Source organism: Cricetulus griseus, chromosome 2 (genome assembly GCF_003668045.3).
Source record: "Cricetulus griseus strain 17A/GY chromosome 2, alternate assembly CriGri-PICRH-1.0, whole genome shotgun sequence".
Lineage (NCBI taxonomy): Eukaryota > Metazoa > Chordata > Mammalia > Rodentia > Cricetidae > Cricetulus > Cricetulus griseus.
The window spans coordinates 46,750,475-46,981,169 of NC_048595.1; the positions used below are offsets into that span (position 1 = coordinate 46,750,475).

A 230,695-nucleotide genomic window follows, 5' to 3' on the forward strand; every position below is an offset into this window, starting at 1 on the left:
CGAACACCTTTAATCCCAGCACTCGGGAGGCAGAGGAAGGCAGATCTCTGTGAGTTCGAGACCAGCCTGGTCAACAAGAGCTAGTTCCAGGACAGCCTCCAAAGCCACAGAGAAACCCTGTCTTGAAAAACCAAAACAAACAAACAAACAAAAAAAAACAAAAATTGTTATAGCCACTCACCCTGCCCGTTGACGTCTGAGGCAGGTGGGAGAGCAGGCCCTGAGGTCATAAGGGCCGGAGAGCTGCAATACTCAGGAGAGCAGGCCCTGTATCTCACCTGGGTAGCATAATAGAGCCAATCCTGTTGGTGGAGGTCTGGGTAAGCCAGCCTTGAAGTTGTGAGCATGGGAGAGCTGTCCATATTACCCATATGTCATGTGGTAGCATGGGTGCAGGAGAGATGCCCTCCCTACCCTGCTCATCAAAGCCTGAGGCAAGTAGGAGAGCTGGCCCTACCCCTCATCAGCTGCAGCACTCCAGAGAGTGGCTCCACACCATGCCTGGGCAACACAGTAGAGCTGACCCTGAAGCTGTAGGGTGGGAGAACTGCCCCTTAGGATGTGAATGCAGGAGAACTGGCCCTGCCTCTCCCTAGTCACTTCAAGGGGTCAACTCACCAGTGCAATGCAGGAGAGCTCACCCTGGTGGTGAGGAAAGGGAGAGCTGGCAGGCTGATCAACACTGCAACTACCCAGGCCCAGAACCAAGGTTATGTGTTGGTCCACCCCAACATCCAGCCCGTTTGCAATCTGCTGGACCACATGAAGGGACCAATCCTGCAGACCCGAAGAGGATCTCCTCAACACAGGGAATAGCAGGATAACCAAGAGGAGTTCCAGTGAGTGACCAGTATCAATAGTGCAGCAGAAACCAGAGGCCTTCAACCAGACCAATGACTCTTTGCAACAAACACTTGCAAGTATAGATGTATGGGTAAAAGGGTTTGCTGTGTGACCCACTGTGTCACATTACAGCTTCCATGGTGAAACTGATTTTTTTCCTCCTCTCTCTTCTTTTTCTCTTAAATTTTAATTTATTTTATTTTGTGGGGGAGATTGCAAAGGCAGAGGGCAGATAGAAAAGGGACAGGGAAATGAATAGGATGGAGACGCGTCATATGAGAAACACAAAGAACAAAAGAATAAATTTAAAAAAGGAAGTTTTTTAAAAAATTAAGAAAAAATAAAAAACTCGTTATCAGGACTGGAGAGATTTTTCAGGGGTTAAGAGCACTTGATCTTGTAGGGGTTGTAGGTTCAATTTCTAGCAACCACACAATTGTAATTCTCTTGTCTATAATTCCAGTTCTAGGGGATCTGATTCCCTCTTCTGGTCTCCACTGGCATTCAGTCTGAATGTAGTGTACACATATATATGCAGGCAAAACACTGGTCTCATAAAATAATATGTAGATATAAATCTAAAAAAATGTTAGAGTCAATGATTGAGGATGCTTCCGCAAAACAAAAAACAACAAAACAAAACAAAACAAAACAAAAAATATGCCAGGGACTCGAGAGATGGATCAACAGTTAAGAGCACTGGCTCTTCCAGAGGATACTAGTTCAATTCCCAGCACTCACTTGACTGGTTACAAATAACCATACCTGCAGTTCCAGGGGATTTGATGCCCCTTTATGGCCTCCTTAGTCACCAGGCAAGAACATATTGCACAGATATACATTCAGGAAGAACATCTATACTCACAAACAAATCTTTAAAACAAAATAAAAATAAAATACATGTGCCACAAAAAATAATTGGTATGCCCCCTTGCAATCTTTTATTCTTTAGCATATGAGTGATGAAGGCCGTGGAACTGGAGTTACAGATGGTTGTGAGCCACTGTGTGGGTTCTGGGAAACAGACTGCTCGGCCATCTGTCCTGCCCTAATCTAACCAGCTCTTACTATAGGGGATCCAAAGCCTCCCCTTCCAGGGATGGATAAGATGGAGAAACTGCTGTGCTGTCTTCTAGGCAGGAGCTATGCCTCTCATAAGCATGGACAAAACCTTGGAAGAATGACCGTCATCCTGCAGCTCTTCCCATAGATTTTTGGGACCACAGCTCTTAGTGGCAGGAAAGCAGGACAGAGAGAGGGGCATGAAGATTACCACATGAAAGAGATGAATGATCAAGAAAATAAAAGTATATTTGAGTAATGCTCTCCTTCTTGTAGCCGAGGCTACCTTTATTTTGCCCCTGTCTTGCAGAGATAAAAGGACTTTCCATTCTTATCCTAGCACTTGAGAAACCAAGCCCTAGCTGGTGAAGCCATTGTTATGCAATTGACTGTCTTCCTAGATAAAAGGAGAAAGTGGGACTATCACAAAACGTTTTCATCTCTTACACTGGCTGCAGACTCTAGTGGGTTGTAATGATAGAATCTGTTCATCCTAGTGCTGCTCTTTATTGATACTGTCTGTGAATGTCATCAACCACACGTTGGGTGTTCATTGTGTGTGGTCTTTAAACATCGCCTTCACACATCAGCTGCAGGTAACCTGTAAGGAGTAGATGCTACTTCATCATTTGTCACATGAGAAATGTGTCTAAATCTGCACAGCTGAGTGGATGCTGTTTCTGGATACACAGTAAACTGCTTAGTGTGGAACAAGGGAGTCTCGCCACGTTGCTAATATTCAAAATCCTTATTACCATTTTTTAAAGCTCATTTTACTAGGTAGCATGTTAGATAATCCAATTTTTTAAAAGCCAGTTTTACTAGGTAGCAAATTAGATATCACCAGGGAAGGGAGGCTTTGGGGATGGAGCATTTCCTCTTAACCAGCAGCTTGTAAAACCAAAATGAAATTTCAATACTCTGTTTATTGATCAAAAGAATGAGGTCTGAATCATAGTCCCTATCCTTGATGGAGATATTATTCTGAACTTTTTGGAAGGCCATTCATTGAGACCTTCCTAAACCTCATAAGCATATGATCTAGGAGCTAGAGACATGGGGTCAGTGGTTAAGAGTACTGGCTGCCCTTCCAGAGGTCCTAGGTTCAAATTCCCAGGATCACATGGCAGCTCACAATCATCTGTAACTCCAGTTCTAGGGGACCCAGTGCTCTCTTCTGGCCTCTGTGGGCATCAGGTATGCACATGGTGCACAGACAGACATGCTGGCATACACTTATGCACATAAAATAAAAACAAATCTCAAGAATATGATCTATAAGAGGTTTTCTTAAAGAATATGAATTCAGTTCTCCTTTCAAAAGAAAATCAATACAAATGACCTTGTCAATCACCTGGATAGGCGTGAGTCCCTCAGGAAAAGCAAACTGGCTAGAGGCTTTATAAACAGTGTAAAGCCTTCCTGAAATATAAGTCAGATTGATTTACTGTACCAGGCATGAATTTCCTCCTGTGAAGTGGGCCTTAAAGCCGACCAGAAAGCGGTTAGTTACTCCCACTACACAGCTTGCCAGTCATTATCATAGCCCCAGAAGTCTTAGCTGGGTAAGACTATTGATTAATCACCCTTCCCCCACCCAGCATCCTGCATAGCATCTTCTGGTACTGTGAAAGCTGGGACCAAAGTGTGTGCTGTCTTTAGCAATAGAGGCTTACTATTCAGTTTTAGTGGGCAGCTGTATTAGTTACTTCTATTGTGATAAAAATACCATGATCAAAGCAACTTAAAGAAGAGAGCCTTTACTTGGGCTTATGTTTCCAGAGACATAAGACTCCTATGGCATAAATAGTGGCAGTAGAGTAGATGGCAGTCACGGCAGCAGGAACAGCTCTGAGCTCACATCTCAAACCACAAACAGAGAGCTGAGAGTGAACTGCAGATGGTGTCAGGTTTTTGAAACATCAAAGCTCATTCCTAGTAACATATTTCCTCCAGCAATGCTGTATCTTCCAAACAGCACCACCAACTGGGGACCAAGTGTTCAAATGCCCAAGACTATGGGAGACATCTCATTCAGATCACTAAATCAATGTCAATAGCCTATATTGTTTGGGGGGGTCTCTGGGACCCCCCTCTCAAGCAAAGAGAAACTATGGCTTATGAGAGGAGCATTATCCCCTGTGTAGGTTAAATCCAATTTAATATGTATTTAAAACACACACACACACACACACACACACACACACACACACACACACACACACACACACACACAAACACACACAGTATTCAGGAAGCTTATAAAATAGTAGGTTTCCAAATGCACTCACTGCTATTCCTCTCTCTACCCATTCTTCTATCTGGCCACGAACTGGTGGCAAGGCGCTCATAGGCTGCAGAGATGAACCTGCTACTATTACTTTGCTAATGGCCATGCAGTCAAGCAACTTCTCAGTATGTATCTGTATACCCACAGACTACTGTTGTTCTTAGTACTCACCAGAGTAGCATCTTTGTTCACTGGGTGGTGGTTGCTTCAGACACTTACAAATGGTCAAAACGCAGAGAGTCTTTGGAGTGCCCAGCAATCCAAATCATATCCCCACTCTTCAAGACTCAGAAACATTGTGGAAGATTATAAACGCTAAAAGTTGCGTTCTGTAAGCAAAACTGTGTTTTCTGGATGTGACAGAACCATTGCATTCACAGGACCTTGTACAAAATCAAGTCAGTTAGCATTCCAGCATGGGTGGGGGAAGGGACTTGGGAGGCTCCATCCCTAGCTGAGGAGCTATAGCTAGTTGAGGAATGCTAGGGGAGGGACAGCCAGTTTTCTTTATGGACATGGCCTCTGAAAGGTTGACCATGCTCCAGTGGAGGTCCTCACACCCATGTGCATATGGACAACACGTTAGATTCAGTGGGTTACTAAAATAAAAAAAAAAAAAGAGCTAGGATGCAAAGTTAGAAGGGTGGGTGGGGCAGGGTCCAGGAAGAGTTCAAGCAGGAAGTGGTAGAGGATGAATGTGATCAAAGTACATTGCATACATGTATACATGTATGAAATTCTCAATTAATAAGTAAAAATACTGTATTTTTAAAAAATTAAAATGTGTTGTGGAATATTTGTTTAACTATGCAAAGATGTGCTGCATTTGTTTGATTATGTAAAGATGTGTTGCTGTTTTACCTTGCCTGCTGCCTAAGGCACCTGATTAGTCTAATATAATGCTGAATGGCCAATAGCGAGGGAGGAGGTCTAGGTGGAAATTCCAGGCTGAGAGAGTACATAGGAGGTGGAATTTAGGCTTGAAAAGAAGAAAGAAAAGGAGATGACTGGGGCCAGCCAGCCAAACATGGAGGAAACAGGAAAGTAGGACAAACAGAATGAAAGATAAAAAAGCCCTGAGGCAAAACATAGATGAATAAAAACGGGTTACATTAAGTTAAAAGAGCTAATGGGACAAGCCTAATCTAAGGTCAAGCATTCATAATAATAAGTCTCCATGTTTTTATTTGGGAACTAGTTGATATCAGGCCAACAGAAATTTCCAATTACATATAGGTCAGTACAGTTGCATCCTGGCTGAAGAGAAAATACTTTAAAGAGAAATACTTGCTTTCCTCCCATAGTCTTGAAAAAATGGATCCCAAAGAATTAATATTTCCTCAGGAAGAGTTTGCTGAAGGAAAGGATTGTCTGAAGCCCTGCTGTTAGAGGAGACACTATCCTCCAAAGAAGGTTTCAGTTTTGACAGTAGATCAGGTATTAGCTGATTAGCTTTCCCATTTACAACTAAACCTCAAATACCCCAAGATGGACTTGGGGATCACTGGACTCCCTTATTTGTTCTCCTCTCATGTGGCCACACTGAACATTCTCGTTTCACTGTTACTTGTCTCTTTAGTTGGCATATTGGGCATAGAGGGGGTGGTTGAGCCTCGCTCATGGGGGCTGCCTTAGCACATGCTTTGACCTTGACCATTTTTGTAACACAGAGGTCCCTCTGGCCTCACCCCTTGAGACTGTACTTTCATCTCTAGTAAACTGTGTATTTTCTTCATGATGCTCAGTGTGCTTTGTTTGAGTGTCTTTCTTTTTTTTTTTTAGTTGAGAATTTTGTACAGTGTATTTTGATCATATTGACATACCTCCCCTAATTCCTCCAAGCTCTACCCTCAGTCCACCCAATTTTGTGTCCTTTTAAATACATATTTACATATATGAAATCTATGTTTATATTATTAATATAATATAACACAGTTTAATAACATATAATTATTATATATATATATATATATATATATATATATATCCATCAAGTACAGTTTTACTGCCCATATAACCATATATTCTTGGATGGGTGACCTTCTACTGGTGTGTAGTCAATCCACCAGGGGTCACACCTTTACAAAGAATGACTCTCCCTCTCCTGGGAACTATTAATTGCCAATACTTACTTAGTTAAGGGTAAGAATTCCTGCCCACATACCATGGCATGCTGGCATTTTGTTTGGTTTGAGCTTTTGAAGGTCTTGGGCATGCTATGTCAAGTGCTGTGAGTTCACACATGCAATTGCCTTACTGTGTCTTAAGAGCACTCTTTCCTTATAGTCATCTACCTCTTCTGCCTCGGACACTCTTTCCACCACTTCTTCTCTAATGACCCCTGAGCCTTGGGAGGAGGAGATATGATATTGATGTCCCATTAATGGCTGAGCATTCCAAAGTGTCTCATTCTCCACACCTTAACCAGCTGTGGGTCTCTGTAATAATCTCCATCTACTGAAAAAAAAAAAAAAAAGCTTCTCTGGTGGGGCCTGAGAGATGCACTGATCTATCTATGGGTAAAGTAATTAAGTTATTAGAAGTCAACACACACACACACACACACACACACACACAAATAGAATTAATCCTTAAAAAACAAAACAAAACACCAAAGATATCTTAAAAGGTTATGAAAATAATCTCCTTTTTCCAACTTGATATTTAAGAAAAGCTGATGTTTCTATGTCAACCAGTGAAACACACAGCAGCACAAGACCAGGTAACAAATGAGCTAGATTTTATTGAGCCAGACATGGTGGGGTTGCAGCTGTGTTGCTGGTTGTTCAGAGTTGAAACAGCCCCTCATGGGAGGGAGAGAGGAGGGACAGGAGACTCACAGTAAGTGACAGGAGTTCACCAGGTTCACGAGGCCCTTCCTGAAGGCTAATAAATGCTGAGGAGAGAAGTGAAACTTCAGAGGATTCAAAGTTGTGTAGGAATGCTAGTAACTCAGCTATGGTGGGTTGTCATGGTGATGAAGCTGTTGGTAAATAACCCCTCACTTAGGCTTCTGTAGTCAACAACAATAAACTCTTGGGTTCACCAGCTGGACTGTGAATTTTTTTTTTTTTTTTTTGTCTGTTGTTAGCTCTCTATTTAGGTTTGAAGATACACTTGTTCAGTCTCCACAGGAAGAGTCATACAACACCTATAAAAATACAAAGCAACACCACTCTGCCTACTAATTTTTTATTATGTAAAAATAGTCTTCATAAAATACATTTAGTGATAACATGTAGTGGCTTTACTAATCTCAAATGTTACTATTTTAAAATTTCTGTTTTAAGTATTAATAGTTTTTCTCCATATAAACAAAAGCTCTTTGAAATGTTCTGCAATTTCTAAACGTGCAAAGAACACAAGTTGCCAAAGTTTAGCTAGTTTGTGCTGTTTGCAGTATTTGCAATTAAAAGGATGCAATAGACAACCTTATACATCCCTATGAACGGACTCATTTCTAAATGTTCCCTTACCTTGCTCTAGAGGAAAGCATATCAGTGGTTCAAATTTTTTAACATTATTTACTTATTGTGTGTGTGTGTGTGGGGTGTATGTCTTTGTGTGTGAGCATATGTATAAGGATGTGTGTCTGCCATGGCACACATAAAGGGGTCAGAGGACAACTTACAGGAGTCACTTCTCTCCCTTCACCCTGTAAGTTCCAGGAATTAAACTCAGGTTGTCATGTGGGCCTTTGTACACTCAGCCATCTTGATGGCCTATATGTATACTTTCCAGTCTATTCTTAGTTACCATTTATCATATAGTAAATATTTATCATAAACATTTATAACTTAGTTATTATAAACACATATTATTTGAGAATATAGAAACTAAAAGAAGAAGAAAACTGGGACCTAGTCTCTTAAATCCTGTGGATGCTACTTTTAGGGGAAAAAGAGATAGCCTAGGTATAAGGTTAGGAACTGCAAAGAGTTCAAAGAAGTACAAAAACAACACACCCGACTTTCCTCCATTTGCTTCTGAAGTAATAGCAAAACTATCACTAAGAGGTGCAATTGGGCTGGGGTTTAGCTCAATTGGTCTGGGGCAGGACCTTGGAAACCTGCCATCTGATTGTCTCCTCCCATTTCCTACTCTTACCTTTGTGCCTTTAGTCTTGAAGGAGAACGAAACAGGCAAATATATGTCACTGGCTTTGAGGTGCTCCTTGAATGATTAACATGCCTAGGTGAAGAATGGGTATGAATCTGACTCCAATTTTTAAACAAGAGTTTTCTCCTGCTTTATCTCCCACTGGGCATCAGGAGGTCCAACTAAAGAGTCAGTGCTTCTTGTAAATGAAATTTCTGGTGCCTGTTACCAGTCATTTTTTTTTTTTAAACACTTGTCATTATTTCCTAATAGTATCCTTAGATGAATCTGCTCAGACTGAGTTAGCCTCATCAAGAGGATTAAGAACCTCTACTTCATTAAATGAGTGAATCCTTAAGTGTCTTTCACTTGTGCTTGTAAATGGAGATGTAAGCAAGTACTTTATCTATGTTTCAAAGCAATTTTAAATCAATACTATCCAAGTAAAGTGAACTAAAGAGAATATACTCGTATAATTAGTTACAAAATACACTTTGTTTTTTCTTTACTTTCAAAATGATTTATCTCATATTAATTTATAAAGCGAATTCCCAACACCCATTAAGCAAAATAAGACCAATTATATGGTGTGTTTGGTAGTTGGATGATCTGACATTGTCATTTGTTGGAAACATACATCTGTTGGTTATTATCTCAAGTGCAAAGGAAAACCTGGGTCTCCCCATACTGGTTATACTGGTTTCTTCACTTGGTGGGCAGGAAAATGGGTTGGTGGTGAATGGAGAACCACAGGTTTCAAGCTAGAGTCTGCATTTAAAAAAAAAAAAAAAAAAAAAAAAAAAAAAAAAAAAAAAAAAAAAAAAACCACAGCTGAGCTGTCGTGGAAAGAAGCTGAAAGCTACTGCAGACTCCAGAGAGATCTTCAACATACTTGGGTCTCAGTTCTCTCTCTTTAAGTTTGTGTTAATTTATGAATGAACTCACAAATCCAAATGGGATTGAAGGCAGCAAGGAATGGGCGGGGCTAAGCAACATCACTGCTGAGAACCAGTAAAAGTCCTGATGCAGGCTCCAGCCTTCTGCATGGTGCAAAGAGAGATCAGCAATGGAGGCAGAAGTTGGGAACAGGTAATGCCAGGAAATCGTGGATTTGAAAGAAAACTGTGATTTAAAGATGGTAGTTTGAAAATTTGGGGAAAAAGTAACCACAGGTATATTACAGTGATAAGTAATTGCAAAAATATCTGTTCAATTCCACATTTCTTTCCTTTTCCTTTTTACAGTGCTGAGTATTAAACTCAGGGCCTTGGGCCTATAAACAAATGCTCTACAGTGATTGAGCTATATCCCCAGCCTTTGGTGTTTTGAGACAGGGTCTAATTATGCAGCTAAAGCTAGCCTGGTACTCCAGATTCTCCAGCCTCAGCCCTTAGAGTACTGGGATTAGAGACTTGTTGCAGCAACCCGGATCTGCTTTAACAAATACATATTGTGAAAATTAGAGGTTGAGAGGAAATTTCTTTAATAAGGTAATCTTTTGTTTATTTGTTTAATTGTTACTATTATTATTACTATATTACTACTCCTACTACTATTTGAGACAGGGTCTCACCTGGCTCAGGCTGACTTTCCTATTCTGGTATAGCTGAGACTGTTCTTGAACTCCCAATCTTCTGCCTCTACCTCCCAAATGTTGGGATTACAGGTGTGTCCTATCATTCCCGCTTGGCTCAACTCTGTTTTTTTTTTTTTTTCCAAAAATTAAAAAAAAGTGTTTTATGTGTATTGGTGTTTTGCTTGTGCACCACGGGCGCTGGATCTCTGGGAACTGTGGTTATAGACAACTGTTACCTGCCATGGGGGTGTTGGGGATAAAACTCAGGTCATCTGTAGTGTTCTTAACCACTGAACTATCTCTTCAGCCCTGGGTTTGCTATTTATATACACTGTCTGTTCAGTCTTCATGAGAACACAATTACTGCACAGTTTACTTTTCAGGAAACAGGCTGAAGGTGTTAGGTGCTTGACACTCTCACATAACTGTTGAGGGTTAGAAGCCATAGAAGAGGTTTGTCTTCAAGCCTATGGGATGTGTGTGTTTGTTTGTGTGTGTGTGTGTGTGTGTGTGTGTGTGTGTGTGTGTGTGTGTGTGTGTGTGTGTGAGAGAGAGAGAGAGAGAGAGAGAGACAGAGACAGAGACAGAAACAGAGACAGAGAAGAGCACCGCCCCTTCCTTGAGATGCCATGCAGGTGGCATGGTCTGCACATTTGACTTGAGAGAGTACTTTCAGAGCTCATGAAAGCCCCATATTGGTAGGTGAGAACCAGATTGCTGACTGTGAGAGCCTTAGAGAGACTAGGGAAGAAAACTAAATAACTGTTTGACATTGAGTGTTTTCTTGTCTATTTTTTTTATAGCACCCAGAAAGACAGGTCAGACGATGCTTCCAAGAAGGAAGATGCTCATTCTTTAAGGTTATTAAGTTATAAATATCTTATTTGTTGACATTAAAAAATCACTTCCATACACTAATTCTCTACACTTAAAAATGAATTAATTTTTAGTGAAAATGAAACTTTTTCATTTAATGTTTCAATTCTGAACCCACCATCTGTTGCACTCCGACTTCCTACTATGTGGTTTCTGAAGTCACCCAATTATCAATGACTTCAGTTGACAACATGCACTGTGGTGCTAGCTCTTATTTTTGAAAGAAACTTTACATTTCTCAAGTCTGACAACAGAAAGGCACAATATAGGAAACTGTTTTAATGAAGAAAATAGAAAAAAGAAAAAGGTAGTATAATCGATAGAGCCCCATTGGTTTGGGGAGGTGGTTTCTGGCTGGGTTCCTAGAGCCGGTTATTGACTGTTTAGCACAGATTATATTTGCTGGCTGATGTATATTTTATAAGGCAGAAGAGAAAAGTGAGGTCTCATTTTGGATAGCTGCCAAGTCTAAATTTCTTCCCTTGATGTTATGGCTCAGCTTTCAACTGCCTGTGGCCCAAATGTCCCATGATCAACTTGACCTAGGGTGCAGACTCAAACTCAGTGTTTTATTTCTCAAACTCTTTCCACTGATGTCTCATTCCTTCGGATAAGACCATGCATTTTGCTCCAGGCGCTCAGACTTTAGGCTGCAACCACAAGCACTTCTCTTAGACATCTAGCTGTGAATGGTTCAGCAAGCATGCAGTTAATCCTACAAAATGCTGTGCTATGGCACCAGCATTATCATTACCACATCAAGGCAACGCTGCTGCTTTGTAAAACCAGTAATGTTTTTAAGGTGCCTGAGACGACAGGGCTCAGACCTGAGTCATCCAGGAACCCAGGACTCGAAACTTCATTGCTTTAACCTCCTTTTGCCTAATCATGTATACCTTGTTTCTGCAATGTCCCATATGGCATAGTTTCTTAGAGTCACTTCACTTAATGCTTAGAGAAAGCATTCACTTAGAGAAAAACTGCTAATGGCTCCTGAGTGCGCTTCTTTACCAGATAGCTACTAGGCACCCTTCAATCTTTGTATGTCCTTTTATCCCTTGTAAATTTCTTTCTCTAGTCTTTGAAGTTCTCATTTCCATCACAGTCTGGAGGACGTAGTTGTTTTCGTTCACGAAGCCTTCCACAAGTTCCTTCATTGGATAAAGATGTTCTGGAAACAAGTTCTAATCTGTGTTGCAATCACATGGTAATCTACCTGTCACCACTTCTGGAGTTCTGGGGTTACAGATGTGCCCTGATGTCATTTCGATAGGACACTAGTCTTCAAGGGTTGAGATGTGTATTGCTATTTTCTGGACAGTGGGAGTTAGGTATAACACAGTGCACAAGAGACTTGCTTGTAAGAATTAGATTTCCTTGTGAGGTGGTCTGTGCACTCAGTATCTTCAAGTAGGTAAGGGGAGGAAAAAAAAAACATAAAAGGTGGAGAATAGTGGAAAGATTAACTGAGAGGGATTGGAGGAGGGGAGTGGGAGGGGGGAGATTGATAGAGAAGGACCTGAGGGGAAGGTGGGACTTGCCAAAAAGAAGACAGCAGACAGCGTGTTCTGCAGCGGGGGGAGGAGGAAGGCTGACACAGGAAGGGGAGGCTCGGCTGTTGCAAAATAAAATGACTACTTCAAACTTATGGTAATGTTTCTTTGAAAATTTCCCGTCTCAAGGCTTTGTGTGTTGACTGATGCTTTCCTGAAAATGATTATTTTGAGTGACTCCTTACCCTGTATTTCTATGCAGGTGTGAAAGCTAGAGGTCATCACTGAATTGATGTTGATTACAGCACACGGCAATAGGCCTACAAACTACCTTTCCATTGCTTTATTTTAACAGCCTTTGTATTTTAAGGTTTTAGTTGCCAACACAACTTGGAATGGATGGTGAGAGATGAGAAATTATTCTATTGACTAGAAATTAGAACCCTAAAAGGAAATTATCTCGGCCACAGACTTTCTATATGGCAAAGCTATTTCTTCATCTGACTCATTCGTACCAAGCTGCTGTGTGATTTCACGGCCTTCGTCTGAGAAAGAAACAGTTGACAAAAGCATACTGTGACACTCCCTTCTTCTTCTGATAATCAAATCCAGATTCTGGACTAGTGTTTGCAGACAGGCAAGTCCTGGGGGTCATTATTCTACATAGCCCCCCTAAAGCATTATCAGAAAAAACCTAGGAATGCGTTTTAAAACTACATTTGGTTTTAGGGAAAAGTAAGACATCAAAACATTTTCAAATCATGAAGCATTGACTGGGTTTTCCATTCGCTAAAATCTTTCTGATACGAATTATACCTAATTTCCCCCCTTAAGAGTGTAACACTGCTAATTCTCTCCATATGTGAGCAATTTGTGTTTGACCTTTAACAAATGTCCTCTAGGCAGATGACTTACCATCCTACAGCAATACCACAGCGTCATTTTACATGCACACAAAGACTTGAAAGCTCCATAAAAATAAACGATCCATGCTACAAGAGGCATTAGTCTGCAGAAGAGCTATCTCAGCCCTGTAAACTTCAATGCCCATACATTCAGAAACCTCACTGGATCACTTTAGTGCTAAATTCATAGGAACAAAATGGCAAACGTTTTATTTGTTAAGCTGCCAGCTTCGAATTCTGGGTAAAACTTAGGCTGGCAAAAGCTACTCAAAGTCACATGGGCAGTGTGTACTTAAAGGTAGTGTCTCTTTCCAATGCATGATCTTAGGTGCTACAGACACATTTACTATTAAGCATCATGTATATTTAATAGCATAATGTCTACTTTAGTGTGCTTAAAAGCCTGTATTCACTTTATAGTTTCCATTATTGAAGAGCCAATGTTCAGTTCTCCTGTAATTTTGCAAAGTGCAAGCAACCCACAGGAGTGTCTAGATTTAGTTTGTGGCCCCATGGGACTATGGTAATTATTATGAAATCATTAATTCTACCTCAGCACTTTCAGCTGTCAAGTACATGTAACAGTAATTGCAGTTAATAAATGCTGCTCAATTTATTAAATGTAAAATGAAAACCAGTATTATTTTATATGCAGTACTGAAGTGTATTAACATTCATCATTTTGGTGTGCCATGTTGAATTATCCTGTCCTATATGGTATATGTCCAGAATATGTTACCAAATATTTCTCGAACTTTATCAAAAATCAGTCCAGGGAATCTCTCCGATTAAAAGAGAAATCAAAATATTTAATACCCAAAGTAATATTTAGTAAGCATCCATGTTTATGTGAACCACACTCGACATTTGTTTTGGAGAAACAAGGTTCTGTCTTGGGCTCCCCTCCCCTCCACCAGTCCTCACAAGAGTGATGGAAAGTTCCAGTTGTTCATCTTGTTTCTCATGGGTTTTTCCAGTAGAACCTTAGTGGACAGAGAGACACAGCCCGTTTCGTGATTTTAAAATGCCAAGACTGTAACTTCTCATTTTCAGTCATTCGAAGTAGACCCCATAGACATTTGCAACAGCAAAGAGAGTAGAATTTGTGAATGTATAGGATGAAACGGTATCACTTTTAGGATCCCAGAGGCATCTGCTGGCAATCAGTATGCTCTGACAATCTCGTTGTCCGATGTAAACAATCACAATTAGTTTATACCGGGGAATCATTAATTCTTTGACCTGGGCTTTAATAACCTAGAAATTGTACAAGAAAAAAAAGGGGGTTGATTTTTAGTCACATTAAATCTCAAAATTGTTGAACATGAAAGGATAGTTTGGGAAAGATGGAGGGGACCAAGAGGAGGAAGGCAGGGAAGGTGGGGAGCACAATGGGAGAGGGAGTGTAATGAAAAATGTTTTACATATAACAAAATTTATAGTGAAGCTCATCACATTGTAGACTAACTTCGAAATATTTTTAAGAATTTTGAAAAAGAAAACAGTATGGTGCATTCTTGATACTTCCAGCATTGCACGAAACCATAAGTAAACCATCTTTCAAGTATTGTCCTCATGGGGACAGGAATCCAGGAACAAAATAACAGCACTAGCAATAAGCTGATACGTTCTAATATATACAGAAAACTAGTCATCTGCAGAACAGAATTGAGGGGGACTATTGTACCCTATAAAATCTATATTAAAGACAGCCACCCTTTAAAGAATGTTGCAGCCAGGGTTATTTTGTGTTTTCATATCTAATGAGGGAAACATATTCTGAAATCTCCTGCAGCATAACAGAATTGAATATTTATCCCAGAGTTTGTTATAAAAACCGGAGCAGAAGAAACTATCATAAAAATTCACTGTAGTTGAAAAAAATAGAAATGTATTTAAAGGCCATGATATGGATAACTGATAGCACTCAAAGAAGTCGCTGTGGCAAGGAGAAAACAGTCGTTAAAATGTGTATTTTCCAAAAATAAGTTCTAAAAGTGAAACAGTTTTTGGTTGAGGTGATGGCTCATTGTAAAGCAGTTGTACAAGTGTAAAGACCTGAGTTCAAGTCTCCAAGACCCAAATAAAATTCAGGTATGATAGTGGGCATTTATGATTACAGCATACCTACAGGGAGATGGGGGGGGGGGCAGAGACAGGCCCATCCCAGCTAACTTGGCTTATGCTATGGTGAAGAACAAAGCGATGCTTTCTCAAACAAGGTGGACAGTGAAGACTAACACCCAAGGGTTTCCTCTGGCCTCTAAATGTGCAGTGGCATGTCCATTCCTAAAGTCACACACACAAACATGCACATATACCACACATACGCATTATACAAACATACAAGAAGGGTTTTTTCTTTAAAGGGGCATGGAACTGGAGAGATGGCTCAGCAGTAAAGAGCAGTTTCTGCCCCCAGCACTCACATCAGGCAGCAGGCTGCTCATAATGGCTTGTAACTTCAACCTAGAGATCTGAGGCCCTCTTCCCACTTCCCCCAGCCTTTGCACACGTCACATGCACACACATGCATGCCTGTGTACACACAAGCAAATAAATAAACAGATTAAAATATAAATCTTTTTTAAAGGAATGGAAGTTTTGTAAAGCAATACATTTGTTACAAATTACATAATAAGGGTGGTTTTAGACAAAAACCCATCTACACATGTACCTATACACATATGTAGTATATGATCTAATACGTATTCTCATAAAACATGTATATACTATTTAACTGACCTCAAAAATTAATGCCTTCATCACAAAGAAGAAAGTGGGCTGTCTTTCAGCAGATACTGTGGCTATAGCTGACACTGGGCAAACTGTACTGTACCTCAGAAATTGTTTTAGTCATCTGCTTGCAGAACTCCGGGTCATATTTTGCTTCTTGTAGATAGGCGGTTAGTACATCTTTCAAAATACGATTGACAGTGGCCACCGGAAAATATTTAGTGGGACCTGGAAATACACATGGAATTTCTTTAGAAGTCATTTCTAACCACATCCACCTACCTTGTAGATTCATAAAAAGAATACTGAAACATGAAGCCCCTTAGTAACCCGGGTGAACTCCAGCTAAGGAAGATAGAAGCCCGAATGTATACCAGGCTTTTCTGAGAGAACGAGGGGGATAATAAGCTCTGAATTTCCCAGGCTGCCTAAGGAGTCCGTGAGTTCTGCTGAGGTTCGCACCACGAGTTTTTCCTCATCAGTGCTGGTGGCTGCTCCTCAGTGTTTACACCCCTGCCCCCACGCCGTTCTGGTTCATCATACTGCAGCCAGAGAACTTGTTTGGAAATGTCCAGATCTTAAAAAAGGCATTTTTCTTATGGGGTCTGTAGTTGTGCGTCTACCGGTCCTGTGGCCTCGTTCCAGCCATCATAGCTCCCCGCGTGCATGCTGCTCCAGTCTTCTGGGCTCCGTCTGTCATGTAAAGATGCTTATGTGTCTTTAGCCTTGTCCACGCTTTCACGTGGAGCACCATTCCCCATCTGCTCAGTTAAGAAATGTCTACTCAAGTTTCAATTCTGCCTCGAATGTATTTTCCAGGTGCTCTTCCCCCTTGTATCTCACTAGAGGTACAAAACACCTCTCAAGTATTCCGGACACATGGGTCCCTGGATCCCAATGCACTGGAAAACAGGTAAGGCATACCTGCAACTCTCTCCAGTGACACAGAAGCAAGATCGGGGCCAGTGAGAGGGCTTAGAAGGTACTGGCGCTTGCTGCCAAGTCCGATGAGTTGAGTTTCATCCCTGAGACCTCCCCGCCCCCAAGGTCGAAAGAAAGAACTAACTTCCAAATTTTCTCTGCCTCCATATGAGTGCTGGGCACACGCTTCCATGCTTGTGTGCATAAATGTGTACACCGGAATCAATGTAATAAAAGCAATAAACTTCAAAAATTTAACAGAAATATAAGCGAGACAGGGTTTATCCCCCTGAGAGTCAAAATGCTTAGGTGTAATTTCTGGTTTCAGTGAACTTAAACACAGATAATAATCATTGCCCAAATAATAGTTACTTTTTGCTAACCATATTCTATGTGTTAGGGACTGTGACAAGAATGTATTTACCTCATGGTATCTTTGAGTAGATCTTTGAGGGGACTCTCACAGTTATATCTGTCCCACAGATGGGAAAATAGAGGTAGAAGCCCGGAATCACACAGTAACAGAAGTAGGAATAGATGCCCAGATTCATCTGGCTTTACAATTTATATTCTCAACCACATTTCATCCTTATTCAGATAAAAGCTTCAGATAAGTGGGCTTCACCCTGGTATCCCTGGAATTAGCTGCATTATCCTTCTGTCATCTGCCTGGGTAACTACATGGCATACACACGGTGGCACGGCTTGGTATGTGGGGCCTGGGTTTTGTTAAATTAATAAAGAGGAAGAGTCTGAGTCAAGAATGCTATCCAATTCTCCTTTAGTAGCTAATATTATCTATTAGTGTTTATTCATAATGCCTATGTCAGGTAGGGGCTAAGGGACAAAAGGTTCACTAGGTTTAGGACAATTCCAAGAGGAATTAATTAAAGTCCCCTTCTGGGATGTCTGAAGTCACAAGAGATAGGGCTCTTCCCTTCCACCAGCAGAAGCATGCCACCCCCAGGCCTGAGCAATCCAGAAGAGAGCTCAGATTAGATGCCAGCAGGGCTGATGGAGATGGCTCCCTTAAGAGTGCTATGTCCCTTGGCTGAGAGAGGTAACCAGTCTGAGATGAAGCCATGGCATGAGCCAGGGAGGCAAATCCCCAGACCTCACATCCCTTTCATTCCTGCTGGCGTTTTGTTGGCTTTACTCGAGAGAAGTTTACAGCCTATGACTGTAGTCCAGTGAGGTCGGCCTCCTGAAGCTCATTAAAGAGAATTTTCATTTTGATGATCTAAGAATTGTTTAGTTCATTTTGAATCAGGATAGGATAGCCTGGTGGTACATGCATATAACCTAAGCAGGAGGATCAGGATTTCAAGACCAGTCTTGGATATATAATGAGTGTGAGACCAGCCTGGGCTGTGTGAGACTCTGTCAAAAATAAATAAATAAATAAATAAATAAATACAAAGAAAAGAAAAGAAAAAAAGAAAAAGAAAATCAGGTTGGGAAGGAGTAAAGGAAGAGGAAAGCTGATACAATGACTCTAACAGCTAAAACATCTGTTCAGCAGAAATCTCAAGCAGTTGCCAACATGTGAATGACTGGTTCCACTACTGATCCCAGGGGCCAGAGATTGAATATCAGAGACAAATTCCCCTATCACAAGCTCCCAGGTACCTACACGTGTCCCCTGCCTGTGGATTTTCTGTAAGATTGTCATTGAGCTTCTACCTTTTAACTGAGGAGCTATGGATAGCTGATGTCTTCTCGGGGAGGGGCAGTCTGTTTTCTTTAAGGGTAGTTCACCATACTCCACAAGATGGTCCCCCACATAGGAATATATGGACAGCACATATTGGCGTCAATGGGTTATTGGGGTTTGGAGTGGGGTGGATCTGGGAGGAGGTGAGGGGAAGGAGTTGGCAGTTAAGCTGATCAAAATACAATGATTGATGACATTACCAAAGAATTAATACAATATCTTTAAAAAGATTTCTACCTGTATACTTGAGTAAAGTCAAATTTAAAGGTGGCTTTCCCCTTTGTATTGCAAATATTTAAAAAAAATTGTGCCACTAGTCTGGACTAAATTAAATGAATTATGTCATTCAGAGAGATAACCCACCCTTTTTTATTCCCACTTCTCCCACCAAGCACTCAAATCACGTGATCTTACTTGACCAGTATTATTCCCCGGGGAACTGGTTCTGCCTTGTATTAACCTACCTCTTTCTCCATTCAGAAAATAGGTAATTCTCCTAGTTCAGATATATTGGTCAGCCCAATACTCCCCTACCTCCTCCCACCCAGGGGAGCAGCATCTACTCTTCTAAAATGATGCTCTCTCTGTTGTAGTCATGAAACAGGAGACTCTAGCACTACTACCCATGAGACCCAGGACAGAGCACAGGTGATTGGATCAGGGACGACACAGCTCTAAGGCCAGCCAAAACAACACTTGGTTACTTTATTTCAAAGTAGAAGGAGGTGTAAAAACAAACCAGCCTCTTGCTTGTAGCAAAAGCTATGATTTATAACCCTTAGGAACTGCCAGAGGCCACGTTTCCTCCAGGTTGGAAGGAAGGCAACAGTGGGAGAAGGAAGTCGAATACATCAGTCAAAGAGAGCATCTGAGGTGCTTGGAGCTGGGTTCCTAGTAGCTCCCAGGGTCTGCTGTACCAAGTCCTTTCTGGACACTGCATATTCTTTTAGCTCACAAGCACGATTCTATCTTTAAAACCATTTTTCACTATAGTAATGAAAACTCATTCTTTCTATCCTAGTGGTCTTTTCCCTACACATCCAGAGTCATATGTCACCGAGCTCCCAAATGAGCCACTGGCATTCAAAGATATGGAAACAGGTAAGGCAAGCTCCTGAAGCTACTTTCAGCAACAATGAATGCAATCAACAAACGCTTCCTCTTCATTTTGAGACATTTTTCCCTCTAAGGAGGAAAAAGTTTCAGAATTCAAAAGATCTGAAAAATGAGAACAGAACTTAAAAAAACAAAACAAAACAAAAAACCCAACAACTAGATTAAAGGGAGAATAGTGAAAGCAACAAACTGTGCCACAACTTCCCACAACTGGGATAATAAGAATTACTCTGTGTCTGGCCTGGTGACACAAGCCTGTCATCCCATACTTGGGAGGTGCAGGCTGGAGGATCGGGACTTCAAGCTGTACTTGGCAATGTAGTACATTTGGCCTCAGCTGGAACTCTCTGAGGCCAAAACTAAAACAAGGAAGAGTAACTTTCCATTATTTTGTGCTAGCATTTAAGGAGATTAAATATATTATAAATAATTAGAACGGGGCATACCAAGTCATAAAGCACTCCTTAGGTAGTGGTTCAGGTTGTTGTCTCCTGAAGGAAGGGGTAGAAGAGGATTTGCCAGGGTGTGAAGGCTGTAAGATGGCAGAGGATGTAAGAAGGACACTCGATGGCCCTGCACAGGAAGGACCCTGAGGGATCAATGGGTTCCAGCAAACAAAACATGATACTAGAAACAGAGTTTGAGAACCTCACAGAAACTGAGCCCAAGCGTCTTTCTTTCCCTCTCTCTCTCTCTCTCTCTCTCTCTCTCTCTCTCTCTCTCTCTCTCTCTCTCTCTCTTCTCTCCTTCTCTTCCTTCCTTCTTTCCCTCTGTCCCTCATTCTCACCATCCTCCTCCTTCCCTTACCGATCAGCATTTTCTATCATGTTGGCTTCATTTACCGTCTGTCTGTTCGGTGGCAAAGTTGGCTACTATGGTGGATACTCTGCATTGCCACCTTTCCTGGCTTTGGTCTCACCTGGTAAGTATATCTCTAGGCATTTCCAGAGAAGTTGACCGGAGGAAAGAAGACTCAATCTGAATGGATGACACCATCCCACTGGCTACCCTCCCAGACTTAATAAAAAGGGGAAAAGTAAAAAGCCACCAGAGCACACGTATTTATCTCTTTTTCTAACTGATCTGCCCCTACAGCCATGCCTTCCTCGTCATGAACTGGATCCTTAAACTGTGAGTCAAAACAAATCCTTTCTTCCTTACATTGTTTTCGTCCATGTGATGCTCATAGTCACCATCTTAAAAAAAAAAAAATTGCTACCTAATTTTAACCCATGCTCCAGAAAAAGCCAGGTGCAAAACCTAGTCCATAATTTGTGACAGTCACACTGAATAAAACAAGAGGCCCTCAAAGGATTACCAGCCTATAATGCTCTTCACCAAAGAAACTAGGAAACATGAAGGACTCTAAGGGTCCCCAGGAATGGAAGTGGCATGAACTCCTGAACTAATTGGGGGCATGAGGGTGGGGGGGGGAAGGAGCTGCTACAATAAGAGCAAGAGAAGAGGAGTAGAGGAGAGGAAATGGAGGGGCAGAAACACTGAGTTGGGGGAAGAATAGAGGAAAGAGAGCAGGATGAGAGATACCATATCAGAGGGAGCCACTATAGGTCCGAGAAGAGATCTGGAACCAGGGAGATCTCCAGAGACCTACAAGGATGACACGATCTGACAATCCAGGCAATGGTGGAGAGGATAACCTAAAAGCCCTTCCCCTAAAATGAGATTGGTGACTTCTCTTTATGCCATCCTAGAGCCCCCACCCAGTGGCTGATGGAAGCAGAGATAGACATCCACAGATATACACTGAGCTGAAACCGGGAATTTAGTTGAAGAGAGGGAGGAATGAAGAACGAAGGGGTCTGTACCAGGTTGGAGAAACCCACAGGAACAGGTGACCTGAACAAGGGAGAGCACATGGGCCCCAGATGCTGTCGGGGAGACCAGTACAAGACTGATCCAGACCCCTGAACATGGATGTCAATAAGGAGGCCTCTGCACTCCAGGGAGCCTCTGATGGTGGATTAGTATTTTTCCCTGGTGCAAGAAGGGACTTTGAGAGCCCATTCCACGTGAAGGGTTACACTCTGGCCCTGGACACATGGGGAAGGGCCCAGGACCAGCACAGGAAGATTTGGTGGACTTTGCAGAGCCCCCTTTGAGGGCCCTACCCTGCCTGGGGAGTGGTGGGTGGATGGGGTGGGGGTGGCTGGGGGTGGGGGAGGAGGGATGGGGGTGAGGGGAGGGAGAGGGAGAAGGGACTTGAAACAAGCTTGTTCCCTAACTAGAACTAATAAATAAATAAATAAAAACCAAAAAAACAAGAGGGAGGCCCTCATGTTTAGTGATTCCTGGGAAGGTCTTAGCCTGTTCGTTTTAGCAGCAGTTACAGAGAATGGGAAGCAATATGCATACGGTACTGCACTGATTCTCACAGCATCCCTACAACCTGCAGTCCATTGTGTTATTTACACACAAAGAGGCCAAGATTCCAGGATGCTTTGCTTAAATATCACCCTCCTGGGTACCATTGAAGGTAGTGTTCAAGCTCAGATGGGATGCCACAGCCTGCTGTTTTCTTCCTTTTTCTCCTCTCTGTGGTTAGTGAGCCAAGGTAAGTGGTACTTTATCTAAGAAACAACGATTCCCTTTTCTATTCTTTTTTCCCCCTCATGAACTATATTCATGTTTCACGGTGTTTATGGTGGCTGTAATCATTTTGATAGAAGGACAAGTACACCATAACTTACAATATGCTGGTTGCAGTGGTGGTGAACTCTTAGCCACTGAACCATACCTTCAGCTTCAATGATGAAAGTCTTTTGTGCTAGATTAAGTCTGCTTTTCAAGGCAGCCAGTCAGCTCTACCAACAACTAAAATGTATTTCCAATTCTACTTGCTCTTGGGTTTATTTTGCCTGTGAAAGGTGCTCATGGGCCTTTGGAAAAGATTTTCTCATGTCAACTTGATGTAGTTCTGGCCAGGAGAGTGGGGAATGAGGGTGACAGTCAGTCACCTTTATCAGAAGGTCTGTCAGCACTTCTGAAACTTTTGTTTGCTTGAAGAAATTGTTAAAAAAAAATCTTAAGAAACACAGGCATCTACATTTAAATTGCTTTATCTTATTGCAGTGGGATTCCAGACCTTTCTTCAGCACACTTGACTCAAAGTCATAGCTTGCCAATGAAGAACCTTTGGTTGATCAGCCAGGCAGTGGTGGCCCACAACGTTAATCCCAACACTCAAGAGGCAAAGATGTGGATCTCTGAGTTCGAGGCCAGCCTGGTCTATAGAGCAAGTTCCACGACAGCCAGAGCTACACAGAGAAAACCTGTCTCGAAAAACAAAGTAAAAACAACAAACACCCCTAACCCCAACCAAAATAAAAAAAGATAGGAACTTTGGTTCCAAGTTGGAGAAAACTTGACCCAAACTCTTGTTACTGACTAAAAGGGCTAAGGGCCAGCACCTGGATTTAGGTACACCACTAAAGCAAGCTGGATGGTAGGAACATTTACTGTCCACCACAAACAGTGTAAAATGCTACAAGACTAATTCTGGAATCTGTAATATTGGAGTGGGGGTCGCAGTCAACCACAATAATATTCACATTTTGTAAATGGGTCTAAAGTTACCGTGTGTAGTCCTCCTTTTATCTAAGTCATTACAGTTTCAAAATGAACCGAGAATATGGCCCATGAGAGGGATGGAAGGGGAAGCCATGTATTCTTATGCCGGTAGTATTGAAATTATTGGAGAAAACTGGCTATAAGGCCTAGCAGGGTGGGGTGATGGGTTATAATTTTCCTGGGGCTAACAGGCCACAGGTGGAATTACCCTGGCCCACAGAGTTCTTCTTTTCTCCTTGGTAGGTCTCTCTGGAATTTGTTAGGGCAGCAATTATAAATGAATTCAGATAATTATAGGCAGGCATACACTTAAAGAAAACAAGTAGGTCTGTGAAGAAATGAGAATGGGAAAAGGTATTTGTCCATAGACTCCACCTGGGAGTACAAGGGAACGTGTGAAAATTTTGTTTTCAAAGACCCCAAACCTCAGCAGCAGTAGATAAACATCTCTGTCAACAGGGGACCGCAGTCATCTGCCTCTGCACCACCAGCAACAACACTGGTTGGTTTTGAAGGATAAACATCAATATAAATCTCTTTCACACACATGCACATGCATCCAGAAATGACCTGTGAACCTGAGTGCAATCATATATTATTATACTGTATACATTTGTGGTATTCAGATATTCATTTGTGATTCAGGAAACCCTGTTTTTTGTTTTGCTTTGTTTTTGATTCTTTTTTTTTTTTTTAAAGAGGAAGTAAGTGTTGCTTCAATTTTGCAACACAAGACCGTAACTCTAACTTACCACCAACTCTCTCAAATTAAAGTCACTTATCTAAGACTGAAGACAATACCAGGATACAGTTAAATTAACACAGGTCATGGAATTAGAAATTTAGCTTATCAGTAACACACCTAACTGGTAGGTGTTTTTCATGTGAACTGTAAAGGGAGACGTCTCATATTGCTGCCTGGGCTGATCCGAGTAGGACACAGTACTGACAGAACTAAAAGCAAAAGAGGAAACATTAATAATTAGTATCATCACAATGTTAACAAAGCAAAATATTGCTTTCAGCAAGTATATTTACATACACAAAATTCACTGGAAGTTTCCAATAAACCAGATATCGATAGCCCAATGACACATTTAAAGTCTGAAATACTTTAGAGATGGGAATATTGAGATGTAGAGAAGTTACTGGGTCATGGTGGAAGCCCAGAGCAGGTGCTGTTGGGCTGATCTATGCCTATGGGGTAGTGGGGTGAGTATTCTAAAAGCCATTGCCGATGAAGTCCCTAACAAAGACACAAAAGCATATCCCACAGTAAACAAATCTCACAAATGGCACTTGGGGGTGTTTAAAGAAGCTTAAAGTGTTGGGAAACAAATCCTTACAGACAAAGGGTATTATACAAAGCTCATTGTGGGAAGTTCCACCAAATCCCTTCAGAATGAAACAGAAATGGGAAACTCATCTGTCTACATGGTAAGAGAAACCACAAGTCACCCAAACTGTAAGAGTCAATCAATGTCAGCTGCCTTTTTAGTGTGAAGGCCAGGTCTCCAAGGCAATCTGAGCTGATCCAGGTGCCGACCAGAAACCCAAGCAAGGAGGAGCCCCCAGTGGGCCTCTGGCACCATGTAATTCAACCTAGTTAGAAAAAACTTAGGTGGGACTAATGAACCTACAGCATTCTACCCTAAATTCCCTCCACCTGTGAAGACGGAGGTTAAGACAGATGCCATTTCAAAGGGAACGGTATAACTCCTCCTCCCCCGATGCTGCCTTGCCCCCTCCCCACTCTGTGTGTGTGTGTGTGTGTGTGTGTGTGTGTGTGTGTGTGTGTGTGTGTGTGTGTGTTTGCATCTGCAGGTGTGAATGGTGTTCAGAGTGACTGTTTCTCCAAGTAAAGGCTATCTTTTCCCTTTAATCGAATAAGAGTTATTTGGGTTTTTGTTTGTTTTTTTCCTGAGATGGGGGTCTCACTAAGTAGCCCTGGCTGGCCTCAAACTATGCAGACTAGGCTGGTCTTGAACTCACAGAGATCCATCTGCCTCTGCCTTCTGAGTGCTGGGATTAAAAGCATGCAAAATCCATGCCCAGCTTATTTGTTTTTAACTATTGGGTTTTTCTTTTTCTGTCTGTGAGAAGTTTAAAATATTTAGTTTGCAGATATTTGGAATTAGTGGAATCTATAAATTGACATTTCAAGAAAATCACATTTAGTCTATTTTGAAAAGTCCTTTAGTAGAGTAAGCTTATTGGACGAATTAAAGCTCACTCACAACGTCCAAGAACATGATGACGTTCTGGCTGCCTTTGTCACAATTCATCTTTGTGGTGGCAATTCCTCCTTCTTCCTTCTAACACCTGCTTTTCTCAATTTTCTGCTGCCGTTTGAAGTAGCAACCAACCTGTTAGGCCATTGTGGTTACAGGTGTTGTGGGCAGGACCAAAGATGATAGACAGTGTCTGCCTATGAAACACACCCCAGCTGCATAGGCTTGTGATTTGGAGATAAGTCTGTGTGCCCAGTATTATGCATGCTTCTTTCCATCTGGCAACACGACTGCTATCAATGATTTCATTTTCTTTTCAGTGTCCTTTGACACTGTAGTCATTATTCTGTCCATTTTAGAGAGAAAAGCAATGAGGCCAAGGGCTTACTGTCACACTTGTGGGAAAGGCAGACTCTGAGTTCAAACATTCTATTTATCTCCCAGCAGGAAAGTCTAAAGTGTGATTGCACCAGACAATGAAAAAGGGACAAGGACTGCTGGAGCTGTCAATGGCTGCAATTCAGATATACATATATGCACAGCATACAGGAGGCCTTGGGTGAGGCCTGCTCTGTCTCCTGCAGGTGTCACATTAAAAATTCCCAGACAACAGAGCTGATGCACAACTCAAATTGGTTGGGTTTAAAATCCAAAAGGAACCACTGTCCTCATTACTGTTTTGCTCAGTGTTACTGGAGACCTGTAGTTACTGCATTTCATGTTATTATTGCTATGAAGATGGTGTCTACTGGGCAACTTACAAAACCCAAGGGTTGAGGTCTGATGTGCAGATTGGAAGTTTTACAGGCTTGGTCTGCTTTGGAATTTTTGAAGATGGCTTCTCAGGGTCTTTTAAATTTGTTTGCATATCTATATGTGAGGGTGTCCATGTATGCATGTGTGCACTGATGGGTGTAGAAGCCTAAGATTGGTATCTGATGTCTTGCTTGATCCTCTCCACCCTACTTATTGAGGTGGGGTCTCTTGCTGAACCCTGATCTCCCTGATTCACCTTGGCTTGGCTAGGCAGCTCACTGTGGGGTGTCTCCTGTCTTTGCCCTTTCTGCCAGTCCCCTGGTATTACAAGGTAGTCCTCATATCTACCTGGCTTTCATGTGTTTCATGGAATCCAAACTCATGCTTTTTTTGGCGAGGGCTTTATCTACTGAGTTTCTCCCAAGCCTCCAAAGTGTTTTTCTTTGTACAATAGTCATGTAAATACTGCATGCTCATTGCAAAACATGCAAAAATACATGGAAAAGTGGAGAGTAAAATTGCCCATTACTAATCCCAGTGCTTGGATAAATACTGTTAATGTTAAAAAGAATGTTTTTGAATTCATGATGCTACATATGCAATCCTATTTTTTCTGCTTGAAACTGTATCCTAGAACATTTCCATGTCAGTAGCAAATATACATCCATATTTTAAGTATCAGCTTAATATACAAACATTTTTTTCATTTTACTTAACCATTAGTCTAGATCTCTAAACTGGCCCACTGGGCTTCTTTTCTATAGGAAAAAAAACCATATTTCTACTTTGTTTGGACACTTTATATTTGTTTTGTTTTAAAATGGATTACCAGAAACATTAAACATAACTGATACAGACTCTTGTGGAAACAGGGCTCACTGGAAGCACAACGTAGTAAGCTGTGTGAAAGGGAACTTGAAGTCAGTTTTGCTGGGGCCACAAGGCCTTGAGGAGATCATAGGTGTTTTACTAGAAGCCTACCTAGATACCTGGACCACACAGAGGAAAATGTTTAGGGAACCTATTGCTTTTTACATCTTTAGGCTAACCATGTCTCCAGTGGGCTATAACTTTGTGAAACATTTTTAAGAAACTTTATTATTTTAAAGTGCGTGTGTGTCTGTCTGTCTCTGCCTCTCTCTGTCTCTGTCTCTCTGTCTCTCTGTCTCTCTGTCTCTCTCTCTCTCTCTCTCTCTCTCTCTCTCTCTCTCTGTGTGTGTGTGTGTGTGTGTGTGTGAGCGCACGCACACACAAATGCGCACCTGCAAGTGTGCCTGTGCTCAGGTACCCACGGAGGCCAGAGACATTGGATCCCACTGCAGTTAAAGGTGCTTGTGAGCTGTTGTAGGTGCTGGGAAGTGAAGCTGGCTCTACTGGCAGACCAGTATATGTTCTTAACCACTGAGCTATTTCTCCAGCCTGAATTTTTACACTTGAACCCTATATTTATGTTTGCTTCTTTTCCAGTATGAAGATTGCAGTGGTTTGAATGAAAATGTCCCTCATAGTCTTGGGCATTGGAATACTTCGTCCTAGTTGGTGGCATTGTTTGGGGGAGGTTTAGGAGGTACAGCCTTGGTGGAGAAAGTATGTCACTGTGATGGACTTTGCCAGCTTAAGGCCACGAATACTCACACTTTGTTCCCTTTGCTTTGTCCTTTTAGCTCAAAATGAGAGTTCTCGGCTCTCTGTTCTAGTCGCCGTGCCTGCTGCTTGCTGTTGTTCCTCTCTGCCATCATGGACACTTATTTCTCTGGAACCATAGGCTTCTGTAAGATGCCTTGATCCTGGTGTTTTATCACAGCAAGAGAAAAGCAACTAATACAAGGAGGCAGGGCCTCCCTGAAGCTGTTAGCACTTTACTCATTACAAAGAACCAAGGTCTGATAGTTTGTACATTAGTGTGTGATGGATTGGAAATGGAGAAAGAAAAGAGAATAAGGAAAATATTAAAACGACATATCCAGCCCTTTAGTGAAGACTGAAGGAGAAGATTAAGATATTACTAATGCTTGTAGTATGAGAAAGAAACATTAGACTAGGGGCTGGAGAGAGGTCATCTCTCAATTTCCAGCACCCATATGTTAACTAACAACTGTCTATAACTCCAGGATCTCACAGCCTCATACAGACACCCATGCAGGCAAAACACCAATGCAAATAAAATAAAAATAAATCATTAAAAGAAGAAACATTAAACTAGAATGTAAGCTAGGTATATTTTTTATTTTCTTTGTTTTCATTTTTGTGTGGATGGGTATTTTGTCTGGATGTATGCCTGTGAACCATGTGCATTCTTATTGCCAGAAGAGAGTGTTGGATTACTTGGGACTAGAGTTACAGACTGTTGTGAATCACCATATGGGTGCTGGGAATCAAACCTGGTCCTTTGGAAGAGCAGCCAGTGGTTCTTAACCACCAAGTCATCCCTCCAGCCCTGTGTGAAGTTTTTAGAAACCAAAGAACTCCTATATTTTAAAAGCAAGGAGCTATCAATGTCATTCCAGAGCACTGGCTTACACAAAAGTCGATATATTCTGTGTTGATCAGCAGCTCCACTCAAGCTACTTGAGTTGCTAAAGACAAGCACGTGAGATGCTCATTAAATGCATTTAAACTTCCAACTGAAGGTGTAGATACAATAAACATATCGACTACATGTCCCAACACTACAAGTGGATGAGCTCCAGTTCTGTGATTCAACTTTGCAACAATGATCCTTCCTGAGACATAGTCTCATTGCCAAGAGACTACTACAATCAATTTTACTGTAATTAACAATTAATTAATTGAGATCGGGTCTTGCTGTGTAGTATTGACTGGCTAGGGATTTGCTAGGTAGATCCGACTGGCCTCCAACTCTCTGTAATCCTCACACCTTTGTTCCTTAAGTACTGGCATCAGGCATGAGCTGAAAATATGATCTAAAAACTGGTGCAAGCATTCAACAAACTAATTTCTGCCGGGAAAAGAGAAAGAATGTATACCTTTTATACAAAGGTATTTTTTAACCAAAATGTGTAAATTGCATGTAAAAATCCAGTCAGTGCTTGAAAGTGCAGGTGCTACTTTTGAGGGCAGAATTGTAATTGGGCTTATTGAACTAAGAGTTAGTATTGAGGACAAGCATAAGCCTTTGGGAGGGAACCCATGCCCCTCACAATTGTGCCTTCAGTAAGGGTGGGAGCTTGTCATTAAAGTCATGTGCTGCCCCCCAGTGGATAGACTTCACAGTGCACAGAGAAAAGAAGGCTAGAGGTTCTGTATGTTTTTTTTTTAAAGCTTTTTTTAACAAGTATTTATTGCTACAATGTGTCAGTCGAGAGTGATGATAATACAAAAGAAAATTAGACTCCTATGCTCTAGAAACATGATGTAGAGCGTAAGATAAAATATTCACAGAAACTGCTTAACTGGGGACTAAGAATATCTATGGATTTTTTTTTTCTGATTATATTTAAGACCAAAATCATGCCAGATCTTTTCCTAGCAGTAGATGGTGTTTCTTGTTCGGAAATATTAATTCTGTGGAGATTATGCAGTTTATGACATTTTACCTCATTTGGTCCATATTTCTAGAAAGAGGAAATATATATAGTAGAAACAGAAGTTGAAATTTTCACAAGTTAAAGAAATGAGAGAGCAGAAGAAGGTACGGTCTCATGGGATGTATTTTTCAGGAATAGGAGTGGTTTTCAAAGGACAAAAGAATACACCTACCTCCTGTGAAAAGTCTGGCGCTGGCCTGATTGAAGGAAATCTAGAGTGGTGATTGACAGAACAGAAAAATCATGAGTGTGGGGGAATGGTTAGGATCAGTTCCTGAAGCTGTGGGCTAGTGCTCATCTGAGAGGAAGGTCAAGGCCAGATGATAGAATTCCTCTGCAGGCCCTGGATGAGGCATAGTTTTACAGCCATGCTGTAATCATGAGAGGTGATCTGGGAGTATCTGAGCCCTGGCTATATCACCTCACTGTGAAGTCATCAATGAGGGGTGTGGCCAGTCACAACAGTTTTCCAATGCAATTACTCTCCTCCTCTTCTCTTTCTTCTTCCTTTCCTCTCCCTTTCTTTTTGCCTTTGGAATAGATGCAAGTGGACTTTGAATAAGGAGGTTCAAATAAAGCTTACTTTGTACTAAGCACTCAGAGGAACCCTTTCTATAAGCTGTAAATTCATCTTACAAGTTACCTTGGACTTAAAACACATACAGACTTGTGAGTCTAATTTGTACAAAAACAAAAAGACATACTTGTTCAAGAATTCATATAGTATAATAGTAATGCTCACTCGTTGATCAAAATATTTACTGAAGGACAGTTTTGTGCCCAGGTACTATTCTAAGTCTTTGAGATATCATACCAGGAGATAAAAAGGCAGTTAAGCTCCTTGACTCTATACAACGTATATTTTATTATTTTTGAAATTTATTTATCATTATTGTCCATATGATACATGTGCTGAATGGCCAGATCCATTTTTATCCTTACTTGTCTCAGCAGTGTTTGGTATTCTCTCTCTCTCTCTCTCTCTCTCTCTCTCTCTCTCTCTCTCTCTCTGTGTGTGTGTGTGTGCGCGCGTGCGCGCGCGCGCGCGTGTGTGTGCATTGTGTGTGTTTTGAGATCAGGACTAGTGCAGATGGGCACCTAGTTCTAAGTTACACATCTCTGGTTTCCAGTGTGCTTGGACATCTCTTCCTACTCTGTGTGTGCCCTTTGGGTGTTCCTCTGGACACTGCCACATCCTTTGACTCTGTTTAATACTGGATTCCTTTTTATTGTTATTATATTATTCTATATAAACATATATACTCAAGCAGACTATCATCTGTATTATTATATAGTTTGTTAGAATACTACATATTGAAGTTCTATTTATCAAGAACATTTTAATTTTCCTATGTTTCTGTTTTTATGTTGGGATCTCATTGAAGATGACTTTCCACTGGGCATGGTGGTGGATAACGTTAATCCAAATGCTAGGGAGGCTGAAATGGAGGATTGTGGGTTCAAGGAAGCGCAGGGTGTGGTGGCAGTGGTAGTGGTGTGTGGGGTAGGCATCCTTACTTCTGGAACAGGCAGGCTCTCCTGTGCTTTCTTCTATGTGCTTTATAGTTTTCCGTTCTCTGCCTTCCATCTGGAGTACATCTGTATAAGTGATACAAAGTACCAGAGCAGCTTCATCTCCCTCCTTACAGTGAGAGAGTCTTCTCCCAAAACAATGTCAGACACAAGAACCAAAACCTTCAAATGTCCAAGGCCATGGTGATGCATGCCTGTTCTCTCAGAGCTAAAGAGGCAGAGGTATGAGAGGTATGAGAATCACTGCAAATTTGAGCCAGCCTGGTCCACATAGTGAATTACGGGCTAACCTGCCTTAAAAATTGTTTCATTTTTATATTTATAGAAATAAATTGGGGGTAAAATAGAATCTCCTCTATTTAATCCATAGTTTCTCAAAGAAGCACAGGAGGCCACTGTATTTCACTTGGAAACATGGTATTTCAGCTTTTCCAAGTCTCTCTGAGGCTAAGCTGTATCTGAGCTTGATGAAAATGGCACTATACACATGCTCCCCATTTGGTCTTCTATTTTCTAGTGTTTCCCCTCAGGGATCGAAAGAAAGGATAGCCTGACCTCACTTCTGATGTGAGGGCTCATGGGTTGGAATCATAAAATAAATTCATTCCATGTAAAATTACTTGTCCACTGTCTGCCCAAGCAGGTTCCTACAAGGCCCATGCGGGCAGGGCCTTCCAGTTTGATCATTCACCGAAATACCTAGCTGGCTACGAAAGAGTTCCCAAGTAGCTCTCAGTTTGCTGGAAGGATGAAGTTCACTATGCTCTACCCCTTTGGTGCTTTTCTATGCCTAATGTGTAACACAATAGCTGACATGTACAAAAGGCTCACTATCTCTTGGGTAAATAACTGAAGGAAGTCAGTATAGTGTTGCTGACCTGCTATGCTCAGTAACTTCAATACATTCTGGTGGAGAATGGTATTGGTGCACATTGTTTTTGTTCCATGAGTCACAGAAACTTAGGTTTGAGGCAAAAGAAAGACTCTGTAGTCTCCAACCTTCACCCAAACCCACAGTAGAACTACAGGCCTCTGAACTAACATGCTTGGATAGCATGCCACATTAGCCTCAGAAAGAAATTTGACCTTGTGGTTTCTGTTTCTGTTTTAAAGACAGGAGATGAGAACATCTGTTCAACTGCTGTCCAGTGTCTGCCAGAGGGTGAGTCTCCAGCAAGTAAAACACCACTGTCAATGCCTGCCTGGACTCATGAGTAGGAAACACAAGCTTCTGGTGACCAGAAAGGACAGGGGCATTCATGCAAATTACACACAGATCGCCACTTTCTCTGTAATGAAAAAATATTTGGCTAATGAAGTCTTTTTTTTTTTTTTCTATTTGTTAACTCCATGGTTTTAGAGTCTCAACCCCCTTGGGCTGCCATTTCTTTATAGGAAAGTGGGGGTGATGCCCACACCTGTTCAGTAGAGGAGACATTGACAGTCATTTCTGGAAGAAGTGGGAGCTTTGGAGTTTGTGGACCTTAAGCTTTCCGTTGCTGTGGCTTGTCTCTGCTGCTGTGGTCCCAAAGCCACTGGAAACACTGCCCTGAGCAGGCAAGCCATGCTCTAAAAACTGTGTTTATGGACAGCAGAATCTGGATTTCTACCAATATTTGCATGGCACAAAACTGTGCTCATTTAAAGTTTGATTTCAGCTATGGAATAAGCACTCCTAGATAGGAAAACCATACTCAGCCATGTTTCAGATTTTATTTGACCCTTGGCCATTGCTTGCCAGTCCCTGTTACAAAATTTCCTGGTAGCAGAACTGGGACTGATGATAAGGACACTGCAAGTGTTTGCTGCTACCACTTCTCTTCTTATAAACTGTCTGCATGAAAAGCCAAGTTCAGATTTCCCGATGGGGTGGAAAAGGCACATGCCAAAATGTGTTTTAGGGGGGTGGGGTAAGGGGGCCCAGCTTAAGAGGCTTCATCTTGCTGCTGGGTGCAGTGGGGTCCTTTTTGATACAAGTTACTCAGATAATTAATGACTTTATTAGCAGCTTGGGCATCAAAGACACCACCTTAAATGATGCTTCATTTTTCTTTAATGAAACATGAAAATATATTATAAAATAGAGCTTGAACAAAAAAGATCCAATTCCAAAAACAGTTGATTATGTTGAAAATACACTCAATCTTTCTTTCGAAACACAGGAGGCATTTAAATATTTATTATTCCCAGGATGACAGCTAAGCATCAGTCACAATGTAGAGGACTGAAGACATAAAATTCAAGATGAAAGGGCAAATCCATGCTGATCTTACACCACATCCCCAAAGAGGTCTACCAGCACTCTATTTATTTTTTCCTTCCTTCTTGGTGTATATACTGCTACAAAGACAAGTAAATTTGTAGTATTTCAAGGGAGCTAGATTAAAAAAAAATATCACTACATACAGGCCTGTGAAGAAAGCAGCATGAGAGACAGAAAGAGCCTCTGTCTTGGTTTGAAGAGGGCTGTGGTCAAGGTTGGGCGTTTAGTGAGCTTCCTGAAGGGGCTGGAAGGAAGAAAGCAGAAGAAAGAAGAACATTTCTTACAAGGAGTGGGTTTCCAGTCGACAGAGGTTGGGGCCAGCTAGAGCACTGAAGGAGAGTAGGGTGTGGCCAGAGGGCAGCGGGCCAGCAGAAATGGGGAGGATGTGGCACCTTGAGCTGTACTCTGAATTTGGGACCGTATCCTTGCCATTGCAACAAGTTACTTGACCTGAAAGTCTCAGCTATTTCACAGCAAAACAGCAAGAATAGGGATGGCCTAGCAGGGTCAGTGTAGGAGATTAAGTGAGATAATGTTCAGGTCCTAAATGCCCTCCAGGAGATGATTTATAATACTGACTTTTAAATTTTGAAAAAAAATGTTTTGAAAAAGATGTATCATTTTCAGACACATTGTTAATGCCAAATCATGCCTCCATGTGATAGCCACTAAGATTTCATAACCTTTCTACCAGCTGAAGACTCATATGAAGGAGAATCACCAATATCCTAAGAATTGTAGTTTGCAAAGAGGGACTATGACATAGCTCAGAGGCTAAAGGTCCTTAGTGACAGTCCGATGACCTGAGTGTGATCTCAAAACACTCAGAGGGAAGGCGAGAACTACAAACTGAATGTTTCCCCTTGAGTGCCACATACATGCCATGGCCACATACATGGCCAGCTCCCTGCCGCAAATAAATAAATATAAATAAGTCTTTTTAGATGGCTTTCTACTTGGTTTTGGAAAAGGTCAATGGAAGTGGGGGTGCTACTTTGGTCTTTGAATGAGAGAACTTTTTTTAAAGCCATGGGGACATCCTATCAAATTCTTACTTAAGTAGTCTTGATAAACAAGTAAGCTGCATTTAGGTGGACAATTATTTTAAAAGATATTTTGAAAAGAACATGCTTGGTGACTTGGGCCTGTAGCACCAGCAACTTGGGTGATGGAGTAGAGAGTGAAAATTTTAAAGCCTGCTGTGGGAACAGAGAGAATCCAAGGCCTTTCTGGGCAACTTAGCAACCATGTCTCAAAACTAAAACATAAAAAGAGGGCTGGTGTGTAGCTCAGTGGTAGAATGCTTACCTAGTAATCAAGAGGCCCTGGGTTTATTCACCCATGCCCTAACCTTAATAGGCAGAAAGAGAGCATTAGAGAACAAGTGCAATAGTTTAGAATTAGCAGCCAGTACAGCTGAAGATCAGGAGTTAATCACAGTAGCATTCTTCCTACTCAGGATGGGGTTGATGTTCTGTTAAACTCAGCTTTCCCTAAGTAAAAGAGGGAGGTTGTGTTTGCAGTCTACAGACGTGCAGGCCTGAAAGTGGAATTATTGAATCACTCTGGCAGTAAAAGTTTCAATTTCCATAACGCTAATTAAGTATGGTCTATTCTGCAAATCACACTAGCTCCTGCTTCCCAACCATGGCGTTAACATGGGGTGTCCTCAACCCTGTCTATTGCGTATGTTAATTGACTGCTATGTCAACTAATTTGTTTCATCTCCTTGCCAATAGTGGTCAAAATAGAATGCCATGGGGATATTAAAGATGGATTCATCTTTTTAGGCATGCAAATGCCACAAAAGAGCCAGAAGAGTATTTATGACCATGAGCTCACTAACTATACTGTTTTGAACCAAGTAGAAAATTATGATACAGTGACAAAAGAAAGAAAACAATTTGAAAATGTCCAATAGTTTGAGAATAATTAACTGATCCTGATTACAAATTCACAAAATATTATATAGCCATTTAAGAGCATATGGACAAAGAATAAAAACATAGTACTAAATTTGTATTAAATAGTTCCTATGTTTATGTGCACACTGACTACAAAATGTGCAAACTGTGAAGTTTTATAATATAGAGGAGAATTTAAGAGACTTGTAAGGGCAGCTGGGCTGGAGAACAGGTGGCTTTGTTTTTGTTTTGCCAGGTAGTTTTCAAAGCAGTAAACATACTGCTAGGATCAATGTAAGCTTCCTCTCCCATCTCACACATGGCCCCAAAGACCAAGATAGCATTGTGCTTGCCTTCCCCTGACCCACTGCCATCCCTAGGTAAATGTTTTGGCTCTTGGTAAACATTACTCATAGCTGGAGGTGCTAGATATCCAGGTACTCACTGTTTGGAGCGCCAATGACCTTCCTTCTGTCGGAACTCATGGTTACTTGGGGAACACACACCCCCTCTTTTCTTCAGTGCAGGAAACTGTTTATCTTTAGCCAAGGCTGACATCATATCACACTCTAAGAAAAAAATTAGAAAAAGAAATAGAAGAAGAAAAAGAAAAGAAAGATATGAAAATCTTTTAGTTTTTGTAGTTACAGCCCCCCTCCCCAGTGTGGGACCCAGCTGCTTGTGTGATCCCTTTAAACAGGGACTGAGGTTTTCTGAGAGCAGTAGTAATATGTAGTGTAAGTAGTTATTTTGTTGTGCCAATACAGCTAGGAATAGGACTTTTTTTAAAAAATGAAATAGTGTACCTAATTCATACAAACAGACATTACTCTGAGGTCAAAATGCTTAACTGATGGATAGAGAGAAAGCCACTGCGAAAAGATGGGTGTCTGTAGACAGATGCTGTCCTGCACTGAAAGTCACTGTTTTTATTATTGCTCTGCATTTAATCTTGATATAAGTTTCCGAGTTAATTTTTGCTGTTATGGCTGTGGAGGGAAATGTGGTTGGAGGGTGTGTGCTTGGAAGAAGTAGACAGATTGGAGAGGTGTCACTGGGAGAACCGAGTTCCACAGAGAGTTGATTCCTGATTCCCATTTGTGGAGGCTACCAGTCTGCTGTAAAATCTGGCCCCATTCTTCAGTGTAAAACCTCCGGTTGAAAAAAAAGTCTTAACAAACAGAGCTATGAGATCAACCATGGACCTAAAGCAGTCGCAAAAATGAACCCGAGGAGAGGTAGCACTGCGTTTTTGCAGTTGTGTCTCATGATGGTCAGAACTCTCCTTATTTGCCCCTCAAAAAGCCAAAGCCACATGCACACCAATGGAGGTGTACACACAAGACCCCGGCCTTGCTGTTTTGACACTCTTTGGGGGGCGGGCTTTTCTAGAAATCATAGGAAGAAATTCGTTAAAAAAAAAAAAAAAGGATCAGGTTTACTGTAATTTTGGAGAGAAAAAAAAAAAACGAGCACTTTACACCATGAATATGCTATCCACCTCATAAATATTCATAAACCTTAAATTCCACTACAAATAGCCCACTGCGCTGCTCCTACCCGTTAAGCAGCCTGTACTTTCTTTGGAGTATTTGCTTTGCTCTAGCCAATAGACGTCTGTTTAAAGCGTGACTCCACTGATCCTTCCCTTCCAGAAGAACTAAGAACTGCACTCTTAAGATGAGGGTGCCTCCACGCTTTCTAGTTCCGGAGAATTAGCTGCTCCCAACTCTGCTTGCTGGCACGCCGCCCTCCTTAGAGAGACTCCAGATGGAATTGAGAAGTCTCAAAGGTGCAGCGAGTAGGGGAGACCGCTGGTGACCAGCGCTTGCTGGATGAGTTGAGTATCAATCACCCTTTGAAGGCCAAACTTGTTCTGGTTCTGTTTAGCTGGGTGCAAAGATGGCCATTTCCCCACATAAGCTGCTCCCTCCCTAGCCTCCTTTCCTGGACCCTCTGTCTCCAAGCACCTGCACTGACCTGCTGTGCACTGGGTGGCAGGCAGGACCACCTGGACCTGGGATCGTCTTCAATGGAGCTACAGAAGACGGTCTGCTGCCTCCGTCCTTGCTTGATCTTGCAGTTCCGGTGGACACCCAGGCTGTCTCCAAGGTGACTTCCTCAAACATTGCCCAGGCCGCCCCTCTCCGGCTCGGTGGGCCTTGGAGCAGCTCTAGACTTAGACATCTCATCGTCACTGTCTCCCGGGGCCTTCCCAAACCCGCCACCTTGTGGGGTTGCCACGATCTGACTGTGAAGATGCGCCCCCAGAGCCCCTCATCGCGTTTCTCTCTCTGGGGATGTCAGGGGCACCAGTGGGAAACACAGAAGTTTTCCAGGACATCATATCTGAGACATGAAAACCTAGAAGCTGCCCATCCCCCCCTCCCCCGGTTGCTGACAGATGCCGTGCAGCGGTTCAGTTATTCCATTGCCGCAACAACTACGCCCCGAAATGGCTGCTCTATCTTTACAGAAATAAGGAGCTGAAAATTGAGATGTTAAACGAAGCGCCTGGGGCGCACAGAGTACAGGGGCTTTAAACTCTGCTGTTACTGGAGCAGGCTGCGCTCCTTCACTTGCTCTGTTGACTCTTCCCAGACTGCTGAAGCTTAAGAAGTTTGGAGTGCAGCTGTTTGGGGTTATTTCCGCCTTGCCATAGGGGACACCCACTGAATGAAGAGACGCCACCCACAGAGTACAGTTTACAACCGATCCTTGATGAATCCTCTCCTGGTCCACAGAAACCAGGGTGGTAAGTGAGCATCCGGATTCCAGCCGAGTGTTCAAAGAGCCCTCAAGCCCATCCCAATCCTGTTTACACAAAGCTAAGAGCAGGAAAGAATTGCTCTTGACTACTACCAACTAGGTAGATCGATTCAGTGATCAATAGCCACTACCTCATTTAATCTGCTTAAAGACCCGACAGTGCAGAGACCCCAGTATTCCGTTTTATTTTATCTTTACGGGGATATTGAGAACTATGATGTAACCTGCTCAGGTCTCTAGTCAAATCATGGAACTGAATTCGTCCCGCTTGAAAGCCCTTGACTTTGCCAGACAGTGGGTCCACCATCCTCTTCCTTAATTATGTAATTATGTTTTCCAAAAAATGTAGCTATACTCTTAAGATGCAGGAAATAAAAGGTCCACAGGTCAGTTTATTTTCATAGTTTTCATTTATTTTCCAGAAAAAAAATCACATTTCAGTAACAACTCACTCACATTAAACTGCATTTTGAAATGGGAACCCTATTTGCAGTAATGTATCATGATGAGTAATTGCATATTCAAGATTTTGTGAGATGGGTGACATTTCTAAAAATCACCAGTTCCAAAAGGTGATATCCACACTTTTACTAACTCATAAGGCAAGCGACGTGAAGATGGTCTCATGATTATTTTCAATCTGTCTAGCCCCGTTCCTGTCACCCTTGCCCAGTAGAGAGAGCTCACAGCTGTTCTCCGAGGGAACAAGCCTCTGCTGCTTAGCTGGGTTGGGCAACAGGAAGCATAAAGCTGTACTGCAGATTAGGTAATAAGGGTCAGAAAACATGGTTGAAATGAGCAGGTAGGGGAAAAGACGAGACATTGACTTGTCAACTAAATTTAAAATATGCCTTGAGTATTTGAATGCAGTTTCTTCTATAAATATTTTATGCCAGAGAGGTTTTGTGTGATGATATGCTCAGCACAGGATTATAAAGAGAGTCACTGTACTTTTGCTACATGGATCACAGATAATTTGAAATAAAGGCCACTACCAGGTCAAGAACACACCAATAAACATCTTCACTGACTGGATGGATTGCATTATAGTTAGAAACACAGCAAAAATTCTCTGTGATGCCTTTCATAATTTCTTATCATTAAAGAAGAGTGAAACACCAGTGGCTTACACTGCCACGTAGTAGGGATGATGATTCAAACTGACTATTTCATTCAGACAGGTTTTGACCTATACAAGTGAAAAACTGATGAGACACCGTCTCACTTGAAGCACAATAGTGTTCAAGCAGCCTAAAATCACAAAGCCCTGCTTGGCGTGCAGGGTAGCTCTGCTGGTAGGTGAGACTAGAGGGTCACCATCACAGCTCTTGCTAGTTTCAAAAAATAAGTATTCAACATCAAATTTTCAGTTCCTTTTGACTGAGCTAAGAGGCAGAGTGGGGGTGGGGTGGGTGAGAGAAGGATGCAGGGGCATTGGAAGGGGAACGAGATAGAGGGAGAGACACCAATCTCTTTCATGCATATTCCTTTAATAAAGCAGTGATCAAACACCAACCCTTGGAACCCATGAAGTTTTAAGAACTGTCATTTTAGGAACTCTTACAAAAAATACTAGGTCTTGGATCTTCTATGATAATCATTTGGTATATTATTTTAAATAGCTTAAGATGATGATGAATAAATGACATTCAACATTCATTTTGCCAGAAAAGACATCAACAAGGTAATGGAAGTTCAACGAGTCAGATGGCATTGATATATATATGATAAAAAAACAAAAAAAACCCCAAAATATATGCATGATATACTCAGTCTACGAAGCAGGAAACTTATGGAGAGCTGTGTCTATCAGCCAATGATTTACAGAATCTGAATGGACTAAAGGTCGAAATAGATTCAGAAAATGACAGAATGTCATTTCTATCTGGTACAAACAATTCTGAATAATGGAACATTTTATATTTGATTTTATGTAAGAAAGTGATTTTCAAAAAGAGCAAAGACAAAAGGAACCCCCAATACTCAGAGTTAGCCCCCTGACTATGCCGAGAAAGGAGTGCACTGTTCTAGTCCTTAACGAAAATGTTTTCATAGAATTCCAGAATTTATGTTAAAATCCTATCAACATCACTGAAAAATGATTTGGTTTCTTGAAGTTGTTTAGTCAAATATAACTGAAGACTCATCACTAGCATTAATTAGTCCAAGAATTTGGAACCTCTTCAACAAACAGGGGCTTGAACTGTTGATTATAGGCTCAGATCTTAAAAAATTAAAATTTCCATGTTGGGCTAAAGAGTTCTTTAGACAACAAAGTAAAAATTCACTGAAAGACACTAGTGAGCACAGATAACAATTCACTTCCCAATGGCCAAAATTCCCTTAAAGCTACCATCTTAGCCTATCCTTCCTTCTTATATGATTTGATTTACACATCCTTCAATGGAGTTGTGAACTGGAATTAAAAAGGAAAGTTTCCTAACATTTTTTTCTAGGTATTCTTATAAATAAAAATACCCCTTTCCCAGTTTGGTGACATTCTAAGTTTCATGAAGACCATGACAGTTATTGCCCATATATGAAGAGTGACAATTGTAGCATAGGATCACATATTTCAGAACACAATGAATGCTGGCTTGTGCTAGTAAGCCAAACAGGATTGGAAAACACTGGTGAATACAGTTCAAATATTCTGTACTTTTTTTTTTTTTTAAAATAGTATTAAGCTCCAAATCCACAGAGAAACCCTGTCTGGAAAAACCCCAAAGCAAACAAACAAACAAACAAACAAACAAAAAAGCAGTATTAAGGGTCACTTTGATTTGTATTGATTTTACACTAAAACCTCTTTTTTTCTTATGAGCTCAAAGATGTATTCAGCAGAGGCAATGTACTCCAGGAACAAAGGAAGGAAATAAGTTAAGAGAATAAATTATTATACCCATGACACATGCCAACAAGCTGATCCTAAAACCTGACAGTCCTTCAAGAAGGAATTTTATTTCCGTTGGATTCTAACAGTGCAATTCTGCCTTGCTGAAGATAACCACAGCCCCAGAGCAGTGACAGGCGAGAAGGCCCAGTGCTTTTTGTTTGTTTCTTCTTAACATTTGGAAATGTAAAAGATGCACTGCTGTCTCACTTCTCATCCTTCTGTGGTTTAACATGAAACACAAGAGAAGCCATACCCTTCATAAGTGAGAGAATGACTTTTTCCATTGTGTGCCAAATGAACAAATGAAGCCAACACAACACAAACAGAAAGCTAAAGAAGTAGGGAAAGCCCAACAAAGCTCAAGGTAGAAATTCGTATAGTGAGCATGGTAGAGAGGTTCATCAGAAGAGTCTAGTCTCCTTAATTGGTATCACTTGGTCTGAGTTATTTATTTATAGGAACAACTTGACTCATTGGTTGGTGAGAACATCCTGGGGGCTTCAGGAGAACATCACATTTCCTTATGTTAAGTTTCTAACCTACATTCTGAGCCCTCTTTGATATTACTGAAAATCTGGCTTTCAGTTTTTAGAAGCTCCAAACCGAAAAAGTCACATGACAAAATGTATACTTTTTGACTGACTATGATTTTGGGGCAAGAAAAGGCTGACACACACACACACACACACACACACACACACACACACACACACACACACACACACACACACCACACCACACCCCTACCTCTCTAGCGAATATCTGCATATTTTACTGTCATTCAACATTTATTTACATCCTGTGATTGCTCTGAGAAAAGGCAAAACCAGCAAAAACTGGTAAAATTCTTTTTGAAATGAGAGTCTATGAAACAAAGTCAGTTTCCAGGCCAGCGGCCAGCGGGCTGAGTATCCCTTGAAGCTATTATTAGACTGAATTTGAGGGAAAACACTAGAAAAATGGCATATACCTTTGAAATTAGGACTTGTCTGCTATTATGTGAATAGTAAAAAGGGTCCTAATGATCTATCAGGGCCATGATGCTCAGATTTTAGATGCTTATCAATAAATGTATTGCCAAGTTCCATCCCTAGAGATTTATAAAGACTTGCTGGTACCCGTTGCAGTCTGTCTAGGTTCTGAGACTAGAACAAGGCCCCAGTTTAAATCACTACTACTGTTTGGAAACAAGGGATCCCACATGCTATCCTTTGAGAGGCTCAGTTCTTAAAAAATAACATTCTATTGGGCCCATCTGTAATCCTTTCAATTCAAACTTTTCACAGTGCCTTTTATCTTGACATTCAACTCAATTATTTCCCCCAAATGAACCAAATGAACTCGTTCTGTTGTCAGGTTAATTAGGGTCCTTTGAGTCCTGGAGTGTCACTTTGGGGAAATAAATCAGCCTAAGCCTCAATATCATCATTGGGAAAACAGGGACTGAAAAGCATTTTTTTTTTTCCATTTTTTAAAAACAGAGGCTGGATGAAGTGGCATCTGCAGTGACTGACAGCTGGGGAGCACTTGCTGTGCAGCTTTGTCTATTGTGTGGCAACTAACCACCGTGAATACACATGTTCTTACAGACTTGAAGGCTGTTTTATCGGTAAAGTAGAACTGTCAGGCTCCAGAATCAAAAGGTACTTTAGAGTCCTTTATGCATCGTGAGGCTATGTCTCAATGTCTGGAGGAGCCCCTCTGTGCTGGGCAACACTTTGCTTTATAGGATTCCTGGCACAATTTTATTAGAAAAATAAAAGTCCCATTAAGAAAAGCTTGAAAACTATGTATGGATCCACTCAAACCTTAAAGTTGAGAAGAGGGCTGGACTCATCTGAGTTCACACAGCAGGCATCAATGGCAGAGCAAAGGTAGGTTGGCTTCCTCCAAAAGGAGAATTAAAAGTGGAAATGTGCATAACTATGGGTCTGACACTGTGTAGACTAGGGGAGAGAAGAAGTCTATGAAACAGTAAAAAAGCACTATTGTCTGCCCTTTTCCAGTCACTCAAAACCCTTTGTGCATGGACAGTCTTCCTTTATGGATAAACTGTGTCCCAAATATCATACAGTGAATTGTCACTTTAGCAGGTATATCACGTAGAGTAGTAAATTAGTAGTTGTAAGGTCCAATTATGATAAGATTCAGACTAATTTAAATAATAATTTATTTTTTAAAAATTTCATAAAAATATGGGATTTATTTGAAGAGGAAAACATGCTTTCTGTGTCACCAGAATAAAACATTCACACTTTCTACCAGCTTTAAAAATTGGAGTGTTTAGGAAAAAGCTCTCTGTCTAACCAGAACTTGGTCTTACTTTAGCTCACTGTCCTGAAAACGATCTGGCTATGAGCTAACCCATTGTATTCAGACAAAAGGGAACCTGACTCGATAGACATTGATGACTGAAACCTTGCCTGGATTAGGACCACATCTCAGAACACGAATCCCTATCTCACAGTGCTGCAGATACATCTCTGACAGGAGATGAAAGCCTACAGAATTAAAACCAATCAGAGCACTGGCGTCTCCATCCCCGGTAGGGGCATATGCTATTGGACCGGTTTCTGAACCGGAAGGAACCACCCATTTCTCCACTGAAACTCTCATTATTCAGGTCTTAATTTTGAGATCACTAACTGCCATTCCAGCTCACAAAAGTCAAGTAAGGGACTACAGGATTTCTTCATAGTTTTGAACTTGATTCCTGGAAACATTTGAATAATGTTAGGGACTTTTCAAATTGCTATCATTAATTACATTTTTACAGTTTCAATAAAATTATTCTTTGGAAAGAAACACTATGTATGTAAGGACCAATTCATTCTAAAGCTATATAAAGTAAGATATAAAGAGAAAGACGTGAGAAACAGTAATATTTACATATTTTAATATGCTTTTGTATTAATATTCAATATTTTTCCATGAATTGACTACTTAGAAACATTTTATAATCACATTCTAGATAAGTTTCATCTTCCTGCTTCTTATTCTCCATTGGCTTAAGTTTTCATTTCCCATGTTCCATGAGATTTAAGTTTTACATTTCATTTCTCTATTCCAGTTTCAAAACCAAACTTATGAACAAATTAGTTTGTTCAAAAAACAAAACAAAACAAGACAAAAAAATCCTTCAAAGCCAGGCTGCTTTGGGGAACTAGGCAAGAGCCTGTTTTAAATATTAGGGATTATTTCCAAGTAAAATGGATCATGTTGGACATTCTTTTTGTTGCAAGCATTGATTGAAGAGAACATAGATTAATTTGCAAAGCTCGCCGGAGAGAGCTGCCAATTGAAATCTCATTGTTGAAGTGAGACTTAAAAAAATTGAGCTTGATTCCAGAATTGAAAGGAGCTGAATTCCGATCTTTGTCAAGTTTGAGTGAATACAAAAGGGAATTCAGCAGCGAATGCTACACACCCCAACTCAACTGCAGTTATTTAAGAGGATAGCCTCGGACAGGAAATGTTCTCTGTTGAAAATAACTTGTGACTTACTGGAAGACTTCATCTTTAGACCTCACAGGACAATGATCAGATTCCTGTCCTGTGAGACAACCCTTCCCCTGCCCCCGCCCCAGAATGGTGGCATTTATTGCGCCGAAAGGCCACTGCCATGACTCTGCTTTACATTCCCCAAGAAGGGCAAAGATTCATAGTTTTATATGATGAATCTTAAAATCATTCAAAAAATATTCATAGGATAACAAGGTGAATAGAATTTCATTTATAAAGCTAATTTCTTCCTTCCCCAGAGATGGAAATGATAAGTTTAAAATTCTCCTTTTGAATCGAAACAGGGAACTATCTTTTTTTCCTCTAAGGTCCTTACTCTCATTTTTGTTTTGATTCTTGTGAGTAAAGAGGAAATGGGGTATTCCTGGTTGCTGGATGAGAAGGGCCCCTCTGCTCTGAGCAATTGTGCAAAAGTATTAACCAGTTCAGCTACAGAAAGTCTCGAAACTTTAAAAATCATGTTGGCTTGAATCTGATGGTTTAACAATCTCCACATTTGCTAAACTGCAGAGAAGGGGAGTGGGGTCAGGTAAAATTTCACCATCCTCTGCACTCTTGGATATAATTTAATATACTTAAACTTTAAATATGAATTGCTTTTCCTTTTTTACACAAGTTATAAAAATAAGAGGCCCTGTTTACACAGTTTGCATTTTTATGAAATTTGCAGTTTGAAAAAAAAGCTTTTTAAAAAGTGGTAATTAATGCTTCTCTTTGAATATGCTGTAACTTTAGAATCTTTTTTTCTGAAATAGTTTCTGAATTTAACCCACTAAACTGAAGCTAGAAGTTTTCTTTAGCACTAGAGGAAAACATAGTAAGGAGTGAAGAAAAGTAATTTTTTTTCTTCTGATTCCATTTAAGGTTCTTGATGTGTGGCACCCCCTTTATGAGAACTATCAACATTATATTTAATTTTTATATATTGACAAAATGCACTCTATCTCTGTAAGCATTGTGCCATTCAACAGTACTACTATTAAATTTACATACCACAATTTAAATTACATCCGTTTCAGGAATGGAAAATACTAAAACTCAAGTGTCTAAGTGCCTTACTGGAATGAAGGTACAGTTTACAAATACAATAATTACAATTTAAAACCATTAACAATATTACACCTAGAAGTAAATACTGTAGAACTGATCATCATAGTACTGTGTGTGGGAAATCACTGCTGAAAGCCAGGACCTTCCAGTAGGTAGAACAACCTCAGTACAGACAGAGGCTTGTTTTCATTAAACCAGATTAAATCCCATCTCTCATACAACAGTTCTCCAGGACATGGATCTTCCAAATCCTTGCATGAGATTTTATTAGTTATCTGCCAAGTATTTTCCTGCAAAACAAAATCACAGGTCAAAATGTCATCCATAAGCTCAATGCTCTATTCTATTCCTCCTGCCCTACCCCTCAGTACCAAACACTGCATGTTTGGGGTGCTATACTCCTATGAAGTGGTGAGGTTTTCAGGGTTCTTAGTGCCCCACATTCATAGTCAGCATTTCTGTTTTTCTAGACAATTTGCTGAACATTCTTGGATTCTGCCCAGGTGGGTCAGGGATTTGTCCTTGAATATGAAAAACTGTTCATATTTATTTTTGACTTAGTTCATTCAAGAGTGAAAGGGATATAATTAATAATTACATCAGAATAGCAAGTGTAAAAGCCAGGACTCAGCGGAAGAGGAAGGAGGGAGTAGTAACATGTTTGCATCGTATGTGGAAGGCTCTGGGTTTACCCCAGCAAGCCATTGACAAAGCAATCACCTTATTATCAGGGAGGCCAGGCTCTCCATCAAGACTCTATTATTTGTGCCACACTCAATTCCTGGGCAAACAGTGTATATCTGAAGACTAGATATTTTATTTTCTCCTCCACTTCTCTCTTATTCTTTCTTTCATTGAGTGAGAGTATATATGTGAGTATCTCTACCTTGGCAGATGTGTGGGAGTTAGAGACAACTTGTAGGAGTTGTTCTCTTCTTCCATCTTCTGGTTCCAAGGAGTCCAATTCAGGTTATCAGGATCAGTGTAAGTACCTCCACCTCATCCATTGATCCACCTCACCAGCTCAAAACTACACATAACTCTTATTTTTTTAAATATCATTGTATGTGTATACATGATGTGTATGTGTGTGTGTGTGTGTGTGTGTGTGTGTGTGTGTGTGTGTGTGTGAGAGAGAGAGAGAGAGAGAGAGAGAGAGAGAGAGAGAGAGAGAGAGAGAGAATGATGTAGCATGTGTGTGGAGGTCAGAGGACAACTGTGTTCCAAGTTTGTTCTTTCTTTTCACCTCTAAGTGGATTCGGGGGACTCAATCCTGGTTGTCAGGCTTATGTGGCAGGTGCCTTTGATCTGCTGAGTCGTCTGGCCACAGATAGGTTAAAGGTTGCTTTTGAAGTCCAAAAGCAGATCTTCCTAGCTCTCAGCTTGGCCTGACAATCCTAAAATTCAGAAAGTCCAGTTGTTGAACAAAAACCTTCCAAGGAATCTAATGCTCCCATGCCTTAGGCTCTTTCTCCTGCTTTAAAAAAAATACGTTTTCAGGTAGGAGAGAAAGTCAAACCCAAGTGTTTCAATCTTGTTCGGCAACACGGCAGCAGGACTTATCCCACTGGCTTCAATATACAGATCAACCATATGGGGATGATGGCTCAGCCAGCCATAAGAAACAGGCCCCGCATATGCAGTCAGAGCCTATCCACTTGGGTTGCCAGTTCATTTGTGCTTCATTCAAATATTGGTTTGCTTTCTAATGGGACATGGGGATAGGAATGAGGAAGCAGAAGATGAGAAACCACACTTGGTTCCTGCGTGAGGAAGGGTAGCAACATTATTTCTGCCAATGAAGCCTAAGCTACCCATTTACCTGCAGCAAATCTCTTTTTGATGAGTGAAAACCGGTACCCTGCTCCAACAAGCTCAATGTCACAGCCAGACAGTGTGCTTCCTTCACTTGTGAATTGCACAACCAATGGGGAGGGTTTGCTTGGGCCGTCAGATAACTGAAATCTTGCCAGTAAAGAACCTACGCCTGTAAAAGAAGAGCATTATTGCAAGATGGCAGTCAGCAGTGCCATTTTGCACATAAATTTGAAGTTGCATTTGAGATCAACTGTGCAAAACTGTCCAGCCTAGAGAGCAGCATATTCTTCAGTTACAAAATGATGGTGGGTAAAAGCATCCTTGAGTGCTATGAGTGACTGGTTGAAATATGTCAGGAGAGTGGTCCTTTAAAATTTGCACACGCCCGAGGGCTACTTCCTTCTCAACTGTTGATTAACATCAGAGGGGAAAAAAAAAAGATATCTATCTACATTGGTTCTGACACTGGATGGACATATACCTCCTGAAGGGCTCATCTCTGCCACAAGGATGGTCCATGTATGGTGAGGTCTTGGTGGAACACCAAAAGAGGAAGGTCCACTAAAAGCCACTTGCTTTTACGGACGTTAATAACTAAACAAATGTTCTGCTTGTTTCTAGGGTTACATGGATTTGGGTTCATAGTTGGCTGATATAGGTTATCAAGCAGGTTATCTCAGATATAAGCCTGTGATTACATTACCTCCATTTTCTGACTTCTGGGAGATATCAGGAATTTTCCATAATATTCTTTGCTGCTCAGCATTCCTAAAAGTAAAACAAAGGGCTTTTTCACATACTGAGGATTTGTCTAATAGATGCCACATTTCCAGATAGTGTTAAGTAAAATAAAGTGGGTTCAAAACTTTTAGCTCTTCCTAACTATTTATGTCTCCTACATGCATTAATGTCTTCCCTTTTCCTTATTCTAACCAGCTACAGCAATGTGAGGTAAACAGTTAGAGAATGACACCGTGTTTAGAACACATCTACCCAGAAAATAGATGCGAAGTATTTGTTAATCACTTAGTTTAGGTAATTTCCATTGCAGTCACTGGCTAACTCACATTAATTTTACAGAAGGATTCTTTATTTTGCTGTTACTAGTGGAAAAACTGATTTCCCCCTCCCCAGTCAGGCTTGCTGAGGTCTCTTCCCACAGTAAACCCTGGTGCTAAAACTCTGCAGTCCCTTAACCAGAAGGAGCCCTTTTATGGGGCAGAGAGGAAATGAGAAGTTGTTTTACCAAACTGCTGGAGGAAGCACAGCCTGGAGCTTGGTTACTCCTCCATCTATGGGGACCAGGAACTGCACATTGTTAAGGGCCACTGCAGTGGTCATGGCATCCGTGTTGTACTTATAATCTATGCGAAGGTCAGTGCTTGCAGGCTCACATCGCCAGTTCACTGCCAAGTTCAGAGGTGTGGACTGAATGCCCTGGGCAGACACCTTGCCAAAGGACAGGAGAGAGAAGGTATAAGTCTCAACTGTTAATACAAAATCAAACCAGAGGCTGTGATTAGCTCTCTGAGGAGCAGATGGAAAGTGGGGGAGAGTTGGGGGGCGGAGCAGGAGGAAAAGAGGGAGGGGGAGCTGGGATTGGAATGTAAAAAATAAATTAGCAAAAAAGTAAATAAATAAAACAACAAAAAAGTTTCATTAGCATAATCATTGAATTATTTCTTAGCAAAAGTTTCTTTAGAACTATTTCATGAGGCTATTACACTAGAAAAAAATCCAGGTTATTTATACCCAACCACTTAAAAGTATTAGAACACTTGTGCTCTTACCATGATTATGCTGATCTAACTTATTAACAATTTATATTTAAATATAGATTGTTATTATTTGTATGTGTGTATGTGTTGGCCTGTGTGAATTTATGTACAGCACAAGAGCCAGCAGAGCCAGAAGATGGCCTCTGAACTGAGGTTATGGGCCACCATGGAGTTGTGAGCACATTGTGGGGGCTGGGAACTGAAGCCATGCCTTCTGCAAGGGCAATAAGTGCTTTCAACGGCATGTAACCTCTGATGTGATTTTTCCAGCATAATTAAGTGTGCATGTGTGTTTTCAACTTCATTTTTGGGGCATGTTTCTATAATTCAAAAATAAAACACCTCACTTTGTATTTATGGATGTATGATTAATATTCTCCTCACTAGTCCCCACATGATCCTTTAAGGCTTCAGTTTTTTTTTATAACCACAGCACTTCCATAATATTAAAGAAATGTTACTTTTATGCAACAGTAGGCACTTTAGAATGCGAATTTGTAACATGAAACAAGATAACCCTGACCATACAATAGGCTTACCTGGTATTTGAGCATGTCCACATTATAATATGTAGCCTGGGGTTTTTGTTCAGAGACTTTCTTTAGGTGAGTCATCAAATTTGGCATGTTTACCCAGAATTCCTTGGTATTGGCATCGTTTTGTGTATTATCACTATTAAGATCGAAAGAAAATCAGTGACTGAACAGCATCTCATTGACACCTCATCTGCACAAGAAGCATCTCAGCAGATGGTCTCTGATTTCTCCATCGCCTATGACAATCAGGACATGAGAGCATCCCCAGGGTGGTTTTAGCACAGTGCAGTTTGGTGTGGTGTCCTGTAAGCCATCCAGTTCCCACAGGGAGGCTCTGCTCTGCTGCCAAATATTCCTGTCAGCTCCTATCTATTAGTTCAGCAGAATGACCACTGGGAGCTTTGAAGCGGTAACTATTTCCTCATCCATAATAGCTCTCCCTACTCTATCTCAGTTCTGCCTAATCAGCCAATGCAATTAAGGGCAAGAAATCTGAATTCCCTTTGAACTGACGTAACATAGTAATTTTCAGAAATGAACCAGTTAAAAGACTTGGGGGTGCACCCTTGTAATCCTAACTTTGAGTAGGTGGGGGCAAGAGGATCACAAGTTCAAGGCCAGCCTCTCCTACACAGTGAGAGCTTATACTGAAAACAAAACAAAACAAAAACATAAAGACCTGGTCTAACTGAGTAGGATGTAGCTAACACCATCATGCTCCTTTGTCACTCCTTAGGGTTTTGTCCAAGAGCATCTAAATAAAAACCTGGATTCACAAAAAGACAGTCTTGGAGTTTATGGGGATAGTCACAGTTACAGTAGGACAGTAGAGTCTTGGCTTTCCAAAAACCTTAGCATTCCAGATAGCTGGTGCTCAGTAGCCTGTTTAATGACCACTTGCCTGATCTACACTGCAGCTGCTTCTTCATTCATGATGAAGGACCAGCTGGTCCCATGGTGCTGGATGGTGCTAGCTCATGGGGACTGGATGACAAATGAACAAATAGATCGGAGATCTTTAATGAAAAGGAGGGGGACTTTCCAGGAGAATGACAAGGGGACATAATTTACTTTGGGGATGGTCGATGGGGCTGAAAATGACAGGGGATGGACCGGGAGACAGAGGAGCTGAGAGGAAGTGGGAGCCATTGGAAGAAGGGGAGGGTAGTATTAGAAGATGGGGAAGTCAACACACCAAGCCATGATGTGGGACAGGACTTCACTCATTTTTGATAGGGGGGCACTAATGAGAACAGACACAAAGATTTTGGTGGATGCTCAAAGCCAATTGCAACAAGCTGAGATTATGGGACATGTGTCATGTGATGCCACTGATCAGCTGTGAGCAAAGAGCAATATCCTAAAGGTCACTGGCTGTAAAAATGTATCAAAGCAGGGCCAGATTGGAGTCAGGGAAGGAAACAATTGTCAATGCCACAGTCGGGGACATGATGTTGGTATTAACTCAAGGAAAGATGCTGAAGAGGAAGAATGTGGGTGCTTTACAGAGAGACTTCTAGGTAGAGTATCCACACTTTATGATGGAGAGGAAGCTGTCAAGAATGGTTCCTTTTGTGACGTGCACCACAAACCAGTACACACATGCACATGCCTAATAAAGGCATTATTTCAGGTTTGAAATGAGACAGTGTGCACATTCAGGAACAAATCCATATGATCCTCCCTGGTGTGATACCTGCCAACAATAACCATTATAGTAAAATCATATGTTTCACAGGAAAGGTTTTCAAATTTACATGGAAGAATAGCCCACACTTCCAATATTATTTCATTTAAAAGGATGAAAGGTTTTCTATTGTTGGGTTCATTGCCTACTGTTCTTCTCAACTGTTTATTAGTAACAAGTGAAACAGGCACTGTACATTGTCAGTGTTTCCTTAAATGCTTCTTTAACCCCTTTAGAAGCTGGCCACTAGAACACACAGATGCATACACAGCTATGCATTCACATAGCGCCACACACAGAAAACTTGGTAACAAACACACATCCAGCTGTCTGGGTGTTGAATGTACTCCGTGCACATTTGCATTGCGATGAATCAGCCACAGTACCATTCTTGCAACGGAGTACTCCTTACTCAGACACAGGGTGCCAAGCCAATCATCTCTTTAAGATTGAATGAAGAATCATATTTACCAGCAGAGAAGTTGGGGGTTCGGCAGGACGTGCTCTAACCTGCTGGAATTTATCACCCGAAAAGTCAGAGCAGCTGGGGATGGGTTGTTGGCAAAGTGTCTGGTGATGCCAGCAGGGAAGGACAATACCATTTCTCCTGTAATCTTAACAATGCATCTGGAATACCAAACACATGAGAGGAAAGAGCAGAAACAGGGTCAGTATGCTGGGATGCAAAACAGTGGTGGAGCAGAAAGGGTTTGAATGACAATGCAACACACCCAGAGTTAAAGACAAGCGGTTACAATCATGTTCCCAACCACCAAGTCATTTCTAGCTTACCTGAGAATTTGAGAACTGATATTATTTTTTAAAAAGAGCCTTAATTGTAAGAAAATATAAAGTATGTTTCTGTAACGGGTGGCAATTTCAAAAACTAGAAATTTGAATTCATCTTTTTGACTATCTGCTTTGGGGAGTAACATACACTTCTCTACTAAAAAATAATAAAGAAAAAAAATGGCCCAAAACGTAGTGTAATCAGTGTCTTTTATATACTCCAAGGTGAAGTTCTCATGTCCTACTTTATTAGTTCTTTAGTCCATTATTTTGTCTATTTTGTCACAATTAAATTAGCCATGGAAATGAAAACATGGTAAGATGATAGTTCAGAAGGAAGAATAGTCATTCTAAAAGGCTTCATGGAGGTATGAAGATGATAAAGTATAGTTACTTATGATGTAAAATTCCACACATTTGAATGATATAAAATCAATACATAACCAATATCTACGTTTCCATTGTCCCCAAACATTTCTTACTGCCCATCTGTTATCCCTTAGGCCCAGTTTTACAGTTCTTGATCCTAGGTTCCTTCTATGTGCTTTTATCATTCTACATTGTTTTGCACTTTCTATAATATAATCTAATAGATATGTGCTTGGAGGTCAGGTGAAACTTTGTTCCCTAGAGGAATTATCTTCAGATTTGTCCATGTAGTTCTGTGCACAAGTAGTTCATTTGTTTTCTTTTGCTGAATGGATATATCATTTTTTTTTAAAAAAATAAGTCAATTCACCAATTGAAGAACATTAGAGTTCTTTACCATTTTCATCTGTTACAAAGGTGTTACAATGTAGGCAGAGGTCTTTCCTGAGTGGGCGTGGCTCTAACTTTTCTTGTGAGGTATGAGGGATCACTGGGTCCTGTGTTGGGGATACCTTTAACTTTTAATGACATAGCCCAACTGCCTTTATTTCTTTCTTTGCCCCACCCCTCTTCTCTGTGTGTTTTGTTCTTCTTCTTTCTTCCCCTCCTTCCTCCCCTCTTTTCTTTCTTTTTTTCTCCCCAAGTGTTTTCTAAAATGGAAAATACAGCTGTGTGTGAGTATCTCGGCATTTCCACATCTCACTAACATTGTGCAGAACTATCTGAGATCTCATTTTAGGTTGACTTTGAAGAATGTCTAAGACTCATAAGATCTTTTAAAAAGTTTAATTAATCAATTATTAATATTGTGAGTGTGTTTACCCTTGAGTGCTCATACTATGGAGCAAGCACACGTGTGAGGTCAGAGGACAACTTGCAGAGTTGGTTGTGTCCTTTCACCACTCGGTTTTCTGGGAGATGGAGCTCAGATGATCAGATTTGGCAAAGGTGCCTTTACTCCTGTGAGCCATCCCTCTAGCCCCCGACTTTGTCCTTTTTCAAAGTAATTTCAGAATAGGTCCAAGAACAATACAGGATCACAACATCAATTTCAGCATTAACTCAATTTATAAACTTTCAATCCCAACCCACTCTCTTCTACCTGCCCTGGGGACTTTGATCTAAAAAAAAAAAAAATTCTTTGCTTACAGTATCAGGTAAAGTTTTGTCAGTAGAGGGAGCTGAAGAGACAGTGTAAGGAGTTCACTTAATAGTCTCCATACCCACTAAATGAAAATTTGAAATTATTGTATTTTTAGATTGCTAAGTTCCATGTCTGTTTGATGTGGTTTTCTTCCTTTAGGAAAATATTTTTGAGCTGAATGATTATTCCTATTAGCATTTGATGTGAATGTCAATGTGTGACATTATGAAAACTTAAAATAATGTGAAATGGAATTAGAAATCAAATTTCAAATAAAGCCTGGGGCATGTAAATACTCACAAATGAAGCATTTACAAAGAACGAAAAAATTTCCAAGTCAAGTGGCATCTGACTTACACATTGGGCCTTCCCTCTTGTCACAGGCAACAATGAGTTCTTTAGCTGGGCTACAGAATCTGCAGCCAGTTCTAGTAGAGCTGTGTGACTCTGAGTTAGGGGAAGGCATAAGAAAGACATCGATTCCATGCGACTGTACTGCTCTGTTGACACTAAGCAAACAGTCTTTTTGTGAACATGGTCTGTGTGCAGAAGCTTGAGCTGCTTAATTAGTCAACCTCCTTGGGCTTATATACCATGAAAATCTTTCCCCGCCACACCACTCAGCTCAAATGACCCTTTCAGAAGCCTTCTCTATTGTCCTCATCATTTAGCTGCCTTACTTCACCCTTTTCTAGGTTGGACATATGGACAGATTTTTTCTTTTAGAAAATTGTGTCAAAATATTAAAGCCTTCTTGTCTTTCACTGCATCATATTTACACCCTTTCCATCAGACATTGGATTACTTTCACGTACAAGTATCAGTTCCCATCCTAGATGTCTCCACCTATGTACCTCCTGTCTAGTCCAATGGTTGGTGCAGAGTAACCTTCTGTAGAACTTAGATGAGAGAGTCATTTTGAGTCATTTATCAACTATAACTTGAGCACCTTGAGCCTTGTTTTGGTGCTGAAGATGCAACAATGGAGAAAAGAGTCAAAATCCAGCTGTTGGAGCTTCCATTCCAATGGATGGGGAGAGCAGACAATGAACAACAGGATAAAAAGTATGTGTGAGGTGTTGGAGAGGGCAGTGGAGAAGGAGGAAGTGAAGCAGGGAGATTGGCGAGGGTGGAGGGGGAGGGGTGCTCCTTTCTACAGGCTGGATCAGAAGTTCTGTTTGATAAATTTGTTGGAGAACCAAAGTGACGGGCAAGCTGCTGAGATACATGGATAAAAGCTTCACTAAAGGGAGAGAGAGAGAGAGAGAGAGAGAGAGAGAGAGAGAGAGAGAGAGAGAGAGGGGTGGGGTGGGACTGAGTTGGAGGTGGGATGGGACATAGAAGAGAAACAGCTATAGGCTTACATGTCTTAAGTGGAGAGAATTGAAGAGGGGTGCAGACAAGAGAGGAGGGAGAAAGCCAGACTAGATCAGAGAGGGGGCAACCGAGTGTGGCTAGAAGCCCTCCAGCAACACAGCCCAGAGCACCTAGAACCTCACAGATCCCTGGGGAGTGTTTCTCCTGTGAACAGATGAGATTTTGGAGGGGTCAAAGTGAGTGAATGAATGAAAGCCAGTTAGGAAGCAAGCAGAAAAGGACCGCTTGTGTGAGTCTCCTGTGATTTCCCACCATAGTGTACGTGTTCTCGACACATTCCTATTAATTTTTTTAAAGTAAATATGCTTCTATTTTTCTCAGTTCTTGTCATCCTAAGTGTTTAAGGCATTGATCAGCCAGTGGTGAGTGGTTCTAACTCACACAGCAGGCGGTTGTACACATTCTTTATTCTAACAAGTCTACAGGATAACACGTATGTAGTAAGTGTTTATCAGCTTAAGCTGAAAGTGTTTATGTGCTCCATATGAGCCTCTCTCTTCTCCCCCCCCCCGTACCCTCTTTTTCTCTCATGTCCTGCCTCTCTGGATCAACCCCAAGCTACAGTGTTTGTTTCTCTATATTATTATGGACCTAGAATAAAACCTAGTTGTTATTGAAAGAGCCATGCCAGTGAGCAGGAATGAAAGACCAGGTGACTGGGTAGGATGCTTTGGGGCTGGAGTTACTAATTCTATTGGTTCTCCAGGGTAGTATTAGTAGAGAAAGACTTTCTGAAACAGTGTTTCTGAAGGGGAAAGAGGACTCATACTTCGTCATGTGAATTCCCACCTAAAGTGTGTTGCTCTAATTATGTTTAGTTCTCACTGCTTAGTAGGATCTGTAATACATAAGCACACCTGTTATGTCCCATTCCTCTTGGCCTAGATTGTTAGGTTTCTAAGTCCCGTTCTTATGAGTGGAAAAAAGAACTAAGAGCAGTCCATCCCTCACTTAGGTTTCCTTTTATTTATTGATGGAACGCAGGCCTAGAATTAAACCAACGATACATTTGACAATAGTGTGGTGCGGGTGTCTGGTGTGCAGGGTGGATTAATAGTTCCTGCCAGTGGTTTGGAGTCAGGATTCACTTTGTTACTGAGTGTTGAAAGCTGTATATCACTCTGTGAAAAAAATGCACACATAAGATGTGGTTCCCAAGACACATGGGAGTGGGCCTAGGCCCTATCCCAAAGGATAGGACAGACTCTGAAGACACCCTATGGAAGGCCTCACTCTCCCTGGGGAGCAGAAAGGGTATGGGATAGGTAGGGTTTTAGTTGAGGGGGATGGTAGGGGAGGAGGGGAGGGAGAAGGAACTGGGATTGACATGTAAAACAATCTTGTTTCTAATTCAAATAAAAAAAAAAAAGACGTGGTTCGTGTCTTTAAAGCCACCCATGGGAGGTAGAGGCAGGCAGATCTCTATGAGTTCAAACCCAGCCTGCTCTACATAGCCAGGTCCAGACAGCCAGGGCTACACAGTGAGACTATCTTAAAGAAAAGAAAAGAAAAGAAAAGAAGAGAAAAGAAAAGAAAATGTAAGGTAATATAATTTCAGAGAATTTGTGGAATTTATGGATCTGATCCACTTCTCTATAAACTCTTTCTCAGAAGGTAGGGTGGTTATGTTTAGTATCTACCCTCCTCCCCCACAACTACATAGGACAGGGCTTCAAGGGTACAGGGGCCTTATCCCAGGCTTACTTGCTTGGGTCTGCTCCTTTGAAGTAGGCGTTGACAGTTTCTGTGAATGCTGCTGCAACTGGGAGGGTGTCCTGGGCCCCCATAGTTAGAGGGCTGGGTCCCCTGGAAGAACCTGTAGGAGATGAAATGCTTCCATTTATTTGGGGCTTACATAAAAGGCACGAATACATGGAACTAGCACTCACTAAAGGACTGGGGAAGTGGGGGCGGTCTTTAAAAAAAAAAAAAAACAAACGTGATTACACAGTAGCTGTGTGTTCAATGAAAGCACAAGTATTTAAAGAAAATATTTGGCTGGTTTATAGACAAACACACTTGACATCGATTCATTGACTATGGAAGAAAATTCAAGCAAAGAACTAAGTCACAGGGGTTTATAAACGTTCTGCATAAAGCATGAGGCAGTATTTGCATGACAGTTTGTGTAGCAGGTGGTTAGTAGAGAGAAGTATTACTTTCCTATTTCCCACTAGAGCATTCCACCCAATCAAGTGCTCAGCTTGAAAAGCAGCATTCCTTCATTTGGAAGAGATAGTCATATGGTGTTACATAGCTCACGGCTCTTTTCTGCATTATTTCCATTTTCAAAAGCACAGTTACTCTTAGGTTCAACAAGGTCAAGATCCTTCCCTAAAACAAATGCTACCAAAATATACATGTTGACTTGGCAAAGACAAAAGAATACACTGCTTACACTGTTGACTCCATCAGTATCTTTGTGTTCATTGAACACCTGCTGTGTGCCAGGAGAGGCAATACAAGCCTCCCTCCCTCGAGGTCCTTCACCCCACCTTCCCCTGAGCCTGTGGGATAGGCAGGGAGAGGCACATTTTACAGAAGAGGAAACTGAAGTTTAAAGGGCCTTTCCCAAGACAATACAGTTATTCAAGCAGTAAAATAAGAATCCAGATCTAGATTTGCTTTCCTGAAAAGCTTGTATTTTTATCACCACACTGTGTGGATTGTCTGCAAGAAAGATTTAACTACAAAGATCTGCTGCAACGTCAAGCATAAAGTTTAGTTGCTGCGCATGGTAGTGAACATGGTGTCTGTCACATGCTCGATGCTTCACTCTTTCTACCAAACAAGATGTTTATTCCTTTTCTCTTCTGGACTATGCTACCTGCACTGATGTAATCCCATCCTTTATATGTCTTCCTCCTCAACATAACCTTTCTTGCTTATTCTAGTTCACGACACTCCCCCACCTCCAGTTTTTTCCTATCTTCATTCAGCTCTTAATATCTTGTACTTGGTAGTAGGTCATCCATTTTTTTAAATTTTATTTATTTATATTTTATGTATGAGTGCTCTACATGTACACCTGTATGCCAGAAGAGGGCTTCAGATCCTATTATAGATGGTTGTGAGCCACCATGTGAATGCTGGGAATTGAACTCAGGACCCCTGGAAGAGCAGATAGTGTTCTTAACCACTGAGCCATTTCTCTAGCCCCATCCCCTAGATCTGCAATTTAACAAATATTTGTCAGTATCATGTATCATGCCCTAGTGTAGATATTGTTAAACATGATGAGTTACACATAGTCTTTGTTTTCTGGAGTTCAGTGTGCAATTATCGATATTCTCATACTCAACAGCATCACCACCATCACCATTACCATTCACACCAGTACAGACCTCTGTCACCATTCATTTACTTCCCATTTACTATGTGCCTTATGTAAGTAATAAGCATAATATTCATTGGCAGACCATCTCTGTGTTACAGGTATTGTTTCCAGCCTGCAGAAGCACTGCCGGGAGATGGTGGAACATATAGGACATGGGGTCACATGGAAGAAATCTAAGTCCTTGGCAATATGCTCTTAAAGGAGATATGGAGACTCGAACTCTTTTCCGTATAACTCTTTGTTCTCTGGTCACTACAAAGCAAACATGTCTCCTCTATTACACACTCATTTCTGACATGATATAGTATGCCACCACAGGCCTAGAGCACAGGGTCAAGGAATTGTGACTCCAAATAAACCTTTCTTCCTTTTAAGATGATTATCTGTTTTAAAAGTTTATTTATTTTTATTTCATGTGCATTGGTGTTTTGCCTGCATGTATATCTGTATGAGGGTGTCAGATCCCTGGAACAGGACTTACAGACATTTGTGAGCTGGGTCTTCTGGAAGAGCAATCAGTGGCTTTAACCACTGGCCATCTCTCCAGCCCCATGTTGAATTTCGAAAACATTTTGTCACAATAACAGTAAACCAATTAACACAGGATGGATATTCAAAGAATTTCTACAACTTGCTCAGTCTTGCCTAGCTGATATGCAAAAATTTTAAGATTGATGCTGAAGTAAGTGTGAATACAAAATTTAGGTTCTGAGGACTATATTATTTTGTTTCTTGAGTGGATAATTATTTGGTCATTTGGGGCAAGAAAACAATTGATGTCAACTGGAGTGTGCACATCTTGGACCATGGGGTTGCCAAGTTTTAAAGGAAGAAATTAGGGATGAGCTACTTGTGCAGCCCACACTTCCACAAACAGGACCAAGATTACACCAGCTCTTCCTTAAGAACATGTGCCATCACCCACTCTTAGGCTGAAGAAAGGTGATGTTTACACACATTTACAAATAATGCAGTAGGAATAGGCAGAAGAAATGATTTTATAATACTATTTCCTCATTAATTCAAACATTTATAGAGTAATTAATATATTCTGGAGGACAATGACTTCCCTAGCTGATGGTAACAAGTGGGCCAGAGAGGAGAGTGGGCTGGGTTGTTACTATTATAGCAAGATCATGGTTCCCATGTGATTGGAACTTGGGAAAAATCTACAACCAAATAGAGCAATTAAACAAGTGCTTTAACCAAACTCAATGAATGGTTAGGAATTAAGTGATGAAGCATTTTATACAAATATTTTGGGAAACTTTATACATGAAAATGAGCACTAAAATAATTCTTTTGAGACTCTATATGAAAACTCTGGATATTTTTCAGAACAAAATGCACATATATAATATTTATATAATCTGAAGTAGGGGTATTGATTTCTTGAGGTTTTTGGGGTTCATGGAACTGAGATTAAAACAGTTCCCTAGAAAATAAGAGTCCTATGAGCTATCGGAGATGGGGGGGGTGTTCCACATTTAGATCATGTTAACTATATGTGTGTATAATTTAATGAGGGAGACAATAATGTGTAGGAGGAAATTTGTCTTAAACATGTGTGTGGTGTATCTGCATGCCAGTGTGTGTGTGTGTGTGTGTGTGTGTGTGTGTGTGTGTGTGTGTGTGTGTCTTGTTTGTGAATGTTGAGTTCAGAGATTGACATTACCATGTTTTCTTTAGTCACTTTTCTGCCTCATTTTCTGAGACAGGGTTTTTTCACTCAACCTGGAGCTCACTGTTTTGACTGAATTATCTGGGCACCAAGCCCCCAGGATCTACCTGCCTCCACCATCTGTATTGGAGTTATGGAGGCATCCAGAGCCATGCCTTGCTTTTACCTGGGCACCGAGGACCAAATTCAGGTTCATAAACATATATAAACAAGCACCCACTGAGCTCTCTCTCTCTCTCTCTCTCTCTCCAGCCCTAGGACACACCTTAAAAAGAAAATAAAATTGATGAGAAATACAGATGTTTGTAGATAAAGAGAATATTATGGGCACTAGATTTTTCAAAACTGCAAAACATTTTAATAGACATGATATTTTTTTTTGTGAATAACGTGGTGCAATTTAGGTCATTAATGAAGGTGAACTGACAATTCCATGAGTCATACTATGCATGAGCATGAATCAGCAGTTAATGTTTCCTGAAAATGAACTCTCTACTGAGAGGCCCGGAGCTCTGTGCACAGACTAGGCTTTTATTGTCAGAATTATTAGGGGAGGTGATGGTGATGGAGGTGGTAGAGTGCAGAGATTAGAAGAGGCATTCAGCCATGACACTGGGTGGTGGCTGGGAGAGTGCGGGTTGGTAGTGGGTGAATGGGAGTTGGCATCCAGCCTGGGGTTGCTTCTTTCTCTGATACTTGTCTACACTATTTGTGGCGGTAATGATCCAATCATAACCATTTTGTAGGGGTAATCGGAGGATTTAAAAAAAGTCTATCTTTTAGAGTAGTGCTTGGTCCATAACAGCATCAAATTATCTATTTTTATGATGATTATTGCAATGAAGACAATATGAAGGTAATATGAAAAGGATAGGCTTTTTGGTGTGCTCAAGAAATTTTTTTTTAAGTTTGGGATATTGAGTTGGAAGTTCTGAGGAAAAACAGCAAAACTAAATATGAAATTCCCATATATTAAGATTGACAAATGGCCAGACAATCTGGACATGACGGTGCATGCCTAAAACACTAGCATCCAGGAGGCTGACACAAAAGAAAGACAAGTTGTGGGCAGCCTGGCTACATACTGAGCCTGTCTCAAAATTCAAAACAAAAACAGTGAAACAAATTAACAGTCGTGGTATTGGAAAAACAAACTAGCTCAGCAGATGAATATGTGTAAAAATAAAACTAACTGAGGGATTTAATCATTTGACTTTCTGTGACTGGATTCTGAAGATCTCAGGTAGTTTGGGTTATATCAATGCATAGTGTTAGAAATGATGGCTTTACTGCCTTTTGTCTAGAGAGTGCTTTGTGGTATAGCTCATGAGAGAGCATCGGACACTTCAGCAGTTAGGACAAACTCTAGGATGTGATGATGGAAGACTCTAATTTAGCTCTCTCTCTTTCTGTCCCCTGACTCCTCCCACTGTCCCCTACCCTTTTCTGACTTTGCTGTGTCTACCTCTTGAATGCTGTAATCATCCCTGTGGATTTGATCAATAAGGCCATGAAAACAGAAGAAATACATAAGATAAATATTTACAGAGAACCCTTTTACCTTAAAAGATGTACAGTGTACAATTCTAATTCCCTCATAGGCTTGTACTTTACAACTAATGATAATTTTGTATCTTACTTTATATTTTACATATTTTTTGTCATCATAATTTGGTCCATATATAATTTCTAACGGCCATTTACTACCCTAAAATCCTTTTCCAAACATTAGGTCATTTCTAGGTGGTAATCTAAATATATCTGCATATTAATTGATCTTCTCCTTTTGCACTATTTCCTGAAGATTAAAAAAATATTCTTACAGAGTTATACAACCAAACTAAATGAAGATCATTTTTAATTGTGAAGAGAGCCAGGGTATATCACATGGAGGCTTGTCATACGTGAATGCTTCTGTACCCCCTGTAAAACCTCAGGGTCTTTGTTTAGAAAGCTACTGATTAAAAACTAGGATAATGTTAAAGATGGTGAGAGAGTCAAAGCACGGCATGAGAGAATGAAGAAGAGCTCTAAAACTTTAAAAAATATCTGAAATGGTATTGTTTTATGACTCAAGGGGTCAGACTTTTTAAGGCCAAAAATCTGCAAGAAAGTATTGTTGTGACCACAGAGAAGTCAGCTTGGGGGTGGGGCAGACAGTGACCCTCAGCTCTCTGTTCTATAGTATTAGGTAGTTGTAGATATTTAAGGTTGTTACCATGAGAATAACTTTCTAACAGAGAACAGATGCTCTGAAAATAGTGTCCCTTTATTGGATGGTTGAGTGTCTCTGTCATACATACAGAGACTCTGATGTGTATGAGATAATGGTGGGGACACAGATATGTAAATACAAGACACAAACAAATAAAAACTAAATATTAATGCATGCTGTAAGAGCATACAGATGAGGTCCATTGCAAAATGCCTAGTTTACTGTAAGATGAACTTCCAAGTGATCACAGAATTAACAGAGGAAGGCTGGGCTCCACAGTCATAGCCATCAGGGTGTGAAGTCTTGGTTTCCGATAGGGACAAGGTATTTGATTTCTCTGGCACTCAGTTTCTTCATCTTCAAAACAACATTATTAAAAATAGCATACTAACAGCTTGTACTAACCATTAGAGGCAGTATTTTTGAAGCTCTTAATGTGGTACACAATTGAAGAGCATTGTGCTTTTGCTGCCATGGTGAACATTGGTTAAGATTATAGAAGAGGTTCAGTCTTTGCACTAGAATAGACTTTTAGGTAGAAAACAAAGGGAGGTTTGGAGGTTTCTGTACAAGGGGAATTTGCAGATTCGTTTCATCCTTCAACTGGTTTTATTTTGACTGTATGCACACATGTTTAGCTTGGCATCTATCAGTAGGTTTAAGTTGCTTGATGTAGTATTTGTATGACAATAGGCTTTAAAAGTTGTTTGAATTTGCATGCTTGTTTTATCAAAATGAACAGACAAATAATTTGAACAATCAAGACCCTTTCATTCAAATGTGAGGGCCTGAAATGATTAGGTGTTGTGCTGGGGACTGAGAGATACATGGGAATTCATGAGGCATGGCCCTTCCTTCCTTTGGGGAACTTACAGTAAAGGAGAATGTAATAGTAACTAAAATTGCAAAGAAGCAATGCATGGTATTAGAGAAGCATTTAGTACTATAATCATTACATTGCTGTTGGCTCACAAGGTACATGAAATAGTTATTATTGTAGCTCTTACATGTGCCCTTCAAAAACTTCCAATTCCAAATGCCAACATAAATGTATGCTTTGTTATGTATAAATTTACTGCTCCCATACCCTCAATTGCCCCCCCCTTGCCTCCATCTCCACCCATGAAAGGGTAGGTCTCCCATGAGTAATAACAAAATATGAATTATCAAGTTGCAGTAAGACTAAGGCTGGGCAAGGCAACCCAGTATGAGGAGTAGGGTCCCAAAAGCCAGTAAAAGAGTTGGAGATGGCCCCAATTCCTACTTTTAGGAGTCTCACAAGAGCAATGGGCTTTTTGGTAACATACAATGGGCAATATTGCTCTGGGCTAAGTCCTGAGGGGTGAAGGATAAGTAGCAGATGCAGACTCTGAAGACCCTATGGTATAAGTCAAGCCTGGGAAAGGAGACATACTTCACAAACCACACTACAGTGCCCCTTTAAAATAAAAAGCTAATTTAAACTTGGTCATAAAATGTGATAGTTTTTTTTTTTAATCAAGTATCAAAGGAAAGTTAAAAATGAAGATTTTTTTCTTTTTTTCTTTTTTTGGTTTTTCGAGACAGGGTTTCTCTGTGTAGCTTTGGAGCCTATCCTGGCACTCGCCCTGGAGACCAGGCTGGTCTCGAACTCACAGAGATCCACCTGCTTCTGCCTCCTGAGTGCTGGGATTAAAATGAAGATTTTTCACTAAGTTATTTAATGGCATTTCTTGCCTCCATTTGGAGTGGTTTATGAACACCAGGGTGGATAGGGAAAGACATGCCAAGGCCTGTATAGGAGGAACCACATCTGTGTTCTGATGTGAGTTGCATTTTCTTCTAAAAATGGTAGGCTTGGCCTGGTTACTTTCTGTTTACTTTTTAAGTTGCTGTTCCCCTATTCTTTGTTTTTTTTTTTTTTTTTTTTTTTCGAGACAGGGTTTCTCTGTGGCTTTGGAGGCTGTCCTGGAACTCACTCTGTAGACCAGGCTGGTCTCGAACTCACAGAGATCCACCTGCCTCTACCTCCCAAGTGCTGGGATTAAAGGCTTGCGCCACCAACACCCGGTTCCCCTACTCTTTGAAAAGAAAATATGATACTGGGTACATCTTTTTTTGTAAAGAGGTATTTTTGCCGGAGGTGGGGGGAAGGTTAGATTTATAGTATGCATGTATTGATGTAGTCACTAAATGTAGCCACTTTAAAGGCTGTTGTGAGGTGTACAGAGCTATTTATTGTATATTCAATTTGGTTAAAATTTACATAATATTTCCCTCAGTATCAAAAACATACTTCTGGAAACATTTTAACAAAATACATCTTGTAATTGATAGCAAAAGAATAGCGGGACCTTTCCACGGAACAATTACCGATACTAGTTTTGCCTGTAAGTGGGGATGTGATCAGAGATGGAAGTTACCAGCTTCTCTCATAGTTTCTTCAGTTGAGTTACTAAAATTCATTTCCCTTCATGTGTCTGACTGAATTTTACTACATTGAAACTTTATTTCCCTTGAAAATGCTTGGAGAAGAAGAAAAAAAATGTTCTACTTTGATGTAGTAAGGATGTGAAAAATTAATTTATGCAGAAGACTAGTTCATTATGTGGATTTAAATCCCATAATTTTGAAAGCTAAGAAATAGACTGACTGATACACATTATGGAATAATACTAAGATGTTACAATACTAACTTTCAAAAACTTCTGGCTGGTTTTCAGGGAAGTTGTTTGCTTTGCAGAAACTTAGAAATAAACTTGGAAAAATGAATGCAGACAAAATCCTGGAGTTTTAATGTATGGTAAAATTAAGCTATCTATATTTACAAAAGTATACAAAGTCAAGATGATGAATATGTTTAACAAAACCAAATCACTGCATTAATAACAAATTGCAGATGCCAGTCACGATTCTGATATCTGAAGCTTAGGTTTGCTTTCTGATGGGTATATGGAAGACAGTGGCTTGGATATTGTCTGCCATCTTCGGTTAGTAAACAAGTACATGCCTATATTTAAGCTTATTTTGCATCTTACAATCTGTTGAACCAGTGGAGCATGTTCCATTAGATGGCTTTGTGGGGTCAAATAAATGCAGCACTGGTGTGTGTGTGTGTGTGTGTGTGTGTGTGTGTGTGTGTGTGTGTGTGTGTGTGTGTGTGTGTGTGTGTGTGTGTGTGTGTGTGTGTGTGTGTGTGTACAGAAGGGTGTTTTTCTTCAAGAGTTTCCAACAACATTTAAAAAAAATTTATCTGTATCAATCTGAAAAGTGTGATTTTCGGGTCAAATTTTTAGTTTGTGCTTTTTGATATCTTTTAATTTTAGAAGTAAAGTGTTTAAGTCAATACAATGATCACAAGAAAAGGCAAACTGTAAGCTATTTTCAAGTGCTTTGTAATGGCCCAGAGGATATGTTAAAAGAAGAGGGCTAAGAGTTGTGCAGTATTTGATAACATAAGCAAGCCATGGATGCACAGAGTCATTCACATGGGTCAGAACTGAAGTGTAGCAAAATGATAATGTGGCTGTGGTTATTGGATTGCAGATTATTTTATTTTTCATGTGTTTGCTTCTCTAAATTTTTTATGACATCCATGAGAAATAGTAAAAACACACTGGGAATTATTTGGGAATTTTACACTGAGGTTTTACATTTATAATTTTTATTTCTTGCAGTTCAAAAAACGGATGCTGGCAATTTTGAGCACTGTTGAAAGTTAATTTCCTATTGGAGCTGACGAATGTGAAAGGAGAAGGAGAATGAGAGCTGCCTGGAACTGATGGACTTCCTGAAAGTCTGTTTGAATGGCCAGTTTCATTGGCAATAAGTTGTAAGTTAATTCAAGAAAAGCAAAGTCTATGCATAGGAGGAACCGTTACTAGTAGCTATTTTTTCTGGCCCCTCAACAACACAGCTTCACCAGAACATCCTTTGAAGATGCCCCCTGCCCTGCTCCCTGTGAGTTATCAGAGGTGTTTTTCAAGGTTCTCCCTGACCCCTTAGGGGAAACAAAAGCTTGTTATCATGCTGAACAGCAGACGAAGAAACATAACTGTGAAGACACACAGTATCTGTATAACTATTGCCTGGCAACAAGAAAAACAGCCCTGTTCCTTCGGTGTCATGTGTCCTGGTGACTCCTAAGCAGAACAGCAGGAGAGGAAAACAATTCTACCCCATGCCCCATCTGTGCAGAAGTGACTGCCACATGCATGATGACAGACTCGATGAAATCGTAACAGCGTTGACTTAAAAATGCTTTGTGCCAAAGAAATCTTGGACTTGATGAAGCAATTAGTGCACATGCCTAGTGGTTATCATTATCTTTCCCACATTTTCAAATGTCTACGTTGATAATTAGTATAAGGATAATTACATTGGTGTTTTACTTTACTTTCTGTAAAGACCTTTCATAACCAACAGTCTGAAGTTAGTTTAGAGGTAATGCTAATTAAATATATCTGAAGACCAGATACATGACAGGATTTGAAAAGGGAGATTCTCCCATGTCTCATCTCTTTATATCACTAGTATACCTTCTCCACATATTTATATCACTTCTCCTTTCTAGAGTAAATGGAGGTTCATAAAAAAGGTTTTTCTCCCTCTTTGTAGTGCTGTGTGCCTCATACATGCTAGGCATTCAGTCAGTCAACTGCTGAGCCAAACCTTGCCCCACTGAAAAGACTATTTTGTTATAGAAATATGCAACTTTAAACCTTAAACTGTGGCCAGTCCTTCCTAAAAGACTCATAGCAAAAATAAAATCTATTATTGGCCCAGCATTTTCTGAAGCAGGCTCAGGTCCACTGAAGAATGAAGTGGTTTCCTCCTATTTCTCACCCCTCATTTTCTTTTGGGGAGGTTTGTAATTATTTGTCAAATCTTCTAAAAGCCATGATTTACAAAATAACAAGATGCAAACAGTTTTCTTGCATGTCTCCCCATGTCTCCCAATAGCTTTAACACAGGAGCACACCACCAGCTAGATAATTTCTCAAGTCAGTTTTAAGGACTGGTTCTGGTGGAGGTGGATGCAGAGGGAGGTGACATTATGGGCCCAATCACCTTACTTCACAAGCAACAAAGGAAAAAGTGCTTGTTGTCGATGGGAAGGGAAGCCAGGCAGCAACTCAGAACAGAACATGTTGTGGGATGATTTATGTAGAAGACTGAAATGCTAGGAACTTCTTAAGAGCAAGCAAGGTTGACACTAAGACAGCCATGTCACAAGTCAGGGACAAATGATATTGGACAGTGATAGTAAAAGCCAGTATTTACTGAATGCTTTGCATCCACAGTGAACCCATGGCTGGGCTTTTATCCTGACCACAGTGTCATAAGAAAGGTGCTATTATTATTCAGTTTCCAGGAATGCAAGGCTTAGGTTATATCACATAGTGCTGAGGCTGTAGCTCCAACCCTGAAGGGTTATTACAGATCCTAACACACAGTACACACACACAGTACATACATACACACACACACACACACACACACACACACACACACACACACACAGTACACACACCCTTTCCACTTCTTTCTTACATATGTAATTGTATATAGGCACATGTAAATGTATAGTTCTGAGTACACTGATAGAAATTAATGGGATTTTCCTTTCCAACTTACAGTTACAGTAGCATCTACATATGGCATATGACCACATACCAGAAACAATAGTTTTCAAAGATGACTAGCTAGATTTAAGTCACTCATATTTCCTCCATTGTCCTCTTAAGTTAGTGAAGGAAATAGGCTAGGACACCTCCAAAATCACTCTATCTCCTTAATAACAATATTTTCTACATGTTAGTGTCACTGTCCATTTGATATCTGACTTCTGTGTGCTTCAAAGGCAGGGACATGTTTTTTTTTTTTTTTTTTTTTTAAATAACTGGTGTGTCCCAGTAGCTCTCACAGTACCTGTGCACATAGCAGGCACTTGGGAAATAATCACTGACTGAATGAGGACCGTTGTAATCATGTTGACGACAAATGCAAAGGCCAGAAGCCATGTTCTACAAACATGATCATTGTTTTCCCTACTAGATGCTTCCCTATTCCAGTTATAAAACATGATAAATCTTATCTATAGACATCCATAATTAATTTTGAGAACCTACACAAAACATTTAAGAGAATCCTGACTCCTTCCACAGGTCTAATTGTGAACAAGCTAGAGGAGTTGACATGCTGACTCGAGCTTAAGGAGTATGTTAGTCAAACTCTGTAATATTGACAACCTGTTAGGACAGCCAAGTCCTTCAATACGACTTGTATATCCTTAAGATTATTATGGGATAGGTAGGGAACTTATTATTGTTATTATTTTGCTCAAGAGTTCCTGCTACATGAAAAGAAAAATGAAGAAATAAACAATTTAATATTCAATTATTTTGAAAGTTTCTGTGAGTCAGTTCACTTTTATTTGATGTAGGCCAACAAATATAAACATTCCTTCAGTTCTATGCACAACGTGGAGTTTCCCTGTGTGAGTGAAGGGAGAAAAAGCAGAAATAAAGTAAGATTATAAAACAGAAAAGGATACACACCCAAGAGAGTGCTGAAGGTGTTGATGAGCAGCAGGTAGGAAGAGAAAGAAACAGCCCATAATTCCCATGTTAACTTGTATTTGCAGTAAACAGTCATGAAGAAGCTGGTGTTTATTTCCTTTCTAGTGGTCAGGTTATTCACTTAGAATGTCACTGCATTCATCTGACAGACATCACCACAGGTATGGATGTCACTGTGTTCATCCGACTGACATCGCCACAGGTATGAACGTCAAACAGCAGAAAAGACAACAAGGCATCTAGGACATTTAATAGTGTCTACAAAAACATAGCTGTTGAATGGCCCATTCAAAATTAATCACTGATTAAAAAAATAAACAAAAACACAATGGAGCAACTTCTATTTGGCTGCCGAGTGCAGGCATACCCCAAGGCTAAACCTTCCTGTCTATGGATGCAGTCTTTCACTCTTAGTAGACTGCCCAGGTGGGTTATTTTTTTTTTTTTGGGGGGGGTGTTTGAGACAGATTTTCTCTGTGTAGCTTTGGAACCTATCCTGGAACTCACTCTGTAGACCAGGCTAGCCTCGAACTCACAGAGATCCCTCTGCCTCTGCCTCCCTAGTGCTGAGATTAAAGAAAGGTGTGTGCCACCACTGCCTGTCTTGCTCCCAGTTTTACAGTCCATTTCCTCTTGGATGCTGCACAGGAACCTCAGTCTTTCTTCCTGATCATATCACCGCTGGAGATTTCTTCCTACTGATTAACGACAGACTTCTCTCTGAATCTCCCATCCAAGCACTAAACAGGCCAGACCCTGCTTAGCTTCTGAGAACAAACGAGACTGTGCAGGGCCAGGGGTGTGGCTGTCAATGGCTCCTTATGTTTGAAGGTGGAGTCAGCCTTCTCTCTGTGCCCCATACTATTAGGTACAGAACGTTGTTGCTTAAAGGTGTTTTTGAGATCTTGATAGTAGTATCAGGTCAGTCCATTCCTGTTTCCTGGACTGTCTACCTAGCTTCTTCTGATTCTAAGTCTAAATATCAAAGATGCTCAGACCACCCTGCCCCCAAAAAGTTCTTAAAATTCACCATGCACAGGGATTGTACTTTGAATTCCTCCTCTAGGCATGCGAAGCACTTTAGAATATGGTCTTGATTTACTTGGCGCATCTCTAACATTCCTCAGTTGCCCAGGGTTTATCATCGCTGAGTATATGCAAAGTGTTCCTTATCCCACCTCTGTTCAAGTTACTCTTTTAAAATAGAAAACTTAGCTTTCTGAATCCTGGTTCTTTCATGTCATCTGGGGAAGTCTCTTTTTATTTATTTATTTTTCCCAAGAGGTCCCAGATTCTTCTCAGCTAACCCCTGTGCTTTTCTGGAGTTTTGCAGCTGTCTCATGCATTTGCACAAGCATGCCTTATGGGAAGTGATGCATTCCTGTTGTTTGGGCATTTCTAGAAGCCAGACACTATTTTGCTTGATAGTCATAATTCCAACACAGGAACTTATATCCAAGAAGAGCCACGGAAGAGTTGTACCTACCAAGGGAAGGAGCAAGTTGGTGATTCTTTAGCTTTTTTTTGATCTATTAATCATAGGCTGTTTCCTTCTTCCTGTCCTAGGGGAGTGTTTAACTCAAGCTTCAGGTTTCAAAGTTGTCTCCATGAAGTAACTCTTCTGGGGCTTATGGCTTCATGTTCTTCCTGTTCTACAGTTTGCTTCTGCACCCAGATAAGTGTGATGCACACTCGGGATAAAAAGATTCAATCTTTAGTGAAGCAGGGGGCCCCCTTTGCTTTCGGCACATTTCCAGTCTGCAGGATTGTGCCCAGTTTCTTTTGAGTGTGACACAGTTCGAGGACCTGCACTTGGGACCATTATGGTCCTAAAAGGAGGAAAATACACATGGGACTGAATCTGAAGATCTTGGCTTAGCCACCACCAAAGAGCTCACAGATCACATTAGAGGGAAGAAAAATACCAGAATTTGGTCACTTCTCTTAATTCTTCTTATCCAGTCTGAATGCAATCTCAAAGGCTGAATAATTAAAATTTTCAGGTAATATAGTGCTTTAACAAACAAAAGAAAGTTGATTTTTGTCTGGTTTTCTTAATTATCCCGCTGGTGATTGTCATCCTTTGCATTCCGAAGTTTATAAAACAAAGACTATGTGACGTTAGATTCTCAAGATCGGGAGGTCTTGCAGGGCACAATATAGACTTGAATACCATAGTGATTGGAAATATCACTTTTATGACTTCACAGTGATTCCCTAAGAAAGGATTTAATTCCTGACTTTGTGTTATCTTGAGGAAGTTACCCAAATTCCTGTACCTCTGATCACTGTTGGAGAAGTGCATAGTCAGAGCACCACTGTGGGTGATGGCAGGAACAACCTGAGCTGTGGTATTGGAGTGTTAGCTCAGAAGTCAACAGTGATACAGAGTTATCCACGAAATACTGCAGCCCCATTGCTGGGAAAGATAGTAAGTAGTACCTAGATATGATGATGATGGGGATGATGAGGGTACCAATGATGATGATGATGATAATAATAACAATGATAATAAACAATTCACTACTTTAGTATCCAGGTATGCCCTGTCTGGTACAGATGCCACCACTCACTAAGCTTTTCCACAACTATTTAATCGGAGAGATTCTGACCTGAATTCTGGACATTCATGTTCTGCCTAGGAGCCATAACACACATATGGGATGACTAGGACACACTCTGCAGCATGTCTGTGTTACAGTAAACATGAGTGTGGTAGGGTGATATCTTCAAAAAGCAGGAAACCAAGCAAGCATCCACACACTCATTCCGAGGGATTTCCAGGGCCAGGCAACGGGTTTACTGTGAAGAAAAAAATGGGAACTAAAGCCTTGGCATATTTCCCCAGTAGCACATTTTGAAGATTTTAATAGCACTTTAATCTTTTAAAAAGGTTTAGTATGCTAAAACAAAGAAAAATTGCTTTGTGAGCTTCCATTACTAATGGAAAGGATTGTACAATACATATGCACATCACAGTCAACAAACACAATCTCAGAAGGGCAAGGATTATGATTTTATGTTGAATGAAGGCTGACTTGAATTGCTACTTTTTATGGTCCTGCATTGTTTTGCCATCCTGATAATTTAATGCTGTGAGTTTTTCAGAGTAAGCCCTCATTAATCTTAATGCGTTATTGACGGAAAAGGACCTGAGTTAAGTGGTACAATTAGAGGGGCCCCCTCCCATCTGGAGAACATCAGGAATTAAGCAAGGCAATTGCTTCCCAGAAAAACTGTCCAAACCTTTCAAGTTCTCTTTCTTTAATGACTTCCAAGTGAGTTAATTAGCCTTTCCAGACTCTTACAGGTTTTTATTACAAACTAGGGTAAATAAAAGTGAGTGAAGTTGGGGTGTTGCTCACTGACCAATCACTTGCTTAGTGGTGAAGCTATGGTGTCAATCCCTAGAACAGAGGGGTGGGGGAGACAGACAGACAACAAACAGGAAAGAGATAGAAAGAAAAAGACAGAGAAAGACAGAGACAGAGAGAAACAGGAGACAGAGAGAAAGAAACAAAGACAGAGAAACAGAGAGAGACAGGAGAGAGACAGGAGAGAGAGAGAGAGAGAGAGAGAGAGAGAGAGAGAGAGAGAGAGAGAGTGGAGGGAGGGAGGGAGGGAGGGAGGGAGGGGTGAGTGTTTCTACACGTAATTGTGATCAACTAGGGACATGAAAAAGCTTGCTTACATTGGTCAGACACTTAAGAGTGCTTTTTCACAGAGTCAATACAAGTCTAGGGAGAAGAGGAAGTCTTTTACCCCAGAGAAAGACCAAGGTCTTTTCAGAAACATTTTTACTCTCTGGGGTCTAATGAGGATACAGAAAAGAACATGAATGGGCAACTGGGCTGGTGGAGTCAGAGAGGGAAGGTGGGAGAGGAGGTTTCAGTGAGGCACAGACAAGCTGTATCTGGGAATGACAGAGTTGAAGGGCTCGGGTGAGAGAAAACTGCCCTGAAGATGAGACTATGTGTGGAGTGGGCTGAGGATGTGGGGCAGGGTGTCTCTCAAACGGTTTTAACCCTTACTCTGCCTGGCCGTGAGGCTCTGTAAAGCTGTTCCCAAATCTCATTTTCTTCAGCAGTGACTTGTGTAGTTGAAATGAGAACACAGAAGTGGTTTACATATGCACAGTGAGTGCTCAGGTGTTACTGTATTTGCTATTTATTGCCTCTCTTCTCCATTATGCTGCAGCCTCCACCATGTCTTATTATTCTTATAGAACTCATTTCCCCCTCCACACTGCATATTCTACTTATGTCCCTGTTTTTAATCCTGAATGCTAGAATGTAAGCTCTGTGGCAACAGGGATATTTTTGTTTTGTGGTCAGTGTCTAATAGATGTTGAATGAAAGATTCATTGTTTAACATCATTTCTAGTATATAAGATGCATGCCAACTTTTAGTTATGAAACAGCTAAACTGAACCCTGTATGTAGGCACTGTTTCCAAGGTACCGCTGCTGAGTAGAGCTGAGGAAGCAAGATGGGGCTGAGGCAGCCCGAGAGGTCCTGGAGACCATGTGTTGGATAGTTCATCTCCATAGAACCTGTTAGGGATGATGCTTGAGAACGAACATGGTGAAAAGGACGTTTACTGGTACTTCAAGTCTACAGACAAATGCAGAGGGAGGCTGCAGGCCAGTGGAAAACTGAGATAGATAGATGGTCAATGACTGCTGTCCACAGTCAGGAGGCTCTGACAAAGCAGAGCTGTGAGAATTGAAAGCTGGCTCCCATTCGCATGGCACATGGCTCCAGGAAAGGGAGGAACACTCTGTGGGGACTGCTTCTGAGAAATGTTGGTCCTTGGAGAGAGCTGGGGTTCAGTTAGGGAATCAAGCATGAGTTCAGCAGAGAGGCTGAAAATGTAGGGAAAGGGTGCTAAAGATGCCATGCCAACAGGAGGGAGAGTGGCATGCAGGGTCACAGAGGAGAGATGGTGTGACACAGGTGACCAAGATGGTCTGAGACACGAGGAAACTCGTGGTAGCAAGAGTGTTCATTGTTTGATTTTCACCACCAGATGCAAGATGATTTTATAGTTTGAAAAGCCACCCAAGGAGAGAGTACATTTTTGGAAACATCTTGACATTAAAGGCAATACAGAATTGAAATATCTATTAGGCACAGTGCTGAAGGCAGGCATACTCTCTCTCTCTCTCTCTCTCTCTCTCTCTCTCTCTCTCTCTCTCTGTGTGTGTGTGTGTGTGTGTACTCATGTACATGTGAGAGTTCATGCAGATGTGTGCCCACATGTGTTTGGGTATGCATTCACATGCATGCTTGTGAGTGTAAAGGCCAGAGATCAACGGTGGGTATCTTCCTCAATTGCTTTGCACCTTAATTTTGAGGTAGGGTCTCTTCTGAACCTGGAGCTCACCATTTGACTAGACTGCCTGGCCAGCGAGTTCTTAGATCCTCCACAGTATTGGGATTACAGTGTGATCTGTGGTACCTGAGTTTTAGGTGGGTGCTAGGTCCTCATATTTGTGTGGTAAGTCTTTACCAACTGAGTCCTATTTCCAGCCCCAGGATTTTCTTTTGGTTGACTTAAAAAGTCACTAGTGAAAACCCTGTCTCAAAAAACTAAAACAGTCACTAGCATTTGAATCATTTTCTTAAAAGGGCCAACATAAAATATGTTAAATTTTTTAGTAAAATATATATAAAGGATAGTTTTAGATGCATTGGGACCCTTTTAATTTAGAAACCTTGTCTAAGGCTCTGAACCTAATTTGTTAGCATGTGCTAGGTACTTTACGTCCTTTCAAATTAAATTTACTATTGTTCATTAGTTACTTGATGGACTGGTCAATGACTCAAATGCTGACTGAGTGACTATAGGGTCCTAATCATTATTAAGAATGAATAATGAACAACGAAGTTTTAAACGCTACAAAAAGTTATTCAGAAGTCAGTAAATAAATGAAAACCTGTTTAGAACAAGTGATGATTTTGACATGAGAACTTTCATGTTCTTCACTCTCTGGAGGAAGCATTGAAGAAAATTACAATTAGTAAGAATAAAATGTGAATAAACATGAGTGTCCTAGAGAATCTGTGAAAATGCTATTCAACAAAATGTGTTGATTAGCTGTCCTTTTGGAGCATAAACATTGAGGTGAGGCTATATTTCTCAAGGTGTTATACAATGCAGTTGTTTCTACATCATTCTATCATGACAATAGAACATAGTTTCTGTAGTCTTTTCAGGTTTCCCCAGGTGAAAACACCTCACATTGACCTATACATATGATGCTCTATTACATTAGTTAATTTCCTGGCTTATAAAGCAGACTTTGCTACTGGCTGAGTTGAACCAGAGTTCAAACCTTGGCAGATACAGGTTCCTGCTGTGCTTTAGGACTTCCAACCATCCTGAAGCAGCTGTGTCTGTTGCTTTACTGGTGTACCCATCAGCAAGATGATGCCTGGATGATTTTCCTTTGGATGGTTTTGGATGGATTCTCTCCAGCATGGAGTTTGCTACTAGCCCTGACTGGCTTCAAGTACATCAGGCTTGGCATGCTGGGATAACAGGAGTGCAACGGCCCATCAGACTCACCTGAACCCTTACATTTCAGCTGATCAAAGAGAAAATTCAGATGGTCAAAAGTCTGTGGGCTTGGCATCTTTCTTATTACAAAACTGATGTCCCCAAGAGACAAAGTCACATGGAAAAAAGGCGTCCTCCCAGGAAAATCACCTAGCACCTGTTTTTGGGTCAGACTGGGAAAAGACTTCAGGACATCTGAAAGGTTTGAGGTCAGGCCATGTTTCTGGCACCTGTCCAAGTGTTAAGGACTTCCATCTTTTAAAGATAACTCATTGTTGGGTGAATTTTGCTGGTGTATTTCATACTGTTTATATATTTTAGCCATTCTGATTTTTAAAACACACATTTAAGTTCCTGTTGTCATGAAACACAAAGACAAGTTTAACATTGATATTTAATTCTAGGGAGAAAAATATATTTTAGCAGCTTTTGATCCTGGGATAAATTTCACTATTTAAAATTTTACAATGTAGGACATTATATGATAAATCTCTATGCATAAAATGGCTAATTAATTAGGTAAAGTATTTAATGCCCCCCACTGCACACTTGGCAGTTTAAGTGTGTCATTTAGTCAAGTGTGTGGCCTGTGAAGATGAGTTAGACATTAAACACAGAACAGGAGAGTGCTAACCCTTAATAGAGACTATAACAAAATGTCAAATGTTGATCTTAGAAACTGGACATTGTTTTTATGCATTTCTCTTAACTTTTGTGAATGAAAAGTTCAACAGTCATTGCCCATTTTACTGCAGTAATTACAGTTGCAGTTTCCAAGGATGGGAACCAAACCTCCCCCTAATGCTCCTTGTCCCATCTCCTGTTTCTCTGATCCCCCATGGAGCACTCACACACACAGGTGCACTCATTTACAATTTACACCACTGGATTCTCTATCTGGAATGTCAGGTTTTCTAAATTAGGCTAAATGTAATCTCAACCTCAAACTCACTCAAGTTTGCCACACACACACTTGTAAAAGGATTAGGCAAGAGCCTGGTTGACAGAGTCAAGTTCCTTAGCCAAAGAAGGTTCCATTTGGTTCTGTTTTTAATTGGCCACCATTAATTAAGTAACCAATGTTAACTGCAAATCAGCTTTAGTTTGTTCAATATGAAAAATTGAAGAACACATACCAACCAAATTCAGGAAATGCTTTCTTTAGTACTTGATGCTTTCCAAGTAGCCATAGCATTTTTTAATGGAGAAAGCAAGACCGGAAATTTTGAGGAAGACTGGGAATTTTTAAATGGGAATAAAAACAACACAGGAAGAGAAGACTGGAAATTAGAATCTGGTAGGCTATGCTCTACTTACCTTCAAAAGTCAAGTAAAACTTTCCTCTGTCAAACCAAACGAGGGAAGGCTGTTCATTCTCTGTTTGGCCAGGAGGTCAAGCGGGATGGGAAAGGTTAAGGAGAGGGAGAGAGAAGGACACGATGTGAGTTACAGAGCAGGTAATTAATCTCACTACGGGGAAGGGTGGAGACACTGCATGCCGTGAGCGTGCAGGAGGGAGGGAAAGCTGGGAGTTGAAAGATTTTTTTGTTTTGTTTTTGTTTTAATTGAGCAAACAAGGCAAAATCAAAGCTATGGAGACTGAAGGGATGGACACGCGTGTAGGTAGCTTGAGGCTAGGCACTTGTATGCATGGAGCAGATGTCTTCCTGGCCATGCAGGGGTGTTAGCATATTTCAACTGCATTAATTTGGGCAAAACTGTCATTCAGCAATTGCTGCATCCTCTTTGTTATCCCCTTGCTTGTTGGCACAACTTGGGGTTGAGGTTTTTATGCAATATTGGCTTAGCTTTTCAATGACAACAGCATTGCATATCGATTTAAAGTTCACAGACGATGTCAAAGATGTCCCATCCCTCTACTGGAATCAAGTTAGGCATCCAGTCACAACACACCCTTTACTTCAGTACCAAAGAGAAGAGAGATTTCCAATGGTGGTTCAACAAGGTGTAAATTGGAAAGAAGTCAACAGACTCTGAGTACATAAATGATTTCTTCCTCTGCAATTCACACAGCAATGACATCTCACCTGGTTTGTTTGAGCCTTTTCTCTGAGAAACTGTCATGCAACCTGCTGCTTTACAGTATGTCCACTTAAAATTGGCTCAGTGGCATGAGCTCCACGATGGACAGTACATGGACAGGGTGCATTTGAGAGGCACTGGGACTCATGAAGTGGGGAGCATGTCCATGAAGCTTCTAGCATTCAGATGGAAAATGGCTTGGATTTGAAAACTCTAAGTATCTAGATATCACTCAGCTGGCACCATACCTGCAGGCGTGTCACAGCGCCTTTCAAACGAGGGCAGTTTGTCATAAAAAACATCATCTTCTGACACTACAAACCAAAGAAACACAAACGAATGGAAAACAAAAACACAAATACAAATTCCAAATGAAAACAAGAAGCACAGTTTACTGATTGAATGGTTTTCATGGAAAAAAGAAAAGAATTTGAGACGTTGGGATTAAGATGAAGATACGAAAAGTGATGAACTTATTTCAGATGATTCTATGAGGAGAAACTGAACTAAAAAAAAATGAAAGTCAGGGTTTAGCATCTGTCAATGTGGTTGGAGTCAGCTTCAGGAAAAAGAGTTAGATCCCACCATCTCAGGGAGCCATGAGAAGCACTGCTTTTCTTATGCAAGAATACTTCACTCCAATGCAGTTCTCAAAGGACCAGCACAAGAACCCCAGCATAGCCCTGACAACTCAACAAGATCCCTGGCATATATATTCCCCCAGGAAGAAAGGAGTTAGCTTTTAACGTGACCACAAAGAGCAGTACAAATCCAGGATTCCTACACACATTGTGCCATTTTAATTAACTTGTACCTGCCTTTGATAGTTAAAGATTACTGATTGTGAACAGGGTTATCATATTGGTATCTTTGACCATGGTTCTAACTGTGGCTAGATGTTTATTTTTGGAAATTGGCCACTGCTTTATGAGCTGAGACACTGAACCTCAACTATTTCAGATCTTTATCCAATATCCTCACCAAACAACAAATACAAAGAACTGTATTTGTATTTAATCACATATTATTTAATGTGTATTTAACCACATAATCACACTGCTATGTGATTAAAAAATAATGCTATAGGTTTTAAAGGTGTTATCACAATCTTAATAGATAATCAAATGAAACTAGTAATAGAGAAACCTGCCTTTGTTGCAGAGACATTAAGGACAGATGTTAGGATCATAAATACTGATGCTTTTGGAACTCATTCTAATAACTTGATGCCTAGACTTAGGGTATATGACTGGGAAATTTTTCTTTTTCAATTCTTTCAGTTCTAAGATTTAAGAAAAAAATGTGTGTGCCTATGTGAGTATGTATATGAGTATGTATGTATGTGTGTATGAGTCTGTGTGTTTGTGTGTTGTTGCTGGAGTTTTCTTTCCTGCTAAGTCCCTCTGCTACTTTAGCCCCAAATAAACACACAGATGCTGTATTATTTATAAAACTGTTGGTTTATGGCTAGGGCTTCTTATTGACTAGATCTGTATTAATTATTAACCCTATTATCCTATAAATTCATGTACTCCTTTGGTAGCTACATGGCGTCTCCTTCTGGTGGGCTCTCTACCCCAAGATGGGCATCGAAGAAATTTGTTAACGTGGCAAGACTAGTCATTTGGGTAAGAAACTCCTCTTGCCTGGATTGTTTGACTGTATGCTGTGTAAACTGGACATGAAGGACATCCCTCATCATTGTGTGACTCTGTGTGTGTGTATGTGGAGGGGAGCATGTCTGTGCCCAAGGAGGCTGGAAGAGGGCACTGGTTTCCCTGGAGTTGATTTTATAGTTGTGTACCATCTGATGAACTAAGTTTGCTTAGAACTAAAGAGCAGCAAGCACTTTTTTTAAATAAATAAATTAACTAGTTAATATATTTTTATATGTATGGTGTTTTGCTTGCATATATGTCTGTGCACATATATGCTGTTGAGCTCTAAGGCCAGAAGAGGGCATTGGATTCTTTGGAACTAGATTTATAGATGGTTATGAACTGCCATGCCGATACTGGAAATCAAATCTAGCCAGTTCTCTTAACCACTTACCCATCTCTCCAGCCCCAGGTTCTAGGATGTTATTTGTCAATATTATCTGTACTCATAGCTTCCTTGGAGGTGGAATAATTTAGTGGAACTCCTGTTTCATTGAATGCACATAATAGATCCAGATGTTTCACAAAATATAGTATCTTTTGGTTCTATGCAGACTAAGTTGGTATGAATATAATTTCCCACCAGAAAATTTTAAGAATTTGGATTGCTCCCCATATTGCAGCAAGTTATGAACCAAAGGAAACATCAGAGTCCATCTCACACTTAATTTGTCACGGATACATGGTTACTTTTCACTTGTTATGGATTCCTGCCACATTAAAGATGCAAATAAGAATGCACAATACCAGGAAGGATTATAACTAACAGGGAAGCAGAACTGCCTGCCTTGTCATCATCTAAACAAAACAAACAAACAAACAAACAAACACAAGACTTCTCACAGTCACTGAAATAAGAAGCAAGTAATAAAGTGGGGGACTTGCAAGGAGAGAGAAGGCTTTGCTATCTCTTCCCCTACCTCTCATCTGATTCTTATAACTTCAAACACTTTCCTTAGTCCATTTATCAATGGATTTCTCCCTCCCCTGAATTACATAGTGCAGGTCCTATGGGCATTCTCTAGCACGAAAGTTGTCACTGAGTTCCCTTCATTCGAGATGTGCATCTTTTTACATTCCCAGCTTTCTAGAATGGGGTGCATCATAGTATGGAAAAAAAGTTGTACCCTGACACATTTGGAAGCCTTTTGTTTTTCTTTGGCACATATAAAACCATAGTGTTTTTAAAAATTGAGGAATTCTTAAGTTAAAAAATACCGTTATGTAAGAACTCTTCATTATTTGAGGGTAACAGCACACAGAAATTTCTTATCTTCTCATGCTGTATTATAGAGTAGTCACTACTCTAAAATCACAACCCTTACAAAAATATTCACACTTAAAGTTCTTTATGGGCATTTTCTTATATGAACTATTGTGTAGAGAGTTTTGATTTGCTGTTATTTTATTTTTGGAGATAGGGTCTATGTAGCCCAAGAGCTGTGACTCACCCTACCTCAGCCTCAAGGGGGTACTACAAAATGTAGCAGAGGCTTGCTTTAAAAATCTTAGTTCATATATGACTTTGAGATTGGCTCATCAGTTCCCGTGTAATTGCTCCAAGAACAACACAAAGGGCACAGGGAACGGCAGGGAAGTGTGGAGGTGGGAAGGGATTGTTCAGCCACCAATGTAAGGAACTTGCTGTGAGTTTCAACCTCTCCCAATCCACTTGTTAACAGTGAGTTGTCACTTTAGGTAAGGCACAGCATTTGGAGAAAACTAGAGACAACAAGCAACATACGAGGCTGGCTGGTCATTCATCAGCTGAGTTACTTCAGAAAGAAATGGCTGCCACATAACCAGAAGCAGATCAGAATAAAGACCGGTGGTGAGGACTCCAGCAGGCAGATGAACCCAAACCAAACAAGGAAACCTAACTGAGAAGTTGAGGCATTGTGCAGGAGGCATTGTGACCAGCTTCCCACATGGCTCTATTTTTCAAGCCCTCTGTAGTTTGTCTTGAAAGAACACACACTAGGAATGATGAAGATCAATGTTGCTGGTTGTAATTGGAGATTTCTGCTGCAGGAAGTATAGAAAATATTGTCCAAAAGCATGGACAAAGCTCGGTTCCCTGTGTGTTCGGTTTTCTGCATGAATCACAGCGAGCTGAAAGAACACGCTGGGTGGTCCATCTGAGGTAGAGTGTGGTCACTTTTGAGTGACAACTCACTCTTACTTCCTTCTTTGCCCAACAAAGCACATCAAATGGAGTGTGTGGAATGAATGATCTTGGGAAGGCCTAACAGTAGAATAGGACTTGGGTAACTGACTACAAAAATCAAGGAGATTAAGGGAGATAGAGGGTGAAAAAAGAAAAAAAAAAAGGCTAGCAATCACAAAACAGTATCCAAAAGCAAAGAATTGGAGAGGAATGGGCTAATACTAATATACACTGGAAATCAGTAAGTCCCAAATTATTCTAATTGATACAGAAAAAGAATAGATATGGCTATATAAATGTTAGAAATCTGTAAGTTATGAAATTACATGAGCTGAACTGCCTTGAAAACCCAATAGGAAGGAATTCACATGAATTGGAAAAGTGGTTACATTTTCAATTTATTAATTTAATCCAAACTTGGGTGTGTGTGTGGGGGGGGGTGGGGAGGTGGCATGGCTTAAAGTATAGAATATAGGATAGGGTTGAAATTTCCTTTGTGGTTCTGAGAGGCACACCTTCATTGTTCTGGAGAAAATGGGCAGCTGTTTTCTAGGAGAGCCTGTAGCTTTTTCTAGCTACTTCTCAAATGGGTGATTCTGAGGTGTGCTGCTCTGTGAGCAGCAGCAGGAATTGACTGAGCTGGGTGAATAATTCTCCCAAGCAGAGTGGAATGGGCCAGCTAGTTTACAGCATGGAAGAACAGGAGAGCAGTTCAGAGAATGGGGAGTGGGGTCAGACAGGGAAAGTGTGATGGGAAAGCTGCAGGTCAGGCAGCATGCAGTGAAGGAGAGGTGGGAGGTGGCGATGGTGGTGAGCTACCCTCTGAACGGCCATTCTCAAACCTTCACTTTCATCACGCTGTATATGAAGAGGTACAGGGCCATTTTCCCCTCCCAGGGAAATGGACCACTAGGGAAAATGTTCAAAAAATTTCTCAAGTGTCTCAATGCCAATGCCTATATTTATCAACCTCAGACAACTAAAAAATGATGAAAGAATTGAAAGTTTCAAGACAGCGAACCTTCCAAGATTTAAAATAAAACTATTTCTGATCTAAACATTTTCTCTCAAAGGAGAATGCTTTTTTGTTACAAGAAATATCCAAGTATTAGCACCTCCCTTGGTGACTTCTTCTGTGAGTCACTCTGTTTGGGACAATGTAAGAAAATCCCTACAAAACACATGCGTTTCCACATTCTGTTGATGGTTAATTTGTACAGCTAAAGCGCTGGCCTCCTTAACTGAGAAAGTGCTTTCAAGGGAAGAACCAGGTGATCGTAGCAAACACACAGCAAAACAGTTGCAACTAGAAATAGGGCCCAGGGAGCTCAGCTCGGAAAGGATAGCCAGTCAACAGCCACAGACACATGAAAAGAGAGGTCAGTTTACCAACGGTGGGAGTGGTAGCTGCACTCAAGGAGTTAGTCGACGATATTGAGGAAGTGCTTTCAGCCCGCGCTAAGGGTGCTATCGGAGGAGGGCTGGAAGAGTGTATGGGTGGGCTAAAAGGTCTGGACTGTAGAGAGAAGAAAGATGAAAGTTAGACACAGCCATTATACTTTGGCTCAGCATTTTCAAACATTTAGTACATTTTATTTAGTTTGTGTTCATTCGTGTGTACATGTCATGCAGTGCACACGAGGGCCAAATGTCAACTTTCTACTATATGGGCCACAGAGATTGAAGTCAGGTTTTGGCAGCAAGTGCCTACACTGCTGAGCCATCTTGCCATCTCTGGATTCTGTACCTTTCTTGGCCCTGGGCCCTGGATACAAAAACTCAGGTTCTTGATGGCCATAGCACCATTTTCACGGAACCGGACTGCCCTTATACAAAACCAGTGTGCTGGAGCTAGAGCAGCCATAAACCACAGCTGTGAACTCAGTAGGCACTCTGGCTTAGATGCGCCATTGACATGTCTCCCAGGAACTACACTGGTGTACTCCTCCATAAAGAGGTTTCAACACAGAATCTGAGTGTTATCAGGCCATTTATTCAGTGGCTTTTGTACAGGGGTCAATGAGATTTACTTCTGCCCCAGGCTTCTCAATTGAACCACTGAGAAGACCATTCCCACACTTCAATCTTAGAATCAAATTCAAGGAAGCGTTGGTAGTACCCTTAGAGACCACCACTCTATATTTGTATCACTGAATTTCTGCTGCTGATTTATCAGGTTTCTAGGGTCGGAAAGCAGATTTTTTCTTCTCCCAGAGCTTTCCAGTAACTAAGACAAATATTGTAAAAGAATTACCCCCCCCCCCCGGCTTTCTGAAGATTCACACGGTGGATCATCAATATCGCATATGCCTCCAGCCGCTGGCACAGAGCTAAAGGCCTAGGCACTGGATTCCTACCATTTTAGACCTTCGCTTGGAAGCTGGGAGAAATCTGAGAGGCTTGAAAGACATGGCAGAGACTGTTTCAGCTGGTGCTGTGATGGTCACGTGTGCTGCCATGCTTAGACCTGAAGTCCAGATGTCCATGATAGGGGACTTGGGGATCTTGTTCTCAGCATGCTAAGGCAGGGAGAAACATACCACATCTCCAACTCCAGGCTTCCCTGGGGGTAGCTTTGGCCGGGATGGAGGCCGGGGAGGAGGTGGAGGCGGAGTGGTGCTGCTACAAGGAACTAAGGGAGTAGCTGGCCTCGCAGGAGATGATGCACCTGGAAAACAGGCTGGTGTTAGAGACAGTAGGAAACACGGGTGGCCGGAATGCGTCAGCCCAGAGCAATGCCTGACACAGATGTGCATTTTTCTTTTTCTTTGCGGTTACTACACTACACCTTTTGCACAGCACATTTTTCTTTTTCTTTTAATAAAGAAAAAAGGTTCTCAGTTGAACTATGGTTGATGGCAAAAGCTGAAGCTCATCACTTTGCTGTCATGTGACATCCAATGAAAGGTAAATCCTTGATGGAAGGTGAATTGGGGTGACTCTTGGCAGGGTTCATTTTGGCCATGTACACATGGGGCTTATGATCCACTTTCTTGTTTTCTTTTTTTTAAATTTATATTCATAATTTATGTCCAAGATAAAACTGGAAGTTAAAAGTTGAAGGAAGATGACTGTTTTTCTGCATTAGATTTTTCTTTTTTTTTTAACACAGGTAAGAGAATTATGCTGTTGACTGTATGTCAACCCACGAGTGCTAACTTCATTCCTATGTCAGATACACAGTGTGAGCAAAGGACACAGAACTACAGGTCACTAGTCCTTTGTGTGTTGACTCTTTATAACAGAAACACACCTAGGGCTTCAAAAGGAGCATACTTGGGAGACGGCTAAAGTAGGGTTTGTTACCGATGCTCTCTGGTTGTTTTCAAAAAGCCTCTTGGATTTACTTTTTTGGCTGTCCATGACAAGCATATGAAACACAGATGGCACACAGAGGCTGGCATGCACACTGAGCTCAGTGCTCATGGACCCGTCTATCTTCAGTCATAAGTCCGGGATGCATGGAGAACTACCTGGCCCCAAACCTTAGGAGGCAAAATTGAGGCCCAGACAGTTCTTCGTCACTTGGTTAGAAAAAGCAGGCTGTAAAATTGTGCTTCAGAAACATAACTCCCCTACCTCCACAGTCTTCCCCCAGCTGCCTCCACGTGTCCCCTGTCCTACTAGCTATCTCCACATGTCCCTGCTTCCACATTTCCCATTCCACCAGTTGCCGTCACACACGGCCACCTCCACATCCCCCATTTTGTCAGCTGACTCTAAAACCACCCATCCCCACCTCCATCTCCACCCCTTCAGCTACTTTCTTTACACAGTAAAACACAAAACCAAGACCGCTGGAGTCCTGGACCAGCACCTCAGTCTAGATTTGGAGATTCTCAAAGAGCTCTGAATCTGAGAAGCAAAACCTATCTCAGAATCATTTCTCATTTTAAGAGGGTGAGCTTTGCTTCTCTTGTTGAAAGAGTGAAATCTTGAGTGGTCCCTTTTGTACCTCCTAAGGTGGAGACACTGTTACTGTCCCTCCTCGACACTGCCCCCCCCCCCAGCCTCTGCTAGTGCCACCAACTGTCTTCTTTCTTTCATTCTACTCTTACTTTGTTTTACTGGGCAGGATCTATGCTAGTACTTTACACGTGTGACATCATCCTCCTGCTTAGTCTTGAGAGTAGCTCAGTGTGCAGCTCAGTGAAGGCTGAAGTTCTTTTAGTGGCACATCCATGACCACAAAGCACAAATGGTTTGTTAAATCCCAAAGTATATATGTCTCCTGAAGCTTCAGATAGACTATGAACTGCCACAACTTGCATACAATCTATTTTAATTCCACCTTGGCAGCTTGCACACATCTTTTGGAATCTAAGTGCCCTTAGTATTTGGCTCATATTCTTTTTAAAAACAAAGTATGATCGACAGGCCCACTGAAAAGTTTCTTTTGAGTATTAAGGACATGTTATGCCCAGTATACTTTTTGGAACATAGACATGACAGTATAGAGATGGGAAACACATTCTTAAACAGTGCATCTTTGTCAGAAGTTTTCATGGAATTCTTTTGGGAGGCACAGGAATGTGTTATTCAGCTTCAGGATTATCTTGCTATAGGAGTGGTCCAAAATGTTTGCTCAGAGGTCTATAGTCTTCTGAATTGAGCTCAGTCAAAAAAACCAGCTTCAGAAGAGAAATTCGAGACCCCCTTCCAGTAATACTTAGGCTGAAGACTGTTTCCAGGGCATTATGATTTGGTGAAAGGCTGAGTTTTGGACCCAATGCCTCTTTCTCAGCTGTGAGTGGGATCTTTACCTCTTTGAAACTCAGCTTTTGTTTCTCAAAAAGTTAGAAATGTTCTACCTTACAAAGGTACTTGTTGGGGTCCATAAAAATGGCTTCCCTTCATCCTTGGATTAATGTGAGAGAATTCAAAGCTATCCTTACTCTTCCAAGACTAATGTCACAAGACCTAAGTCTAAGGCGTGGCTACTGTAGGATGTTTGGTTTTGGTCGTGGATGTCTTATCTAAATAACAAGAGACTTGGTCTGAGGTGTCATATTCTTAACCCTCAAGGCCAGATAATGAGAGATTTAATCTAAGGCATGTTTACTAAATGTTTGGAGAATTAAGGAAGAAAGTCTGTTTGTTCCTTGTACATGATAAAAAAAAAGTCTTTTGCCATTTTCCTCTTTTTGGATGGGGTATATAAGAATGTTGAAGAATAATCTTGGTGCATTCAGTATTCAGTGGATTGATCCCCCCACCACCACCCTATTCGGTGACTCTTTGTTCCTTACTATCTTTACCTGCCATTTCTCAATCCACACTCTCCCTCTCAGGCACGCACACTAGTTAATACTGATTGGCACCACAACGTGGGGCTACTACAGATGGCTACTACAGGTACTGATAAAAACCCAAACTGAAAGCACTTCTGAGTTTGCTTAACTCTAAGATGCTATATAATATAGGGCAATGATACTGAAGAGGGTGCTAAGGACTGTCTTTTGATGCAGGTATAGGTAAAAGTAAAGGAAAAATGTTACTAGTTGAAAAGTTAATCATTTTCCTTTTCCTTTATAGACTCGTTACTTATGTCACATTAGTCTTATTGAAGTAATAGAATTGATAGATCATGCAGACAGATAGTCAAGGAATGTAGAGAAACTAAGACACATTGATTAATCCCTACTGGGCAGAACCACAAGGTCTAGCAGGGAATGAGTAGGGCCTGATGAGCATCTAACAAGCGAACCAACTCTCCACATGCTTTTGAGACATTGCTCACTGGTTTCAGGTGCTATGGATGAAGAGTCATATTTATACATCTCTATCCTCTCTGATTTTCAACCATCCTTTCATTTTACCTCCATGTAGTGTTTATTGTCAAGAAGGATGATGTGAAATACACCAGGCAATCCATTTCTAAGGCTTAAATTACAAGTGTTGACAACCTTGACTTGCTCTTGACCCATTTGCTGCTCTCAACCTGCACTCTTGTCAGTTTTTGAAGATCACATATGTGTTTGTATGTCCTTTCCTATATGTGTCTGTTTATGGAAGGGGTTGGGTGAGTGGAGGCAGCTGAGTGGAAATGGCAGAGGTGCAGGACACAGAATCCACCCGCTCTTTGGCAGGTTCACGCTCCACCACTCATAAGGTTTGTGACCAGGGCCAAATTACCTCTCTGAGTTTTGTTCTTTGGTCTGTCAGATGAAGCTAATCACCCTTTCCCTAAGACCATTAATTAATTTGCTCATTTCAACCTCTTCTGGTTACTTTTAGGTCAACTTGACACAACATATAGTCATCTGAGAGGAGGGAACTTCAATTGAGAAAATGCTTCCATAAGATTGGGCTGTAGGGAGGACTGTAAAGCATTTTCTTAATTTGTAATTGATGTGGGATGGCCCAGCCCATTGTGGGTGGTACCACACTGTGCCAGTGGTCCTGTGTTCTATAAGAAAGCAGGATGAGCAAGTTATGAGGAGTAAGCCAGTGAGCAGCACCCCTCCAAGGCCTCTGCATCAGTCCTGCCTCCAGGTTCCTGCCCTGTTTAAGTTCTTGACTTGACTTCCCTCAGGACATTTAAACCAAATAAACCTTTTTCTCTCAAGTTGCTTTTAATAATGGTGTTTCATCACAGCAATAATAGCTTTAACCAAGAGATAACCCCAGGTTGCTCAAAGTCATTGTGTGTGTGTGTGTGTGTGTGTGTGTGTGTGTGTGTGTGTGTGTGTGTGTGATTTTTGAATAATACAGTTGAGTGCTGTGTTAGTTTCCTGAGCTGGAACATGTCACTCTGAACCTAACTCTTCTCTTTCCCTGATTTCTACACTTGCAGCAGACTAGCAGCCTGTTTCTCCTATGCCTGGGCACACACTCCACATAGACACCAAGAATCAGCACCTGCATTTTAGTGAAGGCATGCTTAGCTGAAGCTTAGGAACTTTTGCTTTAGTGATTTTAAAGTCACTATTTCTTAGATTCCAGCTGTTTCAGCAGCAAGTAACTCTTCTGAGTAATGCTGTGGGTTGGGTCACCTGTGCTGGGCATATGCTGGGTACGTTCATGCTTACTTTGAGTTATCTAGGAAAAGTTGGCCATACCAGGCTAAGAGTCATGAAGAGCAGAATTCAAACATCCTAAGGTTGAGATTGTAAATTTTCATTCTGGGTAGTTTGTCTATATTCCATCAATACTTGGTGAAGTCACACATTCTTTGGAACTTAATTAAGGAGATAATGGTATAAAGTTTTATTTATTCATGGGTTTTACTAGCTGAGTTCAGTCTTCCACTTATAAATCCAACCCCTTGATGCAAGTGAGCATAGCTTTCTCTATTAGTAAGAATTAACAGTCTCTACTGGCAACATTTGGAAAATATGTTCAAATAAGGTCATGAGAGCTAAACACTGACATAGTAACCAATCTCTCAGAGCTCCCAGAAGAGAAAAGAAGAGCCGCTCTTCCACACTAACTCAGTGGCCAGGAAACTTAAATATGACAGGTGAAATACGACAAGGGAAAACACAGGTGAAGATCAAACTCGCCCTGACTTCCCTGACTATAGGTGTTTGCTTTAAGGAGTGCATGATGGTCTTGAAATGTCCTTTCATAACCCTAAGAACCTATCCCAGGAAGGAGAGCACGTCAGCTTCTTCAGGGTTGCTGGTCAAGAGCTTCTTGCCTCTCTTTATAGGTAAGCACATAGCTTTGTATCCCAGACAAGACCTTACAAGGTAACACTGCCCTAGCCTTCTAGGACTAGAGCGAGAAGCACAGAGTGGGGTCCACTAAGAGCACCCTGGAGAGTGCACAGCCCTATATGGCACAGGTGGGTGTTATCGGTAAAGTGAGTTCAGCCTGTTTTTCCAACAAACTTTTTCGAAGTACCTGAAGAACACAGTGGTCAGGAGTACAGCACGTGCCTGGATGCAACCTGAGTGTCCAAATGCCAAGTCTGAAACCTCTAAACAGTTTTTGTTTTTGCCTCTGTAAAATGGGGGCATGTTAATACTAAAGGCAGGCGGTTGTTGTGAGGTTGAAGTAATATATTGAGTTGTTCTTATTATTGGAAAATAAAAGCTCTCAAGGTTCTTACGGAGAAGATGCTAGCTGGTTCTGTTTACTGCTCTGCTCCCCAAACTTAAGTCTTGATTGTGTTCCTTTGTTAGAAGAGCTGGGCTGAGCACACAATTAACCCAATCTACTCTGATGTCCTCAGAATCTTTCACTTTACAAAGCACAGGTCAACTTTCGGGAAAACAGCAAGCTTTGGAAGACACTCTGTAAAGAGGCCACCGTGAGGGGATTAGGATGGAGGCAGATGCCTTTCCCCTCTGTGACCTTCCTCTGTGACCTTCTAAATCTTAGTCTCTCAAACCTGGTGGCTTCTTCCCAGGCAAATATCAAAGTGGCACTCACAACCTCCTGGAAGATGTTGAGACTGGAACTGCATGCAGAGGAAAGGGACACTGAGCTTCTGACCAGATGACTGAGTCACAGTGGTATGGGAAAACGCTGGTATTTCTTTGGCATGCATGGCAAGTGTTCCTATCTTTTTGTAACTAGAAAACGCAAAATTCAGCTTCAAATAAAGACAAAAAAAATTCAACAGGAGAGCTTGCATCCTAAGCCCCACTGCCTGTCACTTTACCTAGAGGTGGCACAGTGGCCTCAGATATCAGAGACCTGATGTCGTGGCTCAGGTACAATGGAAGCATGATAACTGGTTGTTCTCAAGTATCTCCATTTCAAACCTCAGGATCCTCCCTCACACTTTGATTTAAAAACTGTAGGACCCTTGGGAGGTACTTATGTGGTGGGGGTGGAAGAAAAAAAAAGAAAAAGGAAAGAAATCAAACATTTAACCCATAATCTACTTGCTATGACATTTATCCCTCTAGAACTTTCTGGAATTCTAAACAATGACATCACAGCTTTCTTTATAAGAAACACCATACCCACCGCCCTGTACTTCAGGGTACAAGTCAGGGTACCCCTAGGGCTGGGAGTGCAGGACAAGACACATCCACAGACTTGGACTATGACTGGAGCATTCAATGGACCACAACATGCCAGAGGGCCACAGGACACCAGACCAGAGGAGAAATGGCGGAAGCCCTACAGCCAGTTGCCAGGCAGGAGGAGAGTATTGCTCATATCGCAGCAGCCACAGCCATTCCCCAGCACACAAAGCACACTCAAACAGTAAGACATACCACTGGTGGTCCCCGTACCACTGCCCGAGCCAGGTCCGGGGGACGAAACCACAGTCCTGTAGGTGGGTGGTGGTGGGGGAGGTGGAGTTGCTCTCTGTCCCAACCCACACTCTTTAGGAGAGGAGAGCGTTTCTAAGTAATCATCTTTAATGAAGGTCTGCTCAGCGACTTTCTTCTGCACTTCTTCTAAATTGAGCGGAGATGGTACATTTCGAGGACTAGGAGGCCCTGGGGGACCTGCAGAGCTTGGGGGGCCAGGTGGGCCTGGAGCTGGGGAGTCAGCTGGGATGTCTGATGCAGCTGGTGGGGTCACCACCTTTTCCCTTGGAGTCAACTCTGGAGTAACATGTTCCGGGGATGCATCAGAGAAATGGACCCACTTCTCTTCAGTGTTAACAGCAACAGACTTGGGGGACAACACTGGGCCAAAAATGCTGTCCAGGTCACTGATGGATGGTAGTTTCTCAATTTTGGCCTCTGTGTCTGCCTGGTCATTTCCTGTGGTTAAAGTAGTTGATTTTAAATTTTTATTAACTCTTGCTATTACTTGTATAGATAGGGGCTAGAAGGAGTGTAGAGGCAAAGTTTAACAGACATATTGTACCATGTATGATGCCTCAATGGGCATTCTTCGTGATGTGGAAATACCTTTACTGAATTAAGTACTGAAGGGAGAGGGTAAGGCACTCACTTCAATACGTGAGGCATGTTCCTATGCTAGCATTTACTCCTATGTAAGGTGACTACAGTGGAGCGTCTCACCATTATTTGAAATGCTGAGCACTGTACTGCCCTCCAGTGGAGCAGTGGCAAAAAGACAGTAGCAGGGTCTCTTGAGCTCTGGAAGGGCAACTACCCAAGGGGAGGACATTCTTGGAAACCTGGCCTGCTGAATACACAGAACACAGCACAAGATTTGAGCCCCGAGTATCAGCCTCATCTTTACAGAGCATCTTCTCCTGTCTAGGCTGTTAAAAAGAATGTTTGGAAAAACTAATGATAACCTCTGGTAATTGAAAAAAAAATAGGACATCACATTTAGCTATAGTTTACTTTAAGTACACCAGAAACAACAAGATTATTAAGAAGATAATCCCACATAAATGTGTACAAACACATACAACATACTGCATACACAACACATACAGGGGACACAGCAAGGCATTTGCTACTGATTAGAAATGTTATATGGATCCCTGCGTAACGGGGGGGGGGGGGTCATGAAAACATCTTTAGAATTTCTTTTCTCATGAAGCAGAGCTTGTTAATATACCAGTGGTGACTGCAATGTATTTCTTTCTGAAATATCAGCAGTGTATTCTTTTCTACGCATATCAATAAGAGGGAAAATTAAAAACTTAATCCTTTAGTGAAGTATAAGATATTTGATGATTACAAATTGGAAAATAGTTATTTTTGTCAAGGCAACAATGAGGTTATTCAAATCAGAAATTTCTGTCTAAATATCTCAACGGCACAGTCATATCTCACCTTACTTATGAGTGATTCATAGGCTATAAAAACTGGCTTGGTATTTCTTTATTTCTGATTGGAAAGGAGTTAATTTCCAAGGCAGCAAAACCATAGATAAATGTAGCCTTTTGCACGACTGACAGTAATTTATGATTTTGTGGCTTATAGATTTATTTGCAGCTAATACAATTTATGGAGACACAGGGTCTCCAAACAACTGAAGTTGCAAATACCTTACTTATGATGTGTTTGGCGGCTTTTTATTGGGCTTGAGTCAGTATAAATTTCATGAATGACCGCACCTACATTTCTATTTTTCTGAAAAATATCTATTCTGTCTTTGTCAAACTCAGCAGGCTGCAGGGACAGCCAGGCATAAAGCTGATGCAGGACTCCAGAGGTGATAAAGAGCCACATTCTAGGGCTCAGGTAAATAAAACCATCATTACCACTTCTGAATTGCTTGTCCAATAAGACGTGGCAGATTATAAATTTCGTGACTGAAAGTATTGATTTTAATAGAAAGGAAAAGCTGTGTTTCAGAAATGGTACATCTAAAATAGTTTACAGTGATTCCTTGCCATATTTTGTAATTATGACTACAGCTCTTGCAGTGAAATGATTAAATATTTGAATGACAGTTGAGGAAAATAATCCCTCCAACAGGTAACTCTCATTATGGGACCTTAAGCTTTTATACCCTAAGCAATCAGTCTTAGTTCTATCAGACTGTCTATTGGCTCTTGAAAGATACAAATTGCACTGTAAAACTATTCATTTTCAAGTAGTTCAAATGAGAGCCAACCAAGTGAGAGGTGGGGTAAATAGTTGACTTTTCATCTTATGGCTACTTTATTCTACTTTATAACTAATGCAGCCCCCATCATATAAAATTACCCTAAAATACCCCGTGTATGTCTGTGTGAAACCTGGGAGTGTACATTACAGTAAGTCAGTACAGTAAGCTGCAGTGACATTGAAACCCAACTTGAGCACTGTGCATGTCAGCACAGCCTCTGCTTCCCAAAGCATCAAGGGCATGTTGTCATCCAAGGCCATGGATCTGTTTGCCACATCATCTCAGAACTATAAAAACCCATTTTACCTGTTGCAACTGTTAAGGGGGAGCCTGTTCGAGGTGGGGTGGCTGGTACAGTTTTTGGAGGCAGAGGTGGAGGAGCTGCAAAGAGAGAGGTAAAGTGTCAGCAATCACATTCTTCCTGAATTATACAAAAAGGTAGAAGAAGTATGTTCTGGGCTTTTATTCACACATCTAGTCTTGGAAATGGGCTAGCCACTGTCTTTATTTTTAAAATTTCGGTGCCAAATGTGCTGGCTAATTTTATGTTCACTTTGATACAAGCTAAAGCTAGAGCCATTGAAGTGGAGGGAACCCTAATTGAGAAAATGCTTCCATAAGATAGGATTGCAGGCAAGCCTTAGAGCATTTTCAAAATTAGTGATTGATGTAGGAGGGCCCAGCCCATTGTGGGTGGGGCCACACCTGAGCTCAGGCCCTGGATTCTATAATAAATCAGGCTGAGCAAGCCATGGGAAGCCAGCCAGTAAGCAGCATTCCTTCCTGGCCTCTGCATCAGCTCCTTTCTGCAAGTTCCTGCCCTGCTTAAGTTCTTTTCTTAGCCTCCCTCAATGGACTGTGATATGTAAGCCGAATAAACCCTTTTATCTCCAAGTTGTCTTTGGTCATAGTGTTTGATCACAGCAATGATAACCCTAACTAGGACTCCAAGAGACAGAAGCATTCAGAGTCCTCCATCTTGTGACCATAGGAGTTTTGCAAAAGGTCAGATAACTACAATATCAACATTTTATTCATTCAACAAACACCAAGCCACAGTTAAGTTCAATTTCTTTACTAGGAGCAAGGGGTACTGTGTTGAATAAACACTGGCTGTGTTCTGGAGGAATAGTGATTGATCATGATTCCTTGTAACACACAGCTCCAGTCCAGGGTGTGACCACAGAAACAGCAGTGGACCTGAGGGGGCGCCAGGTAGGGGCTTTCAGTCTAGTCTGGATAATGTTGCCTATATTGTATCTGGGCTGATTTTGCAATACTATGCCTTTAAACTCTTATAGTGTGTGGTAGTTTGAGTATAATAGGCCCCCATAATCTCATAGGGAATAGCATTATTGGAAGGTATGGCTTCGTTGGAGTAGGCGTGGCCTTTTTTGAGGAAGTGTGTCACTGTGGGGGTGGGCTTTGAGGTCTCCTTTGCTCAAGATATGCCCAATGGCCCAGTGTCTCAGTCGAATTCCTGTTGCCTTTGGATCAAGACGTAGAGTTCTTCAGCACCATATTGGCCTGCATGCCACAGTACTCCCAACTGCCATGCTTCCTGTCATAATGATAATGGACTAAATCTCTGAAACTGTAAGCCATCACCTCAATTAAGTGTTTTCCTTCAAAAGAGTTGCTGTGGTCAAGGTGTTCCTTCACAGCAATAAAAAAAACCTAAGACAGCATGTCCTAGGAAATCAGGAATGAAGTGATGGGCCAGAGAATAACATTCCCAATAAACACTCTTAGGAACTAAGATCCTAAGATAAAAAAGTACAGCATTTTGGCCCCTACCAAAAAATTTGCCCTTATGGATAGGGTTTCTCATTTTGTAGATGAAATTAGGAATTATTCTTCCAATAGATAAATTTTCTTTTTTCTTTAAATGTATGTTACTTTTTCCACTTGTCATGTCTGATAGATTCAAGAGTTCACACTGTTGTCATAAGCTCTCCCTCACTGGGAACCTGAGAATGGGCCCATTTTTCATATCCTAAGATCAGATGAGCCAGGTGAGTCCGAAGTTAGAGTGCCCTGACTACCTGACTAGTCAGTCCTCTCTACCCTAGACACCCCAGGAAGAGTGTTTTCCTGACATTCTTCCCCTCTCCACCCCCAGCACCACACACACACACACACACACACACACACACACACACACACACACACACACACACTCTATCCTGCCTTTTTACTTAAAGATCATGGATAAGTAATTCTTTAAAATAATTTTATGTGTGTAAGTGTTTGCCTGCATGTATATGCCATGAGTGCACATGGCATCCACAGGAGGGTGTCTCCCTCCTGTGGATGGAGACAACAAATGGTTGTGAGCAGCCCATGTGGGTGCTGGAAACCAAACCCAGGTCCTCTACAAGAGCAGCCAGTGCTCTAAACTACCAAACCATCTCTTCAGCCTAAGTGGTGTTAATCTTAGCTATGAGCTGTTGAACTCTATTCCCAAGTGGACCTTTCCCCTCAGAAGTTAGGCACCAATCAGAAGTTTTGTTCCTAACTCATCACCTCTATTAAAAGCCAAGATGATAACCACTAGACACCATAAAATAAACTACCGTAAGGTCTAGCACTAAAGAGGTGAACCACCACTGCAACCATAAAGCAAGCCGAACTATAGGATTCATATCAGTTAAACAGCAGCCTCAGCTGTGCTAAGTGGACATGCAGCATCTACAGTTCGCTCTCAAGTTCCAACTCTATCTGTATAAACATGACTGTCATTTATTTTCTTGCCTCTTAAGAGGACTTTTCTAGGAATAATTTGGATAGCTTAGATCTGTAAAGAAAGGGTCCAAACAGAGGTCTTTTCACTGGTTTTGTATCAGGTTGCAGGGAGAAGCACTCAGAATCCCGCTTCTGTGGTTCAAACACCACTCAATACTCAGAGCTTTAGGAAAAGCTGCTGACTCTTGCTTTTCCACCCTCTTTTTGAGAAAAATATTTTTACAAAGGCTGAATCATATGACCTTGGAGTGACAACATTCCCCACAAATAACCTTTTAGCCTTTAATTCTCAATCCCTTTGGTTAATTCCTGCCGTCAGTTTTAGATGCCAAAAGCAGAGCCCTAGGGATACTGGACTGGAGAAAGTATTTATTGGTGAGTCTCAATGCATTAAAAAGATGGCCCCCCATGCTCCTTCACTTCCCAGATATCTTCTCCTAAAGTCCACTCTTCCCACGAGGATTCCAAGGAGCACCTTCTACATGCCTCCTGCTATGGGTGTCTACTGATGGAGACTTTGTAAATCTGTGGGAAGCTTTGTAAATCTGTGGCTTGACCTAGCGACTAACCCAATGAGCCAAACTAGTCCAACTCACCAGAGGTGAGGAAGTTACAAGGCCTTTCAGGACCCTTTCCCATCACCTAGGTTGAAACCAGCAGCACTGCCATACATTTGTCTTGGTTTTGTCGAAGTGTCTTTCTGCTAGAGAGCCTGTTTGTCTTGCCTTACAGGTTGTCTTTTCTGTCTATGGGTTCTTTCTGTCCTGTGCAGTCTCAGTTGTTCACTGGGACCAGCAGAGACCCAGCTGGACTTGCTCAGTGCTGTGTTGTGTGGTTGTCCAGTACCTTCGGCTTAACTTCTTCCGACTTGCACATAGTCACGTGAGAGGGATGGATGGACAAAAGATCATGTTAAGATGTCAGAAGAGGGGCAGCCTCAAGGCTAACAACACTGCTTCATTTTGTTATTTCACTCCAGCTTAGGTAACCTACCTAGACTGTTAACGAATAAAGTCTTTTTAAATTCAAGTATTATCTACCCAGGTCTTCTAACAGTGGCCTAAATTTTTACTATGCAGACAGACAGTAAAATGAGTCAGACACATAACTTACTTCCAGTGGGAAAAGGTCTGGCTAGCTTCGGTGACTCCATGCTTGGATTAATTGGTTGGCCTGAACCCCATATCTCAGGCTGATCTAAAAGAACTAGAAACATAAAGACAATTTCTCAGGGTAAGTTCAAACAAGAATTTAGAACGTCGATTGAAGTGAAGCTTCACCACATGATCCCACACCCTGCGTTGTCCTAGAAGTTTAATTTAGGAGTGTGCTGAGCCACACATTCTTCAGGCAGAGGACAGAAGCAGAAACATGGTGCGTGGGGAGCAAGGGGGTGGCTGTGTGTGGACATGGTGCTAAATTAAAGGAGAATCCAACTCTAACCCACACTTTCTTCCTGGCTGGTCACCTAAGGACATCCTGGGTGCCGCTACACATACTGCCCCCATTTCTGTACCATTCAAACATTTTAGGAACTAATTCGAGAACATTTATTTTGTTGTTAGTCGGTGTATTTAAAGACTTCTATGAATACGCTTCAATGTTGAAATGTCTGGATTCTGTGCAGCGGTTCCTGTTTTTAAAGATTGCTCAGTCTCTTAACCCTTTACAGCATCCTAAGCAGGAATGGTTATTCTGAAGATGCTTGTTGAATATTTTAAGATAATCAGAAAATTAAAATAAATTATTATTTCATTTTATGTGCTTGGATGGTTAACCATCATGTGTGTCTGTGTACCATGTGCATGCCTGATGCCCAAGAAGGCCAGAAGAGGGAGCTGGATACCCTGGAACTGAAGTTATAGATGCCTGATTGTGAGCTGCCTTGCCAGTTCTGGGAATTGAACCCAGGTCCCATGGAAAAGCAGCCAGTGCTCTTAGCTACTGAGCCGTCTTTCCAGTCCAGCAATCAGAAAATGAATAGTTCTTTAGATATATGAAGCAAACCAAGGCAATTTTTCTTTATTTTGATGTTTCGGTGGTTATTGTTCACGTGTAAATAACCAGTCCTTTTCAGTACGTGCATTGTTATTCAATGTGCAGGCTGGAAAGTAAGTTGGATGAGTAGTTCATTGTAGCTTCCAGCCTACTGCAGAATCTCGGGCAAGCCATTTAACCTCTCTGAGCTTCCCCCTGCAGCAGAAAAGGGAGGCAATAATAACTCCAGGAGTAAATGAGAGTGATGAAGGTAGTAGTGGGGGCAAATACATGTATACACAAAATACGTACATCAAGCTCTCATCTAAGGCCAGTAGCTGTTTTGTATTTCATTCTCACAGCACCACCGTGTGGTAAAAGTCAGTGCCATTTTGGGGAGAGAGAAAGCAATGACTAGTGTTCTCAAACACTTGTCTACAGAAAAAGTAGAGGAGCTGAGACTGGATGCAAGCACAGCTCTTTCCAAGCCACACACTTTCCCCTCCTAGGTCTTCCAAGCAACAAAGCATAGAACAATCAACTTAAAGAAAGAAGAGTGAGCAGACAGGAAAGAGAGGCGTGGCCATGGGAAGGGCTGGTGTGGTTGGTGCAAGTATCAGAACTTTGCCAAACTTCAGTGGTTAAAGCCAGAAGGACAGTCAAATAAGACTCATCAGTGAGTCTAGATGTATGCCTTTCTCTGTTACATTCCTCCATGCAAGCCTAAGCCCTATGCTGGGAATAGCATTACTTCCATGGGTTGAACATGGGGACCACCTGGATTAAAAAAACAAAAACAAAAACAAAACTTCTATTCTCATGGGAGATACTTCTGTATACTAATGGAGTGAATCCATTAAATGTGGAGGTTCAGATGGGACACACCAACTCTCAACACCAGTCACCTCACAATTATGTCATAATAGATGATGATCACAAACGACTTAACAATACAAGTGATAGCCTTTCTCCAAGGCTACATTTTATATAGCTCTATGTTAAAAGGATAATGCCACTGAGAAGGTATTTTAGAATGGGTTTTATAAATTGTTAACTAAATCATTGAAAGCATCCAGGTGCAGCTGGTTGCTACTGAGCCATTCTTTGTAGAAAAGAAGTTTGAGTTGGTCACATCTAAAACTTTTACAGTGCACTTTGGTCAAAAGTGATGTGTGCATTTTCTAGAGTTTGCACTTGTAACAGCTATCAGTGAGTTCTTTGGCTTCACCCACTGGTTTTCTTCTGGAAGGGATAAGACCTGGAGCAAGTCCTTGCACTCCGAGATGAAGGTAACCAATGAGGAAGAGTAGCCCCACAACCCTCCTATGTTTACTACTATATTGTTACCAATTAATAAAATTCTGTCTTTATTATTGTACTTTGAAATCTCTCTGTTACTTTAGCTTAATCTTCTTGTCTAGTTATTATATAAGTCTTTGTTTTCAAGACAGATTTTCACTATGTAGCTTGGAACTCACTCTGTAGACCAGGCTAGCCTTGAACTCACATACATCTCCTTGCCTGTCTGCATCCCAAGTGCTAGGATTAAACGTGTGCACCACTATGCCCAGCTGATCATGTAGGTGTTAGGGAAACTTCTCCATTGGGGCCTAGAAAGTTACCATCTTATTGCACATATAGTTTAGAGTTCTTTTTTTAAAAAGATAGTATTTTTAATTATGTGTATATGTGTGTGTCTATCTATGGGCATGTGAGTGCAGGTGCCATTAGAGTTCAGAAGAGAGGGTTGGATCCCCTGGAGCTAGAGTTACAGGCAGTGGTGAACTTTTCAGTGTGGCATCTGGGAAATGAACTTGGGCAGGCCCTCTGCAAAAGTAGTGCATGCTCTTAACCATATTTCCATAAAAGTGGGGCCATATGTCCAGGCCCAACTTAGAGTTTTTAAGTCAGACAATTTTTTGGGGGGGTGTTTCGAGACAGGGTTTCTCTGTGTAGCTTTGTAGACCAGGCTGGCCTCAAACTCACAGAGATCCGTCTGGCTCTGCCTCCTGAGTGCTGGGATTAAATGTGTACGACATCACCACCCAGCTTAGTCAAACCATTTTTATAATGACATTCACTAATATCAAACACACTTATTAGAAATATATGCACTGGGTATAAGTACAACTCAAATATAGACTATATCCCTGTTTTAAAGGGGTGCTTTGTATCAAGACACAGCCCTTCAAAAACATGGTGAATTTTAAACACTTAAATATTTAATTGTAGAATGAATATTTAGTAGGCAACCTAACACTAATGACAGAAAGGAAGGCATTTTTCTTATAGCTAATCATTTAGCAATGCTTCTGGGTCTTGGGCTAGCAGACCTGTACACCATTCCACTGACTCTACCCTGATGAGCTGAAAAAAGAGTCAATGCTGTCAGAAAGGCCTCATTACTGAGCATGAGAAGACCACTCTGCATTTATACTCCTTCCCACACCTCTCACAGGGGCCCTCAGGCACAGAGTTCATTTACCCTCATCAGGATTGGTGTAGATTGGCATTCATTTTTCCTGGCCTATTTTCGGGAGTGAACTTGTTAGCCATTCTGGGAATAAAATTTTAAGTCCTAAACTAATAGATGTTTTTCAACTAAATTGACAGCACACTTCACTTGGATCGTTTTCCCCACCATGAGGGTCTGATGGTATGGTCACAATATACAATCACATACATTTACTTGAGAGAAGTAACTATCACAGTGCTGTAGAAGACACACAGTTCCCTACCTTCTGTCTTCTGTTCATCAAAAGCTGATTCTAATGGTGGACCAAAGAGAGGAGCAAGGGCCAGTGTATCATCTGGAGGCTTCTTGCTAAAGCATGCATTTTAGGCAGAATATACAGAGAGAAGAACCAAAAATTAATGCTCAAAACCATACACAAACTTTCAAATACTTTCCTTGGTTAAACAAGTACTTGTGTACTCAGGCATGCACACGTGTGTACAAAGCTTTTGGTGGACTTAGAAAGTATCATGGGAAGATGTCATATGGGAAAGGTTCATAGCGGGGGATAAGACCCTGAGATTGAATAGAGGCCTAGGGGCAGTTCCAACAGAAACACAGTAGTAAGTCTCTACACATAGAAATGACATATTAGAGATGCCAGTTTATTATAAAAAACTATACACATTTGCTTTATATGGTTTTGAGACAGCTTCTTATAAAGCCTGGGCTGTCTTAAAGGTCATGATCCTTGTGCTTTTGCCCCATGTGCTGAGCTGCAGGAATGTGCCAACATGATGGGCCTAAAAATCTGTACTTGTCATTGTCTGTGCTGATTAGTTTTTATGTCAACTTGATGTAAGCTGGGGTCATCTGGGAAGAAAGAATCTTAGTTGAGAAAATGTCCCTATAAGATTGGTCTGAAGGCAAGTCTGTGGGAGCAGTTTTTTGATTGATGACTGATAAGGAGGGCCCAGCCCATTGTGGGTGGTTCCAACCCTGGGCTGGTGATCTTGAGTCCTGTAAGAAAGCAGGCTGAGCAAGCCATGAGGAGCAAGACAGTAAGAGCGCTCTTCATTGCCTCCACATCAGCTCCCTCCTCCAGATTCCTGCTTTGACTTCCTTTGATGATGGACTGTGACCTGAGACTTATAAACCTTTTCCTCCTTAACCTGTGTTTGGTCATAGTATTTTATCACAGAAATAGAAACCCTAACCAAGTCATCACCCTATTTCTTATTGTAATAAATGCAGTTTAATGAGAAAGTCAAGCACAGAGCTATGCATGTCGTGCCCAGAAATTTTGTGTTGGAATAAAAAAACTGGGGCACTCAGTTTCTAATTTCATCTTGACCCCCTCACTTAATAAACTAGTGAATACCCAACCCAGTACATCCTAAGAGTATTGAGGTATTTTGTTTTCCTCCTGACTACTTATCTAGATGGATTATTATTATTTTATTGTTTCCATTCTTTCTCTGGACCTGACTTCCATCAGGGAGCCTATGATGTCCGTGAGTACGTCATGCAGGTGAAGGTTGGAGAGGAAAGGGGAGAAGCAGGTGGAGGATGAGAAGGCAAAGAATCCAGGTTTTAAAGAAATATAACTATCACTATGGAAAACATTAACTATTTGTATAATACTTCCCTCAAAGAATCTACTGTGAAATACAATTGTGTGTGTGTGTGTTTGTGTGTGTGTGTGTGTGTGTGTGTGATGATAGGGGGCTGGGAGACCAAAATAGAAGGTTCTTTTGGTCAGGAAGTTGGAATGTATCATGAAAGTATATCCAACTATCCGACTTCTCTTTTTTTAAGGCAATGTAATGTATTTAAGATGAACATTCCAGAAATCCAAAACCACTTTATACTGAACTTTAGTATCCTCAGTGAGTAGACCATACATTCTGCCATAGACAAATGCAGACATTTACCCAAAGGTTCCCCTTTGGGCTGCATGTATGAGCAATTAACAGCAAATTTGATCCGTGCTGTAGATATATGAACTCACACACATGTTAGGTCCTTCATTCATGAGGCTTGGGGAATATTTGTTGAACAGTTAAGTCCATGATGAATGAAACACAACCAGGCTCTTCCATGCTCACCTTGTAAGTTCTGGAGTTGGGGTGGAACGCCTGGGCCTTGCGACTTCTTCACCTGACACACAGGACAAAGACCTTTTAAGACATATCTTTAGCAGCCCCTTCTGGCGTGTCATATGAGCTATGTTTGGAAACACTTAAGAGATTTAAGCCTCTTCAATAAGCAACTTAACATGAAAACTGCAAAACAAACCCTCTCTCCTGGCGATGCGACAGCCATATATTTGCCATATGTGGTAGGATTTCTCTGGCATTTTAAAACCTCATTAACCAAAGAAAAACCATAAACAAGCTAACATTTGAAGATTTGTATACTGTAGAGCTCAGAGGAACAGCCTACTACCATTCTTCAAATCCCTGTTGCCTGAATGGGTTCTGGCTCTCAGTTACCCAGGGGAGAATAATCCAGGCCACATGCCCAAAGTACACAGATCCAGGTGTCAGCCTGATCTTTTTTTATAAAATGGCAAGAAAACTTTAAGAATGAATTTAGATTTTCCTAGGATACACTATATGTGGCAGGTGGTGTATCATACCCTATATGTGATATCCTATGTCATATCACTTCGGCTTAAAAATACAGCAAGAGCTGACAAAATATAGGAAGAAAGCACTGGTGTTTTTCCAAAAATATCTGTTTGGAGAATTTAAGCATTAATCATTCAGAACCCAGATACCCTCCATCATAACAAGAAATCTTTGCTGTAAATTGAAAGCCTTAAAAATAAACCCCCAAACTGTATAATTCGAATGCAAATATGCTCCAAGATCCAAGGAACTATTCCTCTGTCAAACCATACTCTATTTCTGGGATCTAAGATATACTTACTGGATAAGTTCCTTTTAATTGCACCCTAGAATCAGAAATAAACACTATAAGGCTTAAGACCACATATATGTTATGTACAATATGTATTACTTCTGTCATTTCAATTAAATTGAACTGTAAGATACTCCAGATTGGGAAAAGGAAATTTGACTTAAAACCACACTGAAGTTGGAACCTGTGGGTAGACACATGTATGCCTGCTCACGGGTGCATGTGCACACACACACACACACACACACACACACACACACACACACACACACACACACACACCAGTTTTTCATGTTACGATAAAGTGACAGAGAAGGAGAGTCATCTATAAGTCACCAGAATGAGCAAGCCCCTTACCTGGGTGGATTTAGTAAGGACACAAATTGGTCTCTTACAACTAGGTCCCTCAAAGTCTAGCACGTAAGCATTCAAAGTTATTAAATGTTTAGTATTTGAAAATTCTAGAATGTATGAGGACTGGCTTCTCCTGAAGCAGTTAGCAGAAACAGTCATCAGAACAGATAGAGCTTGAAGGGTAAAAGTGGTGAATGTTGACTGAAGTCTACTCATGTCCCACTGACAAGAGCGTTTTATAGAGGGATCCCAGAAGTTCTATCTTCCCTACCAATCTTCTCTTTTGGCTTCTCCCCACTTCCTGACACCAGTCTGCCAAACAGGAGCCATCTCTTGAATGCAAGGGCTCTGGCAGAATGCAAACAGCCCTGGCAGGGATCATCATCCATGTCACCTCTAGGACTGGAGTTTTGGCACAAACTAACTCAGATAATAGGAAAGCAACTCAATGAAAAATTCTGACTGAAATCAGAAGTTGTGACAGGTTCTTAGCATGGATTCTTCTAGAAATGTAAGACACCAGGAGGGTGACATCATGAGGCTCGCTTTAGGAGAAAGGGGGAAAGGTGGTAGTGCAAGGAAGTGGTCCAAGAGGCACTCATTCCCACCCTTTCTCACTGTGGGGAAGGGTAGCTGCTGTGTTGTATTCTCTCAGAGAACATTTACAGTGCAGGGCATGGTTTAACACGTTACAATAGACCAATGGACCCCATTTCATCTTTCCTAGAACCGGCAAGTTAAAATTTTCCTGTCCCAGTTTGAATCCATTTATGACAGAGAAACAGTTTGAGTCAGAACAAACCCATTAGATGTTTCTTGGTGGGTGGCTTAATCACACAGATTACATCTTCTAGCTTGTTTTGCCTGAAAACGGCAATTTGTCTGGTGTGCCAGATAGAAAACTATCATATTACTAGGAATGAAATAAATACACTGATTCCAACCTACCTCACTTATTATGGGAGTTTGGATACAGGCGATACATAGACAGACGACTGAAGAATGAATTGTTAAAACAGAGTTGAAATGTTTTTCTGGGCTATGGACCCCCAGATATGAGAACTACTTTAAGGTCTGAAGGAAGAGACACAGGGGTTCAAGTACTGAACTCCAAGATTAATGAGATGACTGAGGGATGAGGGTCTCGTTTTGTACTGTGAGAGCTGCAATCTAGCAGACAGAAGACACCGGAGCCTGAACTGAAGCCCTTTTGATCTGCCTACACTGTTCACTTTATTAAAATTGCAATACCCAAGGAAGCGAGAAGGGCACTTTGTTAGTATTTACCAAGTACTGTGTGCACCCCTTCCTTCCACATGCATTCATCATTGGGCGACAGCGGGGGAGCTCCTACAATTGGATTGCATGCGCCCCAGGAAGGAGTGGGCTACATGCAAGTCAGACATGGAAGAAATATACAGAAAAGCTTGGTTTGTTTTGAAATGAGAAAGAATAAAGCAATTACAAAGGAATAGATTCAAATGGCCAACAGCAACAAGCTGGCCCAACAGGAGAGGGTCCCATTGTCAGCTGAGTGTATAGCACAGCCCTCGAGGAACTGAGTCTGCAGCATGACAATTGAGGCTGAGGTGCTGTCACCACAGAGGCCACACCTGGGAAGGAAGCCCATTGACTGAAGCCTCAAGTGGCCATGTTTTCATTCCATCGACTATTGCTGGATATATAGACATGAGCATATATAAGATAGTGAATTACTTGTCATTTAGAATTAGTGAATTCATTCCTTATGAGTTGTCACAATCTGAGAAATCACCTAAGAGCTGGGTTGGAGTCGTCATACTCTGGCTAGCTGTCTCTGGAGATGCCATCTCATAGTTTAAACAGAAAAACAGCAGCTTATTGATGGGGAGGGTTGCATTTGCCTCAAATAGTAATGACTTTTTTTGGCACAAGTTTAGAAACATTTCAGAAAGCTTTGTCTTCTCTTTTCTCTTCTCTTCTCTTCTCCTCTCCTCTCTCCTCTTCTTCTCCTCTCCTCTTCCTCTTCCTCTTCCTCTTCCTCTTCCTCTCTCTCCTCTCCTCTCCTCTCCTCTCCTCTCCTCTCTCTCTCTCTCTCTCTCTCTCTCTCTCTCTCTCTCTCTCTGTCTCTCTCTCTCAGTTGCAGGCTGTCCAATGTGTGTTTTGGTAACCTAATCAAGTTCTTTATATGCTCTTAACCACTGAGTCATCTCTCTAGGTCCACATTATCATTACTGTTAGTTATTATTACTTCTGAGGAAATTCCTCCTCCTCCTCCTCCTCCTCCTCCTCCTCCTCCTCCTCCTCATCATCATCATCATCACTTTGCCATTAACTTTTGTGTTAAGTATACTTTGGTCCTTGGTCACACACACATACAACCCCCTTATATCACACACCAGGTATATGCTAGGCAGCATTAATTCAGTTATAGACAAACACTTTGATAATTCTAAACTATGTCTTCACATTTAGACAGCCAGAAGCTTCCAACCAGTGAACCCAGTTCATCTACTTCTTGGCCACCGGGTGACCATAATGGTACTGGGAAAGCAACCTTGTCATCTCCCTTTGGCAGCAACTTTCTCTACACATGTTTAAGGTTTAAAACATTGAGAGCTCTTACCGGGCTGCGCCTCTGTGGTCAGCAAAAAGGAAGAGAGAACAGACACCTAGTCAGAGAACGATGGATCAGTCAAGAGGCGTGGGTAATGGGATTTCAAAACAGCTACCAACCATACACACCAAATCACCAGGTCAGAGCAAGATAGGCAGGAATGTTGTTTAGGGCTCATCAAACCCCAGAAGGCTTGGGAGAACCCCAAAGAGAAACGTCTGTATACAGCTTTGCTAATGTGGTAGAGTTTTATGCATCTGCCCATAAGAACAAGACAGGAATGTACAGAATCCTTATAGGTGATTTATTATAATGTCTTGTCAAAAACAGTTTTTTTTTCCTCCAGAATATTACAGGCTATCCAGATCATTTGGACAAGTCTGTTTCCACAGGCAACAGCATGCACCAGCACCATTGATGCCCTGTATTACCACAAGGAAAATCCACTCTTAGGATTTTTCTCTTCATTGTTCTTAGAATGCACATTTCAGCCGGTAGTAACTGTTGTTGTTTTTTTAAACCTGACTTTGGCTTGGTGATTTGGACAATTTATTCTAGTGGACAACCCTTGATAAACACACATGGAAACTGTGAAAACTGCCTGGCAACAATAAACACTTGTGGACCAGATGATATCTGGGAACACACCATATAGATAAGACTTCTTTCTTTATTCCCCCAATCTTGATGACACCTGCCATCAGTGTATCCCAACAGTCTCCTTTGGGATCTTTCAGCTGCACCAGGAAGGACACGGATGTGGGAGGTGAAGGAGCTATGCAAAGTTTGCTTTTAAGACACATTAGAGGGTAGGAGCTTCCTCAGTAAAGGCCAGGAGTTCAAACCTAGGGACCGTGCTCCCAAGATAAACTGATCTTGGGAACAAAAGCTTGTAGACTTTATGCTTGGGAGGCCGCTAGGCACATTTAGTTCAAAGTGAGGTCTGAGACAAGGTTAGAGTCAGAAGAACCAGGAACAGGTTTTAGATTTCTGATTCTGTGATTTCAAGTATGGCATTGTGGGAGAACTCTTAAGGTGAGTCGTGGCTGATGCTGAGGCATGGGCCGTTGTCCAGGCATGGTCACTTCCGGGTCCAGGTTTGTAAAGAAGGTCAATAGACAGATGCTAGTCAACATGACTCCTAGTAGTTTAGAGTTTATTAATTGTGGGCACCGCTACATGTTTGCCCTACTTTCTTATAAACCTGTCTCTGTGTGGATACAACTTAAGTAATGTTAGAACAAAAGGACACTAATCTGTATGTATCTTTGGGCTGAGATTATCATAGTGATTTGAGAAAAAAAACCAAACCTTTACATGACTATGTGGGCTACATTATTGTTTAATGACCAGATGAAAGTTCTTAAATAAGGGAATATGGAGGTTACATGACAAAAATTAGAAATACTGTAAATGAGGCACTATGTGACATACTCGCCCAATATGAGCATGTGATAAGTCATGCAAAATAAAATGCAGACTGCAGCCAAACAGAGGAAGACCCTTTAACTTAAGACTTTCTCCACTTAAAAAAAAAACACTTTAAGGGGGAAAGGTGGAGGGAGGGGAGGGAGAAGGGATTGACATGTGAAACAAGCTTGTTCCTAATTTAACTAATAAAAGAAAAAAACACTTTAAAAATATTACCAAAAGTATTAAACCATTCAAATAAGCCATATCTTAATTTTCTATGAGTTAAAAAAAATCTCTTGGTGATTAGTTCATGCTTATATTTTTTCTAGTAAAGGGCAAGCTCCTGTGATAACATTTTAGAAACTTCATTTGCAATTTTTTTTTTTCATCAAGACTAGCCATTCAAATTCACACAATTACAGGCTGACTAGCAAGAACCCAAAAGACCCGAAGCTGTGCCAAGTACAGATGCTGAGGGTTTCAAGGTCTGTGAGTACGAGCTCCTGAAGCCTTTAGAAACAAGAGGTTCCTAGAATCACCACCATTAGAGATCCCTGCAGGACAGGAAAATCAGCAAAGTCATTATCAGCTGAGGTGGGGGTGGGGTCTTCGGCTGTTAATTTTATGTGTGAGGTCCTCGGTTCAATCTGTGTATTGTAAAATGAAAATTATTTTATTCCCTTCTCTGTAATTTCCCTCAAGTTTCAAAAACCATTTTTATTTTATAATTATAGAATTTTCATCAAAGGTAGATGAAAATGAATTTAGGATCTGCAGCTGGTCTTTTCCGGAAGTGGAGACACCTGTCCAGATACTCTCAGGGTAGGAAGAGGTCAGGAAACTGTCCATCATCAAACTCTGCTTCATTGGCCACTGGGTCCACAGTGTGAGGAGATGGGATGGGGCTACTCCCTCTTTAGAGAGGAATGAGTAACTAGATTAAAAAACAAAAGTGAATTGGTCTAGTTTTTAAATGTGGGCCAAAATTACAACGGCATGACCAAGAAAAGAAAAAAACAGAAACAAAACACACACTCAGTTGTGCAGAGCCTGCAGGTGGCTAATGTGTCCCTGATTGCAGGCATTTGTATCACACAGAGTGAGTTCTTGTAACATCCGTCATACCTGATTATTCAGATAGAGACCTTGAGATCCACCTGCTTGTGTTCTGGACAAATTTCCTGCCTTAGTAATTAATCATTAATTACTTAAATCCCTTGATCATCTGATGCACCCTGGAGAAGGCTCTGAAGACCAGTTTTCTTTTCTGTTTGAGATAATTCTTATTTTGGATTTTGAGGACATTTTTGAGGTAAGCACTGATTTGTGGCATTCCTGTCTCTACCTCATCAGCACTCTGACTTTATGGGAGTTCAACTACTCCTGGATTTTTTTTTTTTTTATGTGAGTTATGGTGATCTAACTCAGGTTCTCATGTTGGTAAGCAAGTGCTTGACCAACTGAGCCATCTCCTCGGTCCTCATGTGTTATAGAGTTTTCTAAGAAAGAATTAGAGTGCACCAACTGTAAGTTATTACAGTGACATGGCCAACAGACTGACTTGCTTTTAAATGCCTGAGGATCAGGATAGAGCATGTGGCAGGCCTCTATTTTCCTCACTATTGTAATCAATGTCTCACTCACTAGGGGGCTGGCTAAGGAATCAGCATGGTGGACATTTCAAAAAATAAGTGAGTTTACAAATGTCTCAAAAACACAGTGAAAGTGAAAACAAGGTTATCCTTGTTATAAAAGCACAGCAACATTTCCTCCTAGGAGAAAAACAGATGAGGAATAGAGAGTTTTAAAAGTGCTACTGGCAAGTTTTAATGAGAATTGGACAACTCTGTTTAACTCTGAGGACAACTCTAGGGTCAAGGAGAATATATGAAATTGGCCAACATAAGGTGGCGCTGGCCTTTAATCCCAGCACTCGGGAGGCAGAGGTAGGTGGATGTCTGTGAGTTCGAGACCAGCCTGGTCTATAAGAGCTAGTTCCAGGACAGCCTCCAAAGCCACAGAGAAACCCTGTCTCGAACCCCCACCCACTGCAAAAAAAAAAAAAAAAAGAGAAAAGGCTACTGAAAGCACCAGGGATGTGACATGAGCACACCACATGATCCTTGCCTCATGTACATCCACAGAGGCTCAGCCTGGTAACAATGGAACACATACTTAGGACTGCACTGGCTGATTGTAATTTTGGAAACACAGAAACTTGGATCACATTTTGGCAAATTTTATTACTTGGATTCATTTTTGTTCTTTTTGTGTCTCCCATTCCTCCTTCCTGACACCTGAATTTTGAGTGCAGTTTAGGTATAGATGGAGCCAGTATACAAGGTAAGCCCATGTTCCCAGCATCCCCCTAGCTGAGCTCAGTGGAATAAACCAACCAACTCTTAGTGTGGGCTGATGTAAAAACAAAACAAAACAAAACAAAACAAAACAAAAAACCCCCCAAAACCCCCCAAAACTCGTGTTTGTATTTTATACTAGCATTACCCACATCAGCCTTGGACAGATATGCTAAGAATATGTTCCCAGTACTCCAGGCAACTATGAAAACAGGAAAACAGACTTTACTTTCTTCTTTTCCTTTCTTTTAAAAAAATTGTTTTGTTTTAACATCTATGTTGCTCTAAGATAAAGATGTAATTACATTGTATCCAATTTGTACTGTCGCTAAAAATCACCCCCCCAACCCGCACTAGCAAGTAGCACCCAGAAAGTGATTTATATTTTATTGTACTCATTTTGTGTGTCTGTTTGCAGGTGCATGCATGCCATGCTGTGCGTGGAGGTCATAGGACAATGTGAGTGGGAATCAGTTTCTCCTTCTACCTTGTGGTTCCCAGGATTCAAACGCAGGTCACTGGACTTGGCAGCAAGAACTTGTGATCCACAGAGCTATTCTTCTGCCTTTACAAAAAAAGGTCCCTCTTTCCAGTCTCCAGCAATCCCAGGAGGAGGTATTTTGATTTACAAATACAAAAATGAATAAAAACAGACCAGTCCGAAATCCTCTACTCTCCCCTCCCCCATTCTCAGGCCAGTTCCACAAACACTCTGGATTCTAGCAGGTTGTTCATTTAAAACAATGAAATGTTCAAGGTCTGTGGAGGTAGCTTGACCAGTTAAAGTGGAAGCTGTAAGAAATGAAACCTTGGATGGAAAGTATTGGGCTGTATGCCTGTGACCCTCTACAAAACTACTTTGTAGCCCATGATAATGGGCATGAAATCTCTTAGCAACTGACTGAAATATTTGAAACTTTTTTTGATATTAAACAAGCATTAGATATACAGATGATGAGAATGAATAGAACACATAATAATTTGTCCAAAGCATGGGAAGGATATGTTTTCTCTTACCGGACTTTTCCTCTAAAAGCGAAGGCATGGGGGAGAAAAATGAAGACACAGTGAGAGAGGTGACACACATCTTCAAGAAGAGGCATTGGAGATCTGAGGGACCCCATTTAAAGCAGCCCACCAAGTTGCCTGCGCGCGTGTTTCTGCACATGCTTTCTGTTCATGTCTGACATGGTCACTCTTGGGTTACTGTCTTCTGTTCAAGATTCTGAGGGCAGAGGCATGGCTCCATGGAAGCACATTTTAAACTTTCTTCTCAATGTCTCACAATGATCAAACAGATTCATGTCTTGGAACAGAATGTTGGAAGTAACTGGAAAATCACATTAATTCATTACAGCTAGACATGGCTATTACATGACAACTGGAAAATGTTCCAGAAACTAATCTCACTCTGGAACCTGACAGTGTGTCTTCTCAATTCATCCTGACTACAGGCTAGCTTGTCTCTAATCCTGTCTTTCATTTCCTTCTGCTCTCTGTGGACAGTGACATCATCTCTCCCTAGTGAGTGATGCCTGGTCCTCAGTATACTCTTTTCCTCAACAACATGTTAGCAAGGAACCATCGTCTGTCATGGACAGTAGGACTCCCTGAGCTTTCTCCGTGTTCTTCTAAGCATGGTGTGGGTCTTCAGCTCTCCTTCACTGTTCCCCAGAATCACCTTCCAAGAAAAAAGTCCAACTCCCCTGGCTGTTTAGAGAACGGAATGAGAGCTCCACTCTAGCATGTTGCCTCCGTGACAGCCTGCAGATGCACCCAGCTCCTGCCCCTTCTCTGTAGTTTTTCTGTGATTTCTGAACTTAGCTGCATACCTTTCTTGACACCTTTCGAGTGTAGCATACACTCAAGGCTTTTCTGCCTTCTCTCTACTGCCATCAGCCTCAATGGCTTTTCCCCCTCAGCCAGTCAAAAACTCTTTTTCATTCTTCAAGGCCAGAAGAATTTTTTTCTCATGAGACCTTTTCCATGCATCCCAGTCTCTCTTTTCTCCCCCCTTCCTCTCTCCCTCCCTCCCTTCCTCAGGAAAACAAAAGAAGATCCTTGGAAGCAAGCTCTGCAGTCCCTGTTTTGTATTATCTGCCATCTCCCCTCAATGAACTCCACAGCAGTGGCGACAACGGAACCTCCTCTAGCCCCAAACGTTGCTGTGAATAGTTTGCCCTCATGTTTATGAATTCCATCTTTGGGCCCATTAAATCATTATACAAATGTTTGAGGCACAGTGTTGCCTGAAATACGGAAACACGATTTGTTCTCTAAGTAAGGCAGAATTGCGAATAGCCGAGATATGTGGCCTTATTTGAAGCAGTTCCTTTACCAGCTTTTATCAGTATTTCACTTAGTTCCTCCTTGAACGTTCATTTCTCTGCCATTAGTGACCTTGGGTGCTAACATAAGTTACAGACTCCAGATTCCAAGGAGGTGGCATGGCTTTATACACATTAATGGAGAATTATAGGACTACATATCCTGGGTGGGCTTTCTTTTATAGAAAACATAAATGCTTCCTAGTAGCCACAGTGGGGCATGTAGTTTTTCAAGACCGGGTTTCTTTGTGTAACAGTCTTAGCTGTCCTGGAACTTGATTTGGAACTGCAGTGGCTTCAGACTCACAGAGGTCCAGCTGCCTCTACCTCCCAAGGACTGGGATTAAAGGTGAGCACCTCCATTCCCTGGCTTAAACCAACTGTTTCTTGTCATTTGTGACTAGTTGTGTATCCATAAGGATCCAAATGGTTGGCTTGGCTATTAATAGACATTTAATGAGCACTCAGTAAAGACGAGACACTAGTCCAGGCACACTAGTGAACAACAGAAATAGGAACATTGTAACCAGCTCACTTTTGGGAGTTGGGAAAGAAGATGGACAAAATAATAAATACAATAAATAAACAGGTAATAAATACAACATATAAGCAGGGTATTAGTATTTAGAAGATGGTAAACACATTTTTTAAATAAAGGAGTTTAGGAATCCGAAGTCAGGGTGCTTGTGATTTCAATAATGTGGCTGAGGGTGACTTGAGGTGACACTTGAAGCTGGTAAAGACACAGCCCAGCTATCTGGGAAAGAGGACACAGGGCGACGGGAAGAAGTGGGACAAGGGGGAGGAATGGCAGCTGGTACCCAGTGGGGCTCTGAGGAGGGGCAAGGGTGTTCTGTCTCTGAGGGTCACCAGGTTGCTGGTAAGACTATTCACTCTGTTCCAGTGTGACTTACAGCTGTCACTATGAACTCTCAAGGATGAGTGACTAGCTACTATTGCCCTTGGCTTAAGGACACAGACTGACACAGTAAACAATGTCAGAAAACATAACATGTAGCTGTGACATATGCTACTATTTCGTATTGATCTTGGGAAGTCTGTTTTGGTTCTCCATGTTAGAAAACACAAGAGCAGGATACAAGTAGGATAAGATGTGGGTAAGAAACTTTAAATAGACAAAACAAATGAGGTCAGTGCATCTTGCCTTCCATCTATGCTGTCCACAGTGGGACATGTAGTTTAGGCCTACACACATGGCCCTATTTTTGATAGAATTTGTGTGAGTTATACTCATATTTTTCTAAAGTGATGGAAAATTACACTTCCTGCTGGCTGTGATGACACATGTCTATAATCCTAGCACTCAGTGAGCAAATGCAGGATTGTGGATTTGAAGCCATCTTGGCCTACAGCACTCCAGGTCAGTCTGGGCTACAAAGCAAAATCCTGTCTCAAAAAACAACCCATCTATCACATATGATGTTATTGATTAATGGCACTAACATATAGCCCCCAGAGGACAAATGGATATTTATTTTTTCACTATTATCTGAATCTTGTATTTTTCATATGCTATAGAAACTTTTAAAGAATAAAACTAATTATTGTGGTTTAAGAAAGTAAATTCCAAAGTTGGAGGTGGTGGCACATGACTTTAATTCCAGTACTCAAGAGGCAGAGGCAGGTAGATGTCTGTGAACTTGAGGACAAAGCAAGTTCCTGGATAGCCAAGGTTATAAAGAGAAACTGTGTCTAGAAAAACTAAATAATAATAATGATGATGATGGTGGTGATGGTATTGATGACAATGGTGACATTCCAGATGCTTGAAGCCTTGGTGTTTAGAATCCAAACAGAAAACCTCAGAAGAGAAAAAAGATTTCTTACTGCAGAGTGCAGGATTGGGGCAGAAAAGCCCCAAAAGGAAGTCTCAAGGGAGGAAACACATGGATAAGCTTTGATGAAAGAACCTAGAACCTGTCAGGGCACCAGGAATGCCCCATGGCCATCATGCCATCAGTGGAGAAGGAAACATGGATGGCACAAAGTGGAAAAGAGTCACTGAACTGGGAATCATAAATCTTTTCTTTTTTAAACAAAACAACACAATATAAGTCCCATGGTTTTATGGTTAGATGCTGAGTTCTACACAATTACTCATGGTGGGACTATTCATTCAATAGATGAATATTTTCTAAATCCCATCTGTGATGGTTAATGTGGTCAACTGGATCGTATCTGGAATCAACAATGAAACAAGCCTCTGAGTGAGTCTGGGAGGGAATTTCTAGGCAGGTTTAACTGAGGTGGGGTGGGGATGCTTTCCCTGGAGCAGCCAGCCGAGATGTTAAGAAGCCTGAGGGAAGAATGGTGGTGCTTTTGCTTGCTTGGCTGCCTTTTCTCCTTGCTGGTGAGTGTATCTACCTAACTGTTGCTATTGCTGCTGCCATCATTCATTGACATTGAAACCCAATTTCTTTAGCCTACAACAGACTAGTGACTCTCCAGGAACCTTCCAGGTCTTCAGTTCCAGACTGGGACTGAAGTATCTGAGTTTTTGCCCTCTCCAGCATGCAAAGGGCTCTGACTGGACTACCCGCTTCCCCACAATGTAAGCTAATATAACAAGATGCCCTTTGTAATGTACTTCCATTCTACCACTTCTGTTTCTCTAGAGAACCCAGTTCATGTACTGTGTGTTAGTCAATGCTGCCTGCTCTGGTGGAAATGGCTCCTTGGGGGAGACTAATCCTACCCTCCTCTGAGTGCAGGGGCAGTTGCCAGAACTGTTAACAAATGATGCATCCCTCTAGAAGTTATTTTACAAATTGATTGCTTCTTTGGAGTTCATTGTTCTCCGATTATGGCCATTAGCTACTAAAAAGAACTCAGATTCCCGACTCCACAGTGGGAGGACTAACATAGTCAAGGAGAATTTGAAAGGTAGAAAAGTCAGCCTGTAAAAAAATTGCAATTGACGTAATTAAAAGCATATAATTCCTAATTCTGGTGTGGCTAGTCTAAGATGTTTATATGTTTTATGCATCTGTGGTCGTCTTCACCATGATCAAACCCCTAAAACAGGTCAGCTTGCCTAAGTCAGTGCAACAAAGTGGAAGAACCAGGAGTTACACAAGGAAATTCTGCTAGACCTCATGTAGGTCAACAAGATCTTGTACTCAGTGCAACCAGAGTTTTCTGGGGATATAATGACTAAGGTGTGCAAGAATGAGAACCAAACACCTTACTCTTGTTTCAGACCAAAACATGAATCAATGCAAGGATTTCTCCCTAACAAAATAAGGCAGGAATGGGTGGTTTGGGAAATGATATTGTGATAAAGGTCAGGAAATGGAAGCAACAGAATGCTCCAGAGGAAAGAAAACTAGTAACAAAGGAAGGAACCAACACATTTAGACATAGACTTGTCTTCTGTGGACAGTTGGTGATTTACTAAAACATGGAGAAGGAAATGACATATCTTGAAAGAGAAGTTTCTAGCATGTTCTCTATCCTTCTCTTGAGGGTCCTGAAACGAAAACCCGAAACAGTACTTATTGTTTTAGGTATAACTTGGACTGATGGGTCAGGCTGCTCTTAGAGCCCCATCTAGAGGGAGATCTCAAACTACCTCTGCAATGTCTGCAGAGGTTTGGAATCCAGGAGTGGAAACTTTAGTACCCCGTTTTTGCTAGCCCTTGTCTAAACAAATCCAAATCCGGTAGAGCTAAAAGCTTACTTGGTGAGCGAAATGCAAGCTGAGCATTTGCTCTCCAGCTTCCTGTGCACACAACGTCTGTGTGTACAGTGCCTAGAACTATCCGGTAGTTGTTAGTTTCTCCTGGTGTGCAGGAACCTGGAGCGCCCCCCCCCCCAACTGATGACTCTGTGTTTTCTACTAAGCTCAATGGGGTGCTGAACCTTCTGCCAAAGTGAGGACAGGAAAGGGGGTGGTGTTACCAAGCAGCAGCAAATTTGTGGAGTTTGCTCTCTGGCAGGGTAATTCGGGGGCGGAAGGTGGGTGGGCCACCTGGATTCAGCAATCAGCACCAGTCTGTCTACAGTTCAAAGCTATCTCCCCCAACTCATAATTTTTGGATAAATAACCCCACTACAGATTGCACATGTCCAAGAACAAGATCAAATTCAAAAAGCATATCATACTTGGTAATGCATTAACTCCTCATGTCACTGAATTTGCAGGGTTGGAGGAAGAAGGTACAAACCTATACTTAACCGCCTCCTATTTCCAACTATGCTACGAGCCCTCTTCTTGACTTCACACAGATCCTTCCTTGCTATTTTTATTTCCTTCTGTCTCTCGAAAGTCTCTCAAATAAAGGGAAAGGAAAGCGCTGCTGAAGAGAACCAATTATTAAGGAGCCCTGGCTGGGCTGGCTGTTCAAGCACATCTAGACAACTCTGACAACTCTGACCTCAGCTCTAAGAAAGCCAGTACTACTCTTCCCATTTTACAGACTGGAGAACTGAGGCTTAGAGTTAAGTAACTTGGACAGGTCACACAGACACATGGCCTGTGCTCTTCCTACTTGATCTTGGTCTTCCAATGATGAGCTGGAAATGTAGTTTGGGGGCAGAGCTATGCATCTAAATCTACACCTGTAGCAGAGCTTCCCATGATGATGAGGCCAAGATCGCATGGGTGAGCAAGGCATGTGTGAGTCAGATTGTGAATTTAGCTTTGACTCAATCCAGAGGGGAAAATAATCCCTGAATTGCTGCAGAGCTAACATGTATAAAAACAAATCTCCTAGGGGCAGGCGGGCAATGAGTCCTGGCTCCCTGAAGACCAGAGGTGAACACTGCAACACTAGAGAAAGGAAAAGCTCTTATGTTCCATTGAGGCCACCTGTCTTCTAGTGTTCACTAAGCGTCGCTAAAACTGCTGCTCCCTGTGTGTTCCAGAAGGAAAGAGACTCCCAACCAGAGACCCTGGGAGGAGGAAGGGAGACAAACCACAACTTCAGAAAACCAAGGGGTGGAAAGGGGGCTTGGGGAATAAGGGGATGTCAGTGTGTGTCTACTACAAGCAGCATGGGTTGAACTATCTGGTAAAATATCTTGAAGAGTAAGAAAGTTGATTTTCCAGGTAGGCACCAGTCTTCAGTGCAGCTTTTTGATGAAGAACCACACTTGAAATGATTTAATAAGACTTCTAGAATTACTATAAGGGAACGTTATGAGCATGTTTCCCCAGCTTTGATGCTTAGGCTAACTAATTATTGATCTTGGGTCTAAATGACTGTTGAGTGCTTGGGCCACCTAAATATGAGCAATAATGATATTCTTAAAAAATGTAGGCTCTGCAGACAATTCTAATGACATTGAGATTGTCTCTGAATGTCACGTGCAGTGTGAGTGTTCATTAGCCATCAACTCATGCATCTCTCTGAGCAGCCCCACGAGGAAGTATAAGAATTGTCAGTGTTTACAGATGAAGAAACCAAAGGTAGATTTTGGAACTCACCAAGATCACTAGCTGAGGAGTGACTCATTTGAAGAACTGTGATATTATTGCAATAAGTATCTATTCATTTTCCTCTAGTTACCTTAAAGAAAACTACATTTAGGAAAATTAAATTGTATATTGAATTCTGCTTCTGCCGTGGTTTGGAAAGGGACCTTAAAGTTCAGTGTTACTTTACTCTTTATGAACAATGCATGGGTCTGGAGAGATGGCTCAGGGGTTGAGAGCACTGGCTGCTCTTCCAGAGGACCTAGGTTCAATTCCCAGCACCCATGTGGTGGCTCACAACTGTCTATAACTCCAGTCCCAGAGGACCTAACACCATCACACAGATATACATGCAGGCAAAACACCAATGTACATAAAATAAAAATAAATAAATCCTTAAAAAAGAGAACAAAGCTGTCTCTTTGTAATGTCGTGTAATGGAGGTGTTCATCAGCTCCAAGTTTGCAAAGGGCCTGTCTCATGTGTCTGTTGCTGGGAGGAATGGAAATGACACTGCACCTTCTGTCCCACAGTGTGTTTGCTATTCCAATTCCAGAACCCACAGACGGGGTCTCATACAGGTTTAAACACCATTCCTGAACAGCAGAACTAGCAAGCTGAGCTAGTCGTCTTTCTCACCACACCCTAGTTCTCTCAGTGGCAAGCATGGTTGCTATGTGTGTTGACAGAAAAATCAATCTCATCTGTCTAGAATAGAGAAATTGGACTTAAAAGTTCCTCTAGATGCCAAGTCAGATCTGTTGAAGAAGGAAAGTCTAAGGCAGGCAGGAGATGCTGATCCCCTCACTCCAGCCTTGTCAGGGAATGAAGACACAGTGTGCTCTCAGAGCACAACTAGAAATGCAGAAGCAGAGAACTGCTCCCAAAAGGGAGGAAAAGAATTACAGAATAGTGATGAGGAAACCAATGGCTGCAAAGCACTGGTGACAATCGGTACTGCCACCAGGATTCTCTGTATGCCCGTCCTTCAGCTGTTTTTAAACAGGTCCCCATCTCACTAAGGATGAACAACAGAAGGCTAAATGAGATTTGGCCCTGACAGAGGCCTATGAAAGTCAGCATCCAAATCATCCCCGGGTCTCATTATGATCTTGACTTTATACGTGAGGAGATATGCTCTCCATCACAGTCCCAGGGCTCATCTAAAGAGACACAGGAAGAACACAGCGGCCAGGCCAGCTCACATCCATGCCTTCTTCTTGTTACAGGGCAGCTGCCTGCTAGTGACCTACATTCTCAAGCCAAGTATTTAAACAGAAGAATTTCCAGTAGGCACCTGGAAATGAAGGCAGTAGCCTTAGGTGCCATGGTAACTACTCCCACCTGTCTCCTTCTCCCAGGGCTTTGGACACTCCATGTCTCTCAAATCCAGCTCTGTTTCTTATGACTTCTGACACTGTAACTAGTTTGAATACAAAGGATGTAAAGGAAGCTTGAGAAGGCCAGGGTGAGGGCATAGTTGGGTGAATCATCATTGGTTCAACAAAAGAGGATAAGGTGAGGATGAGTGTAGAAGTAGAGGGCAGCCGCATCCCACACTGCTCCATCCTTGGCCTAGTCCCATTGACTTTTGTTGACTCACAGGTATTTATTGAGTGTCGATGATTCATAAATCTCTGTCTCAAATGCAGAAGATTTAGGGTGGACACAAAAATGTGCCATGCATTCCCCTGAAGAAGGGTTGCTTGCACCAACTTCGAGGCAGGCAGTCTTCAACTGTGCATACCTCAACATTTGCCTTAGCTGCACAGAGCTGGGATGTTGGAGGTCATGTCTTACCATGGCTCTTAAGAGTACCAAGGATATTGTACTATAGCAGTTTCTCCTCAGCCAAACACATAACATGGAAGCATCACCCAGCCTCCAGAGTTCAACATAGGCTGTCGCTGGCTGTACAAAATTATCACTTTGTGTCCACAGCATCCCACAGGTGTTAGACTCAAGGTCAGCTGACAAAAGGAGGGACATTATATTTGGACAACCATAATCAAGGATAAAAATCCTAACATGTTCAACAATGAAATACCCTGCTCTAAGTAGTGAGTATTCTTTTGGCCAGGAATAGTGGTGCATACTTTTAATTCCAGAGTTCAGGAGGCAGAGGTGGGCAGGTATTTGTGAGTTTGAGGCCAGCTGGTCTACACAGTGAGTTACAAGCCAGTTAGTGATACACAGTGAGGCCTTATCTCAAATAAGATGACCCAAAAGCAATGAAGACAGAGGAGTCACTCCTTTTGCTGGAGAGGCACACACTGACCACACAAGATACCCAAGCTGAACCTTTTTTTCTGTTCACCTTGATGGTAGCTAACATGCAACATAGCATCACTCATCTTTAAAAATTGATTAGGTTTATCCCTAGTGCACGAATGGGCTTTAGGAGCCCATTCCCCAATGGAGGGATACTCTCTCAGCCTAGATACACGGGGGAAGGCTTAGGTCCTGCTCCAAATGTTATGTTAGACTTTGATGATCCCTCATGGGAGGCCTCACCCTCCCTGAGGAGTGGATGTGGGGTGGTATGGGGAGTTGGTGGGGGGGGATGAGAGGACAGGAAGAAGAGGGAACTGGGATTGGTATGTAAAATAAGATTGTTTTTAAAAATTAATTAGACATTTTTGAAAGAGAACTTCCTACCCCCTTTATTTGGTTCCTAATGGACTCCCCCAAATAATCTAGCATCATTTGTGTTATAGTGGCAGAAACTGCCAGTGTCCTTCTGATTATCATTTGTTAATCTGTCTTTTAGTAACAACCAGGATTTTAGTCTGCCATATGTCTTTCCAGGGGAAGACTACATTTCCCAGACTTCCTTGCAGCAGATCTGGCTATGACAGTGAATTATTGTTAGGATCTCAGTGGCAGTGCTGTGTGCACCATCCGAGTTAAACCTTTAAAGGGAAACACATGCTTTCCATTTTTTCTCTTCCATCTCAAAAGTCTAAACAGGAAGATGCTTGATGATGTAAGGCCGTAATGACCCAGGAAGGCAGAGCAGAAAGTTCTTGGACTTTTGAGTGACACTCGGGAGTAGAACTCTCTAGCCTTCTAGGATGTCTAGCAGTTTTGACCTTTCTTTGTATTGTTAAAGCCTTTTATCTCTGGTGAGGCAGCTCAACCCCAGTGCTCTCCCGTATACAGATATGAGGTCCAAAACAAGCATGGGTGATTTTCATTGTCTGCCTGATTCTGTTACTGTATTACCAGGAGATCACATCAGGAAAGAACCAGAACTAATACCCCTCACCTAGGAGTTAATCCTTGTATCATCCCTGCATCACTTATTCTATTTTACAAAAAACTCAAGGGTCAAGATGAGATCTGGATTAAAAGTACAGTATCTGTTTAATGATATAGAAGAATTTCGATACTCACTAGAACTCTAGTTTTCAACAGATTTCCAGGCAAGGCATAAAGATAGAAGCTGCTTCCCTGTAACCCACTTGAGAAGAGTTGGTGAAGGAAATAATAGACCTTGTTCCAAAGAGAAGAGGACTTGGAAATTCACAAAGGCAATGTGAGAAGAGGTGACGATTGCTGAGAAGCAGGTACACATGGAGTAGAAAGAAGCTAAGCTCAGGACAGCTTTAGTTGCTGTGCTCCCCAGTGGAGGAGAGGAAGCAGAAGCTTCATCTAAAAGCTAACCCAGGAGGCCCTGAGGAAGAGGTTGACAGTTCTACCCCCAGGACAAGTCTCATATCTACCTGCAGGTTTCATTGAAGTAGGGATTCCAAAACAAAGGTCAGCAGTGGTGAGGAAGCCCATTATCACTCCATATGACTCAGTGGTGTCAAGGTACCATCTAGAGAGGGATCCCACTGTTTACAAACATTTTACCCTGTGAGTCCAAGAAAAGGGACCAATCACAAGTCAGGGAACCTGTATTTCATCCTGGGAGTCTCTGAATGATGGGAGAAAGTGGCCAGCTCACAGACTGCAAAACTAAGCTTGGCCGGCAAAGGACCCTGGTGTGTATAAGAGGGGATTTGGTCTGTGAACATCAAACACTTTTCCAGTACAGGTTTAATACCACTGTGAAGTATAGGAAAGTCACAGGGCCATGAGTTCAAATGAAGCATATAACAGTTTCAAAGTTCTAAGGGCTCAGCATCTCATTCCTCTGTTTCTTGCCCATTAAACATTTCCCTGTCTCTTAAAATACTTTCTGTTGTAGTTTTAGTTTTGTTATCATTGTTTATTTTTGTGTATGTGTGTGCACACATGCTGTAGCATGCATAGGGGAGTCCAAGTACAACAGTGTGGAGCCCCATCTCTCTTTATGTATATGCACATTCAGGACTGTGCTGTGGGATGTTTGTCTACTGTGTGAAGACATATTGCTGTAATTGGTGTAATAAAAAGCTGAATGGTCAACAGCTAGGCAGGAGAGACAGATGGGACTTTTGGGGTGAAAAGGAGGGAACTCAGGATGATTCTAGGCATGTGAGAGAGAGATGACAATGAGACATGGAGGGAGTAGGGCATAAAGAATGAAAGAAAGGTAAAAAGCCACAAGGCAAAACATAGATGAATATAAGTGTGTTAATTCAAGTTATAAAAACTAGTGGTACAAATCTAAAGCTAAGGCTGAGATTTTTATAATGAACACTAAGTTCCCATGTCATTATTTGGTGCTGGCGGTGGAAAATAAAGTCCGAATACATCCAATATGAGGGCACACATTTCCACATAGGACCTGAAAAATCTTTTTTAAAAAGTTCCAAACACACAAACATGGAGCCAGATGTGGCTTCCCAGTCCTGCAGTCTCTCAGGTGGGCTGGTGCTTGGCTTGCAGAGGCAAGGCTCCCAGCTGCTGCCTGAGGGCTAGAGCCAGCTGCCAGTACCATGAGTCAGCACCATGTGCAAAGCTGAGCTGTGGGGTGGCTCACCTGGCAGTTGAAGATTTGTCTCAAGTGGTAGAGAACACTGCAGGCACTTGGTAAAGCCAGATCCAGACACAGAAAACATCTAAAATGGTACAGTATGTTTAAATGTGCTTAGATGCTAAAGAAAGAAAAGAAAATGGGTATAGACAGTCATAGAAAATGAATAGTTTAAAAATAATAAAGTGAAGCTTTTAAATAAAGGGCAAAGTAATAAAAAATGAAAAAAGCCACATAAAGGTGGGAAATACACAGGGTGTCTGGATCCTGTATGGTGTTTTTGTTAACTTTGAATTTTTTCATACTAATATACAAAAAACAATAGCTACTAAGAGACACTGGATTATGGAAAATGCTAAATCAAACCAACCTATGTAGTTTAAGAATGTCTTAACTTCAAAATGGAAGTAAACAATACGTTGTATTGAGGGAGAGATTATGCCTTTGCTTCCACAGGGAACAAAAAGTTATGGTTCTCTTCAAAATTAATAAAGATCAGCTTTGACTGTGGGGAGACCTCCTGAGAATCTTGGCTACAGTCATAAAAAAAGAAACCAAGAAGGACTATAGGACAGGTGATGTATTTGCTGATTCCTCTACTATTCTAGCAGCTCTTAGACTGGATGAGACATGATAAATCTTGTTGGCTACGAAGTCCTCATGACTTATTATTACATGCCATCCTTTCATATGACATGGAAGAAGATTTATAGTTTGGTTATATAGTCCAGAAGGATTTATAAAGTTGACAGATGCCTTTTATCTGCTCCAACATAGAACAAAAAAATCATCTTTAACTGACTTGTGCACACTACACATTCCATCAATGTGTTAATACAGATATATATGTTACCTTTAATAGTTTGTGTGTTTCTTGTAAGTGGATACCAGACATAAAGCAAAAGATACCCAACCTACAATCCATAACCCCAGAGAAGCTTGAACCCTCTTCCAGAAACAGATGGAAGCAGATGCAGAAACCCACAACTAACCAATGGGCCAAGCTCCTGGAGTACAATCAAAGTGAGAGAGGAGTGATAATATGAACAAAGGAGCCAAGACCATGATGGGGAAACTCACAGAATTAGCTGACCTGATTTAGTGAGTGATCACTGTCTCGGTCTGACAAATGGGGGAACCTGCATATGACCAAACTAGACTCTTATTATAGGTGACAATGTTGTGACTGGGACAATATATGAGGCCACTGGCAGTGGGTCCAAGATGTAACACTAATGCACAAACTGACTTAGTGGAGCCCATTCTATATGAAGAGATACCTTGCCCAGCCTAGACATAGGGGTGTAGGGGTGGAGAGGTGCCTTGGTTCTTCTTCAACTAGATGATGGGACAGACTTAGGAGATTTCCTAGGGGAGGCCTTACCCTCTCTGTGGAGCAGATGGGAGGAAGGGGGGAGTGGGGAAGGAAACAGGAGGAGGGAGGGGAACTGGGATTGCAATGTAAAAAATAAATAAAAATGCAAAAAATAGTGTGTTTTCAGAAATAAAACACCAGAAACTAATAAAGACAAGTAACCCAGGCTATACAGCATCTCAGAATGCCTCTGTTGTAGTTTCCTAAAAAAAAAAAAAACATGCATCCGGAACAACTTCAAAGTTGCTAGCTGTGATGGTCCAGCTTCATAAACTACAGATTCATACAATATTCCAATTTTCTCAGAATTCCCTAAAGATGCCATTGCCCACAGACAGGCATTATTTGTAATTGTAAGTATGTGGTTTGGAACAGGAAGTATTTGTAAGAACATGACACCCACATTATTAAGAGGTGGGGTGGGTGGATTTTTGGTTGTTCAATGGATTATGGATACTTGTCATTATTCAGGGGTTTGTTTACAAATTGTCAGTGGTCATAGTCAGGGAAAAATGAAGCAAAGAAGATTGGATTCAAAGATCTTTATCTGAATAGAAAATGGGGATTCTGGGAATGATGGGATAAAAGGGTAGATTATTGAATCTATTTTTAGACCAAAAAGCAACCACCAGTCTCAAATATTTTACATTGGTATAGATTTTTATATATTGATACAAATTTAAGGTTATTTTGTTGTAATATACTGTATATATGTTTCTACTCTTTTTAAGGTATTGTATCTATGCAGATCAATTAAAAATGCAATGTAAAGTATTAGTCCTTGGAAACTATTTAGGATAATAAGAAATTCAGGTTAGTAGTTAGTCATCTATAATAATCAAACTTGTAGTCATGTTAGGTATGTTTTCAAGGTCAAACAGATATATTTTAAATAGATAGATGGTCTTCGCAAACTTCAGAGACCTTCAGAATATGGCATTTAAAATGTTTTAGTAACATGGCTTTTCCATGACAGTAAGATATGTCTGCTCCTGGCAGCATCAATCTACATAAAATGATGTTGGACATCAAAGAACCTCCATATGGAATTTGCTTTTGCTGTGGTAAAGCTAGCCACTGAGCAAGAAACTCCCTTGCCTCAACTGCTGACAGTATGCTGTCCAAATTGAAAAAGAGTACACAATAGAAATTGACTGCCAAACCTTGCCAAGACAAGATAGGACAGTCCTTCAAAAAATCTGGCTTCACAGAAGTCTGTCAGATCTTCTAGGCCTGTAGGCCAAAGATGGATGCCCCCAAATTGCAGTGAAACCTTGGGGTGACTGTCCAGGCAGCCAGATGTCTCTCATTTATTGTTTTGGAAGTTGTTTGCTCTGGACTTCCTGTAATATTATATCCTTGTTGGGTCTCTGATGGGGTTGAAGATTAGACAGTTACCTTGCTACCAAAACTAGATAGTTTTCCTTGCTACCAAATTAAAAAGAAAAGTGGCACAAAGTGTATAAGGTTGAGATACATTTGATGTGTAATAATATTCTTGTTCACTGTAAAGATTTGTCATTCAACTTGGTTTAATAAAATGCTGATTGGCCAGAAGCCAGGTAGAAAGTATAGGTGGGGTGACCAAACTAGGAGCGTTCTGAGAAGAGGAAAGGCAGAGAGACAGTTGCCAGTCAGATGCAGAGGAAGAAAGATGAGAATGCTTTACTGAGAAAAGATACCAAGCCACATGGCTAAATGTAGATAAGAATTATGGGTTAATTTAAATTGTAAGAGCTCAGTGAGTAATATGCCTAAGCAATAGGCCAAACAGTTTATAATTGGTATAAACCTCTGTGTGGTTTATTTGGGACTGAATGGCTATAGGATGGGGCAGGACAGAAACTTCCATCAACAGACATTAAATTGTTTATCTAAGAAAATGGTTTGAAGTCTAAAAACATACTTTTGGGTTAGTAATACACTTTAGGATAGAAAATGAATTGTGTATGTAACTTCAGACTCACCAAGATATGATAGATAATAGAGTATTCTCTCCAAATATGCTAAATACATATGGACTGGACAACATAAATGTAAATTTTACCTGATAATTGTTCTTATTGTATATAGAGTGCTAGAGTTAAACCCTTTCCTTTTTATTTAGACAAAAGGGGGAAAAGTGGGATAATTGTACACTGTGTGAAGATGTGTTGCTGTGATTAGTGTAATAAAAAGCTGAATGGCCAATAGCTAGGCACAAGAGACAGATGGGACTTTTGGGGGCGGGGAGAAGAACTTGAGATAATTCTAGAAATGTGCAAGACAGATGACAACGAGACATAGAGGGAGTCAGACATACAGAATGAAAGAGAGGTAAAAAGCCACTAGGCAAAATGTAGAATAACATAAATGGGTTAACAAGTTATAAGAGCTAGTGGGACAAGCCTAAACTAAGGCGGACCTTTCATTGTTAATAAGTCTCTTTGTTGTTTTTTGGGGCTGGCAGTGGAATAGAAAGTCCGACTACAGAACTTTCCCTAGAAGGGTGGCAAGAGCTCATTTCTAGTCTAAGTATCAAAATTACAAATATGTTGGAGTGACTCTTATGAAAGACAATTCCATGGCAAAGGGGACAAATCGGGCTGTGGACTGGCATCAGGGAAGCAACCCCACCCAATCTGCTGTGAGTGGCAGCCAAACTCCAAATAGTAGTCTCGGTGTGTATTCATCTACTTTGCTCTCTTTGCATGAACTCTTTCTCATCTGAGCCTTAACCACCTGATGGCAATTGCTTACCTTAAAGATAGCTTCTGAGGAAGCTTCCAGCTTCCAGCCACTTTTCTCACTGTGTCTCAGCAGCATATCAGGTTGGAGGAAGATGCACCAAATGACTTGGGCACACATTCATTGTAACACAGTGGATCCCGCCTTGCCTAGATTCAGTGAGCTTTTAGCTATGTTTCTGGGACCCGTACACTTTCCCATTCAGCCATCCATTTAATCAGGGGGACTTGCCTTCTTCCACCTCCCCATGCAATTTCCAAATACCCACTCAATTTATCATGCCCTACAGAGAAAGGGATATAAACTTGTTCCTGACATTTAAATAGATTTTCTTAGAATTAAAAACAAACAAACAAACAAAAACAGTGACTCAGTTAGTGAAAGGCGATGCACAAGATGTCAGCTGAAAAGTGAAAGGGGGTGTTTTACCTACTGCTTCCAGGACTACCAACCATAGGCCAGAATGCATGTTTAAAATCTCTACCTTCCATTGCAGAGGAGAAAGAAACAGTATCCCATGCGTTTGTTAAAGTAGCAGGTGGATATATGATGTACAATGATGGGGAAGTCCATTTTCAATGTGTGGATGACTATTAGCAATCATTTTAATTGTCACCAAGACATGGTATAAGCACTAAGATTTGCTTTTTTTTTTTTTAAATTTTATCCCAGGAAGGCCAAATTTAGTCTCAAGGAATAAACAATTACAACTCTTTTCAAAAGGTTAGTTGAGCTATTTCCAGAAGCCCCTAGAAAGTAGTTCGGCATTTACTAACTACTGTTGAGGGGGATGCTCCCTGGAGAAGCTAAGAGAATCTCATTAGGGAGCTTGCATATGTGTTCACGGCTATTCTTAGAAGACAATGCTGGCATTTTCCAAACCCCACAGAGAAAATATCAGCACTTGGAAGTCAGCAACCGAAGAAATCCAGTAGCTAGGAATGGGGAATGGAAGCCCGGATCATGGGAGAAGTCCGATTATTATAGGTAAAACAACAACTGGATATGAGAATTCTAAATTCCCAGAGTATCTAAAACAATTTGAGGATAAAAAAATAATGGAGAGCCCGAGTTTTAGAAATCTAGTGAGATTTTACTTTTTCTATGATTTTGGAGCATCACAAGGGGAGGTATTTTAAAAATAATTTTCTTGGCTTTTGTGTGTTCTCATGAAGACAGAAAACTAAGATGTGTTTTTAAAACTTCGCTAGTGTGAAGTTCATATTCTTTTAAAATTAAGTCTTCTTTAGAGGTAACTCTGAAACACCTTTTTCTTATTTTTTTTTTGTCTGATGATTATTAGAAAATAAAACACAATTTCATGAGCTTTTACTAGTTTGGAAGGTACAAGGAACCACAATGGAAGAGGGTAAGAGTGACTTATTCAGGGGTTGCAGAGCTCACCAGATTGGACACATGTGGCTTTTTAGCACATGTGGCAGAACACGGCTCTCCACCCAACCTCAGCAAAGCTTAACATAAGGACTCCACTCACCACAGGTGACGGGGACAGTGCAATGTTGCCTATTGAAGCCTTCAGCTCATCTACTGTTGCAGCATTCTTAAGGACGTCCTTCGATTGCAATGGTTTAATCTTGATGTTGAATTTCTTGTGTGATTCTTCTTCCTCTTCAGATTCACTTGAAGAATAAAAGTGCTTTCCTTTGGTAGGTAGAACACAGTTAAGGACACTTAGCTCTTTCTTCTGCTCAGAGGTATTGGTAAGGACAAGACAAGAGTGGCTACAGGTAGACACAGCAAAGTCACCTTAGATGGCAGGACACCAAAGCAAAATGGAACCTAAGGAGGAAAAGGTTAGGGTTATGAGCTCTAGTCCTGCATTCTTTTCTTTTTTTCTTTCTTTCCTTCCTTCCTTCCTTCCTTCCTTCCTTCCTTCCTTCCTTCCTTCCTTCCTTCCTTCCTTCCTTCCTTTGTGACCAGTAAACTTTGTGTATCACACACAGATTGCAGGCAGGAACTCTCGTCTCCACACACTGGAAGGCTACTTTAAGGGGCACCTATAAAGAGTCTTGAGTGCTTCGTAGTTGGCCAGAGTAAGGCAAGGCTGCTTGAGTCTTTCCAGGGGGAGTTGGATAGAGAGGACAGTAATGCTTTTTGCCAGTCACTGTAAGTGACACTGCCATATCGGGGTTCAGCAGGTAAGCCAGGATCACAAGTGTGCAGACTGTTCTACTGTACATTTTCCTCTACCCTGTCACTTTCTCTCTGTCTCTTGACTAGATCAAGGCATGCTCATTAGCCACCAGGCTGTCCTCTGGGCTAGTTAGTCATCTCTGAGGCTAATAGTAGCTTTGATTATTTTGGTAACTTTGTGAGACCTGAATTCAGCTTACTGGTTTCTGAGACAATATAAATTTTAAACATTAAAAAAAAAGGATATAGCCTGGTTCTTCAGGTCTGATGCTGTAACCTTCTTCATCCAGCTCAGGTGAGTTCTGTAAAGCACAAATGAACATCATGTATACACATTCACACACACATATATGTAACAGTAATACTTAAAGAATACTTGAGAGGTAGTTGGGGGCACAGGAGAAGCTGGAGGCTGGAGACGGAAGGGTGAACATGGTGTAAATACAGTATTCCTGTTTCAAATTCTCGAAAAAAAAAAAAGGATAAAAATGCATGGTAATTGGTTATTTCCCCAAAATGATAGAGAAATTGTTTTCCTTCTAGAATCTTCTACTTAAGAATATTAGACAAGTCTCTTATTTTAAGGGGATGAGGATTTAGCTTTTGGAAGTGACTGCTACACAGTCTATGTTTAAATCTTTGTTCAAGGTATTTGAAGGACCCCAATGCTGTTTCCAAAAGAAAGCATTCCAAGAGAACGTACAAGGCCTTTCCTAAGCCACAGACTGTGCCAAGCAACATGGGCATTTGAAATGCAAACTATTTGCCCTCAGGGAAATGAAAACATGTTCTCTGAGGCAAAAATTATAAAGGAAAATTGCACAAGATATCAATGTTAGTTATTAAAAATGAGGAGACATCTGCTTAGTTTGTAAGAATAAGGGGGGGGTGCTGCTGGAGACTTTCAGCGCAGATAAAGGGGGTAGGGTGGGGGTAGGGTTACTCCACAGTGGTGGAAAGAGTGTGGGGTAAGATGCCATGGCAGGAATAGACACTGTGTGACTCAGGTGGCGAAGGCCGAAGTAACAAGGATGACAGGATTGGGAAATATGATGTACGGTGGGGTGGGAGCCAGCGACTGTATGCTAGGGTGGGGGTTTTGTCTTGCTGAAGTTTCTTAGTCACAGTGGAACATGTTGGGGGCAGAGGGTAAGGTTGTTGAAGACAGGAGAAAGGATGACTCATTTAAAATATGTGTATCCACTCAAGCTTGATTGCTAAGACTGTGTGTGACTCGAGTTTTGTTGATGGGATAGGATGAACCAAGGACATTTGGAGGGACTTATTGTGAATTCTTGGTATTAGGAGGAAAAAGAAGAGGGAAGTTTCAAGAAGAGTCTAAGGTTTCTACTCTCCAGTCCTAGGAGATGGACTGCTAGATGAAGCTAATGGCAGAGAGCTAACACTTTTAGGGAACAGCTGGGCAAGATAAAAAGACAGTGTGTATATTGGGGTTCATATTTCACATCTTAGTTCCTATTATAAATATATGACACAGTCCCATTGAATGACACGAAAACCCCATTTGGCAACAACGAGCTCAATAACTAAAAGGGAAACTAAGCACAGCCAGATAGCAAGTCAGCATCAGTCTGCCTTGGTCCTTGACTCCCTGTGTTTTCGAGACTGTATCCTCAGCCAAGACAAAGGAAGGACTGTGTGCATTGCCCTGCTAAAGTTGGGATTGGAGGGGCAGCATTCAGAGATCTCTGATGCAAAAACTATGTACATAACAATTCTGTATGATTAGAAATCTGAGGGTAGTGCAGGTGGGTGAAAAGGCTGCTCTACTGTGAATAGCAAAGTGTATGGTAATGATGCTAAGAGTTATGGGGGGTTTAGATCTCAGCTGGGATCTATCTTTACTCCCCGAGAATCAACTGTCACTTGACCTGGGAAAAGTTTATACCATATAGTTGCAGTCATGTAACCCAGGATCAGCAGTTAACTTATTTGCCTCCACATTCAAAGCTACTTAGAAAGATAATCACCTAGATTTAATAAGAGAAAAAGTATTTTTGGATACAGCTGTGGGCTTGGTATGTTCCTGGAATGTGCAAGCAATTATCCCAGAGTCCTTACAACTATGGGACCAGGTAAGCACTATACTGACTGACTACTATGGGCCACATACAGCTAGTGCTTGGAGGTGTCAGGTCTTGAACCTGGTTCATGTGCTGTGAACCTCACTACATTCTAAACACGGCAGACATTTCCAAATGAACTATAGGTTTTCTACTTATTTCTATGTCCTCTTATGTATCTAAGTGCCTCAATTAATTTTAAAGTTGTACATTAAAAAAGTTCTTATACTTACATATCTTTCCCAATCAATTTCTGCATAAAATCCATTTGGTGCCCCATTGCTTTTTTTCTGTAATAAATTTGAAAATAAATTTAGAAGGGAAACATTTGAATGAAAGGGAAGAAAGACCACAATGGGACAAAAGCCACTTAAGTCTTATCTGTATTTAGCATGAGCTAACAAAATCCAGCACTGTAAAGACAGATTAGAGCATCCTACAGTAAAAAGCACATTGGTGTAACTGAGTGGTAAATGCAGTTGCCATGGCACTGAATGAGAAGCCTATGTACCTATTTCACAAGAGTGCAAACCAGGCATAGGGGTATTCACAGCTAGCTGTTCAAATTTTACTCAATTACTGATGACCTTGTAGGGTTTACATTATGATTTAATTCTCTATATCCTGAGGATTAAAATCATACATATGGATTTTAAATGGAAACCTTTGACTTCTGTGCTACTGATGACATAGAAATAATTCCAGTGTACTCGGGCTATTCTGCTGAGTCATTAATTGCTTAAATCATTTATGCCACTGACTCACTTGATAACATATAAACGGAATAAGCTTTACATTAGTTCATTCAGTTCCTAGTCACTAAAAATCACATTGCTATTCTTTGCAAGTGGCTCTTCTTACCAAATTATTAAATTAGAATTTGAAGATTAAAGGTGGGTTTCTCTTTTCATGCGTTCTGTGCCTCCACTAGCACACACTATTGCAAGAAGATAGGAACCCAACATGGCTGTTTCCTGCTTATCTAAGTTTTATTTTGGCTCACAGTAGAATTGTGACAAAAGTACTTGACCAGGGATGTGGCACCCTCCAGGGGGAAATTAATAAGCTTCTCTATGTTTTTTTGGACAAAAACACAAATAAGGTTATTGATGAAAAGTCCATTCAACAACATTCTTGCATTTAGCACACAAAGCGATGCCAAGTCATTGAGCAATAGCAGACTTCAGAACAATGCATGTGGTGATACATGGGGCTTGAGCACAGGGCCTTTGATTTTGCAATCACAAGTAAGGCCACTTGCATTACAGTGTGGCTGGCAACTTATCCACATTGACAAACAGGGGAGAGCTTTTTAAATATGCACAGAGGATTTCTAGAAAACCCGGGAGAACCATCAACATCCATTAAGGTGTACTGAATGTTGCATGGGCAGTCTAAGACAAGCCGTGAGGGATATAGAAAAGTGATGTGCTTTTCTCTTGATACAGACTATCACTGCATGAGAGTTCACAAGGCCTCATACTCAGGAACATGGGACCTATGCTGATCACTCTCTTTTCCCCATTCCTTACAAATATTACTTATATGCGGGCATCATTTCTTCAGTAGCAGTTTGACCAATCTGTCAAAGGCCTTTAGAACCTACTGCCTTAGCTTTGCCTGTGTGCATTACAACGCTACTGTTGAGAACATGGTCAACTTAATGTGTCAATAATCTCTCCAGAAACAGGCCTGCCTCCTATGTGTGTGTATGTATGTATGTATGTATGTATGTATGTATGTATGTATATATAGTCTGTATATGTTTTTAAGACAAGATGCTTCAACTCCTTAGAAAGTATATATAACAACCAAGTTCAAAAGATAATTTGACACAATAATAGAGAATCAAATAAACTAAATGGATTCCAGAGACACAAACCCATGGATATTGTTATCAGTATAATTTGCTTTCTAGTTTCTAAATGATTCCTTCATACAAAGGATTGTCGTCAAAATTAAATTAGGTAAGTTAATGAGTTCACATTTTGTCTAGTTCTACAGCTTTCTTCTCTGCTAATACTCTCTGTGATTAAAATTCCTCAAATTCAATATATTCTACATGTTCAGATAAATTATATATATGTATGTTAGTATAGATGCATTTTTTTTCTTGACAACATACATCCAACACTTGTGTAAAGAATTTACTAAATTTCTAGATTTGGGCCTCGTAAATGTTTCCTTGTTACTATGGAAACCAATGGAAGACTGAAACAAAGGAAAAGGAAACCCTAAGGGAGTTTCGGTTGTTTATGGCAAGCATTTTACAAACAAATATTTAATTCAAGCAATAGATTGTAACAATAAATTCTTTTTGTCAGATACTCAACACCACACACACACACATACACACACCCTTACATGAATGCATACGAGTGGCTTTATAGGAGAAATTGGCAATTTGTTTTCATTCAAGCTCATTTACTCTAACAAATACTTTTGTTTCACAGTGAACATCACCAAGTTAAAGGTAAATCAGGATTTAACTGGGATTCTTCTGGTTAAGCACAAGGGAAAGTAATTCTTATCTTTAAACACTGAGCAAGGCACAGCTCGTAACTAGTGGCTGTCCCAGTTTCCCATAAAGGACTTTAAAGCAGGGAGACATTCGGTGAAAGAAACATCACTGGACGCTTGGACCTAAGGTTGAAGGGAGCACCAGCTTTTTGCCGAAACCTAAACAATGTTTTGGTTTTTTTTCTTGGAATCTGAGTAATATACTTTTGTTTTTCCTGTTTCTCTTTTTGAAAATTCGACATTTATCTAGTACAACTTTAATAACCTGAGAATTTGACCATTTTTGGAGATGATTGACACTCATGGGGATATTCATCTTGATTTAATAGGCATTTTACTTTGGTTATCTTATCATCTGTTTTCAGATAGTGTGATGAGCTAGATCAGCGGTTCTCAACCTGCAGGTTGCATCCCGTTTGGGGGATGAAGGATCCTTTCACATGGGGTCCAATATCAGATATCCTGCATATCAGATAGTTACATTATGATTCATAACAGGAGCAATAATACGGTTATGAAGTAGCAACAAAATAATTTTATGGTTGCGGTTACTACAACATGAGGAACTGTATTAAAGAGGGGCAGCGTTAGGAAGGCTGAGAACCACTGAGTTAAATCAGTGACTATAGTAATTATTTGCCTCAACTGCATGTTCAACAAAGTTATATGTTTCCACTGTGGATGCCCCCATTTTTGGTAAGATCAGCTTACAACTACACAATCATCTTAAAAGTATGTGATGTACTGTCAAAATATTCTCTCCTGCTAAATAGACTTAGATCATTTTGTAAACAATCTTACAAGACAGCACTGGCCACTGGAACTCCCTGTAAAGATGAAAATACCCTTTGTGTTGTACTGTTCATAATAGGAGTGGCTCTACAGTACTTGAAACCAAGTACAACTAAGGGGCTGAATTTTAATTAAATAGCTTTCAAGAGCAATACAGTTGTAGCTAATGTACAGTCTGGGCCAAGATCAGCATCCTTGACTCTTGATTTTTTTGGTCAAGGTCACTGGTTTCCACAAGGCAGGGTCCTGCCAAACTCCAGATATTATTGCTATAGATGATACTTAACTTTACCAAGAGCAATCCAACTCAGTTTGCACATTGATATTTATATTATCATCTGTCATCTTTACAGACAACAGAATCTTTTAAAAACCTGAAAAACTGAAGTCTCTGTCCTTTGTGTAAGACAAAAGACAATGCAAGACTTTAGGATTGCCCATTCTTTAAAAGAATAGCTAAATCTCAGCACATGAAGTCTGTATGGTTGATTGAAAACCCGGACCTGGGTAGTTAAGAAGTAATTTACCTTGTTAAATAAGTAGTGCTATTGTGCTTTCCAGATTTGAGGTGGGGATTTTACTCACTGTTTCTACAACCCCTCGGAAATTTTAAACTAAAATCTGTGTCCTTACCGAAGCTTTCTTGCCTCCTTCCCGCGCACACTCTGCTTTGCTATGGTAGGGTGGCTCATGTGGGCTGGGCTGCTGGAATTGATTGTGTTCATGTAGAAAAGAGTTGTTAAAGGGTCTGTTTGTTCTTCAAGACACATATAAAGAATCACATGGAGTCAGCAAACATATCACAGTAGAGACAACCTCTAGACCAAATTGTGCGGCCTGCCAATCATGGCAGGGTTCTGTAAGCAAAGAGCGGACTTTGGGGCCCATAATGAGGCTCTATTCAGCAGGCCAGTTTGGCTAAGCCAAGAGAGGAAGGGAGAAGGTGGGAGATGGGCTGGGGCACCAGGGGCCATTTGGATCCCCCTTCTGATGGCACTTAGCCTATGAATAGAGAACAGACATGAAGACAATACAGAAAGGGACTGGGTGATTTCTTATTGAATTCCTACTCCACAGATGAAAAGCATAGCTCCTCTCTTTTCCTCTTATTGGAGCCTTCCGAAAGGCCAACAGAGACCTACAGGGCACACAGAAGACAGTTCCAGACCTGTGCCCTTTCCTGGCTGCATGTTTAGAGACAAGCAGAAGAGCTCTCACAGCCAGGGACTCTGACCCTGGTACCCCAGCGTATTTGTGGAGGATCGGAACTGCTTAGGGAAAGTTCCGGTCTACCCTGCATCAATTAGAGTTTGTCTCTGGGTTAGAATGCATAGTCATACACAGCTACCTGAGGGCTAGACATTGTGACAAACAGCTCTGCCGATGACGGATGGGTATACACTCAGCCGGTGAGCAGCAAGACACACCCACCTTCACACCATGCAGCCCTGCCATGCAGCCTCATCAGTGATGGGCTCCATCAGGCACTGAGAAACTGAAATTAAGTTTCAGTTTGGCACAGGCTCTTTGGGTACAAACTTTTTTATAAGCACTAACTGAGAACACCTGTAGCTGGCAGAATCATATTAGTGAAAGGGCAAACACCAATCCCAGGCCTTGAAATGGCAGCCAGCAATCTGGAAGCTGTCTCAACCATATCAAAGTTGTTACAGTTCATAGATCCAAGGTCTTAAAATCTCATTTGAGTTTAGAAGAAATTCAGGCTGCGATTTCTACAGACCAATAACAGAGATATTCACTCTAGTCCCCAGTATTGGGTCTCAGAATTTGGTGGCAAAGTGTTTGGGAGAAATTTGAACATTTTCCTGTAGAATTTGTAACTGACTTATAATTTCCAATCATCCATGATTGTACCTCTTTTTTTTCCCCCTGAGAAAACACAGTTATTTTGAATGTGGCCTTTTCCAGAAGAGGTCTTGGTTATTTCTGGAAGAAATGTAATTAAATAATTCCTCTTCCTTATGAACACATCTTTATGGCATTTCTAACTAATAATGAAGAGGACATAACAGCTGATAAGTGATTTTTACAGCACTTGGGATGGTGCAAGGAAGACCCAAGGAGACCTGAAAGGCATTGAGCCCATGCCTGCAGCACATGTTCATGGCCGTCTTCAACATCAGGTACCATGGCACAGAATTCAGCAGATGTTGAAATTGAGGCTCCTCAGAAGAGCAGAGACCAGAGAGGTAGCAATGGAGCCTCAGAGACAATGAGCAGGGGTTTGGAGAAAGAAAATAAGACAAGACTAAGAGAGTGGGAGAATGAGAAAAACCAGGAGTAGCAATCCAGTGAGGGCAGAGGAGATGACAGAGCCTGGCGAAGGCATGGACAGAAAGACAGAAGGACCCAGGGAGAGGACCAAGCCAGAAGCAAAGAGAAGACACAGAAAGCAGAGAGTACCTGAGACAGAGTTAAGGAGAGGGCTCTGAGCCAGAAGCAAGAGGTGAGGAGAAGCTGAGTCTTCTGGGCCTTTTTTTTCCCCTGCTGAATAGAGCCTTGATTATAGAGGTCCCCAAAGTCTGATCAATTTAATTCTATTTTTTAAAAAACATTTTCATAGCAAGAATCACATGAATGCAAAAGGCACCCCAAAGCTGAAAACTCTTAAGTCAAATGCAGGAGGAAAATTCCTGCTACGGCTGCAATCAGCACCCTGTTAGGTAGAATATTATAAGGAGCAGTTTTTCAAATATATATATTTTTAACCACTGGATTTATTTTAGTTCTCGCTCTGGCCCAGGGAGCTTAATGTGTGTCCATTTTCCCCTCAATAACAGCTGTTCTTTTGAACCTTCCGAATAGGCAGCTGATTAGATGGGAAGGAAGTCATTTTAGAAGCCAGGGTAGACTCCAACGTGGATCAGTCCAAGTTGGCATACCCCAGACTGCTTTAAAAACTAAGAAATGTGGCAACCAGCTAGGAGTCACTTCCTGCTAAATTGAAACCCAGGTGGATGAGTTTTTCTCCTGCAGGCTGTAAATTCAGGCATAAATAGTTTCAAGACCACTCCCTATTTCTGAATTTAATAGGAAAAATGCATTTGCAGCCTAGCTACTCAAGGGGAAAGTTTCCTTCAGTTTTATTGGGAAGCAGCTCGTCTACAACTGCAGGTGCTGCTGGAGAAGATTTCCCCAATAATGAGTTTCATGTCACTGAACTAGAGATGAAATAGGAGTTGACAGGAGCAGCCCCTGTGCAAACTGTCGGGCTTTTAATCTGCCATCTCTGTGGCTAGTTTGCTTGTGTGCTCTGGGGTTGGGTTTTAGGTGAGCACAATATATAAAGTCTAACTTGACGATGACCACATTTGTATCTCATGCACATTTACTAAAGAGAATTAAAATAGTTGGGTTTTTGAAAAGTCCTGCAAGGGAGAGGGAAGGAGGGAGGAAAGAGGAGGAGGGGGGGAAGAGGAGGAGGAAGAGGGAGAAACTGGCCTTTAGGAAATTTAAGTATAGCAAACCCACTAAAAATGTCATTTAAATACTTACCATCCCATCTCGATCTGGAGAGCCTCTGTAACAGAAAAGAAATTGGTAGCCATTATGAAAAGGAGTCATTCCTGCCCCAGTGATTAAAGACCCACAGTAAGAACTGTTAGCTGTTGTGTTCAGATGCCCTGCATTTCCACTGCAGTGAACCCAGCAAAGGAACAAAAACCAACATGCTGAGCAACCTCTGAGTGTGGGGCAGGCACATGTGTGTCAGGCAGGGAAATTGTCACCAGGAACTGAAGTCCAAAGGCACAAACTGGCAGTGCTGGACCATGATCCACATCGCTCCTATGAGTCTGGCCCATCCTTCTTAAAGGAATTGTTTCATTTTAATTATGTGCAAGTGTGAATGCAGGAGCCAGCAGAAGCCAGAGAGTGTCAGATCCCCTGGAGCTGGAGTCACAGACAGTTATGAGCTACCTGACATTAGAGCTGGGAACTGAATTTGAGTCTGCTGCAGGTGCATACTGAGCTTCTCAGCTCTCCAGTCCCCTGGGCCCATTCTTGCTAACTCTACTTAGAGGGCCAGGCACAAAGCAAGTACACAGACACATGTATACTCCTTTAGCTATCCCCTGTGAGTGGTCCCGAATTGTCTTTTATGAGGCAAAGATTTTTCTCTGGTAGTTTTCAACCAGTTTGAGAATCTGTACCTTCTTCTTTATTTCTTTATTTGTAGCACTTTCAATGATATGGCAGGAGATGGAAGTTGGAATTGTACTAAGTGGCGCCCTCTGCTGCTGAATCCCAGGGTAGCGTTTCTATGGTGGTGCCAAGCTGTGATTCACTATAAGCAAGGGCTTCTGAGCCTGAGTCTTCGGGCCTCCCAGCTGGCCAGACCTTGTTTTCTGTCTCTGAGGAGCTGTGTAAGAGTGGCTTGATTTCTCACATGCTTTCTGTTTCTTTGGTCTGTTTTGTACGTTTGTTGGGATCTTTGTGTACCCCACATTTCATTTTGTTCTTTTTCACTTTGCTGTTTGTTGTACTTCTGAGCTGTTTCTGCTTGGATTCTCCCTCATTACTATTTTGCAGGGGGAAGCAAACTGCATATACAGAAATGATGATTTACAGCAACCTTGGTATTCATACAGAGTAAAAAAACAAAATAAAACCAAAAAACCAGAACACTTGTGTCCCCAGTAAGCTTCCGAGACAGGGACATGAGGACACTTTCAGAGAAATTGTAGTTTATAGTTTTTAGGGCTACAAGAATTCATAGTTAGGAAGTAAAAGCGAAGATGTGGAGTGAGTGAGTGATGTAGGAAAGAGAGCAATGGTGTGTGGACTACAAGTGTGGGGAGTAATAGAGAAAATATTCAAGAAGAGCCCCAGGAAAGAGAACAGACGGAAAAGCCTGTTCAGGTAGGAGTCAGTCTAACAGGAACTAATGAATGGTGATAAATGTGAATTAAAATAAAACACCAAAGAAAAATAAAACGATGTGGGAAAATCTATCACCAACCAGCTTGTACTGCTTCCCAGGTGGGATGCTGTGGCTGCCCCTTTGATGGATTGTTCTCCCTATAGATGATGCTCTCAGTGATGCAGATAAGTTAGATGTTCTCCCTTTCTGAGCTGGCTTCTGTGCTGGACACAGCGTCCTGTTGGAATTTCCTAATGGGAGACACCAGCTATCCAATTACATCTCTTTCTGGTGTGCTGGGGGAGCCTACTTTCCATTCAGGGCATTCAGTGTTTAGTAGGGGGTGTGGGGTGCATGTCGAGGCTTGTGTTTACCTCTGCTGCTGGTCATTCTCTTCCCTGACCAATGACCGGAAATGCCCAAGAATAAATGCATGAGCTGGGCAAGACTGCCTGGTTCAGCACAGTTCTGGTGTTCCCATGCTGTTGCTCATCTTGGCAGAGGTGGGGTGCTTGTGGGAGATTTCATCCTTAGGCTCCTGTTTCACGCTTCTGATGGAGCTCCCGAAGTCAGCACTGTCCTGGACTGTCTTCAGCCATAGTGTATTTGGTTTTCTGCCATGACTTTGCTTCCCATCTATTCTCTCTCCAGCTTGCTGGTCCCAGGGGGCTGTGGCAAGCAGGGGCCGGCACATTTGGTGTGTTACCAACCCCAGTGGAGTAGCAGCGGTTCTGTATGTCTGGGTGCTGGTTAGTGGCTCCTCCAGGTTGCTTCCCCATGGGAGGACTGTGTGGCTCTCATCACGTCACAGTTCTATGAGCTGCTTTGCTTTTCTTCAGTTCACTCTCCAGCTGCCCTCCCATTCCCTCTGTGCATTTCTGATGCTGCTCTGTTCTTTCTCTCTCAGGTACAGACCGGCTCTTCTCCTTCACCAGGTCACACAGAGGCAGCTTTTAATTCGCCATTTTTTGCACAATTCCAAATTTATATAGCAGTCTGCAAGAGAACCAACGCCTTGGACCTGTATTCCATTCTAATAAGTTTTTCCTTTTTTAAGTGACAGATCCATTGCATTGGGTGAGTTCTGTTTTAAACCTTGTCATTCATCCTGGATGCATGACCTCTAGTTTTAAAGGTTTGTTTCATGTAACTACTGCCATTTCTCTTTGACTCTTTGTCTGGGTGACAGTCTTTCCCATCTTTGCCGTTTCTAGAGCAGGGTTCTGTTCTCAGCCTCATTTGTTTCTTCACGGCCTTCAGCAAGGGACTAACCCCACCTGGCACCAGTTTCTCCTCTCTAGAAGTGAGATACTGCTACTAACCTTATTGGATTATGTGAAAATGAAGAGGGTTACCAGTGCAGTCAAATAGTCTGCCCTTCCTCTCTCTATCAGCCACTGTAATGATGATCAAATCAGGAAGCTCTGGATCTTAAACCCACTCTCTCTGAGGAGGTTCAATCAGCTGAAGTTGATGCTGGCTGCTACGCTAGCAGGTTGCTTAGCAACCCTGCGGCAGTTGCAACAATCCTGGAAAAGGTTGGCATCAACAAGGTCTCAATGATTGCAGGCTGACATAGGCATTAGCTGAAGCAAACCGCCAGAGCGCTCTGCTAACCCCTTTGTGTTTATGATTCCTTTTCCAAGAATGATACGTGATCCAATTAGAGAGCAGGGGCTCATAAGAAACCAAAGCTTTCCCAAGACAATGTGTCCTTTAACCATCACTGTTGGGGGAACGAGTTTATACTTAATTTGCTCTCCTGTAAGTAATTTGGCAATCAGATGAGAAGTTAAGGAAAGGTGTTTGGGATTCTATAAAGTAATGCCTCATTAGAAGACCGCAGAGAGACACTGGGCATCTGAGGCAAAGTCATGAGGAATAACTTACTTGCATAGACTTCTTCGAAATGGAAAAAGAAGTGCTTTGGCTACATGCAAATTAGCCTAGCCTGCCCTGAGGCTCATTTAGCAACCTCCCCAGTGTATCTATGCATGAGAGAGGTTTTTTTGTTTGTTTGTTTTTTGTTTTATCTTTTTAGCCTTTTTTAGACACCCCAAATCTCTGGTACAGCTATGGAGAGAGCTTCACAGCAACACACTTGGCTTCTGCTGTGGTGTTCTTCTGAGACACTTCCAACAATGTTCCACATAACACATGGCAAAATGTCGGTGTTGCCAAATGTGACTGACAGCCTCACCAGCTCAGTGTCTGGCCTTCTAGGGCATGTGGATTTCACTCATTGTCACAGGAGAGGAAACTGAGGCCAAGTAAAGGCCTGCATAATTTCCAAGGTCTTAAGACTCTTGGCTGAACTGGGGCAAAAGAGAGTAAGGCGTTCGTTTTGGTGGTTAATATTTAGAAAATGGCAAATTTATCAAGAAGCAATGTAAATTATTTGATGCTCCAAAAAAATACTCCTAACTTAATCATTTAGAAACCACACCAGGGAAGCAGTAAATATAATTTCCAGGAAATATTTACCAAAAGAAGAAACACATAATGTGAAGAGAATTAACGTCTAGTATCTAGACAGAAAGATAATCTTTCTCAGTTCTTCACATCTTTGGCTGACAACATTTCTGGGACTCAAGATGACCATTCCTATCTCACCTCATCTGCTTTCCATCCTTGCCTCTCATCACCACTTTTACCAATACTCTGTCCATTTGCTCTGTCCTGAATGCCTGCTAGATTTCCCGCCTCTCTACTTCTACTTTTATTATTGCATTTGTGTGAAAGACATTCCCTCATCCTTTAGAAGGCTGAACTCAAGGCCCTCCTGCCATGAAGCACAAGGCCAAATGTGGACTTGCATACTTATCTTCAATTGTTTGTGAAATTCCATTTTAATTGTTTGGGAGGAACTCATTACTACCAGTTTATACCAGTCAGAATAGAAACAGCACCTAGTAAATATGAAGGAGCCCAGTGGGCACTTTACATGTTGCCTCATTTAGTTGTGAGAAAGACTTTTCAATTTGTTTAATTTTTTACTGATTGAATTCTATATTTTTGAATGGAAGGGCATGAGAGAATGCTAAGCATCCTATGGTAAGGTTTATATTTAGTCAAAATGAAAATTAAAAAGCTGACGATGAGAATAATTCATTATTCTCACCTTGGCACCCCCAACTGTCATTTTCCTAGTTTTTCTATTTCAGGCATGATGAGTGAAGAAGAATCCTACTGGACTCCATTCTGGTACAGGGCAGGCCATTACAGCCCTGCATTTTCATCCCTTCATAGCCAGCTGGTGCTCTCCTTACTGAGCTACGACTGAGATCCTATGCTCTTGGCCAGTGAACTTCATGTATGATGTTACTTGTACAGCTTGAAAACACATCTGAGATTTTTCGTCAGGGCCAGGTTCTGAATGAATATTCAATATGGTTAAATAAGAACACAGTGGAATGAACATGTTACATTACTAACACTCTCCAGGGTCTACTGGGGCACACAGGGAATTCATCAACTGCGTCAAAGCAGCCCCATGGTTTTTTGGGGCATTGGTTTCTTACTGAGGTTCTTGCCTATTCTATTGGTTTTACAGTTCTACCTGCCCAATCCTGGGACCTCACATAAGAGCTTTGGGTGTCATCGAGGGCATGTTTGTGGGTTGGGCTAGGGTGAATCTGCCTGCATAGGGCAGATTATGCAGATAACTCCTCTACAAATGTAATAACAAGTAACAGATTAAATATAAGGCAGTAAAAAAGTTCATGATTAAAAAAAAAAAACTGAACCCATGATGAAAAGTTTCTACCCTTCAATAGCACGACCCTAAGAAGAATTTGTGCTGAACAGTGACAGTTGATGCGGAAATGGGGAAAGCACAGGAAAACAAACACATGTTATCAAGAGAGACTTTGGGGCACTCTTTCAGCATCAACTATAGCAGTGTCTTAGACAGAAGCTGTCTCAGACAGGCAAACTCTGAAGTACGTACGTAGAGTCAGTGTCTTTCTCTTTCTTGCGTATTCCAAAGGCCTTCCTTGTGCGTTTTTTCAGTCCTGTGGGAAAATGGCAAAGGGTCAGGAAACAATCAGCAGCACAGGGGAATGAATCCTGGAAGGTGCAGCCGGACCTGGTGAACTTTACCAACACTACTGTGCACACTACTCCAGAGACAGAGGCTGGGCCACTTCAAAGCCAATGCCCCTTCTTTGCTACAGGGTGAATTCAAGATCAGTTTGGGCAACTTTCTGAGACCCTGTCTCAAAGGTTTTTTTTCTTCTATAAAGGTAAAGAAAAAGAAAAAGGAAAGGACTAGGGATATTAAGAGTATGGTTCAGTAGTTGAGCACCTGCCTAGCATAGACCGGGGCCTAGAGCAGTGAGTGCTTCTCAACCTTCCTAATGCTGTGACCCTTTAATACAGTTCCTCATGTTGGGGTGACCCCCAACCATAAAATTAGTTCATTGTTACTTCATGACTGTCATTTTGCTACTGCTATGAATTGTAATATAAACATCTGTGTTTTCTGATGGTCTTAGGTAACTCCTGTGAAGGGTCATTTGACCCCCAACAGGAGTGGAAACCCACAGGGGTTCAATCACCAGTCCTGAAAAGAAAAGGGAAAGTTGCTACATAGCTGTTAAATTTGCATATTCAGAAAGCAGTGTCAGCATATGTATGTGAATGTGTGAATATGACGCATTATTGAAGTTTCAACAGGTGTTTATGAGGGCCTCAGCAGGGGAAGTTCTTAGACTTATAAGCAACATAAGGATGCTGTAGCTGGGAAAGATCACGGGCTTTTCTTAGATTACTGTTATTCATCAGTTAAGATCAAGACTTTGCCAAGAAACTGAATCACACATTTAGAATAGCCATTTCCAGGGTGGATCAGTACCTGAGAGTGGATAATCCTAAAATGCAGAGAAGATGAGCCCTACACGGAGAGCTATACACACTCCTCTCCCCATCTCTCGTCCAGCATTCCCACCTCATCTTTAGGATCATGGCTAGGCTGGAATATAAACTATTCTCTAAGCACACCCCAAACACCAGCATCTCTTCCTCAGGATTATCATCTCTAGTTGAAATTCACTGCTTATTTTGCCAACACTCAAAATTTCAATTCATCCTTGAAGGTCAGGCCCCAATGCTACATGCTGATAAGACCTATCAATTTTTTGTTGTTGTTTTGTTTGTGTTTTCAAGACATGGTTTCCCTGTGTAGCTTTAGAGCTTGTCCTGGCACTCACTCTGTAGACCAGGCTGGCCTCAAACTCACAGAGATCTACCTGCCTCTGCCTCCTGAGTGCTGTGATTAAAGGTGTGTGCCACCACTGCCCAACAAGACCTATCAATCTTACTTTTCATGCTTTTGTATGTATTAATATATCAGTGGTGCCACTCAGCAGCTATTTCAGATTCTCTGATGACTGTGAGCTTTCCTAGCCTAGAGGCCAGGGCTGCCTGATTTGCATGTAAGCCCTTTCCCCTCCACCTGCCCATTTTGCAGAGGTATCAGATGACATTTGCTGATTAGAGTTCCAAGAAAGCACCATTCAGGCAGAAGTGGGGCAAGAAGACCCCTTTCTTATATGCTTATAAACCAAGCCAAGTTTGGGTCTTCCATTATCACTCCATCAAGGACCTGTTGAGACCTCCTACATGTTCCACAGGTGTGCACATGGCTGGGCTTTGTTAGTTAGCAAGTGCCGTTTTCCCATAGCAGATGCTTGTGTAATCAGAACTGTAGGTAAAGCTGTATTGAGAGATACGAACTAAAAACAAACCTGTGATTGCTGGGCAGGGTGGTTTATCCTTACTATCTCAGCAACTGTGAGGCTGAGACAGGGGGATTGCTTAAAGTTTGAAACCAGCCTGGACTGCAGAGTGAGATCCTTTCTCAAAAACAACAACAACAAAAAAACCAAAGCAAACAAACAAACAAACAAAAATATAGTCACTGATTTGGCAGGATTTGTTTGGCAGGAAGTACAACCAGAAAAATAGACAGAATCAGGCATTTGCTATCATCCTTCTCAAGGCCCATGAGTCAGTCGAGGCACTGAGTCACTCATTAGCTGTCTCTAAGGATACTACTCAAATATAGTTTTCAAAATGTCTCAGTGCAGCTTGATTTTGCATTTAATATTCATTCTATTTAAGATGTTTAGATCTTTAAAATGTCAATGCTCTTTTTAAAAACCATTACCCACACGAAACTATTCTCCATGACTCTTCACATAATGAGTTTATAGGGGAACTGGCTGACATTTCAAGCTATTCATAATATTTAGGAACACTTGCCCCCATTCCTTTCCATTTTCAATTCTCTTTGTTAAATCTCTTTCTTCTCTATGCTGTCTTATTTGCCCATGGGGACAAATACCCGTAGTTACATAATCATCATTTTCTTCTTACCATTTACCCCAGGTTTCAGCTTCTCACTGCTTCCAATTTAGCTTTAGGTTCACAATGATTGCTGTACTCATGAATCCCTATTGATGACTTTAGGAACACATCACACAACCATTACTAACTTGTATTTTCAAGTCCTTTACTCTGGTAACTTTACTTATAAGAGATAGCACGTCATCTCAAACAGATCAGGAAGGATCCACAACTTTCAGATTCGAGGTAATCCTGTATTAGCAACAAAACTGCTATGCCCCGGACTAACACTTTTGGACAACAGCCAATGTGAACTAGGTCATGAATGTCCTGAGCTATCTATTTTCCAGGAAAAAGTGCACCGGCCCAGAGTTGGGGGACATAGCAGCCATCTCAGTCAGCATTGTTTTTGGTTGCACAGCTTGCTGTTGCCTCTGTTCTCTTTGGGTTTCACTCTTCAGTTTATAACAGGCAACAATAAAAGGTGAAGGAATTGCACACTCATAAAATGCTACGTCAACCTGGAACTTGAGTGTGACTGAAAGTCATGTTTCTAACGCACAGAATACATGTACACATGGAATATAAAAAGGAACACATAGATATGTGACATTTTGGAAACAAGTCATGTTGTTAAATAAGCATTAAAAAGAGGGCCCCTCCCATGACAAGTGGAAAGACTTGAGAAAATGAGCAATGTGCAAAGAAAACTGATTAAAGCAACAAAAACAAAGTGTAAGTTATTTATATCTTAATGAATTGCTTTTAAAGATCCAATCAGAAATAATACAACCCCTGCTAAACACGAGGTACAGTCAGTCATGCCTTTTGGGAACTTACCAAAAAATATTTTGGAAGTCTCCTAGGAGAAATAACTAAGTGAGATGGCTCAGTGGGTCGAGACATTTACCTTGCACCCTGAGTTCCAGGCACAGAACCCATGTTAAGGTAGGAGAACTGACTATACACACCGTCTTCCACCCCACGCAGCCCCCATGGTAATAGAAGGGAGAAATGATTCTCAAGGATATTATCAGACTATCAAGGTAAAGACATTTTGTGTCTGCTCAAGAAACAGGGGCTAGCAGGATGGCCAAGGGGATAAAGAAGCGTGCTGGGACCCACACAGTAGAAGGAAAGAACCAGCTCCCACAAGCTGTCTCCTCATCCCAACACATGTACCTTTGGAATGCATGCACCCCTATCCATACCCATAAAAACTAATGAATAAATGTGAAAAATGTTAAAATAAACTAATGATGTTCCAATTCCGACTTCATAATACCAAAACAGTTTCCAGATTCAATGCAATCCCCATCAAAATCCCAGGACAATTCTTTTTTTTTCAACTTTTTTTTATTTGAATTAGAAACAGGATTGTTTTACATGACAATCCCATTTCCCTTCTCCCACCATCCTCCCCTACCCGCCCCCCCCCACTAAAACGTTATCTATCACATATCTTTTCTGCTCCCCTAGGATGGTGAGGCCTTCCATAGGGTGTCATCAGAGTCTTTAGTTTCCTTTGGGGTAGGGCCTAGGCCCACCCCTGTGTGTCTTGGCTCAGGGAGTATTCCTCTATATGGACTGGGTTTCACAGACCTTGAAAGAACAGTTTTAAAGTCAATTTCTAATTGGGATTGTTTTGGGTATAGGGCATGGATTTGGGTCAATTATTCTTTATTAAGGAAAGCAAAAAACTTTTATTTTATTTTTTTCATTTTTTTATTTGAATAAGAAACAAGATTGATTTACATGACAATCCCAGTTCCCTTCTCCCTCCCTTTCCTCCCTACCACCCCTGATGGGGGAAGTACTTCTGTGTATGTTTATCTTATCGATTGTTTAATAAAGTTCTGTTTGGCCAATGAAACAACAAGTTAGACAGGACTAGGAGTCAAAGAGAGTTCTGGAAAATGTAGTAGAGAAGTGGTGATCCAGGCCGGAGGTGACATAGCAAGGAGACTCATATTTGATCAAGGAGAAACAGGAAGTGTCCTCTTTCTCCTTCGTCTCTTCCAGCAGTGGGATATGAGCCATCAGCAAGAGAGGGCGCCAGAGAAAGATATCCTCTATAAGTCTTATAAAATATAAAGATTTATGATAATTAAGACTAAGCTAATAGATGAGAATCCTAGTCATTGGCCAAGCAACATTTGAACCTAATACAAATATCTCTGTGCATTAATTGGGGTCCTAACTTGGGCGGGCAGCTGGCGTAAAGCCTACACCTGGTGGTGGGGCTCAATAGCCTTTGGTGGAAAGATTTATCGTAACACCTCCCCCCCCAACTAAAACCCTACCTATCACATACCCTTTCTTCTATTCTTCACCTGACTCAAAGAAATGCCCCTCTACAGGTGCCTTCCCCTGTAATCAGATTGGTGACTACCCTTTGTCCAGTGCCTGATTGAAGCAGATTCAGAGATTCACAGTCAAGCTCTGGGAGTCCAGTTGAAGGGAGGGTGGAGGAAATATATGAACACGAGTGGGTATATGTCAAGATCCCTGTACAGCAAACCTACAGAGACAGCTAACCTGAGCTTGTAGGAGCTCACAGACACTGGTAGACAGCTAGGGAGCCAGCATGGGACCGAACTAGGTCCTATGCATCTGGGTGACAGTTGTGTAGCTTGATCTTTTGTGGAACCCCTAACAGTGGGACCAGGACCTGTCTGTCCCTGGTGCATGAGTTGGCTCTTTGGAACCTATTCCCTATGGTGGGATGCCATGCTCAGCCTTGATGCAGAGGGGAGGAGCTTGGTCCTGCCTCAGCCTGATATGCCATGTTCTGTTGACCCATGGCCTTACCCCTTCTGAATGGAGATGGAGAAGGAGTGGATGGGGGATGGTGGTTAGAAGGGAGGTGGGGGGAGAGAATGGGAGGAGAGAAGGGAGGGGAAACTGGTATGTAAAATAAATTTTAAAAAGAAAAGAAAGAAAAAAAAAAGGAATGCTCCTCTCCAAATGTTGAAGTCCACAGCAAGAGGATTTCCTGCTGTGAAGACACAGGGTGAGAAGATTTTTTTTCCCCCTAAGCTGTGGAATGGAGGCCACCTTTATGGGCAGCTCTAGAACTGTTGTCTTGGCTGAGCTGTGTCTAACTTATGTCCCGTTAGCTTCCTTTGGTGCCTTGAGACAAGCCAGTCAAGTTTTGAAGGAATGACATTAAAAAACAGACATCCCCCCCCACCCGAGCCCCATGACAGGGTTTCTCCTTGTAACAGCCCTGGCTATCTTGGAACTCAATTTGTAGACCAGACTGGCCTCAGAATCACAGAGATCTACCTGCCTCTGCCTGCTGAGTGCTGGAATTAAAGGAGTTTGTCACCATGCCTGGCTAAAAATAGACCTTTAAAAAGAGGTTTGAAAGATTATCTTAATTTAGCCAATTCTGAGTGTGATGCTACTGAAGAATTAAACAGAGCAATGGATACAGAATTTGATGCTGTTGGCACTAAAGTCCAGGGCAAGAAGCAGTTACATCATTGAAACACTAAGCAGACACTTAGTCTCTACAGGCCAGGCACCGGGTACAAATTCTCTTTAAATGTTGTGTGTGTGTGTGTGTGTGTGTGTGTGTGTATGCACATATATGCACATATACACACACACACACACACAGAGAGACAGATTATATATATATAATATATATATATATATAGAGAGAGAGAGAGAGAGAGCATGCATATGCATGCACGTATAAGCTTGGACATAATTGTACACACATGAGTTTATAGACGCATGTGCCATGAGTGAGTGTACCTGCAGAAGCCAGAGGAGGATATCAGGTATCTCCTTCTATGGCCTTGTACTTCATTGTCTTGAGACAGGGTCTCTCACTGAGCTGGAAGCTTGCCATTTTGGCAAGGATGACTGGCCACAGATATCCCAGTTATCTGCTTGTCTTCACCTCCCAATGCTGTGGATACAGGCATGCTGACTTTTTACATGGGTGCTGGGAATTCGACTTAGGTTCTCTTGCTTGATTAGTAAACATTCTTAGTACTGAGTCATTTCACTAGCCCGCCTTACAAACTTTGTGAAAATGTAGTTGGCATTTTCAGGTTATGAGTCTGATGGTTGGCTTAAGTAATGTTGCAGGTGGTAAATTCCGACTCCATAGATGGAAGTACAGCACTAACTCAAGGGCTCTGAATGAACACCATTTCTCCCACCTAGCTTTTCTCAGAGACACTGCATTCCTATAAAAGCCTTTAACTTTTAAAGAAATATCTCATTATTTAGTTTATATTATTCTGTAAGTAAAACGGAGATGAAATATTTCTCTATGAACAGGTGCAAATGTAGTATAACCACACAATAGAATATTATTTAGCCCTGAAAAGGATTTAAGTACTGATACCTGATATAACATAAATAACCTTAAAAACACTGTGCTAACTGAAGGCCAATAAACATAGGATGTCATCTATTATGCAACCTTATAGCAAATATCCAGCAAAGGCAAATTCATCAACATAGAATCAGAGTAGATGTTGATGGGACTAGGTGGAAGGAGGAATAGGGACAGCTGAATGACAGAGACCCCCTTTTAGATGATGGAAAATTCTGAATCTAGACAGTGGTGTTTGTTCTGAGTGATTGACAATATATGAAATGTGAATGGTTATGTATGCCAAAATGACCCAAGAGGAAAACTGTACATTATATGCATTTTAGCTCAAAAGAGAAGAAATGAAAGAGGCCAAGCCAGGCTACTTTGCAATAAGAGAGGAAAAAAAGTGAAAGAAACAAGGTAGCTTGTCTCAAAAGTTTTGAGGCCTGAATAACTACATATACCAATCAACACAAAATCATACATTTGTTTAAAATGTTTTGAGATAATTTTTGGTGATTAAAAAACCCAATTGTTATTCTTTCCTGTGGATAACCATGTTGTGATGTCAAAAGAAACGTATCTGGAAGTGGTTACAAATTTGTGACCTCCACTATGAAGAAAGGTGTTTCCATGAGAATTTGCTGAGAGCATGCACTTTCCTTCATCAGTTATATATGAAGCTTCCAGAAATACTTTATTCTGTTGTTTGCTCCTTTGATCTGGTCTCAGAAGCTCAGAAGGTAAATACCACAGTATTAGCATTCAATGTGGGGGTGTAGATTCACCTTGGTGAAGGACAGGACAGGCCTAAAGCCATTTGCTCAACTGTGTTAAGGAAGAGGCATTTCAAACTGCAAGGAAAGAAAGCACGTGCCATCTACGGAAAGAATTAATACTATCTGCAAAAAGCCCTGCCTTCGCTTCCACATGGTACCTGTGACCTGTGTGGTGATGGGCACTGCTTTGTGATAAGCTAGAAACTGATCAGAATCAACATTTTTACTATAACAAAAAAAATTAAGTATTGATGCAAATTCCCACATCTGAATGTTTGAGAAACATCACCTGGCATTTCGTAGTACTCCATACATGGCAAAGGTTTCAAAATAGTAGGTATGGCTTGTGGTATGGCTCAGTGGACAAGGCACTTGCTTTGCAGTTATGAGTTTGAATCACCGGAACCCATGTAAAGCCAGAGGCAGTGGTGTTGATCCGGGAGGTGGAGACAGGGAAATCAATTGAAGCTGTGGGGTCATGAAGTCGCAAAGGCTTTATAACCCATCTTTACCAGTGGCCTTTTAAATGGTTAAAGGAGCCAACCCTTCCATTCACTTCTTTTATACCCCCAGCGGAATTTGGAATGTGGCAATAACAAAGCAACCATCACCATCACCAGCACTGCTCCTTCCCAACATTTTGCAGCTGGGATATGGCCTTACTGTCATCTGTGTCCTGGCAAACAGAGTCTCTGGCTGATGGTTCCTGCTGAGGTAAAGGCCAGCTGTCTTCCATTTGGGATGGGGGCTTAGTCTTGGTGTTTTTTGTAATTCCAGCAGTCTCACTACAAATTTGATCCCAAGTTCCTGGTCCCTTGCTTTCACAGACAAGGCAGGCTGTTCTGCTCTCCAGTGCTACCGTGACTGCTGTCAGTCCTTCCTCCTGAGATGGGATCCAACAACTCTACCATGAAGCTATCGGTCTGTGGTGTATCTGTGTGACTCTGAACTGGGAATTTTACAGGCGTCCCCTCCTGATATTTTGTCTCATTCTTGGATGGTTCTTCAGGAACTCTTGTTTCGGTGGCTCCTTCTGCCTGTGGCACTGATCTGGTGACATCAAACCTTCCTCCCAATGCTCAGATTTTTGGTCTCCTCTTCCTCTAGAACTTCAGGCTGTTCAGCTCAATTTGTATGTGTAAAGATCAGAGGGTCTTCCCTCTGCTCCAGTGCAAACTTAACCTGCTTCCCTTGGTTTGGAGCCCATTTTATCATTACTGTTGAAACAGAATTGTTTGCTCTACCTTTGGGTCAGGAGCTTGCATGTCCTCTATTTGTGCATCCATGCTTGCTTTCCTCACTCCATTTTTTCTACATCAAAGACCCACTGGGACTTGGCTCTCCATCTGATGCCCATTCACTGCCAGGCAGTGCTCTTGGATCAGTCTCTGAACAACCACGATGAAGCAGTTAACTGGGGGCCACAGTGCTGTTTTTCTTTCTCCATTGCAGGGTTTTAAGAAGTGGTGATCAAAAGATATGTAATCTGGAGTTACTGAGACTCTCTTGCTCATCTTCACAGACATACAGAGACATCCCCCTACAGAACTTACCAATTAAGATGAGACACTATAAAGCGAGCTGTAGGGGAAGCTGTAGCCACGCCTACTTAGGGGCTGGCTACAGGTGTGCCTGACCACGCTTGTGAGGGCGTGGTCAGAGAGACGTAGTGTGACTACGTTTGTGCTTTTGCTTTCACTTTGCTTCTTGCTGTACAGACTGCTGCCACGCTGGCTGGCTAGGTCTCTCTGTAAGTAAGGCTTTTCCCTATTAAATAACCTTATATTTCTACCTGACTCTGTATTGGTAATTTCCCACTATAGCGAGCAGACATTCTAGCCATGCCTTGTCTTGCTGGAGTCCCTGTAGCTCTTGTGCCAAACATCTGCTGATCTGTCGTATAGTTAGATTACATACTGAGGTACATTATCTATTGGTATCTGAATGATGTTCAATGCTGGTATGTTTCTGTGTCTTTGGAATCCTATATAAGCTGCTTCTTTGAACCTTTTTGATACATATCAGATGTTCTCCACATTAGAGACACCTTGTGATTTTGCTCTCCATTTGTTCTTGTTCAGTCCTGCCCTGAATGATTTGTTGTCAAAGCCTTTCTTCTGTGAGAATCAGTAACTGCTAACTTAGCATCATCTAAGCCAGATAACATATACTCTCCAGTGTCATTCTAAAAATTATACTAACATGGCTGTGAACATTCAAGATTGCCTGAAGGTTTAGTCTTTGTATAGGTCTCTTCCTAGGTAGTGGCTCTTCAGAAGGATGGATCTTGCAGCCAGAAGGTCCTTTTTCTCATGTTCAACAACAGGTGCAGGCAGGAGTCACTGTGAAACTTGCTTTGCCCAGCCCCAGTGGAAGGCAAGATTCTGTGTGTCTTGAGGTGGGGTGCACTGCCATATGGATCAGCATTTGCACCATCCACATGTCAGGTGACAGGAACCCCCTTTGGCCCCCTCCACAGACTACCCAGAAAAGTCAGAGGTCAAGTTCCCTCCTTCATCCTTAAACACAATCCTTATGGTAGGTTATGAGTAAAAGCAAATGAGTCCTTTAAGTACTTTGTAAAAACTGAATTGGAAACACAAATTATTGTGCTGACTGGTGTTTTCTCTGAAGCATCTGCTAACTAATTAAAAAGAACAATCTTAACACAAAGCATACGAGAACCTTCAGTCTTTAAGAGTATACATTAGGGGAGCTAGTAAAGTGAGGACCTGAGTTCAGTTTCCAGAACCCATGGGAAAAAACCCAAAACAAATAACAAGAAGAACAAAACAAGCCAGCCAGGCATGCACTTGAGACCCTAGTTCAGGAGGTGAAGATGGGTGGATCCTGAAACTTACTGGAGAGAGAATCTAAGAACTGTGTTGTTTGCTTTTCTCCACCCTGGATGCCAAGCACTGAGAGAAATCCTACAGGAAGGAACTTCTTTGCCTTGGTCCCAATGCTAGAAGGCAGCAATCACAGCCATGCCCATCACATGCCCTGGGACATAAGGAGAAACCACAGGCAGGTCACCATGCAGCAGCAGAGAGACCAAACTCCAAAGACTAAGTCTTGGCTCCTCTTGTCCTTGGAATATCTTTCTTGCAGCCTTTACAACTATTTTTACCTTCTTACAAAATAATGTCCCCTCCAATGGAAAGATATTTCTAGGAAAATTGAACTGCACATTAATTAAACATAAAGACTATATTTTGCATGTTGAAATCCTTGTGTGGTTCCCAGTCAACAGAAGGAAGCTAATAAAGGGTGGCTAAATGGATTGTTTCTGTAACGAACGGGAATTTTCGGCCAGCGTCTTTATCAATGTCAAGGGTTACTTTAAGGTGAATCACATGTAATGGAATTACTTATTTTCTGCATGAACCCAGGCCAAGCATTTAGTCTCAGTAACAAAAAAGCAGGCAGATTTAATTGCCCTGGGCATGGTGCCTTGTGCAGATGTCAACTCCAGCATGGCAATGGGTATTCATTACGATGGCTACTGTATCTCAAGCAAAGTTGCAGGAGCCTTGCACTTCAGCATCTCCTCTAAGGTTGGGAATTGCACTTAGGTCCCCAGGCAGGCTAGGGAAGTCACTCGTCCATGGAGTTAAATTCCCAGCCCTCCCTCTGTTTTAAGTACAAGCTCTGTGTTTCAATTCAGACTGTTCCAAAAACAAAAAATATTACCTCAATTATCCAGGTCATTTAAGATAGTCCCTCCCATGAGTTTTGATACTTTTGATTACCAGAGTTTACACAGCTGCCCAGAATGTGGGAGATGTTTATTGAAAGTGACTATCAGGAAGCAGGAAGAGTTGAGTTCAGTGTTTAGGAGTATACCATCTTGTATATACATGTTCCATGTTATAGCAGTCAGTTACACGTTTACCAGCTGATGAATATATTTGCAGTTTTAACCAAAGAAATAATTTGAAGTTTTTAGGCATGTCTTCTTTGGTCTGATTGCTCTAGTTTGACATTTCAGTGATCAAAGGGAGTTTCAGGGACCTTTGTACTTGGTAATCGCACAGCCTGTTTACATGACATTCTCAGCTAAGCCCAGTGGGAAAAACCCCAATGACTGTCCAACATTAGTGGACCACAGAAGTCTGACAGGTAACAAACATCAAGTTCAAATTCGGTATCTGGAAATTCATGTTGAGACACTGAAATGGAGAATCCCAAAGGCAATGTGTAAAACTTCAAGTAGCTAAACGTGGCTTTTTTTTTTTTCAGAGAGAAATATTTGACCTTTTAGTGACAGAAGGAAATGTTAGAGAAGATAGTCATGGAATACAAAGGTCAGATTTGCAGTGCTAGTGTTAATGGAATTGGGGAGATGGGTGATCATGATTTGAAGCAGCTGGAAAACTTCTGATAAGTGTCCGCACAATACCAAGACTCTCCAGGAGCATGCTTAGCTGGGAAGAGAGTGGGAACTTTGAGTCTCAACTTGGGTTCAATGCTTACTCTTACCGCTTTAAGGGGCAGGCTGCTTCATCTCTCTGAGTCTCTATTTTCTCAGCTAAGAATTGTAAAGTGTTTTGTAAGTTTTTAATGCTGTAAGAAATCTGTGTGGAACCATAAGTATACTGGGTATCACTTTAGGCAGATTTCTCTTGCCTATCTTGACATGTCAATAGTTGTAAAACAACTCAGGTATTCTAAGAGATGACACAAGGGCAACTAAACACCCAACTTTAGCATGGCCAGTAGCTCTGTAGATTTATTTCTCTAAAAATAATGTGAAAAAAACAGCAAAAATTGAAAATAACCTAAATTTCAAAATCTCCACCTTGTCTTGGTTACAACCATCATGACAAATCACCTTTCTCTCAAGAGACACAGACAATTAACTCACCATAAACAATTAGTGAGAAAAGACTCACAATAAGGAATGTGTTTTTCTCAAAGACCCAGAAATATCATGGATAAAGTCTCTAGCATTGATTGCAACTTTTATTCACCAGACAGTCTTCCCATTGTGACTTGCAAGGCAACCAGAATTAGTCCCACAGAGCAAGAGACACTGCACATGGAAATGGTATTTCCTGCCTCCAGCTTTTTATCAGGCACAAGTTCTTGCTTGGAGAGCAACACTCAAATTTATATGATGCATCACACTAGAACCTTGATGCATAAAACAGTTTCCTTTGTCTGTCTCTCTGTCCCTTCACATTCATTGATTCTCCTAGGTACCTGAACCACCTCACCTGCCTACCTACCCCTGACTTGTGACATACGGACAGCGCTGACTTCTAAGGCTTTGAGCAGATTGATTCTGGTTTAAGGCATAAACAGGAAAACTCAGTTGAATTATAGCTCATCAAATATTTTCTTTTGAAAAAGGAAAAAAAAACCAAACCTTTTTCAAGTAAAAAATGAATCCAAAAGAAAGCAATCTGGACACTAATGAAAAAAGATTTTGTAAGCTGTAACCCATTGGTGTTTCATACAGAGTGGTAGAGGCCCTTTGGGAGATCTAAAATTTGTTGCCATATTTACCACTTCATGCTTGGAAATAAATTTTCAGAGGTCAATTAAAAGTGGTTAAGTCTCCTTTACCCAGATAGACGCTGATAGCAAAGGAAAGGTGAGGTATGAGACGCACCACGTTCCAATCATCACAGGCTACTGGCCAAAGTTACTTAGGCCAAAGATGTATGAAGGTAACTTCTGAAAAGAAATGGGACTAGTTTACAAATTAGAAAGCTAAGAGCATGGAATAATTCTTAAACAAGATCAACTACCAGATAAATACACACAGGAGTAAAAACCAAATAAAAACACTTGAAAAGGAACTGAATAGGGCTGGGGAAAGAGAAAGGCTGGGTGTTTGCTGTAGGAATGTGAGGACTCCCATTCCACCCCCAGCACTGTGTAAAACATCAAGGTGGTAGCCTGTGTGGCAGAGCTGGTGAGGCAAACACAGGCAGATGGCTAGTTGTTCTAGCATAAACACTGAGCTCTAGATGAGACCTATCTCAAAAACAAACAACACCCCCAAACAGGGTAGATAGTTCTTAAGAAATGACACTGTTTTCCAATGCACCTGCACTTGTGCGTGTGTGCATACACACACACACACACACACACACACACACACACACACACACACACACACACAATACAGTTTAGCTCTAAGCTCTCTTGGAAGGCCTTAAATGTTTCCAGGATGCCTCTGGATTGATACAGTTTGCAAGACTTATAACAAAAAGATCATTTTCCTCTACCACCCCTCCTTTGGTAACAAATCCCACGCATACAAAAGTTCCCTGTTGTTGTGTAGCAGTTTCCTCTGAGGTTAAAACCTTTCATCTTGGAGGGAAAGTTCTGAAATTTCTGAAAGGATATAAAAGAGAAGTGAAGCAACAGAATATTTTAGGGCAGGATGTTTACAAGGGGAGAAACAACAGCATGTTCTAAGGGAGCATAAAACTAAGGAATGAGACAGGAAGAGATAACTCAAAATAGCTTCAGGAAATCCCTGAAACTTTCCAGATTATCTAGGCTCCTCCCTTCCCAAGAACATATAAGCAGTAAGAGTTTCTGAGAGTCACTCTCAGACAAGCTGAGATGTGTGGAAGAAACACAGGCCAGGTGAGCAGTCCAGAAGCAGACAGCAGATGAGCTACCTGGAAGAGGCTCAGACCAATAGAGCCATTGCATGTTGGTCCCAGCACGTGGAGTGCATGCAGGTTACACAGTGTGCTTTTGGTCTTCATCTTTTGTAAGTTGTCGCCCATGCTGGGGTAGGCTTTAGTGATGTGGCGGTCTGAGTCATTTCTGCTCCTATAAGTAAGCATTCACTCATATTCTGAAAGCTAAATCCAACAAAACTCACTGGTTCACCAAGTGGGATGTTGGTGTCTTCTTTACTTCAGTCAGTTCACTGTGTGGAGTGAGTAGACATTCACATCTCCCCAGGAACAGTGTCCAATGACAACTGTCAGGAAAACTACTCCTGTGAGATGCCATAAGCCCATAAAGTTGCATTAAAAACCTGTTTCCTTGTGGTCTTCCGAGGAAATGGAACCTTTTTATAGGTGTTCTTATTTATTACTCCATCTCTTTAGCATTTTCTTGGGTGAAATATTATTCTGTATGTATAGATCTTGTATTATAAACATTGAATTACATACTTGTGATACTACCAATGATTATTGGATTCTACATCCATATATAGGTGTATTGTGTGTATGTATATATGTATGCATATTGTATGTATATATATTGTGTGTTTGTACACACACACACACACACACACACACACACACACACATACACACATCAGAATGGAAATTTCCTATTGCCAGTCCATGTTATTTTCACTATTTTTTTAGTACTGGGCAGGCATGTGTGCTTCATTGAGTGCTTAGTCATACAAGCTGTGGAATATGGGCGATCTGTATCTGAAGATCTCTCCACCTTCTTCTCAGTGGCTGATGGAAAAGGGACCCGGGGGACATTTATCATGTACCAGAGACTCTTCTAAGCTTGGTAGCAGCATCTTCTATTACCTATGACTTATATAAGAAAAGTGCTTAATTTCTCAATCCTCAACCCCCCTTCTCAATAGGTTAGCACTTTCTTAGCTACTTTTCAAGTAAGAGCTACACACAACTGCACGGTGTTGCAGAGTAATGTGGGATGGGGTTGTGATGCAAATTCTTGAGGGTAGAGATTGAGAAGTTGTGATTTAAATGTCAAGGGGAGTCTTTGAAAGCTTTAGAGTAGAAATGTATCGAAAATGTGTTTATTCTCTCCACCAGTAATGTCTCTAACACTTCAAAGCAAATACTGCCTTTTCTGCAAATGACAGTGGGCTATCATGGCATAGAGTTCCCTCCTGCGTTATCCAGTACATAGTGTTTGTTATTTATGAATAAAATTTGGTGAATACTGGTAGTAGACCGATGAGGTGAGTTAACAGTTAGGAGGATATTCCAAACTCTAATGAGTTTTATCAACTGTTAAGAGGGATTCCTGAATGTCTGTTAAGTCTATTCAGAAACAGAGTCAAGGTCCCAGCATGGCATACTATAGTTCAGAGATACAATGCAGACCCTAATCCTGTCTTCTGGATGGTACTCATCTTGAAATTGCAGGAAAGACATGCTCATGAAAGTGGTCTCTCTACACCACAGCAAACAAGGTCTTTCTCTGTGGAGTAGTGACTCTTTTTCTCTTTTTGGTCACACACTCTTTTCCGGATTTAATAAGAACCATAATTCTGTCCTCAGGAAATACAGGCATGAATGGATATTTGCCAACTTGTGCATATTAAGTCCAGGGAGTTTCCAGCCTTCCTTAAATGAATCTGTGAGTGTCATGTCAAGTCCCTTGTTCAATAGTAATACATCTTTGCATACTATATAATGACACAGATCATCATGGTAGAGATGACCCATATGCACCAAGCATCTGGTGACTCTCCATCAAGAATTCAATGAGTGACTTCACACCTTGAAGGAAGCAGAGTCTGAGTTATGCATAACACACACAGCATCACTCCCTGGACCCACAATGGTGGATGCTCTAAATTACAGGCAATCATGCAAGCCCTCCTGCCATGTCTCTCTAGGCAACCTTCCTAATTTTCCCCTGGCTTGTCTAGGCATTCAAATTTCTTTTTCTGTTACAAATAGCCACAATGATCTTTCTGGGCCTGAAGCTTTCAAACTGGAGTAGGAGGAGAAAAAAAGATAAAAATTCAATTATTGCAGTAATGGAGATAAAGAGCTTGGCCATTAGTAATGATGATGAAGAAAAAAATAACCCACAGTTCCTACAGTGAGCTTTTCCAGTGCTTGGCTGCCTCATAGGCCTTATCTATTCCACCCTTGAGTCAGTCCCACTGGAGAGGATTATCCATCTGAATTTTAGATGTGGGCAGCCACAGGATCTGAGAGAACACAGGATTTGCATAAAACCTAGGGTTTAAAATGTCACCAAGATTTAATATAACCATGTCTGTTTCCAGTTAAATATTTTTTCTACTATGTAATGACTTATGTGTTAGGGTGGGTAGTGGTTGAGATCTTACTCATTAGCCCAGGCTGCCCTTGAATTCATGAATGACAATCCTGCCTCAGCTTCCCAAGTGCTAGGTTTATAGGTGTATGCCATCATGTCAGATAATACTTTTGAAGGTGCTTTTTTGAGTAAAGGCTGGCCTCTAACTCCGTAGTTCCTGTATCTCAAAATTAATTACATCTGAGAGGTCTCAAAGCATAGATGAAGAGATCTGCATGGAGGGAGGACAAAAGGTGACTTTGCCATCTAGAATATTCAGGTGGATTCCAACACTGGTGGATTCCAACACTGGAGTCACATGGGCTTGTGGCACAAAGCCATTGAAAGCATCCAGACACTCTCTGATACATGTTGTCCTCTGTTAAAACAAAGCTAATTGAACCACAGAGACAGGCAGCAAAATTTCATATCCTCTTTCTGTTTACCCTCAGTCACCAAAGTAGCCTTCACTTGTGTTTCCTTTTAGATAAAAATAGTAATTATTATAAACTACCCTGACAAGAATATCACCTTGTATTTGGATATAAAGGGGTTGGGAATTGTTGTTAGACTATATTTTCTAAGGATTCTGGGATATGCCAGGTCACCGTACTTTTTGTCACTTCTATCTATACTGGTTGCCTCCTCACACAGTCCTATCCTTTTAGAGCCTGGTGTGATGGCTGTGATCAGTTTCCTTAAATGCAAGTACTTGAGTCAAAACAATGTCACACTACAATTCTTTATGGAGATGCTTGGGGAATGGTATAGTTCTTTGGTTTTCTCTGGCAACTCTCCATCTACACCCTCTTTCTTCCCTGTGGGCAAGGCACATGCCAGGCTCAAGGCCCTAAGCTTATGGACCCTGAATATGGGTCTCCTGCTGGGAAACCACAGATACAGAGCTACAGGCTATTAGAGGAGAATGCTTTTAAAGTCTTCCCAGATGATGGCTTCTAAAGTCACACACACAATGAACTGGATGATGTATGTGGGAAATGAAAAAACCCTTTGCTATTTCTTACTAAAATACAACAAGGAGACAGTTTGGTAAAGATTAGAAGTCATGGGACTCTTTTGATTGTGAGCCTAGCCTTTAATGGCTGAGCCATCTCTCCAGCCCTTCATGGGACTCTTTATACCATTGTAGTGATGTAGATTTCAGCATTTAGGTTACTGGGAAGCAAATACAAGCTTTTAAAGAAACATTTCCACAGTTAGATTTGTATTTATCAGGCTCCCTGAAATAAGACTGTGCTAAAAGAATGGACAGTAAACAAGAGGGTTAAGTAATCACGTAGAGACACAGTAGAAGGATGACTCTATTGAGTTGATAGAATAGGGAGAACTCAGAACCATTTATGGTCAGAAGTAAAGGGCTGGGCTGGCCACACATGGCTGTTTCAAATCATACAAACATATGATGTACCCACTCCTGCCAATGAAGTAGATCACCCAGTGACACAGTGTTAATAATGTATGCATTGGATATTTGTCCCATCACATATTTTGTCCTTTCAATCATTCAATGCAACAGCATTATTTCTTTCATTTCATGAATAAGGATTTGAATTCATGGCTTTGATCAAGGTCACGAAACAGGCAACTGCAGAGTGAGGGCTCAGATTTAGTTGTCTAGGAATTCTCTTTCACATTAAGCCATATAAAGCAGTTCTTTTTGAGTATTTTGGGAAGTTCAAATGCTTTAACCCACTCTGTCTACCTTGTTCTCCACCAGAGGAGTCTCATTGTCTAGGATGCTCAGGATGGAAAGGTAGGCTGCTCCTTCATTAATTATTTCAGACTCAGTCGGCTTCTGGAGCCTGGTGGTTTCTTACATAGAATAATATGTTACATTATGAGATACGGGTCACAATGCTGGGAACAGAGCCAAAGAATGAGGTGGATGGATGGCCTTAGTAACTTTGATCAGCAGCAAAATGTCCCCTTTTCCTCAGCACTGTGTGTTTTCCAACAGCTAGGATTTAGCTTACAGTTATTTTCTGGACAAAAAATACACCTACCTTACAAGGGTACTAAGAAGGTCAAATAAGACAGCACTTATGAAGGAGATTCGTAAGCTATTATACAGTGTATCTCACTCATGTTATAGAGTCATTGACTCTATATTTAGTAATAAAAGGGAGGTGACGAAAAATTACAAATGTCCTCTAGACTCCGATACCCCATCTCATCATGTTCCAAAACTGATTTGGGGTTACTTAGATACAGGTCTATCAAATATAACCTCAACGATCCTTATTGCTCTATTTACTATTTAATTTGGTATTCATTTCTAAATATTTCCACATATATATTTGCCAAAAAAGATCAGAATCTTCAGCTTTAAAAAAATTACATCAAGCTTTTTTCTGTTTCTTTTTCCATGTACCCTTGTGCTGAGGATTGAACCCACAGCCTCAAATATGCTAGCTAGACAAGTGCTCTCCCACTGGGCTACCTGATCATCCCTAGATTAAGCTTGTGATAAATGTTCCTTTCAGTAACTATAGCAGCTCCAGCACAGTGCAATCTGAATGACCAATTCTTCTATATTATATATGGAGTATGGATTAAAGATATCCAAAAGTTCTAGTAAAAATCATGTAAGTCAATGTTCTTGTTTCAGTTTTAAATTTCCCTTGGAACACCTTAAGCCATTTAGCAATAGTACTGCTTATTCTTAAGATAGAAATCCAACTCATATATCACTAACCACAGTGTCCAAACTTCCTCTCACACAAAGTATGGAATTTTATATACAAATCCTGAAAATATTGTGAATTATCATATTAAAACATATATAACTTACTTTATGGAATAAAAATCTTGATAATAGAAAAGAACAAGCCAGGTGTTGGTGGCACACACCTTTAATCCCAGCACTCAGGAGGCAGAGGCAGGAGGATCTCTGTGAGTTCGAGGCCAGCCTGGTCTCCAGATCGAGTGCCAGGATAGGCTCCAAAGCTACACAGGGAAACCCTGTCTAGAAAAACCAAAAAAAAAAAAAAAGAAAAAGAAAATAACAAAATGATTTTATCTCATAACCAACCTGTAAATTCTGTGATCCTGCCTTGAAAGACAAAACATTGTTTACTTCTCTCCTTCAGAGATAAACCCTTGTCCAAATGCACCAGCTTCTCATTTCTTACCAAAGAAGGCTGATCTAGAGGTGAGCTTGCTCATGTCTATTTTTGACATACATTTGTAAAAGAGGAGTTGGCAATATACACACAGAGGCCACTATTTCTTACAGGGAACAACTAGAACCCAGCATGTTATTTCAGAGAGATCAGTGGCTCATGGCAGGCTTCCTGTGGTCATGCTTCTAAAACTTCATACAAACTCTCCCATGTTTAGGTTCTAGGAAATTCCCACTATTGTCACCTGTCTTTTCATACACTATTATTTATTATTATTATTATTATTATTATTATTAATTTTTCATGTCAATGAGGAGAACATACCAAATGGGAGCTGCCCACTACTCTCTATGCTGTATAGATCATGCATGGCTCTTGGAGTTTCCGTGTTCCAAGGTTTCACCTCTAAGTGTTCATAGCTCTGGGTTTGAGAGCAAGGCATTTTATATCAGAAAGTTCTCTAAATGATTCTGATGGAGTTGCTCCATGGCTCAATGCCATGGAAAGAATGCTTGATGGGAGCAGGAGGTATTTGCTTTGGCTCACAGTTTCAGGGGACTTTAGTCAGTCCATCAAGATGGAGAAGACATGACAGAAGGAGTAGCTCAGTCTGATTTGGCAGGAGTGTGTAGTGAAGTGGCTCTGCATATCTTGGCTGACTAAGAAGTAGAAATAGCCCTACCCCCTACAAAAAAAATGTTGGGCAGTGGTGGCACATGCCTCTAATCTCAGCACTCGGGAGGCAGAGACAGGAAGATCTCTGTGAGTTCAAAGCCATCCTGGTCTACAGAATGAAAAACAAAAACTCTGTCTTGAAAAACAAAATACAACAACAAAATTGAAGAAGTAAGTAAGTAGTAGTAGTAGCAGCAGCAGAGGCAATTCAACCAGAATCACTGGGATATACTCTCTAAGACTCAACTTGGTTGACTCATCTCTGCCAGCCAGGCACCATGTCTCCGAGGTTCCATTGGCACCCAAATCATACCATTACCTGGGGACTTAGTACTCAAACACACAAGCCTATGGAGCACATTTCAGACTCAATCCATAACACAGTGCTTTGGAAGCTGAGGTCACATGTGTCATGTCTGGGGCCTGACTTTCTTTTAGCACCCATGCTTTGACTCTTTGAAGAGTCATTAGGACTGCTAAGTCTCTGGCTGCTGCCAGAGATCCTGTAGGTATAAAAGCCCAAGAGCAAAGTCCTAGTTTGTTTCTGCACACTGCTGAATCTCAGCTAGGGGCAGTCCTGCTAGTCACATGACACTGGGGGCACCATTCTCAACAAATGAAGGAACTGTTCAGATGTGCTGGACACACTATCACAAAGGAGACATTTACAAGGAAAGTGGTCCATGTACTAATTTAGAAATGCTGCTTTAGTCTTTTAGTCAGTAACCATCAAGGATAAGCCACATTTTCCCACAGTTAATGCAGAAACTGAGGCCCTAAGAGGTTTATAACCTGCCCAGGTTTCAACAGGAAGAAGCAAAACTTCCCTTGAGTGTCAAGGGAAGACCAAGCCTGGAGGACGGCAGCAATTTCAGGGGAAGCATAAGAGGGACAGCCATTTGCTTGGTCACACTGGACGCCTGTCATCTCCCCAAAAGCCCTCAGATGAGAAGATGGCAAAGACTACACAAGTAGCAGTGTTCCTGGATTTCCTCCTAGCAAGCATAAGAACTAACATAATGGCACGGAGAAGCCATTCTGATGTGAATTACATTAGCTATACACTAAATACATTAAATAGCTATACATTAAATTAAGGTAGCTATACACTAAATACATTAAATAGCTATACATTAAATTAAGGTGAAATATTATCAGGTACTGACTCTCACCATTCTATGAAATAACGATTATTACTGACATCTTACAGATGAGGCAACAAAAGATTAGAGGTTTTCAATGGCTCATCGTAAAGAAAAAAAAAGGTGGGGTGGGGGGAGAATGGTCTCTGAGAATCCAGACTCTAAAATCTAATGCTTGTGTGACCCTCAGGGTGAGACATCTGTGGAGGGCTGAGCCCAAAGGTGCATTTAATACTGTTTAGCATTCATTCAGTTCAAACAGCTCCTTACACCCTATTCTTACATGCACTTCTCTCTAACACACACACATCAAAAGAGGCAGCAGTTATGCGGCCATTAGCGATCTGGTCCAGAGTGTACTTTAAGGGATGCCTTTAATGACACTGAAATGATTTGCACAGATTTACTCTGATATACAGTTTCTAACAAGGATCTGTTATCCATCCAGCTTAGTTGTTACATCCTCTTTAGCGACAAGGTGACAATTAATGGTATTCTCCACTGGGGTCTTTCCTGGATTGGGCTTTGTAACAGTTCCAAGCAGAAAGATTATTTTTCCAGCTGTGCAAACATGATAATATCACACCTCTGCCTAAGACAGGCAGGTTCTGTAAGACTGGCAGGTTCTGCTTTTGTAAAGTGTGTCACCTTTGCTGGCCTCCCACCATACCTTCTTCTAACCACTGGCTGCTTCTGCTGCTCTCCTCAGGTCACATGGTCACATCTGCAACCCCCACCCCCACCCACCCAGCATGCCTTTCTAGTCTCTGCTTCCTTCTGCTTCGATCTTAACAATTTCCTCTGGAAAACATCCTTAATGTTCAGGGTGAAGGTTAATCACCTGCCTTCCCACCGAGGCTCCCAGGAGCTTGCAAATGGCTAATTACTGAGACAACACAAGAGGATAGCTTCATCTGTGAGAATGGAGGAGAGGGCCTTTTTGCTTGCTGCTCTCTGCCTCTCCAGTTTCCAGCAGAATGACTGACAATGCACATAAATATTGGAAGAACTGGTTAAAATCACACAAACTATCAATCTGGGATACAGTTCAGTTTAAATATGAGCCACAAAGACAGTTTCATAATGAATCTTTTTAAAAGTTAAATTTCTCGCTCATTAAGATGAGCCTAAGGGCATAAAGACCAAATGTTGTAAAGTGTTTCTCATGAGGGTATGTGTTAAATGTCACTGAACGAACACAGAGGGAGCCCCCCACACCTGGGGGAAGAAGCTGTGTTTTAAACACTCCTTCAAACGGAGACCAAGAAGTCTTGGAAAGCTTCTATCAGTGTTTTGGTTTGTTTGGACTTCAGATTTTAAATGCGGGTTTTAACAGCACCTGTCCCCCAGAAGGGTAAGAAGATAGTGCAAGGATGGTTTCTGTGAGGGCTGAAGGGAAAATCCAGACTCTGCAGTGTTAAATTGGAGCTTGCTCTAGGTTGAAAATAGATCCCAAGTGTCCAGTTCCCTGAGAGGCAGGCTCAGCCATTTAGCTGCAGGAAACTGGAGGAGAGGTGTTCTGTGAGGCCTTGGGATCTCCTTGCTTATGGGTCTGAAGGTGTCTCAATACTGGTTTAGGTTCCACTCAGACCTAACACACATTGTCACCATACCCTGTGCCTTCTCCTCACATTCTCAGCATCTGGAGGGCCAGCTCTGAAGCCAGCCACATACTCCTGTGATGGAATGCAGAGGAAGCCTACCTCTTCCTGTTGTGAATTCAGACAGAAAGGAGACAGATGATTTGGAGAAAGCATGGCTTCACAGGAGGAGTGCCAGGAGGGGCATCAAGAGGCAAAGACTCTCTGTGCTCCCTAGGCAGCCTGCAGTCAAGTGGATTCAGTCTCAGTCATATGCCCGGAGTGAAGACTTGGATTAGTTACCAAACTCCCTAAGCTTGTCTCTGAAAGAGTGAAATTGGGCTGATTGGGATGGGGGGATGACTCAGTGAGGAGAGTGCTTTGGAGAGTGCTTGCCTGCAAACATGAGGATATGAATTCAGTCCCCAGCACCCACAAAAAAGTCAGGCATGGCAGCCTGTACCTGTGCTGGGTAAAGGGAGACTAGAGGATCCCTGAGCCTACCTATGAGCCCAAAGTCCCAGCAAAAGACCTTACTTCCAAAAATAGGGTAGAGCTAGGTGGTGGTAGCTCATGTCTTTAATCCTCAACACCTGGGATGCAGAGGAAAGTGGATCCCTGTGGGTTCAAGGTCAGCCTGGTCCACATATCAAGCTTTAGGCTAGCCAAGGATTCCTATGGAGACTGTCTCAAATGATGATGATGATGATAACTACATAGAGATGGCTTAGCAGTTAAGAGTACTGGCTGCTCTTTCAGAGCTCCTGGGTTCATTTCCCAGCACCTAGAAGGCAGCTCATGATTGTAACTGCAGTCCTAGAGGATCTGATGCCATCATGATACATGCACATGGTGCAAGGACATAGCTGCTGGCAAAACATCCATACTTATAAAAAATAAAGTGTGGGTAGTTCCTCACGACAACACCCGGTGCTGACCTCTGGCTCTCATACACATGTACACCAACATGAACACACATGCACATTGATCATTCCCATCCTATGGGCTTTTCTTAAGGAATACAGGTGGTAACATGGGTGACTTAGCTACCTCATAGCCCCAGGTCTAAGAGATATTTACAGGAGATGGAAATACCTAATTGTCCCCTCCTGTTCACTGAACACCAAGGCCCAAGTGACTTGAATATACAGGGTCCTAACAACTGAGTTAATTGATTGAAAAAAAAATGACACATGTAAGCTCAAAGAAAATAACCTTTCGTATTTGTGATTAAGCACACTTAAATGAAGGATGCATTTGCTTGCTGAACTCTGCCTAGACCTCTGCCTCCTGCATTTTCCCTTCCATGTTGATTTCTGTGGTATGTGCACATCTCATCACAGTGACCATTCAAAGGCAAAATTGCTAGGATATGAAATAATTTAAGGGAATGTGGCATGATCTATGATTAAAAGTATAAGTACTTCAAGCACATTCAGTTAAACTTGTCCACAGTTTGGAAAGTCTGGCTTTTGATCAGCGCATAACCATGATAGGAAATAGATCCTTATTTTCATGTAAATAAATCATTCTATTTTTGCTAGTTATTATTGCTTTTTCTTACAGTTCTTTGGTTGTCCAAGCAACTAACTCTTGGTCAGATTTGGTGGGACATGTCTTTAATCCCAGCACTTGGGAGGCAGAGGCAGGTAGATCCTTTTGAGTTTGAGGTCAGTCTGGTCTACAGCGTGAGCTCCAGGACAGCCAGGGCTACACAGAGAGACCATTTTTCCAAAACCCAAATACCCATCTCTTTTCCCAAGTTGACAGCCACCAGAGCCAGCATCGGGAGGAACTGATGGGCTTCTGTACTTAGGTTGCCAGTACATACTGGCTCTTAGAGAAATAACAGACAGCTTTAAACTTAAGCTTGCTAGGGCTTGCTTTCCACCATATGAGCTATTTGTGCTTCTTTTCTAACTACACCACTTCCCCTTTCTTTTCTTTGTTTTCTCCCCCCGCCTTTTTTGGTAGTATTAGACATTGCACCTAATTCATAATAGATATGTGCTCTACCACCAATCTGCAAATCTAGTCATTTCTTGCTTCTTGATCTATAAATAATTTAACTCCATCACAATTTGCCAGCTACATCTGGAGCTCCTTTTTCCTTTTTAAGGAATGATATAATTAAATGAAAAAAACAATCCCACACTGGGGGATATTTGTTTATGAAAGATAAAGCATTTCCGCAAGCTTGCAGTTCATGTTCAGAGGACAAAATATGAATGAGGAGGACTCTGTGTCAAGGAAAGCTGATGGAATATGCTAGAAAACCCTACATGAGCCAGGCGTTGGTGGCACATGCCTTTAATCCCAGCACTTGGGAGGCAGAGGCAGGCAGATCTCTATGAGTTTGAGACCAGCCTGGTCTACAAGAGCTAGTTCCAGGACAGCCTCCAAAGCCACAGGGAAACCCTGTCTCGAAAAACCAAAAAAAAAAAAAAAAAAAAAAAAAAAAAAAAAAAAAAAAAAAAAACCCTACATGAGGGTCTGGAGAATCATAACCCAAATGCTGAGCTCAGGGCTCCATCTTGTGTCAATGCCAACTTACTGGTAATGGTACCTTGTAGACCTGCAGAGAAAACCATTTTGCCATGAGCAACAGCTGACATCTCCCATCTACACAGGGCTGGGCACCGATGGGCAGTACCATTGCTCCATGTTTGCTGTATCTCCTAAACATCCTCTTTTCCAATTTCCAAAGGGAAAATAAAGAGCCAAAGCTCATGTTTTTACTGACTTATTTTTGTTTCATATTAAAAATAGAAAAGAAAACAACTAGAAACTGATTTTCTTTCATGTTTTAAATAAGGTTCTTGGGCTACCAGAATGTTGGAAAAAAAGAATTTTGCTACAGTATAGATGTCACGGGCTAATTGAGGGGGTGAATATGTCTTTGGGGAATAAAAGAAAAATGCAGGTAATTTTAAGGACACAGCCATTTAAAAGTAGAAAAGAGCTGAGCGACATCTCCAAGTATCCTAAAGGAACTTTGAGACACAACTTCTGTAAAATACAGATCTCGGCACTCATTGAAGAGCTTTAAACATTATTTGGAATAGTTGTTAGAAGTCATAGAGACCTTGTCAAACTGCCTTCTAAATACGTGTGTATCCTTAGATTGGTTCTCAGCCCCAATGTCATCAGAGGAGCCAGTCATTTCAGTGGGTCAGAGTTAACACAGAAAACTGTAACCTATAAACTGACCAAAGTGTCAAGAATTTGTGATAGTAGAGTGTTCATCCCTAATGAGATGTCCGTACCACCCCTACAGGGCTCAGGGACACCTTGGAAGAGGGAATGAAAAGAATGGAAGATCCAAAGATTCTGAGGTGTGAGGAGACAATGAGACATCCTCCGAACATGACATTGTTGGTGCACTCATAACTTCATTTTTTTTTTTAAAGTGGCTTGAGAGAGAAAGGCACCATTTGAGACAGAGTTCTAGTGGAGAGGTTTTTTTTATTAGGGAAACAGGATTGTAAATAGGGAAAGAGGAAGGGAGAGACCGGCCCCTGGGGATAGGAGCAGCAGCAGCAGCAGCAGCAGCAGAGAGAGAGAGAGAGAGAGAGAGAGAGAGAGAGAGAGAGAGAGGAGAAAGAGAGACAGAGACAGAGACAGAGACACAGAGAGACACAGAGAGGAACAAAGGCTGAGAAGGAGAGGGGTGTGGGAGGTGGGAGGTGGGCGGGGCCCTTTTAAAAGGGAACATAGTGAATAGGCACAGGTGGCACTCTTAGTGGCAGCAGCTGAGGGTGTATCTTGTCAGAACTCCAAAGGTAGGCCAGTAGAAATGCCTAAATAGTAACAGTGGCTATCTACACAAGACCATAGGGCCTGTGGGTATTTCATCATGGATGGCAGAAGAGGCCATGAGGCTCCACCCTTCCTTGAGGGTCTATTTTCAGTTGCTGATGTTTGGGAAGGGAGAGTTCATTCTCTATTGTGGTGTAGTCACCGAAAAGTTGCCAGTGCTCCAACAAATAACCTCCCATCTACATCAGGCAAGAAACACAGTGACCACACACAAAGGTAAGGCATGAATGGAGGAGGGAGACTCGGTAGAGAGGGAGAGGGATGGGAGGAAAGAGAAAATGGGTAAAATGCTACAATTCATTATACAAATGCATGAAACTGTCTAACAACAAAAGCCATGGAAAAAGAACGAAAGTAAAGTATCAGGGACCTTATCCACACTTCCAACTCCATTCCAGTGGTACTGTCTTATTATAGATGTAACGCAGAATCACAATCAAAACCTTGGCATCATCACAATCTACCCATCCAGACACAGTTTGCTTCTTTTAATACATGCTTGTGTTTTTTAAATGTATAAATGCTGTTCTTAATTGTATGTGTGTACCGTGGTGGGTCTGTTAACCTCAGAAGCCAGAAGAGGACATGAGATCCCCAGAACTGGAGTTACAGACAGCTGTGAACTGGACTCGGGTGCTCTGCAAAAGCAGCAATTGCTCCTTACTGCTCAGTCATTTCTCCAGCATGTTTGTCTTTTTAAAATACAGTTTTACAACATGTTCATGAACACCAAGAGTCAAGTCATACAGGAGTTCCATTGTAAAACCTCTTGGGCACCCTTCAATGACTGCATGCACCTTTCTGCTTCCCATATGCCAAGGCCTCGGGAGCCACTAATCCCCCTCCCACCTCTAAGTGTTGTCATTTCAGAAATACACAAATAGAACCACTCACTAATAACCTTTAAAGATTGGCCTTTGAGGCAGAGCAGAATTTCAAGTGTTTTCCTCTATTGATCTCCACCGCATTGCCTTGAGACAGGGCCTCTTCCTGTTTGGGTAGGCTTGGTCCTGGGGAATTTGCCTAACACTGGGGTCACATAATTGTGCGTAGTTTCTTTCTCAGGAGTGCTGGGATTTGAACTGACATCCTCATGTTTACAGAACAAGTATTCTTACTCAGGGTCATCTCTCTAACCCCAAGATTGGCTTTTTCAAACACAGTATCATTCCCCTGAGATCTGTGCAGGGTGGTTGGACCAGCAGCCCTCTCCCCATCACTGTGCACTCTCCCACATGGTGCTTGTTTATCCAATAATACTTACTGTAAATCATCTGAGGAGGTTAATGAAGTCAGTAAGTGGAAACACCCAACGCACAAGCTCCCTCCGCACAAACCCCGAGTGCAGAATTCAGGAGTTTGCAAATAGAATGTTCCTCATTAGACATTCCTTTTCTGTGATGCTTTGGAGGGTTTGAAAGGTATCCTTAAAATACCTTAGGCTGGTGAAGCAGCACACCATGATGAGAAACAATGTGCTTTTAGCTAAAAGTAGGGAACGGTGATGTCATCTTGGCCTGTTCCCAGGATGGCAAATACATCTTGCTTCCAGTACAGATTAGGAGTGACTGGCAGTGGCTGCCCCAAGGGCAGTGATGGAGAAAATTCAGAGGGTGAGTTCAGTCCCAGCAGTATCAGAAGTCTGCCACAGGTATCCATGCCAGATGTCTGTCATTAGTGGGGTTGACAGAGCTAAAGAAAGGCCACATCAATGGGCAAAGTTAGGGATTAGCATGGAGTGGGGGTGGGGAAGCCAAACCAAAAGTAAAATAAGGTATATAGCGAAAATAAGGCTGACTGATGTATCCTAGCTCTATTCAGGCAAGAAACTTCCAGTAAACCAGTAAAAAAGCATTGACTCAAATTATCTGGGTGGAGGGACAGGAAGACCAAAGCCAGGAACTCCTACTCCGAATAGACAGGTATCAGCAAAGTTTCTTTCTGAAATCAGAAAGTATTGGTGAAGGAGACAAAAGCCACCTTTCCTCCAATAGTCAAGTGCTCCGTGAGCAAGAAGCAGAATGTCCCTGATTCTTTACACACCACTTCATGGATGCTCATGTGACCCTCTGAAGCTGCCTATGAAGCAGGGTCCCATTCTATCCTTATTCATAAATGATGGCTGGCTTACAGAATCTAGGAGCTCACCATGTTAGGAAATGGAAATCCCTGTTGTCTCGTTCTATAATCTATGATTCTCCCTGGATCTGTCTTTCTCACTGTGAGGCAATAAGCAGCAACAGTGCTTTATATGAGCTGACAAGTTTGGGTACACAGTCACTCCCTGTTCCCAGGGTCCACTCATCTCTGGGTAGTGACAACAGCAGATTTACAGCTGCCCAAGGTTCAGGGCTAGAACTGGAAAGTGGAAACCCAGAGAGCTTTCTGAAGTTACTGCTGAGCTGTGAGCTGACTTTCCCTCAGCTACACTAAGAAACTACAGCATAGGCTCATCACCAGTCAGAAATACAGAGAAAGAAGTGCTGCCCTGTATTTTCACACGAACAAGGTGAGGAAAGGCAGCCACATTCACAGCAGGTCTAATGAGTTGGAAAAAGTTTCCCCATGGGGCCTGTGAAGAGTAAAAGGAAATAATTCTAAGGAGTAAGATTTAGAAGCTCTAGATGGGTGTAATTTCCATTTCCCCCCACTCAGATGTTTGTCCCATTAAATAATCACACAGATAATCTTCACTTCTAGATATGACAGTTATAAAACAACTTCATATTTAAGAACTCACATTGTACTCTGAGGAGAGACACATTCTTGTGACCCGAAAACCATAAATAAGATACTACTATTTCATGTCACAAAGAGTAATGCAATAGGAATCACATAATATGAACCAGAATATCTGTTCTATTCTTATTATTAACATTAAAACGTTACACATTGAATTGAAAGCTATATCCACATACAGCATGCTTATAGAAGCTTTATTCCTATTGTCCCAAACTGTCTTCACAATGCAACCATAATGTCCTTATGTAGGTAAACAGATCAAGACCATGGTACATTAGACAATGTTAAAGAAAACAAATGAAATATTAAGCCATGAAAAGAAAAACATTGGTGCACATAACTATGTGAAAGAAGCCAGGTTAAAAGGTTTACACAACACACAACTACAGCCTTAGAACATCCTGGAAAAGGCCAACCATGGAGAAGGTGTAAAGATCATGGCTACCAGGAATAAACGGGTCAGGTAGGGGCACAAGCTACAATTTTCAGGTAGTAAAATGGTTCTTAATGGTACTATAATTTGGACAAATAGCATACATTTGCCAAAATCTACAGAATGTATGATATTGGTAACTCATAATGGAAATTCTAGACTCCTAGAGGCGACGACAAGTTAGACAGGCTCATCAGAGCTCACAAGCCTTCTCCTCTGGTTCAGGACTTTGATATAGGAAGAGTTTCAAGGGCAAATGGAGAGGAGGTAAGAGACGTGTAAGCTTTTTGATCAACTTTGCCCTGAAACAAAACTCTAAAAAACAGAATCTGTTATTAAAAAAAAAAACAGAGACAGCAAAAGGGGGGGGTGACTGTTAGAATGGGATGGAAGGCAATCTGTGCCCACTGTCTATCATTTTAGCAGGCTTATCTGGACCTGAAGAATCTTATGTATTTTTAGCCTAAATGTATAACTGGCTGAGAAAATTTTGTTCACAGGTTGAACCAAGATTTCTTGTAAAGAAAAACTTAACATACTTGGGAAAGGATCTTGATAAGATGCTTCATGGATTTGTTACCAAGTCCAGAACACCTGGAAGTTCTGGGATGGAGGGGAAGGACCTCACTGAGACCAGAACACAGGAAGGTTCCAGGATGGAGGGGAGGGACCTCACTGAGTCCAGAACACAGAGAGGCTCTGGGATGGAGGGAAGGGATTGCTTCTTCTTCCTGGAATCATAGAACCAGAGCTTTACTTTAGAGAAAAGTCATTAGATAATAAGATTTTGATTTTACTATGAATGCAAATAAAATTTCCTCCCAAAACATTTAGCATTTTTTCTCTCTCTCCCTATTTTAGAAGCATTGTGGAGTGTGGCATTTGCAAAAACAAGACAACTGGATTACTGCCATTTGGACTGTAGAAACAGAATAGACTTCAGACTGCAAGAAGTTCTGATATATAGCACCCACATTATAAAGCCAATAATTTCAGATGGGAGTCATTTCTAATGTGTTCTCAAATCTTACAGAGATTGACTATAGAATTTCTTTAACCAATTAGACAGATGTGGGCACATACTAATTGTTCCCCAGAATGTGTACAGATACCTATTTTTAACCTTCAAACAAATTAGGGTTTAGGGTTTTTTTTTTTTTTTTTTTTTTTTTTGGTAGGCCATCTTAGCATTTGCTTGCTGCACCTAAAGTTGGAATTTTTAAAAAGGAGTAATGATGATGTTTCAAATATGGGAAAATTTAAATCTCTGGAGTTTCTTATCCTTACTGGGCTCAACAGTAGTATTAGATTCTAAATTAGATGTCCAAAGGGCAAGGAATGCCAAGACCTTTTTGGTACTTAAGATCCCTTGAAGTTTTATTCTAGCCACACCCATAAGGAACTCAAAATCTTGATGGGAAAGTGACATACACTCAGATGAAGAAAAGATGGAATGCAGAGCATCCTGTCATGTGGTAAACGGCACATCACAGTGTAAATGGAGGTTTCTCATCCCACCCGCTACTTCTCGAATAATCACTCAGAGGCTTAATATTATGTATAATTTTTGGGACAATGGCTCAGGCATATTACCTACTAGCTCTTATAATTAAATTAACCCATTTCTACTAATCTGTATATCTCCACAAGGCTTGCGTCTTGTTACCTCACATCTTGCTTCACTGGGGACTACATGGCATCTCCTTGATTCTGCCTTCTTTCTCTCCTTAACTCTGTTTGGATTTTCAGCCTGTCTCTATTCTGCCTGGTCATTGGCCAAATCAGCTGTATCCATCAGCCAATAAAAGCAGCACATATTCACAGCATACAGAAAGATATCCCACATCATCACAGTCTATAAATGCTATAGAAATTGTATAAGATGTTGGATAGTTTAGTTTATGCGACTCAAGCCAAGCCTAAAGGATTGAGTATGACATAGTCATGCAGAGGGAGAAGTGGGAATTTTATATCCGGGCATGGCTTAAGTAGCCAGATCTCTAAACACAATTCAGTTAGAAAGTCGTTTCTGGGGCTGGAAATACAGTTTTCCAATAAGTAAGAACACTTGCTGCTCTTCCAGAGAAACTGAGTTTTGTCCCAAGCATCCACTTAGGCATCTTGTAACACTATCTCCAGGGGCTTTTAAAGCCTTGGCCTCCTTAGGCATTGACACACACACATCATATACACTCACACATCGACATGAATAAAAACCTTAGTTTACATATCATGATTGAGGACTGTTATCAATGTTATCGAATGTTGTTTAATGAGCCCCAGGGAGTTGGTGGCCATCATACACAAAGGATGCAGCATTAGTCAGGGGAGTGTTTGCCTTGGGCTTTGGGTTTCCACATAGGCATGCACTGAATCTAGATGTTGAGGAAGCGGGGAATCTCGTCACCAGTGCAGGAGCCCCAACCTTGGAGAATTCATGACTTAGAATGGTTCAAAGTTTGGATTTGATTTAAGGGCTCTTGCATATTCTTGTCCAGGGTTAAAATAATTTGCTTTCCTTGGCTTCAGGAAAAGTAGAGAAATTGGGTTAAAGGACAGAGGAGATGTCCTTTTTCTTATTTTCAAGTGGCATAAGAAAAAAAAAAGCCAAGTCTAAAATAGGCAGGCCCTAACCTCTGCAGCAAACATTGAAGTTAATTCACCCCACTTCCTTCCAGTCCTGAGAAATTCATGAACCCTTCACATCCTTTGAGCCTCAGACTCTGAACAAGATTTCATCTAGTTACAAGGACTCTGGAAGAAAATGCATGTCTGCATGCTTCCATGTAGAGAGAGCATGAGGCACAATTCAAGGTTCTCTCAAGGGAGTCTATGCTTCACTGTGAAAGACTTGAAGTTAGGAAGATAGGTTCACTTCTGCTGTTTGTGTTCAGTCTTAAGATTCTCTTTCTATTTCTTTCTTTCTTTTCCTTGACACTTTTCTTCATTCCTTCCTTCCCTTCCTCCCTCCTGTCTATCACCTTTTGTCTTAGTTAGGGCTTCTATTGCTGTGAAGAGAAACCATGACCATGGCAACTCTTACGAAGGAAAACATTTAATGGTGTGGCTTACAGTTTCAGATGTTCAGTTCATTATCATCATGGTGGGACATGGCAGCATACAGGCAGACATAGTTCTGGAGCTGAGATTCCTACATCTTGATCAGCAGGCAACAGGAAATGAACTGAGACACTGGGCATGGCTTGAGCATATATGAGACCTCAAAGCCTACCTCCACAATGATATACTTCCTCCCACAAAGCCTTACCTACTCCAACAAAGCCATGCATCCTAATATGCCATTCCCTTTGGGAGCCATTTTCTTTCAAACCACCATACCTTTCTACCAAATTTTACTCATAGAATTCTAGAAGTAAAAGACAGCATGTCCCCTATATTTAACACCCCCAGGGATTTACAATAAAGATTTGTTCAATTTTTGGAAATACTCAACTAAGAATCTGATGGAACAGTCTGCAAAGAATCAGATACAAACTAAATGTGAAACCAAAGAAGCAGAAAATGCCAGAGGCTGGGAAGGACTGCTGTAATATAGTGTCTTCTGGACATGACAGGGCCATTGCAGCCATGAACTCACAGCAGCTATGATTGCCTACATGGATAGGAGAAGGTTCAATGAGATCCCACCTCTAACCATGGAACTTTTGGCAGGTGATGGCTGCTGGAGGAAGGGTGTCCATTTTCTACAGCTGCATGGTCTATCATAGGTTGCCTATGTTTCTGTGAATGACTCCATACCTATGTGAAAACAGGAAGCACTAACTGTACTCAGTGGGTTATAAGAAAGTGGTAGAAGACAAAATTGGGAGGAAGATGTGTGTGGAACTCTGGGGCAGTTGGGAGGAGAATGGAAATGGGAGGTGAATACAGTCTAAATACATCATATGCATGTATACAATTATGCAAGAATAGAAAAATTTTAATAGCAGTCAAAGTAAAGAAAACATGAAAACTTGTGGAAGTAAACTGCACTTGGAGGGTTCATACTCATAGGCCTGGCTACCATGTAAAGCAAGTAAAAATTGTCTCTCTTAACTGGTTCTTCTACTGTAAAAATCAAATCACAACATACTGTTAGACTGAGCACACCTCTACCTTAGAGGATTTATACTCAAATATTGACAAATATTGTTTATTACATGTCCCTTTTTTGGAACATTGAAACATCATGGCTCCACTTCCCTCAACAGTTCAGAGATAGAGAGGGTCCCATTGTGTAAGCACAAATGATGGAGGAGAGTGAAGGCAAGATACAGGGCTACATCTCTATTTCCGTTTTTTATTGATAATAACTAACATACTTTCCAATAAAAATAAATGAGGGTTTTTGGAAATAAACAGAGTGGAAAGGATCAAAATAACAACTAGAGAATGGCACTGCCACAAATACTTCAGCAGATTTAATTTGTAGGTTCGAGGCTAATATATGATACAGATGAAATGATGCCCCAATGTTTTGCTGTTATTAGTGTTTCAAGAAAACAGATAAAAAAATTATGAAGTATGAGTTTGGGGGCTTCTTGATAAAGATTAAATTGTTTGCCCTTATTGGGAGGAAACTCAGAGATGAGCATTATCCAGGGCTTTCTCCCTCCACTCCCCTGTACTAGCTGTTTCTTCCCTTACTTTTTGAAGAGGAATAATAAAGGAGCAAGAACGGGGCTTATTTCAGGCAGATGTAATGTGGCTAATTGCACAGGATGGTTGTCTTACTATCAAAAGGAGGCTCCCTGGAGCTTGAGAAGATGAAATCCAATGAGTTAGGAGTGTTCTGGAACATACATATAAGCACAAGGAATCCAGCTTTTCAAGAATGAAGCAGTCAGGCTAATTCTGATCTGTTTTGGGTGGAAGTTTTCAACTTAGCTAGAGCTGAAAAGGAAATGATACAGAAAAGGCAGGGGATGGGTGAGAATATGACCCATCTCACCTAAAGATACAGTAATTCCCATAAAAAGCTCAGCTCACAGCAGCAAAGAAGCAGTGAACCAGACAATGGAAGAATAGAAACTACTGAATCTAAAAGAGTCAAAAGACAGAGGAGAAACATGTACACAACTGCAAAGGACATGTGTGGCTATAACAAAAGAGCTCTCCAATGTGGTCTAACTGGGGTCTCAGAAGAAGACACATAGAAGGTATGCCTGAAAAAATACCCAGAGAAATAGTTACAATTTTCTAAATCTGATGAGAAATAAACTACCAATTCAAGAAGTCAAGAGAATTATAAAGGGAACACCCCCAAATCCACAATACCCACACATCATAACTGAATTTCCTAAAGCTAATTATAAGGAGCATATAAAAGTAAATCCATAAAACCAGAGATCTATGACATCTTGCTTTTGTGGGAAAACAGTTCTCGTTACAGCACATCTCTCATCAGACATTGTGGAAACCAGAGGAAAGTGGCAAAAATATGTTTAAGTGGTGAAACCAAATAACCAACAATAAAGCTCTCTGTCAGCCCAGAATGTAGCACTCAGGGAAACTAGCACACAGACATAAAGGAGAACTAAATTGCTGCATGATGAAAGACAACTACTAGTCAGAGACTTTAACACTTCTCTCCCCAAAGAACAACTAATAGTTTCTCATGATGGTAGAAGGGAAAACAAAGAACTTCAGGAAGGAATAAAAACCACAACAAGCAAATGTATTAAGACATACACCAGGCTTTCCATCTTCTCACAAGTCTCATAAATTACTTATTACAATACAGCAATAATAGTCTTAAAGCAGTCAAATAGTATAAATTGTACAATGACAATATTAAGTCATTAGATTTGTGAGATATATGTATATAAAACACAAACTTAATGTTTTATCTAAATATTACTGAATTAATGTAGTCTTAATTTTTTTAGTGGTTTCTACTTCAATAAAATATGTATTCCATAAATAATTGGTTTAGGATCAGATACCATGATTTTCTCCATGTATTTATTTAACAAATATGTGTATAATGTGATTCATTTTATAAATATAAAGAACTTCATAAGGTTCAAATCATGAATATTTTCATAGTATAATATAATTAAATAAAATAAAGTTGTATGTTTAAAAGTAAAAAATAATATAGCAATATAGCTTATAATAGCATATTATGATATGTAGTATATAATAACATAGCTTATAATAAAACAAACTTATAACATTGTCTTATGCCGTTATAAAGCCATATCTAGCCAGGCATTGGTGGCGCATGCCTTTAATCCCAGCACTTGGGAGGCAGAGGCAGGCAGATCTTTGTGAGTTCGAGGCCAGCATGGTCTCCAGAGGCGAGTGCCAGGATAGGCTCCAAAGCTACACAGGGAAACCCTGACTTGGAAAACCAAAAGAAATAAAAATAAAAATAAAAAATAAAACCATATCTAAGAAGTATTTAGAAAAATTCTATTCTAAACTAGAGAGGGTAAAAGGACATAACAGAATATAAACTTTTCACACTTCCTTCAAAATGGTAAAACGATGGCACCTGCATACTATGGCAAGTTATACAAATAAAGTATAGTAGTTAAAGAACCCTCTGGAAAATTATATAAAAAGATATACCTAATGACATAGAATTCTAAAAAATATTCAAGAAACAGCCCCAGGAAGGTAGGAAGAAGAAAACAGAAACCAACCAAAAATGGCATGATTACACTGTAACACATCAAGAGCTTCATTAACTGTAAGTGAACTAAATGTGTGCAATAAAATGGAAATTGGTTAAAGATATGACCAATTTGCATGTCGCATGTAAGAAACGGACTTCAGATACAGTTGTGCAGGCTGAAACTGCAAAGATGGGGAAATACATTATGCAAATGTGAAGCAGAGGAGAGCAGGAGTAACCGTGTGGCTAAGAGGTAACATTGGCACCTGGAGAAGTGATTGCTATGGGTACAGAGAAAACTACAATCACAAAAGGGGCAATAGTAGCCCAGAATGCATATACACAGAAGAGATGGAAAATACGTGAGGCACATATTGATGAAACTGAGAAAAGAGGAACAGGGAGGGACAAGCCTTCTCTCAATAGCAATATTTCTGGTTGAACTCTGGGATATATTACTAGGATGAGAGTTCTCCAGTGTATATATTCCCTGCATACCCATGGGAAACTCCAAGATCCTTCTAATTCTTCTGGAAACAGTATTGCCCACAAAGGTAGCTACTTTCTCTTAATATCTGCACTAAATGTTAGGTAATGAAGAAATGGAGATACTAATATCTGATTCATAAATTCAAAAAACTTTAAGTAGAAGCAGTTGGACATTTGGGCCAGAGGACCAAATCAACATAACATTATTTTCTAGCTCCATTCCACACAAAGAAGTGTTATGACAACTCGCATCACAACGGTAAAGTCTCAGGCTCCATGAGGCAAAGTCTAAAAGATGCTGTGCTGGGGGTAGTTAGGTCTTCAGAGTCTCACTCATGCAGAGTTCATCTGGAAATTACTGGAAGGTTCCAGTAGACAGCCAAGGGAAACTAAATAGAAGGGAAAAAATCACTGCCAAGAATGCAAGAAGCAACAGAGGACAGGGCATGCATGACATGATTGATGAGGAAAGGCCAGCAGGCACAATATACAATCGTCCTGTGATCAGAGTTCAACGGCAGAATCAGGGTCCAGAGAGGGTGATTAGTTGTGGGGATAAAAGAAATCACAGGCATGACTGAAGTAGGTCAGGGAAGGCTTCTTGATAATACTGCCTGATGAGGAAAGATTCACAGCACTTGTTATTCATGTTTGGTGGTCTGGGAGAGTGGTTAAGTCTGGCCATTAGTCAACAGTAATGTGAAACAGTGGAGAAGAGTACAAAATAAGGCAAACCACTTCATAGGAAGGATGCCACATCTATACTGTCATCTGTCAGATTTGCTCAAATACCCAATGAGCATGGAGACTGGGCTGCAGGGAAGAAAGCCCCTTTACCTACTGCTATTGTTGGTTTTTGTTACTTTTCCAGTTTCATAATGCATGTGTGCTTTGTACACCTTCATCCATGTATGCAATGTATTTTGATCATATTCACTCTTTATTACTTTATCTTGCTCCCCATTTATCCTAATGAATCCCATCATTCCAACTAGTCTCTCTCCTATTTTCATGACTGTGTGTATGACCCACTAAGGTGTGTGTGTGTGTGTGTGTGTGTGTGTGTGTGTGTGTGTCTACTGGGGATAGAACCCAGAGCCCTAGTGGATGGTAGGCTAGTGCTCTACCACTGAGCTACACCCTCATTTCTTATCAGTGTTTTCTCCAAATTAAAACATTTCAATCTAAAGGGAAGAGAGCCTCATAAGACTCAGAAAGCTAAAAAAACCCACAAGGCTCAAGAGGCCCCTCCCCACAGTTCATCAATTGCTCGAGGAGAGCCTCTGCCACGGAGCTACTAGTTGGTTGAGAAGTCTAGGTATGTGACTTCTTTGTGTGGACAAGTGATGCAACTGCTTTTGAGTCACCTGTGTTCCTGGAAGTGAGCCCTATCCCATGACCCTGTAAGTAAGCCCAATAAACTCACTGGTTCACCAAGCTAGACTTTCATGTAACTGTTCCTTTGGTACTGTCTACCTGTACTGTATCTGGGGTGAATAGAAGTGTGTTTACAACTTCCAGGACGTCATGTAACTACCAATCCCCTTCCACTGACCCGATGCTATTGTCTGTTAAGTTTATTACCATATCTTGTTGAAATGTTACTATCACATTTCAGATATTGTTAGACATGTTCCAATATGAAAACCCGGCAGAACAACCTGGTCAAGGAAGGCTACTTGGTAATGCGTTGGCTTGAGTGGTTCTGACTCATGCAAAAAGATTTTGTGGACAGTAGAGCAGTTTAAAGATACTTGTTTTGCCTTTAAAGCCACTAAGCTGCCTAGAACAGCTAATCTAATAGGGTCTGGGTAGATAACAGGGGTTAAAAGAATTTCAACAGAGGCTGCAGAAGAAATTGTGGCATGCTTAGGAGATGGAGGGTACAGTCTGAAACATTTCCACCTCAAATATCCAGAGATGTATATCTTTTTAAGGAACTTAAATTGATTTGTCTGGGCAGTGGGCAGTCCAAACCACATCTGCTCAGCATATGTTCACTCCAAAGGCTAAGTTTGATACTAACAAACTTTCTTCCCTTTTACTATCTGCACTAAATGTTAGGTGTTGAAGAAATGGAGATACTAACATCTAATTCATAAATTTAGAAATCTTATAGTCTAAATAGAAGCAGATGCCAAATCAACAGTTTCACTTTAACCTGAAAATCCTCTAATAGCAACTAAACTAGACACTACCCATTCTACTTACTGGTTTATCTCAAATGTAATTCTCCAGATCCCTCTAAGGACTAGACCCCTCGTCCACAAAAGGCTCCACTCAGCCCTAGAAAGCCTTTCAAATAATTTTTTTTCAAAATAGATTTCTAACTAGAGATAAGGCATGTGATGGAGATTTATTCAGTATAGTAGAGGGTTTAGAATTAAAGGAAATCTCTTCTCTTCTTACTGATAATATCCCAATATAAACCCATCATATAAATAAATGTAAGAACACGTAACAGAGGAATATTTAGCAGACATTAAACAGAGCAGGAAGGAAAAGGCCTAAACCAAATGACCCTTTCACAGGGGTCACATATCAGATATCCTGCATATCAGATATTTACATTATGATTCTTAACAGTAGCAAAATTACAATTATAAAGTAGTAACAAGATAATTTTATGGTTGGGGGTCACCACAACATGAGGAACTATACTAAAGTGTCACAGCATTAGAAAGGTTGAGAACCACTGGCTTCAGCAGGATTGAGCACTGAACACAGCTGACATAGAACAAAGAAGTTTCTTTAGTTCATCTATTTGAGTTCAGAGAATTATGCTTAAATATAGTTAGATATGAACTGAGAAACTTTTGTCTTAATTTATGAAAACAAAGCCCAAGACTGTTAATGTCTTCACCGTAAAAGTCAGTAATGATACAGTCAACCGCAGTGTTTGAGAAACCTGAATGAGCCGACGTACCAACTAAAGGAACTCCATATAGTGGGATTGCTGAGGCCACTTCCCCAAGACTCAGCAAAAAGGACTTAATATAAATGTGTAAATAATCTCTTTATAGAAGCCTGATGCAAACTGTTAATGGTTCACAATCTGACTGATGATTCTGGATACATCTGCCTTTCTTTTCTATACCATAAAAACAGCTATGGCTCATCACTTGCAAATTCATCTTCTGATTTTATCAAGAGCACTTGGACTTTTTCTAGCATGTGATCACAGCTAGCTATACTCTTTAAGGGGCCATGCATCCTGAAGTCTTGTGTCTTTGGTAAACAACCTTGAGACAGGGTCTAAAGGGGCACGTGTAATGCGGGTATTGGGGAGTCAAATGCATCAGACACTTGATGTATTAAAGATATGTGGAAGTATGTGTGAGATGAAATTACTGTGGTTGTCTAGTTTCCTTTCTGTTGCTGTGATAGAACACTCTGACCAGAGCAGTAAGAGGAAACTTCAGGGAAATGGTTCATTCCATCTTACACTTTCAGGTCACAGTGCATCACGGAAGGAGTCACAGCAGGAACTCAAGCAGGAACCTAAAGGCAGGACTGCTTGTTGTCCTGTGCAGCATTACCTCTGACAAGAGGACTCACTGAAGCTGAAGTAGTATAGCAGGAACCATAGAGGATGCTGCCTTCTGGCTGTCTCAATCTTGGGCTCACACACATATTCATGCTTAGCTAGCTTTCTTACACAGCCCAGAACCACCTGCTTAGACATGGTGCTGCCCACAGTGGGAAATCAAGACAGTCCATCATAGAATGTCCACGGCCCAACCTGATGAAGAAAGTATGTCAGTAAGACTCTTTTTCAGGTGATTCCAGGCCATGTCATGTTGACAGTTAATATGAACTAATATTACACAATTTGTATTTTTTACAAATCAAAATTGAAATTGTATTTTCGTGTAAGTATGTCCAAACTTATGATAGAGAAACATGCATTCAGGTAACACAAAACATGATGCAGACTGGAGGAGATGGCTCACTTGGTGAAGCGCTTGCTGTGCAAGCTGGAGGATTCAAGTTCAATGCCCAGAATCAACATTAAAAATTCAGGTGTAGTACTGTGCAGTTGTAATCACAGCACTGGGGAGCAGACATAGGCAGATCACTGCTTGCTGGCCAGCTATTGTAGTCTAATCAGGTTAGCCCCAGACTGCATCAAAAAACAAGGTGCACAGTCAATGAGGAGGAACAACACCTAAGGTTGCCCTTTGGTTTCCATAGTTGTCCTCTACTACACGTGATTGCATGTGACCTGTGAGATGCATGTTGGACATGAAGCATGAATATATATATATCAATATAACTGCTAACACTGTTAAAGTTAAGAGGGATCAAAAGATTTAAGAATGAGATTTTGCGACTAAAGTTATATCAACATAAACTTAGATTATGGAAGATGGGATGTTATTTTAAGTTAAACCTATGAACTGATGTCTCTAATCCCTTCCAGTCTTTGACTGGAAAGAGTTAATTGCTTTTACAGAGACATAAATTGCCAAAGCCCTTTACATCTCCGGCCTGTGAAGTGTGCTTCCCCTCACTTGATCAAAAACTTGGAGCTGAATACCTTTCCTCAGATGACCAGAGAACAATGACTCTCCATTCATATCACAGCCTGGGACCTGACCCTTTCATCCAGAGTGTCCTGGGAAGGAGGCAGAACAGTCTGATCCCATCTTCAGTCACATGTTCATCTGGGAAATCCCCCCAAGCAAAAGTGCCTTCCAGCAAAGCTGTTCATTTCCAAAGGCAACATTACACAATATGTATTTCATATTACTCCTAGCATTTGACTAGTCTGCTTATCCTCATTAAGCATTTATGAACCCTCTTAAAATCAAGATGACCTTTTCCCAGGTTTCCACATAACTCACAACCTCTTTTCCAGTTGTAAGAGCTGCAGACTGGAAAGTGCATTCAGTGGAGGTTGGGAGACCTGGATTCCGACCCTGTTGCCAACACAACAAGAAGTTACCCCTTCTTCTTGTGGTGTAAGAGATTTAGAATGTCATGATATTCTTTGGGACACAGTTCAAGTTTCCTCCAGAGTAGTGAGTAACAGAGTAATGAGTCACCTGCTATGTTTCTATTGTGACCTTCCACCCCACTGCATGTGTACACATACACACAAAGGGGGGGGAGGGAGGGAGAGAGGGAGGGGGGGAGGAGAGAGAAGGCAATTCTTCAAAGCTTCATAACCTCTGGGTACTCACTCCCTAGCTCCCAATTCAAATGACACTAATTCTTTGTGAAGTAAATTCCAAGCGATAGCCCAACTCACTTGTTGGAGACATTTTATAGCATCTCTGTACTTTTGAAGCTGAAGTGTTAAGTCAATACCAACCTTATATTTAACATTATGCATCACCAAGACATTCATTCATTGGCAAGAAATACAAAATTTAAAACATTTTAAGCCCTTTGTGAGTTTTTAAAATAGAAAACCAAATTGCATATACATTTTTCTTGTGCTTTTTATATTTAAGTTATCTTTAACAACAGATCAGAACTGACAGAACCCCACAAATGAGGAAATGGCCACATTGTAACATAAAACTTAGAAACAGTCAACCATTGGTTATATATGCTTGTCACTGTGATTTTATCCTGTATGCATAAAGATACATAGTTTTCTAGAGATTTTCAAACATTTTGTACTATGTAGTTTTCTACCAATCTGTTATGGCTAGCTTTATGTCAATTTGCAACAAACTAGATTTATCTGGGAAAAGAAAACTTCAGTATAGAAAGGGCTAGTCTTGTAGGGCATTTTCTTCATTGATGATTGGCAGTGGGCAAAGGGCAGAGGTGCCATCTCAGGACTGGTGGTCCTGTGTTCTATCATAAGGAAGGCGGAACTAGCCATGGGGGACACATCAGTAAATGGCATTCCTTCAGTTCCTGCCCTCAGGTTCCTGCCCTGACTTCCTTCAGTGATGGACTGTTTGTGGAACTGTAAGCTTAAATAAACCATTTTCCCCCCAGTTTGCTTTTGGTCATGGTGTTTTATCTCAGCAATAGAACCCCTAACTAAGACACGATCTTAAATATTTATTGAGTACATAATGGATGCCAGGTACTGGGAATAAAATGACTACATGGAACTCATGGAACTTGTATATAATTAAGTGTAAACAAGAATATAGAGAAGTGACTGCAGCATATATCAACATTAGTTATTTTTATTCAGTCAGCCAATTATGCAAGCACAATGCTGCATATTAAAGACATGGTAGCAAGCAGAATTTTTGCTGTATATGAGAAGAGAGATGATGCCCAGACATAATATGTGTTGTGTCAGGTGTAGAGAAGTAGTGTGGGCAGGAAAAGGCCAGAACCAGGTGGGATGAGGACTTTAGAATAGCGGTTGCTACTTCAAATGTGTCACCAGGAGAGGCCTTTGAGCTTGGACTGGGAGTACAGTTTGGGGGAAAGAGGAATTCAGGAGAGGTGAAAGAGCAAGAATTAAGACCATCTTGGGCAGGAACATGCGTAGAGGTCCGGGAAACAGCAGCATGTGGTCCGGGGCAGGTTGAAAAGGACAGTGACAGTAGGTCTCAGGTCATGATGTGTAAACCACTGCAGCTCCTCTTCAGTGAGCCAGAAAGCTATGAGCAAGTGATCTGGACATGGGCTGCCCTGTGTTTTAAACTGATCCACCTAACAAAGGTCACATATCTGCCTACAGTGATCGGAGTGGGGCTACAAATGGAAGCAGAGAAGAAAACTCAGAAGCCAGGAAACCAGCAGGGAGCAGATTGTGTTTTTAAAGGGTGAAGCTTTGGAAGTGTGTGTGTGTGTGTGTGTGTGTGTGTGTGTCTGTATTTGGGGTATACTCTGACACACAAGGTCATAGAATAGTTGGTTGACTGGATGCAGTGTAAGAGACTTGGAAGACTCTGAGATGTCGCTAACAAAAAGAAACTATGGGAACACCACCCTCATACAGTGAGAACAAGGACAGAATGGCCACTTGTATTTGGGAAGAGTATATAAAAAATTCATAGGAGTCAACAAAACTTTATTTAGGGGAAGTAATAAGGATTTTTAAAACTTTCCATCTGATTGGGTACTGTAAACCAAGGCAGGGGCAGATTAAGAAGAAAGAATGATGTGAGAACCACCAGTGGCCCGCTAGGCCAGAACAATGGTGGCTTTGGACTTCAGCAGAGCTGTGGTCCCAAAGAGCCTTTCATGTGCACAAAAGAGTGTGGCCTTTACAAGAGCCTGGCCACATACACAGAATTCTGGAAGTATGGTTTGGGTGAGGCTCATAGGAGGCATCTCCTTTCATAATCTGATGTAAATGTCATTTTCTGTCCCGTGAAATGCTTATTTCTGTCCTCTTATGTGACCTTAGAAACTCCCAGTTTGAGGCACCCCTTTGTTCACCATCTAACGCCTGCCACTCTAGACCTAGTGCTCCAGGCACTAATGTCAGTGCTAGGTGGAAGTGGGTGATGCTGAGCACTGCGCTTCTTGGGGAAGAGCACTGTGGAGACTGGGATGGAACACAGGACAGTCCCTTCTTTTTACTTTGTTTCTTAAAGAAAAGAAACGCCTTCAATAACAAAACTTGGCTGATCCTGTCAGAAGAAAACATACAACTTAAAACTCCAAAGAAACGAGTGAAGCCATGCTCCCTGAATTATTACATTTCCTCCAGACAAACAGAAAACACCTCTTTCAGATGTGTCCAACCTCATTGGTTTCATCCTCCCCAAAGAAGCCCCTCCTTATTTTCTCTACTTACTGCTCAAGGCACCCCTCGCCAACAACAAATAGGTGGGGCCACTCACTCAGTCATTTGTACAGTTAAAGGCATGGAGCTCAGGATTTGTAGCTGGGCTCATTCAGGACTGTGAGGTTTCTAAGCAAATCAGCTTATGCCTTTTGCTTCAATACCAATTTAAGAAGGGGGGAAAATGCAGAACAGTGCATTACCTGTGGGAGGAATCTGCATATGAGCACGTTAGGAGATGATTAAAAAAATGGTACAGAACTGAATTAGGTTATCTCAGAGTCTACAGCTTGAGGATTAAGAGAGTCTGGTTTTCCTGAGCAGTTAGCCCACTCCTACCAGGAAGGCCCTAAGCCTTTTAGCCCATTGGTTTCTGCATCAGTTGATCATTGGCCTCACTGAAGAAGCTTTTCAAAGGAACACATCCTGAGTATCCAGACCCAGAATCTTCAAAGATGGGTTCAGGGGTAGGAGCTCCTGAGTGACTGGGAAATCAGCCAAGTCACACACACACTGGATTTCCCTGGTCTCAGTATGCATAGATGGAAGGAATTTATGTGTGGTAACAGAACAATGGTAAAACAACCAATGCTGCCTCAAGATCTGGCGCCCTGTTGAAAGGCACACTGGTTTCCAAATGTGACATGGCACTTGTTTAGAATAGGCCTTCTATCTTACTTTTCTTTTGGTGGTGGTCTCACTCTGAAGCCCAGGATAATCTCAGACTCATAGCAATCCTCTTGCTTCAGTCTACTGAGTGCTGGGATTACAGATGTGAGCCAGTATACCCACATTCGAGTGGGTCTGAGAAGGGCAATAAGTCATAGAACCCAATCTCAAAGCTAAAATGAACAACTGGTCTGGAATACTGACTTTATCAAGCATGTCTTAGGGTTTCTATTGCTGTGAATAGACACCATGACTAAGGTAACTCTTACAAAGAAAAACATTTAATTGGGGCTGGCTTATAGTTTCAGAGGTTAAGTTTATTATCATTACGGTGGGAAGCATGTGGCAAGCAGGCAGACATGGTGGTGCTGGAGAAGGAGCTGAGAGTGCTACATCTTGACCCACAGGCAACAGCAGCCACTGTGTGTCACACTGGCTCTAGCTTGAGCATATATATATATATATATATATATATATATATATTATATATATATATATATGGGATCTCTAAGCCCACGCCCACAGTGACACACTTCCTCCAACAAGGCCATACCTACTCCAACAAGGCCACACCTCCTAATAGTGCTACTCCTTGTAGACCAAGCATTCGGATATAAAAGAGTCTATGGGGACATTCCAATTCAAACTGCCACAAAGGAGAAGTTTAAAAAAAAGAAAAACAAGTTTCACATTACAACCTAAGAAAGAGCTAGTTTTCATTTCATTACATCTCTTATTCTTCCTTTTTTCCCTTAGGAGTGAACATGTAGAGGATTCATGAGTGTATGTGTGCATGCATACAAGTACACACTCTACACACACACACACACACACACACACACACACACACCTTGCACTGGTGTTATTTTCCCACACTGCCAGGTGAATTAGCTTGTCGAATTCCAATAATTAATCCTCTGATCATGTGGCAAAAGAAGCCACTGGACTCTCGCTTAGGGCAAAGAATTAGAAGTTTTTCACAATAATACACATGAATGAAAGTAAAAAGCATCAGCTGAAATAGCCCCTCGGCCTCTTTCCTCTGTGTATTTCACTTATGCATGATCCATGTGGTTATGATCATCACCTCAAGAAACCAGTAGTTCAGAAGACATTATCTGAGCTCAGACTAGGGGCTACCAGTGTTTTCAAGGTGCTCTCTGATATGGGCAAGACTGGGATATAACTAAAGAGTAGGCCCTAGGTACTTTTCCAGATTAGTCAAGGAGGCTCAAATATACAAGTTTCCACTATTAGCATATGCCATAAACCTACAGCAGGAGGGAGACAGAGAGGGCCAAAGAAAGCCTGCATGAGGAACTGATAGTTGAAACGGACCTGAAGAATGGGCAAAGCATTTAATCAGTGGAGATGGGAAGAGGATAGGGTCTCAGTAGCAACTTGAGCTGTATCTGGGGAAAAGCTACCCCAGCCTGTAACAGGTAGCTCGTACATTCAAGATACTGGAGCATGCCCTGGCTCTCTGGCAGCTGTGCTTCTCCAACAACAAACCTAGAGCAGCATGATTCTGCTCTCCTTGCCACAGCTGGACTGTCCAGCAGCAGGCACAACACAGCCGACAATGCAGCCCTCAGCAGGCAGCAGTCCTGCCAGGGGAGGAGGTGGGAGGCAGAACAAGACAATCCCCTACTAGTCTAGTCTAGTCCACAATCAGTGGGCAATGATCTGCGGATCCCAAACTGCACGGGCCACATGGTTAATCTGAAGGCACACTCCTAGAACCGCAGGCTTGCCCTGTGGTCATCATGCAACTTACCTGTTGTGACACAGAGGATCAGAAAACCAGAGGGGAGGAAGCACAACTGAAAATTATTTCAAAGAGGGATTTTAGGAGCAAAAACAGTAAATGTGGAAGAGGTTAGGCCAAGCTATCTAGGATTGTATATTACAGGTTAGTGAGGATAAATAGCAATTCCTGGGTTGCTTACAATTCTGGATTGTTTACTCTATCCACTGGATTCACTCTCTCTTTAAATCCTTACTGTAGCCTTACACTATCATTTCTGTTTTATAGAAAAGGACACCGGGGCTTCATTGATATAGACAAAATAGTTTCCTAACAGCCTTTAAATGGGGAGTCAGATTTTAAACCTGGGTGCTGACCCCAGAAGATCCACGTGATGTTGGAATTAAAATTGCCTGGGCTCAGTAGTAGGAAATGCCTCAGATATCCTTTCATTTCACCCAACAGAGAAAGGTTTTTCCATTCTTCCTCATCATCACCGATTCCAACCTGATGACTACTGTATAAGCATCGGCTTTACAAGAAGAAAACTATAATTGCTAATACAGTACATTGTCTTTGTTAAGAGTGTCATCTTCATGGCTCCAGACGGACTAGCCCAAGCCCCATCTCCTTATTGTTACTGTGAATGTTTATTTTCAGACCCTCTGATATAAAGTGTCAGGAAATATTGGCCCTGTAGCCTCTCTGTACCTTCATTCCAAGCTCCACTCCTGACATGATATTAGGGAGAAATGCCATGCAAACTGAACAAGATGCGAATTGCTCCTATGCAGTGTCGGTGTCAGAACTGCAAGCCTGGGTCTTGTGGTTTGAGTCACTGACAATGAAGGCAAAATTGTCTTTCCAAGTCATTCAAATGATTTGAGGTTTCTGGCTATGTTATACATAGATGTGTATTTTATTTACTTTGAAATTTGTCAGAGCCTAGCCATGGGTAGAGAATAAAGCCCATGATGGGATATTACCATAAAGCACACAGGCATCAGTCACTGGCTATCTAGTGCACACAGAATGAAGAATGAAGGGGCCTTAGGACTCAGATCTAGCCTTTCTTACTGATTTGTGAAAACTGAACCCGTTGGCTGGCTTGACTTGCAGGCGAGCACACACAGCCATGTTCAGGATGTCAGTGCATGTGGGCTTGATGGTATTTACATTACTACTGTTCAATTTATGCTAGGCATATTGGAGTCCAATTTTAAAAGTTATGGGATATTTTTTATTCATTTTTGTTTTGTTTTGAAACATCATATGCCACAGAGTGCAGGAAGTCTGGAAATGGACAATCTTCCTGTCTCAGCCTCCTGAGTAGTGGTATCACAGGCATGTGTCATCATGCCCAGGTCTGGCTGTTAATTCTAAATAGTTCATTGTTTGTCTGGAGTACCAATGAGTCTAATTAGGGTTACTTACAGGAGCATGGGGGACTTACCAGTGACTACTTTTCCCTCCCCAGCAACTATTAATCCCAAGTGGCTCATTTCTAAACACAACCAGTAGATAGGCTACCAAACATAGTTATCTCCACTGAAAACACTGAGAAAACTTGAAACCACTGTCAGAGTGATCTATACAAAGTCTCCAGGAGTGGGGGATGGGGAAAGAAATCTCACACATGGTTTCAAATCTTTAATTCATGAGTAAAGGAAAAACTAATTCACTGTAACCAAATAGCCTGGGAGGAACCTCTGTAAAAACACATTTGGGGAGGAAGTCAAGGAATTAAATCTAATACCAACATATAAACACAAAGGAATTAAGTGGGAATTAAATATTGCTGGGTCAGGGGAAAATGTTCATTAAAGGAGTCACCCCTCAATATTATTTCAAAGATAAATGCCAGATTTTCTGAAAATTATTAAATCTTAATGACATAGTCAAGTTGCTGTTGCTTTTTTAGCATGTGGTTATCTAAGGGAATGGTAGTCACCTGAGACTGGAAGTCTCAAAGGCCATGGTGGGTTTATAAAATGGGTCATATCTACAGAAGTGTTTTTCTTACAAGGAAGAAACATGGATAAAGCAGGAGGGTGAAAAACAGTCTGAATCATCCTAGAAAGCAACCAGTGTGGTGAGCTCATAAATTGAATTAAACTTATAAACCAGAAACAGATTTAAACAATATTATACACATAGATAACTTTAAAAATAATTATGAAAATACATACCATGAAAGAGAATAATAGAAAATGAGCATGTAACATATCAACTGACCAACAGATGTCTAGATTTTCCTGATTTGACTATTTGTTTTTTTTTTTCTTGAACCTTTCACTAATGTATATAACCGTACAAGGCAATAGGGTTCGTCTAACATTTCATACGTGCATGTACCACACAGAGAATCTCTCAGCTCATTTCACATGACCCTATATCTCCAAATACAGACAAGTGTTTGCATAAGATGACCTATTTTCACAGCAAAATTAACACTGCTTTATTGGCATCATGTAACCAGGCAGGCCTGCTCTCAACTGTATTGAATTTCACAAACACCTAGTTTATCATATATTTTTTTCAACTCAGGACCTCATTACATTCCATGTTGCATTAGGTTGCAACAAGTCCTGAAAATCTTGATTTTGGGTATCCTTTCTTTACCTTCCTTTATCCTCCTATTTAGTGAGAAAACCTAGTTTATTACACAGGGACTATGTAACATCTTGTATTTGTATGTTTGCTTCCTTCCTTGTTGGTGTCATTTATTTTTTTCTCCCATTTTTTTATTTCCTTTAAATGAGTAGTTTACTCTAAAAGGCAAAATATATAAATTCAGTTAGAATTTTTTAAATATCTATTTATTTTATGAGTCATTTGCCTACATGATGTATGTGTCCATATATGTTCCTAGTGACTGAGGAAAGCATCAAATAACCTAGAGCTGGACCAGGTGGTCATGACCTGCCCAGTGTGGGCCCTGTAAACTAAACCTTGGTCCTTTGCAAGATCAACAAGTGCTCTTAACCTGAGCCATCTTCTCCAGCCCTTGGGTTCATTTTTATTTTAAGGTAAGACTGCTTCTCAAGTGGCATTGCATATTTTATATGGTATTCCATTGAGAGATATTGACTAGTTGATTCTCTAGTCTAGTTGACTCACTCCTAGTGATCTAGCTGACTTGTCCACAGTGATGCCAAAACTGAGATGATTTGTTTTCAAGAAGACAACTTACTAGTACCTTGTGATGATTAACCATGGTAATGCTAGGTAGAAGTGGGAGGAGACATCGCAGAATGGCAAGAGGAATGAAGTAGATGGGAGAGCAGTCAGGAACAGTAGGGAAATGGAGTATTCAGATCCTAAAATAATCCCGAGTGCCTAAGACTGTTAATCAGTGGTAGAGTGTTTGCCTAGTAAGTATGAAGCCCTAAGTTTAGTCACCAGCACTGAATGAATAATGAATAACCATATAAACTTCAAATGTAATGTCCTATACAAAGGCATAAGAGATAGAAATCATTATGGAATGGGATCATTGAAAGATTGGAAATTTTCCAGAAGTTTTCATGGGTTCTAAGGATGAAGGCAAGTAAGCAGGTGATGACGTCATGACACTACAATACAGGCTCTACAGCATTAGGTAATAAGGTAACTTTTGCCTAATTCTGAGTCCCCAACGCCTAAGATAAGACTTAACATAGAGCACACACTCAGTAGATATTTGTTAAATATACATATTAACTTTTGATTGAGTGGCTGGGTATACAATTCTGAAATTCTAAGGTAGAGAACCAGTTGGGTGTTCACATTGTTACTAGAGATCAGATAGCTAGGGAGACAACACAGATCTTTCTCCAAATTTGGTTTGCCCCTAATGATAATCAATGATGAATACCTTAGGCTATTGCTTAACATTAGAATAAATTTCTTAAACAGTATAGCCTAAAATGGCAGCAAAATAACAAATGAATCCAACTTTATTTCTTGAGAGATGTGCTATGATTATAGGGGTATAAGAATCAATTTTGCAAAACAGTTGGTTTTTTTTTGGGGGGGTCTCCAAGAGGAAGTTACGCTTGACTAATGGCAGCATTTCATATGGTGAGATCAGGAACATTAAAAACATTCTACCTGGGCAGTGGAGGAGAAGTTGGCCTAGAAACCCTTCCCCTAGAATGAGATTGATGAATACTCTCTATGCTATTCTAGAGTCCTCATCCAGTGGCTGATGAGAGCAGAGACAGACATCCACAGAAATACACTGAGCTGAAATCTGGAACTCAGTTGAAGAGAGGGAGGAATGAAGAACGAAGGGGTCTGTACCTGGTTGGAGAAACCCACAGAAACAGTTGGCCTGAAAAAGGGAAAGCATATCGACCCCAGATGCTCTTTGGGAGGACAGTACAGGACTAATCCAGCCCCCTGATCATGGATGCCAATGGGGAGGCCCCTGCACTCCTGGGATTTTTAGACATAGAGCAAAGGTTTACCAGCCTATAATCCTCTACCCCAAGGAAACTAGAAATCATGAATGACTCCAGAGGGAGGTGGACTGGCGTTTTGCCCTGGTGGGTGGGAGGGACTTCGAGAGCCCATCCCACTTGAAGGGATTCGCTCTGTCTCTGAACACATGGGGAGGGGCCTAGGCCCAGCACAGGAAGATTTGGTGGACTTGGTGGAACCCTGGTTGGGGGCCCTACCCTGCCTGGGGAGTGGCGGGTGGATGGGGTGGGGGGTAGGTTGGAGGTGGGGGAGAAGGAATGGGGGTGGGGGGAGGGAGAGGGAGAGGGAAAGTATATGTGAAAATATTAATAATTTAATAAAAAAAGAAAAAAAAAACATTCTACCAACAAAACCAATGCTAGTGTTTTAAAAAGATAAAAATAAAAATAAAAGTAATCCTATGACCAGGATAAAAAAATAGAGTGATGATATAAATTGCTAAAGTCACAAGTGAAAGACAGAACATCATCTTGTGCAGACTTAAGGGTAATAAAGGAACACTATGAATAACTGTGTTCCAAATTCTGATATCCAAGATGAAATGGACCAATCCCTTGAGAGATATAACCTGCCAACATTCAAATAAGAAGATAAAGATAATCTGGACAGGTATATACATTTTAAAGAAATTGAACCGGCAATTATTAATTTTCATTTCTTAAAATTTATTTTAAATACCAACCACAGTTTCTGTTTCTTCTTTTCCTCCCATTCCCTACCCCAACTCTTTCCTACACCCCCTCTTTCCTCCTCAGAAAGGGTAAGGCCTCTCATGGAAATCAACAAAACATGGCATTTCAAGTTGAGGCAGGACCAAGCTCCTTTCCAGTGTATCAAGGCTGAGAGAGGCATCCCACCATAGGGAATAGGTTCCAAAAAGCCACCTCGTGCACCAGGGACAGATCCTGGTCCTACTGCTAGGGTCCCCACAGACAGACTAAGTTACACAACTGTCACCCACATGCAGAGGGCCTAGGTCAGTTCCATGCAGGCTCCCTAGCTGTTGGTCTAGGGTTCATGAGAGTGAGTTTGGGCTGGAGGGACGGCTCAGTCTTTAAAGGCTAGACTCTAAACCAAAATTATTAACTTTCAAAAGAGGAATACATCATTGCCCAAACAGACTCAATAGCGCAAGCTACTGAACATTTAAGAAAGAAATCATACCATTTCTTTACAATCTATTTCATAAAACAGAAGTAGATGAATGATTCTCAATTAATTTATAAGGACATAATTAACCAAATATCTCCAAAAGGACTTTATAAAAATACCTCCACAAGCCAATATATCTCACAAATACAGATTTAAGAAATCCTCAATGATATAGGAAATATAATCAGATCCTTTACAAAAAGAATTCCATGTGAAATTTATACCAAGTATGTAAGAAACCAAGACAATACAATCCATTATATTAACACCCTGTGAGAAAACTCACAGGATCATATTAACAGATTTGAAAAGAGCATCTATCAAAAACCCAAAGGTTATTCATGAAAAGCAAACTCCAGTAAACCAGGGATAAAAGGATGTCTCCTTAACTCAATGAAAGACATATACAAACCCCACAGTCAACAAGCCATCTTGCTTAATGGTAACATGCTCTCAAGTTTTCCATTAAGATCTGGTACAAGGCTAGCATGGTTCTGCTCACCTTCCCTTTGAACTTTGTACTAGGAGTGTTTGCTAATGCAATAAGATAAGAAAATAAAATAAAAGGTATATAAACTGCTGGAAAAAAATCAAATCACCTGTTTCTGTGTGTCTTCATGTTCAAGCCTCCTATAGGAAGATTATAGTCTCAGGCTCACACCCTCCAGATGTACATTCATAAAAATGGCAGGTACCTCATCCCTATAGCTCCCAAACAACTTCAAAAAATTCATTCTTATTATGCCAGTTTGAGTAACACATGCTTTTCTGAGTCAATTGCTGTGGCTGTTGTATTTGTATAGGCACCATTTACTGTTCTACTTAGCCAGTTTTATTACATATGCTATGTGCTACACACAAAAACAGCTAGTTTCTATGGGGGAATTTCGAATACTCATTTTTAAAACAGAGTAGATACATCTTAAGAAGACAAAAAATAATAAAACACTGCCTGTTTTGGACAGCATTTTTAGAATTATCATATTGTCATTATCACAATCTCACAGATGAAAACGAAGGCACCAACAGGTCTGATTAAGGCTACAACAGTCCAAATAGTGTTCCTTTTCTTAAATAGTGTTATCTCATTTACCTAGAGTGTGCTCTAGACTAGCACAGACATTCCTTGCTCCAAAAATGAAACTAATTCTTTTCTTAGAAACAAAGGAATTTATTTCTCTGGAAAAGGAGATGGTTTTGGAGGCAAAAATAAAAGTATAACATTTTATTTTTCTATATGTCAGTTACTACCCCAGATGTCTCTCAATTCAAAATGACAAGTGTGATGAAAATCATCTAAGAAGCCAATGGCTCCCAAGGGACAATGATTCTCATTATTCACATTGATTTTTGAAAAGATCCCAAGACTCAAACAGCAAGGGAGCTGGCAAGAGTGTGCTGAGGTGGACCGCTCACAGCCAGACCAATCCCTCACTGCCATCCTAAAAACAAGACTGTTTCTGGTTACTCCAACATGTCCCTCCTTCTTTCACTTCCTTACCATTTCGATTTTGGTTCGTTGATATGTTAAGATGAGGTCTCACTCTATAGTCCAGGCTGTCCTGGAACTCACCATGTAGCTCAGGCTGGCCTCCTTCAGCCTTTCAAGTGTTGGGATTAGAGGCACCATGTTGGCTTTTGTTCCAAGATAATTTTTGTGTTTTCTTTTCTTTTTTACTGACTACTCTCTTTTCATAATGGGGACATTAAAATGAGTCTATCTTAATAAAAAGACTTGTCTGGGTTGGACCTAACTGAAGCTATGACAGTGCTGTTCAGAGTTCTGCTTAATTCCATTCAGTACCTCTTTCTCTTGGCTTTGTCCTATCAGCTCAATATGACAGGACTGGTAAACATGCTTTTCTTGGCAGACCAGACTTGACAAAGCTGAAGCATACTAGATCCACCTCCTGATTCCTGCATGGAGCCTAGAAAGGGTCTGGGGTGGAGAGGCAGCAGTGTGTTGTTGAATCATAATCAATCAAATGATTTCTTTAATTCAGAAGAGCAGGCGTTCTTAACTTTTGGGGTTACACCGTGACACACTTCATTTCCCAGGATCCTAAACCCAAATTTCAGCCCACTCTTGCCAGAATAATCTTTTAGAGCTGCCTCAGACTTTCCTCTCATTTGGAAATGTGTTTATTGCCTCATCGTTTTCATGCATAGCTCTTGTTATCCTCTGTGGAACTTTACATTTTGTGACATGAGAAGCTTCAGTTCTGGCCACTGTCCCACAGCTAGTAGATTCTATGACACCTAACATGCAGTCCTTCACAGCTAATTCCCCTACTAAGTGTAGACAAATGCTTTCTTCCATAAAAAGAAATTAGTGGAAGCAGCATGACTTCCCACTTGCATTGCTTTTCTTTTTCTTTTTAGGATTCCAAGGCTGTATCTGCGACCAATGTTAAGAAAAAGTGGCAGATGATACATTAATATTATAGAATTATAAGAATTATACTCTTAAGTCACAGAACGAGGCTTTGACAATTATACCCTTAGTATATGGTAGTGGTTCTCTTAGGTGGTAAGGGAGCCAGAAAATTCCTGTTGCCTGGCGACTTCATACTATAATATTATCATAAAACAGCACATCACTCATATGTTTGTGATATTCTGGGATCAACAAACCTATTGTGTTACCAATAGTATGTGCACATCACATACACAGTTGCATAAAGGATGTTACATTTGAGAAATGTCTGTGCCACTACCTTATGAATTACCATACTACATTTGCTACCACTGTTTTTGCTTTTTAGTATCAAGCAGGATGCAGTGTCTCCTTGGCAACAGCATCATACATCTAGTGTTTACTGAGTCTATTGATTTCATCCTTTTCCCTGTGTTTGTTTTAGTCTTGTGTTGTTTGGTCCATTCAGCCCTCATGTGCAATAGGATATGCCAACTAAGTTTGTGTAGTGGAATCATCATACATGCATTTCCCAGGATGTATTCACTTTAGGAAGTGATGGAGGTCCTGGATGCCTGTCTTGCAGGCCTAGTGCATTTCTTTAGATAAAGTCAAGTCAGACGCAGCTTTCCCTGCTTCAGCCTCAATGACCTTCCTATTTACCCAACACAGTGACCATGGCTTTCTCCAGCTCACACTATTACTCTCTGCCTCTAAGCAGATCTTAGTTCAAGGTGAGCATTTAGTCCCCAGGGCCTTTAACTACTGCAGTGAGCTAAAGAAAGGTCAAGGGACCTGAGTTCAAGCCCAGACAGGCCTTTATTAGCAAGTGGGAGGGAATCTGAATGTCCCCATTGTTAGAGCCAGTCAGAAGTAATGCTGTTGTTTCCCAATGGTGTCCTTAGGGACCTGTCTCAAGACTCCTACACAAGACTACAATCACAAGAAACAGTAAAGATGTTCTCAATCTGGGTAATTCTAGGCTGATCAGTTTTTGTTTATGGGGTTTGACTTTAATTTTATTTAAATCAGGGCTTCTGCTCCAGGAAGTTAGCTGCCTGCCAGTGTTCCCAGTTTCTTCAGTCTGTGTTCCCAGTCTCTGCATGCACTTCCTTTTCTGGCTGCCCCAGAAGGACCTCATGTGGCAATGTAGTGAGAGCAGGCATTAATTAATACCAGAGTCAGAGAAAAAATGGCCTTTTTTCTCCTCACCTTTTCTGAGAAGAAATCCAGTATTTCAAATGCTCTCCTTTCACTGAAACTCGGGGGTATTATTTACTATTTCCAGTGGGCAGGGGGAGAACAAACTTTGCTCTCCTTTAGCCCCGTGGAGAGGAAGTAAACAGAGCATTCCATCCAATGTGATTCACAGTTTCCCAGCTGTTCAGCCAGTGGGCCCACTGGAGACCGCTAAATCACTAGGATTTTCCCAAACACCCTGCAGGCCAGCTCCTCCCTGGTAAAGATAGGGCAGCTGAGAAACAGGGAGGGACCTGTGAGGGCTTGTTCTACCGGATCTGATCATGTGTTTTTAGCTGCCTACCCTCTGGTCTGCTGACCAAACATGCTAAAGAAGGTTGGGAATGATCCACTAAAGTACCCTTCTGCTACAACATGGCAGATTCCCCTATGACCCCAGGGACAGCACAGGCACTGTCCTTACCTGACAGGAAGTGCTGAAACACAACTGTGCAGTCCAGCCTGGTGATCTACAATCTTCCTGCTCCCAACACTGCCTTTCCCCTGTCACAGTAATTTTTTTCTGGTTTAGATTGTCTATTTATAATAAATCCTGATGGTTTTTCTTTCTTTTTTTTCCACATTACGCTGATGTTTCAGAGGGGATGCCCCTCCCCTCTTTCAATTTCACACAAATGCCAAACATGGAAGCAACACTCAGGGAAACAACATTTAGCAGGGACGGAATGGCTGCAGGTCATCTGAGATTGAATCTGAACCTGCAGTGCTCTAGAAAACCGCAGATGACCACAGACAGCCGTCACTGACCAGCCCTCACCCCTCAGCCTCTCGACTGCCCTCTTCCAGATCCCTGCTTTTTTAAAAGCTCCCTTCTTTCTAGCAACTCCTACATTCCTAAATCCTTCATTTTCTAAATCAAGTTGATTATTTTTTTCTCAAAGCCTCCCTCCCCATTATCCTTGATCATACCGTGGGGCTGGCTTTCCACATCTAAAAAGACCTAATGACTAGGACCGAAGGGCAAGAAGAGGGGCAAGATGAAGTGATTCATGGGACCAAGTGTCTCCATCTCATTGTGAGCCTAGACACTGACTTTGCATCTCACTGGGGTGTTGCTCCTCATTCAGCATCTACAGAGTGAATGAATTTGTAGGACAATTAATACCTCAATTTTTGTTCAATTAAAAATGAAAGCTCTTTAGAGACTCTAAATCCCACTTGCAATTATTAATACCCTTTAAAACAGATTTCCCAATGTCTGAGGTTCTGCCGTGTTTTAGTGGTCATTTAGTCCTACATTCTCAAGTCTATTCTTGGGATTTTATTTAAATTTTATTTAAATTTTATTTGAGACTTACTACTTTTTATTTAATATTTATGATTATTTTGCTTGCATGTGTGTGTATTCACTACATATATGCCTGATGCCCATGGAGGCCAGAAGAAGGTGTTGGATTCTCAGGAATTAAGTGTAAGCCAATATGTGATTTCTGGGAATTAAACCTTGGTCATCTGGAAGAGTAGCCAGTGTTCCATTCCTGCTAACAAAATTTGAATGCAATGCTTGTTGGCCAAGCTGGAGGTTGAGGACACAGGAGCAAACCAATCAGTAACAGGGGAGCCCACCTACTCTCCCATTGAAGGCAGTATAAGATTGAGACTATGACTCAAGAGATGAAAACTGACTGTCCCTCTCTGAATTTCATTGACAAGTTATTGTAAATTAATTGACTTCTGTGTGCTTTCATTTCCTCATCTGTAGAAGTGGAAGAACCACATTTAAGTGATTCATTGGGTGGCTCCTATGAGATGGTCCCTGCTGGCAGCCAAAACAATGGCTAGAACATAGTGTTTGATTACTCTTGGCTATTATTGGCCATTAGGCTTACAATTACTGTGCAATATTTCATGATTATTTTGAGAACTACAGGAAATTTGTGTAATTATTGTCTCTACCTCATGGAAAACATAAAACAAACATGGTGTCAACATTTACAGGACACTTACTATATGCTATATAAACATTCAACATTCACAACAGCAAACAGAGGTACCACTCTTTGTATGTTCATTTCACATATAAGGAAACCAAAGCATAAAGAGGATAATTGCCAGAGAAATACAAAACCACAGTGGGGTAGCATGCCACCCCAGTTAGAATAGGTGTGACCAAAAGACAAAAGGTAACAAGTGCTCTAAAGGATGTGAAGAAAATGAGCCCATGCGAGTGGACAGTGGTAATAAAAAGTATCACAGTGGTCACAGGAAACAATATGGAGGTTCCTCAAAAGAAAAAACAATGAAAAATAGAACTATCATATAATTCAGCAATCCTATAACTGGATATATATTCAAAACAAGTGAAATCTGCAAGCCTACATATTCACAGTAGCCAGGAAATGAATACCACTTGTGTCCATCGACTGAAATGGATAAAGACAATATGGTCCATATATACCATGGGATACCATTTAGCTAAAAACAATAAAGAAGAATCAAATACCATCATTTGTTTCAACATAGATGGATTGGGAGATCATCTGTTAAATAATATGAGCTGGACACAGACAAACAAGTGTTAGATGCCCTCATTCACTGGAATCTAAGGAAGTGACTTGGGCAAAAGTTGAGAGTAGAATGTTGACTTCCAGAGGCTGGACAAGAAGGGCAGGTAAGAAAAGGATCAACAGTTCTCACTAGATCACAGGTGGACAAGAGTAATGACCACACAGCATGGTGACTGCAGATGACAACGATGAACCAGGCATTTCCAGAGAGAGAGAGAGAGAGAGAGAGAGAGAGAGAGAAACTTGGTCATCCATGTATGCACATGTGGAGGCCAGAGGTTGACTTTGGGTATCTCTTATTGCTTGCAACATTATTTTTAAACATGATTTTAAATTTGTTCTTCGAGATCTTCATATAAGGTCTCTTACTAAATTTATAGCTCATTGTTGTGGCTAGAACGGCAAAACAAAGAATTCCCATGATAGGCCTGTTCACTTCCCTCCTCAGCCTCTGGGGTTAAAGGCATATGCCACCATGCCTGCCTTTCCCTGAATGCTAGGAATCTGAACTCTGATCCTCATGCTTGTGTGACAAGCACTTTACCCACTAGCTATTTTCCAGCCCCAAATTTTGATTAAAAAATCGTAAAGGAATAATAGTTTGGGGAAGCAAACATATTTAGCCTAATTTGCAGACCCATAATACATACATATACATAGAAAAGCCACACAACACTCCATTAATGGATACCTTTTAAGCCTTAATGTATCAGTTAAAAGCAAATTCAATTGAAAAACTTTAAAGCAAATTCAACTGAAAAAGATTTTAAAAGAGGCAAAGTAACTTGCCTAGGACTACACAGCTAGTTAGTGGAACAACAAAGTTTGAAAGCAGTTTGATTTCAAAGTCTAGTATTTCACTGTGTGTCACTCTATTTCTTGGTAACATTCAGAACCAAGTACAAATGTGTCATTCAATGCAGGTTAGCAATTCAGATGAACACAGTGTTTTGTGTGTGTGTGTGTGTGTGTGTGTGTGTGTGTGTGTGTGTGTGTATGGGTGGGTGGGTTTGTTTGTTTTTGTGTTTTTTGCGACTGGGTTTCTTTGTGTAGCTCTGGCTGTTATGGAACTCGCTCTGTGGACCAGGCTGGCCGTGAACTCAGAGATCTGTCTGTCTCTGCCTCCCAAGTGCTGAGATTAAAGGCATGCACCACCACCACACTCTTAGCATCCTTTTAAACTAGGAGATTGGCAGATAATTGGGTCTTCCAGGGAAGTTATCAAGGAGGTTGGTTCTAAAGTTATTTTATATTCTTTGACAGTTATCATACATGTATATAAAGAATTTTAGTCCTTTTCATCCCCATTTCCCTATCTCATCCCCTCCTTTTTCTACTAAACCCTTCTTTCTTCTTCCCAACAAACCCCCTCCTACTTTCATGATGTGTGTGTGTGTGTGTGTGTGTGTGTGTGTGTGTGTGTGTGAGTGAGAGAGAGAGAGAGAGAGAGAGAGAGAGAGAGAGTTGTGAGTCTGCATGCATGTACATGAGTGTGTGTGTGTGTGTGTGTGTTAACTGGGGTTGCTTAACTGCGCATAGATGAGAGGTTATTTACTGAACTACGGACAACATAACAGTGGCTACACCACTGAAGAAAATATCTTTCTACCATTAAGTCTCAGTAGTCCTTCAAGGAGGGATAGAGCCTATGAGCCTTTCCATTTCCTATGATGAAATATTCATCAACTCAATCTATGCCACTCTTATAGAGATAACCACAGCTGCAGTGAGTTCATGATGGCAATAGCTACGCCATGTTCAGAAGACATGTATCCTCCCTGACCTGTGGCTCTGACATTCTTCCCATCTCCTTCTACTGCAATATTCCCTGGGTCCTGGGAAGGGGTGGTGTGGTAGTGGCAGGTCACAAAGATTACTTGCTTGGGCTTGAGCATTCCAGTAAGTTATTCTCTGGATTTGGGGCAGCTGTGAGTCTGTACTTAGGCTGGTTGTATTATAATAGCTCATACAAAATTCATCCAGTATCTGCACCAAGGAGTCCCAGCCTGTTGGTGGAAGTTGGGAGGTTTGAACAAGATGGTGGGGTAAGGCTAAGACTTCAGATTCTTCTTAATTTGTTTAGACCTGAAGTACAAGTGTGAACTGATGCTTTGTGAGGGTGTAATAATCCAGACAAGTCAAGTCAACAGCAGCATCAAACACATACTCCACAGTCCCATCACTGGTCCTTCCCCTTGTGAGGGTGGACCTGGGAATGTGTAATAATCCAGCCTAGTCAAGGCAACACAGCAGCGTCAACCAGGTACTTTACAGTCTCATCACAGCTTCGTCACCTGCATTGTAACTAAGCACTGATGACTGGCTGCCATAAAAAGCAGGGCTAGTTTGGAGGAGTTAAACCAGATGTTGATGTTTCAGGAGAGGGTAAATCCAGGAAAAACTAAGAGAAGGTCAGGAAAATGGCTTATTGCCTTTCCTGGAGTCAAGGCTTTTCATTGGGTAGTCCAAGTGAGGAGATAATTACTGGGCTCCAACCCCATGTTCATTCTCCCTTCCCCCATCATGCCATATTTCTTCTCTCCAATAGATCCTGTATTTTTTTCTGGTAACCACTCCACTGCAGATCCATGTGCTCCAAGGGCTATTGACCTCCTCTCTGGCTCCAGCAAACATACCCTGACTATCTTCAAACTGACATAATTACAGCCATCTCATCCTCCTGATGAAGTGAATGGGCTAGAACAGACCTGTGTCATTTGCATGGAGCTCTGAGAAATGATGAACTATGAAGATGAGCATCTAGATCCTAAGCAGGAACAAGAGACACAGCTCTTTCTGCCTCTGACAGTGTTTAACATCAAAGTGACAGCTAGGATGATCTTGGACATTCGACAGTGCCAAGGACAGCAGAGAAGAAAAAGAAAGCAGTGTTTTTGATGACATTGCAGAGCCATGTACTTAACAGCTCTTGAAGCCTCTATCTGACTCCCTCTGCTCCTTTGGATGTGTTAGATAATAGGTTTCATTATTCAAAGCAGATTGAAGCCAGCTCTGACATTCAAAGTTATAACACACATGGATTCATGCTCATGTGCAGCCGTCTGTCGGTATAAATGTGAGGCAAACAGCAGAGGTCAAATTGCTTCTAGGAAAGGTAGTGGTGCTGCCATAAGCCAAAATGAAGCAGGAATTCAGGATCTGCTCCAGCATCAGAGAACTAGTAAGCCTATCGCTTTCGTACTCAAAGTACGAACCAGGAAGCATCAGCATCATCAGCCTTGAGTGTGAGCTTATTAGTAAAGCAATACTGGAAGCTTCTCTCTAGCTGAAGGCATGAAAACTACATCTTAACAGGGCTGGCATGCATATCTTGCACACATTAACAGCAAAGAAGCGTTTTCCTAGCACAATTAGACCCTGGCAGTGCAATGAGGACAAGGGGCTCAGCAATACATTCCCAGGTGCCTCCCGGGGCTCTATCCACTTTGCTCAGATTTCTTCTCCTCTCCATCCTCAGTTCTTGTGGGAGGGCCTTAGAAACCCTTGGCACACTCTGGTTGTTTTCCCTTTGACTCTGAAACCATGTAGGAATTGGAGAATAGTCACGGGAGGCTCAAGTGTCTTCATTTTCCACCTTATTTAGACAGGGTATCTTGTCTTTAACAGGGTATCTGGCCACAGGCTTCTGGGATTATCTCTTTATCTCCCATTTTGCCATAAGCATGCCTGGGTTGCAAGATGTGCCACTCTACATCTTGTTTGTACTTGGACTCTAGAGGTCTAAACTTCGGTCCTCATGCTTGATGAGGCAGAGCTGTTACTGGCTTTAATTAAGCAGAGGCAACCTTACATCCTAAATCTAGTCATTATTTGAGAGTTCAACATGTGGTAAGAAAAACCAGACTGGAGGGACAGCGTGACTCACGGCTCTTAGTCTAGCATAGTATGTGTATAGTAGGCTTTCAGGGCTGGACACATAATTTGTAAGGCTTGGTGCAAAATGAAATGCAAGTCTTCACTTAAAATGAATTATGTAAGTGTATTTTTTAAGTATTTGGAATCCCAGGGTTTGGGGTGGGGGCAGAGACTTGGGATTTGGACTCCTTGGCCAGCCAGACTAACCTACTTGGCAAGCACCAGGACAAATGGGAGATTTTGTTACTAAAAACAATGTAGACAGCACCTGAGGAACACCAGAGGTTGTGCTCCAGTCTTTACACACACAAATGCACCCCTTTTCACACACACCTCTGCACATGCACACACACACAACACAAAATAAAAGCAGAACTTAGAACTTTATCTTTAATATGCTATGCTGGGTCTAGTACGTATGTGTAGATGCCCATGAATGCTCCTGAGTAGGAGTGCATATGCACCATGTGGCATTCGTAGGTCAGAGAAAAAACTCAGTCACCTTCATTTTCTACCTTGGTTAGACAGGGTATCTTCTTGTTCAACAGGGTATCTGGCCAGGAAACTTCTGGGGTTTACTGTCTCTCTAGCTCCCACTTTGTCATAAACAAGCCTGGATTGCAGGATGTGCCACACCACATCCTGTTTGTTCTTGGACTCTGGGGGCCTAAACTTCAGTTCTCATTCGGGCATGTCATATGCTTTATCCACTAATCCATATCCTCAGCCCTGACTTAGACTTTTAAGAAGATAATTGTAGCGCATTAAACCACACATGGGGCACCTCTAAGTATGGGCTTTTTCATAACTTCCCAGGCTCTTGTGACCCCCAGTCAGTTCATCTCTTAAAAGGAGCAGAACAGAGAAAAGGATAATTGTGTCTAGTTTAAGAAAACTTCCTCATTAAAAGAAGTCATCACTGATCCAAGTCTTAGACTGATGAATGGTCGCAGTCAGCAGTGAAGCCACCACACTGAATATTCATTTACTTCATTCAAATTCTACCACAGGTGAGGTTGACTGACAGTTTTAAAGATGCAAATTAGAACAAAAGGAATCTTAAGCTCAACATGCTTAGGTAGGCAAACAAACACTGTAGGTGTGTAAGGGGGACAAAGATTGTTGTGGTAGACAGATCCAAATGTGTTGCTTATTAGATACAAAAATCTGTCTTTCACAGGTCATTAATATTTTTTCTAATTAGTCTTAATTTTACTAATTTATAAATGATAACTGGATATAGTCTGACTTACGCTGCCAATAGCTAGTTTCTAGTTGGACATTATTTTGCCCATGTGGACAAAATAAGGCTTTTTTGCCCATGTGGCTATTTTCTCCTGGATGAACTTTGACCCTTACTCTTCCTTTTCTGCATCCAATTTTCTCAAAATACCTAATTCTGTTCCATTGCCAAGGGCAAGCAGACAAAACACAGCAGCCCGTTCTCCTGGTGTTTTTAGGGGATGCTTAGCGAGTTCTGTCTAAGAGACCCAGATTATATGGGAGGGAATGGGTAAAGCTGCATCCACTATCAGGCTCAAATTAAAAAGTGGCAGCTCATTTCAGAGCTTGCAGAACCCAGCAACAGTGAGCCACCTTCACATCTGTAGGCATCAAGTCAACTTACCTTTGCAGAAGACTCTCGTGAGGCTACATCTGAGCAGTGAAGCTGATTGATTATCTAGATCTGCCCTGAATGTGGAGTTTGACAATTCCTAAAGCCCCTGCCACTACCATTTTTGGAAAACATAAAAGCTATGTCACTGATGAAGAAGTAGTTGTTATTCTTGACAGTCGGAGTAGATAATCCCAATTATCATTACTACCCCAGAGGGCAGCAGAGCATGACGAGATGGAGACAACATGTCAGTAGGCTCTGCTTCTATTTGAACCCCTGTGTTGCTGAGATGTGTGAACCTAACATGAACCAGAAGAGCCCTGGGAAACTTCATATTGACTGGTCAATATCAAGAAAGGAGTACACTTAGTCTTTACCACACAATAGTGAAGCACAAACTTACTTTAACCTGACATTCTCTTAAATACATGACATTCACATGTTCAAGATCTAAGCTCTTCCGAGAAAGCACTTTCATGAGGCAAAAAATGATAACTTTGAATAATCAAGAATGGGACAGTTGAGGCATCTTGTTTTACAAATCATTTTTACTCACAATGGGTACACTCAGGCTTTGAAAAGGGTGTCCAGATCCACACACTCCTTTGGACAAGATCCAATTGGCATCAGAAGCAGGGCATCTGCACAAATCACTCCATGATTTGGTATGGGGAGGGAGTCTCTGACACCTCTATTTTAAAGGGTACCAGTGACACAGATCCAAGGCCATGCTTTGCAAGAAGCTGGGCACACAGCCTGCCTCCTCTAGCTCCATTGCAAGCCTGGAAGCAAGCCTGTCTATGCTTTTGTGAATCTGAACCTACATCAGGTCTAGCCAACTCAATCAGTGGGGAAACACAAATGGCCACTTCATTTTTATTCAGCTGACCAGAGGCTCAAAGTGAAGAGCTTCGTGGGATGGCATGCCAGAGAAGGTCCTAGAAGCAGAACTTCCTTAGAGAAGACTTGTCCTGCTCCTAGTCATGTGGCTTCTCATGGCCCGATGGTTCCTTTCTGAAGAAAGACAGGAGCTCTAGCTATGGTACAGCTCTCATCACTGAATGCCCTTCTACAGACAGCTAAGCAAACATCAGAAACTGAATAAACAGGTAGATGAATCTAAAGGGCTGTGAATTCTGATCAAGGTGAAACTGCGCTCCATTGGCTGTAGAACTGACTTTGGAGCTGTCTGTCAGGCTTGGGATATTTGATAATTGCCTGTGCTTTAAAGTGCTCTAGAAGGCTTAGTGGCATAGTACTGACAACTGCTCACTCTGTAGCCAGAATCTCTGTGTTGATGCTCTGTTTTCAGCCATGTTGTAGTGTTCATGTTTTGAACAAATAACTTCCTGTCTCTGGGCCTCAGTTTTCACATCAATAAAATGTGATAAAGCATCTCCTACATCATAATTACTAGGTCATTGAGTAAAGTATTGCTGAGACATTTATATTAGGACCTGAGAATCTGCTCTTTCATTCTGTCTCTAAGGAAAGTGACCACAGCTAGCATCCATCTCCTGTGGAAATGATACCAGTGCTCCTTTAGAAGATGAAAACAAAGTCACCATCTGACTACTTACACCTCAGCCCCGATGCTGGCACTTAGGATCCTATTCTGAGTGTAGGCTGGGGTGGAAAGATGTTATGACAGTCAAATAGTTACATTGCACTCTTGTGAGCTGGGCATTGTGGCAGTGCCTTGGCACTCAGCAAACAAGAGGGGCAGGGCTCTTTTCTGCATTTTATCTGGGCCTTGAAGGGTGTAAGAAAATTAGATGAAGACAATTGGACAAACAAAAATCTTGGTAAGGAGATAACATGAGGATGGCAGCCATGAGAAGATAGATAGTTGACTCTAGAACAGTGGTTCTCACCTCTCCTAGTGCTGTGACCCTTTAATGCACTTCCTCATGTTGTCGTGACATCAACTCTAAACTTATGTCATTACCTCTTCATAACTGTAATTTTGCTACTGTTATGAATTGCACTGTAAATATCTAATGTGCAGGATATCTCATATATGACCCCTGTGAAAAGGTTGCTCAACCTCCAAAAGGGTTGAGACCCACAGGTTGAGAACCACTGCTCTGGACAGTTTTTGTTTATGGAAGCCTAGAGATGACTGTGGACTCAGACAAGAGTGAGAAATGCATAGGTATACACACAAAGGGACAGACAGACAGACAGACACATACAGACACAGACAGGAGCCTGGGAATGTTGACAGCTTAGAATCGATTTCAGGATCCCAGGGGTGCCATTGGGTCCAGTTCTATGGTGTGGATGACAGAAATAGAAAGATGCATTTTTAAGAGAGAACAGACCGTACTTGGTGACTTATCACATGGGGGAGAGGAAGAAAATGTGCTTCATTGCCCTAACTAGCTGAGTTAATTAAAGCAGTATCTTGGCTTTAGACTCTCTAGGCTTCCTTAGTTTAAAGATAAGCAAAGATAAAGTAGGTCTTATTTAAAATGCCACCTTGAAGATGAGTAGCAAGATTGGAACTGTCACCATAGGGTATACACGTACAATCAGCCATGAACTCTTCACAAAAGCCATAGGGTCTGACTCTGAGCCATTTAACTGAACAGAGCTCAATAGTTGTTGGCTTTCCTCTCTCTCCTACTGGACTATGCCTCATTTGGACCCCGTGGGACATCTTTTCTTGTGAAGTTTTGCTAACGTGCAGAACAAGGCCACACACATTAAGCAACTTCCAGAAGAGGATACTTGGAGCACCATGGGATTCCTTGGAGAATTTGCTTTGTAGTAATGGAACAAAATATGTTTGCTTGCTGCAAGTAAGTGCGATCATGTAAGCTGCACGGTGACTCTGTCCCAGAGCTGCAGGCAGCTTCGGCATAAACCAAGCAGCAGTGAGTAAATGAGGCCCTGTCCTTACACAAGATGGATGCTCAGGGGCTAACCAACAACAACAGTGCTGCTGGGCTCAGTTGCCAACTTCCAGGGCTCCGAACTCCAGCATCATCAGAGCTAGTCTTGTCATCTTACAGGTGAAGAAAGTAAGCCTGTGAAAAGAGGAGTGGGAAGAAGACATACGAAGGGCACCCTTCTCCCAGAGCCTCTACCCGGCTTCCTAGGACCACAGACTTGGGCCAACCAGAGCCAAGCATGTGGGTGACACCTTTGTGTTGTGCATGTGGGCCAGAGCTAAGCAAAATTTGGCTGATGTGCTGACCTCCGAGATCCTAGTGGTAGCCAGCCAACTCACTTCACTGTGGCCAAGAGATGATGGGAAACTATTGGAAAGTACCTTGAAGGGGGATTTACGTTTTCTTCTTGGGAGACAGGTTTTCCTTGCAGTGGCTGGATTTCTGCCTCAACCTAACAGTGGATTTTTCTGATATAAATTGCTAGCCACCATGCAAATGGCATCAAAACATCAAAGCCAAGACAGATAAGGTGGGCATCTCTGTGGGCCAGGAGCTAAGCTAAGCTCTTCACACAAGTTGACTCATTGTTTCCCCACTAACACTTCTGTGCTGACATGAGTATTTCCAGGTTGACTTTTGAAACCAAGAAAACATAAAGTGGTGCTGGAGAGAGTTAAGCTGGTTGGGTAGCACATTAAGTGGGGTCAGACTGAAAGCCAAGCATTCCAGCTCCAAACAGGGCAGCAAGGGTGGAGACCACAGAACAGCAGCACAGGCAGGGAGTGGCTGCACAATGCAAACCAGGTCAGAGAATAGAGGAAAAGCCAGAAGAGAGAAAAGACAGGGATGCTTGGCATAGTGGAGAAGAAGGGGGTGGGGTAGAGGCTGCAAGGCTAACACAGCTCTGGAAAAGGTGCTGCCAACAATTGCTGTCATCTCAAAGGCTCTCCAAACACAGACAGCAAAACAGGCAAGCTCAAGAGCTCAGGGAGGTGATGAATGGTGAGATGGAGCTCCATGAGCAAGGGATCATGACAAGGGACAACAGCCACAGCAGGACTGGCACCGGAAGGTAGCCTAAGGGGATGTCTTGCAGTATACACAAGTCAGAGATGATGGGAGCTAGGGTTCGGTCACATCCCAGTTTTGCCATTCCCTATCTGTGCAAGGAACCTTAAGCCTCCACTTAGTTATCAAAGCAGATGAAAAACAGCCCTCGTAGAGTTATGATGAGAAATGGGTAAACCACATGGGTGCAGATGTTCACAAAGGGCCTGGTGCACTGACAAAAGCTATTACTACCACCCTTGAGTAGGAGTGATCTCTGGATGAGGCAATTTCACTCTCAGGGAGGCTACTCCTTGCCCCCCCTTCAAGGACATGGGAATTATAGGTGGAGTTCGACGGTATTGCTTTTTTTTTTTCCTGCTCAGCTAATGAATTCATGAAGAGAGCCAGAAACATAGCACACAGGTAAAAGGGAATGCTCTGAGTTGTGTTCTTATTTACTTCTAGATAAACAGCATAAATGCTGTTATAAATAAAGTTGGAGGGAGCTGCATATATTTACACATTCCTAAAATGTGCACTCTATTGTAGTTGTGGAGAAAGGAGCATCTGTTAAGAATATTAATATCAAGAGTGGGGTTAAGGCACTGGAGAGGTGACTCAGTGGTTAAGAGCACTTGCTACTCTGGCAGAGGACCCTGGGTTCAGTTCTTAGCACCCACTAGGCAGATCACAACTCCGGTTCCCAGGGAACATGTACTTGGTGCACATACATGCAGAAAAAACACACATGCCCCCAAAATAAAAATAAATCTTAAAAGAAAAGTGGAGTTAAGCCTTAATAACTATAATAAAACTATTGATATATCATCAGGCACTGAAAGACTTTTCAAACACACAGTAAAAATGACTTTACTTTTCATGTTAAATAAAGGTCAGCTAATGACTATATCTCTTATGAAATGCTATAAAATAAAAATTCTATTACAACCAAAACAAGAAGATGTGCCCAATAGTTGTTAAATCCATGACAAGAGAATTGCAGCAAATACTGAGAAAGACATCACAAAATTTATCTGAAGCACGTTCCATGCTTTGTTAAAGTTTATGTCAGCACACAATGCCATAGCAACCTATATGGTAAAAATCTGAGAGACTGTGAACTCAGCTGACTAAAAGAACATAGACAGCCTTGGGGATGGTTCCCTTACTCTACCACCAAAGGCAGCTGTCTTTTCATAAGTTCTAATGAGAAAATTTAAAGAAACAGAGGAAGAGCCACAGTGGTCATGAGCAACCCTGGAGGGGGTCACTCATAGCTGCAAAGAGCCGTTCCTCTCACCAATCCCACAGGAAAATCAAGGTCTACCATGCATGGACATAATCGACACAAATGCACTAAGGATGCTGAAATATAAGAAAACAGTGTTTTGGGCGTTGGCACAGAGAAATTGTAAAGTATTCTGGTTAATGCCCCACATCCCTAGGCCAGTAGTGACCAAGGATGGTATTCTCATTGGGAAGAAATATACCTCATGTCTATACCTCAGCCACAGAGGCACTTGTGGTGTAGAGTGGCTGTTATGAGGGTCTCCTCAAATGGCTTTCAACCAATGGGCAAACGTTCCCTTCCTTCTGAAAACTTTCCATGTTAGTTGTCCTGTTGAGATTCTGATGACATTTGTTTAGAGGGGAAGGCGATCAAAGCAAGAGCTTTTTAATGGGGAATTAAGGTATGGATGGGAACTAAAAGGTTCTGCATGCATGTGAGGGTTACCCCCAGAGCCTGCTTAGACACCCAGCCAGAAACAATGTAGGTGGCAGGAGTCAGGAGCTCAGGCACAGTGGGACTAAGCTAGTAAGAAAGAGTTTACTAAGTACATGTTCTAGCAGCACCTGAGAGAGAGCTCAGTGAAAGCTGCCAGAATCAGAATAGGGATAGATCTACATAGCATGAGTGACAGCATCCATGATCACAGGAGCTGTGACTCGATGAACACAGTGGGACAGAAGGTATGCTCTGCTCTACCCATGGGATGACTTTTAGTAACTTGTCTCGCCCTCAGCATCCTGGATTTCAGAAGCCCTTTAAGAACGCTGTCCATTACTTCCTTCCCAGCTCTCACTCACAGTCATTGAGTTATCTGAACTAATCTAGTGGCCATGTCACAAAAACACCAAACTCCCGAGGGGCGCCCCATGATGCTTGTTCGTCATACATACCAAGTACCTAATACCTAACCCTTTTTAGAACTTTAGCAGACACTTGCTGGCAATCTTGTGAGTTTGGGACAGATAGCAAGCTAAGAAAAGAATTAGTGTGTGTGTGTGTGTGTGTGTGTGTGTGTGTGTGTGTGTGTGAATCAGTGTGTGTGTGTGTGTGTGTGTGTGTGTGTGTGTGTGTGTGTGTGTGTATGAACATGTTTCCACTTGCCTAGAGGCATAAAGCCAGTGAATCATAGTGCCAGGGTCTGTCTAATTTCCAAGCCTGTGCCCTTAGCTGCTGTACCATGTAAGTAATTGAAGAGAACTAGAGAAGTTAGCACAAAGGAGGCTGGGAAAGGAGCAACTCCTGCCTGCAGTCTGGTGCAATTTCCTGTGGGATATAAATGCATTTGACAGCATTGGTCTGCACACAGCTGGGTAGACAGGAGGTGGAGAACAGGGCAGCTAAAGGTACAGCAGGGATCTCAGCCAATGACATACAGGGGAGGACACATGGGTTTTGATGGAAATACTTGTGGAGAAAAATAAAATAGGGGGGGTCAGTCTCTGTTGACAGCAAGAAATCTTAAGCGACTCTATCTGATCTGGTTAAGGGACAGAGGTGCAGTGATAAAAGCCATGTTCTAACCAATTTATCATCAAAATGACCACCAAAGGATTCAAGGACTTCAAAGCCATTTAAAAACAAGAACACAAGAAAAGTTCATGCATATGAAATCTCTCTTATCTTCATCTCTTTCTCACCTGTCATCACAACTCTGAAAATTTCCAGTGCCAGAAACATTTGAGCTAGAAAAAGTTTATTCAATGGCTGAACTTGACCCTTCAGACCTTGTCATCGATGATGCCAAAGAGTGGCTGGGGAGGGGATACCACAGTCTTTTACAATTTCTACCAGTTTTCCCACAAATAGACATAAAATTTAAATATAATGGTGGTATCTATTATCAAATATAAATGGAAGACAAACCCTCCAGAAAGAAAGGAGAAAGAGAGAGAGAGAGAGCCCGCGCCATGATGCCATCTGCAGCTGCTGAGGTCTACCCTACATCAAAAGTAATTGTTTAAAGATGCAAATGAGATCATGACCTTCTCCTTAAGCTCTGCCAGTGGCTTTCCATTGCCTCAGAATAAATTCCAGATCCATCCCCACTGCTCGCCAACTCTGGCCTGACCTCAATCTTCCAGCCTGCCTCTCCCTGTCCTGACTGGCTTCCCTTTCTGCTCATTGATTTTCCTGAGTCCCTGGTCCCTCGTGTCTGCTGTTCTCAATTCTGAAATAGTCTCTTCCTGGATCTTCATGGGTCATGACATGGAGACATCTCAGCTGGGGCACATCTGCCCAGGCGTCCCAGTGATTCTGCCTTGGGTTTTATGGATTTTTGTTTGCATCACCTGAAGTTAAGTTTTCATATACTTGTTTTGCTAAGCTGTCTCCTTGTTGTTAATCTTGTGTGTCCATGTGTCCTAGACATCTCTCATCTAGACTTGTGGCTACTGCACAGCACTCAATTGTCACCAAGATACTTCCAATGTACCTAAGTCAAAAGCTGATCAAGAGTATGAAATGATCCATTTTGGATGTGTGCGTATGCATAGGTTCATGTGTGTGGCTGTACTATCTGTTCATGTGTGTGGAGGCTAGAGATCAATCCTGGGTATCATTTCTTATATACCATTCACTTTGTTTTATGATAACAGGTGCTCTCACTGCCCTGGTGCTCAACACTTCAGTTAAGCTGGAGCCCCAGGGATTTGCATGTTTTACACTGGGAGTACAAGCACAGTCTTTTATCTGGGTCCTGGGGATCGAGCCCTGGTCTTCATATTTGTGTGGTGAGCACTTTCCTGACTAAACTATCACACAGGCCCCACTGAGCTCCATTCTTGAGTGAGTCACACTGAATTGTGTTTCCATGAAGGAGATGGCAAGAGCCCAGTCAGGAGAAGAAATCCAGTTTGAATAATTGGATCTGGCATTCTGAATGAGTAGATTAGACTGAATCCTCTCTACCTCTAATCTGAAGGTGGATTCAGAACTATATTGGGCTTTGTAACCAGGCCAAGGTACAATTTATTTGAGCACACTTTCAACTGTATTTGAAACTGTCTCACTAAACACCTATTATTAGTAATAACATTTTTACCCTGCTTAGCAATGTTATATATAGTTTCCCTGAATCTAATAAATAATTCAACACAATAGGAAGGTGCACACTCCTTGGTATCCACAAATGGTCTGTTTGTAGGCCGGAGAGATAGGGGAAGTGGGAAAAGGTTGATAGTAACAAGGGCTCATTAAAGACCTTAAAACCAGTTACATCTTAAGAGTTATTAATACCAAACCCGAGCCCTTAATGGAAAACAAAGCTTCCAAGATATGGTAGAAAATAATATCCCCAGGTTATATTTTATCTCTATAAAATTTCATGTTTTAAAATACTTTCCATATATTTTATACTTTACTCTGAATGACCAGGTGGCCAAGTTAGGGATGCTCAAAATATTCATCATGATACAGAAGAGAACACAGAGATGTGGCAACATGCCCAAGATGCACAGGCAGCAGAGGGAAGGACCATCAATAGACTCAGCTTCATGCCATAACTAATGAGCAGCAATGCTAGGAGAGAGTAGTTTTTAATTTAAACAAAATTCTCTTTCTCTTCCCACAGCAAATGGCTTTTCTAAACCCACTGGGCAAAGCCAGGAGCAGAACATGATATAGAGCTCTCACTCCTTCACCATGATAAGTCACTGAGCAAGACTCTAGAATTCATATTGTAATACACGACTTAGTGACATGAGCAAATTTTAACTTCATCACAAATTAAGCTCCTGATAACCATCTAAGTGTCTCATGACAGGGGAACAATGATATAACTTATCTGTCAGTGACATAACTTAACAAAAACCAACAAGAACAATGCTTTTGGAAACTACATCAAGATCATGTGTGGACCATATAATAATAATAATAATAATAATAATAATAATAATAATAATAATAAATAATGATACATGCTAAATATTGAATTAATCTAATCCTTGTAATAATTTTTCAGATAGAGATTATCTTGGGCAGAAGAAGAAACCATGACACGGAGAGGTTAAATAATTTGAAAAAGGACTGTTCCTTTGAAGAGGCAGACGGGTCTTTGCCCCTCTCTCTTTTTCTCCTTCTCTCTCTCTCTCTCTCTCTCTCTCTCTCTCTCTCTCTCTCTCTTTCTCTCCCCTCTCTCCCTTCCCTTACAATCTTCCCTTTCCCCAATAAAACTGCCCCCCCACAAAATAACTTGAAAAACTTCACACAAATGTGGAGAACTGAGAATGCGAATTTGAGAAGTCACTTCCAGAACTCATGGTCTTCACAAATGTACATTGCCTAGAATAGAGGTTATAATCAAATTGATAGAGAAAAAAGTCATATGTGTACGCATGCACATACATGTATGCATATGAAGGTATGTACATACATGTATATTTATTGAGTATGTACATAGTATGTTAGGTACTGGCTGAGCACAGATTATATAGCATCCCATTCAATTTTCCCAAAAGTTTTATGCAGTTGGCTTATTTTTATCATTTTTCAGATATAATCATTGAGAGTTGAGGAATTTCAGCTTGTGTGTCTCCAGAGCCTAGTGATTTCAATGTTGTCTTTGTTCAAATTTACAAACAGTGAAAATTTATTACTCAAAACCAGAGAAAGACTATTTGAAGCATTGGGCAGACATGGGTGAGACAGTCCTGTGTGCTGCTAGGACCAGAGTGTGGTCCTCAGCCTGAAGAATCCTCCATGGCAGAGGGCACATTGGGGCTGCAGAGAGGACACAATCCAGGACACGACTTGACATTGCAAAACCCTACAGGAGCCTCTGAAGGCCCAGCAGAGTCTCATTGGTTTGGTCTTGTCTCTCTAAGTAAAGTATACTTTCTGACTTGATTCTGGAAATTTTCATGTTAATTGACCACACCCACGAATTTCATATTCATAATAAAAAAAAAACGCTCTCTTCCCAAGGTCACGGACTTGAGGTTTAACAGAGGTTGGTCTGACCAAAGTCAGCAGCCTGCAGCATGCTTTGTGGCCTTGGTAGCGAGAAAAGGAACCTCTCTATCAGTAAGGAGTAGAGGACTCTTGTATACAAAGAGGACACTTTGGTGTGATCTTGACTGATCAGCACTGACTTGGAATTGTTTCTATAAAGGGAAGTGGAGAACAAAGTAGGTAAAGAAAGAAAATAACAAAGGGTTTTGTGTTGTGCAGGCAGAGCAGTGAGGAGGAAAGACAGCGTGTGCCGGGCAGCTTCACACAGCACTTTATCTCACAAGCAACGGAACTAATAAAGGAAGGTAACCATCTATGACAGGCTACACTGGAAGTGACATGGCTAAGTCTGGTCAGATGAGTTAGTGGGGGAGATGGGACGTTTGGAGGGGTGATATCCAACTCTGAGCTTCCATTGGGAATGAGAGGGTGGGGACAGATATCAGGAAGGACTCCTGACACTCTCATGAGATTAGTTACCTGGTTTGGAGCTGCACCACCCATATTAGGGACATGAGACTCTAAGAGAGACGTGAAGGATAAAGTCACAGCATAAAAGCAGGAGCATCCCCTGCTTGGAAGGATTCGACCATTTCTTGCCATTGTTGCTGCAGTTAGTGGTATGTAATTCGAGGGGCAATCTTTCATCTCCTTTTCAGTAACTGAGAGCATTTGTGATGTGGGAATGCACAGCTAGACCACCCGCATTCTGGTTTTATTCATTCTATTTTTACTCTGGGAAACCGTCCATGGGAGGAAACACAAAGTGATAAGCCATGTGCCAGCTCCAACCAATTCTCGCACAAGTGCCCTGGAATAAGATGTCAAGATAGTTGCTGAAGCCCGAGAGAAAGACAGTTGGGATTGATTAACGATGTCGGCCATGGTCAAAAACAGAGCAGCCTATCATGTGGACATGGAGAATAAAGGATGATAGAGAATGCTAATAAATTAAAAGTGGGTAGGGAAAATGTGCAAGGCATGTCTGCCGAGGCAGCGCAGCAACCTTCTCCATGACAGGAACAGTGGCAAGAAGCAACATTAAGCCTCTGAAAATGAACTAGAAACCACAGGGGTAGAGCCCAGAGAAAACAGTGCATGCGTACCAGCCTCTTTGAGATATTTTCGTATTCATTATCTCACCGTGTTTGTGAAATGACTCTGGGAGTTGGGGACCAGTTCTGCTTCTACCTCATACATGAGGAAACTGAGGCCAGGCAGTTCCAGCACTCACTGAAGGTCACACAGCTGGTGGAGGTTCAAGGCCTGTCCTTCTTTTCACACTCACTGACAGCAGGTGCATAGGCTCACAGAGGAAAGAGCTATAAATGGTCACATTGTATGTGCACTCAGTAGAACGATGACCCTGGGGACACATTCATTTGTGTGTCTTTTGGCAGTCACCCAACCAGCCTCAGCACCTTTGAACGTGAAAGACACCATGGGTTCCCTGTCTTTGTCTATCCACATTTTTGGAATCATGACTAAAATGAACTTTCATTTATCTTCCAGAGAGAATAAAGACCCATGGAAAAGTTGCTGCATTTGGCGTTGGTTTCCTCAACTATAAAACGAGGCTGGACCAGTTTGGTTAACCTTCAAATGATGGTGTGCACTATCATATGTTCATGATAATAGCTCAAGCTTTCACAAGATGCCAGTGAAAACTGAGCTGTCCCACTAAGGGAGAAAGGGGCTTTTGTTCATGGTGAGAATCAGGTTTTCTATAAAATGTTTTGTAGAATGTAAGCTGTGAAAGTTTAGAGTCCCTGGGAAGAGTGACACCACAGTGTGACCCTTGTCACCATAAAATCCAGGGAAGACAATGAGAGCTACTGAAAGGAGCAGAGCACACTGCTAAATTAGGGGCCTTCTTCAAGCTGATGGCTGATGGCAAGGACCAGAGCTAGGTGATGAAACCAAATTTCTTAGTTGTAAGGAAATACCACACTGAGTCTAAACAGCCTGCTGCTTGCATGTCAGAGACCCAGACTTTCTAGTCATACCATTAGACACAGAAAGAGTTTCATGACTGGGAGTAAAAGCCCAGCTAAGGATGCTTGTAGTTGTTCTACTTAGCAAGCCATTTCGTCTCAATGGGTCCCAGTTTCTGTTTGAAATAAGGATGTTAACACTTATCTTTTTCCAACACAGAGAGGTTGTGAGATTGCAACATGTGTGAGAAGGTAGTATCTCACTAGGCAGCATGCCAGATTCCAGGTTTCTAAAGACAGTCACTGCATCTGGCTCCTGTCCCCTGTCATTTTTAGTGTAAGTATAGTACTTGAGACTAAAGGAGAAGATCCAAGTGGACCTGGAGAAATTTGGGGATGTATCATTCACCATTGAATGCACCATACCTTGAACAAGTTGCCTGGCAACTAGTATGCATCCAACATATAATTTTTAAATCATATGCCCATTTGAATTGATTGCTTTAAAAATAAAATATTTTTATTAATTCTTCAAGAACTTCATACATACACACAATGTATTTTGATCATATTCACTCTCTGCTCTTCCCCCTAACTCCTTCACATCCATTCCCAAATCCTCAGCCCCCCTCACAATATCATGGCCTCTTAAGCAAAAATGAAAATGTTTTTTTATAACTCAGTGAGTCCAAATCATGCTGTACATGTACACATTGATGTGGGGCCATCTCCTGGAGCATGGTAGACCTATCAAGGACCACACCCCTAAAGTAAACTGACTCCCCTTACCCTAGCACTTATAAACTCTCAACAGCTCCTCAGATAGGGGTAGTGGCTTCTCACCTCCTTCATTTATAAAAAGGTATTTAAGACACAGCTAAGAGCTCATCACTTGAAAAGCGATCCTGGTTCTGAAATAGCCTTATCATATATATAACCTCTCTTTGATGGATGTGCTCAAGCTTAGCATTATAGCTGAATGCTCAGCTCTGTAGGTTTGGAATGATGAACTAAGACAAGGACATGACATACATCCATTTACTTATTAAAAGTGTAGGAAGCCCAAGAGTCACCATGATCAGGCCTTCAGTGTGTTGGCCAGATGAGCTCAGCCTCCTAAGAATCCAACTGTCATAAATATGGAAATGATGATTGGATTGGTTTTGTTCAGGTCTTATACAGGTATCTCAGTCAGAGTTCTATTGCTGTGAAGAGGCACCATGATGATGGCAATGGTTATAAAAGAAAGCATTTAACTGGGGGTATGTTTATAGCTTCAGAGGGTCAGTCTGTTCTCATCGTGTGGGGGCAGTAGCTGAGAGCTACATCCTGATCTACCAGCAGAGAGAAAGATTGGGCCTGGCATGGTTTTGAAACCTCAAAGCCCACTCCTAGTAACACACTTCCTCCAACAAGGACACACCTCCTAATCCTTCTATTCCTTCCAAATTGTTCCACTCCCTGGTGACTGAGCATTCAAATATATGAGCCTATAAGGGCCACTATTATTTAAATCACAACAGGCAACCATAGCTGCTGTGAATCCATTAGTGTGTTGCTCTTGTCATGTCCAGAAGACACAATTTTGTTTTGGTAATCCCTAATCTCTGGATATTACAATTTTTTGTCTCCACTTCTGTGATATTCCTTGAACCTTGAAAGGAGGGGCGTGATAAAGATGTCTCACTTATGGCTTCATCCTCCAGACACTTATTCTCTGTACTTTTACTAGTTCTATATATAATCTTAAAGGATAAAAAATAGTTCTATAATAGGTTCTATAAGTGACAGGTACATAGATGCTTTTGTCTTCTAGTTCAGCAAAGATGCAAAACTAATCTGTGGCATGCATACAGAACAGAAGAGTGTTAAACAACAAGGGAGAATAGCAATGTGTTTGAGTTAATTGTGTGCCAGGCATACATGTTGAGGTTGGAGAAAGAAGAGTTTAGTCTCAGAATTCAACCTTGAAGCGAAAAAATGTGGGAGAATCCACTCATTCAGCAGTGGCAATGGGTTCTTAGAGCTGGATTCTTAGCTATATCTAGAGTGTGTTCTAGATATAGGACAGATCAATCATTTCATTCTGTCATGAGAAAACACAGCCTGGAATGTAAAGCGATTTCCTCAAGGCATCCAGCCAAGCAGTCCCAGCACTTAGATTCGCACTCAAGCATTACTTCTAGAACCATACTCTTTATATACAAAAGCCCAAACTATGGAAGTTCAGTGACCACATTGAACTCCTAAGATCAACAAATTCTCTATTCAGAAATAATCTGGCATCCGAAAAATCTCATTCTATGATGGTATTCTTGCAATCACCAGCACATTGCTCAAATGTATACTCATTGATATTCATCTATCCATTTTAAACTAGTTTCTATAATATCCAGGCTTGATCTTAAAGAATAGAAAAATGAAAAAGAACACAGGAAAGGAATGATAGAGGGGAAAGGAGAGAAGGGAAGTCACAAATATCAGGGAGATATCATTGTATTAATAAAACTGATTCCATGTGTAGTGTAGGTGTAGTATGATGTGTGTCTTTCCATTATGAATTCATTTACTTGGAGAGTATAACACTAATAATTCAAGCTCAGTGCATATATTCTCAAATAAACTATCTTGTTTAGCACTTTGTAACACTGTCTTATTTCCTATTTGTATCATGTTTGTAAGTTTTGTGTCTCTAGTGAGAACACAAATTTGAACTTTGATTCTTTTACATGCACCATGCACAGCACATAGCTATAAAAAGCTATTTATATCTAGTTTTGCTCATTTTTTTCAATGAATGAATGTATTAGGCCTCCAGTATGTATGAAAGCTACATAGGTGAACATGGTAGACCAGATGCCTGTCTTCAAGAGCTTACCTTCAAGCACTAACTTCAGCTTTGAGGACGCAGTGGACCAAGGTGTGTGTTTAGGATTTGGGGATAACAAGAAAAAGGGGAAATCCTTCCGAGGAGTGGAGGTTTTGCAGGACTCAGAAGAGAATTAATGATTCTACATGCTATGAGAAATGATTTTTGCAAAGGAGAGCTTGGATAGAGGAAAAGTTCTATTCTAAGTATTAGGAAGCATGTAGTATGATTATCAATGTTAGTGAAGCATTAGCTGAACCTGAAGAAGACAGCAGGCTAGAGCATGCAGGCTCATGTAGACTGAATTTAAAGAGAAACGGGAATGGAATGAATGGAAACTTAAAACAAGGAAGTAGCATGGCATAAGGTATTTAAATATAAATGTTGTTTTGTATATTATGTAAATATATAAGTGTATATTTATATAAAGGTATTTAAAGCATATTTAAATATAGAAAGATTCTAATATTCTACAGAGGCAATGAACTAAGGTTCAGATCCCAAGACTGGAGCCTGATCCCTCCCACAGCTATCATACTTCTTTAGTACCTGTTCCATTGGTGAGTAAGCTATGCTGCACCCACTGAAGTAAGTATGGCCAGTGCAAAGACAGGTTCTCCCCCAATACTTTTGCCCACACCTGCTTCCTTCTCAGGGGATCCTGCCCTCACCATGCTCCCCGTTCCTTCCTATCTATAACCACCTCTTCACACAGCCAATTCCTTCTCAGGGTTCTAAGAGAGAAGCTAAAATGCACCGCAACCCATTAAATCTTCTCTCCAACTCCTTTCTAGTCATTTCAATAAAATTTCTCCCTTTCTTCATTCCACTTGTAAGTTTATGCAATGACCTTTCAACCAGATGATGGTTCCTAAAGCAAAATGGAATTAAGAAAAGGTAAGCCACAAGAATGGAACTGAAAAGAACATAATTGGAAAACTGCAGTATTATCACAAGTCTCTATCTAAAGCTTTTTATGTAAAATAATTTCTGAAGATGCCTTCAAATTTTGTCTCTAGCTCCCCATTTGCTTCTAATTAAGTTTTCTTTGTTAATAATTGACCTAGATAGGTCACGTGGGAAGACTAACAGCAATATTCAAAAGCAATACTTGAGATCAGAAAAACATTGAATGCCATCACTCTCCTCTGCTACATCACTGTGCTAGGTGCCGAGTTCATGGCAAGTATTTGGTATTAAGTCTGAAGTTGGACTAGTCACTGTTGATGGACAAGTAGATGACTACCCAATCTTCTCAGAGATTTGAAGTTGCCCACTGGGATTGGATGAGCACTAAAGCATCTAACAGTGTCTTCCCAACTCACACCTGAAGATAGAGAGAAGTTACATAAACGATGGAGTGTGTATTAGAATCTCAGAGGCATGCTTAGAGTTATTAAAGTAACTTCACCATTTAAGGGAAGGGAATCAGCATTTGAGGCACTCACTCCAAAACCTCTGAGCTAACTACAAAATGAGCACTCTTGTTCAAAAGGCTTTGTTCCTTTTTTTTTTTTAAGTCACATCAAAGACTTTTCCAAATAGAAAATTCCATTTCCAGAGTTTACAGGTTTATTGCTGCAGCAGATGTTCAGCTAATCTCAAATTGGACAAAATCATATAAGTAATCATTTGAGGCATAAAAAGCACTAATAAGGAATGAAAAGGCAGGCTTCTGCCAGCACTCATATTTTCAGTAGAAAGAAACAGAATATGCAACTGTGGAAACAAAGGCTTGTTTTTCAGTGTGGCTAACATGCCTGCCCTGCTACAAAGTAAAAAAGAAAAAGTTCTTAGAGGCTGAAAATCATGAGTTTTGTTAAGTGGACTTGAATTCAAATTCCATTCTACAGTGGGCACTTTTTTCTGCCACAATGTATTATTTCTAATTTTTAAATCTGGAAAAAGTATTATAAAATATTCTATCAAGAATGCAGTTCTGCAGATATGCCTATGAGTAGTAAACAAATTAAAATCTATTAGTCACCTCAAATTGCAACTAAATCCTTAAAACCATTCTTTTTCCTTTTCAAAACTCTTATACAGAATAAAACCGCTGGCATGAGGGAAGTGATATTTTGAATATAGCAGCAGCTAAGAGCCTGAAGATAGAATCAAAACAGAGCACCAATTAGTTCTGTGTGGGACAAGAAATGTATTTAACAGCCAGCCTCAGGAATGAAAAGATTATATGGAACCCTAGCTTACTTTCAGTGATGTTAGGAAGTAACATTTAAGATTTTTAACAATAACATATGAAAGAATAGCCTTTGATTCGCTGCCCTCTCCACGCTGACCACATCTTAGCATCACCAGTGCATATACGCATGGCTATAGCTCCCTCTGCTTACCACCTCTTCCTTTGCTCCTATAGTGCCTCTGAGTATCATCGTGTAGTTTTCCTCAGCAAAGAAACAACTCTGTACCAACCACTGTCAAAAAATAAAGAATTCAAGAAGCAACAAATCAAGTCTCTTAAAGGATAATTCTTGCACGAGAATAACTGAAAGAGAGCCATGAGCCACACATTGCTGCTGAGCTGTGTAAGGATCCTTCAATTACGGTGCTGTCTCTCACCGTATTAGAACAAGAGGGAGGTGGTACCCTTCCTCATCTAAGACCAGGCCTTCCAAAGGCCTATATCCTGTTCCAAACAAACACAGAAGTTGAATCTGAACCATGAGCTATTCAGCTAAATATGTATTTATTCTTGCTTCCCGCGAAACAGAGGAGGACCTGAAAAGTTGCCCTTCCATGCTTTCTCAAAGCAGCAGACAAGAAACACTGCAGCAACATAGCAATGTGCACGCACGCGCACACAGAAAAGTATGAGCCTCAGCCTCTCCTCTCTAGAACTGTGTTTATGTGCATGACTGCACATGCATGTGAGGCCATGCCTATGTGGCACACAGGAACTGGTTGAGAACAGACCATGTGCATGCTTGCTGCTGCAGTCTCATAGTGCACACTGGCATTTCAGCAGACAGATGCCATGGCAGTATTTTGTGCACATTTTTTGGGGGGAACTCTTAGTTTTCCAAGGTTACTGTGGTATGTGCAACAACCTGACTTTATCTAGAGGTGAGTTCAGTGGACATAACTGCCACATCACATCTTCAGAGTAAGAGAAATTTAGAGGAGGGATTCTGGGATGCAGCATCAGAAATCTACACAGACATTGCTAAAAAGACTGGCAGTGTGGTTGGAAGGCCACTGACAGGCAAATAGATTTCTGGTAAAGGCTCCTACCTGTTTTTCCAAGGTCACTGAACAATTAAACAGGTGACCATTTAAATAGGAATTACTGATAGAAAGCATTTATTAGTTGCACATGAAATTTGAAAGCAGGGTGCACATCTAATTGTGCCCCCAAAGGTTCAATCGAAACAACTGTAACCATAGTGTCACCTCTGATGCCTACCAGTGTGAAGATAACAACCTCCATGAGATCAATTTGGCAAGCTAGCAACGGTGCTACTTCAGCACCAACACCAGTCTTTGTTAGAGTTCCCATTTCAGTTTCTGCAGCACAGATAAGCTTATCTCAGAGCTTTGAGCTGGCTTTCTGGATGGCACAGCAGACCTTATTACCAGGAGAACTGCTAATGAGCATCAGGAAATGCTACCAGCTCCAGAGAACTCGTGGGATAGTTTCAAGGCGAGAAGTAAAAGGACAGACCCTCAAATTCCCCATGGAAGGCTAGACATGAATCCATATGTGTTCTGATGTATTTTAACATATTCTACATAAAATTTAGCTGAAAAAAACATAGTACTTCTATAGACAAGATGGTTTTTTTCTGATGAAGATAAGTAATAATGGGCTTTGAATCAAAAACTACATAAGTTATACTCTTTCTGTTTGCCTTGCCTTGTTATTCAAAGATTAAATTCATTTTGAATTAGTTAAAACTGATTTAATCTTAGTCTGAACAATATCACTTAGCTCTCTGAAAAGGAGACCAGGCTCTAAACAGAATGATTTCCTACCTCCTTTTAAGGATACTTCCCCAAAACTGTGGGTTTCTACCCCAGAATACTTCACTCCCTCAAATCACATTAATGACATGACATGAAGAGAGAGAGAGAGAGAGAGAGAGAGAGAGAGAGAGAGAGAGAGAGAGAAAGAGAGAGTTCATTTCTGGCACATGAGTACAGCCTACATTGCAGGTTTTGTTGAAACCATCTACCATTTTCCTTTTATTCCAGTTTAGTACATTTCTAAGGCCCACTGACCATTGACAACTGGTAGGATAGACCTTGGCTTAAAAGGTGGCCTCTCTGCCATTTCAATGCTGATTTGAAACCCATTATGCACTGAATTCTGTATCATAAAATCCAACTTGGGTACTACATTTCTGCCTGTCATCTTAGGGAAGGCCAGGAGTTTTGCACCATCTGGTAATGTGGAAACAGAAAATCGGAGCCAGTATAGAGCTCCCTGCTTCTTCTCTGACCAATTTGTTGCTTTCCTGTGGCAATGTTGGCTGGCTCTCACCATCTCAAGCTGGAAAGGGCAAGTTAGTAGAAAAATGAGTAGTTTAAATAGCATCTTCCAGGGAAAGTCCCTTCTCACACTTAATGTTAAATTCAGTAAGATAATCGCCAAATAATCATTTGATGTTTAGCTAAGAGCCATCTCCTTTCTAAACCGGTATGACCCCGGTTAAGGGGCCAAGAGGCCCAGGTATTTTTCTTAGAGCTTTCATTCTGCTGCAATGACAGCCCCCATAAAACTCCAGTTTACGAACCTAATTTGTTGCACCCCTCACTCCAACATTATAATGTAAGCTCCAGTGACCAAAATATCTTCTAAGATATGTAAACAGTTCACTGAAAAAGACAGCATGTTAGGAACTCTGCCGATGACCTCTCCCGTCAAATGTCAATTTCTGAAAACAAGTTTCCTTGGCAAAGATTTAACCAGCGGGCTTTCAGGAACCTAACACAAAAAAACCTTATCTTTTCTCCTAACTTGTTTGGTCTGCGAGCTTCTTTCTAGCTGTCTCAGTTTCTGACAAACACTTAGGCTTTTCTCTTTCAAAGGGACTGGGAGCTGAGGAGGATCTGAGCTAGGCAGAAACCCTGTGGTTTGATTCCATTAGTCTAAGCCACGGCCGGTTGCGAGCAAGCTGCCTTATCTGCTAGCAAAAACCCTGACAGCCAGGTTCTAGACACAGACACTAGCTGCATGCATTCTTCCATACTGGTCTACCCAAATCTTGGCCGGAGCCAGCCAACCACAACAGAGGGAATCCTACCTTCCATCATGGTGGCAGAATTGCATTCCTTAATTTCCAAGGAGTCAGAAAAAACACAGGAGGATACGCTTCCAGGTCCCAGCTAAGTCCTCACAATGCCGCTGTTGAGGTCTGCTCTGCTTGCTGCCAAGCCAAAGGAGACAAGTGTTAACCCGAAAGACAGGCCATGGATGCTGCTTCACCTACAAGCTCCCATGAAGATGCTGAGAGAGAAAGGCAGAGGAACAGCAAGCCGGCGAGCTGCACCGCCTGCACTGCCTCGGCCAATCCCTTCAGCTCTGGACCGCGTCACATGGTAGCCAGCCTGCATCTCCTGACACAATACCCCCGGAGAGCGCACGGAACCCATTTCCCGTCCCCATTCCTCGCCACCACCCCCGCCTCCCCCCCCCTCCGCCGCCCGCAACCCTCTCCTCTCCAAAAACACAGCCCCTTCCCCACCTGGTGACGCACTTCCCCCGCCCCTCCTCGTGGTCCTCGCAAGCCTATTGCGGCTCCCAGGCGCCCGATGATCTGAGCTGCCACCGTGACTGGGGACGCCAGCGAGAAAGGAGCCCAGGAAGCTGAGCTGCCCAGGGGATTTTTCCCTTTTCTCTTTTATTTATTTTTAAAGAAAAAAAAATCTTCTCAGTAATTCCAGGTCTTGGCAACACACTTACACACTTTTATATTTCCATTCCAACCCCATTTTAACCTGAAGGAATTTCAAATGTCAGCACCTGGCTTCTGGGCACATCTGTCATCTGTGGATCTGTAGCTCGCTCTCTCTCTCTCCTCTCTCTCTCTCTCTCTCTCTCTCTCTCTCTCTCTCTCTCTCTCCTGTCTCTCTATCTCTCTGTCTCTGTGTGTCTCTCCCTCTCATTCACGAGAGAAAAATCAATTCGCTGACGTCACATCATAAACAACCATCCCCCAAAGGATGATGCAGAAAAAAAAAAAAAATCATCCCAGCTGCCTTGAAAAGAGGCAGGAAATTAATTGCGCATGACATGCCCAAGGGCTGGGAACTGTCATTAAAACAAAGAAACAAAAGAACCCACCCGATCCGGGCTCTGGAATCAAACCGGCGATGCTCCAGCTCATTTCTGGGGCGAGAGGCGGGAGAGGAGGCTGAAGGCAGAAGCCTAAGCCCCGGCCGCCTCCGGCGTGTGCGCGCTGTCTCCTCCCACGCACAGGCTCTGCAGCCGCGACCACGGGCAGCGAGTCCCACCGCCACCCCCGCTGCCACCGCGTCCTCCCGCCTAGTTGGGCCGCCGCCCGACACAGGTGGAGAGCCTCTTTCGCAGCCTCGGCCACAGCCGCCAACTGCAGCCCCTGCAGCAGGGCACGTTTTACAAGAGACGCGCCTCCTACGATCTTGAGTCGCCTCGGAGCCCAGCCATTTACCCGGGGGAAATCCAGCGGGAGGCAACCTGGAACGGTTGCGCTGGAGGGATGGGCGGAGCCCGGGCTTGGCAACTTGCTGGGATGGGATCTGCTTGCACCAGAAAGGTTCAGTCAGACACAGGTCTGGTTGAGTTGAGGGTCTGTCACCTGAGTGCTCACAAGAGACCTAGGAGTCCTTCAAAGGGACTCCTGAGCCCGTTGTCCTGCGACCCTGAGCCAGACAGTCAAGCACAAATAAATGGAACCGAGTAGGGAGGCCTAGGAGAAGGGAGAGAGGAAATGATGAAGGGAGATGGGAGGCTAGAGAAAGGTCTCTTTAAAATGGGGAAGAATAGCAGAATCGGGGCTATGAAAATTCCCTTATTGAAGATCCGGTCTGAGTGTCTAACAACAGAGCTGTTCGTTTATAACACCCTCACTTAATATTATCCAGATCTCGACATTTCCGGATTTCTTCCAGAAGGAATATGAGATACTGGTGGCCATGAAATAATAAAGAGCACAGCTAAGGAGGCCAAGCAAGATGCAAATTAGTCAAAATCGAAAAGCAACTCAGTTCCTTAGCAACTTACAAGATTTTCTTAATTAAAGAAAATCTCATCGTTTCCCCCTCAAGGACACACGTTTCAATGGCCTCTGCATTTCAAAATTAAAGTCTCTGGAGAGACACTCTTGCTTGAGGCTTTTCCCTATGTCTACGAGGAAGTAGAGTTTTAAAAGGAAAAGATTACAAAATAAAACATGTCTTAAGGACAACTTGATCTGCTCTAAACTGCTGGGAGTTATTGCATAAAGGGAGTGTGTGTGTGTGTGTGTGTGTGTGATTAGCAAATTATTTTAATGATGATTAAGAACGTGGTGTCAAACAGTATGATATGGAATTGTGTCTCTTTTTCATTGAGATCTGAAACCCTAAATCAGTCATTGAGATCTTGAAACTCAGGGCTTTGGTTTCTTACCTATAAAATGGAGATTACAATAATACCAAGTTCCCAAGCCTATAAACCAGCTGTCTCAACCTGTGAGTTGAGACCCCTTTGTGGGTGAGTGTTCCTTTCACAGGGGTAGCCTAAGGCCATTGGAAAAGACGGATATTCACATTTATGATTCATAGCAATAGCAAAATTACAATTATGAAGTAGCAATGAAAATGATTTTATGGTTGGGTGCCACCACCAAGTAAGTTAGTGTTGTGTCTGGGTCCTTGCCTTGTTAAGTCCTCCATGTTAGCTTTGCAGAATTAGTGTAATTGACACTGAAGGGCTGGCACATGCATCAGAGAAGGTTGCAGCCAGAGAACTGTAGGCACAGACAGCCATGTGCATGAGAACAGCAGTGAAAGACTAGGTGAGACAGAGGGTCAGTTTGTTGGAGATGTTTTAAAGCTGCTGAAGACAAAGTCGAAGCAAACACGATTAATTGGGGGAAATCCGAAAATGATGGAATGTTAGGATAGTTCACGAAAAGAAATGGAATGAACTTGGGGTGGAAGTTATAAAACAGATAAGGAGCTCTGAGTGGGGAAGGTTGAGTCTGGAGGTGAGTGGAAGCAGGACATGCAGGAGGTGGAGAGAAGCTTCAGACAAAGGAGGTGTTTGTCAGCCTTTGCTCCCAGCCCTAG

At 41.4% G+C, this 230,695-nt stretch overlaps 2 protein-coding genes across 24 annotated transcripts; both read right to left on the reverse strand.

Annotated features, from left to right (window-relative positions):
* Positions 1 to 14,196: 14,196 nt before the first annotated feature.
* Positions 14,197 to 36,014, reverse strand: Tctex1d1 (Tctex1 domain containing 1). Of its 2 annotated transcripts, none has more exons than XM_035438950.1 (4): positions 35,899 to 36,014; positions 24,081 to 24,172; positions 15,983 to 16,107; positions 14,197 to 14,400 (listed from the first exon to the last, which is right to left on the reverse strand). In XM_035438950.1, exons 1-4 carry the CDS (start codon positions 36,012 to 36,014, stop codon positions 14,197 to 14,199), a joined length of 537 nt encoding a protein of 178 aa, XP_035294841.1. The 2 variants fall into 2 exon arrangements, with proteins under 2 accessions (XP_035294841.1, XP_027258067.2); XM_027402266.2 differs by lacking the exon at positions 35,899 to 36,014 and adding an exon at positions 27,841 to 27,941.
* Positions 36,015 to 43,271: 7,257 nt separating this feature from the next.
* Sgip1 (SH3GL interacting endocytic adaptor 1) lies at positions 43,272 to 229,066 on the reverse strand. 22 transcript variants are annotated; one of them, XM_035439747.1, is made up of 26 exons: positions 228,729 to 229,066; positions 227,689 to 227,811; positions 142,834 to 142,897; positions 137,519 to 137,543; positions 134,636 to 134,707; positions 130,924 to 130,980; positions 128,854 to 128,908; positions 127,948 to 128,123; positions 105,920 to 105,931; positions 102,970 to 102,994; positions 102,144 to 102,195; positions 100,319 to 100,404; positions 96,717 to 96,809; positions 93,165 to 93,239; positions 90,587 to 91,084; positions 83,951 to 84,078; positions 82,800 to 82,926; positions 77,834 to 77,899; positions 76,860 to 76,919; positions 56,893 to 57,004; positions 51,981 to 52,136; positions 49,826 to 49,958; positions 48,755 to 48,957; positions 48,212 to 48,276; positions 47,513 to 47,677; positions 43,272 to 45,980 (listed from the first exon to the last, which is right to left on the reverse strand). In XM_035439747.1, the coding sequence occupies exons 2-26, from the start codon at positions 227,696 to 227,698 to the stop codon at positions 45,958 to 45,960; spliced, it is 2,538 nt and encodes an 845-aa protein (XP_035295638.1). In that variant the 5' UTR covers positions 227,699 to 227,811; positions 228,729 to 229,066; the 3' UTR covers positions 43,272 to 45,957. The 22 variants fall into 22 exon arrangements, with proteins under 22 accessions (XP_035295638.1, XP_035295639.1, XP_035295653.1 ...); XM_035439748.1 differs by lacking the exon at positions 228,729 to 229,066 and adding an exon at positions 228,408 to 228,542; XM_035439762.1 differs by lacking the exon at positions 228,729 to 229,066 and adding an exon at positions 136,427 to 136,510 and having other exon boundaries at positions 227,689 to 228,049.
* Positions 229,067 to 230,695: the final 1,629 nt, after the last annotated feature.

What these genes read in the sequence shown, in the direction of transcription:
- Sgip1 (XM_035439762.1), bottom strand. An exon ending in CTCCAGATCGAGATGGGATG is followed by an intron (nt 136,511 to 137,518) that starts GTAAGTATTTAA and finishes GGCTCTATTCAG; the next exon opens with CAGGGGAAAAAAAAGGCCCA. An exon ending in AGCCTGGAGTTGGAGATGTG is followed by an intron (nt 82,927 to 83,950) that starts GTATGTTTCTCC and finishes TTCTCTCTACAG; the next exon opens with TCCAGACCTTTTAGCCCACC.
- Tctex1d1 (XM_035438950.1), bottom strand. Translation starts at nt 36,014, where the DNA reads ATGATGTCAGCCTTGGCTAAAGATAAACAGTTTCCTGCACTGAAGAAA. An exon ending in GGTCATTGGCGCTCCAAACA is followed by an intron (nt 24,173 to 35,898) that starts GTGAGTACCTGG and finishes TTTTGCTTTTAG; the next exon opens with TTCTGTCAGTACTGTGTCCT. An exon ending in TGACTAAAACAATTTCTGAG is followed by an intron (nt 14,401 to 15,982) that starts GTACAGTACAGT and finishes TACAATTTCTAG; the next exon opens with GTTATTAAAGCCCAGGTCAA.